Source organism: Geotrypetes seraphini, chromosome 2 (assembly GCF_902459505.1).
Source record: "Geotrypetes seraphini chromosome 2, aGeoSer1.1, whole genome shotgun sequence".
Classification (NCBI taxonomy): Eukaryota; Metazoa; Chordata; class Amphibia; order Gymnophiona; family Dermophiidae; genus Geotrypetes; species Geotrypetes seraphini.
In genome coordinates this window covers 521,520,276-521,764,068 of record NC_047085.1, presented here as the reverse complement: position 1 = coordinate 521,764,068, position 243,793 = coordinate 521,520,276, and the positions used below count along the sequence as shown (strand labels likewise).

At 47.1% G+C, this 243,793-nt stretch overlaps 3 protein-coding genes and 1 pseudogene across 5 annotated transcripts; 1 reads left to right on the top strand and 3 right to left on the bottom strand.

Annotated features, from left to right (window-relative positions):
* Nucleotides 1–803: 803 nt before the first annotated feature.
* LOC117354714 (gastrula zinc finger protein XlCGF26.1-like) lies at nt 804–16,121 on the bottom strand. 2 transcript variants are annotated; one of them, XM_033932612.1, is made up of 3 exons: nt 16,001–16,121; nt 8,086–8,212; nt 804–3,529 (listed from the first exon to the last, which is right to left on the bottom strand). In XM_033932612.1, the coding sequence occupies exons 1-3, from the start codon at nt 16,025–16,027 to the stop codon at nt 1,878–1,880; spliced, it is 1,806 nt and encodes a 601-aa protein (XP_033788503.1). In that variant the 5' UTR covers nt 16,028–16,121; the 3' UTR covers nt 804–1,877. The 2 variants fall into 2 exon arrangements, with proteins under 2 accessions (XP_033788503.1, XP_033788504.1); XM_033932613.1 differs by lacking the exon at nt 8,086–8,212 and having other exon boundaries at nt 16,001–16,088.
* A 9,202-nt stretch (nt 16,122–25,323) lies between these two features.
* LOC117354710 (oocyte zinc finger protein XlCOF6-like) lies at nt 25,324–56,427 on the bottom strand. 2 transcript variants are annotated; one of them, XM_033932610.1, is made up of 3 exons: nt 56,347–56,427; nt 43,742–43,868; nt 25,324–31,198 (listed from the first exon to the last, which is right to left on the bottom strand). In XM_033932610.1, exons 1-3 carry the CDS (start codon nt 56,347–56,349, stop codon nt 28,764–28,766), a joined length of 2,565 nt encoding a protein of 854 aa, XP_033788501.1. In that variant the 5' UTR covers nt 56,350–56,427; the 3' UTR covers nt 25,324–28,763. The 2 variants fall into 2 exon arrangements, with proteins under 2 accessions (XP_033788501.1, XP_033788500.1); XM_033932609.1 differs by lacking the exon at nt 56,347–56,427 and adding an exon at nt 49,405–49,546.
* On the top strand, nt 46,231–46,622 carry LOC117354712 (annotated as a pseudogene).
* LOC117354711 (acid-sensing ion channel 1C-like) lies at nt 56,020–125,311 on the bottom strand. Its single transcript, XM_033932611.1, has 11 exons — nt 124,193–125,311; nt 115,780–115,930; nt 110,780–110,907; nt 96,170–96,320; nt 88,172–88,228; nt 84,410–84,563; nt 75,728–75,819; nt 73,471–73,550; nt 68,043–68,114; nt 61,017–62,975; nt 56,020–56,890 (listed from the first exon to the last, which is right to left on the bottom strand). Exons 1-10 carry the CDS (start codon nt 124,841–124,843, stop codon nt 62,871–62,873), a joined length of 1,641 nt encoding a protein of 546 aa, XP_033788502.1. The 5' UTR covers nt 124,844–125,311; the 3' UTR covers nt 56,020–56,890; nt 61,017–62,870.
* Between the last annotated feature and the right edge of the window lie 118,482 nt (nt 125,312–243,793).

The window sequence follows — 243,793 nt, the reverse complement described above, 5'->3', positions numbered from 1 at the left end:
TCCTCTCCGTCCCCACCCGTCCCCATCAGGATCCTCTCCGTCCCCACCCATCCCCATCAGGATCCTCTCCGTCCCCACCCATCCCCATCAGGATCCTCTCCATCCCCACCCATCCCCATCAGGATCCTCTCCGTCCCCACCCGTCCCCATCAGGATCCTCTCCGTCCCCACCCATCCCCATCAGGATCCTCTCCGTCCCCACCCGTCCCCGTCAGGATCCTCTCCGTCCACACCCGTCCCCGTCAGGATCCTCTCCGTCCACACCCGTCCCCGTCAGGATCCTCTCCGTCCACACCCGTCCCCGTCAGGATCCTCTCCGTCCCCACCCGTCCCCATCAGGATCCTCTCCGTCCCCACCCATCCCCATCAGGATCCTCTCTGTCCCCATCAGGATCCTCTCCGTCCCCACCCGTCCCCGTCAGGATCCTCTCCGTCCCCACCCGTCCCCGTCAGGATCCTCTCCGTCCCCACCCATCCCCGCCTGTCCCCGTCAGGATCCTCTCCGTCCCCACTCATCCCCGTCAGGATCCTCTCCGTTCCCACCCGTCCCCGTCAGGATCCTCTCCGTCCCCACCCATCCCCGCAAGGAATTACCTCCATCCCACCCCTCCCCATAAAAAGCAGCAATTACTTCTGACAGGATCATCAATTCCACAGTTTCTTTTGCTGTTTTCCTTGTGGAATCTCTTTGGCGGAACCCTTTTTTTGTTTTCTGTTCAGGTAATTAACTTATAAACCCCCTCTTTTACTAAGGCTGATGTGTCCATTATATTATATGGACAAACCCTTCTTCCAAAGCCTTCCATCCCCGTGGGAGTCCCATTGGCTAGAGGGGGGTCCCCATGGGCCACAGGGGGGTCCCCATGGGAGTCCTGTGGGTTATGTGGGGATTCCCGTTCCCGTGCAGACCTCTAATTCGGATTCCTTGAGGCTGTTAAGAAGATCCGAGGCCTACCATTGATTTCTATGAGGCCCAGTCCTCCTTCATATGTAGGAATGTACAAGCGTAGCATACACAATGATTCTTACAGACTATCTTTGGAGCATGGGGGAGTTTTTCTTGTTTGTACATCCAGTTTTTAAAGGTCTTTAAGAGTCCAGTTCAGATTTCAAAAGTTATATGAAAGTATAGACATTTATAAGACGGTCGATGGCTTTCTGTCTTATTCCTTGACGCTAAAGCACTTCCCAATAGTAATTTTAATCCGCTGTAATAGTCTTTGCTGGTCTTATCTCTCAGTATTTTATGCTGGATTGTTGCGCCTTCCTCTTCTCCTGGATATTTACAGCATATACCCCTGTCCGTTCATGGCAAAGTAATCAGTTAATGTCATGGTTCCAGTTTCACGCAACTTGTCCAGGCCAAAAGCCATCCTGATGTTATCTGAAAAGCTCTGGCCTAAAAGGAGTTATTCTGCTGGCACTGTAGAACTTCCCAAGTCATCTACAAACAGCAGGTGCAATGTTACCTTTGGGTCTTTGCCAGCTCTAGGATTAACACTTGGAGTTTGTCTTCCTTTTCTTAAAATGTTTTATTTAACCGTACAACACTTTGAATTTTATGCTTTGCATTTAATCAAATTTTAATAAACTATGAATGATGAAACTATGAACACTAAATCCATAATCCGAAGCATTCAGGAATAGTTCCCAAAAGATTAAATGCTATACAAAATAGTCTTCATTGGATCCTGATTTTAGGTTTGCCACATTTTCATGACGGACTTATTGTACTCGGTCAATTTAGAATGTATTTTGTACACTTCAAGACAATATATTTTCAAGCAGTGTGGGACCCTGCCAAAGGCTTTCTTGCAAATCAATCCATGCTTCACTGAGATTTCCGATTTTCTTAGAACAAGCCGTGGCAGCTTTATTTAGCAAAGGCTGGTCTTTTGTTCCATAGGTTGGCCCATGTGTCTTTTTTGATGTCTCGTAAGGTTTATCTTCTTCATAAATGTTTTATTACATTTCACACACGAGAACAGTCCCTCTCCTGTGTGGATTTTCTGGTGAAATGCTAATGTATCCTTAGTAATGAAGCACCTCTTACATTCAGAACACGAAAACGGTCTCTCACCTGTGTGTATTTTTTCATGTCTTGTAAGATGTGTCTTCTGAATGAATCGTCTACCACACTCAGAACACGAAAAAGGTCTTTCACCAGTGTGTATTTTTAGGTGTTTTCTAAGATTTGTCTTCTCAAAGAAGCTTTTATTGCATATACTGCATGAAAAAGGTCTCTTACCCGTATGGATATTCTGGTGAAATATTAGCCTCTCTTTACTAATGAAGCACTTCCCACATTCAGAACATGAAAAGGGTCTCTCTCCAGTGTGTATCTTATGGTGTCTGCTAAGGTGCATCTTCTGGGTGAATCTTTTACCGCACTCAGAACATGAAAAAGGTCGTGCAACAGGGTGTATTTCTTTGTGGTTTCCGAGATTTGTCTTCTCAAGAAAGCATTTACTATATTCACTACCTTGAAAAGGTCTCTCTCCAGTGGGACTTTCCTGGTCAATTATTAGCATTTTCTTATCGATGAGGCTTTTCTCGTATTCAGAACATGGAAGAGGTGCCTCAGCCTGGGCAATTTCTCCAAACGGGCTCGTTTTGTACACTTCATAGCAGGAATGATCCTCATTCATAAGCCAGGGTATGTCTGGTATGTGGATATTCTGGTGGTGCGAGAGGTGTGGTTTCCTACTGAAGAAGTTTTCACACTGAGCATGTGAAAATGGTTTCTCTTCTGTGTGTATTTTCTGATGGATTATTAACCCGTCCCTACGTACGAAGCTTTTCTCGCCATTATGCTTTTTTTGGTGCCTTGTTAGATGGATCTTCTGAATAAAGCTTTTGCCACACTGAAAGCAAGAAAATGGCCTCTCGCCGGTGTGTAGCTTTTGGTGTCGTGTCAGGTGTATTTTCTGAACAAAGCGACGATCGCAGTCGGAACATGAAAACGGTCTCTCGCCCGTGTGCCTCTTTTCGTGTTTTCTGAGGGTGGTCTTCTCAAAGAAGCTTTCGGGACAATTTTTACACGAGAACAGCCTCTGCCTTGAGTGAATTTTCTGATGTTTTTTTAGGTACTCTTTGTGGCTGAAGCTTTTGCTGCATTCGCCACATGGAAACGATTTGGCAACTGTGTGGGAATTCTGGGGCAAACATGACTTTCCGTCAAAGCTTCTATGGAGGAATGTTTTCTTCCCTTCCCCCTCTCTCCGATGAAGACCAGAAGTCAGCTGGTCGCAGTTATTATTCCAAAAGGGTCTCTCTGCTCTCGGGTGTCTCTGGAGATCAGGGGTGCTTGCGAGTTCTCCGTCATTGGTCTCGTACTCAGCGACTCCGTAGAGTGGGTCTCCCGCAGTCTCTCTCTCTTTCTTCTCCGATTCCTGCTCCTGATTTCTCGTGGTTCTTTTCATGTCTCCTTGGGAAATATTCTCACACCCGTTTTTGAACTCTATCGGAATCAGCACCAGTTCCACAGCGCCATCTTCTCCGTTTTCCTCCTTCCACATGACTTCATCACCTGCCGGATATAAAAAGAAAAACGGAAACTAGAAAAATCCCTGCAAGTTCGGACAGAATCCAGTCGACACAACAAAACCCTAATATTTCCATGCCACAAAATAATTATTGTGAAAAAGGGAGAGACCATCGTACGTTGCTCTGAGCCACCCATGTTCCAAAATAAAAGCTGTGAACCAAGCTTAAGGTGAAGTCTAAATTCTGGGAACTCTCCTGATTCAATCACAGCATGGAAACCCTCTGTGAACTTGTGTTTTTACACAAATATTTCACAAACTTAGGGCTCCTTTTACTAAACCGGGGAAGAGCTTCTTACCACAGGCTGGCGAGGTCAGTGCTCCGACGCTCATTCAATTCCTTTGAGGGTTGGAGCATTGACCTCGCCGATCTGTGGTAAGAAGCGCTTCCACGGTTTAGTAAACCCCAGCATTAGCGTGACGGAACTGTAAAAATTCACGTCAATAAGGTATGTTTAAGAACACAAAAGGCAGCATTTTCGAGAGCTTGTCCAAGTCAGAACATCCCAACTGGATTGTGGCAGAGTCCAGTCTGGGTTTTCCTGGGCTCTCACACACAGACAGCTTAAACACTCGTGGAAAGTATAAAGAAAAGCTGTAATTTCTTCCCTCTTCTGAGCTTATTCCTTTACAGGTTCAGGGGAAGCAGTTTCGCCCTTCAAATAAACAGTCCCCGGCCCGACCTGACCCGTGAACATATTCCACAGTCCTCAGCCAGCCATGTACCAAAAGTCTCGCAACTTCAGCCCTTTTAACAGTACTTGCCAGATTTCTTGACTCCCCAGGGTTCTCCTCAACCCACAGCTAAGGAAGAGCTCTCTCAAGGAAACCTCTAATTTGAGACTGCTCCACCTGGGACCTCTCTCTCAGGGACCTCTCCTGAATAACTCTGAGCCAGGCATACAGTACATCTTTCTCCCTGCCCGAGTCCCGCCCCTCTGACTCAGCTGCATTCCCTCCTGAATAGGTTTTAACACCGAGTTGCAAAGCTCAGTGCATTCTGGGACAGGTAGTTCCCCCAGATTTGTCTAACAGCCCCTGCTGCCCAGCTTTAGTGAGGGAAAAAAAACCCTGAATCTGTCCCATGAACATCCATCTCGCATGTATTTCAGAACAGGACACAGGTCCTCCTTCCACCAGGTCTCTGAGGTGCCTATTATATCTACCTCATCATTCAGTGCTATATACTCTTAACTCTTGTGTGGCAGCAATACAGAAGTCCATGCAGAGAACAGGGTTAGCTTAATAGTTGGGAAACAGGAGACCCAGATTCAAATCCCACTTCAGCTGTTTATTGTTTTGTTTTGTTTTTTTCATTTTAATTGTGAGGCTTCTAGAAACAGAAAAAATGCCTATTGTACCTGAATGTACACCAATATCCTTCAAGCTTATATATTCAGGTACAGTGGGTATTTTTCTGTCCCTAGAGGGCTTACAAGTTAAAAAAAAAAAAAAGAGTTAAAATGGAATTTGAACCAGGGTCCCTTGGTTTACAGCCCCCTGCCTTAATCACCGGGCTACTCCTCAGACCTGCTGCCTGCTTTCTTCACAATGCCCCAAATACAGGCAGTCCCCAGGTTAAGAACGGGTTCCATTTCTTAAACCGTTCTTAAGTTGAATTTGTATGTAACTCGGATCCTAGTATTCTTCCCACCTCCACCTCCTTGAGGCCCCTCTTGCATCCCTTTCCATCCATCCCACTGTTCCCTCTCCACATCCAACATTACTCCCTCTCATCTCTCTCTTCCCACCACCATGTCCAATAATTCTCTCTCTCTCCCAATACCCAACAATTCTCCTCTTCTCCCAATGTGTACCATCTCTCTTTCCCTCTCACTCAGACACCCAATTCTCCCTTTCTATTCCCTCCCTCACCTCAGCATCTCTTTCCCTCCCTCCCTCCATTCTTCCATCCTATGGCTCATACTCCCCTCCCTCCCTCCAGTCTGTGACCCAAATTCATGCCCCTTCCCTCCTTCCTTTGTCCAAAGTTTGTGCTTCCTCCCTCCCGAGTTACTCTCCCTCCCTCCCTCCATTTTTTGTGCCCCAAGTACGTGCCTCCCTCTGGCAGGTATTTACCTTCTTCTGGCCAGCTCCCTCCTTCTTCTAGCTGCAGTCGTTTCAGAGGAAGCTCCTACCACGTCAGAGGGAAAGCTTCCGGCTCAGCCGCGGGACACGTGTAAGGGCTGCTGCCCGCGGCTTTGTGTAGAGAAACAACTGCGGCTGGAAGGAGGAGGGAGCTGACCAGAAGAAAGTAAACACCCATCAGAGAGAGGCACATACTTTAGGCACAGAATGGGAGGGAGGTAGATAGTCACATTGGAACTCGGGAGAGAAAGCGTTGGGACACTGAAGGTAGAACAGGAACCCCCTGTTTGTAAGTACGAGTCCGATGTAAGTCGGATGTTCATAAAATGGAAACTGCCCTGTACCTGAAGCCGCCATAGAGCCTGGTATCCCTGGTCTGTTGGCTGGGGCTTTCACATTCAGGGGAGAGGGAGGAGGACATAAACCTTCTCCCTCCCGCTCCTCGTGTTTCTTCCCTTTTTATGTCCGCTTTTCCTGTAAATATTGTATTTCACCAAAACGTGCCTATTGTTTTTATTTTAAATCCTTAATTTGTCTTCTCCATATGTCCTTGTAAGTCTCCCCCTTGTTTTTAACATTGTAAAACACTTAGAATTCATGAAAGGTGTTTCAACAAATTTTAATAAAAGTTGGAAACTTGGCCCTGGAAGATTAAGGAGACATTGTGCCCTAATTCCTCCAGTGGGCAGGTCCTCAATCAAAGCAACTTTTCTGTAACCTAGAGATAACAAGTACAAGGGTCTAAATAACAAGGCCCATCTTTTCAGACTTGGCTGTCCCTGGCCTTTCTTTGTTCAGAGCTGGCTGGGTTGGAGGGCAGAGGGGAGTACAGGACAGTCGAGCCATTATGACATCATTGAGGTTGGCTCTTATTGGTGGAATGAGGCTTTATGACATCACAACCTCAGCTCTGGCTTTATATGAAAGTTCTTCAAAAAAAATGTCTGCACTTTTATATTTTGGCAGGAAATGGTCAGGGCGGGAGAAGTGGTAAGAGGGCGTCTCCTAGAACAGGGCGATTATGTGGAAACGAAATGCAATTCGCTTTGGAGATATTTAAGAACTAGTGTAAAAAAAATTAAAATTTTTTTAAAAAATTAAAGTGCGGAAACTTTTTGAAGATCCCTCGTAAAATCCTTGGAAATCCGTGTAGTACGGATGGGCCAAATGCCGGTTTTCAGGAGTCCAAAACAAATTAAGAAAAAAGATAAGAGTATCTTGAATGTCCAGATACGAACGACGGCCATTCACTGCCGCTGTGTAACACTGTTGTGCTAATTATAGAGTCAGTCTGTTTTTTTCACATTGCTGTGTAACATCCGGCACAATTGTAAATGCACAACTTATCTTAAATTGGGATGACCGACTCCAATGGGTCGGCAGCCATCTTCGGCTTAAGTTGGTTTCCACAGTATTGGAAGCCGAGGAAAAACTGACCCCCCCCCCCCCCCCCCCAAAAAAAAAAAAAATCTTGCATGGAGTTCTAAATTGTTGAAATCAATAAGGCAAATCCTATAAACTAGGGCCCTGATCCTAGAAAAGGCACTTGCCAGTAGATTCCTAGGTCGGGAGGCCCACTCCAGGCTAATTTTGTGAACCTTGTCATGGAAGTACAGTGGTGCCTCGCATAACGGCCGCCTCGCACAGCGAACGCTGCGCACAACAAACTTCTTGTCTTGATCCGTACAACGGACTTCGTTTCACACAACGAAGTCGCCCGAGCTGCATCGCTTAACTGGCGCTACATATTTTAAACCTCCCCCCGCCGCCACCGCATATTTTTAAACCTCCCCCCACCGCCACCGCATATGTTTAAACCTCCCCCCGCCGCCACCGCATATTTTTAAACCTCCCCCCGCCGCCACCGCATATTTTTAAACCTCCCCCCACCGCCACCGCATATGTTTAAACCTCCCCCCGCCACCACCGCATATTTTTAAACCTCCCCCCCGCCGCCTGGGCCTGCGCTGATCTCTGAATGGCTGCAGTCAGCTCTCGCGGGACTCACAAGAACTAACTGCAGCCATTCGGAGATCGGCATGGGCCCACACAGGCGTGCAGAGGAATTGCTCCTGATCTCTGCGCTTCTGGCCTGTACGCCACTGGCTGGGAAAGATGGGAGGAATTAAAAAAGGTACTGGGGAGTATGTGGGGGGTGATTATAATACACAGCAAAGATCAACAAAACCCCTGTCTCCCCTCCCCTTCACATATATCCCCTCTATATCATGCTAACAGCTCTAACAAGGTAAATTTATCTTTTTTTATGTCATCTTAGCATATTTTATGCTACAGAACGAATTATTTTTTTTTACATGTATTGTTATGGGAAAATGCGTTTCACATAACGAACTTTTCGCATAACAAACTTGCTCCTGGAACGAATTAAGTTCGTTGTGTGAGGCACCACTGTACTCAGATACAGTCTGTGGAGAAATGACATCCTTCTTACCTAGGGAGATCAGGGTCTCGTAATTCTCCTTCATCACCTCCCAATAAAGCTCCTTCTGCCCTTCATCTAAGTAGCTCCACTCCTCCTGGGAGAAAGAGACAGTGATGTCCTCAAACGTCACCGGCGTCTGCAACATAAACCAGAAACGCACTTAGGGCACTCCTTTCGAAGTCGGCGCGTCCAAGACCTGCAGATACTTGATACACAAAGGCAGGTCTTACCTCGGTTTTCAGAGAGAGCAATTTCTTTTTTTTTAAATAACTTGTGCAAAGCGGGTTACAGTTAACGTTTATTTGATATATCACAAATGTTACAGTAAAACGGTATATGAAAGCACAGTAACGTAGCAGATGACGGCAGATAAAGGCCCGAATGGCCCATCCAGTCTGCCCAACCTGATTCAATTTAAATTTTTTCTTCTTAGCTATTTCTGGGCAAGAATCCAAAGCTCTACCTGGTACTGTGCTTGGGTTCCTACTGCCGAAATCTCCGTTAAAACCTACTCCAGCCCATCTACACCCTCCCAGCCACTGAAGGCCTCCCTAACCAAACGGCCATACACAGACTGGGCAGACCGTGCAAGTCTGCCCAGTTCTGGTCTTAGTTCAATTTTTAATATCATTTTCTGATTCTAGATCCTCTGTGTTCATCCCACGCTTCTTCGAAATCCCGTCACCGTTTTCATCTCCTCCGCCACAATATAAAACTGATTTTTGAAAGGAACTCCATTAAAACAGATAAAGCCCCACCCAAAAGACCGCCCAAACAAGACACATTCATACATCCACACACACTACCGTATCCCAAGACGGGAGCGCTTTTCCAGCAAAACTTAGGCGCATGCTTTTGGAAGTCCAGGTGCATTCTCTGCTCCAACCCTCCTGGCAGGATTGATCCTTGAAGTTTCCGCATGCATCTCTTGCATCTGTGTATTTGCGATACATGAAACCCTGCTTTGAAAGTTACCCTCTAAGAGGGCAGGTCTGTAACAGGGCCCGTAAGTTAAGATCAGCGGAGAGAATGGGAGCCAAAAGGCCTTGAGCATGCGCAGGTGTTCATAGAAACATAGAAATAGACGGCAGATAAGGGCCCACGGCCCATCTAGTCTGCCCACCTTAATGTCCCTCCCCTACCTTTGCCCTGTGAATAGATCCCATGTGCCGATCCCATTTGGCCTTAAAATCAGGCACGATGCTGGCCTCAATCACCTGTAGTGGAAGACTATTCCAGCGATCAACCACTCTTTCAGTGAAAAAGAATTTCCTGGTGTCACCTCGTAGTTTCCCGCCCCTGATTTTCAACGGATGCCCTCTTGTTGTCGTGGGACCCTTGAAAAAGAAGATATCTTCCTCCGCCTCGATGCGGCCCGTAAGATACTTGAACGTCTCGATCATGTCCCCCCTCTCTCTGCGCTCCTCGAGCGAGTATAGCTGTAATTTGTCAAGCCGTTTTTCGTATGGTAGATCCTTGAGTCCCGAGACCATCCGGGTGGCCATTCTTTGCACCGACTCCAGTCTCAGCACATCCTTGCGATAATGCGGCCTCCAGAATTGCACACAGTATTCCAGGTGGGGCCTCACCATGGATCTATACAATGGCATAATGACTTCCGCCTTACGACTGACGAAACCCCTTCGTATGCAGCCCATGATTTGTCTTGCCTTGGACGATGTTCAATGCTCAAGGCCCAGCCCAGCGGCAAGAGGCAGGATCTTCAGGCACCGGCACGTCCTGTGGGTTGGTGCTGCGTGCCGGTGCCAGATCGGGGTAAGGGTTTGGGCGGGTGATGCCAGTTCTCGGGGGGGGGGGGGGGGGAGGCTTGCAAATCGAATCAACGCTCAGTTTGTGAGCACAATTTGCAAAACACATGATTCGCAAAACAAAATTTGACTATTTGTAGATGCGTGATATATGAGGGAAGTCATTGGCCTAGGTTTAGGCTATGCTTTGCCCCCTAGGATTGAGAAATCTTTATGTCGGTGTGAGTTGACATTTGATGTAGAAATACCAACATCAGATGATCAGGAAATATAAATATTATGGGGCTCGTAATCGAAACAAAAATACGTCTAAAAACCCGCCCAAGTCGGCACTTGGACGAACAAAAAGACAGGTCGTCCAAGTGCCGAGAATCGAAAAGGGTTTTTAGACGTATCCAGAGACTTTTTAGGCATCTGAATCCTGCTGTGCGCCCAGAGCTGAAAGGGGTGCTTTTGAAGGGTTCATAGACAGTAACGCGGAAGACAAAGGCGCACGCCGACAACTGAGCGCATGATGGAGGCGCGCGCCAAAGAAAAAGACTGTTTTTAGGGGCTGCGACGGGGGGTTTTGTTGGGGAGCCCCCCCCCCACTTTACTTAATACAGATCGCGGCGGCGTTGTGGGGGGTTTGGGGGGTTGTAACCCACCACATTTTAGTGAAAACGTAACTTTTTTCCTAAAAACAGGAAAAAAGTTAAGTTTTCAGTAAAATGTGGGGGGTTACAACCCCCCCACAACACGGCGCGATCTGTATAAAGTAAAGAGGGGGGTTCCCTCCCACACCCCCTGTCGTAGCCCCTAAAAACAGTCTTTTTCTTCGGCGCGCACCTCCGCACTGCGCTCAGTTGTCTGCTCGCGCCTTTGTCCCGCCGCGCTTTTGACCTGACACCTTTTTGAAGGAGTGGTAGGCGGGATGTGGGTCAACCTAGACTTACTCGTATTGCAGAGATAATCAAAAGTTTTACAAGACTGCCTAGATAGAACTTAGCCCATCTAAAAACAGGTCTAAGTGCCCAGAAGGTTTCCAAAATGACCAAATAACCACTGCTGACACAAAGTACAGACCCTCACACACTCCCCCAGTGAACACTGACCTCCCCCCCCCCTCCTCGGCCATAAAAATCATATTAAGACCGTACATCCCTGCCTCTGGCATAGGAAAGCCTAGTAGAGCTGCACAGAGGTGGCTTAAGTAGTCTGGGGGGTGGGCTAGTGAACCATAGAGAGGAGGACCCAGGCCCATAAGCCACTCTAACCACTGCATTCATTGTGAAACATGTGCACCCACCAGAACCCCCCAAAACTTTATTGTACTGCTATATAGGTGGCATCTGCAGCCATAAGGGCTATTGGGGTGGTAGACAGGTGGGTCTAGTAGGTTTTGGGGGGCTCACCTTGACCTGCAAGGGAGTTGTGGTGAGATGTTTATGTGGCACTCTTTTTGTGGAGTTCACAGCAGTGTCTTGGAAGGTGCCCCACCACTCTGTTGCCATGTCCGGGTGGCCAGTCCATCGCTTTGATGGTCCCTCCCACGTCCAAAAGGTCTTGTTCTAGGCGTTTTGGCCTTGAACGATTTTGGGGACGAGAATGTGTTACAAAGATAGACGGAGTAGCAGTCTGGACGTAAAAGTAGACGATTTTCAAAAAAACAAGTTACTAGTACCTGGCTAAAACCCAAGGTGTAGCAATATTCCATGCTACCGATACAGGGCAAGCAGTGGATTCTCCCGCGTCTTTCTCAATAACAGACTATGGACTTTTCCTCCAGGAACTTGTCCAAACCTTTCTTAAAACCAGCTACTTTATCTGCTCTTACCACAACTTCTGGCAATGCGTTCCACAGCATAACAATTCTCTGAGTGAAAAAATATTTCCTCCTATTGGTTTTAAAAGTATTTCCCCGCAATTTCATCGAGTGTCCCCTAGTCTTTGTCATTTTTGACGGAGTGAAAAAATCGATCCACTTGTCCCCGTTCTACTCCACTTAGGATTCTGTAGACTTCAATCCTATCTCCCCTCAGCCGTCTCTTTTCCAAGCTGAAAAGCCCTAACCGTTTTAGTCTTTCCTCATACGAGAGGAGTTCCATTCCCCTTTATCATCTTGGTCGCTCTTCTTTGAACCTTTTCTAGCGCCGCTATATCTTTCTTGAGATAAGGAGACCAGAACTGAATGCAATACTCCAGGTAAGGTCGCACCATGGAGCGATACAGGGGCATTATGACATTCTTAGTCTTGCTAATTATCCCTTTTTTAATAATTCCTGGTATCCTGTTTGCTTTTTTGGCCACCGCAGCACATTGGACTCATTAAGAACAGAGTGTGGTTGTGCATGCTGTACCTTAGAGGGAACAGTGGTAGGGACAGTTAAACCCTTTTGTCAGCCGGGAGATGAATCTTAAAAACTACAGGTTCTGAATTACATACAAATCCAACTTAAGAACAGCTTTAAAAACGTAACGCTCATAGGAATTCTATGAGTGTCAGAGCTTTTACTGCCGTGGCTGGCGCTGAAACCTGCACTACGGTTTTGCAAAATGGGCGGGGGTTAAATAAATAAATATCAACCCTTTTCCATATATATGTCCGTTCTCCCTGCGTTTACGCATGCAAGGGGCTTTTCTACACTTTTTCACAGGGGTTCCAAATGAATGAATCTTAAGTACCCCCTACACCCCCCCAACTGTGTGCACTCCCTAAAGCAAATTTTTCTCACGCAGAGGAAGACAGGAAGATAAAGCTATCAAGATCAAAGAAAGCAGAGATGAAACTGAGAGTGTCACAAGGCAGGAAGAGCAGCTGCTCCTGTGTGAAGGGAGAAGAATGAAGAAGAAGAGCCTTGGGAGTGGATGTAGCAGTGCCAGGAAGCAGAAAGTGAGATTGTCCTAAAGCAGGAGGAGAATGAGGAAGAAGAGCCTGGGGAGTGGAGGAAGCCAGTGTCAGGAAGCAGAAAGTGAGATTTTCCTAAAGCAGGAGGAGAATGAGGAAGAAGAGCCTGGGGAGTGGAGGGAGCAGTGCCAGGAAGCAGAAAGTGAGATTGTCCTAAAGCAGGAGGAGAATGAGGAAGAAGAGCCTGGGGAGTGGAGGGAGCAGTGCCAGGAAGCAGAAAGTGAGATTGTCCTAAAGCAGGAGGAGAATGAGGAAGAAGAGCCTGGGGAGTGGAGGGAGCAGTGCCAGAAACAGAAATTGAGATTATCCTAAAGCAGGAGGAGAATGAGGAAGAAGAGCCTGGGGAGTGGAGGGAGCAGTGCCAGAAACAGAAAGTGAGATTATCCTAAAGCAGGAGGAGAATGAGGAAGAAGAGCCTGGGGAGTGGAGGGAGCAGTGCCAGGAAGCAGAACGTGAGATTGTCGTAAAGCAGGAGGAGAATGAGGAAGAAGAGCCTGGGGAGTGGAGGGAGCAGTGCCAGGAAGCAGAAAGTGAGATTGTGCTAAAGCAGGAGGAGAATGAGGAAGAAGAGCCTGGGGAGTGGAGGGAGCAGTGCCAGGAAGCAGAAAGTGAGATTGTCCTAAAGCAGGAGGAGGAGAAAGAAGAGCCTGGGGAGTGGAGGGAGCAGTTCCAGGAAGCAGAAAGTGAGATTTTCCTAAAGCAGGAGGAGAATGAGGAAGAAGAGCCTGGGGAGTGGAGGGAGCAGTGCCAGGAAGCAGAAAGTGAGATTGTCCTAAAGCAGGAGGAGGAGAAAGAAGAGCCTGGGGAGTGGAGGGAGCAGTGCCAGGAAGCAGAAAGTGAGATTTTCCTAAAGCAGGAGGAGAATGAGGAAGAAAAGCCTGGGGAGTGGAGGGAGCAGTGCCAGGAAGCAGAAAGTGAGATTGTCCTAAAGCAGGAGGAGAATGAGGAAGAAGAGCCTGGGGAGTGGAGGGAGCAGTGCCAGGAAGCAGAAAGTGAGATTGTCCTAAAGCAGGAGAAGAATGAGGAAGAAGAGCCTTGGGAGTGGATGTAGCAGTGCCAGGAAGCAGAAAGTGAGATTGTCCTAAAGCAGGAGGAGAATGAGGAAGAAGAGCCTGGGGAGTGGAGGGAGCAGTGCCAGGAAGCAGAAAGTGAGATTGTCCTAAAGCAGGAGGAGAATGAGGAAGAAGAGCCTGGGGAGTGGAGGGAGCAGTGCCAGGAAGCAGAAATTGAGATTATCCTAAAGCATGAGGAGAATGAGGAAGAAGAGCCTGGGGAGTGGAGGGAGCAGTGCCAGGAAGCAGAAAGTGAGATTATCCTAAAGCAGGAGGAGGAGAAAGAAGAGCCTGGGGAGTGGAGGGAGCAGTGCCAGGAAGCAGAAAGTGAGATTGTCCTAAAGCAGGAGGAGGAGAAAGAAGAGCCTGGGGAGTGGAGGGAGCAGTGCCAGGAAGCAGAAAGTGAGATTTTCCTAAAGCAGGAGGAGAATGAGGAAGAAAAGCCTGGGGAGTGGAGGGAGCAGTGCCAGGAAGCAGAAAGTGAGATTGTCCTAAAGCAGGAGGAGAATGAGGAAGAAGAGCCTGGGGAGTGGAGGGAGCAGTGCCAGGAAGCAGAAAGTGAGATTGTCCTAAAGCAGGAGGAGAATGAGGAAGAAGAGCCTGGGGAGTGGAGGGAGCAGTGCCAGAAACAGAAATTGAGATTATCCTAAAGCATGAGGAGAATGAGGAAGAAGAGCCTGGGGAGTGGAGGGAGCAGTGCCAGGAAGCAGAAAGTGAGATTATCCTAAAGCAGGAGGAGGAGAAAGAAGAGCCTGGGGAGTGGAGGGAGCAGTGCCAGGAAGCAGAAAGTGAGATTGTCCTAAAGCAGGAGGAGGAGAAAGAAGAGCCTGGGGAGTGGAGGGAGCAGTGCCAGGAAGCAGAAAGTGAGATTTTCCTAAAGCAGGAGGAGAATGAGGAAGAAAAGCCTGGGGAGTGGAGGGAGCAGTGCCAGGAAGCAGAAAGTGAGATTGTCCTAAAGCAGGAGGAGAATGAGGAAGAAGAGCCTGGGGAGTGGAGGGAGCAGTGCCAGGAAGCAGAAAGTGAGATTGTCCTAAAGCAGGAGAAGAATGAGGAAGAAGAGCCTTGGGAGTGGATGTAGCAGTGCCAGGAAGCAGAAAGTGAGATTGTCCTAAAGCAGGAGGAGAATGAGGAAGAAGAGCCTGGGGAGTGGAGGGAGCAGTGCCAGAAACAGAAATTGAGATTATCCTAAAGCAGGAGGAGAATGAGGAAGAAGAGCCTGGGGAGTGGAGGGAGCAGTGCCAGAAACAGAAAGTGAGATTATCCTAAAGCAGGAGAATGAGGAAGAAGAGCCTTGGGAGTGGATGTAGCAGTGCCAGGAAGCAGAAAGTGAGATTGTGCTAAAGCAGGAGGAGAATGAGGAAGAAGAGCCTGGGGAGTGGAGGGAGCAGGGCCAGGAAGCAGAAAGTGAGATTGTCCTAAAGCAGGAGGAGAATGAGGAAGAAGAGCCTGGGGAGTGGAGGGAGCAGTGCCAGGAAGCAGAAAATGAGATTGTCCTAAAGTAGGAGGAGAATGAGGAAGAAGAGCCTGGGGAGTGGAGGGAGCAGTGCCAGGAAGCAGAAAGTGAGATTGTACTAAAGCATGAGGAGAATGAGGAAGAAGAGCCTGGGGAGTGGAGGGAGCAGTGCCAGGAAGCAGAAAGTGAGATTATCCTAAAGCAGGAGGAGAATGAGGAAGAAGAGCCTGGGGAGTGGAGGGAGCATTGCCAGGAAGCAGAAAGTGAGATTGTCCTAAAGCAGGAGGAGAATGAGGAAGAAGAGCCTGGGGAGTGGAGGGAGCAATACAGGAAGCAGAAAGTGAGATTGTGCTAAAGCAGGAGGAGAATGAGGAAGAAGAGTCTGAGGAGTGGAGGGAGCAGTGCCAGGAAGCAGAAAGTGAGATTGTCCTAAAGCAGGAGGAGAATGAGGAAGAAGAGCCTGGGGAGTGGAGGGAGCATTGCCAGGAAGCAGAAAGTGAGATTGTCCTAAAGCAGGAGGAGAATGAGGAAGAAGAGCCTGGGGAGTGGAGGGAGCAATACAGGAAGCAGAAAGTGAGATTGTCCTAAAGCAGGAGGAGAATGAGGAAGAAGAGCCTGGGGAGTGGAGGGAGCATTGCCAGGAAGCAGAAAGTGAGATGGTCCTAAAGCAGGAGGAGAATGAGGAAGAAGAGCCTGGGGAGTGGAGGGAGCAGTGCCAGGCTCCTTTCTTCTTCTGCCCACCCTCTGCCTATCTCTCTCCTACCTGTTGAGCAGAAAGTCCTGCAGCCATCCTTCTACCCTTCTTCAAAGCATCAGCTCCTGCCTGGCTCCTTTCCTGCCTCTTCCTGGAGGTTTAGCCTTTGTTATCCCCTGCACAACAAACCCCACCCCTTTCCTGAAGGAAGTGACATCACTGGAGAAGGGGGTTGACTAGCAGTTATCCTGCTGTAGGGAAATGTAGTTCACAGCTGGAAATCACTGTAGTTCCCAAAATGGCTGTGGCAATTGCTTTTTTTTTTTTGTGATTCAACAATCTTTATTTAACAGTATCAATTTCACAAAACAGTTTTGGTCCATCCATACAATAATCATTTAATCTGTATAACACTCAATTACATTAAGTGTTTAAAATACACCCTGCCCAATAGTCAAAGGAATTTATGATCCTAACTCAGAATTATGCTCATTAATTGGCTTCTTTGAAAATCAGGAGGAGCTGAGGGTAAATCTGTAGACTCAAAATTTCATGAAATTCTTAGGAGCATGAAAAGCAGAGATGCCCACATACCAAAGCTGGAGATTAAGCCAATGAGTGAGATTTCTCTCATATGCCCCAGCCATGATGTAAACAAGTTCTAGTATATGCATATCCCTGAAATTGACTACTTCTAATAAATAAACGGAAAACAAAATTCCTTTTTCTACCTTTAATGTTCTAATTGTGTTCGTCTCTCTGGTTTCCGCTTTCCTCTCTCTTAACTCTCTTGTCAGGGTCTCCTGCATTTTGGCTTTTCTTCTCTAAGCCCATCCTTCATCTTCTCTCTCCATCCTGTCCAGTGTCTCCCATCTGTCTCCCTCCTCCAAGTCCTTATTCTTGTCCTGTTCAACATCCCCCCTCCACATGTCCAGCTCATCTCCTCACTTTTCCATTCCTCCTAGAACCTCCCTCCTCCCTCTACCCAGGGCTACCATCTCTCCACTTCCCCTCCTGACCCATACCCTCCTTATGAACCAACCTCTCACTTACTACCCTCCTGTCCCCTATCCCTAGGTCCAGCATCTCCCTTCTTTCCCTTCCAACTCCCCCTCCCTGGGAGCCAAAGCCTCTCTTCCTTCTCTTTTGTTTCCCCTTCAGCATCTCTCTTCCTTCTCTGTCTCTCCCCCAATCAAGGACCAGTCTTTAGTTCTGACCCACCGCTATCATCACTACCACAACCAGGGTCAATCTCTCTCTTCTCTCCCCATGTCCACGCCACCCAACACCTAACACCATGACTTTTCTTTTTCCTCCTGTTCTTCCACCCACCACTAGTACTATGAATTATTTCTATGCGCTACCAGATGCATGCAGCACTGTACAGAGTCACAAAGAAGATAGTCCCTGTTCCAAAGAGCTTACAATCTAAACAGCCAAGACAGACAACAGGATGTCATGGATCCAGTTAAGGGGAACAGTTAATCTGCTGGCTGGGATGGAGGGCAGAAGAGTAAGGTTAAGGATTGAAGGCTATATCAAAAAGGTGGATTTTCAGTCTGCTTTTAAACAAGGGAAGGGAAGGGGCTTGACGGACAAACTCGGGTAATTAATTCCAGGCATTGGAGGAAGCTAGATGAAAGGATCGAAGTCTGGAATTGGCAGTGGAGGAGAAGGGCAACGTTAAGAGTGACTTATCTGAGGAACAGCATTCTCTGGGAGGTATATAAGGAGAGAGAAGTAAGGAGAGATTTTGAGGGGCAGCAGAATGAACCCACTTGTAAGATCTTGAATCCTCATCATAACCAATTAATTCCAGGCATTGGAGGAAGCTAGATGAAAGGATCGAAGTCTGGAATTGGCAGTGGAGGAGAAGGGCAACGTTAAGAGTGACTTATCTGAGGAACAGCTTTCTCTGGGAGGAATATAAGGAGAGAGAAGTAAGGAGAGATTTTGAGGGGCAGCAGAATGAACCCACTTGTAAGATCTTGAATCCTCATCATAACCAGGGTCCAGTACCTCTCTTTTTTCCCTCCTATCGCCTTCTCCATCACCAGGATCCAGTAGCTCTGTTTTTCCCTCCTGTCTTCCCCCAACGGCCAACATCTTTAAACCTGGCATCCCTTCCTCTCTGCCCCCCTCCCTGGGGTCCAGCAGGTGTCTCTCCCTCTTTTCTCTCCCCTTGTGGATCCAACACACTGTGCCTCCTATCCCTGAAATCCCCATATCTCTTCCTCTCCTCTTGCAATTAACATCTCTCATCCCCCCCCCCCCCGAGTTTGAAAATCTTCCAAGAATAGCCCTGCATCAAAGCCCTATTGCCTTCAATTGATGCAGAGACCCTTTCCCCTGCCTCTTTTGATGAAACATCCTTCAAAAGTGGGTGGCAACAGACAGTGGTATAGCAAAGGAGGGGCATGGGGTGTGGACTGCCCCAAATGCTACCAATGCAGGGGTGCCAGCACCTCTCCGCCTATCCAGCTCTTCAAATGATTGCTGGTGACGAGCACCATCTGTAAGCTGCTGCTTGTGCCGGCTTTGGGCCTCCCTTTGATGTCACTTGTTGGTCTCAGGTAGGGTTGCCAGATTTTCCAATCGGAAAATTCGGACTCCTAGATCCGCCCCCCAGGCCCGCCCTGTAAGCCCCCCCCCCCCCCCCAATCCCACCCCCTGCTCTGGCAGGGAGGAAGTCTACGAATGCAAGGATTTCCTCCCTGCCCGACGCAATTTAAGGAGGCTTTTCGAAACCCGGTCAAGGGCCGGGTTTTGAAAAGCCATCCGGACTCCCAAACATGTCCTCAAAAGGAGGACATGTCCGGTGAAATCCGGACGTCTGAGCACCCTAGTCTCAGGTCCAGGAAGTGATGTCAGAGGGAAAGATGAGGCCTGTGGGAACAGCAAGTTAGAAATGCTGGCAGGGAGAGGGGGCCTTGCGTAGTGAGGAAGGAATGAGGGGGGAGGTGCAGCCATGGCAGGGAAGAGTACACGGGGGGGGGGGGGGGGAGGGTGGACACAACAGTGATGCCAGATGTCATCACCCCGGGAGCATCCTTCCTTCACTACACCGCTGGCAACAGGAGAGGCAGATAAAGGCCAAATGGCCCATCCAGTCTGCCCATCTGCAGTAACCATTATCTCTTTCTCTCTCCAAGCGATCCCTCGTGCCTATTCCAGGCCCTTTTGAATTCAGACACAGTCTCTGTCTCCACCACCTCTTCCGGGAGACTGTTCTACACATCAACCACTCGTTCTGTAAAAAAAAAGTATTTCCTCCGATTACTCCGGAGCTATCACCTCTTAACTTCATCCTGTGCCCTCTCATTGCAGAGCTTGATTTCAAATGAAAGAGACTCGCCTCGTGCGCATTTACATTACGTAGATATTTAAACGTCTCTATCATATCTCCTCTCTCCCACCTTTCCCCCAAAGTATAGAGATTGAGATCTTTAAGCCTCTCCCCATATGGCTTATGACGAAAACCACACACCATTTTAGTAGCCTTCTTCTGGACCGACTCCATCCTTTTTATATCTTTTTCAAGATGCAGCCTCCAGAATCGTGCTCAATATTCTAAATGAGGTCTCACCAGAGTCTTACCTCCTTTTTCCTACTGGCCATACCTCTCCCTATGCAACCTAGCGTCCTTCTAGCTTTCGCCGTCACTTTTTCAACCTGTTTGGCCACCTTAAGATCATCACAGCCAAGTCCCGCACTTCTGTCGTGCACATAAGTTCTTCACCCCCTAAACTGTACCGTTCCCTCAGGTTTTTGCAGCCCAAATGCATGACCTTGTATTTCTTAGCATGAAATTTTAGCTGCCAAATTTCAGACCGTCCTCCAAGCTTCGCCAAGCCTTTCTTTGTGTTATTCGCTTAAAATGGTTGCACGTGAGTTTGATGCATCGTGCGATGCTTCGATAGCGACGCTCGCTGTGAAGAACTAAGGCTGGTACTGTGCAGAGTTGCGCGCTGTGTCCCATATGTGGCAACTTGGTTTAGGATGGGCTGGAGAGGGCTTTGACCGAAACGCCAATCATTTGGAATGTGAGGATAGGGCCTGGCAGACTTTTACGGTCCGATTCCCTCAAATGACAAGATGGTTTGGATAGGCTTGGGGGGTGGGGGGGTGACAGCAATGCCAGGAGTTGGAACCTAAGGACAGTACCAGGTGGACTTCTACGGTCTGTGTTGAGAAACTTCAAAGAAAGAATTTATTTATGAATTAATACTCCATGCGACTGGTGGACAGGCTGGCAGGACCGCCCCCAGCAGGGACAGGTTTGTGTGTACTATGACAGGAACGGATCTCACGCCTAAGTCAGGGTATGTCGGGAGCAGAATGGGATAATTCATCATGGCACATTTTAAGGTGGCCACGATGGATCCTGTCTGCGATGAACCATGATGAATTGTGCCCCGGTGCCTTTTCCTCTTCTCCACCCCGCCAGCATCTCCTCCTCGCTGCTCTCCTCCTCGCATACCTCTTCAAAAGTTCACCGGCTCAGCCGGCCTCTGCTCCCTTCTGATCTCATTTCCTAGGACACAATGTTAGAGAGAAGATGAGGCCGGTGTGAGAAGGGGGTTGAAGGTGATGCTTGCACCGGCTAACAACTCAGCAGGTGCGCTGGCCGAGGGGGGAGGTGCTCCTGCCTTGGGGGGGGGATGTGTGGGGTGTTCCTACTTTTGCGGAGGGGGGGGGGCATAGCTCCCCCACAAGTGGTTAGGTATGTGGGGGGATGTGGGGGACGCTCCCTACTTTGGGGGGGTTTGGAAGGGCATAGATAGTCATCCTCCCCCCCAAGAAGTTGGACAATTCATCGTGGCCAATTCAGAGATAATGGCCAGGTGAAACGGCCGTGCTGAATTGGATGAATCGTCCTAGGCCCTGTTGGGAGGGGATCTCAGTCTCTCAGATTCGCTGCTAATGCTCACCTCAGCACTTGCAGTGCTCTAAAGAGAACCTCCTCCCCCACTTCAGTTCTTAGGAATTACAGGTTCAATATCACCCACCTAATTAGGAAGGAGTCATACACACAAGCCACATATCAAGAGAAGTTTAGAAATTTCATTTTAATGAGGCCACCGGCACCAAATCCATTTGGAACAATTTCTTAACCTTTCTGCTCCATTTGTGTGGTTTTTGCGTTCGTTGGTACTTGAGGATTAGCTCTTCCTTCATGCAACGTACAGACTAATCACTTGGACCAACTCTTCTGCTCCCAATGCTGTGCTTTTACTTAATGCCTTTGCGTCGGTGTCTGGTTTTCTCGTCATCGATCTTTTCACCTGCAGAAGAGGAAAGTCCCAGGACCGCACGGCTTCTTCGGTCACCACAGTTCTGGAATGATTGTAAATCCCAGCGTTTCTCTCGTGACCGCAGAGCTGAAGTGTTTATTTACACAGCTTCCAGGGGATGAGACCTGCGACTTCACTGGGCCTTTCTGCAGTTAGTGGTTTTGATTTACGGTGCTTCACGCCCACCGATATGTGACCGTTTGCAGTTCATAGAAACATAGAAACATAGAAGATGACGGCAGAAAAGGGCTACAGCCCATCAAGTCTGCCCACTCTGCTTACCCACCCCCTGTCTATGCCCTAATGACCCAATTTCCTTATCTTGACCCTCGTAGGGATCCCACATGGGTATCCCATTTATTCTTAAAGTCTGGCACGCTGTCTGCCTCGATCACCTGCACTGGAAGCTTATTCCAATGATCAACCACTCTCTCTGTGAAGAAATACTTTCTGGTGTTGCCATGAAATTTTCCGCCCCTGAGTTTGAGCGGGTGCCCTCTTGTGGCCGAGGGTCCCTTGAGAAAGAAAATATCATCTTCCACTTCGACACGTCCCGTGAGGTACTTAAATGTTTCGATCATGTCTCCCCTCTCCCTAAGTTCCTCAAGAGTGTAGAGCTGCAATTTGTTCAGTCTCTCTTCGTACGAGAGACCCTTGAGCCCCGAGATCATCCTGGTGGCCGTCCGTTGAACCGATTCAATTCTGCGCACATCTTTACTGTAAAGTGGCCTCCAGAATTGCACACAGTACTCCAGATGAGGTCTCACCATGGCCCTGTACAACGGCATTATGACTTCAGGCTTTCGGCTGACAAAACTTCTATTGATACAACCCAATATCTGCCTTGCCTTAGATGAAGCCTTCTCCACTTGATTGGCAGTTTTCATGTCTGCACTGATGATTACTCCTAAATCTCGTTCTGCTGAAGTCCTAGTTAAAGTTTCTTCATTCAAGAAGTACGTCCTGCATGGATTTCCGCTTCCGAGGTGCATGACCTTACATTTCTTAGCATTGAAGCCTAGCTGCCAGGTTGAGGACCAACTTTCCAATGTAAGCAGGTCCTGCGCCATATAATTCTGTAAACTGCATTCACTTACTATATTACATAGTTTGGCGTCATCGGCGAATAGTGTTATTTTACCTTGAAGCCCTTGAGTCAGATCCCCTATGAATATGTTGAAAAGGAGTGGACCCAGGACCGAGCCCTGCGGCACTCCACTGGTCACCTCCGATGTTTTAGAGAGGGTACCATTAACCACCACCCTCTGAAGTCTGCCACTCAGCCAATCATTGACCCATGCAGTTAGTGTCTCTCCTAACCCCATCGATTCCATCTTGCTTAGCAGCCTGCGGTGTGGGACACTGTCAAAAGCTTTACTGAAATCCAGGTACACGAAGTCCAAAGACTCTCCCAAGTCCAACTTTCTTGTTACCCCGTCAAAGAAGCTGATGAGATTGGATTGGCAGGACCTACCCTTGGTGAATCCATGCTGACTGGGATCCCGAAGATTCCCTTCATTCAAGATCGTGTCCAATTTGCTTTTAATTAGTGTTTCCATGAGTTTGCACACTATTGATGTGAGACTCACCGGTCTATAATTCGCAGTCTCTGCCCTGCAACCCTTTTTATGCAGAGGAACGACATTAGCTAATTTCCAGTCCAGGGGAACTTTCCCCTTACTTAGGGAGAGATTGAATAGCTCAGCCAACGGTTTCGCCAGGACATCGCTCAATTCTCTGAGCACTCTTGGGTGCAAATTGTCTGGTCCCATGGCTTTGTTCACCTTGAGTCTTGCCAGTTCACTGTAAACTTCACCTGGTGTGAACTCAAAATTCTGAAACGGGTCTTCTGTGCTTTGTGTTGCCTTCAACTGCGGACCGTGTCCCTGTGCCTCACAGGTGAAGACTGAGCAGAAGTATTCATTCAGTAGTTCGGCTTTATCGGAATCTGCTTCCATGTAACTTCCGTCCGTTCAGTGCTACAAAATCTGTTTTGCCAATTTAATTCCATCTTGACTGTTATCTACTACTCTCTTTATAAAGTATGTCCATATTGCTGGTTTTTAGCCAAGTATTTTTAAAATGCTACTCTGATTCGTTAAAGATCTTTTTCTCTTTGCAAATTCTGTCGCTTTTTTTCCCCCTTCCGTGATCTGGTGAATTCTCATTCATTCCTTCCATTTGTTGGAAAGTTTCTCCGAGTTCGCTTTCACGCTTGGCTTGCATATGGTTTCAGCTCCTTTTTTAGTTTATCCACAATCATGTCTAAGTTTTACATCCATCCTTAGGACCCCTGAGGAAGACGATAGAGTTGAAACACAGCCTGTGTTGGGTCCGTTCCTCTTTAAACTCTTCAAACCGTGTGGATAACGTATACAAATCAGAGCCCTATAAATTGTTCTGTGGTTCAATAAATCCGGCATAACGAACATCTATTCCACACTACTTTTTTCGTTGATTTCTGAGTTTGTGCGTGCACGAAGGCTGAAGATGGTAGCTCTATAGATTAAATCCGTTTCTAAGACCCATATGCTTTTGGGACAGTCACATCATACAATGCTTCTTATAATTTACCTGAGAATTATGGAGCTTTCTTGTCCTTGCATTCAGTTTTTAAAGATGGGGTTAGTCTACAGTTGCAAACTTGTATGGCAAGACAGACTGCAAGTTGATTGATGATCTGTATCTTATTTCTGTGTTGTTAAAAGCACTTTTCAATATCAGTTTCAGTTTTCTACAGTACTCCTTGCTAAATTTTTGGCTGAGTAATTTGGGTCAGGTTGTTGAACCTTCCTCTACTCTCTTTATATACATTTTCCTAGTCAGCCTCTCTTGTCCTACAGTCTTCAGTCCAATACCTTCAGTTATACGTTGCTTTCCATCAAGAAAGGTTGCCTTTCACATTTGTCCATCCCAAAATTCATTCTGGTGTCATCTGAAAAAAACCTTCTTCACTACTTGGCGTTGTTCCATAAAATTGTGATTTCGGGGACTATGGAGCTTCAGATTACCCAGAAACAGTAGGTGCGATGTTATCTGGGCGTTTATCAGCAATGTGTAATTTTTGGTGTCTTGTGAGGTTTTTATTAGGAATTAAAATTTTACCACACTCGGAACAAGACAAAGGTTTTTGAACACTGGGTAAGTTTTGGTGTTGTGTAAGGGGCATCTTGTGAATGAATCTTTTCTCACACTTAGAATGGAGGAGGAAGTGATGTCAATTTAGGCATAGAGCGACCCACAAATTGTAGATTAGATTAGATTAGTGACAGGTGGCACACTTCCCTCTCAATAGCACACTGTTGATGGTGAAAGCGGAGCACAAATACTGGGATGAAGGAGCTGAAGAAGGGAGAGAGGGTGGGCGTTAGGGGAGGATTCCAGGAGTGCTTAAATCAAGGTCAATTTGGAAATTCTTACACTAAATATGTTTGTGACTATATCATGTGGTATATCTGATATTGTTTAGAATCTTGGAAGATCTATGTTTAGGAAATACAAAATTTGGCCTAAACCCTGGATAACTTTGCATTATTGACTCATAATGTTGACTAAACACACCCACCAAACGTTTACTCCTCTATTTAGGGTTGATGTAGGATTCATCAGGGACGCATATTATTGCCTAACATGAAGCCTAATAGACAAAAATAATGTCCTACCATAATTTTGCTTCTAATTGCCTCCACAGGAAAACTGAAGGAGTGATAATAGTATTATCCTCGCCTTATATATGCCAAATTAAAAAAAGTAATTAAGACAAAGAAGGCAGTTATCTTCAGAGTGAAACAATGTTTTATTGATGATAAGAACCCAACAAAAATGTACAAACAGGTCACCAAAAATGGAGAAAAAGTGCAAACAGAAGTAAAAGCATCAAGGGCACATAGTATCATCAAGTTTTAACAAAGAACTGATAGAATACAAACATTCCCATCCCAAATACAAAGCAAGAGCACAATCACAGCCAGCTCAGGGCCCTGGACTCTGATGGGCCCCAAGGATCCAGAACAGAACCCCCACCCACCCAACTCCCACCAACCCCTCCCTTGGAGGAGTGCTCGGAAAGATGAGAGACCAAGATAGAGAAAAACGGGCAAGGAACCCACTACAATAGAAAAGGCCAACCTGAGTAGAGATGACAACGAAATCGCCCTCCCCCAGGCAATCCCACCCAGATCCCCAAAAATGAAGAAAAGAGAGACAGAGAGGCAAAGAGAGCAGGAAAGAAGAGGAAAAAGAGAGAGAGGAAAAAAAAGGAGGCTGCATATAGAGGCATGGCAGAGTAAGGGCAGAAAAAGAATGAGAGCAGAGAATCCATGGCAATCCATCACCAAAGCCACCAGACTCAGAGAGAATTCAAGGCTAGATTGCGGGCTTTATCCGGCAGTGAATCTATATACAGATCCCAAATTTATAGAAACAATTAGCCCCTCACCTGACCCTTCTCCAGAGAAGGCAGTTATCTGTAATTAAATTATTGCTGGGACAAGACCTATACATAATTTTTATTGCAGGATATGGAGGCCTTTTTTAAATTTATATTTATAGATTTATTGATTTTTCAAACTCATCACAAGATAACCTCTTGTTATAGAAAATCAAAGCATTAATATTAAAAACAACAGAATACAAGTAAATTTTCCCCCCAAAGAAATTTTTTTGCCCCCCAAATTAAACATCAAATTTAGTTTACCAGAGGTATTTCTTTTAGGATTGACAAAATATAATTTATAAATTACTTGAATTGAAAATTGAATCTTTAAACATCATTTGTTAAGCTCTTATTTGACCTCAATAAGATGGAGAAACAAAAAAGAAAATTTAAGGAGCTCTTAATTAATCATCATTATTTTAAAAAGAAAGGCTTAACATGGTTCAATAAGACAGGCCTTTTCCTTCTAATGCAGCCTATGTTATTTTTTCATGTCCAGGAAGCTACGGAGTTGTTCCGGTACAAAGAATATATATTTAAATACCGGTATATCGAACAATACATTTACATGGATAGCTTAACAAAAACATGGCACCCATTTTCCTTACCTCTTCCCTCATACCCCAAAAAAGGCTTTCTTCGTTCTTGAGTTGACTTGGGAAAACCCAGATCTTCTGACCAAAAAATAAGGTATGTGAGTGACGAGAAAAGATTCTCATTAAAGAATTTAAGTCCTGCTCAAATACGAATGATATTAGCAAAGTCCCTCTATATTCGATAGCCTCTTATGAATTTTCCAATATATCTGTTATATTATTAAAGTCAAATGATTACGGTTGTGGTTTATCAACCTAATCACTCTCTGTAGGTAAATCCATTTTTTTTATTAGGAAGATAGTAAATCCTATTTATTGGTGGAATAGTCTCTGTTGTGTATTTCAAATTCTCTGGAAGAAATTTTTTAAAGGAGTTAAAGCAGTAGACTTAGGAAAATTCAGTACTCTTAGGTTTAACCTTCTATTATAATTTTCTAATTGTTCAATTTTCCTTTGAAAGAACTGCCTTTCTTTAATGAAGGAACCTGAGAGCTTCTGCGTAGAAGAAATTTCTGCATCAGTTTTAGTAAATTTAGCATTAGTTTCAACGGAGGCCTTAACGTATCACTGCTAAGGCAAATCCACGCTGTTAAAATGATGATTCAACCTACCGTAAATGACTTTATTTGTCTCTGGCTTTGCCTTTACCCATTCCGAAACACATATTTAAACAGTTTAACTGCAAAATCTTTTCTTTCATATAGAGGAAACGCCCACCTAGAGTACATAAAGGCATACTATCGTCAACCAAAGTTCAAAGGAGGAATGGGTGCACCCAACATTGGACAATATTAGATAACAGTTGTAACGGATTGGCTCAAGGATTCAGACAAAACATGGATGCACATTGAAACAGCTCTGGGCCAAGGCTTCTGAAGTCGGAGATCAAGATCGTACTAAAAATGGTCCCGAAAGGGATTCCCCCTCGTTGACGTGCAAGCAACGCGCTGATATATTCTTTCCAGAGAGACAATGCTGTACACTGACACCTATATGTCATACACCTGGATTTATATCGGGAAGAACCAACGCCACCTACACACAATGGGCAGATCAAGGGTGCTACCTCTTAGGACAAATCTAGGAAGATGGATAATTTTGGTCCTTTGTAGATCTGCAAGAGGAATATGGAATTCAACAAAGAGACAACTTTAGATATAGACAAATAAAGGATTAAATTCAATGAAGGGCAAGAGATGACCTGGGCCTTGAGATAACAAATCTGGAACGAGCAAATAAGAGGGAGGAGATGGAAGAGGGTACATTCCATGCCAAATGGGAAGCTGATTTAGGCACTTTATGTACACTAAGGGCCCGATTCTAAAAACGGCATTCCGAATGTAAGTGGCAGTAGGAGTCCTACCGCCGGCTAAAGGACCAATTGCGAAGCACATTTAAAAAATAAAGAATCCATCGGGCTTTGGACGCCTACAAAATAGGTGGCATTCACGCATATAAAGAGGTGTCAAGGCACGCCTACGGACGCTTAAGGCCGGTGTAGGCATGTTCTAGGCCGGAAGCGTCCGTAGGCGTGCCTAGGCGATTCTCCTGCGAGTCAGACGCCTTAAATGTTGGCCTACCTTGAAGGCATCTATAGAGGAAAGACAGACGTGATTTCTGGACGCAGCGTCTGCCGTGGTAGGCGCCCATTTTGCAGACACAGTTTCCAGAATCAGGCCCTAAAGGAGCGGAAAAAAAGGATTAAGTATCTTCTCAAAAATATCAATTGCAAGCAACCCGATTGAAAACAGTTACAAAATCTTGTACAGTTGGAATTACACAGCAACGAGACTGTTCGAAAATATATAAACATGGCGGTGAGAAATATTGGAGGGAGTGGGGCGCCCTGGGCAATTTGTTTCACATACGAAGAAAGTTGCAACCCTTCTGGGAAGCAGTGAACTCGACAGGAGTTTCCATAGTGAAAATAGTATATTCTAAGAAGGCCGACTTTTTCCTACTACATTTCAAGCCCAGGGGAATAAAATCCGAGGCAATCAGCTTGTTCACAGTCTGTAAACTATCTCTTGAAAGCAACTTGGAAACAACCCTTGCTACCTACCATGGCCATGGTATTACAGAAATTGGATTTTGTCTACCAAATGACTAAACGCACAGCCCTATGGCGAGGTCAGTGTAAAATTTCAGCAGATATGAGAACTTTAGAAAACTTAGAAGACCCAAAAGAAAAGACATCATATTGACACCTGCATGGCTACACATGGTTTATCGGCCGCTTCAGGTTATACATTCTCCAACTTTGGACAAATCTGTATGATTAGTAGGTATTCCGTTCCTGGATAAGGGGAGGGTGGGAAGGGAGGAATTGGAAACTTTAAGACATTAAGTATGTTTGGTAAATGAGATATGGTTTGCAAACAGCCTATTCAGAGTGTGTAAGGAATAGCTTAATGAATAAAGCTTTTCAAAAAAAAAAAAAAAAAGAACATTTAAATGGTCTCTGATCTTTGATTGTTTTTGAGCTATTTCTTCTTAAAGAAGCTTTTTTACTGTTCTGAAAGTGGTGAAAGTTTATCAGTGCGTTCTGATTGGTGGTTTCTAAGGTCCGGTTTCTGAAAGTCTTCATTATCATACTCAGGACATGTACTTTGCGGCCTGTGTAAATTTTCTGAATTGAAGTTTTTCGCACTAACAAAGCCTGAAAACAGTCGATCGGCAGTGTGTAATTTTACGTGTCTCCTGCGATCTCTCTCATGAAAGTAACTTTTATCACACTGAGAACATGGAAATAGTCTCTCAACGTTGTGTAATTTCTGGTGTCTTGTGAGGTTTTTCTTAAGTCTGAACCTTCTACCACACTCGGAACATAAAAACCGTCTCCCACCGCGACAAACATTTTGGCACTCTGCAAGGTCTGGTGTCCGAAACCCATTTTTATCGTACACAGCACATGTAAATGGTTGCGGCCTAGCACATACCACAAATGATGTCTGTCTTTTGAGGCTGTCCTTATGAACGAAGGTTGTGTCAGACTGAGGACTTGAAAAAGGTCTCTCACCGGCGTGTAATTTTTGGTGCTTTATGAAGAGCCACTTACGAAAGAAGGTTTTACCGCAGTCAGAACAAGAAAAGGGTCTAACGTCAGCATGTATTATCTGGTTCCTGAGTTTTCTCTTCTGAACATTACTTTTATCATATTTAATACATGTAACTGGCTTATGATCGGTGTCAATTTTCTGAGGGGATAGTAGCAAATCTTTGTCTTTGGAAAGAGCGTGTACTTTTTTATGTTGATCAAGTCTCTCTTTATCAACATATCTTTTGTCACATTTAGAGCATGAAAAAGGTCTTTCGCCAGCGTGTAATTTTTGATGTCTGATGAGATGTCTCTTCTGAAAGAACCCTTTACTGCAGTCAGAACATGTAAACGGTCTCGGGTGTATTTTTTGGTGGTTTCTAAGTTTTCTTTTCCAAAAATCGGTTTTATCACACTCGGGAACTGATGAAACCGGCTCATCGCCTGTGTGAATGATCCGACGAGACATTAACAAATTCTCACCAGTAACGTTTTTCTCACATTCAGTGCGTGAAAACAGCTTGGCGCTAGCGTGCAGTTTCTGATGTCTCCTAAAGCTTTTCTTATGAAGGTACGTTCTGCCGCAGTCAGTACATGAAAAAGGTGCCTCACCGACAAGCAATTTTTGAAGCCTTATGAAGTGGGTCTTCTGAATGAAGCTTTTGCCACAGTGAGAACATGAAGGCGGTCTCACACCAGTGTGAATGTCTTGGTGGTTTCTGACCTCTGTTTTCTGAAAGAAGCTTTTATCGTATTCAGACCATGTAACTGGTTTAACCCCTGTGTGAATTTTCTGACGAAACACTAGCATTCTGTTCCTCACCAAATTTTCCTCACATTCAGAACATGAAACTTGTTTCTCACCAGGGTGGTTCCCGCGCTTTTCAGTCAGAGTAACTCGTTTACGGTTCGTGTGAATTTTCCGATGCGACAGTAGCATATCCTTGCAAATGATTTTTCTGCTGGGTTCAGAACACGACGACTTCTTACTGTGTAATCTTTGGTGTCTTCTGAGTTGGTGTTTTTGAATGAACCTTTTACCACATTCAGAACACAAAAATGGTTTCTTTTTGTGCAATTGTTGGTGTCTTGTAAGGTGATGCTTATGAGTGAACCTGATACCACACTGAGAGCACGGAAATGGTCTCACACCAGTGTGTGTTCTTAGGTGTGCTTCAGTACATGAAAACAGTGTTTTAGATGAATGGGAATTCTGGTGCCCCATTAAATATGATTCCGTATCAAAGCTTCCCCCCCAGGTGTCACTCAGAAATGATTTCTTCCCCGTCTCTTCTGTATGGTGGAGATTAGAAGATTTTTGCTCTTTGCTGATATTTGGGACAGATGTTTTTGATCTCAGCTGTCTCTGGTGAGTGAAAGATGTCATTTGATCACTGCTAGTTGGGCAAGTTCTCTCTCCCTTGTGAATTTCTCTGTGAAATATGAAACGTGATTTCCTATTGAAGTTTCTTCCGCAGATATCACAAAGAAAGGATGTCTTCCCTACCCCGTCTCTCTGACGCAGATTAGGCCGCATTCGATCACTGTTAATATGGAACTTTCTCTCTTTTCTTTGGAGAGTAACCCGGCGTTTTTTCTTCTGAAATCTTCTTCCGCAGGTCCTACAGGCAAAGGGCTTCTTCGTTTCCCCATCTTTCTGGTGGTCAGTGGAGTTTGTGAGCGCGCTGTCTCTTCTCTCACACTCAGTGACCCCATCTGGCGAGTCTCCCACAAAGTCTCTCTGCTCGTTCTCCGATTCCTTCTTACCGTGCCTTGAATGTCTCTTCTCAGTCCCCAGCAAAACAATATCGCAGTCAAATCCAGACTGTCTTGACATCTGGTCCATTTCTATCGCACCTTCTTCTCGATTCTCCTCGCTCTTCCTTCCTTGTGTGACTTCTAGGCCTGCAAAACATCAGAAGAAAGCATCAATCATTTATTAGTGAATGAGAAAATTATTCTGGGTTTTTAATCCTATCACAAAACTGCTCTGGAATTTTCACACACCTGCGGGAAAAGCAGGTGGGCCCAGAAATAGGGTTAGGTCAGAGCAGGTAGCATCGTGTATGGTATTTCAGGGGTAAAATATAGCAGAAAACAGTTATAAATCTCTAGGCATATGCTTGTTGCAGGTTTCCGAATCTCGCTGCATCTTTGACAGGTAGAAACCGACGTTTCGGCCACCATGCTGTGGCTTTCTTCAGGGTTTGCTCTGAAGTCTGCAGTGTGACTTTCTAAACAGTGTGACTTTGGAAATAGTGGGTTCACCGACCTGATTGGGAACAGGGCAGTCCACCAATTTGAATTTTGGCGGGAAAGTCAGTTGGTCAGGATGTGACAGCAGTCGTCCAATTCAAAAGTTTATTATCATCAAAATATCATATAAGAACATCAAAATTAAAAGGTCTTAAATGCAGACAAATCATATACAGTGGCACCATAATTCGTTCCAGAAGCATGCTCGTAATCCAAAGTGCTCGTATATCAAAGCAAAGTTCCCCATGGGCCATAATGGCAACTCGGATGATTCGTTCCTCAAAGCAAAGTTCTCCAAAGAACTTGGATGATTTGTTTCACTGACTTAATAGGTACATCTCCCCCTCCCCCTGACATATATCCCCTTCTTCTGTCTTCTCCCACTGCTGCTCACCACTTTGATACCCCACCTCACCCCGGGAACCGACTTTGCTTCTTCCCTGAGGCCACCGGTGCTGCTCCCTCCGTGACTGACATTGCCTCCCTCCTCCCCCCACTGACTGGCCATGTGTTTGCCTCACCATCCGTGCGCCGGTGCTGGAAATGCCTGCCGTTGGTTCGATGCTGGGCACATGCTCAAGGCCTTCTGGCTCTCACCCTCTCCGAGAGGGAGGCGATCTCGGTCGCGGAGGAAGCAGCGCTGGTGGCCTTGGGGGATAAGCAAAGCCGGTTCCCGGGGTGGGGTGGGGCTCGCATATCGAGTCAACGCGCGTTACTCACAAACCGAGATTTGACTGTATTGAAGAAATCTCACAATCCGCTAATTGCTCCCAGGAATAATGGTTAAAACCGGACCGTGTTTCGGCAGAGCTTTGTCTTCCTCAGGGGTCCTGATGGATGTTGGAGAAACTGAACCCGAGCAACTAGGCTTAGGGCGCCAAAAGGTTCATAAGCGCACTGATATGATCGTGTTTCATAACAAATTGAGCCCTGACTTAGAGTGACTTTCCTGCTCGAAACACGATCACGTCAGCGCTCTTATGAACCTTTTGGCACCTTAAGCCTAATTGTTCGTGTTCAGTTTCTCCAACATCCATCAGGACCCCTGAGGAAGGCAAAGTTCTGCCGAAACACGGTCCGGTTTTAACCATTATTCCTGGGAGCAATTAGCGGATTGTGAGACTTCTGCAATATATGCTTTGTCTGCATTTAAGACTCTTTAATTTCAATGTCCTTATATGATATTTTGATTCTAATAAACTTTTGAATTGGACGACTCTTCTCACATCCAGGGTCTCCCGTTCCACTTTTGTTGTTCCGGACTGATCATCGTTCTCGTGGCACAAAGGTCTCCTGCCTTTTGCTTTGTGGTTGCTCTTTTACCTGCTTTACCACTGCGCCCCTTACAGATTGACCCCCTGAACGTGCTGCCAGATACCTGTATATTTTCTGTGCTCTTATAAGTATTTAACAAATGACTCTCTGTCTGGTGGGCTTTTTGTAAAACACGCTGCAAACTGAACATTCCAATTCTGACGTCCCTTTTCTGAGCCTTTGACCTATACCAAAGTGGGCTTAAAATGTGTTTTCTTACACAGATGCTTTATATAATGACATCCTTCTTTAAAAGAACAATTACTTCTGCAATTTTAAATAAGAGTTGTTCAGAAATACAGGACAAAGAACAAAGGAAACAACCAAACACACCTAGGGGGAAAAAAGGGAAAATACTGTATGTCTTACCTGAGAATTTTCTTCCCTTAGTTGGCCCATGCCGTTCCGAACAAGTGTTTACTATTCCCTCCTACCAGCAAATGGCGGTAGTGAAAACTGATCTTGTCCAGTGAACTCGCCAGTATAACTTCCTGGTACTAAGTGGAAAGTACCTGTACGCATCAGCTAAGGCAGAAGGTTTCTTTGTAATGCATATCTATGCCCCATCAACCACTGCAGCTGCAATGATCGTCAAGCGAGCATAGCACCAATATGGCACTCGCCACCCTGTATATTGTAACCGGGTCTGTGGCCTGAACGAGCCTCCACAGCACCTCACAGTGGTTACACACACAACAACACCTGCGTGTGACCCGGCCTGGAGTCACCCTGCAGGCATGGACTGACACCAAGAGTAAAAGCAAAAATAAACCACAATTCTTCAGAAAAAATAAGTAAATCAAAACTCAGGATTTATTTTCTTTAAGGTAATAAAGTCATGATTCTTAGAAGTCCTACCAACAACAGGTAAGTAGAATGTCTTCAGTTCAAATTCAAACAGCAGAATAATGAACAGTCAAAACATAAATTCAAACACCAAAAAAAAATATATTTTTTCTTTTCTTCACCTCACTGGGCCTTATGCTTTCTTTAGCAATCAATTAAACCTGCTCCTAAGCAGGGCATTCAGTTCCTTACAAACTCTGACAACTCAATAGGGCAAAAGGCACTGGGTACCCTATTGTTAATGCTTCAAAAAGGAAGCCTCTGGCAGCCAAGCATTGCACTGCCAGGAAAAGGAGAGTGCCTCAGGTTTGCTTTAATTTCAGCTTATAATAGCTTCAAATTTTCCCTCCCAGATAATAGCAAACCTCTCCCTCAGTTCAGGCACTATCAGCTTCAACCAAAATGCAAAACAGTAAAAAAAAGAAAGTCCTCCAAGGTTCAGCTTCATTCAAACAGTCTCTCAAACAAAGAAAGCTGAACAAAATGCACTCACTGTTTCTTCAATGGTTAGCAGGTACAGCTGGTGGACAAACCAACTTCCATGGCTTCCTCAGCCAAGCTCATTTCTTCTGGCAGGTTGTTAGTCTCCATTGGAAGTTCCAGCTCAGCTACAGATTCTTCCAGGATATCTCCAGCCTCTTGCACCTCCATGGGTGTAACTGGTTCGCTCTTGCCTGGCCCAAGGAGCCTCTCAGGGAGGAAAGGTCCCAACCTTCTCCCTAACCTGCTTCCTTGCTTGTACACGGCTGCTGGTTTTATACTGATTGGGCTACGCCCTAACCCAGGGGTGTCAAAGTCCCTCCTCGAGGGCCGGAATCCAGTCGGGTTTTCTGGATTTCCCCAATGAATATGCATTGAAAGCAGTGCATGCAAATAGATCTCATGCAGATTCATTGGGGAAATCCTGAAAACCCGACTGGAGTCTGGCCCTCGAGGACCGACTTTGACACCTGTGCCCTAACCTGGCTGATTCAGCAGTCCTCAAGGCAGCTCTAGAGCTCCTCCTGTGGTGCCCTGGATATTGCTGGTCTAGGGAACTATTGGGAAACTCAGGCTCCCTCTGGTGGTCAGCCTGAGAATCAGCCAGATCCTCACTAGGACAGCTTTTACCTACTCTCTTCCGGGTTTTGCTGGGAGTCTTAGTAGAAACACTAACTGGAACCAGGTCAGGCACGAAGTCTGTCTGGTTACAATATACAATAATTGTTTTGCTTCTCTTTTCTAACTTAAGAGGAAAAGCTCTGGGCTTTAGTCTTCCAAAGGTGGCTCTCGGAACACTATGGCTCAACTAAAGGAAAGGAAATGATCAGGTAAGATTACATGACATTACTGATTTCTATTCCGCCTCAACCTTGCAGTTCTGGGCGGATTACAAAAGAGACAACTGGACATTTCCAGGATAATTACAGAGAGAATTCTGGTCATTTCCAGGAGAAGTTACAAGAATAATGGAGCTGTATATTTCAAGAGCTATAAGATGCTGTACAAATAGGAAATAGTGCAGATCCAGTATATATACCGTTAGGGAAGCAGTTGACTTGCTTGAGGCTAAAGAGAAGGGAACTCGTGAAGGGGGGAGGAAGGGGGGAGTTGCGTTGAGGGGGGTCCGGTTGGGATGTTATTTCACCTTCATCTGTCTGTTCGTTCTGGCCTGGTAGAGGGTAGCATAGCCCTACCAGTATACTCTTTCCCTTCACACATGGAATTTCTTTCCATAAAGATTCTGTATTGCAATTTCTTTCCTGTATATGAGTAATGATCATTCTGTTTTGACTCCATTCTGTCTTTAACATATAGCAGCATCCCTCTCCCCAGAACTATTGGGTGGGGAAGTCCAAGCTGACCCCGGCTAGCATGTCTAATCTGTAATACTTCATAAAAGGATGCTGTGATGACTACTTTGCCGCTTTATCAATTTCCACCAGGGTGGCTGGCTGGGCCCCTGACCAGGAGGTAGCCTGAGCTCGATTCAAGTTGGCTGTCAACCCCAGAAACATCTGATGATTCCTACAAATGTAGATGGACCCAATAGATGCTGCGATCCACCAGGCAACAGAACCCTTGAAGGCTGCTTGGCCATTTCAAGGGCAATAAAAAGGACAAAAAGACGATCAGAGAGGCGAAAATAATTTGTCTGCTTGAATGCCTTGAATGTCCTCTGGATGTCCAGCTTGTGCTACCTCCAGGCCAAAGGGTCAGAACCATCCTCCTCAAAACAGGGCAAACAGATTCCAGGTTCACATGGAACAGAAAAATCACCATGGACAGAAAGGATGGAACCGTGTGAATGGATGCCAATTCCTTCAAAACAGAGAGATACGTGTCCTGACAAAACAACGTTTCCAACTCCGAGATTCTTGAGCAACAAGGAAAACCACCTTGAGCATAAGGTCCTTAATGGAGGCCGAATATAAAAAGAGCCCCATAGAGTACCCGGAGAACCAAATTCAGGGAGAGGTTCTCTGCTGGGTAGGGAGGAGCAAAGGGCGCTCAAAATCCTAAGAGACCAGGGCCCATCGAGATAACTGCAGAAGCCACCTGGGCACTCCTATCCAAGGCTCCACTTCCAAAGATGCCGCCATGAAGCCATAAAGGTCCCAAACTATGGGCGGTGGCAGCTCATACAATCTGCGTTTTTGGGTCTGCAGCTTGGTTGCCCCTTCCTTTGGGAGAAAAACCATCCTCCAAGCTTTGTCAAAATGGACTCCCAGATATTCTGGGACCTGGGAAGGGAGCAGCTGACTCAACACGATTCACCACACAGCCCAGATCCTCCAGGAGGGCAATGGCTTGAGCAGTAGTCAGCCTGGCCTCTGCCTCCAAGCAGCCTAAATCAAACAATCATTCAACCAGGGTCAAACCTGTGTGCCATAGATGTGCTACCACCACCACCACCAGTTTGGAAAAAGTGCAGGAAAACTGCTTGTGATGATCTGCAATGGAGATACATAGATAGGCCTTCATAAGGTCTAAGGAGGTCAGGAACTTGCCCAGATGAACCGAGGTGATCACAGACTGCAGAGACTCCATGCAAAAGTGCTGGACACAGAGACAACCATATACCCCTTTCAGACCCAGGATGGGCCAAAAGGAGTCTTTCTTCTTCAGGACTATGAAATAATGGAATAAGAAGTTAACAACATAAGAGCTGCCAGACTGGGACAGACTGAAAGTCCATCATGCCCAGTATCCTGTTTCCAACAGTGGCCAACCCAGGTCCCAAGAACCTGGCAGAAACCCAAAGAGTAGCAACATTCCAGAGCTGAGATTGTGATGTCATAATGCCTCATTCCACCAATGCCTAAGAGCCAACATCAGCAGTGAGGTCACAATGGCTAGACTTGGCTCACATAAGAACATAAGAATTGGCGTGCTGGGACAGACCGAAGGTCCATCAAGCCCAGGATCCTGTTTCCAACAGTGGCCAACCCAGGTCCCAAGAACCTGGCAGAAACCCAAAGAGTAGCAACATTCCAGAGCTGAGATTGTGATGTCATAATGCCTCATTCCACCAATGCCTAAGAGCCAACTTCAACAGTGAGGTCACAATGGCTAGACTTGGCTCACATAAGAACATAAGAGCTGCCATACTGGGACAGACCGAAGGTCCATCAAGCCCAGTATCCTGTTTTCAACAGTGGCCAACCCAGATCCCAAGTAATGCTCTGGTCTTATTCCATCTCCGAAATGGACTCCACTACCCTCAGCTCATGAAGGTTCTGAAAAGTAAGGATGACAGCCTGACGCTTTATCTCTAAGTCACAGAAGACGTCAAAAAAGCAACAGAACAAAGCGGGCAAGTTCCAGGGAGTATTTATTCTTGACTACTTCCAGAACCCATTGATCTGAGGTAATGCAGGCCCACTTGTGGTGGAAGAGAGATAACCAACCCATTACCAGAGCCACAGAGGCCTCATTAGGCAGATTTGGAAGCTTCAGTCCTGCAATAGGATACGAGTCTCCAGATCTTGAAGGGTCTTTGTGTCCCAAAAACTGGGCCATTGAGCACTGAGCCAGCTGAAAACATTTGCTCCCTTGGAATGACCTTGCTCTGCTGAGGAGCACTGGAAACCTGTCTGCTGCAGCTGAGGATGATGGAGAGGCTGAGCCTCCCCCATGTCCTTCACTAACTTTCCAGGTCCTTTCCAAATAACAATCACCTTCACTTTTTTTTTTTTTAAAGGATCGCCCATTGCATTTGACATCTTTATTCATGGTTCCTCCTATCAGAGGTTATATTTATAAAAACGTTTTGGAGCGCTTACTTGCTTATCAGGCTGCAAGTTATGATAGGAAGCTACATACTCTGTTTGCGCGTTCATGTTCATATCCACTTTAGAAAACTATTAAAATTGATTCTATTTGCGAGGTTTCTTGGAAATTAAATGTGTTTATGACTTCTCTGTAGATCACTGCCCAGTCTCTTGTTTCTTGTAAACCACATCGATCTGAGAGGTTTTACGGTCTAGAAATGTGATGTAATGTAACCTCCGAAAGGGCAGCTGACCGAGGGGTTTCTTTGAAGCCACATCCACAATGGCAGCCACTGATCGGGAAGACACACTGAATTATAAAGGACATCCGCCTGGCTGCCCCAGACTCCAAGCAGCAGATCTCTGAGGAGTCTGGCAGCTGTTGCAAAAACCACTGCATTGCTCGAGCTATGCAGCCCTCATAGACGGTGGCTAGACACCAGACACCTCAAAGTCGAGAGCTAGCCAAAACTGTTGCTCTATATGCTTGTCGTGGAGCTCCCGGACGGCTGAGCCCACTTGCATGGGGATGACGGTTTTCGTGACTGCTATGAACAGCAGGTTGACATTAGTGTATAATCAGTACTTGTCCACCTTCTCATGGGCACAGATATACAGGCAGTCCACTCTGAGAGCTTTATCTGGGGATTCCCACTCTACTAACTTCACGCCATGTGAGAGCCTTGACAAGTAGGAAATGCTTTAGGGTCTCTTCCAATTCCTTCAACAGAGGGTCCCCTTCAGAGGGGTCAGCAGAAGAAACCTTGAGCAGCCCAAAGGTTTCAGTAACCTCATCAGAGAGAAGAGAAGAGCTCCTCCCAATGGAAAAGCTGGGATTGCTCCTCGACCTCCTCTCTTTGAGGAGATTCCTGCTCAAAATCTAAACCCAAAAGGGGCTGGGAGGTCTGAGAGACCATCTGGATCCTCCAGGGAGCATGCAGAATGGCCCTTCACAGCCACCCAGTTCCCTCTTCAAAATCTGAGCCCTGGAATAATGCCCCCATTGCTAACTGAGGGCCCAGACTCAGCCTACAAGGCTTGCTTAACTATTTGGGTTAAGTTCTGAAGCCCAAAAGTGGTAGGGGCCCCCATCTGGATCCCTCCCATCCCGCAGGTGAATACAGGGTGGGTAGGAGAGAAACGCCACTCCCACCTCTCCAAGCTTCAATGGGCGCTAAGAAACTGCAGCAGGAGCAAAAAAAGGAAAAAATCTAACATGGACGCCGATCCCAAAGACAACATGTGAGGTGGCGGTGGCGAAAAGAATGCTAGGAATGATAAAGAAGGGGATCACGAACAGATCGGAGAAGGTTATCATGCTGCTGTATTGGGCCATGGTGCGCCCTCACCTGAAGTACTGCATCCAGCACTGGTCGCCGTACATGAAGAAGGACACGGTACTACTCGAAAGGGTCCAGAGAAGAGCGACTAAGATGGTTAAGGGGATGGAGGAGCTGCTGTACAGTGAAAGATTAGAGAAACTGGGCCTCTTCCTTGAAAAGAGGAAACAGAGGGAATATGATCGAAACATTCAAGATAATGAAGGGAATGGACTTAGTAGATAAAGACAGGTTGTTCATCCTCTCCAAGGTAGGGAGAACAAGAGGGCACTTTCTAAAGTTGAAAGGGGAAAGATTCCGTACAAACATAAGGAAGTTCTTCTTCACCCAGAGAGTGGTGGAAAACTGGAACGCTCTTCCGGAGGCTGTTATAGGGGAAAACACCCTCCAGGGATTCAAGACAAAGTTGGACAAGTTCCTGCTGAACCGGAACGTACGCAGTTGAAGCTGGACTCATTTGGAGCACTGGTCCAGGGTGGTGGATGCCTGGAATGCGCTCCCGAGAGAGGTGGTGGAGAGTAAAACTGTGACTGAGTTCAAAGAAGCGTGGGATAAACACAGAAGATTTAGAATCAGAAAATAATATTAAAGATTGAACTAAGGCCAGTTACTGGGCAGACTTGTACGGTCTGTGTCTGTGTATGGCCGTTTGGAGGAGGATGGGCAGGGGAGGGCTTCAATGGCTGGGAGGGTGTAGATGGGCTGGAGTAAGTCTTAACAGAGATTTCGGCAGTTGGAACCCAAGCACAGTACCGGGTAAAGCTTTGGATTCTCGCCCAGAAATAGCTAAGAAGAAAAAATAAAAAATTTAAATTGAATCAGGTTGGGCAGACTGGATGGACCATTCGGGTCTTTATCTGCCGTCATCTACTATGTTACTATGGTCTTTGACCTGGGGGTCGCCGCGTGAGCAGACTGCTGGGCACGATAGACCACTGGTCTGACCCAGCAGCAGCAATTCTTATGTTCTTATCGGGACCGAAGTCTGGATTTCTCCATCCAGAAAAACCTGCTAAAGTGACCCCTGACTAGGGTTACCACATTTTTCTCTGGGAAACCCTGGACACATGACCATGCCCCAGTCCCTCCCCATTTCTGCCCTAGCCCCGCCCCCACAAAGCCTCCTGTCCACTGGATGAGCTCCAGCCGCGTTTGGAGGGCCTGGAGCATGCGCAAATGTATGTGATGTCATCCGTGCATGCTCAAAAGGCCCTCCAGATGCAGCTGGGGCTTGTCGGGACTTTCCAAATCCCGGACAAATGCTGGGTTTTGGAAAGTCCGTCCGGGAGCCCGGACAGTCTTCTAAAAAGAGGACATGTCCGAGTTTTCACAGATGGTCTGGTAACCCTAACCCTTGACTACTTTTATTGAAATACTAAGGCAGTGATTGCCAGGTTTTCACAATAAGTAAGTATAACCTAATGAATAAATTTTATTGTACAAATTGAAATCTAAAGATTTGACTGCAATGTTGCTTAGTGGAGTACATAAGAACATAAGAATTGCCGCTGTTGGATCAGACCAGTGGTCCATCGTGGTCAGCAGTCCGCTCCCGCGGCAGCCCTTAGGTCATGGACCAGTGCCCTAACCGAGACCAGCCCTACCTGCGTACGTTAACATAGTAACATAGTAGATGACGGCAGATAAAGACCCGAATGGTCGATCCAGTCTGCCCAACCTGATTCAATTTAAATTTTTTTTTTTTTTTTCTTCTTAGCTATTTCTGGGCGAGAATCCAAAGCTTTACCCGGTACTGTGCTTGGGTTCCAACTGCCGAAATCTCTGTTAAGACTTACTCCAGCCCATCCTCCTCCAAACGGCCATACACAGACACAGACCGTGCAAGTCTGCCCAGTAACTGGCCTAGTTCAATCTTTAATATTATTTTCTGATTCTAAATCTTCTGTGTTCATCCCACGCTTCTTTGAACTCAGTCACAGTTTTACTCTCCACCACCTCTCTCAGGAGCGCATTCCAGGCATCCACTACCCTCTCCGTAAAGTAGAATTTCCTAACATTGTTCTTGAATCTACCACCCCTCAACCTCAAATTATGTCCTCTGGTTTTACCATTTTCCTTTCTCTGGAAAAGATTTTGTTCTACGTTAATACCCTTTAAGTATTTGAACGTCTGAATCATATCTCCCCTGTCTCTCCTTTCCTCTAGGGTATACATATTCAGGGCTTCCAGTCTCTCCTCATACGTCTTCTGGCGCAAGCCTCCTATCATTTTTGTCGCCCTCCTCTGGACCGCCTCAAGTCTTCTTACGTCTTTCGCCAGATACGGTCTCCAAAACTGAACACAATACTCCAAGTGGGGCCTCACCAATGACCTGTACAGGGGCATCAACACCTTCTTCCTTCTACTGACTATGCTCCGGTTCAGCAGGAAGTTTCAAGTTTCAAGTTTAATAGTTCTCTTGATTGATCGCTTAGTCAAATTTCAAAGCGATGAACAATTTTAAATACATTCATTAAAAAATACAAAATGAACAATACAATACATACTTTAAATAATAACATAGGGTTAAAAACTAAGACATCATTTAGGGAACATAGGGAAGGAAGGGATTGCGAAATACAATTAGGAATAGTAAAGCAATACAAAGGAAAAGTACAATAGGAAGACTAATTAAAACATAGTTTAATAAAGTGTAATCTATGGCCTAGGGGTTACTAAAAGCATCTTTGAAAAGAAAGGTTTTTAAGTTACTTTTACATTTTCCTAGATCCTGCTCCATTCGCAAATAAATTGGGAGGGAATTCCAAGTCTGTGGGGCAGTCACTGAAAAGATAAACTGCCGTCTAGTATTAATGATCTTAAGCGAGGGAATAGTTAATAGATATTGTTCATTAGATCTTAATGTTCTAGTTGGATGATACGGAATTAATGATTTCTATAACTTGTCTAACTTTGTCTTGAGTCCCTGGAGGGTGTTTTCCCCTATGACAGACTCCGGAAGAGCCTTCCAGTTTTCTAGAGGAAGTAGCACAGGCCCTGAAGAAACCAAGGCGTGAAACGATTACGTAACCGTCGGGCTAAAGTTACGCGTCTCTCTTTTTTTCCTCTTTCAGATGCACCTACGAGAGTTGGTACATTAGCCAAAATGGAAAATATTTCACAAATGGACCAATGATGAATACACCACCCCAGGAAGGGCACAAAAAGAAATTTCGATTAGTGTCCTGGGTGCATGAGGTCCAAAACTTACGTTTAACATTGTACAAGTTTACTCTCTAAGATTCTTCATCGCAAATCCATAACCTTTTGATCTGTCTTTTTTTTTTTTTTTATTAACTTTATTCGCTGCACAGGGGAACAGAGCGAAGTCAGGCAGCCTACCCGAGTCTACTTTTTCTTTTAAAGGCTCCCTGGAGTTGAAGGGAGCCCGAGAGGGGGGGGGGGGGGATGGAGGATGGGGCCTACATCCCTTGCAGCAAAGGCCTTGTGGGGACAGAGCCGTGAACTTCATCTAGTTATCGCCCAAAGGTGATGTCTGAGAGCTGCAGAGATGTGCCCTGCGCTCACCCTGGTCCAGTCCATTAACTGGAGCTTTTCACGCAGTAGCAATCCCTTACGAGGGGGGTGATGAAAAGTTCAATCAACGATCTCAAACAATGTCAAAACAGAATTTCGTTTCTGCAAATTGTTCCCTCTAAGCTGAGCAGGTGTCCTCCAGCTGCATTGCTACCACTAGGGGGTGGAATATTTTCAGTCGCTAAGGACAGGTATGTTCCCTGGAGTCCTGCAGAACTTGCCTGTCCCTCACAATTGAAAAATGTGACAGTGAAACAGCACCCTCTATTGGTGAGACTGTGGGTGGAGGACTCCTGCTCAGCTTAGAGGGAACACTTACCAGATGTACAGATTTAGCCTCCACATGTCCTCTTTTCAGAGGCCTGTCTGGGAGTCCGGACGTCTTTCTAACCTGGGTTTTTGGCTAGAACATGGCGGGGCTGGGGAGGAATGGGCAGAGCTGGGGGCGGGGCCTTATGTCCGGGTTTTTACTTAGTGAAATCTGGTAACCCTATACTTAATGAAATAACATTCTTTTCAGCTACATTGGCAACCCCCCCCCCCCAAAAAAAAAAAAAGCCACTCAGAATTTAGGAAGTTGGTCGGTTGTGCTGAGAACTTTTCAGCACCCCCCTCATTATACTGGCAATCTCACTCGGAAAAGTTATTTTCTTTAACTCTATCTACTTCTAAGAGGGGATTACAACCCACTTGTCAGGAAGATGCAGCGTGGACTCTAAGGAAACCTATTCTGAGCCTTTTAATTTCAGTATAGACCAGCAGGTCTCAAGCAAAAGGACCAGTCTGTGCTACCGACCCAGAAACAGAGCAATACAGGACCTGGAGTTAGGGAAAACGTCACAAACGACCTTCAGTAAATCGGTCCCTCCATCTGCTAAACTCGGAGATAATTCCATCCTTACCTAGAGACATCAGGGTCTCATAATTCTCCTTCGTCACCTCCCAGTAAAGTTCCTTCTGCTCCGCATCTAAATATCTCCACTCCTCCTGGGTGAAAGCGATGGCAACATCCTCAAACGCCACCTGCATCTGAAACACAAACCAGAAGCACACTCAGGGACACGGGGAGGTCTAAGATGCACTAAGTTTTTACATTGTCACCGCTGGGGCCGCGGCTGCGCGGTAGCACCCCCTAATGGCCAGCAAAAGAAAAAGGGAGCAGGCGTACTGCTCGGGATGGACGCAGGCCCTACAGGTTATGTAATTAGAAGCGCAGTTCTTTTACCCAGTCAAAACCAAAATGCTGCTTGAAATATCCTTCAGTCTAGGGCAGGGGTGTCAAACTCAATCACACAAGGGGCCAAAATCTAAAATACAGGCTATCGCGGGTCGAATTTTTTATTAAGATACTTAGGGGTTCCTTTTATTAAGGTGCGCTAACCGGATTAGCGCATGCTAAATGCTAAGGCATCTATAATAATAAAACCCTTAGCGCGCATGCGCACTTGAAACTCCATGCCTCCGTGCCTCCGCATGCACAGTACAATAATCTCACCTTCTGCCGCCGATCACCCAAGCCGGTGTCAGCTGATTTCCTGCCTTCTGCCCTGTTCGTCAACGCCGGCTGACTTCCTGCCTTCTGCCGGCGATACGCTGGTGGGACTCCTCTTTTTCTCACATTAGCTTTAGTTTAGCTTTAGCCTCAGTTTCATCAAGCGGGGCCTTTGCTAGGTTGGCCCACTTCTATGATGTGAGGCGGGCCGGCCTAGCAAAAGCCCTGAGGCTGCCTGATGAAACCATGACTACAGCTAAACTAAAGCTAGCGGATGCTGGACAGGGGGAGCAAGGAAGAGAGAAGGGGTACTGCTGGACAGGGGGGAGGTAAAAGGAAGGGAGAAGGGCTACTGCTGGACAGGGGGAAGGTAAAAGGAAGGGAGAAGGGCTACTGCTGGACAGGGGGAGCAGGGAATGGGTACTGCTGGACATGGGAGGAAAAAGGAAGGGAGAACATGGACAGGGGCGAGGTAAAAGGAAGGGAGCAGGGGTATTGCTGGACAAGGGAGGCAGGGAAGGGGTACTGCTGGACATGGGAGGTAAAAGGAAGGGAGAACATGGACAAGGGCGAGGTAAAAGGAAGGGAGATGGGGTATTGCTGGACAGTGGGAGCAGGGAAGAGGTACTGCTGGACATGGGAGGTAAAAGGAAGGGAGAACATGGACAAGGGCAAGGTAAAAGGAAGGGAGATGGGGTATTGCTGGACAGTGGGAGCAGGGAAGAGGTACTGCTGGACAGGGGTAGATAAAAGGAAAGGAGAAGAGTTGCTACTGGACCTGGCAGAAAAGGAGGGAAAGGAAATGTGCTACAAAGTGGAGGGGAGGGTGAGATGGTGCATGGGGAGAGAGCATGTTGGGTTGGGGGGTGGGAAAGAGGTTTGCCACTGAGGGAAGAACAGAGAGAGAAAGTGTGCAGGAGGCAGAAAGCGTTGGACTCATGGAGAGGGTGAGACGGGTGGGGAGGGCAGAAAGAAGGAAAGGAGAAATGTTACACTGGGGAAGGGGGAAAGGGCAGAGAGTAAAAAGTTGGATTTATGGATGGGGAGAGAGAGAGATGTTGGTTGGGGGAGGGAAGGAGGACCAGAGGAGAAGCATGCAGGAGGAAGAGAGAAAAAAATGGACTGGCGGAAAGGAGGGAGAAATGGACTGGGAGGGGTTAGAAAGGAGGAAGGGAAAGAGAAATGTTACATTGAGGGGGAAAGAGATGTCATTCTGGGAAGGGGGGAAAGGAAGGAGAGAGATGTCGTTGCACCACTGGGGGGGGGATGGAGGGAGATGTCAGACCATGGAAATAGGGAGGGAAGGAAAGAGAGACAAGAAGGGAAGGGAAGACATGGAAAAGTAGATTTTGAGAAGAAAGCAGACAAATGGAAAAATGGAATGTTAAGTTAATGCCAAAAATGGATGGAAGGCAGAAAGTGAAGACGGAGAGAAAAACAGTCAAAGGACAAGAAGGCCCTGAAAACAGTACAGAAAAATAAAGTTATCAGACAAAGGTAAGGAAAATGATTTTATTTTCAATATAGTGATTGAAATGCATCAGTTTTGAGAAAGAAAAGATGTTAAACTTTAACTGTGAGGGCTGCAGAAAAAAATAGTTAATGTCTTATTAAAGAAATGGCAATTTTACATGAGGTAAAAACTCTTATTCTAGCCCCGGTTAACGTAACGGGCTTAAAGACTAGTCCTCTATAATAAAACCCTAAGCACGCATGCGCACTCCTACCTTCTTGATGCCCGACTCCGTGTTGTCTGACTCCGTGGCCGTGTTTGATTTGTGTGCGGCATGCATGCGGCGACTTGCGGCGGTTTGAGTGGCGCCGAGAGCAACGGACAGGTGCTGCAAGGCGTCTTCCGTTGCATTCCCTTGCCTGTGATCCGGACATAAGAGTGCCGAGATGCCCCGGAGCAGCCGCAGCGTGTTCTCTCGCTCTGCGGGCAGCCCAGCTCCATCCCATGCCTCTCCACCTGCCCATCCTCCTGCTTCAGCTCCGCCTCAGCAACCTGGACTGATGGCTCAAATGGCCACTACAGCTGCAGGGGTGGCAGTGGGCCACGTTCTTGGCAGGGCAATCACAGGAGCTTCCAGCCTTTCAAGCAAACAAGCACAGTCCAGGAGCCTCCAAAGCCACCCACTTACCAGCCACAGCAGCAGCAGTTTGGATCCTGTTATGAACTGAAGCAGTTCCTGGAATGTGCCACCAACCAAAGCGACCTGACCCTGTGTGAGGGCTTTAACGAGGCTCTGAAACAATGCAAATACCATAATGGTGTCTCTTCGCTCTTATGAAGATAACCAGGAACGTCTTGACACTTGTAGTGGCTCAGGTGGGGGGGGGGGAGAGAGAAGGGGGCCACGGTGAGACAGGCAGGCATGGCGCAACAGAGAGAGATAGGCAGGTAAGGGGCCAGGGAGAGAGACAAACAGAAAGAAAGAGACAGGGAAGTGGAGGGGGGAGAGGGAAAGGGGGCTGCTTTGGGGGGAGGGGTGTGCTGGGGGGCAGGCAGCAATCTTGGTTTGCTCAGAGGGGGGAGGGAGACAGAAGGAGGCCACGGAGAGACAGGCAGGCATGGCGCAACAGAGAGAGATAGGCAGGCAGGGGGCCAGGGAGAGAGACACACAGAAAGAAAGAGACAGGGAAGTGGAGGGGGAGAGGAAAAGGGGGCTGCTTTGAGGGGAGGGGTGTGCTTGGGGGCAGGCAGCAATCTTGGTTTGCTCAGAGGGGGGGAGACAGAAGGAGGCCATGGAGAGACAGGCAGGCATGGCGCAACAGAGAGAGATAGGCAGACAGGGGGCCAGGGAGAGAGACACACAGAAAGAAAGAGACAGGGAAGTGGAGGGGGAGAGGGAAAGGGGGCTGCTTTGGGGGGAGGGGTGTGCTTGGGGGCAGGCAGCAATCTTGGTTTGCTCAGAGGAGGGGAGACAGAAGGAGGCCACGGAGAGACAGGCAGGCATGGCGCAACAGAGAGAGATAGGCAGGCAGGCATGGCGCAACAGAGAGAGATAGGCAGGCAGGGGGCCAGGGAGAGAGACACACAGAAAGAAAGAGACAGGGAAGTGGAGGGGGAGAGGGAAAGGGGGCTGCTTTGGGGGGAGGGGTGTGCTTGGGGGCAGGCAGCAATCTTGGTTTGCTCGGAGGGGGGGGAAGACAGAAGGAGGCCACGGAGAGATAGACAGGCATGGCGCAACAGAGAGAGAAAGGCAGGGGACCAGGCAGAGAGACAGAAAGAAAGATAGACAGACACATCTATTCTAGCACGCTTAAAGACTAGTCCATTATATTCTTATGGGCATCGATCTCTAATGAAGCAACTTCCTGTTTCTGCCCGGGAGGACCATGGCAGACAGAAAGCAGGAAGGTGAGCTGCGGACAACGTTGCTGAATCACTGCCGAGGCCGGCAAATTTTCCAGCGTGACGTCGGACCGGCATGGAAGGGAAAACATGCTTTTATGCGGCCTGTGGCAGTTTCTCTTGGAACTTCTTCTTCTCGCATAAAATAGCCAGACGGGCCGGATTCATCCCGCGGGCCTTGTGTTTGACACATGTGGTCTAGGGTTAACCAGAATTTCCTCCGAAATTCCTCCAAAGGAAAATCCATGGCCATGCCCCCCAGTTCGGCCTGCGTCATGTCTCATTCCACCCCCGCTCCCAGACGGCATTCGCGCACACGACAGAATGTCTCTCTCGGGCCTCCCGCGCACCCGTTTCTCGCCTCTTCAAGCCGTTCAAAATCCTGCTGTGTGACTTGTATTCTGGGAGAGCTGCTATTCTTGCATTACCCCTCTCCTCAAGTCCCTTCATTGGCTCCCCGTCCATTTCCAAATACAGTATAAACTCCTCTTGCTGACTTACAAGTACGTTCACTCTGAAGCCCCCGATATCTCTCCTCACTTATCTCCGCTCATCGGGCAAGCCCCTCTTATCTGCACCCTTCTCTTCCACTGCCAACTCCAGACTCCGTCCCTTCTTTCTTTCTTCTTTCTTGCGGTGCTGTGTGCCTGGAACAGACTGCCTGAATCAATACATCATGCTCCCTCCCTAGCAGTGTTCAAATCCAAGCTCAAAGCCCAATTTTTGAATCTGTTTTCAACTCAACTCCCACTCGCTGCTGTCAGATACCTAGACCCACTGTATCATTTCCTCTACCATAATCTCCCCAACCTATGTCCTGTCTAAATTAGATTGCAAGAACCTTGGTTTGCGAGCATAATTAGTTCCAGAAGCATGCTCGTATATCAAAGTGAGTTTCGCCACTGGTGTGCTTCCACCCCACCCCATCCCAAAAAGACCCCACCCTCAAGACCATTGGCGGCTTCCACCCCATCCATGAGAACCGGCATCGCCCCCAAGAACCGGCATCGCTCCCCGCTCAAACCTTTAGCGTGATCGGGCACCGGCACGCAACACCAACCCACAGGACGTGCCGGTGTCGAAAGAGCCTGCCACTGATCTCTGCTGGGCCAAGGCCTTCTGGCTCCCGCTCTCTCCGAGTCTCATTAGAATCTCGGAGAGAGAAGGAGCCAGAAGGCCTTGAGCATGCGCAGATGCTCAAGGCCCAGCAGAGAACTGCGGCAGGCTCTTTCGGCACCAGCATGTCCTGTGGGTTGGTGTTGCGTGCCAGTGCCCGATCACGGTAAGGGTTTGGGCGGGGGGGGGGGGGCATGCTGGTTCTTGGGGGTGGGGGGCTCGCATAGCGAGTCAATGCTCGGTTTGCGAGGCAAGATTGCAAAACACTCGCAAACCGCGCTCCTTGCAAACCGAGGTTTGACTGTAGTAGCAATGTCACCACATTGGCCCGGACAAAGTGGCGGTTTTGAAAAGTCGTTCAGACCCCCGGACAAGTCCTCGAAAAGGCGGCCAAGTCCGGGGAAAGCCGGACCTCTGGTAACCCACCTTCAGTCTTAAGAAGCAGAGTTTTATTCCAGCATAAAGCCAAGGAGGCATCAGGAGGAAGAAGAGCCTAGAGAGGCCCCTCAATTTAGGCTTTTGCAAAGCCAAGAGAGCAGCCTTTGCCTAATAGCCCCCCCAAGCCCCAACACTGCCTCCCCTGCTGCCAGTCTCTCTCCTACCTGCTGAGCAGAAAGCCCTGCGGCCATCCTCCAAAGCAGCAGCTTCTGCTCCAGCTGTAGCTCTAGATACCTCCCACCTTCCTACAGCGACCCCTAGAGGTGGGGTGGGGAACAGCAACGGGCTCAGCCGGATCGGTGCTTCTCTTCTTAGCTCAACTTAGGAGAAAGGCAAGGGGAGGGGGGAAGCAGGGAAAGTCCCCTTTTCCACGCCCCCAGGAGGATTCTGACCAATCCGTTTCAGAGGGGTGGGATCTTTCTCCTTCTTTTCCACGCCTCCAGGAGGATTCTGACCAATCCATTTCAGAGGGGTGGGATCTTTATTCTTCTTTTCCACGCCCCCAGGAGGATTCTGACCAATCCGTTTTAGAGGGGTGGGATCTTTCTCCTTCTTTTCCACGCCCCATCAGGATTTGACCAATCCGTTTCAGAGGGGTGGGATCTTTCTTCTTCTTTTCCACGCCTCCAGGAGGATTCTGACCAATCCGTTTCAGAGGGGTGGGATCTTTCTTCTTCTTTTCCACGCCTCCAGGAGGATTCTGACCAATCCGTTTCAGAGGGGTGGGATCTTTCTTCTTCTTTTCCACGCCTCCAGGAGGATTCTGACCAATCCGTTTCAGAGGGGTGGGATCTTTATTCTTCTTTTCCACGCCCCCAGGAGGATTCTGACCAATCCGTTTCAGAGGGGTGGGATCTTTATTCTTCTTTTCCACGCCCCCAGGAGGATTCTGACCAATCCGTTTCAGAGGGGTGGGATCTTTCTCCTTCTCCACGCCCTCAGAAAGATTCTGACCAATCCGTTTCAGAGGGGTGGGATCTTTCTCCTTCTCCACGCCCCCAGCAGGATTCTGACCAATCCTTTTCAGAGGGGTTGGATCTTTCTGCTTTTCCACGCCCCCAGCAGGATTCTGACCAATCCTTTTCAGAGGGGTGGGATCTTTCTCCTTCTCCACGCCCCCAGCAGGATTCTGACCAATCAATGGCAGGGGGTGGGATATTCTATCTACTGAAAGGTGGAGGCAACGTTCCCATTCACTTAACTTTATTGGCAGAACAAGTTCAGAGACATTGTCAAAGTTAGAGATTTGGCAAGGAAGGGAAAGAGAGGAAAGAGCCCCAAAGTCAAATTCCAGAATCCAGAGGGGGACATAGTCCATTCAAAGCATTGTGGGACTTGTAGTCCCTGGTCTCCAGTTCTGTTGCTTGCAGTCTGTGCTTTCCAGGCCGGCTTTTTCTACAGCAGGGGTGTCAGGATTTCCCCAATGAATATGCATGAGATCTATTTGCATGCCCTGCTTTCATGGTATGCTAATAGATCTCATGCATATTCATTGGGGAAATCCTGAAAACCCCTGCTCTATAGGATTCAGGCAGTGCATTCTGGGGGCTGGTGTAGGCCTAGGAGGGAGATTTGCTGCGTCTGCCTCTTCTTTTTACCAAACTTAGTCTCAATTTTGGGTTTCCCCAGGGAACGAGAAGCGCTTCTGAAAGATTTCCGCTGCGGTCATTAAAGGTAATCAGAACCAGGGCAGGATTAACCAATAGGCCAAGTAGGCACGTGCCTAGGGCCTGAAATGGTCAGGGGGGGCCCGATGATGGAGAGCATCAACATTGTTTTTTCTAAATGGCGATGGGCCCCTCCAGCATCGATCAGCAACATGCCCCCCCCATTGACGGAAAGTAAGACAAGCAAGCAACGCAGGTAAGAAAGGCAACGGGAACTGTAATTTTGCAAGTCGTGCTGCTTGCCCAAAGCTTCCCTCTGATGTAGCTTCCTGTTTCCGCCTGGGCGCATGGTGGGGTGGGGCAGGGCAGGGGGCCCAGTGTACTTGTGTGTCTAGGGGTCCTCGACGAATTAATCCTGCCCTGATCAGAACTTCTTTCTGTCCCTTTTCAGACCTCTTGCTGATGTCATGTTTCAAAAATCCCATTGGTGTAAGCAATTGCGTAGTAATGGAGGGTGGGGGTAGGGTGGTCCACCCTGGGCGTGGTCTTGCTAAGGGCGTGGCACCCCCTCCTCTCTCCCCCCATGCAAGCGCCCCCTTGCTTTTCCCAGTGCTACCTTTTTTACTTCCCCGATGTGTGGTTGCCGCCCACGTTGGCGCTCTCTTTGACGTCACTCCCGGGACCCGCACCTAGCAAGTGACATCAGAGGGTGAGCCGACACTGACGTGGGCACGCTGCTCACGCTGGGGAAGTTAAAAAGCCACTCACCCTTAGTCCGTCACTGGTAGTAAGTGGCTAACAAAGAGAGAACACTCTGGCAGGGAGCAAAGGAACATGCACAGGGTTACCAGACGTCCAGATGGTTTCCTGGACTGGAGGGACTTTGTCCGGGGTTTGCACTCGCTCTCTCCAATCCAGCCCCCACCCCGGAGCCGAATATGATGCTCCCCTATCGGCTTGTCCCCACCTTCCTCCTCCGGTGCAGCAATTTCAAACTTTGGGCGGCTGGCAGCAGTGGTGTGGTAAGGGGGAGTGGACTGCCCTGGAAGCTGTCTTGGGGGTGGGGGCATCTGCACCTTTCATCTCTGCCCTTCCCCCCATATGCCTCTTTAAATATTCACCGGCTCAGGCAGCATCTTCTACTTGCTGCTTACGCCAACGTCGGCTCCTTTATGACATCACTTCCTGGTTGTGGAACCAGGATGGCAAACATTTCAAGAGGTACGCAGCAGGGTCGGGGGAGGCGCTGAAGCGGCAAGGAAGAGTTGGGAGGGGGGATAGAAAGAACAGGCACACGGCGCAGCAGTGTCGGGCGCCGCTGCCCCGGGCGCCAACCTCCCTCGCCATGCCACTAGCTGGCAGCATTAGCGACATGATCCCACTGCCATCGGAAGCCTTCGCTCTGCAGTGACCCCCGCGTAGGCAGGACGCTGCAGAACAAAGGCTTCAGGGGCACGCCGACAGCAGTAGGATCATGTCGCTGAGTTTGACGGCTAGCCAAGGTTCGAAATTGCAGTGCCAGAGCTACGTGGAGACAGGGGAGACTCGAAGAGCCATACCCAACTCTGGGGTGGCCTGGATGGGGTACTGGAGAGAGAGAAGGGGGGGGGTAAGACTAGTGGGAGACAGGGCACTGTGAATGGGGTGAGGCATGGGTGGGACTGGGGGCGGGGTCAAATGGCTTCTTTTTTATTTAAATATGATAACCCTAAACATGCAACCATAGAGGAGACCACTTTGGGCTCAAGCCCCCTTCCCAAAATTGTGCACTATCTTTTGCAATGGCTGGCAGGGATCCCCAAGCCCCACAGTCTTCCTCCAGTGGCCAAAATCTCTCCAATCCTAGCAGTCAACGGTACTTTCCATGGGCTATTGCTGCCCTCCCCTCCAGTAGGGTCAGTGTTAGGGAGGAGCAAACAAGGAGCTGCCCTGGGCCTCAGAGCGCCAGGGGGCCCCCTTGGGCAGGGATGTCTTTCCCTTCTCCCCATCCCAATTCAAAGCCCCCCTCACCTTTTAAAATGTATTTTTGTGATTTGGAAGGGGGCCATCGGTGTGGTAATTCTTTGATGCTGCCCGTGGCCTCCTTGGGTCTGTCCCTCTGCTACGGTCTGCCCCCCCCCCCTCCCCTCTGATGCAACTTCCTGTTTCCACTGTATCACAGGTACTTCATCTAATCTAATCAGGTGGCTGCCAATTACATTTATTCAATCTTTGACCGATGTCCTGACGCAGCAGAAGTGAAACACGGGTGTGCCTTCATCAGCAGTGGACAGTGAATTACATTGGACATTCAGCGTTTTTCTTAGTACATGCTAAGTACTTGTGATCAATTATTTAAATTAAGTGATTGATATAATTGATAAGAAAAGTTAAAAGGTAAATAAGAGAAACTTGAACTAATAGGTAGGAGGTTGGAGGATTTTTAACCAATGACGATCTTCCCTTTCAAGTTTGCTGGCAAAGTCTAAAAACTGGCGGAAACGGGGATCTGAGGATTTTCCTCCTATTGTCCTGGGCAGTTGAGGATTGCTGGCCTGAGTATAAGAAGGTAATCATCATTTTTCACTTACATTAATACTACATTAGAAGTAAAAGAGAATTGTGAACAGAGAGAGAGAGAGAGTATTTCAGTAATTGCAATAGATTTTTTCTCTTGAAATGCCTGTATAGATTGTGTGACTGCTTTGATACACCCTGAAGGTTCAGGAATAATGTGTCTTGTCAACCCAGAAGGAAAGATTAGATTCTTACCTTGTAATTTTCTTTTTAGTAGGCAGACATTTTATTCCTGAAGCCCGCCTTGTCAGATGTTCATTTGCTTGCTTACTGCCTCGAATGTGCTAGGGAATCCGGGCATCTTGTTTCTTTCTTTTATCAAGCCTTAACAAGGATAGAGAATGCGACTGCTGCGTTGAAGAATCTAGGGGGTATCTGTAGAATCTCCCACACTCTTAGTTCAGGTTGCACTCAGGTTGGTAAAATGCTTGAGTACCACCTATATGTAAACCACTTTGAATGTGGTTGTGTAACTACAAAAAGGTGGTATATAAGTCCCTATCCCTTATTTGTTTTCACCTTGTTATGTATTGCAAATGGTTAAGTTTTGTTTCATCTGCTATATGTTAATGATATGAGCAGACATGTTTCTCGGGGAGAGTTCCTGTACCCCTTCCTATTCTATTTCCTTTCCAGGGCTGACCATCTGCTTTGGTACGAACTGAGAAAATTGAGGACAGCCCAGAGGTGGAGTAAAATAATTCTCTCGAGAATGGGTTGACTACCCGAAGGTTCAGAAATAATGTGTCTGTCTACTAGAAAGAAGATTACTGAGGTAAGAACCTAATCTTTCCTTAAGGGTCCTTGATTGTACACACACACTCCAGAAGAGTTCCCATGCATGTTCCCTTAGATAGATAGGTTGTGTGCAGTGCAAGCACCATGATGAAGGCTGCTGTGCATCACACAGGACTCACTTAAAATGTTCCATTTCTGTTTAAATGTTTTAACATTGGGTCCTCAAATGGCAGGAAGAGCCAAGGCCAAGAACATAAGAATTGCCGCTGCTGGGTCAGACCAGTGGTCCATCCTGTCCAACAGTCCGCTCATGCGGCGGCCCATAGGTCAAGACCAGTGCTCCAAATGAGTCCAGTCTCACCAGTTTAGCATGAACTTGTCCAACTTTGTCTTGAAGCTAGGGAAGAGACTTTGTGGAAAGAAGAGAAAATGAACCATAAGCAAGAAGGTGAACCACAGAGGTGGATAAGGGCTCAGGAAACAGAAATATGGTCAACATAGGAGCTGGGGAGCAAAAGGGTCTGGAACAAACATGAGGAAAGATAAGGATGGGTGATTAAAATTGGGACACTGAATTAGAAGCCAAGAACAGGCCTCAACGACGGGAGCAGAACAGGTTAAGAAGCAGAAGTCGTGAGGATAAGATGTCAAGTATTCAGTCAAGATTAAAACTACGCAATGGCATGCAAGGCTCAGAAGAAAAGAGCATTAATTGCACTTTGAAAGTGTTGGGGAACTAATGGCGGGTGTCGAAAACAGGGGATGCAGAGTCAAAGCAATGGAACTGGAAGATGATTCTGGACTGACTGATCTGGAAAGAGAGAAGAGGCCAGTAAGAAAGAGGTGGTCATAACTGAGGTATGAAAGGAGCACATTGGAGGAGGACGGGAGAGAAGTGGAAAGGATGGGTTGTACTTCAGAAGAACATAAGAATAGCCTTACTGGGTCAGACCAAGGGCCCATCTAGCCAATCCAGGTCATTAGTACCTGGCAAAAGCCCAAAGAGTAGCAACATTCCATGCTACGGATCCAGGGCAAGAAGTGGCTTCAACAATAATGCGGCACATCATCCTCGTAATGGAAAATGAGAGAGAAGTGTTGTAAGTAGTATCAAGGAAAAAGGGATCTCTTAAGGAAGAGGAAAGGATAGGCAGACTTAGGGTTACCAGATTTCTTCATTAAAAGAAAAGAGGACATTTGGCCCCATTCCAGACCCACCCCCACATGAACCTCTTCTCTTTCCACCCCCCCAGCTCGGGGCTGTCTCTAGAGGGCCTCCGAGCATGCATGGATGCAACACGATGACATCAAATGCATGTACACGTGTGTATAACATCAACGCGTCACACCCGTGCATGCTCAGAGATCCTCCAGAGGTGGCCCTATGCTCGGTGCCTTCCAAAACTCGGACAAACTGCTGGGACAGTCCTCTAAAAAAGAGGACAGGTCCGGGTGTTCCCGGACATATGGTAACCCAAGGCAGACTGGATAGGTCGTTCGTCTTCTGTTTCTAGAGATATGAAGAGAGGGAGGTTGGTGTGATGACACTGGTGTACAGATAAGGAGGCAGTTTTTGGACCAGTTGCGTTCCGGTTGAGGGTGGGGACGGTGGCAGCGGCACATTCAGAAGAAGAGGCCGAGAACAGCGGTTCCCCCATCTTGTCTTCAGCTTCAACACCCTCATTTTCCATGCTGTCGCATTATGCCCCCCTGATTCTCATTTTCTGCCTCATCCCATATCATCTACTGGTTCCATCATCTTCTCCAACGATGACGGCAGAAGTGCGGTCATCTCTCTCATAGCAACTCGGCTCAGGATGCCCCCACTGAGCCAGCCACTCTGCCAAGCACAAAAAGCATCCACCACCACACTATATATCTATTTAAAATCAAATGTATTTATGGTCATGAAATGATGCATCGTATACCTGCCATTCGCAACGTACACTGGTTCAACATTATAATAGGCTTGGACACACTGATTTAATGAATATACAGGTTATGAGAAGCAGTAGGATTAAGACCAGTTAGCAAGTACAGTACAAGGCATTCATGCAATGAGTTGGGTCTGAAACACACATGGAAAGTGGACAGTTGCCCAGGAAATCACAATGCAACAATAGTTGGATCACAGAACCTCAGAAGAGACAGATGCCTTTGCCCAGTTACTGACATCCCGTGGCCCCATGATATACAGATCCTTACCATTGTGTACCATGGTCCCCTCTAGGTTTAGAGGGGGCTATTCTGGATTGTGCTGGGCTTGTTTCTTGCAGTTCATGACGCCTTTTATTGGGTCCATGGAAGAGTTGTCCAACGATGAGGTTGTAGAGCCAAAATGATCCCATAGTTCAGTTGTAAGGTTTGTTTGCTGGTAGAAATTGTCCCACTTCTGTAGGCAGAGATGAGTGAAACTGGATTCCCATCCTCACCCCCACCCTCCTAGAATTGATCCTTTATATTGCCTGGGCTAAATGCCTCTTCCACTGGAGTGAAAGCTGGTTGGTACAAGTTATCATGTGGAACAGATAACACCTAGGAGATGAACCTTGGAAAATCAGTCAGTGTTTCCCACAGACCCTGGAAAATGATGCGTACCATCTCAGGCAGACAAGTCTGATAAGAAGAGTCTGCCCTTGGTCCAAAATCCCCAGGTATTTTCAAGGAATGCCCACAGATTTGCTTTTTAGAAATCACTTACGTGACTACAAAGACACACAAGCTCCCTTGGACTTTGCATCTCCTTTTGCTGCAGATGGAAGAAAGAGGGGTAGAAAACACACATACAAATTTGGAAATACTATTGTGCATCTCTATTCCTCCTGATCTATAGGCTTACATGCCTGGGACAGATTATTTTTAATGTCACCTCCACATATAACTTTGTAATGGCTCTGAGGAAGTTTTCAGGCAGACCAGTTTGTCCAGGTAAATGGCTTTGAAAAATTGTTCAGCATAGAGGGGGACAGAGCACACCAGACACAATACAGTAGAAAAAGCACAAAGGACCTCAATGAACCAAGACTGGTCTTTATTGACCCAACACGAGCTGTGTTTCAGCGTACAATGCCTGCAGCAGGGGTCATCTAATGAGCAAAATGAGATTGCCAAACTTTGGAGATTAGAAACAGTCCTAAAGCCGGAGCTCAGAGAGCAATCTCAAAGTCATGTAAAGCCGGAGCACAGAGTCCTGTAAAGTTGGAGCACAGAGTCTCAAAGTCCTGTAAAGCCGGAGCCCAGAGAGCAGTCTCAAAGTCCTGTAAAGCCGGAGCCCAGAGAGCAGTCTCAAAGTCCTGTAAAGTGACTTTGAGATTGCTCTCTGCTCTAGCTTTAGGACTGATTCTGATCCCCGAAGTTTGGTAATTGCATTTTGCTCATTAGCTGGCCCCCCTGATGCAGGCGTTGTACCCCGAAACACAACTTTTGTTGGGTCAATAAAGATAAATCCCTGTTCATTGAGGTCCTTTGTGGTTTTTTGCTGTATTTTGAAAAATGATTCACCAGAGGAGCAACTTCCATACAATGTGTCTACATGAAAGTAGGCATGGTTAGGGGCAGATTGTGGATGGATCTCGGGCGTGTTTTGATGCGCCGGTAGGCACCTCATTTTGGCGTGCTCATTTAGGCCATGAGGAGCACAAGTGCCAATCACAAATTAGGCGCCGTTACAGAATTGGGCCTAAAGCAGTCTTAGCTGCCGATCGGCGTTAAAACCTTAGGCGCACTCTGATAGGTGCCATCGGCTCGAGCTTGAGTTCTAGCGATTTGATGAATTACAGATCTGAAAAGAGGTCGGTTTTAACGCCTCCTGGCACCTAAGACTGCAAACCTTGCATGCGAACCCTTCAGCAATACCGCTCACAAACATAGCGATCAGAACCACGGAACACATCTACCTCTGACACTAAGGAACACGAGTGAAAGAAGAGGAAAAAAAAAATCTGAGGTATCGGAATAAATAGCCCTGTTCTCTAAAACAGAGCTGGATTAGGTGAATGGGCTAGATTCACAAAGCAAACCCATCGGTTTGCGACCCCGGCACGATTCACTTACCTGTCTTCCGACCATCCTCCCGATCCGCGCACGCAAACGAGGGCAAGGCCATGCAAATGTAGGCAGGGACGCGATTCACTAAACTTTTTTCCTATCCGACTGTGCTCGCAAAAAGCGACTGAAGCCCTTTGCGACTGCCCTGCCTTCTGCCCTGTCAGCCCCGATCTCTTGCTGCCCCGAAGGCCTCCTGCAGCCCCGAACGTGCCCCAACTCTCCCACCCTTCCCCGCACTGCAAGCCCGTGGTTTTAACCCGCGGGCTTAAGCGGGTTAGAACCACGGGCTCCCAAAAGTTCCTCGATTGCCAAAACGGCCCTGAGGTCCAGCAATAGCATTTTTGTAGGCTTTCTTGCGGCCCTGGCTGCGCTAAGAAGAAGGAGGAAAACCCCCCCCCCCCCCAACTCCGACGGCACGGAAGTCCTGGGCATGCGCGGGGATCGCTACAGCACGATCCGTGCCTGCAGATGGGGGCGTTCCTCCGACTGCCCTCATCTGCATGTTAAAGTTTACTGAATTAGTCGGAGCTGCCCGGATCGGGCCCGAACTGTCAGGTTAGTGAATCCTGACCTATGACACTAGGGCATTTGTTGGGTACATTTGGTTCATTAGTGCGCGTATGTGATAAATTGACTTAGCACATCAACTTACAAATTAGTGCATTTTTTTTCTCTTAGCACATGCTAAGACAATTCTAATGCACGTGTGAAATGAAGTAAAAAAAAAGAACAAAGGGCAAGATTCACTAACCTCGTTTCCGTGGCCGATCTGTGCAGGCCCGACCCATTCCCAAAAGAAACAAATTAAAATGAGGGCGATTGGAGGAACGCCCCCCTCGGACCGCACGGATCGCTAGTGTGCGATCCCAACGCATGCGCAGACCATCTGTAGATAGTCTGCGCATGGGTCTAAGAGCCGCGACTTTTTTAAAAAAAAAAAAAACTTATACTAGCCCAGCGAGCCCGTGGTTTTAACCCGCTTTTTACCCGCAGATTAAAACCATGGGCTCGCAGTGCGGGGAAGGGCAGGAGAGTCGGGGCAGCAGGAGAGATCTGGGGCAAGAGCAGGGCAGAAAACATAGAAACATAGAAATAGACGGCAGATAAGGGCCCACGGCCCATCTAGTCTGCCCACCTTAATGTCCCTCCCCTACCTTTGCTCTGTGAATAGATCCCATGTGCCGATCCCATTTGGCCTTAAAATCAGGCACGCTGCTGGCCTCAATCACCTGTAGTGGAAGACTATTCCAGCGATCAACCACTCTTTCAGTGAAAAAGAATTTCCTGGTGTCGAGGAGCGCAGAGAGAGGGGGGACATGATCGAGACGTTCAAGTATCTTACGGGCCGCATCGAGGCGGAGGAAGATATCTTCTTTTTCAAGGGTCCCACGACAACAAGAGGGCATCCGTTGAAAATCAGGGGCGGGAAACTACGAGGTGACACCAGGAAATTCTTTTTCACTGAAAGAGTGGTTGATCGCTGGAATAGTCTTCCACTACAGGTGATTGAGGCCAGCAGCGTGCCTGATTTTAAGGCCAAATGGGATCGGCACATGGGATCTCTTCACAGGGCAAAGGTAGGGGAGGGACATTAAGGTGGGCAGACTAGATGGGCCGTGGGCCCTTATCTGCCGTCTATTTCTATGTTTCTATGTTTTCTGCCCTGCTCTTGCCCCAGATCTCTCCTGCTGCCCCGACTCTCCTGCCCTTCCCCGCACTGCGAGCCCATGGTTTTAATCTGCGGGTAAAAAGCGGGTTAAAACCACGGGCTCGCTGGGCTAGTATAAGTTTTTGTTTTTTTTAAAAAGTCGCGGCTCTTAGACCCATGCGCAGACTATCTACAGATGGTCTGCGCATGCGTTGGGATCGCACACTAGCGATCCGTGCGGTCCGAGGGGGGCGTTCCTCCAATCGCCCTCATTTTAATTTGTTTCTTTTGGGAATGGGTCGGGCCTGCACGGATCGGCCACGGAAACGAGGTTAGTGAATCTTGCCCTTTGTTCTTTTTTTACTTCATTTCACACGTGCATTAGAATTGTCTTAGCATGCGCTAAGAGAAAAAAAATGCGCTAATTTGTAAGTTGATGTGCTAAGTCAATTTATCACATACGCGCACTAATGAACCAATGAAAAGAGCAGGAGATCTGGGCAGAGAGCAGGGTGGCAGAAGGCAGGGCATTCGGAAAGGACCTCAGTGACTGGTCCTCAGCAGTCGCTTATTTTGGATTGGCCAGCCCAGTCGGTGTTGCTTTTTTTTAAGTTAGTGACTCGCGTCCTTCCTGCTTTGCCTGCCGATTCCCCTCATTTGCATACACGGATCGGGTCAGGTAAGTGAATCGGGTCGGAGGGGAAACGGGTCGCAAAGGGCTCGCAAACCGATCGGTACACGATCGTTTTGCTTAGTGAATCTAGCCCAAACAAAGCAAAAATAAGCCAAATGTTTTTTCCCCCCCCCCCGCGCATGTCCCTAGAAGAGACACCTATTTTCACCTGAAGACTAAAAGACATTCAGAATTTCCCAAGAACTTTGCTGCATTTGCATTTTGTGTCTTCGGCCAATCCCCTTTGCTGTCTCTTATTTAGAATCGGGAGGTATCAGTATTTTGCCCCTCATTAGCATGCATATCTCTTAAAGAAATTGTATTGGTGGTATCAATACTTCACTTTGAACTTCTTGTAAAGGCCAACAAAGTGGTGGCTTTCAGTTCCTGTCTGGCCCTCAGGCGGTGGCATAGTGAGGGAAGCTTGCACCTGGGACAGAGGTGCCTGACACCTCCTCCGGAGGTGTTGGTGGTTTCTTAGATGCACTCTTTCCCCCTCCCCCGTACCTCTTTAAGTCCTATTTTCTTTACTGGCAGCAAGCAGGGTCTCCTTCCCACTGTTTGCACTGGCTGAGCCTGCCCTCTGAGGTCACGTCCTAGTCCCACAAACAGGAAGTGATGTCAAAAGTAGAGCTGGGGCTGGTGTGAGCAGCGGGAAGTTCTTTCTCGCTGTCGGCGAAGAGTAGAAGAGGTATAGGTGGGAGTTTGTTTATGAGACCACTGCCTTCACCGTGGTGGTAGGGGGGGAAGGAGAGATGCCGGCACCCCCGCCAAGATGGCACCAGGGGTGCTCTGCCCTCCTGTTCCCCTTTGCTATACCACTGCCCTCAGGTACCCTTGCTAGAGTTTGTGTCATATATGGGGATTGTCCAGCTGTAAAGCATTGAGGCATTTGAGTAGTGGTCCTGGAGACAACTGTTACGAATACCATAGACAGCCAAGAAATTTGGGTCCTTGTCCAAAGAAAACCCAAATTCTCACTAGAAGCTCACATAACTAGACTGAATTATCACATTTCAGCCAGATTATGTGCTGACCAGAGTCCCTAGAAAAAAAACAATTATGTTAGAAAAGGTTAAAGGTAAAAAGGGTATGGAAGACCAACAATAATATGGTTGACACAATCACAGTAACGTCAAAAAGTCTCCGCTTACAAAAAGAAGACAGAACGTTCTAGAGAAAGTCAATTTATGTGGTCGCCAGGAGTTGGTTTTGACTTGACGCAATTCATCAATCCATCAAAGCATATTTCCCAGAGCGATCCGTGGTGTATCTGGAAGTCCCAATGAGCGAATTCTCTTTCCCCTCGGCATTAGTTGACGGAGATCTTGAATAGAAAGTTGGACTCAATTCCATACCTAAAAGTGTATCAAATTCTTGTACTCTACATTCAAAGACTTTCAAGCTAGAGCTTATAGTTTCTCAGTGCTGGGAAGAATGTGAACCCTTCCCAGTGAGGGCTGACCTGCATCATAGTGTGGAAGCCCAGAATTAACCCAACAACTTTCTTACCCCAAATCCATTGCTGGAGTCATGTGTGGAAGCTCAGTATAGAATGGACATGAAGGCATGACTTCTGCCAGTAACCAGGAATGGTAGGAAGATCCCCTGATTGACGATACACGAGGATTGTCATTCATCGTAATGCTAGATCTGGGTTGGATGGCGTCAACATTGTGGCCTGGGAAGCCCAGAGTGGGATGAATTACACACAAGGACTTCTCTCGGTTCACAGGGGCCTAATTAAATGAAGGTGTGAACTCTTCGCTTGTCCCCTGTGTTGGACCTAGCAGGTCTGAGGTGAAGGCTAGTGCTGACATGTCATGTCGGAGCTCCACCAATCCTTGGCCTAGTTCACGTTCATGTTCTAACTAGGCCAAACGTCAAAACCCGTTGCAAATTGATACAAAAATCCTCTGTTCTGTCTCACTGTGTTCCTGTGGTTACAGTCCATGGGGGTCTTAAGCTGCTTTCATCACAATAGTGGATCCGGTGAGAAGAAATGCAACCCCTGTTCCCCATACCCTCGGAGCTGGGGGGAAACCGAACTGTACGAACAAAGGTTCCCCCTAGAGATGCGCCAGATAAACCATCTCCATCCATCTCTCTGCTTTACAAGAGATGCTCTCATCCTTCCAACCAGGCCTGTTGTTTAGTTTTTAATCACAACTCCCAGGGCTGCCTGGAATCCATAGTTCCCCCTGAGTTAGGTTGTAAAAATGCGTTTAATTTTTCTTATGTATATATGTATAGCAGTAGGTAAATTAGGTTTCAGTTGTTTGAGGGGTCTGGTTTTGTCCCTCCACTTGATCATTGCGCCCTGTTGTCGTGAGGAGTTGTACATTCCCCGCAGTGGTGCCATCAGCAGGCAAACTCTTCGAAGTTTCCTAGAGTGGGGTGACGAGGTAGCATGTTGGGTGTGAATCCGAGGCTTTCCGAATGACTCCGGAGGGTATCACACGTGCTCTGGGGAGGGGGGGGGGAAGGGAAGGAGAAAAAGAAGGAGATGCGTGAACACAGTGGAAAATGCTCCCCAACGCCCTGTTCCTACACGATCTCCATAGATGAACCCTTTCGTTGGCAGATGGTGAGACGGCTGCTTTACGTAACTTGATGTTGAACGAGAGCAACAGTGCCAAGGTAAGAGGCATTTGGAGAGATGCAAATCTCCCGGGGCGCTGGAGGCCCTCCCCCTCGCCGCGCACACACCCTTCCCTTTCCCTGTACCTCTTTAACCTTCTCCGGCTCGAGCGGCGTGCCCACGTCGGTGTCGACGCGCCCTTTGGCGCCACTTCCTAGGCGCGGGTCCCGGAAGTGACGTCAGAGCGCCGACGCGGGCAGCAACTCCTCTTAAAACTTTTAGTGATACAGTGATACCTTGGAATCCCATTGCCCCCGTACTCGAACAACTTTCAATCGGAACGAAAAATTCAAGCAAATTTTGCCCCGGAATCCAAACGCTGCTTTGGAATCCGAACGTCCTGCACGTTGTTCATTGTCGGAAGCTGTAGTGAAAGCATCTCGTGTGATTTTCGTCTTTGTATAGTGAGGAAAATACTGTATTATTATTATTTGTTCATATTTTACCTTAAAATCCAGTGTATTTACTGTTAAAATTTGAGTTTGTGGGACCCAGGAACGGATTAATCCAGTTTCTATGATTTTCAATGGGAAAGATTGTATTAGAACTCGAACGGGTTAAGTTCGGATTCCAAGGTATCCCTGTATATGAAAAAAGAATAAATCCAATCCCCCCCAAATCCCGTTGTAACCCTAATATACATCAACTCCCATAGCCTGAGGGTGTGGCACTCACAGAGGGGGTTATGCCCGTCTCAGCTGCTTCTAGGACGTACTTTTCTTTAAGGGGAGAGCGTTTGAAAGAAGGTCTTAGTGTGTACTGTAGGAAATTCTGACATCTTCTAATCCAGGGGTGTCCACTCTTTTGGCTTCCCTGGGCCGCATTGGCCGAAAAAAAATTTTCTGGGGGCCGCACAAACGCGCCAACGCTGCAGCAAGACAGAGGAAAACACCAGGGGGCAGCAGAGGAAAACACTGCATCGCCCTCGACTGGGGCCGCACAAAATACTTCACGGGGCCGCAGGTTGGACACCCCTGTATCTAATCTCTATTTCGCACTGTCAGTTTCCAGAAATCTAAGCCAGCAAACCTCAGAGATTAGCTGGCTAAACTTCTGACTGAGGGCGGGATGCCCAACACCCCGACACCACGGCAAAAACAGAAATACCGCGGTGGGAGTGATTTTTCTTTATCGGGCGATGCTCAGCACGACGGCATGCAAATTGTGCGCATGCTATTTATGCAGGGCAGCCCCAGTAAAAGGGGAAGGAACGGTGCCTGGCGCTTGCTCGGAAGAGCAAACGCTAGGCACAGCTCCTCCTCCTGCCTCCAGCCGCCGTTCTCCTGCGTTCTGCCCTGCTGACGGCAGTCCCGGGGCTAAGGCCCCAACCCCCACCCCGGGTGCCAGCCTCTCTAGGCTACACCGCTGCCTCTCACCCCCTCTAAAATGTTGACAGACAACAACAAAGAATCATATCGCAGTCCTTGTGGAATAAATCAAATGTCTTCGTATCCCAACATACAACCAGCCCTTCCCCTCCCCCCGCCAGCTGGACTAGACCTTCCAGGTAGGGTTGTCCAGATTCGCAAGACAATATTGATCCAGTCCCCGGTTTACCCCACTGCATGCAGGGACATGTTCTGATTCCTCCCTCCGTTGCTTTCCCTAAGCAAATCAAGACTACAAGTCCCTGCATGCAATGGAGTAAACCCAGGACTGGATCAACTCTATCTCGTGAGTTTAGATCCAGCTGGCAACTTTACTCCCAGGTCTTGCCCCACAGAGAGTCTGAAGGGGGCAACTGAAGGATGAGGGATGAGAGGAGAAGATGCTGGTGGAGAGAGGGGAGGTGTCACTACCTGGGGATATGGTTGGGAGCGACGCCTGAGCTGATGGAATTCTCTGGATATTCCTGGAACAGACAGAATGGAAAGACAGAGACACACAGACAGACAGAGAGGGAGAAAGGAAGAGCATGAAATGATACGGAACATAATGGAACAGCTGAGAATACAGAGCATAGCCGAACGGTGGATGGGATGCCATGAAGTTGGATATGGGGAGGGTACGTGGGGTGGGGTCGATGGGAAGCCCTGCCTGGAACCATTCCGAAATGACCGCAGGTCATCTGGGTGGGCTGAAACAGGGGCCTGTTGCTCCTGATTTTGGTGACCAGCGCTTCGGGCCTACGGATGCAGTGGGATCAGTGATGCGGCGAGAGTAGGAGCCCCCCCCCACGCCCTCTTCACCAACCCCCGCTCCTTCCACGCCACACTCTCACCCTCCCTTTGTACCTCCGTACCTCTTAAAATCCTCTCCAACCTGCTGCTTGCGCTGGCTTTCCCTCCGACATCACTTCCTGGCCCCGCGACTCAGAAGTGATTTCATAGGGAGCTAGGCTAGTGTAATTGCTCACGCCAGCGAATAGTTTAAAGACGTACCCGGGGGGAGAGGGGCAGAGAGGTGCCAGCGCCCCTACCAAGACGGCATCTGGGGGCAGTCCGCCTCCCCCCATTCCCCTTCTTACTACATCACCGAGTGGGATAGCAGCAGACTTTGGTAGATGTGAGGTACGAAGCGTCAATCTGCGACCCAAACTGTTGAATCCCTGGTGTGGATTTTGGGACAGAAAGGTGACTTTTCCATGTTATATTGAAACAAATCTTGGGGGACTCTACCAAATTAGTATGGACTGTGATGTGGCAATCAGGTCTCTGGCAGGGGAAAAAGCCAGTCCTGGAGTGGGGGGGAGGCTGGACACGCTATCTTGAAGCATTCCAGTACCTTTGATCTTGTGGTTAATTGACTACAAATCCCACCATGCATATAATCCAGCACCAGGACTGGTCTAAACTCTATGTCCAGAAATTGGGTCTCTTTGTATCTCTGAAAAGAGAGGACCTGCGCCATAACCAGGGTCACCAGAAAGCTGAAGGCCTTCAAAGATGGGCAAAGTCAGGCCTTGTTTTACTTACGGTCTCCTTCTCCCCATTGCATGCTGGGACTTGTAGTTCTAGTTTCTTTCAGCAAAGTAGTGAGGCAAAACCAGACCTGGTGTTTGCAAGTGACCAGGCTACAGAAAGTAGATTTTTAGGGCAGTCCTGCATTTCTGACAACCACAGACTGACGTGGACCTGGTTTCAGATGCCAAACAGCAGAGACTACAATACAATACAATAAATCAGTTTCTAGACTGCAAAACCAGGTAGTTCAATGCGATTTACAAAGATCAGTAATACGTACAGGATGAAATAGTTAAAGAATTCGTTGCCCATGAATTTTTTTTTTGTTTTTTTAAAGATGAGTTTTCAACTTTTTTTCTAAATTGAAGATAAAAGAGGTTAGGAACAGATTCTTGAAGTCACTATCATAAGAACATAAGCAGTGCCTCTGCCGGATCAGACCACAGGTCCATCTTGCCCAGCAGTCCGCTCCCGCGGCGGCCAAAAACAGGTCAAGGCCTGTCTGAATCATCAGAAGGGGCTCCCTTGCCACCTTGGTTTCCCATTTAAGTTCTGCCCTCCTATCGAAGTCCTAGCCCTCCGGTCTTGCACATGCACGACCAGGTTGGTTTACTCAGTACCCCACGATCCCTCTATCCCTCAGGAATCCATCCAATCCCTGCTTGAATCCCTGTACCGTACTCTGCCTGATCACTTCCTCCGGTAGCGCATTCCAAGTGTCCACGACCCTTTGGGTGAAAAAAAACTTCCTTGCATTTGTTTTGAACCTGTCTCCCTTCAGTTTCTCAGAATGCCCCCTCGTATTTGCTGTCCCCTTCAGTCTGAAGAATCTGTCCCTATCCACCCTCTCTATGCCCCTCATGATCTTGAAGGGCATAGAGAGGGTGGATAGATTCTTGAAAAAAAAGTTGTCGCTCATGAAATTTGTTTGTACTTGCATCCACGAACTGAAGGGAAAACAAAGTGTGAGTTTTTCTCGGATTTTTCTGAGTTGGAAAGACAAATGAATCGGTCAAATATTGTGGAGCTTGACCAGTAGCGACTTTATAATAGAAAAAGCCCAAATTAAATACAATATGCGCCTCCACTGGGAGCCAATGGATCTCGATACAGTGGAGTAACATGGTCATACGTCCTTTGATCCCCTGAAGACCCTGACAGTACGGATCTGAATTTGATTGGCTGAGCAGCGTCTGCTGTTGCCTGCTTGACCAATCAAATTCAGCGCAATGCCCTCAGGGCCTTTAGGGGGTGGGGGAATGCCCTTAAGGTCCTGACCTGGCTTCTCTCATGAGGCTTTTTGCTATTACACAACATAGAACCTACCAGATGAATCCGGCTATATTTTCTGGGTTCGATTGACCTTGGTCAGACTTGCTCGGCTTTGCTTATGTTCTGGTAGAAACAAAACTCATTTGTATTGTTTGATTAGGGCATTTTAACATTTAAGCCATGCTTCCATTATTATAATCCAGCTTTTCCTGGCTACAGATTTACATTTTGGGTTTTTTCTGGTTTTACAATCTAGTAATAGTTTAACCTTATCAAGGAATTCAGAACTACATTTCCCTACATGCAATGAGGCACAGCTGTGACTGAATCAGCTTTTACGGGAGCCAGTTGGTATAATGTGTTTTCCAGTTTCTGCCTAAGATGAAGGAGATAGCCTGGGAGGTCCTGCCCACAGGTTCAGCTGTGTTGGGGTCCTTGATGGTGAATGGGGGTAGGAGAGGAAGGGGCGGAGAGACGCAATGAAGAATGGCCAAGCACCGAGTTCAGAGCTGATGCAGAGCTGAGGGTATGAGAGATGAACTATGTCCAGGAACTACTGAACATTTTCATGGGATGGCAAAAGGAACTTAATCCTGAGGGAACCCTTCCGCCCATATAATGATGGGCTTTGCTGAGGCCCCTGCTCCCCCATCTCATGTCTGCGTTTCCTTCCTCCTATTTTTGACAAGTAGCAGAGCCGCTATTACATCGATTTACCAGGTTGTCGCTGTGGCTTCTATTGGGTCTTTTCTTATCTCTGAAGAACCCCAGCACTTTGTCTCGAAATACCTAAATGGGAGAGAAAAACAAGTCAATGGGCCGCATCCATGTGCTCATCCCTTCTCTTGGCCACCTGTCATCACTGTCTGCATCGTATCCTCGTCCTGCCCTAAATATCTCCTGTCATATGCGGCTGTGGGGACAGGATGCTTCAGATTCTGAAATGACAGCACCTTCCTACCGTCGGCTTGAATGGATGTCGCAGACACAAAAGACGAGGGGTTCGATATTCAGCTACCAGTGGTGAGTATATTTTTTAAAACGGCTGGCGTTATTCCGAGATATTCAGTGTTGGGTCGTGTCCAGGCACCGGCATCCGATATCCTGGGTTTACACGGTCGGCTTTCTCTCATGTGGTTAAGTACGTCAAGCAGTGCTATAGAAATGATAAGTAGCAGTACTAGTCAGTAGCGCAGTAAGGGTGAAAGGTACCCGGGGCGGTGGCACCCCTCCCCCGCCCTCTTCCACACCATGCGCGCCCCCCCTTCGCTTTCCCCGTACCTTTTTAACTTCTCCGATTCGAGCCGCATGTTCACGTCAGTGTCGGCTCGCCCCTTTGACGTCACTTCCTAGGTCCCAGATGTGATGTCAGAGAGAGCGCCGATGCCGACGCGGGCAGCAACCTCACAACGGGGAGCAACCTCACATACATGGCAAGGAGAGGAGCAGGGGTGGCAGAGAGGAGGAGGAGTGGTGCCACACCCTCAGCAGGACAGCGCCCGGGTCGGACCGCCCCCTCCTTACTAAGCCACTGGTAGTAGTAGTAAGTGCAATATCCAGCAATACCACATAAAGATAAGACTGTCTTTAGTGGTGCAATTAGGCTGCTTAGCTGCTGATTATTAGCTCTTAACTGCATAAGTGTCGACTCTGCCCCCGGACCACCCACAAATTAGTGGTCTATGGTGATCGTCAGTGGTGCTAAACTGGTTAAGTGCCGGTGAATAGCAGCGGATAGCCCTGCACAAGCTATTTATCCAGAACCCCCCCCCTAAAAGAAAGAAAGGCAAACGAGCCCTACGAATCAACAGAATGAGGTTGTTGAGATGACTTCACCAAGGGATTCCCAAAGGAAACAGAGATCCATTCAGTAACACCCGATATGGACCCAGGTTTCGGTAACACAAATTCCTTCATCAGGGGTAACTACCAAAAGGAACAGGGCAATTGAGATGGTTTTCAGATCAAATCTTGAGAGGAGGACGTGTAGACGCTCTACACTAGTCTTCGTTAAGAGTCTTTACTAGGTATGTTGTAACCCAACAAGAGTCCAGGTTTCGGCAACACAAATTCTTTCATCAGGGGTAACCACCAATAGGAACAGGGTAATTGAGATGGTTTTCAGATCAAATCTTGAGAGGAGGACGTGTAGACGCTCTACACTAGTCTTCGTTAAGAGTCTTTACTAGGTATGTTGTAACCCAACAAGAGTCCAGGTTTCGGCAACACAAATTCTTTCATCAGGGGTAACCACCAATAGGAACAGGGTAATTGAGATGGTTTTCAGATCAAATCTTGAGAGGAGGATATATATACGCTCCACACTAGTCTTCGTTAAGAGTCTTTACTAGGTATGTTGAACCCAACAAGGGTCCAGGTTTCGGCAACACAAATTCCTTCATCAGGGTTAACCACCAATAGGAACAGGGCAATTGAGATGGTTTTCAGATCAAATCTTGAGAGGAGGACGTATAGACGCTCCACATTAGTCTTCGTTAAGAGTCTTTACTAGGTATGTTGTAACCCAACAAGGGTCCAGGTTTCGGCAACACAAGTTGCTTGCATCAGGGGTAAACAATAATTAGCATCCGAACTCAGTGAATACACATGGGATGTAGAACCACAAGGTACAAAGTTTTTCATTTTGGCACGTTTATAAGAGTAAAGGCGACAAAGGTTTAGCTTTGATACTCTTGTACCTTGTGGTTCTACGTTCCATGTGTATTCACGGACTTCGGATGGTAATTATTGTTTAACACCGATGAAGGCATTTGTGTTGCCGAAACCTGGGCCCATGTTGGGTGTTATTGAATGGAAATGTTCTGATTAAAGTTTCTTTTGAAGACAAGATCTGGGTTTCTGTTTCCTTCGGGAATCCCTCGGTGAAGTCATCTCAACGACCCTATTCTTTTTAGATCCAAGGGATTTAACCAGTCAAAATCCTTACCTGTCTGGTGAAATTGCTTTCAATATTGTCTACAACCTGTCTTCCGTGCAGAAGGAAGACCCTGGGAGAAGTTGTGTATTTTTGGGTATTGAGAAAGGTCTTATATAGAACATGAGGGCGTTTCATCATTTCAGTCCTACTGTTTTGTCATAAACACCGATTGATCTCTAAATAGAAACTTGATGGCAGATAAAGGCCAACTGGCCCATCATGTCTGCCCACCTGCAGCATCCACTATCTCCCCCTCTCCCTGTTCACATTTGCATCTCCTCTTCCTATTGGCTAAGGCTCTTTACACCTGCATTGTGAGGTCATAGAGCTTTATGGTTATAGAAACCTAGAAACCTGATGGCAAATAAAGGCCAAATGGCCCATCCGCAGCATCCACTATCTCCTCCTCTCCCTATTGGCTAAGGCTCTTTACATTTGCATTTCCTCTTCCTATAGGCTAAGGCTCTTTACACCTGCATTGTGAGGTCATAGAAACCTAGAAACCTGATGGCAGATAAAGGCCAACTGGCCCATCCCGTCTGCCCACCTGCAGCATCCACTATCTCCCCCTCTCCCTGTTCACATTTGCATCTCCTCTTCCTATTGGCTAAGGCTCTTTACACCTGCATTGTGAGGTCATAGAGCTTTATGGTTATAGAAACCTAGAAACCTGATGGCAAATAAAGGCCAAATGGCCCATCCGCAGCATCCACTATCTCCTCCTCTCCCTATAGGCTAAGGCTCTTTACACCTGCATTGTGAGGTCATAGAAACCTAGAAACCTGATGGCAGATAAAGGCCAAATGGCCCATCCCGTCTGCCCACCCGCAGCATCCAATAGCACCTCCTCTCCCTAGACAGTGTCCCACAAACCTTTTGGTGCTGCAGCACACTAAACCCGAAGCCACGGCCGGAAGGCATCTGGATGTGCGCGGACGCCAACGTGATGACATCACACGCATTTGTGATGTCATCACGTTGACATCCACACATATGCAGAGGCCCTCTGGCCATGACCATGAAGCTGTCACTTCGCCGGTGGGGGAGGTGTGGGGAGAGGAGAGTCGCTGGCTGACTGCCTACAGGACGTGCCTCTCTCCGCTAGAGGCACGTCTTGTAAGCAGGCAGCTGGTGCCTCTCCTCCTTGCCAGCATCCCACAGCACACCTGGAACCTGCGTTGGCACACTAGTGTCATAAACTGGCTTAGAGATCCCACATGCCTGTCCCACAGTCTCTGTCTCCACCACCTCTATCGGGAGACTGTTCCAGGCATCTGCCACCCTTTCTGTAAAAAAGTATTTCCTCTGATTACTCCGGAGCCTATCACCGCTTAACTTCATCCTTCGCCCTCTCATTCCAGAGCTTCCTTTCAAATGAAAAAGACTCATGTACATTTATATCATGTAGGTATTTAAACATCTCCCCTCTCCCGCCTTTCCTCCATAGAAATAGAAACATGATGGCGGACGACTAACTAACACCGTATGAAACATTTCAATCCTCTGAAGCAACCCGCTCTACTCTGTAACACCTCTGGACATGTCCAGAAATCTTCTTCTGTAATCCGCCTTGAACCGCAAGGTAATGACGGAATAAAAATGTGCAATTCTGGAGGCCACATTACCGTAAGGATGTGCTGAGGCTGGAATCGGTCCAGAGAATGGCCACCCGGATGGTCTCGGGACTGAAGGATCTCCCGTACGAAGAACGGTTAGATAAATTACAGCTATACTCGCTCGAGGAGCGCAGGGAGAGGGGAGACATGATCGAGACGTTCAAGTATCTCATGGGCCGCATCGAGGTAGAAGAAGATATCTTCGTTTTCAGGGGTCCCCGGCAACAAGAGGACACCCGTGGAAAATCAGAGGCGGGAAACTGCACGGTGACACCAGGAAATTCTTTTTCACCGAAAGAGTGGTTGATCGCTGGAATAGTCTTCCACTACAGGTGATTGAGGCCAGCAGCGTGCCTGATTTTAAGGCCAAATGGGATCGACACGTGGGTTCTATTCGCAAAGTAAAGGCAGGGGAGGGTCATTAGGGTGGGCAGACTGGATGGGCCTTGGCCCTTATCTGCCGTCGATTTCTATGTTTCTATTTTTCTATGTTAATGCAATGGAATAAACCCTGTTACAAAATAAAACGACTGGCTTCAGCAAAGGCATAAAACCTTATTTTATTTGGACTGTTTATTGATTGTATATGCCAACCTAGTTCTGTATTTTGCTCAGTACAGAAGGAAATGGGTTTTCTTCACTGGCCCACTGTCTAATATGGGGGGGATATCTACTAGAGAATGGCATGGGCCTAAAAGGCCTGGTTTTGGGCGTTTGGGACTTAGGCTGTTTTTTTGGTTGGTGATGTGTTAAGTGTAGACGTGGTGGTGCTCTGGGCGTTTAAACATTTTCCCTGTTTCTACTTTCAGCGTTTAGGGCCTTAGGCCAAAAGATGTTTTTGTTTGATTATGCCCCATCACGTGTATAGGCCAAACTTTTCAAACCACCTTCGTGTGATAAAAAGTGCCTATGTCTGGTTTACAAGCCCAACCCAAACTGGATCCCTGAACAGACAATTTAGAGACTTTATAAGGGGTCCATAATATCCTGTGTGCTAAATAATAAAGAAACTGAGTTACGGAAGCAGATAAGTCTACAAACTTTACCCTAAAATTCTTCTAGGGTTACCAGACATCCAGGAAAAACCAGACACGTCCTCTTTATAGCGGACTGGCCGGGTGCCCAGTTGGACTTTCCAAAACCCGGCCCCTGGAGGGGCTCTAAGCATGTGTGGACGACGTCACATGCATCTAAGCATACTTGGAGGCCCTCAGACATAGCCTGGAGGTCAGGAATTAAAAGAAGCAGCTTGATGGGGGCGGGGCTAGAGGCAGAATGGGGCATGGCTAGAAACGGTATAGGCGGGGCTAGAGGCAGAATGGGGCGTGGCCATGCATCCAAGATTTTTGGACGCAAAATATGGTAACCCTACTCATATGTCACCCAGAGTGATTGTAGAGCTCCCTGTTTGGTGAGATGAAATTCTACTTTTTCTAGTAGGTTCCCTAAAGAAAGCCATGAGCTGAGGTCAAACGAGAACTCTCTCAGGCTTTCCCCTTGGCCATGGACCATATTGATTGCTCAGAGACCGCACTGTGTGCTTCAGTTGTGCCGCTCGCTCTTCGTGCGTGCCATTAAAATGGTGTCTTACCTCATACAAGTAGTCAAAGATCTCCAAGATGGTGAGGATACTGGCCCCAATGAACAAGCCCATCTGGCCCCCGATGTCACCTGCAGAGGAACAAGACAAGGGCTCTGGTGTGAGAAAGTTCTCTCTCCGCTTCCTCCCCAAGGCTCTTGTGGGTCTGCTTAGGCAGCTGAGCTGGGGATGTCCACACAGGCACTAGGGAGCTTAGAAGGCCCAGTGTAAAAAAGGAAATAGGCCAACTGGATGCAGGATGCGTCCCTCGCAACCAGCAGGAGATCCATTTCAATTTTCCTTCCCAAATGACATACCTGAAGTAAGGGGTACAACCCTATAGTGGCATAATAAGGGGGGGAGGTCCGCCCCAGGCACCATCTTGATGAAGCACCCGACCTCTCAGCCTCCCTCTCCTTCCCCCCCTCTCCACACGGGAACGTGTGCATGCCATTTCCCGTCCCCCGCACCTCTGTAACATTCCTGGTGTGAGCAGCAATCCCCAACCTGCTGTCACTCCAGTGTCGGCTCTTCCTCTGATGTCACTTCCCGGACCCACCCCTAGGAAGTGATGTCAGAGGAAGAGCCAACTCTGGCACGACAGCAGGTTGGAGGTTTCTGCTCGCGCCAGGAATGCTATAGAGGTGCGGGGGAAGGGAAATGGCATGCACACACGGCAATGGGGGGGGGGAATGGGGAAGGAGTGTGTGGGGGTGGGGTGCCACTTCCCCCGGATGCCTCTCACCCTCGCTAGGCCACTGCAACCCTATATGACAAGCTACAGGGACTGAGAAACTAAAAGGCCTGGAGATTTGGCTTCGTTTCCATACTGGAAGTGGAATTGAAGACAGAAGGCCAGATTCTCACAACGGTTCACCATGTTCTTTTCTGTGCTTCCTAGCAGCCTCCAATTGCACTATGCAAATGTAGTACAACGAAGTCTTTAATATTAAAACGAGCTCTAAACTTTTATTACATAGGCGAACAACATTTTCCGTAGACTTACTTTCCGCTCAGTGCCTGAGAACTGATTGGCTCAGGCATTGACAGGAAAGTAAAGATTGACAGCTCAGGCCCCACCACAAAAAAAATCCCCTCCTGCCCACAAATTTAAAAAAAGACCCCTGATTCCTCCCTCCTTCCCACCAATACCCCTCAGGGTTGTTCGATACCCCCCCCCCCCCCGGGCCGTTTGATGCCCCCTATTCAGCAGGAGTGTTGCCCACTCCCTCCTGCCAGCAGGCCGTCAGGGTCCCCTGTCAACCATCCCCACCCGCGTACCTTTAAGTTGAAAGAGAGCAGGAGGGATGTCCATTCCCTCCTGCCGGCAGGCTGTCGGAGTCCCCCAACAATCCCATGCCTCCCTCCATATAAACTGAGAGGAGCCTTACAACCTGAGCCAATCAGAATCTTAGGCTCCTGCTCAGTGCATTGTGGGATGCACTAGGAGAGGCCTAAAGCCCTGATTGGCTCTGGTGCCTAAGAGAGGAGCCTTACAACCTGAGCCAATCAGATCCTTAAGCCCCTTCCTGGTGGATTCTAGGATAGGGAAAGGCCTTAAGCATCTGAACCAGGGCCTTAGGTCCCTCCTAGTGCACCGGGAAGGGGAAGGCCTACCATTTTGAAGAGGTGGGCCCACTGGCAGGAGGGAGTGGGCATCCCTCCTGCTAATCTTGTACAGGGAGTGGTGGGGAGCAGCAGGCGAGGGGGGGTGTCAACAGGAGGGGAGACTTTTCCTTCTGCTGCTCTCCCTGCTGGTCAATCAGCTGAGCCAGCAAGACTCGGGGAGTTAATCAGGTCAGGGAGAGCAGCCTTGACAGGAGGGAGGAGCTGTACCTAGCGATTACTGTTCTGAGCAAGGTCAGGCACAGTTCCTCACCCCCCCCCCCTTTACCAGTGATTCTCCGCACAAATAGCATGCATATAATTTCCATGCTGAGAATTGCCAGTAAAAAAAAAATTACGCCCACTATGACCACTACATCGACCCGCCTGATTTTAATGGTGAGTTTTGAGAATCCGTCCCTCAGTAATTCTCCCCTCCCACGCACACAACAACAATTCTCACTCAGGAAACCCAGTAACCCTACCAAAACACACCCACCTACTGACCCCCAGAGGTCATCCATCCAGTGTCCCCACCATAAGTAGCCCACAGTTTGACTGTCCACTCCCCATAATTTCAACTGATTCACTCATTTATTGCCAAGATCCTTCCCCAGGCACCCCAGCCAGAGGTGATCCACTCATCTCCCGCGTGCTCACTTACCCAGCAGCCCTGCCACCTCGTACGCTTTCTTCTGCTCAATGGTCTCGTAATTCAAAGCCTCGAAGAAAATATCCAACACCAGAATGTTTTCCCTGCCAACAAAACAAAAGAAACATAGAAACATAGAAATAGACGGCAGATAAGGGCCCACGGCCCATCTAGTCTGCCCACCTTAATGTCCCTCCCCTACCTTTGCCCTGTGAAGAGATCCCATGTGCCGATCCCATTTGGCCTTAAAATCAGGCACGCTGCTGGCCTCAATCACCTGTAGTGGAAGACTATTCCAGCGATCAACCACTCTTTCAGTGAAAAAGAATTTCCTGGTGTCACCTCGTAGTTTCCCGCCCCTGATTTTCAACGGATGCCCTCTTGTTGTCGTGGGACCCTTGAAAAAGAAGATATCTTCCTCCGCCTCGATGCGGCCCGTAAGATACTTGAACGTCTCGATCAAGGTCACTCCGGGGCAATGTTACCCCCCCCCCCCAAATAGCAGCCCCAAAATGATCACTCTCCGGCCACAGGACAGTTGTAGGGATTGTTTTGGACCCAGGTTAAATTGCAGATTGTCAAGACTGTAGAGGTATGTTTTGGTCAACTTCAGATGCATCATCGCCTTAAACCATTGTACAAGGGATGGTTTGTTCGAGGTTGGACTATTGCAATGCACTCTACCTTGGAATTTCCAAGACAAGAGGAAGAGCGTTACAATTGATACAAAATGCTGCGGCCAGGTTCATTTTGGGTGTAGCTAGGATGACACATATGACCTTACCGCCGGTTAATCTTTAGTGTGTCTTTGAGAATTTCCCCTTAATTGTCTATGCTGAAATTGGCTAGTTTGTGGAAAGTCTGTGGCCAGAGTTAGGGTGGAGTGCACACTCCGGGGTCCTTTTATAAAGATGTGTTAAGAAATTAACGCATTAAACACTTTGCAGCCCAGAGATATACAGTAGACTCTCAGTTAACCTGCACCCATGGGCATTGATAGATGCTGGATAAATGTAACATAGAAACATGAAGGCAGATAAAGTCCAAATGGCCCATCCAGGCTGCCCATCCACAGTAACCATTATCTCTTTCTCTCTCCGAGAGATCCCACGTGCCTATCCCAGGCCCCCTTGAATTCAGACACCACCTCTTCCGGGAGACTGTTCTGGTTGCTTGAGAGTTAGTTAAAAATAGGTCTAACTCGGTGGTCTCCAACTCCAACCCTCTGCAGGGCCACATTCTGGATTTCTAGGTACTTGGAGGGCTTCAGAAAAAAATAGTTAATGTCTTATTAAAGAAATGACAATTTTGCATGAGGTAAAACTTTTCCTTTTGGCTAAGTCTTAATAATAATATTGTCATTTATAGCTAAAGAGACATATGATCTAGAAACTGTTTTATTTTATTTTTGTGATTATGATAAACATACCGAGGGCCTCAAAATAGTACCTGGTGGGCTGCATGTGCTCCCCGGGCCGCGAATTTGAGACCACTGGTCTAACTAATACTATTCCATACCATAAAGTATTCCAAACAAACTACCGGACATGTGGTAGGCAAAGCATACTCGGGTGTGGGGTGCCACATTTACACTTAAGTTTCTGCCAGAAATTGATTTTATTTTATATTTAAAGTATTACAGTAATTCTTTGATTTCCCCCCCCCCTCCCTGCTGGTTGCTTGAGTTCCATTTAACCACTACCGCTACCAAAACTATCACACCCACATCTGTCTCCTGTGCATACCTTAATACTAGATCTGTCAGGAATAAAGCTTTCCTAATTAATGATTGGATCGTCAACAAGCAAATAGCCCGCCTTTTACTAACTGAAACATGGCTACTATCTGAAGATGATCCAATAATAATTGATCTCCTACCAAGCAATTTCAAAATCCTTCCGCTAAACCGCGTGGGGAAAAAAGGAAGAGGATTAGCAATTATTCTTAAAGAAGGATTTGACTTTGAACTTCTGGATTCCAAAATGACAGACCATTTAGAAATTTTAGCCTGTAAAATTAGCAACTGTCAACTAGAAGAATCCCTATCCTGCATATTATTCTATGTCCCACCAAAAAGCTGGCCAAAAGCCAAAGAAGACTTCTTTGCATTTGTCCTAAACAATTCAATCGGTCCTTCTTATAATATCATCGCAGGCGACATAAACCTACACCTAGATGAAGTGGACAACACAAATGCGATAGCGTTCAAAAACTTTCTATCCCTACTCAATTACAATCTTCCTCTACCCACACAAACACATGAAAAAGGCCATCAATTGGATGTGGTAGCCATGTCCACAAAGGATATCCCAGACCCTGCCATTTCGCTACTTAAAGGCACCTGGATTCATGATATCTGGTCCGACCATTTTACTTATTATTTCCAGCTATTCTGGTCTTATCATAAATCTAAAACTCGCCCAATGATAAAAAGAGAACATCACACAAGAGGCTATATTAATCCAAAAGAATTCTGGTCACAATACGAATTGCAAACAGAGATAGATGAAGGAATCGATTTTTGGGATCACTGGACAATAACCAGCACATCCATTTTAGATAAAATCGTCCCTATACGTAATAGCAAAAGCAATTCAAATAAATATAACAAATTGTTTGACATCGAACTTCTAAAAATGAAACAACTAGCTAGACGACTGGAAAGAACTTGGAAAAAAACAGGAGAACTAGCCGACCGTAACAACTGGAGAGCTAACATAAAAATCTACAAACAAATGTTAAAAGACAAACGTAAAGCATTCTACTCCACTAAAATCAACTCATCTTGTAATGGTTCACAAGGAATCAATATAAAAGAGCTATTCAACCTGATCACAAATTTATTTGACACCACTCGCTACACCTCACCCACACACAACATTAAACTACCCTCTGCAAATGACTTAGCTCTGTCCTTCGATTCTAAAATGAAGAACCTTAGAATCCATTGTTCAACAAACGACTCTTGTGATCATCAAATAGCGAACACCCAAGGAAATGATATACCGGCAGGATTTAGAGTGGAATGATTATATAACAAATACTCTAGATCCTATTGCGTTCTGGACTCATGCCCCCCAGAAATTATGAAAGCAGCACCTTTAGAATTTAAATGATCACTGATGCAATACTTGGCTTACAACCTAAACAATGGGAAGTTCCTCTCTAATAATGGTCACATTATTATAACCCCAATTCTAAAAAATCGTAAAGTATCCTCAGCCCTAATATCCAACTATAGACCGGTAGCTTCCATTCCGTTTATTATAAAAATTATGGAGGGATTGGTTCACACCCAACTGATGGGTTATCTTGATCAATTCTCTCTCCTCCATGAAACTCAATCTGGTTTTAGGCCATTATTCAGTACGGAGACAGTAATTGCGGCTATCTTAGACAATTTGCACCTACTGTTTAGTAAAGGCCTTAATGCCCTGATAATGCAATTCGATATGAGTTCTGCCTTTGATCTAGTGGACCACATGAAACTGCTGCAATGCCTAGATGCCATTGGTATCCGGGATAAGGTGCTGAACTGGTTCCGTGGCTTCCTTATATCCCGCACCTATCAGGTTCGTTTCAATTATGAGCTTTCCGACACCTGGAGCAATCCATCCGGTGTGCCCCAAGGCTCTCCACTATCCCCATTGCTCTTCAACGTCTACATGTCCTCACTGGGCACGAAGCTAACCCAGCTGGGGATAAAACTATTTAGTTATGCAGATGATTTTACGATTATCATCCCATTCACCAATTCTGTCTCCGAAACTATTCCCAAAGCTTCAGAAGCCATAAACATGATGGAACAATGGATGACAAACTTTAGGCTCAAACTTAATTCAGATAAAACGACTTTTTTCATTGCTTCACCACATCCACTTGACATTAAATCACCCCTCTGTATCAATAACCTTAGTTACCATAAAGATACTAGGTGTAACTCTGGATCAATGCCTAACCATGAAAGACCAAGTAGATTCCTTAATCAGAAAGGGATTTTTCATTCTCTGGAAACTCAGATCCCTTAAAGCTTATTTTGTTACATCGGTTTTTAGAATCCTAGTCCAATCCCTCGTACTAAGCCTGCTTGACTACTGTAACATCGCCTATTTGGCAATTTCCCCAAAAAATATGCGACGCCTACAACTGTAGCAGAATGCGGCAGTCAGACTAATCTTTGGACTAAAAAAATTTGACCACGTGACACCCTACTACCGGCAGCTACATTGGCTGCCGATGAAGGCACGCGTACAGTTCAAATTTGCCTGTTTCTGCTTTAAAGCCCCCCAAATACATTACTGACCTTTTCTCCTTCTCAACCAACAGACACAAGAGAAGTTCACATTCCAACTTCGTTTCCCCCCCAGTGAGAGGTTGCAAACTGAAAAAACACCATGAATTCCTTCTCTCACACCAAGCAGCATCATGGGGTAAAGACCTAGAACAATTACTTTCGCCCTCTACTTATGAGGAATTTAGGAAACCTGTTCCTAAAACATCTTGACAACTGATCCACTTATCTCTTTCCTCTCAATAGCGACCTACTGTCCTTTTGATCACTTTTCTCCTCAACAATGAATTTCCTGTCTAATTACTTCTCTTTCTTCTTCCCCTCTTGAAGTCAGTCAATTTGTACCTTTGCTTAATCTTTTGTAAACCGCATAGAACTTCACGGTATTGCGGTATATAAGCTGTTATTATTATTATTTAATAGAGAGTCTAAACCAGAGGGCATAATTTGAGGTTGAGGGGTGGAAGACTCAAGAGTAATGTTAAGAAATTCTTTACGGAGAGGGTGGTGGATGCCTGGAATGCGCTCCCAAGGGAGGTGGTGGAGAGGAAAACGGTGACAGAGTTCAAACAAGCGTGAGATAAGAACATAAGAATATAAGAATAGCCTTACTGGGTCAGACTAATGCTCCATCAAGACCAGTAGCCCGTTCCCACGGTGGCCAATCCAGGCCACCAGTACCTGGCCAAAACCCAAGGAGTAGCGATATTCAATGCTACCAATCCAGGGCAAGCAGTGGCTTCCCTTCTCATTAACAGACTATGGACTTTTCCTCCAGGAACTTGTCCAAACCTTTCTTAAAACCAGCTACGCTATCCGCTCTTATCACATCCTAAATATTGAAGAACTAAGGCCAGTACTGGGCAGACTTGTATATGGGCATTCAGTTGAGGACGGGCTGGGGAGGGCTTCGATGGCTGGGATGGTTAAAACGGGCTGGAGTGAGCTTCTGTGACGGAGACTCCAGTAGATGGAACCTAAGCACACTACAAGGCAGGGCTCTGGGTTTCTGGCCCGGAAATATCTAAGAAAAAGGACCATTTATTTTTAAATCATGAATTTATAGAGTGCGTACGGTTGGGCAGACTGGATGGACCATTTGGATCTTTATCTGCCATAAAAAGTGGGTGGCCACAGGGGTGAATATAGGGTGGGGGAACAAGTTTTCAGCCCTAGACCCATAAATTTGGCTCATTCGAAAAATGAATGGCAGGCTTAAATGTATAAGCCTAACATTTAAGCTGCTGAATTAAAATGAATTTTCAGCTTCTAAGTTTGGCTCAAAATAGGGCAAAAATTTAGGAGGCTAACTTATGAGGGGATGCTGAAAAGTTCTCAGCCCCACCAATTTCCAGGACCTACAACATATATATGTTCATAGAGTGATTCAAAATGTTGTGTGATCGTGGCACCGAGGTACCCCCCCTCTTCAACCCCAGCAAGCACCCCAAAAGAGGGAGAAAAAGCCTCAGACTAATGTAGCAGTAGAGAACCAAAAGGTGCAAATCAAAACTGCTTTTGATACTTTCAGTGGCAAAAAAAAACTCCCTCACAGAACAGCTCAGGTTTAGAAAATTTGGCGGGATCGGCAGCGTCCTTCGTCGTTTGGAGCATTTGAATTTCTTCTGCAAACGGTATGTTATAGTTTCCTGCGCTTCCTTCTGTCCTTTCAGTCAGCAAGATGTTGCTTTTTCATAGTACAGTGGTGCCTCGCATAACGAACGCCTCGCACAGCGAACGCTGCGCACAACGAACTTCATGTCTTGCTTCCCACAACGAACTTCGTTTCACACAACGAAGTCGCCCGAGCTGCATCCTTCCGCGCAGGCACCGCGCTTAACTGCCCTCTCTCCGCCTGGCTCCCTGTGAAACAAGCCCTGGCGCTACAGCCGACACCCCGCCGAGAAGAGAAAGTGATGTCGGCAGGGAAAGAAGCACGGTATCAAGCAGCTGTGGGTCCTGCACCGCCGATGCGGCTGCATCCACTGAGAGAGCCAGCGAAACTGAATGCACATCATTCGGGCGGGAAAATGCCAACTCAACCGGCGCCATTACTACATCTTCCCCCGAAGGGTCCACATACCCTGCAGCGCATAACCCCGATGGTGTTTGCCGCTTCCCACACCGGAAACAACTTTTAACCACCTCTGCTGCCATGTTACTGCACCGAAAAAGAGAAAAAACTAACACCACAGAACATGAAAACCACCGGGCCAACCAAAAATAAGCCAAGAAAAAAAAAATGAACCGTTAAGTCCCAGTTTTTGCCGCTGAGACTCTGCCCTCTCTCACTGTAAAATTAGACTCGACTTAGTCTGTCTTTAAATTTAAAAAATGTGTGTTGTTTTAAAAAAACAATTATGTTTTTAGATGTATCTAAATAAAAATAACAAAAAATGTATCTTTTTTTATGTCATCTTAGCATATTTTATGCTACAGAACGAATTATTTTTTTTAACATGTATTGTTATGGGAAAACGCGTTTCACATAACGAACTTTTCGCATAACAAACTTGCTCCTGGAACCAATTAAGTTCGTTGTGTGAGGCACCACTGTACAGCTGTCCTATGGGATTGTCTGTGCCATGTTTTGATAGTCTTTTTTGTATTTTAGATCATCTCATGGAGATGCATTACAGCGTTTAAAGATTGCTTTTTGGGTCTCCTGAAGCAGACCATGAAACGGGGCCACGCTGAGACCCGAGACCCCTAGAACAAGTTTATCTCTATAAGATAAGTGCACTAAAAATCCAGCGAGATTTATTACATTTTAGAACCTTTGAACCTGGACTGAGTTTAAAAATATCAAGACAATAACAAGTATTTATGATTTTCACTAGTTCTCAGAGAGTGATTTTTTGAATCAATTATGCAATGACTGGACGGTAAACTCTTACCCCCAAGAGAGGGTTTTCAACCCCTCTTCAGAGTTTCACTTTTCTGAGCATACTTTATAAATCCTTCTCACTCTCTGTGCATTAGTTTTCAGCATAGTCAGTTCTCATTTTGGTTATCAGGTTTAGAAAAGAGCAAAGTCACCCGGAGTCACGTTCAAGCACTTAGCTGACAAAAGACGACTTGAGCTCCAACGCTGTCACGTCTTCTCCAATCTTATTTTATTTTGCAAGGTGCCAATTTGCAGAATCGTAATGCTATGTTTTGACGTTGTTTCAGATCTTTGATTGAACCACGTCAACCAAAAGCGTGGAATTTTTAAGTGTGGAACTCCGAGCCATCAAGAAGAAGACAAACTCCAAAGGAAATCCATGAATGTATGATGCAAATATTGAAAAGACAGATGCCTATCACACTCCACAGTGAAGAAGTGGAGTGCAAACTTTCAGTGTGGAGATTTTGAGACCAAAAATGCAGTAAGGTCAAGGAGGTCTGAAACGGTGTCAACTATTAAAATTCTTGACCATGTCCATGACCTGATTTTGGCAGATTGGCAAAGATCAACTAAAACAAATGCTAAGACACTACAGATATCCAGGGAACGTGTTGAGTGCTGCCTAAAAATACCAGCTCTAGGCCTAATGCATTGCTCTGGGGCAACATTTCTCCCAAAGTGGCAGCCCCAAGTCCAAGCATGAACTCTGTTGCGTTAAGCAATGTCAGGGCTGAGTCTGACAGATGTTACATAATAGCCATGCTGGGTAAGACCACTGGACTGTCTAGCTCAATTTCCTGTTTCCAGCATTGACCAATCCAGGCCACAAGTACCTGCCAATAACCCAAACAATAACAACATTCCAAGCTACCGATCCCAAAGCAAGCAGTATCTTCCCCTATGTCTGTCTCAACAGCAGACTATGGACTTTTCCTCCAGGAACTTGTACAAACTTCTTTTAAACCCATCTAAGTTAACCATTGTTACCACATCCTCTGGCAAAGAGTTCCAGAGCTTAACTGTTTATTGAGTGAAGAAATATTTCCCTAGTCTTTGTCATTTTTGAGGGAGTGAAAAATCGATCCACTTGTACCCGTTCTACTCCACTCAGGATTTTGTTGACTTCAATCATATCTCCCCTCAGCCGTCTCTTTTCCGAGCTGAAGAGCCCTAACCGTTTTAGTCTTTCCTCATAAGAGAAGAGTTCCATCTTCTTCACCATCTTGGTCGCTCTTCTTTTAACCTTTTCTAGTGCTACTAAATCTTTCTTGATTTATTGGTAACCAATGAGCTTGCTTTAGAAGGAGTGTAACATGATCAACATTTTCTGGATTTGGTAATGATTTTTATTGCGGTGTTTGGAATGATTTGTAATCATCTTAGTCCCTTAAGTGAAGCACCCTTTTAGAGGGAATTGCAGTAGTCTATTTTGGATATTACTAAGGAATGGAGAAAGTATCCCACAGTGCCCTCATCACATCACATAGTACACACAGATAGATATATATCTTACGCTATATATTGCTCTGTTTTGTTGAACTTCCTGGCCAGGTATTTGGCAGAGGCTTTGCTGGGGATCTTCACCATGGAGAGTTCTTTCCCGTAGCGGACCATGTTACATGGAGTTTCACACACACAGTAGTTGTTGTCCTGCTCAATCAGGAAATCTGTGGCGAGGGAATAGACGGAGAAGGGACAAATAAGAAAGATTGGAAGGGGGTGGGGCAGAGAGGGAATAAGGGAATAATACAGGGCAGACAGAAAGGGAGGAAGAAATGAAGAGGAAAAAGGACAAAGAAGGTGGAGAGGGGGAAGTTAAGAGACAAAGGAGGAAAGGTTGGGTAGACAATGAGGGAAACGGAAAGCAGTGATAATGGACAGGGGTGGAGAGTTTTAGAAAAGAGAGGGGGAGGAGAAAAGAAATGGGTAAGGACAAGGGAAAATGAAAGAGACATGAGAACCGTCTACCCCTAGACCTGCCCCCCAGGCCCACCCATCCCTGCCCCGTCATGCCCTCAAGCCTGCCCCAGCCCTGCCACCCGCTGCCTGCTCTCATCGGGCAGGACATCCGCACATGCGCAGATGCTCTCCTACCTGAAGGAAAGCTTTTCAAAACCTGGACAAAAGAAGGACATGTCCGGGAAAATTCGGATGTCTGGTATCTGTATCCCAAAAAGTAGCAAGATTCCATGCTGCCTAGGGATTAGCTATGGATTTTCTAATCCACTTTAATAAAGTTTTATGGACTTTTCCCTCAGTGCCAATCTAGAAATGAGGGTGAGATATTTTTATCAGACTGTGACTGGCAACCTGAGGAGGGAGCAGAGCTCCTTGGAGCCAGTCCAAGGGGACCGAATAAAGGCCTCACCTAGGCTTCCTTTCTGGCCTACCTTTATTTCAGTCTGAAATTATAAAACGGAAAGGCTTCATTGTGCCTGGAAAAAGATTTGAGTTTCTCAATGACGACGTTCAATGAAAGTTACAAAGGGCCATCCGGCTTCAGATCGTCAAGAGTCCTTTATTAACAAACCCGACATGGGTTGTGTTTCAGCACAAAGCGCCTGTGTCAGGGGTCAGCAAAATGAATTCAACCGCATACAACCTCTCCAAAAATAGGAAACATGGACCCTCTCCACTGCTGTGTAAATTAAAGGCACTACATGGGGTTACCAGACGTCCACGAAAATCCCGACACGTCCTCTTTTTCGAGGACTGTTCCGGTTCCCGGATGGAGTTTCCAAAACCCGGCAGTTTGTCTGGATTTTGGAAAGTCCCGAATGCCAGCCGCATCTGGAGGGCCTTCAACAAGCATGCGGGGATGGTCTGGAAGTTGGGGGAAAAAGAGACGAGGCTTTGTGGGGGCAGAACAGGGCGAGTCTATGCATCCTTCGTTAAATATGGCAACCCTAACACTATACAGTACTCCCCCACGAATTTGCGATTCGCGGACTCAGTCTTTCATGGTATTTTCTGACCGCCTCTTCCGGGAACTACAGTTAGGCTACATCAATCAGGAGCTGCTTTGACGCACCAGATAGCGTGTCAAAGCAGCTCCTGATTGGTGTAGCCCAGGGCCGGATTTTCATATAGGCTAATTAGGCTTCAGCCTAGGGCCTCAAGATCAAGAGGGGCCTATATTCAAATTGTTAGCAAAATTAAAATTACACTATTCTAAAAACAGTGAACGCTAAAACACTGAACCGAAAATAAGAAGAAATTCTACGCATATGACTAATAAAAATGTATTGGTTAAGATCAAGGCGTTCGGCTCCTTTGTATATTCCAGATTGCACCAAAGTATAGTTCATACGTTCACTGATTGCTATGGCAAATATTGACCTGCCTTATGCTACGAAGCTCTGGTTTGTTCTTGCATCAATAAAGATTGGAACAGACAAACGAACAGACCTATTGATATCCCGACGTTCGGTTAGATTCGTGTTACTTCGATAATATGAAACACGTGTTAATGTTAGTAGAAAAGATTCTTATTTTAGGATTGCGTACACGATCATTTGATTCTCGCCTTTTGAGTTCAGTAGGTTCAATACTTTAGTGAAGTGTTTATAGACGATTGAAAACTTTTTTTGTGACAATATCTTCATTTCGTGGACTTCTAATATTCGTGTCTGGGAGGGAATGCATGGATGGGAGAACATCTCAGGGGAGGAGACATAGACATCCTGGGACTGTCGGCCAAGTCTCTTCCCTGAAGAAGCCCTTTCTGGAAACGTCAATCTCTCCTCCTAAACTTACTTGCTCCACTTCATCACTGACGCTGAAACCGTGGATTGAAGACAAAGTTTTATTTTATTTTTCTTTCCAGCTTATGATTTATCTTTAATCTTATCTATTGTTTTGCCTTTTGTCTTTGTTTTGTTTTATTTCTATCATTTAAATTTCTCCAGAATTCTACTGTTCAACGGCTCCCCCTTCTGCTTCTATTCCTTTCTCTCCTCTCTTCTACCTTCCAAAGTATTTAGATCAATGCTGTCTTGTTAAAATGTTTATTTTTATTTATTTTTCCTCTATCTTTACTTTTCACTTCTCTATTACCCTCCAGGTACTTTAGTTAGATTGTGAGCCTTCGGGACAGTAAGGGAATTTTTCAAGTACCTTTCTTATTTCTAATCTTAATGTATATTTTCTGTAAACCGCTTAGAACCTAACGGATGTAGCGGTATATAAGAAATAAATTACATTACATTACATTCTAAGTAAGTTCTATTACGTGCTTTATTTTATATTTTCATGATTATATCATAAATAATAAAATCCTAGAGCGCGCATGCGCTGTTGAAATATCGTGAGTCCTGGTGGCGTGAGGTGTGCTTCTGTGTCACTCCTCACGGCGCCTGCGCCAGCGACTCATCAAAATTCAGCCGGGGGTGGGGAATCCGAATTGCACACGTGCTCCAGCTCCGGATCGGATCCCGCTGCTCCTCTCTCCCCCCCACCCCCCACCCCTTTCCCGGCTCCGGAGGGGAATCGGTCTCAGCCCCGGGTGGGGGTGCGCGCCGGTCCCCGGTCCGATCCTGCCTCAGGTTCAGGTTTTAGCCGCTCCCCGGTTGCTTCGGTTCCGCTTCGGGATCGGAACCGGCTCCGGCAGCCACGGGGCGCCAACTCGACTTCTCCCTTTCTTTTTCTCGCCCTGGGAGGAGGATCGAGGAGGGAAAGACGTCAGTCCGGAAACAGCTAGACAAAGCCCAGCCCAGCGGGGAGAGAGGCAAAACGTGGATCGTGTCACATTTTTTATAAAGGTTACTACCAATAACAACATGTTTCATTTAACATATTGATCTATATCACAGTAATGATGTATTTTATTATCTCTCATGTAATTTACAAACTTAAAAATGGGAGGTGAAAGGGCCTCAGAAGTGGAATAGCCTAGGGCCTCTTTTCATCTCAATCCGGCCCTGGTGTAGCCTGACTTTAGTTTCCGGAAGAGGCGGTCAGAAATGACTAAGAAGGATCCCGCACCCGATTTTCAGCACCCCAGCTTCCCTCTTCTGTCTCTCCTGCCTCCAATCCGCTCCTAAACTGCATTTGCGGTTTTTCAAAATTCACAGAACCCCCGCGAATTTCAGGGGAGTACTGTAGTAACTGGCTAGGGGAACCCTGGGGGTGCATGTCTAGGAAATCATATCCCTCTCGCTCTCTCTGTGGAAGGGGAACAAGCGGGCAGTAGGTGTGTCTCTATCAGAGAGGAAGAAAGGTCCGAAGAGATGATGTATGTGGAAGAAACTGAACAGCCACTGAGTATATGAAATACCGAGAGCTGGATCGGCACACTCCTTCTGTTGCTCTGGTGTGCAAACGTTGGCGTTTCCTGTGGGGAGAAAAAAAAGAGAGGAACAGGGTGAGGAGGAGAGGAGGCGGCAAAGCTTCAGGTTGTGAAATTAGTATGCTGGGCCCGCTGCCTCGGATCGTTGGACCACAAGGGGGGAAACCTTACTCACTTTGGCATAGTTCTAAGTGTGTCACTCTTGACGCTTTCTGATGGGGGCCTCTCGCGGGCGACATTAGAGAATGACACAGGGACCATTTACTGCGGTACACCGTGGGTCACCACAGTAAATCCGCAGGAATGGAGACAGTTGCAACTGGTTTACCGCAGGAATGGAGACAAGACCTTTCACCGCCCTGCGGGAATGGGGACAAGACCTTTTGCCGCCCTGTGGGAGCGGTGAAAAGTCTTACTCCTGTGGTAAAAAAAATTGCACCCATGTCAGACTTGGCATCTTCCTCCCAGCTCCTCTTGCGCCTATTTTACCTTCAGGAGCCAGCCATGCCACGATGAAGACAGAAGGAACCTAAAACCAAAGCCTGAGACCAATGTGATTTGAAGAATAAAATTACCAGACAACAAAAAGAAAAAAAATAAATGTATTTTATATTTTGTGATTAGAATATTTCAGATTTGAAATACGTATCCTGCTAGAGCTGGTATTAGACATAACTGGGGACCGCAAAGCCCAGGCTGTGCTTCTTTAGCTTCCAGCTGGCTTAGGGCTCTCTCTCTCTCTCTCTGACCAGGGGGCAATTGCCCTAGTTGCTCTCCCCTAACACTATTCCTGCCATGTGTGACTGAAATATTCTGTTAGCTTAATTTTTCTATGTAGCATTCTGTAGTAATTTGGTTTGTTCAATTTTCACAATACTGAAGGGGATATTTGTGAAAGGGAGAGGATTAGATGGGTTTTGTTGAACCTTGCTCTGTTTTATTTGTGTTTATAAAATGGCAATTGTCAGAGGAGAAGCTTCCGCCCACACACACGCGACTGCAGGGCGGCACAGGCAGGTTTCGCCGGCATCAGTTTCTTTTTTAAAACCCCGCAAAGGTAAGGGGAGGGAGGGAGATAGATTTGGCCAGAGGGAGGTGACCGTACGCCTTCCCTCCCTTAAGTTTTATTATGCTGTGAAAGTAAGGGGGAGGGAGGGAGATAGATTTGGCCAGAGGGAGGTGACCGCACGCCTTCCCTCCCTTAAGTTTTATTACACTGTGAAAGTAAGGGGGAGGGAGGGAGATAGATTTGGCCAGAGGGAGGTGACCGCACGCCTTCCCTCCCTTAAGTTTTATTACGCTGTGAAAGTAAGGGGGAGGGAGGGAGATAGATATGGCCAGAGGGAGGTGACCGCACGCCTTCCCTCCCTTAAGTTTTATTACGCTGTGAAAGTAAGGGGGAGGGAGGGAGATTGTCGGCCCGTTGAAGGGCGGTGAGGTGGCGAGAGGGAAGGGTGGATGCTGCGGGGACGGGGCAGTGAAGGGGATGGCGGGAACGGGGCGGTGAAGGGGACGGTGGTCTGTGATGGGGCAGTGATGGGGACAGATTTTTTTCCCTGTGTCATTCTCTAGGCAACATCTTGTAAATCCCACTGACAACTGAACTAAAGCTCAACATCTTCCTCTATCTGACCCACTGACGTCGTGAGGGTGAGAGGCGCCCGGGATGGTAGGGTCTCTTTCTCTGCCCCCTTCTCCTTCTCTTTCTCCATACTGCTAACATTCCTGGCGTGAGCAGCATCGCGAACGTGAGTTCGGCGTTGGCTCTCCCTCCAACATCACTTCCTAGGTGCGGGTCGAAGAGCTAGAAGTAGACCACACCCCCTTATTACGCCCAGGGCTGGATTAACCAATAGGCCAAGTAGGCATGTGCCTAGGGCCCGAAATGGTCAGGGGGGCCCGATGATGGAGGGCATCAACATTGTTTTTTTCCAAATGGTGATGGGCCCCTCCAGCATCGATTGGCAACGCGGGCCCCCCCTGATCGGCAATGCGGGCCCCACCCCGATCGGCAATGCGCACCTCCCCCCCCCATCTACGGAAAGTAAGACAAGCAAGCAATACGGGTATGAAAGGTAATGAGAACTGTAATTGTGCAAGTGGTGCTGCTTGCCCAAAGCTTCCCTCTGACGCAGCTTCCTGTTTCCGCCTGGGCGCATGCTGGGGTGGGGCGGGGTAGGGGGCCCAGTGTACTTGTGTGTTTTGGGGCCCTTGACAAATTAATCCTGCCCTGATTACGCTACTGACCGTTCTCCCTTTATCCTGGCACTGAGGTCGGGTTTTGTGCAATTTTTGCAAAAAAAAAATCACGATATTACACTGCTGTGACACTTCTTCCGCCTGGAACTTTGTCTGTGATGATGATGCCTTCACGATCATAAGCAAAAATCATCTTTGTTTGACTTTTGATTCAGCTTGTCAAAATTTTTTTGGTCGTGGGGAAGATGGAGCTCTCCATTCGTCATTGAAAAACTACATGAATATGGCTGGTTAGTGTTACCTCATGCTCCCTACAGTCCACCAGACTTCGACCTTTTTCCAAAGTTGAAACCTATGCGTGGACATCGTTTTGCATCTCTGGAAGAGCTCTCTTCCGCTGGTACCCGAGCCATTCGGCAACTGAGCTAAAACGGTGTCTTGGATGGAATAATGAAGCTTCCCGGACGTTGGGACTTGATCTTTGCAAAGCAGGGAGACTATATTGAAGGACTGTAAAGAAATACTTGGAAAAAAAATAAAACGTAAATTTTAAAAAATAGTGTGCATTATTTATGAAATGACCCTCGTAGCAAGTCATCCACCAGGGCACCTTGCAGAACCCTGTTTCACTAGCTGCCATTACAGCCACCAGGTGGCGCTCTTAATGATGACAACTCTCCCCCTTGGCTGGAAAGGTGAATGCTGTCTCCGTGGCATTTCTGGTCCCAGCCGACCTGAAGTACAGAAGAATTGAACCAAGAAAAAGCCCATATGGCAATGTGCCGGGCTGCCATCGAGAGCCCAGAGGGAAGAGTGAATTGCCACAGCCTTCTCAAGTTATAGAGTGGCAGGAAACACAGCGAGAAAGGGGACACATTGGAGGGGGGGGGGGAGGAATGTAGCTGGAAATTAGATGGAAGGACAAACTACAGCCCCTGAATATAAAGAGAAAATGTGACATCTCTGTCTAATATATCTGTTCACACACGCACATATACTCTCACCCCAGAGAAAATGAGCCTCGCTCTTATACCAGGGAATGTGGAGTACGATTTCAGTCCCTCAAATTTATTGCTAACTCTCACTGTACGATGGTGATTTGAAAAGTTTGGTAAAAAAGCGAATTAAACAACGTAGTCTCCATTGAGGGCTACACACTTAGTCAAGAGAGTTTCCAGTTTTTTTCATTCCGTCGCAACAATAAGGTTTTGTCAAACTCTGCAAAATACTCATTAATAGCATCCATGGCTTAATGGTGCCATCTAGTGGAAATTTACCAAACGTTTCAAACCGCCCTCGTAAAACTTGCATTGTGTCAAGGAGAGCTTCCCTCTGGTGTTCGTAATAGAGGTCTGCACGGGAACGGGGATTGCGGGAATCCTGCAGGTCCTGTGGGGGTCCCGTGGGAATCCCCCCTAACCCACGGGACTCCCATGGGGACCCCCCTCTAGCCCACGGGGATGGAAGGCTTTGGAAGCAGGGTTCGTCCATATAATATAATGGACACGTCAGCCTTAGTAAAAGAGGGGGTTTATAAGTTAATTACCTGAACAGAAAACAAAAAAAGGGTTCCACCAAAGAGATTCCACAAGGAAAACAGCAGCGCAAACACAAAAGAAACTGTGGAATTGATGATCTTGTCAGAAGTAATTGCTGCTTTTTATGGGGACGGGTGGGGAAGGAGGTATTCCTTGCGGGGATGGGTGGGGAAGGAGAGGATCCTGACGGGGACGGGTGGGGACAGAGAGGATCCTGGCGGGGATGGATGGGGACGGAGAGGATCCTGGCGGGGACGGGCGGGGACAGAGAGGATCCTGGCGGGGATGGGTGGGGAAGGAGAGGATCCTGACGGGGATGGGTGGGGAAGGAGAGGATCCTGACGGGGACGGGTGGGGACAGAGAGGATCCTGGCAGGGATGGGTGGGGACGGAGAGGATCCTGGCGGGGATGGATGGGGACGGAGAGGATCCTGGCGGGGATGGATGGGGAAGGAGAGGATCCTGGCGGGGATGGGTGGGGAAGGAGAGGATCCTGGCGGGGATGGGTGGGGAAGGAGAGGATCCTGACGGGGATGGATGGGGACGGAGAGGATCCTGACGGGGATGGATGGGGACAGAGAGGATCCTGGCGGGGATGGGTGGGGACGGAGAGGATTCTGGCGGGGATGGGTGGGGAAGGAGAGGCGGGCGGGGATGGGTGGGATTTCTGTCCCCGCGCAACTCTCTAGTTCGTACGGCGTAATATGTATTGACAACCTGCGTTTGAAAATTCCTTTATTCAATCAAGTCTGTGACTCCTAATACAATGAAAATTATTTCTGGATCTTTCCTCCACATTTTCTTCAGCTCTGACTGCATTTATTCATAACTTATTTGTACAGAGTTGCAGGCTTCATCTCAGTGGCGGTACCTGCCCGTTTGTTACCCTTGAATATGAATGTAATTCTATAAGTGGGTACCTCCTTCTAAGCTCTCCGATGCCACCCGTTGAGAACATATTCTCTGATTGTACCTTGGCATTCAAATTCTATTATAGCATTCTAGCATAACCCCATATCGGCACATCTTACATTTTGTGGTATTCAGCCTATGCCTGCTAGGTCTGTCCCCAGAGCAGGGCACAACTCGAGCAGACACTCTACAAACCGCTCAATTTAAACCTCAAACTGAACGTTTTTGATGACTTTCCTTCTTTGGCCCCTAGAGGGAGCGGGAGAGCAGATTGGCAGGTTTCCCAACCCCCCACACAGCTCTAGTTTAGCTCCCAGCAGTCACCTGCAGGCTAGAAGCAGAAACAGCCGGAAAGGCAGAGGGACTCAGGGTTAAGAGCTCTGAATGGCAGTGAGCAGCTGGAAGGTATGGAGCTGACTGAGGCTGGTTTGGAATCACTCAACTTCATACCTCAAGATTTCAAGGACATGAAGCTGGAGCCATATGCTGAGCCATGGAATGGAGTCCTACCAATGGAGGTTTGCTGGACTGGAGGCGAGTAAAATCAGATTGCCTAAATGCTTAACTAAGCTGAATAAATGGTTTTTTTTTTTTTTTTTTGTAACCCTGAAGAAGGTGTGGTGGTTGGAGGCACCTCTAAGAAATGAAAAAGAACTGTTTTGAATTTGGGGGGGGGGTTTCTTTCCCCTGGGTGGGGGAAGGGCTGTTACCAGTCCCAGGCAGTGGGGAATGCTCCGCGTTTTCTGTGGTGGGATTGAGGGCCTATGATTGGCGCATTACGACCACGCAGAGTCACGTCAGCCTGTTTTTGGAAGCTTTGAAAGTTTGGACTATTAATCGCTGGAGAGCCAGCAGCAGCTTTGGGAAAGCTTGAATTATATGTTTTTAAACTTTATTGATTGACTGTTTAGCAGACTATTTTGTTTGATTTGGGACTATATTTGATATCTGAAACATCCTGACAAGATTGTTTTCTTTTTGATATGAAACTGATTGAACTTGAAACAAGCAAGCTGGTTTGAATGTTTTGTTTTGAAGAATAAACCCAGTAATCGCTTAATACAATACCTACCTGATGTGGCGGTGTTCCCTTCTGTTAACCCTTTTTCTTTCCTTGTGCTGCCCATAGCAGCGCACAAGAGTTTTCTCTTGCTACTGGTGCCCTAGGACCCATTGCCCTGAGGCTGCTGGTGACAATTTACATGCCTGTAATTGCTACCATAGTGTGTTTTCAATCGCTAGTGGCAAGCAGGTTCCCTGGAGTCCTGCAGAGCTTGTCTGTCCCTCACTATTGAAAATGTGATTGTGAAACAGCACCCTCTACTGCCAGGAATGCAAGGTGGGAGGGGGTCTAGGACGATTGCAGCTATTTCATGGTTGGATCAGCCACGATGAATTGTCCACGGCAGCACCTGACCTTTTGGGGGGACCTATTCCCCCCCCCCCAAGGTAGGAGTGCTCCCCACCACCTCCAGTAAAAGTGCCTTCTGCATCCCCCACCCTTCAAGGTAAGAGCTCCCCCATCCCACTACCTCCTATGGGAGGGGCCTTAGGTATCTGGGCCAATCAGAGCCTTAGGCCCCTCCCCAGTGCATCCCAGAATGCACCAGGGAGGGCAAGGCCCACCATTTTGGAAGAGTGTCAGGAGTTTGGGAGAATGATGGGGCCGGTGCCCGCGCCAGGGGGGAGTGGGCATCCCTCCTGCTGCGGGGGGGTCCCTGCCATTGCTGCTCAGCTGATCGCAGCAGGGAGATTCCTTTGACACAATTAGCTGATGGTATGGGATCAGGCGCGATTCTCTAACCAGCACCTGTGACATGGTTAGGCATCTATCACAATTCTGTATGGGATACTGGTATGCATTTCTCAGCCACCTCTTAGGCAGCGGCTGAGACTGGCATCCTATACAGAATTTCCCCTTAGGGTATATACTGTATATATAACTTTGTACAAATAATTTATATGTACCTTACACAGTACATGGCTCCAATTTCTCAGACCTAGTGGCCAAAGGAGTTAAGACCTTGCCATGCAACATCATTGGGAAGATAAGGATAACGAGCATTATGAAAACTAGATCATTAACCCCTTCCTGCTAAAAAAAAAAAAAAAATCCCTTTACCATTGGCTCCTCTCCCCCTCCAATAATCCCTTTACCATTAGCTCCTCTCCCCCTCCAATAATCCCTTTACCAGTGGCTCCTCTCCCCCTCCAATAATCCCTTTACCAGTGGCTCCTCTCCCCCTCCAATAATCCCTTTACCAGTGGCTCCTCTCCCCCCTCCAATAATCCCTTTACCAGTGGCTCCTCTCCCCCTCCAATAATCCCTTTACCATTGGCTCCTCTCCCCCCTCCAATAATCCCTTTACCATTGGCTCCTTTCCCCCCCTCCAATAATCCCTTTACTATTGGCTCCTTTCCCCCCTCAAATAATCCCTTTACTATTGGCTCCTTTCCCCCCCCTCCAATAATCCCTTTACCATTGGCTCCTCTCCCTCTTCCAATAATCCCTTTACCATTGGCTCCTCTCCCCTCTCCAATAATCCCTTTACCATTGGCTCCTCTCCCCTCTCCAATAATCCCTTTACCATTGGCTCCTCTCCCCCTCCAATAATCCCTTTACCATTGGCTCCTCTCCCCTCTCCAATAATCCCTTTACCATTGGCTCCTCTCCCCTCTCCAATAATCCCTTTACCATTGGCTCCTCTCCCCTCTCCAATAATCCCTTTACCATTGGCTCCTCTCCCCTCTCCAATAATCCCTTTACCAGTGGCTCCTCTCCCCCCTTCAATAATCCCTTTACCAGTGGCTCCTCTCCCCCTCCAATAATCCCTTTACCATTGGCTCCTCTCCCCCTCCAATAATCCCTTTACCATTGGCTCCTCTCCCCTCTCCAATAATCCCTTTACCATTGGCTCCTCTCCCTCCTCCAATAATCCCTTTACCATTGGCTCCTCTCCCATCTCCAATAATCCCTTTACCATTGGCTCCTCTCCCCTCTCCAATAATCCCTTTACCATTGGCTCCTCTCCCCTCTCCAATAATCCCTTTACCAGTGGCTCTTCTCCCCCCTTCAATAATCCCTTTACCAGTGGCTCCTCTCCCCCTCCAATAATCCCTTTACCAGTGGCTCCTCTCCCCCCTCCAATAATCCCTTTACCATAGGCTCCTCTCCCCCCCTCCAATAATCCCTTTACCAGTGGCTCCTCTCCCCCTCCAATAATCCCTTTACCAGTGGCTCCTCTCCCCCCTCCAATAATCCCTTTACCATTGGCTCCTCTCCCCCTCCAATAACAGGCTGGCCTGGAAAGCACAGGGGAAAACCCGGCCCCCGTACCTGGCATGTGCACCATCCTGCAGTTGCAGTTCTCCACCAGGTAGCGGGTCTCGCAGTCGATGCGGCAGGCAGTGATGCTGTACACGGAGAAGAACTCTGAGTCCATGATGTTGGATCTGCAGTCCCCCCATGGGGGTGGGAGGTACATCAGCTGAGAAGGAGGAATGGTTAAGGAAGAGACAGTCCAGTTCGGAGAAAGAGAGAGCGGTCAAGGAGAGAGTTCCACCAGGAAAAAGAGCAAGGGAACAAGAAAGGAAGACAGCAGAGAAGCATTAGGAGACAAGAAAGACAGGAGGGTGAAGAGTATAGAGAGGAGGAAAGAAAAGGCATATTAGAGGCATATCTTTTCATTTTCCTTTTTATATATTCTAAAACAGAGAATGAGACATGATGCAAGAGAGGAGGAGAACCTGGCAGAATGAGCAAATGGAAAAAGCAGGAACACAGCAGAGGGTCACAAAAAGGCCACCGAAAAACAAAGAGAAATAGTTAGCCCTTAGCCGACCTACACTGACAGGCTGGATCCATTTCGTTGCACTCTGGGGCCTGTTCTCACTATTTTAACAACAGAAAGGGCAACAAGTCCCAGAAAGTATTGGGAGGGGGATTTAAGGAGCAAGGGTTGGTTGGGAGCATCGTGGCCAACTTGAGGCAAGCTGGTAACCTCGGGAGACTGAGAAGTAGCAAAAAGAGGAGACGGAGGGCTGACGCTGGGCAGCACCACAGTGCAGAGAAAAGTGAATCTTCTGTGGGTTGTAATGACTTTTGTTAACCCAATGTAAGACTTCTCAGGACATTCTGTTCTCCGTGAAATGAGGTACACATCACACAGAAATAACAAAGCAGCTCCAGACATAATTGCTTTGAATGACATCAACTATAGGGGTTGACTGTAAGACTTATATCATTTAAACCGATTGGGTTCATGAAGTCCAGCGGAGCAGGAGGAGGAGGCAGTCAATCGGGACTGCACAAGGAGGTCAGGAAGAGAAGGGTGCGTTACAGGAGGGAGCAGAGGTTTTTACTCTATTCCTGTAGGGATGGCAATGTGTGGTGATGCATTTGGTAGGAAGCTCTGGGACTGAGGGACCTACTTGGGGAGGGGGGCGTATGTATTTGGTGGGAACTCTGGAATATGGGGATATATGTAGGTCTGTAGGAAGATTAAGTATATGATAAGGGGAGGGTATGTATATGCAAGGATCTGGCTGTGAGGTTCTTGGTTTCATGGTTCATAGTTGCACTAGATTTAACTTAATTAAAGTTTACAATACAAGTAGTAGCAACATTCCAAATAGAATCCCAAAGAAAAGCAAGATTCTGGAATCCCAAATTGAACATTCCACACAGAATCCCAAAGAATAGCAAGATTCCGGAATCCCACATAGGAGAACATTCCAAATAGAATCCCAAAGAATAGCAAGATTCTGGAATCCCAAATTGAACATTCCACACAGAATCCCAAAGAATAGCAAGATTCCAGAATCCCAAACTGAACATTCCAAATAGAATCCCAAGGAATAGCAAGATTCCAGAATCCCAAACTGAACATTCCAAATAGAATCCCAAAGAATAGCAAGATTCCGGAATCCCACATAGGAGAACATTCCAAATAGAATCCCAAAGAATAGCAAGATTCCATAATCCCAAACTAAACATTCCAAATAGAATCCCAAAGAACAGCAAGATTCTGGAATCCCAAATTGAACATTCCACACAGAATCCCAAAGAATAGCAAGATTCCGGAATCCCACATAGGAGAACATTCCAAATAGAATCCCAAAGAATAGCAAGATTCTGGAATCCCAAATTGAACATTCCACACAGAATCCCAAAGAATAGCAAGATTCCAGAATCCCAAACTGAACATTCCAAATAGAATCCCAAGGAATAGCAAGATTCCAGAATCCCAAACTGAACATTCCAAATAGAATCCCAAAGAATAGCAAGATTCCGGAATCCCACATAGGAGAACATTCCAAATAGAATCCCAAAGAATAGCAAGATTCCATAATCCCAAACTGAACATTCCAAATAGAATCCCAAAGAACAGCAAGATCCCGGAATCCCAAATTGAACATTCCAAACAGAATCCCAAAGAATAGCAAGATTCCGGAATCTCACATAGGAGAATATTCCAAATAGAATCCCAAAGAATAGCAAGATTCTGGACTCCCACATAGGAGAACATTCCAAATAGAATCCCAAAGAACAGCAAGACTCCGGAATCCCAAATAGTAGCAACATTCCAAACAGAATCCCAAAGAATAGCAAGATTCCGGAATCCCACTTAGGAGAACATTCCAAATATAATCCCAAAGAACAGCAAGACTCCGGAATCCCAAATAGTAGCAACATTCCAAACAGAATCCCAAAGAACAGCAAGATTCCGGCATCCCACATAGGAGAACATTCCAAATAGAATCCCAAGGAATAGCAAGATTCCAGAATCCCAAACTGAACATTCCAAATAGAATCCCAAAGAATAGCAAGATTCCGGAACCCAACATAGGAGAACATTCCAAATAGAATCCCAAAGTATAGCAAGATTCCGGAATCCCAAATTGAACATTCCACACAGAATCCCAAAGAATAGCAAGATTCCGGAATCCCACATAGGAGAACATTCCAAATAGAATCCCAAAGAATAGCAAGATTCTGGAATCCCAAATTGAACATTCCACACAGAATCCCAAAGAATAGCAAGATTCCAGAATCCCAAACTGAACATTCCAAATAGAATCCCAAGGAATAGCAAGATTCCAGAATCCCAAACTGAACATTCCAAATAGAATCCCAAAGAATAGCAAGATTCCGGAATCCCACATAGGAGAACATTCCAAATAGAATCCCAAAGAATAGCAAGATTCCATAATCCCAAACTAAACATTCCAAATAGAATCCCAAAGAACAGCAAGATTCTGGAATCCCAAATTGAACATTCCACACAGAATCCCAAAGAATAGCAAGATTCCGGAATCCCACATAGGAGAACATTCCAAATAGAATCCCAAAGAATAGCAAGATTCTGGAATCCCAAATTGAACATTCCACACAGAATCCCAAAGAATAGCAAGATTCCAGAATCCCAAACTGAACATTCCAAATAGAATCCCAAGGAATAGCAAGATTCCAGAATCCCAAACTGAACATTCCAAATAGAATCCCAAAGAATAGCAAGATTCCGGAATCCCACATAGGAGAACATTCCAAATAGAATCCCAAAGAATAGCAAGATTCCATAATCCCAAACTGAACATTCCAAATAGAATCCCAAAGAACAGCAAGATCCCGGAATCCCAAATTGAACATTCCAAACAGAATCCCAAAGAATAGCAAGATTCCGGAATCTCACATAGGAGAATATTCCAAATAGAATCCCAAAGAATAGCAAGATTCTGGACTCCCACATAGGAGAACATTCCAAATAGAATCCCAAAGAACAGCAAGACTCCGGAATCCCAAATAGTAGCAACATTCCAAACAGAATCCCAAAGAATAGCAAGATTCCGGAATCCCACTTAGGAGAACATTCCAAATATAATCCCAAAGAACAGCAAGACTCCGGAATCCCAAATAGTAGCAACATTCCAAACAGAATCCCAAAGAACAGCAAGATTCCGGCATCCCACATAGGAGAACATTCCAAATAGAATCCCAAGGAATAGCAAGATTCCAGAATCCCAAACTGAACATTCCAAATAGAATCCCAAAGAATAGCAAGATTCCGGAACCCAACATAGGAGAACATTCCAAATAGAATCCCAAAGTATAGCAAGATTCCGGAATCCCAAATTGAACATTCCACACAGAATCCCAAAGAATAGCAAGATTCCGGAATCCCACATAGGAGAACATTCCAAATAGAATCCCAAAGAACAGCAAGATTCCGGAATCCCAAATTGAACATTCCAAACAGAATCCCAAAGAATAGCAAGATTCCAGAATCCCACATAGGAGAATATTCCAAATAGAATCCCAAAGAATAGCAAGATTCCAGAATCCCAAATTGAACATTCTAAATAGAATCCCAAAGAATAGCAAGATTCCAGAATCCCAAATTGAACATTCTAAATAGAATCCCAAAGAACAGCAAGATTCCAGAATCCCACATAGGAGAACATTCCAAATAGAATCCCAAGGAATAGCAAGATTCCAGAATCCCAAACTGAACATTCCAAATAGAATCCAAAAGAATAGCAAGATTCCGGAATCCCACATAGGAGAACATTCCAAACAGAATCCCAAAGAATAGCAAGATTCCGGAATCCCACATAGGAGAACATTCCAAATAGAATCCCAAAGAATAGCAAGATTCCGGAATCCCAAATTGAACATTCTAAATAGAATCCCAAAGAATAGCAAGATTCCGGAATCCCAAATTGAACATTCTAAATAGAATCCCAAAGAATAGCAAGATTCCGGAATCCCAAATTAAACATTCTAAATAGAATCCCAAAGAATAGCAAGATTCCAGAATCCCAAAGAGTAGCAACATTCTATGCTAGTGATCCCAGAGCAAGCAGTGGCTTCCCCCATGTCCATCTCAACATCAGACTATGGACTTTTCCTCCAGGAACTTGTCCAAACCTTTTTTAAACCCATCTCGTCAACAGCTGTCACCACATCCTCTGACAATGTGTTCCAGAGCTTAACTATCCTTTGAGTGAAAAAATGTTTCCGCCTGTTTGTTTTAAAAGTGTTTCCTTGTAACTTCATCGATTGTCCCCTAGGCTTTGTCATTTTTGAAAGAGTAAAACAATGGATTCATATTACCCTTCTAACACATAGTCTTTGCTACAGATGCAGAGGGATACACCATGCAGTGTTTATCTGCACCGTAATTGTACTATAATTCCTGTCCCAGCCAGTGGCGTAGCGAGAGAGAGAAGTGTCTGGGGCGGTGGCGCCCCTCCTCCCCTCACCATTTTGCTCATTCCCCGCCCTCTCTTGCCAGGTGCGCCCCTTCCCTTCCCCCATACCTCTTTAACGTTCGTGGCACCTGTTGCTCATATCAGTGTCAGCTCTTCCTCTGACATCACTTCCTAGGTGCAGGTCAAGGAAGTGACATCAGAGGAAGAGCCGATGCTGGCATGAGCAGCAGGTTGGGTGAGAAAGACACGGGGGAAGCCACTGCGTGCCCTGGATTGGTAGCATGGAATGTTGCTACTCTCTGGGATTCTAGAATCTTGTTACTCTCTGGGATTCCAGAATCTTGCTATTCTTTGAGATTCTGTATGGAATGTTGCTACACTTTGGGATTCTAGAATCTTGTTACACTCTGGGATTCTGGAATCTTGCATTCTTTGGGATTCTGTATGGAATGTTGCCACACTTTGGGATTCTAGAATCTTGTTACTCTCTGGGATTCCGGAATCTTGCTATTCTTTGAGATTCTGTATGGAATGTTGCTACTCTTTTGGATTCCGCATGGCATGTTGCTACTCTTTGGGATTCTAGAATCTTGTTACACTCTGGGATTCCAGAATCTTGCTATTCTTTGGGATTCTGTATGTAATGTTGCTTCTCTGGGGATTCTGCATGGAATGTTGCTACTCTTTGGGATTCTAAATCTTGTTACACTCTGGGATTCCGGAATCTTGCTATTCTTTGGGATTCTGTATGGAATGTTGCTACTTTTTGGGATTCTGGAATCTTGCTATTCTTTGGGATTCTGTATGGAATGTTGCTTCTATGGGGATTCCGCATGGCATGTTGCTACTCTTTGGGATTCTAGAATCTTGTTACACTCTGGGATTCCGGAATCTTGCTATTCTTTGAGATTCTGTATGGAATGTTGCTACTTTTTGGGATTCCACATGGAATGTTGCTTCTCTGGGGATTCTGCATGGAATGTTGCTATTCTTTGGGATTCTAGAATCTTGTTACTCTCTGGGATTCCAGAATCTTCCTATTCTTTGAGATTCTGTCTGAAATGTTGCTACTCTTTGGGATTCTAGAATCTTGTTACTCTCTGGGATTCTGAAATCTTGCTGTTCTTTGGGATTCTGTATGGAATGTTGCTACTTTTTGGGATTCTGGAATCTTGCTATTCTTTGGGATTGTGTATGGAATGTTGCTTCTCTGGGGATTCCGCACGGCATGTTGCTACTCTTTGGGATTCTAGAATCTTGTTACACTCTGGGATTCCGGAATCTTGCTATTCTTTGAGATTCTGTATGGAATGTTGCTACTTTTTGGGATTCCGCATGGAATGTTGCTTCTCTGGGGATTCTGCATGGAATGTTGCTACTCTTTAGGATTCTAGAATCTTGTTACTCTCTGGGATTCCGGAATCTTCCTATTCTTTGAGATTCTGTCTGAAATGTTGCTACTCTTTGGGATTCTAGAATCTTGTTACTCTCTGGGATTCTGGAATCTTGCTGTTCTTTGGGATTCTGTATGGAATGTTGCTTCTCAGGGAATTCCGCATGGCATGTTGCTACTCTTTGGGATTCTAAATCTTGTTACACTCTGGGATTCCGGAATCTTGCTATTCTTTGGGATTCTGTATGAAATGTTGCTTCTCTGCGGCTTACGCATGGAATGTTGCTACTCTTTGGGATTCTAGAATCTTGTTACACTCTGGGATTCCAGAATCTTGCTATTCTTTGGGATTCTGTATGTAATGTTGCTTCTCTGGGGATTCTGCATGGAATGTTGCTACTCTTTGGGATTCTAAATCTTGTTACACTCTGGGATTCCGGAATCTTGCTATTCTTTGGGATTCTGTATGGAATGTTGCTACTTTTTGGGTTTCTGGAATCTTGCTATTCTTTGGGATTCTGTATGGAATGTTGCTTCTATGGGGATTCCGCATGGCATGTTGCTACTCTTTGGGATTCTAGAATCTTGTTACACTCTGGGATTCCGGAATCTTGCTATTCTTTGATATTCTGTATGGAATGTTGCTACTTTTTGGGATTCCGCATGGAATGTTGCTTTTCTGGGGATTCTGCATGGAATGTTGCTACTCTTTGGGATTCTAGAATCTTGTTACTCTCTGGGATTCCGGAATCTTCCTATTCTTTGAGATTCTGTCTGAAATGTTGCTACTCTTTGGGATTCTAGAATCTTGTTACTCTCTGGGATTCTGGAATCTTGCTGTTCTTTGGGATTCTGTATGGAATGTTGCTTCTTAGGGAATTCCGCATGACATGTTGCTACTCTTTGGGATTCTAAATCTTGTTACACTTTGGGATTCTGGAATCTTGCTATTCTTTGGGATTGTGTATGGAATGTTGCTTCTCTGGGGATTCCGCACAGCATGTTGCTACTCTTTGGGATTCTAGAATCTTGTTACACTCTGGGATTCCGGAATCTTGCTATTCTTTGGGATTCTGTATGGAATGTTGCTTCTCTGAGGATTCTGCATGGAATGTTGCTATTCTTTGGGATTCTAGAATCTTGTTACTCTCTGGGATTCCGGAATCTTGCTATTCTTTGAGATTCTGTGTGGAATGTTGCTACTCTGGGGATTCCGCATGGCATGTTGCTACTCTCTGGGATTTGGCCAGGTACTAGGGACCTGGATTGGCCACCGTGAGAATGGACTATTGGGCTGACCCAATAATGCTATTCTTATGTTCTTATGTTGTTATATGCAGTTGTGGGGGTGCAAGGAAGGAACCAGGGAAGTAGAGGATGGGTACTGGCGCCCCACCAAAACGGCGCCTGGGTGGACGCCCCCCTCCCGCTCCCCTTTACTATGCTACTCATCCCAGCGCACCCTCAGATATACTACCTAATGTTTCTCTGTATTGTGGTTGTGATGTAATTGGACTCCCTAATTTCTAAGGGATTAACATGTCCGAAAAATCTCCTGTCAGAGCTCATTTTCAGCAGCTCTTAACCGGTTAATGCCACTGCAAATAACTCATTAGCACCTAAGTGAAAACCAGCTATTGAGGGCCAGTTAAGTGCTGATAAGTCAAAACTTAATGGCCAAGTTAACAACATAAAAAGGACCCCATGAAGATCAGTCCTAGCTTTATGCAGTAACCCATAAACGGTCAAGTGGTGTCGCTATGGGTGGGCAAGGCCCACTCGTTCTTGGCCCATCACTAGGGTGACCAGAGTTCATCTGTAGAAAGAAAAAAAAAGCCCCGCCACCACGCAAACGCCTTTTCTTCTTCCCTGAGCTCGGGGCTGTGTTCTGGAGGGCCTCTGAGTCTGTCATTTATAGAATGTGGACCAAAATGCACCTTAAACTAGTATTCTAAGCAGGATAGGCCATGCAGAGCACCCTTAGTGTGGATCATCCAGGAACCTAACTTTGCCCGCAATGTAGTCAATCTAGCTCCTACTGCTTAGATGAGGGGCGCGGGTGTGGCCAACATTTACACAGACTGTACACGTGTCAGCACCTCCTAGAAACCTGACATAAATGTTGCCACACGTGTTACAGCATTAACCGCTGACCCGAAGAAGGGAGAATAATTCTCAAGGTTTGTCGCATAGGGTTACCAGAATTTTGGGGAACAAAAAACCGGACCCCTCAACTTAGTTGCATGTCGGGAGAGCCTCTGGCAACCCTACATACATCGGCACACCAAAAATGAACCTAGGAAAAGGCAGCATCGTACATATTGCAGTAGCAGTAGAACATCCATACACCCATTGTAAAACTAAACAAGCCAGACTAGTACAGATCAATCCTGCACAGTCAATCCTAACAGAAAACCATGTCTTTCGAACACACAGAACACAGAAAACACCTTCGCCTAGTATGGAATATGTAATCACAAACTAACCCCTCCGTCTTTTACAAAACTGTAGTGCGTTTTTTAGCCACGGCGGTAATAGCGCAGACGCTCAGAGAATTCTGAGCATCAGAGCTGTTACCACCATGGCCAGCGCTAAAAAAACACTGCGGTTTTTTAAAAGGGGAGATAAAATGGAAATACGTAGACAAAAGTTAAACTGAACCACCAAAAAGCTGGACTCTGCATACAATGCAACACCACAGAAACAGAAACCGCGACGCATGTCCCCTAATATTGTGCAAAATATAAAAATAGCAGATGTAAATGTGAAAAAAAAACAGAGAAATAGCAATCATTAGTTTACAAATTAACAAATAACCCCCCCCCCCACACATCTTTATGAAGCTGCGTTAGGGATTTTTATTGCAGGCTGCGGCGGTAAAAGCTTTGATGCCCTTCATCCAGGGCAGGGGTGTCCAATGTCGGTCCTCGAGGGCCGCAATCCAGTCGGGTTTTCAGGATTTCCCCAATGAATATGCATTGAAAGCAGTGCATGCAAATAGATCTCATGCATATTCATTGGGGAAATCCTGAAAACCCGACTGGATCGCGGCCCTCGAGGACCGACATTGGACACCCCTGATCCAGGGCAAGTAGTGGCTTCCCCCATGTCTTTCTCAATAACAGACTATGGACTTTTCCTCCAGGAACTTGTCCAAACCTTTCTTAAAGCCAGATACTCTATGAGCGTCGGGAGCAGCGCGGGCCATTCAGCGTGGCTCACCACGCTACAAACTGTTGGCATAGTTTGATAGAAGAGGCCCTTAGTCAACTTGATTACTGCAATATTGCCGATTTGGCAGTTATCTCGGAGAACTGTGCAGCAATTTCGAATAATTCAGAATGCCACGGTTAGACTGATTTTTTTGGTCTGAAGAAGTATGACCACCACCTCTCAAATCTGCTGACCACGACGCCCAATTACAAAACATTCAGGAAAGAACTGAAAACCATACTATTCAAGAAATTTGTCAAATGATTTAACCAAACCGTATCGACCGTTCCCAGATCCCGACGCATACTATAGCCATCAACCTTGTAATCTCCCTGGGAATGCCCAAGCTAATTCCTTGTTGTGAACCGCCTAGAGCTGAAAGGTATTGGTGGGATAGAAGACACCAATATAATGTCATGTAATAACATCTTTTTTTCGGGACTTGCACTGGCTGCCGGTGGAGGCACAGGTCAAATTCAAGTTGGGTTGGTTTTGTTACAAGGTTCTTTTCTCTTTTGCAGCTAACAAACACAGGAGAAGTTTGCGTTTGAATTTCGTCTTTCTGCCCGTAAAAAAAAAAAAAAAAATCACCGACTTCTTTTGTCTTACCAAGCGACCTTTATGGGCAAGGATTTGGATCGTTTGATTATGTCCTCCAGTTCATACTTGGAATTTAGGAGACGTTTAAAAACACACTTATTTGTCAAATTTGGGTAGCTAACTTACCATTTAATTGTATATCTTTACGGTCCTGCGTTATATGAGCTGATTGTTATGGTATGTTATATTTAGCGACGTAAACCCAGACAATGGCCCTTCCCCGTTCTTCTTCCAGCCCTGCCTCACAAAACCTCGTTTTTTCTTCCCCAACCTCCGCGCCGTGTCTGAAGGGCCCCCCCAAGCAAGCGTGGATGCGTGTGACTTCATCCACACGTGCTCTGTGGCCCTCTAGACGCGGCCAGAGCTCAGAGCTTTCCAAAACCCGGACAAACTGCCAGGTTTTGGAAAGTCCGTCCGGGCACCTGGACGATCCTCTAAAAAGAGGACGGTAACCCAAAGAAAACCTAACTGGCTAGGTATGTCCCGAGGATTGAGTTGAAAAACCCCTGCACCCGGACGAAGCTTTTGTGGTGGAGAAGAACAGAAGAGAACACTGAACAATACTTCGGCAAAGCGACAACACTGCATGCAGCAAACCTGTATCACATGGTCCCCGTACCCGTTCTTCCTGCATGGCCACAAAGGTCTGGAAGCCTGGGGCCACCCCGAAGCCCAGCTGGTCTATGAAGGGCGGCTCAGAGTGGCTGTGTATCTGGACCGTCGCTCCAGCCTTGTAGCACATCTCGTCTGGGAAATGATCCACAGTCACACACGGGCCACGGAGAGACCGTAGACAGACCACGTGGGCACGCATCCATGAAGGAAATACCACCCACACACACACATATGGAGATGCACGCAGAGAGACAGACATCAAGGGTTAAGAACACATCAACGACCCCAAACACACAAGCAGGAGAGAAAGAGAGAAACACAGAAAATAGAGATGTTAAAATACAGCCAAATCACGTCTCGTGCTTCCTTCTCTCACTGGATTTCACTAGCTAAGATCAGGAACAAATACCACCCACTTTGATCTGAGCTGGGAGCAGTTCCTGTATGATGGTCAGGTTTCTGGGGAAGCAAGGACGCTAGAGGTAAGCATTCACTGGGATGGAATATGACCCTCTAGGAAAGCCCAGCCTCTACCTAAGGACCTCCAAAGCCATATCTCCATTACCAGCTCAGGAGACATGGCCCACGCCATTCTGAATATGCAGCTTTTCTTCTGAACATCCCAGAAGCCAGGAGGGGACAGCCCATCCTTTGTGGTGCACAAGACATTTGGTGAACAGACAGCGTCCGGATGACGGCAGAGAAGACATTTTCCCTAGAGAGGCTTGGCCACCGCCATGCACCCAGGACTCACTAGAGTTTGTCATCCCTCCCGCTCCAGTGCCAGCATTTTCCTCAGAAAAGCTCTGAAATCAAAAAGGAGAGCAGAACATCCCAGGGGGTCTCCTGGACCCAAACAAGGCTCCACAGGCACCCAGAGTAGAGGGCAAGTGGAGCTCACTCCTGAAAATTCAAATTGTCTTCTTTCCAGCCTAGTGAGCTGAGAGCTTACCCTACCGAACCCTGGGAATGACTGGTGGGAGTCTGAGGAACGACCCCAGCGCATTTCTAATCACCAAGAAGAGTTTGGGAGCATTTCTGGGCATTTGGGAAGGATCGCAGAGTGTTTGGGGGTATTTCAAGGAACTTGGAAGTGTGGCTCAGTAAGCTGATGTGAAAAAGGGTCAACGTGGGTCTGTAGCCTGGTGGAAAAGAGGGTCAGGGTGGGTCAACAGACAAGTGAAAGAGAGCAGAGGATGAGGGGGGTCCGTTTCATGAAACAGAGAAATGGAATGACCAGAAAGATGAAGGGGAAAGGTTGCTTTGTTCTTATTGCCTGCTTGGGCTAAGCTCTCAGGCTATCCCTCCTTTTCCTGCTCCAACATCTCACTCCGCCTCGTCCTCCTCTCTTTCTTATTTCCCCCCTTCCCCACCTGCTGTCCTGCGCAATCCTTTCTCTTTCCCATCTCGCCTCTCTCCTGTCCGGTTTGTCTTTCTCTCCTCCCCTCCCCCTCTTTTTCGACTCCTTCTTTCTTTGCCCCTTTTCCCTTGGCTCTCCATTCAAAGTGGACTAGAGAAATGAAAAGAAGATGAGGACCCGCTAGGGACTTCATACTGGGTCCAGTGCACCCCACAACCAAGATGAGGGACCTGGATTCATTCTTTAGAGAGGACAGCCCTGGCTTTCAAGCAATTGCCCTGTGTCCCGGTTAAGCAAGAAAGGGGAATTTTCCACACGGCATATTTATAGGGTTACCAGATGTCCGGATGTACCCGGACCTGGCCTCTTTTTAGAGGGCATGTCCGGGCGTCCGGCGCTTTGTCTGGGTTTTGAAAAGCAGATTGCGTCGGGAGGGGGCATCCGTACATCGCATCCGCGCATGCCCTCCCAACGAGAGAGGCTGAGTGGGGCGGGGCTAGGGGGTGAGGCCAGGGTGTGGATGGGTGGAACTTGGTGAGTCTGGGGACGGAGCTAGGGGGGTCCGGATTTTACATAAGTAAAATTGGGTAACTTAAAGGTCTTTATAAAGGGGAAGAACAGTTGTGGTATCTGCATCTCTCCCCCACTCCCATCTTCCCTGCTATTAATTTTTGCTCTCTCTCTTTGCCCCCTCTCCTCCAGGTCTCCCTATATCTCTCAGCTACTTCGACATCTTCCTTAAATTCATCTCCATCTGGCCCCACCCCAGTGGTTCCTCTCCATCGCTTCCCTCCCCGTCACTCCCTTCCTCTTACCCGTTTCCCTGGTTTCTCTCCCCATCCCCTCTTTCAGAGGCTTCTCAGTTTCTTCGGGCATAGTCTCATGGCCCAAGTAGCAGCAGGCTAGGAGGAGCATAATCCCCCCCCCTTCGCTCAGCTGCTCCTTTTCCCCTTCCTCCCATGATGCAAGCTTCCTTTGTAATCAGGACATGTAGGTGGGGGAAGGTTGCCAACCTGGAAACATAAGACTAGGCCGCTCTCTCCCTTACAATCTCTGTCCCCCTAATCCACACCGCCCTCTACTGGAGGTCTGTTTGCGGGTAGTAGCATGAAGGGTAGGTAACAGGTTGCGAAATACCATGGATGGGGTTATCGATTGGATCCAGATTCGCCCACTAGTGTTGATACAATGCTTGGGGTTTACCCCATTGCGTCTCCAAAGACTACAAGTCCCAGCATGCAGTGGGGTAAACCCATGCCTGGATCAACCCTGTCCTGCAAACCAGCAAAAAAGGTCCACTGAGCGAACCGAGGCATGCTGACCGCATGGTCGAGAGGGCGAAAGCAGCTCTCTGGAGAAGGGATGGGAATGTCTGCTTCTATGAGGGCAAATGCCAGGCCTTACATTGGCTGTTGTAATCCAAACTGACCATTCAAGCTAAATACCGGCCACGTGGCAACCCTTAGGGACAGTCGCTTGCTGTGTTCCCAGGCCGCTGGTTTGCGCTGGCTGCCTCTTATCCATCAAGTAACAGTTGAGAGGGTTTTTATAACGGGGTTGCCACGGGTCCGAAATAGAGGTAAAAATGGTCCACCGCATGGTCAAAGAACAGAAGCGGATTCCAGATGAGTTGCGTATAAACTTTATTACGTCAAAAATACCCATTGTGGGCTATTTAAGAAAATGTATATCATTGTTGCATGTATGTAGCCCTAGTTTGGGGCGAAACATGGCCCACTTTGAGTATTTTTGACGTAATAAAGTTTATAATCAACTCTTCCGGGATCTGCTGCTTTGCTTCCGTCCTGTACTCCGGAGGCAGGCATCAGTGAGCAGCTTAGTGACCACTAAAAGAGAGAGTGTTCTCACACTGGCCCATTCCAGGAGGGAGCGTTTGGCCAGTCGTGGCTTTGAACGTCCTCCTTAAAGTGGTGTGGGAGTTGTAGTCCCTGGTTCTTTCCACTGAGGTCAGCACTACAGGTCCCACAATGCACCAGAAATCCAGACCAGCCAAAAGCGTTTCTCCTGGAACGGGATAACTTAGCAGCTCTGAACTCTCCGCATGCCGTGCACCTTTCAGGCATCCAGTTTTTACTGCTACTGGGGATAGGGTTACCGCATGGCTCCAGAAAAAGGAGGATGGATTGAGACATCCGGGTTTTACTTCCATTGCTTTCAGTAGAAATAAAACCCGGATGCCTCAATCCATCCTTCTTTTTCTGGAGCCTAACTGGGGACACAATACCGGGCAAAGTGGACATATGTTTTCAGCCAGATCTCATACTTCTCCTGCCTCCCATCTATGTCTTGACTCTCAGCCCTCATAATCAATTTATGCTCAGCTAAGATGATCCAGCTTCCCCTTTATCTCCCCAGAATACCCTTCAGCCTCTTACTCCTCCTTCCCTCCAGTCTCTCATGGCCGCAGTCCAGCACTCTCTTCCTCTGTTGCCTCCCTGGCCTTCCCTGCTAGGGCATCTCTCACATCAGAAGGCCTTGGTGGGCCAACGAGGGGAAGGGAGAGGGGAATCTGAGTGCTTCTGCTTTTCGGATACTTGCTGCTGCTGGCAGGACACGAAGGTCTGAAATCCCGGAGGCACGCCGAACCCTAGCTGGTCGATAAAGGGCGGCTCGTCTTGGCTGTGAATCTGAACTTTGATCCCCGCTTCGAAGGACGTCTCGTCTGAGAGCACAGCGGAGGAGAGGGAAAGGGAGGGGTGACAGAAAAAAAGATGTTACTGGAAAAAATTATTTAAAAAAAAAAAAAAACCATCTGCAGGAAAGACAGACATTATACAGCAAGATCCAGGGAGAGCAGGAAGGCTACTCCAACTGAAAAAAAATAAACCAAGACACATCAGGGTTAACGGTTTGATACTACTATTGTTCCTTTGGCCCTCCAAATCTTCCTTAATCTGTGTTGGGCACGCTAAATATGGCATGGGAGAAGGATCTTTCAGACAATCTGCCTCTTGAATTTTTTTGCATGGCTGGACATCCTTCTTACACTCCCCTCTCCGTATTTACGGGGGTATAGCCTCCTCGCGAATAAGAAAAATTTGTGAATAACTTGAGGGCCAACTCTGAGTCATCCCCACCTGCCTCCCGGACCAGTCTCCACATCTTACTTTTAAAGCCTAGTGGTCTAGCGGTGAAGCTGGGCAGGAGCGATCTTCCTCGTGCATAGCCGTGAACAAAAATGGCTGCCGTGACTTCCTGCTGTAGTCTCGTGAGACCCCCAGGAACTCACGGCAGCCATTTTGGTTTGGGGCTCTGCACGGGGCAGGAGCGTAGCAAGATCGCTGCTGTCCCACTTCGCTAGACCGCTAGGCTTTATATAATTTTTTTATTTTTAAAATCTTTATTCATTTCAAATCTTAAAACAAGTACAATAATTACATTTATCAATTTAACTTTCAAATACACTTGAAATCTTACAATTGGTCCTCATATTATAGAACACTATCCCCTCCCTTATTCAATTATGAAAATGATTTATTTTATTAATAATCAAAACCAAATTCCCTCCCCCCTCCCCCGCTAGGCTTTAAAAGTAAGGTGCGGAGAGGTCCAGGAGGCAGGGTGGTTTAGAGACTCGCGAATCCTAAACCCTTGAATATGGAGGGTGAGTATAACTATTTCTAGAGCACTGCCGGACGTACGCACCACTGTACAGAGTCGCAGAGGAGACAGTCCCTGCTCAAATGAGCTTACAATCTAAACAAGACAGACAAACAGGATGCCAGGGTAGGGGTTAACAGTTAGAAGGGATGGTTAAATTGCTGGCTAGCGTGGTGAGCAGAGGGGAGTAGGGTTATGAGTTGAAGGCTGTCTCGAAAAGGTGAGTTTACAGCCTACTTTTAAACAGGGAAACGGGCGTGACGGGCAGACTCGGGTAGTTTATTCCGGGCTTATGGGGTGGTGAGATGAAAGGCACGAAGTCTGGAATTGGCAGTGGAGGAGAAGGGTATAGATAAAAGTCACTTTTCTGACGAACGGAGTTTTCGAGGAGATAAGAGGGGCTGCAGAATGAACGCACTTATAGGTTAGTAAAAGGAGTCTGGACTGTATGCGAAGGCGGATAGGGAGCCGGTGAAGTGATTTGAGGAGGGGGGTAAGGTGAAGTGTGAGGTTACCAGAGTGTGGACAAGGGTCCGGGTAGTGTGCTCAGAGAGGAAGGGGCGAATTTTGGTGATGTTGTAGAGATAGGAGCGACGGGCTTAGCAGTCTGTTGGCTGTGAGTAAAAAAAACCGAGAGGTCAGAGTCGAAGACGACTCCAAGGTTGTGAGCAGAGGAGACAGGAGCGAAAGCAGTATTGTTTACCGAGACGGAGGAAGAGGAGGACACAGTTCTAGGACGTGGACGTGTTTAGTTTTAGGTGGCAGCGGGACATCCGGGCAGCAATGTCACCAAACAGGCCGAGACTTTTTCTTGGATTTTAAGTGAAATTTTGGGCATAGAGAGGTAGGTCTGAGAGTCATCAGCACATAGGTGATACTGGAAGCCATGGGAAGAGGTGTCGAGGGGAAAGAGGTCCTAAGACGGAGCCCTGGGGTCCGCCACTCGCTAGCAGGACGGCAGCACAGGAAGATCTATCAGCTCATACTCGAAAGGTAGGAGGCAACCCAAGAGAGGACAGATTTATGGAACCCAAGGAGTAACAGTATCAAAGGCAATAGACAGGTCAAGAAGGATGAGGAACGAGTAAAGGTCCTTAGATCTGGCTAGGAACAGGTCACTGCAGACTTTGACGAGGGCAGTCTCTGTGGAGTGTAGGGGGCAAAAGCCAGGATCGAGAGTCTGTTGCACTGAGAGGAAGTCAAGGCAGCGACGGAGGATAGCGCTCTTGAGTAGCTTGGCTAGGAATGGAAGAAGGGAGACAGGGCGATAGGTGGACGGGCAGGTGGGGTCCAGCGAGGGATTTTTGAGGAGCGGTTTAACCACTGCATGTTTGAAGGCGTCGGGTACAGTTGCGGTGGAAATGGATAGGTTGAGGATAAGACAGAAAGCAGGAATAACAGTATGTGAGATGGGGGGTCAAGTAGAAGGGTGGGAATAGGGTTACCAGATTTTCCACCTGGCAAAAGAGGACGCATGACCCAGCCCTGTTCCGCCCCGGGACTGCCCCATCCTGCCTCCAGCTCCACACAAACTTTGGGCTAGATTCACTAGACTTGGCAATCCTGTAAGGACGATGGCAGATCGTTCCCCGACCCGATTCACTAAACTGCTGCCTGACCAATCTCCTATCCGATCCGATCCAACCCATGCAAAATCGCCAAGCGATTGATTTGCTATTTTGAATCTGGTTGTACTATCCTTAAAACCCAAGGATTGACGTCTGTATAGTTAGGATATGCCCAAAGTAAAAATTAGAATGATACACAATAGACTCTTTATATAATTGAGATATATAACGGGATTCATCATCATAACGGTAAAAATTCTTTACTATTTAATGGTAACTGTGTTACCGACAGGTCTGGCTGGGTTGGTTTTTTTTAATGGCACTGATATTAAGCCTCCCCCCACATCCCAACAAAGCGCCCCTGTGCTGAACACCCCCCACGCTCGCCAAAATGGCAGGACAGATGCCATGAGCCCTGATCACCCGCCGAACAGCACCCTCTGCGCACCAAACCACCACAATGCCCCCTGCCCTGACTCATACCTTATTAGTTGGGAGCAGGAGGAACCGCAAAACCTCCTGCTCCAATGCCCGTCCCTGACGCGGCATTTAGACGTGTGAATTTATGGCTGCTACCGGCGTGGTGTAAGTAGGCGCATAAGTTCACTTAAGAACATAAGAATTGCCGCTGCGGGGTTCAGACCAGTGGTCCATTGTGCTCAGCAGTCCGCTCCCGCGGCGGCCCTTAGGTCAAAGACCAGTGCCCTGAGTCTAGCCTTACTTGCATACGTTCTGGTTCAGCGGGAACTTGTCTAACTTTGTCTTGAATCCCTGTGTGTAAGTGCTCTCGTACAGCGGACTCACAGCCAGTGGCGTAGCGAGGGTGAAAGACGCCCCTGCTCCTCCCCCCCATTCCTCTACTTCAAGTTGTTACTAGTGGCGGTCAACAAATGTGCTCCTTGTGGCCCCCGGAAGTGACATCAGTGGGAGAGCTGACGGGGTTTGCGAGAAGCACGAAGTTGACCGCCGCAAATTGCAACTTGAGCTAGAGGCACGGGGGAAGGGAAGAGGCGGGGACGGAGAGGAGGGGGGGGACGGTGCCCCCCAAACATGGTGTCCGGGACAGACCACCCCCCTCAACACGCTACTGCTCACAGCCCATGTAATTTGGACGCTCAACTTATAGCGCCCAGAAAATTCTCCCATAGGGGCTGAATCCTTACCACCACTGTATATTAGAATTGCTCACGACATCATAGAGGTGGGGGGGGGGTGGAAGTGAAACAATTGAAGAGCTGGGAGAGGGGAGGGTAAAAGTCTGATCCAGGATAGAAGGCATTGCAAGAGATGTCTCTCAGGAAAGATTCGAATAAACAAGGAAACTCAGAAAAAGGAGAGCCGAAATGATGCAAACTAGGAGGTGGGCGTGGCCTAGTGGTAGAGCTGCAGTCTCAGCACCCTGAAGTGGTGGGATCAAATCCCAGTGCTGCTCCCTGTGACCCCGGGCAAGTCACTTGATCCTCCACTGCCCCAGCTACGAAAAAGGTGGTATAGCCCCCTCCTTTCTCCGTCTGACCAGCTGAATGCCCAGCCCTTTCCCATTCTGAACCCTGTTCCATTTCTAGACATCGCCTGGACATTAAGAATAGGTGCGATTGGCGGGATGATGAAAGAGAAGGGTTTTCTGGCTGTACAGGGAGTTTTTCCATAAGTACATAGATTTTTCATCAGCCAGTTGACAAGACACGATATCCATGTATCTTTTATTCCAATATCAGCTGTCAATGTGGCTAAAATTATCTGCACATCTCTTTACGCTTGAAGATGATGGCGTTAGAAGTAGAGAATGACACGGTGACAAAATTCATCACCGTTCCCGTCCCCGCGGATAACCGCGGGAAATAATCCCATGTCATTTTCTAGTGTCTATTTCAACCTTGGTCCTTCAAAGCAAAGCTTGCGGGTCAGTGGTTGTGCTCAATAATACTCTAATTCTTCCCTCTCTCCTTAAAGAATGACATGAAGATGGTTTCCTGCGGTTATCTGCGGGGACGGGAATGGTGATGAATTTTGTCACCGTGTCAATCTCTAGTTAGAAGCACATTAACAGACCTTATGGCATGCATATTCCTCTGACAATTTAATATATGCCCCTAGAAGACAAACGTGACCCTAAAATGCTACCCCCCTCCCCGAAATAGTCTTTTTTTCCCTCCAGAAGGACAAGAGTCCTCACGTTGTAGCTGAAAATTCATTTACCCAGATGCAGCTAATCCACAGGTTAACTCTATTTTGACCTGCCTAAGAGGTAAGTAAGCCTGTGAAGATGCAGCCAATTACCTTCACTCCCACTGTGAGGTGCTGATAAATGGGAAAATAAACCATCAGCTAATAATGGATGGAGCTAATATCCCCGTGCTTCTCACCTGTTTCACCCCAGACCGGCAGGTATTCGTCCTGTTGAATGTCCAGCATAAGCTCCAGACCGTTCCCCGTCCCCCCCTTCAGTGTCGTCAGTAGCTCATGGCCGTCCTTCCCCGAGTTAAAGGTGTAACACTTCCCATAACGGGTAAAGATCTAAAAAACAAACAAACAAATTCAAAGAGAATAAGAGGTTAGTAATCTCTGTATCCAAAATAAACAACAATTCACCTCAGAATTGCTAACCTCCACCCCCCCCCCCCTACAGAGTTCAAGAAGTCCATAGGCTATTGTTGAGATGGCTTGGGGAAATCCGCTCCTTATTCCTAGGATAAGCAGCATAGAATCTGTTTTACTATTTGGGATCTAGCTAGGGACTTGGGACCTGGGTTGGCCACTGTGGAAACAGGATACTGGGCTTAATGGACCTTCAGTCTGTCCCCATATGGCAACTCTTATGTTCTTATGTGAGCCAAGTCAATCCATTGTGACATCACTGCTGAGGTTGGCTCTGAGACATTGGTGGAATGAGGCATGATGACATCACAATCTCAGCTCTGGAATGGTGCTGCTCTTTGGGTTTCTGCCAGGTACTTGGGACCTGGGTTGGCCACTGTTGGCTTAATGGACCTTCAGTCTGTCCCTGTATGGCAACTCTTATGTTCTTATGTGAGCCAAGTCTAGCCATTGTGACATCACTGCTGAGGTTGGCTCTTAGGCATTGGTGGAATGAGGCATGATGACATCACAATCTCAGCTCTGGAATGGTGCTGCTCTTTGGGTTTCTGCCAGGTACTTGGGACCTGGGTTGGCCACTGTTGGCTTAATGGACCTTCAGTCTGTCCCTGTATGGCAACTCTTATGTTCTTATGTGAGCCAAGTCTAGCCATTGTGACATCACTGCTGAGGTTGGCTCTTAGGCATTGGTGGAATGAGGCATGATGACATCACAATCTCAGCTCTGGAATGTTGCTACTCTTTGGGTTTTTGCCAGGTACTTGGGACCTGGGTTGGCCACTGTTGGCTTAATGGACCTTCAGTCTGTCCCTGTATGGCAACTCTTATGTTCTTATGTGAGCCAAGTCTAGCCATTGTGACATCACTGCTGAGGTTGGCTCTTAGGCATTGGTGGAATGAGGCATGATGACATCACAATCTCAGCTCTGGAATGTTGCTACTCTTTGGGTTTTTGCCAGGTACTTGGGACCTGGGTTGGCCACTGTTGGCTTAATGGACCTTCAGTCTGTCCCTGTATGGCAACTCTTATGTTCTTATGTGAGCCAAGTCTAGCCATTGTGACATCACTGCTGAGGTTGGCTCTGAGACATTGGTGGAATGAGGCATGATGACATCACAATCTCAGCTCTGGAATGTTGCTACTATTTGGTTTTCTGCCAGGTACTTGGGACCTGGGTTGGCTACCGTGGATTCACAGACCACCAAGATTTTATAGGGGGGTGATTGGAAGGGGTGCTTGGTGTCGGGGGGGGGGGGGTATTTCAGGGGGTTCCAGTTTTGGTAGTGGGAGAGGGGTGTGTGCTCATGGCGGGGGGGGGGTGGAGCAGAAGTGCGCCTCCACCCTGAGTGCCTCCTACCCTGGGTACACCACTGAGTGTCACTGTTGCTGCTTTAGGAGGCCTCGGAGGTAAGTCAGGTCTCACTGGGGTGGGGGTCGCTGAATCTGAGACAATGAATCAGTTCGAAATGAATCACTACACTTCTCCCTCCGTATTCGCTGTGATAGGGGATTAACAGAACCGCAAATACCGTAAAACTGCGAATAACTTTTTCATATGTTATTCGCTGTTTTCAATTATAGACCATCGTGAATGTGGTGAAACTGCGGATGACATGGCAGGAGACCCGGCCAGTTCCTGAAGGAGATGCAAAACACGGTGAAGAAAGTGCCGGGAATCGGCGATTTTCTCTGTAAACGCTTGGGATCGGCGATTTCTCTCTGCAAGCTGAGGTCATTTGAGAGGAGGGGCCAGCAAGCTAAAAACCGTGAATCATCGAAACCGCGAATGCTGAAACTGTGAATAAGGAGGGAGAAGTGTACTTGACCCTAGAGGACTTTGACCCAGGCCTACTGCCTGAAGTCATTATGCCACTGTATAGATCCATGGTGAGGCCTCATCTGGAATACTGTGTACAATTCTGGAGGCCTCATTACCGCAAGGATGCACTGAGGCTTGAGTCGGTCCAGCGAATGGCCACCCGGATGGTCTCGGGACTCAAGGATCTCCCGTACGAGGAACGGCTGGATAAATTACGGCTATACTCACTCGAGGAACGCAGAGAGAGGGGAGACATGATCGAGACGTTCAAATACCTCACGGGCCGTATCGAGGTAGAAGAAAATATCTTCTTTTTCAAAGGTCCGACGGCGACAAGAGGACACACATGGAAAATCAGGGGCGGGAAACTGCACGGCGACACCAGGAAATACTTTTTCACCGAAAGAGTGGTTGATCGCTGGAATAGACTTCCACTTCAGGTGATCGAGGCGAGCAGCGTGCCTGATTTTAAGAAGAAATGGGATCGTCACGTGGGATCTCTGCACAGAGATAAATAGGGGAGGGTCATTGGGGTGGGCAGACTAGATGGGCCGCGGCCCTTATCTGCCGTCTTTTTCTATGTTTCTATGTTTCTATGTTTCTTTCTTCTCCGAGGGACCTTTGCCCACCCGTGCAACTTGACGTTGTTTTTCACTATCTCCTCATCTGTTTCCCTGGCTCATTTTTCTACACGTTCATTCACATTTCACCTAATCTCCTGCTCTCTGGCGCCTGACAGCTCAATGAAACACTTCACCTGAGGGAGCTTATAGCTTCGGAAATATGTAGGAGAGGGATATATAACTGCTTGAACTGCTGACATAACAAAGCACCATTTGCAGCTCTCAACAGATGTGTTGAATAAAAAGGCATCGGCGGCAGATTCTCGGGCTGCAAATCAGTGAAACACTTCTTACGCCATAAAAAAAAAACAACCCTCCCCCCCCCCCAAGACAGCTTCTCCACCATGTTTGAGGCACGAAGGCCGGACCTAATGGTTCAAGAGAACGGCGTCGATAACTGACGTGTCGGTTAGAGAATGGCACGGGGACAAATTCGTCCCCCGTCCCGTCCCCACCAGTTTGGTCGCTGTCCCTGTTCCATTCCTCTAAGCTCAGCCTTAAAAGCACAGACCCTCAAACACTTGTGATGTTATAGGGTTTGAGGCTTGTGCAGATGAGGGCGGAGCTTGCAGGAATGGGGCGGGGGCAGGAAAAGAACTCTCTAGTTTCAGTGTTAATTGCCTACTCTGCACAACCAGCAGAGAGAGAGAAGATCCTCAAATATCAAGGGCTGTGGTCAGAGAAGATACAGATATTAGCCCAGTTGTATTTGGTTTAATTCAAAAGGACTTTGAATTGTTCTCTGAATAGAACACATCGTACGAACTCCAGGAGGAAAAGTTATATGTCATTTTTATGAACTAACATAAGAATATCCCATCTTCACGGAGGCCAGTCCAAGTCACAAGTACCTGGCCAAAACCCAAATAGTAGCAGCATTCCATGCCACCGATCCTGGGCAAGCAGTAGCTTCCTCCATGTCTTTTTTCAATAATAGACTATCGACTTTTCCTCCAGGAACTTCTCCAAATCTTGCTTAAAACCAGCTACGCTCTCCGCTTATACCACAACCTCTGGCAATGCGTTCTAGAGCTTAACTATTCTCTGAGTGAATGTTTTTGTCAATAACAGACTACGGACTTTTCCTCCAGGAACTTGTCCATACCTTTCTTAAAACCAGCTACACTTACCACATCCTCTGGCGGTGCGTTCCAGAGCTTTCTCTGAGTGAAAAAATATTTCCTCCTATTGGTTTTAAAGGTATTTCCCTGTAACTTCGAGTGTCCCCTAGTCTCTCCGTGCTAGAAACATCCTGCCAAGAGGTAACAGAGAGCAAGAACGAGGCCAGAACAATTTAGGATAGAAACGAGAGGGCAAAGAATGCAGAGCCTGGGCCAGGGGATTCTATTTAACCCCCACCTGTGTCCGTGTGGGTTTGTTTTTGATGTGGAGGACAGAGGGGACAGGGAGAAAAGATCTAGAGCAGTGGTTCTTAACCTGGGTTCGACCGAACCCCAGGGGTTCGGTGAGTCAGTCTTGCGGGTTCGGCGGAGGTCAAAACACACCTCCGACTCGTATAGCGCTTCGGTCACGTTCAATCATCTATCAGTTATTCAGTGATTTTGATCAAGACTGATCGTGTACTCGGTTTCTTGATCTATCAATCAACAGCAGAAGTCACACTGATTTGCAGTAAATTATTATTCGAAATATAGGAGAACTTTTTTGTTTTCAAAATTGATATTATTTTTTCCCTCACTGTATACCTATGTTTTGAATTTGTAAAAATCATATTTTATTTTTCCAATGAAAGAAGGGTTCGGTGAACACGCATATGAAACTGGTGGGGTTCAGTACCTCCAACAAGGTTAAGAACCACTGATCTAGAGTAGACGAGAGAGAGAGATGGGAAGGAAAACCTGCCATTTGCTGGAGAAAAAAACTGAATGTGCCTTCTACCGTGTAATATAATCAGCGTCTTGGGACAGGGACAGTCTGTATCTGCAACTAACACCTCCCTCCCCCCCCCCTTGGCATGTTAATAATACATCAAGGAGAAACTTCACATTCCCTGCAGTTAGGTTTACCACCAGACGTCTGGATTTACCCAGATATATCTGGGCATCCGGATGGCTTTTCAAAACCCGGCACTGGTACACAATCGGTGCTCTCATGTAATGTAGGGTACCATATGGCTCCGGATTGAGACATCCAGGTTTTACTCCCCCCGAAAGCAATGGAAGTCAAACCCAGATGTTTCAATCCGTTCTCCTTTCACTGGAGCCGTATGATAACCCTATGTAGGCCTAAAGGGGGTATAATTGAGGGTGGAGCAAGGGCGGACCATGCTCTAATCTCTTGCATATGGCATACATATTTTGTGAACCGAGTCGAGTCCTCTTGTTGAGATGAGTTGGTTTATACAGTATAATCTCGTTATAACGGACTTCAAGGGACCTGGAAAAACGGTCCGTTATATCCAGAGTTGCATTTTAAAAAAACTTTATTTAGGTCAACTTGAAACAACGTTCAATCAATGAACAACGGTCACTGCACAACCGTATCAGCAACTTCAAGAACAAAACTCAGCAAAACATGGGTACGGCACGAAATGAATGCAAGACCAGAACACTAAAAGATGTTCTAAAGCAGGGGTGTCCAACCTGCGGCCCCCATGAAGTATTTTGTGTGGCCCTGGTCAAAGGCGATGCAGTGTTTTCCTCTGCCGGCTCCCTCCTCTGTCATGCTGCAGCGTTTGCACGGCCCCAGAAACATTTTTTTTCGGCCAATGCGGCCCAGGGAAGCCAAAAGGTTGGACACCCCCGTTCTAAAGCATGTCGTACTGTACTGGAAAGAAAAATACTCTGTCGTTTTCTTCTGGACTGCATTTTGATACTATATCACCGGCACGCCAGGCGCCTTGTAGGCGGAGCCTACACGTCCGTTATAGCCGAAGAAAATTACAGCTAAAAGTGGCTTTCGGGACCAAAATAGTTGTCTGTTATATCCGAAAGTCCGTTATATGCGAGTCCGCTATATACGATGATTTTCTGTATGTTTATAATGGCGCTCGGCCGGGACCAGCGGACCTCGTCCGCTATAGGCGAGGTTCCATTATAAGCGAGTCCGTTATAACGAGATTATACTGTAAAATCAAAGATTAGATTAGAATGCCATCAGTTGTGGGCTTTGCATGGCACATACACCAGCCATTGACCTGCCATAAGTGGGCTTGCAGTAGCATAGTAAGGAGGGAAGGGGTCCATGGGGGGCTTACTGCCCCAGGTGCCATCTTGGTGGGGGCGTCGACACCTCTCTGCCACGCCATGCTCGCCCTCTCCCTTCCCCCGCCCCCCCCCCACGTACTTTTTTTTAAAAAATCTTCGCCGTCGCAAGCAACTATTCCAGCCTGCAGCTTGCGCCGGCCTGTCTCCTTCTGAAATGACTTCCGGGTTGCAGGGCCCGGAAGTGACATCGGAGGGAATGCCAGCGCTCACGCAGGTGAAGATTTAGAAGTACCAGGGTGGGAAGGGAGGGTGCGAGGGCATGGATGGGGCGGGGGGGGGGGGAGCGGAGAGGAGGGCGCAGGGGGACGCCTCTTCCCCTCGCTATGCCACTGTGGGCGTGCCTATGTTTCAGCATACCATTGCGCCTCTAAGCTAGTATTCTGTAACGGCTTGGACACGCCCTAAAGCCAGTATAGAATTAGTGCTAAACGAAACCCACTGTCTCACCTCAATAATGCGCCAAGTTATAGAACAACAAGTCAGATATTTTTTTTGGGGGGGGGATCAGAGAAGGGAGACAAATGTATGCATGCCGGCTCATGGAAATTTTACAAAGAAAAAGGTCAAATTTTGGCATTGCATAAGAGGGCTTCTCCCTTCCCTTCAAATGGGGCTGGAAGCAGGAATTGATAAGGCTTGTTTATCTCCTGGACTTTTGGCTCCGGAGTCTACAAAGGTCTTAATTCTCTTTAGGACCAGCTTACAACGCCTGGGAGCAGGTCCTTTTCAGCCGTTAGCTTCCTATGATTCTCCTGTCCCATTCTCTAAAGACTCCGGGTGACCTCTGGAGGTCTCTCCTCCTTAGTTTTATCTCTCAGTGACTGTGAATGAACTCTGGACTGAGGTCTCGTCTAGATCTCAGTAACTGTGGATGAATACTAAGGGGCATAATTATCGAGGTGGGCAACCATTAAGACATTAATTTACCATTAACCCATGCTATTTTGGCATAGGTTCTGTTTTGTGCAACGAGACCTAATTAGTAATAACTGCGGTTGACTCCAATAATAAGGCTTATGAGTAGCCTTCCTCGATAACGTCTCCCATTAAGGAGCGATTCTACAACTGGGTGCCTCCATTTGGAGCCGAGGCCGCACAGTGGGACCCCAGATTCCGTTACAGAATATTAGCTTAAAATTGAGAGCCAGATCCTGTGTGAATTATTGCGTCACGAGTCCATCTGGACTCCGGACTCAACACGGCCAGTGTTTTGACAGCACGTTGGTCGGTGACATCGCGACTCTTGTGTTTGGATTTTTGCTTCGTCGAAGAGGTTCTGATTTGGCTCTATTTCGACAGGTCTGAAATTTAGGCATCTGCGGTTAAGCTGGCTATCGAGCTGGTGAAAGTACGGCAAGGCCCCGCGTTACATACAATATTCTTTAAGCTAGGTTGGTATGAGAGTCTCGTCCATGCCCTGCTCAGGTGTACGCCCTTTTGCAAATACACAGTGGCGTGGTAAGGAGGGGGGGGGGCGGTCCGCCCCGGGCACCGTCTTGGTGAGGCCGCAGGCACCCGTCCTCTGCTCCGCCGTTACCGCGCATATGTGCCGTGTCCCTTCCCCCCATACCCCTGTAACGTTCCTGGCGCAAGCAGCAACCCCCAAGCTGCTGTCGGCTCTTCCTCTGACGTCATTTCCTGGACCCGCACCTAGGAAGTGGCGTCGGAGGAAGAGCCGACACCGGCTGCTCGTGCCAGGAACGTTACAAAGGTTCAGGGGAAGGGAAGAAGTGCACGCGGGGCAGGAGCGTGTAGAGGTGGGAACGGAGGACAGGGGAGGGATGCCACCGCCCCGGGCACCTCTCCTCCTTGCTACCCCACTGCAAATACCCACTAGGTAAGATAAGTGGGTGCTTGCACAATAGCATCCAGGCACTTGGCTACCACTTTTGCAGCAAGGGGCAAGTACATTTGGGCATCTAGATGATAGAAGTATCCTGCACAGAGGTCTCTTCCAGGCCTGTCTCTCAATGACTGTGGATGAAATGTTCATGTTCCCTCCAGCCCTTATCTTTCTTAGGTTTCGGGGTAGCCTCTTCCAGTCTTATTCTTCTATGACTCTGGATGTCCTCTAGAGGCGTAGACACCAACCTTTCAAACTGATTGGAGGTGCCCTCCCTAGACACAATTGAAGGCTTGCTCAATACTGGAGGTGGCTCTGCACCCTCAGAACTGGCTCCTATGTCTAGAACAGAGCTTTCTAAACTGTTAGTCAGGACCCCAAATGGGATCACAAAACCCATGTTAGGGGTTATGATCTGGACAAGCTCTTCATAAGAGAGTTATTTTGCACTTCTTGGGGGAGGGGGGTCACTCAATATTATTTGGCCTCAACCATGGGGTCACAGTCAGAAGAGATTGATAAACACTGGTCTAGAGGTTTCTTTCCAGCCCTCCCCCAAGAGACACTAGATAGCCACTTGAGATCTCCTCCAGCTCCATCTTTCCATGATTGAATGTCTTGTGCTCTATTCTCTGGCAGGGAAGTTAGAAGAGGATTTGTACACTCACGGTTGTGAAGTTCTCGACGCCACAGTCTCGGCTGCGATAACTGCAGTCCAATATCATGTCATCCACTGAGTGTCCAGCACGCCAGTAGAAGTCTGTCATATTAAAACTCTTGCTGGGAAAGAAGTTGGTGAAGTCAGCCGGTTGCCCAATAGACTGAAGGTAATTGGGATAGTCTTCCTGTTTCACCCCCAGCAGGTCACCCATCCAGTAGAGCTCGTCCTTTGTGATAGCAGACTTGCGAAATCTGTTGTAGTTGCAGAGGGTGATGGCTGGGAAGACCATGGAGCTACTCTCCATCTCATCTAGGGCGGTAACATGGTGGTACTCTGTATAGTAGATGATTCGGTCCGCCACCTGGTAGAGGAAGAAGCCCAAAGACAAAAGAAAGGCACAGGCCCACATGGACCTCCGGATTGTAATCCCTCCGGGGAGGAAGATGTGGCTGATTCCATGGAGGCTCGACGCACTGGCAAAGACGACGAGATCGGAAGCCCTTGACTCTTCTTCAGCCCTTGACTCTTCTTCATCCTTCATTCTGCTCTTCTCCAGGGTGCTGGTTGACTCCACTCCTTGGCATTTGTCTTCCACATAGGCTCCTGAAGAACTGCAGCAGGGCAGAGGGACTGTGTGTGTCTGGCTGGGCTGCTCCATTGACTCATAGGAAAGAGGGCTGCGTTTCAGCCAGAATGCTGCTAGCGAGGTGGGAGGAGGAGGTGAGGAAGGAGAGAGATGCCAAGGGCGGATAAGACAGCATTGGCTCTCAGCTTAAGTTACTGAACCCAGCAAGTGTGCAGAGGAAGAGGAGCCAGGCGGAGCTTTCCCTGACTGCTGCTGTGGGTTTGTGGGCTCAGGCTGGCAGACGGGAAGGGCTGGAAAGGAGCTGAAGGAGGAGGCTGCAATTAACTGAGTGGCCTGGGATCTGTGGGTTCAGCAGTAGGGAAGTCGAAAGGAGATATTTACAGTAATTGCTGATAATGGCTGAAACCTGGCTCGGCGCCTGAATGTCTTTGCAAAGAGAGAGGGGCACAGGAAAAAAACAGTGGAGGCAAAGAATTCAACAGAAAGTCAGAGAAAACAGAAAGGGGAAGAAGAGAGAAGGGGACAGAGAAAAGTAAGAAAGGGGAGACAGACAGGCTGCTGTTGAGGAGGCAAGAGAAGATGATGGAGAGGCGCAGAGATTGAAGTTCAGTGAGGCCGCAATGAAGAGAGAGATGAAATATTAACCTAAAACTAGTCTCCTCTAGTTATAAGAAAATAAAGTTTAAGCAGAAAGAACAGGGCGCAGACTGTTAAGGCCCCAAGCGACTCAAGAACCACGTGTCCAGATTTCCTCATGACCACTGAAGGGTAGGACCTGAGCCTAGGGATTCTCTTACGCTGATACGAAGAGCCAGGAATCATAAGACACCCAACTGACCACATCCCGATGTGGGGTTACCATATAGTGCCAGAAAAAAAGAAGGATGGGTTGAGCCATCTGGGTTTTACCTCCATTGCAATGGAAATAAAACCTGGATGTCTCGATCCGTCCTCCTTTTTCTGGAGCCGTATTCCAATGACCATACCCTTCATATAGATGTTGGATGCGGAAAGCGGAGTGGACAGTAGCTAAATTCAAATCCAGGATCTGACATATCAACGTACCCTCTTCCCCCTCCAAGCGCTCTCTCCCCCCCACCATCTTCTCCCTTCCCCCAAGGGCTCTTCTCCCACATACCTTTCTGTCCCTCCCAATTCCACTCTAATGCTTGTTCCCTTCTATCTGTGCTCCTACCCCCCCCCCACCCATAACACCACATGTTCTATCCCCATGCCATTTACAAAGTGGCTAATGGCAGATGATGCAGCTGGTCTGACTAGTTACCCTTGTTCGCCCTGTTGATGGTAGAGGTTTGTCCACTTGTAGGATATCACTTCTTACCCAATTCAGCTTCTACTCGTATTTTACTCACTGTGTTCCAATTTTTAGCACCAGCCATGGTGGTAACAGCTCTGATGCTCATAGTGAGCATTGGAGCTGTTACCGCCACGGCTGGCATGAGAAACCATGCTACGGTTTTGTAAAAGGGGGGGTTTAATTTAATCCAGGGGTGTCCAACCTTTTGGTTTCCCTGGGCCGCATTGGTTGAAAAAAAAATGTTTTTGGGGCCTTGCAAACGCTACAGCAAGACAGAGTAGGGAGCCGGCAAGACGGTAAACACCCAGGGGCAGCAGAGGAAAACACTGCATCGCCCTCAACCAACCGGGGCCGCACAAAATACTTCACGGGGCCACAGGTTGGACACCCCTGATCTAATCAGTAGTCTTATATTCTGCTATTTTTCAGATTCAAAGCGGATTACAAGAAGAACTCTTCATTAAGGGGAGCACATATAGTTAATTATTATGCAAAGAGATAAATATCAAGAGTTGCATTTATCAAAAAAGTAGGTCTTTAAAACGTTACAGAAAATAACACATGAATTCAGGCTTCTTATTTCTAAAGGAAGACTGTTCCACGTCTGAACTACCTGATAAGAAATCGATCCTACCACTTGACTCTTCCTAATTATAGTTTATAGTTATTTATTTAAAAAATTTCTAAGCTGGTAACAGGTAATAATCTATATATAATATCAGATGTATGTATGTTCCAGCATAACTCCGAAACGCATGGACAGATTTCAACCAAACTTGGTATACATATCAGTTACTATCTGGGAGCAAACATTGTGGGGGTGGGAAGGGCTGACATGTAAATATGTTGCTTTCACCAATTGTGTGAAGCTTGGGGAATGATGTCACAGTCAACAGTATACAGTGGTGCCTCACACAACGAACTTAATTGGTTCCAGGAGCAAGTTTGTTATGTGAAACGTTCGTTATGTGAAACGCGTTTTCCCATAGGAATACATGTAAAAAAAAATAATTCGTTCTGCAGCATAAAATATGCTAAGATGACATAAAAAAGATAAATTTTTTGTTATGATTTTTATTTAGATACATCTAAAAACATACATCTCCCTGTCCTTTTACTTCCACTATCTTCCTATCCCATCTCTATTCCCTTTTGTCCCTCTCCCCATGATCAATCATCTCACCACCTCTCTCTGCCCTCACCCTCAGGGTTCAAGATTGCTTCCACTCTTTTTCCTGTTGTTCTCTCTGCCTGTCACCCTATGATTTAGCATCCCTTCTGCCCTTGTCCAATATTTCCCCTTCTCTCCCTCCCTCTCATCCCCTGCTCCAACATGTGCTTTCAGCGGCCTTCTCCCCCCTTAAGCGTCTTTTCTTCTCCACTCCACCTTTCCTCCCTCCCTGCCTCCACCTTTGTGGCGCTTTTGCACCCGACCGACAACAGAACAGGCCCGGTCGGACAAATCTCCCTGTCCTGTAGCCGCGAATCTAAATTACCTTCTTACAGCAGCTGGATTATTGAAGCTGCTGTAAGAGGTAATTTAGATTCGCGGCTACAGGGCAGGGAGGTTTGTCGGCCGGGCCTGTTGTCGGTCGATCGGGGGACCTGACCAGCTGTGCACATTCTTCGGGGCGGACCGCCCCCTCCCCCCTCTTTCGTTCGCCATTGCCTTCTTCCTACCTGCCCTGCCGCAGCCGCACACAGCCGACCGGAAGTCTTCCTGATGTCAGCGCTGACGTCGGAGGAAGGGAGGGCTTTGCTTAAGCCCTCCCTCCGATGTCAGCGCTGACATCGGGAAGATTTCCGTTCGGCTGTGTGCTGCGACAGGGCAGGTAAGGAGAAGGAGACTACCCTCGACCAACCCCGCTGCGATCCAACCCCGCAGGAACCCCGGAAGGATGCAGCTCGGGCGACTTCATTGTGTGAAACGAAGTACGTTATACGGATCACGACATAAAGTTCGTTGTGCGCAGCGTCCGCTGTGCGAGGCGGCCGTTATGCGAGGCACCACTGTATAAGGAAGGGGAGAGAGGAGAGACAGGGGAGATATGATTCAGACGTTCAAATACTTAAAGGGTATTAACGTAGAACAAAATCTTTTCCAGAGAAAGGAAAATGGTAAAACCAGAGGACATAATTTGAGGTTGAGGGGTGGTAGATTCAGGGGCAATGTTAGGAAATTCTACTTTACGGAGAGGGTGGTGGATGCCTGGAATGCGCTCCCGAGAGAGGTGGTGGAGAGTAAAACTGTGACTGAGTTCAAAGAAGCGTGGGATGAACACAGAAGATTTAGAATCAGAAAATAATATTAAATATTGAACTAAGGCCAGTACTGGGCAGACTTGCATGGTCTGTTTCTGTATATGGCTGTTTGGGGGAGGATGGGCTGGAGAGGGCTTCAATGGCTGGGAGGGTTTAGATGGGCTGGAGTAGGTTTTAACGGAGATTTTGGCAGTAGGAACCCAAGCACAGTACCGGGTAGAGCTTTGGATTCTTGCCCAGAAATAGCTAAGAAGAAAAAAAAAAAAAAAAAAATTTAAATTGAATCAGGTTGGGCAGACTGGATGGACCATTCGGGTCTTTATCTGCCGTCATCTACTATGTTACTATGTTACTATGAAGTGCAGCTGTGGTGTGGTGAAGCCTAAACAGAAAGTGAAAATTTGTGTGATGCTCCTCAGGGGAATTTATATCCGGGCAGTGGCGGGTGATCAACATAAAAGTAACAAACATTACCTATCAAATAATACATTAAATAAAAACACTCAAAGAAAACCATCATCTTATCTTCAGCTCCTTATAGGGATACTCTGGGGTTCTTTTACTAAGGCACGATAACCAATTTAGCATGCGGTGAAGTTTTCAAGTTTTATTTAAAATCTGCTATACCGCTTAAAAAATTATCTAAGAGGTGTACAAGGTCATAACTATTAAAATCAAGGGGGGACGTAATAAGACGTAAGTGACATATTGAAACAAATAGGAATGGGGGAGAAGTATAATTTGCGATAGGGAAGAGAGACAGAAAAGGTCACCACAGAAGGAGGGGGATATGCTCTTGCTTCTTCCTAAGGTCTAGCGTCTATTTATCATATACATCCTTAAAAAGGAAGTTCTTTAGGTTAGTTTTAAATTTACTCCCGGAGATGTGAGGGCAAGATTCGCGCACGCTAAATGCTGTGACGGCCATTATATTCTAAGTCGGTTAGCGTACCTTGGTAAAAGGACCCCTCTGTTAGCTACCTGCATTTAGACAATCGAGAAAGGGAGAATCTCATAAATAGGGAGGTCTTGAACAATTTCTTGTAAGACTAAGGGCTCCTTTTATCAAGCTGTGCTAGCCGCTACCGCCTCCCGTGAGCAGGCGGTAGTTTTTTTGGCCAGCGCGGGGGTTAGCACGTGATGAAAGGAGCCCTTACCATCTGCACAAATTCTCAACGTCCCTTTCATTGAGGCGCAAAGTCTCGGGCATTTTAACAAGTTGGGTTACAATAATGCACACACAGTAATCGTTACAAATAACCATAAACAACAGGCAATTACAAATCTCATCTGACATATCCTACAGCTCCAGGAAGTTAAAATAGGTGCTCGGCACCCATATTTCATTTCGCAGAACGGATGTCGTTTCAGGAGCTTCTTAAAAATACACATCTCCCTCGTTATTCGCGGGGGACAGGGGCAGAGCCGGACCGTGAATAGGGAAATACCGCGAATATCCGGCTCTGATCCAGCCTCGCCTTCCCCTGGCATCCCGGCCTTACCTGGTGGTCTAGCGGGCTTTTGGGGCAGGAGCGATCTTCCTTCCTATGCTCCTGCCCCATGCAGACTGCCGGGAGTTCCCCGTAGTCTCTCGAGACTACGACGGGAACTCCCCACAGCCATTTACTATTGGCGATCTGCACGGGGCAGGAACGTAGGAAGATCGCTCCTGCCCCGAAAGCCCGCTAGACCACCAGGTAAGGCCAGGACGCTGGGGGGAAGGCAAAAATATGGGTTTGTTTTTTTCCCCCTCCCCCCAAAAAAAAATCACGACTATGTGAAATCATGAGTGCAGAAACCGCGAATGGGGAGGGGGAAGTGTATTCAAATCTTAATCAATATAGCTTAGAGTTCTTATGCTTTCAGGTGGATTTCCTGGGACACCAGGCCGCTCAGTGGTACAGTTTAATATCTGGATTTCTGAATAAAAAAAAACAAAGGCTGGTCTAAGAGACATTTGGAGCATTGAGATTAAGCATCAAATTACTGCATCTCAACGGCCACGAATTTGATCTTGGAGGATGAGATGTACAGTGTCGGCATCTATGAGACAAACTTGTTTTTTTCTGTTACATAGAGCATTTTGGACCCCTGTTCGTTTACAAAAATTAGATAGCTTTAAGTCTAATAGATGTTGGCAATGTCATCTCGATTTAGATCATTTATTGTTCTATTGTCCATTTATTATGGCTTTCTGGAAATCAATTTGGGGCCAAATTAACAGCTTGTTAGAAAATCATGTGGCATTATCGTACGATAGAGTATTATTTGGTATGTCTATGAGGGCTAAGAGCCAAATATCTTCCAAAAATAATAAACTTTTACTTATTTTAACAGGGGTTGCCATACAACAAATAACATGCAATTGGAAAAATTGGAGTAGATTAAACTATAGTTTTTGGTGTGTCATATTTAACAAATGGAAAGAACGTTAGCTCTTCAGAAATTTCAAGATGTGTGGGGGCCATTAACAAATGATTACAATGAATAAATATCATTTCCCTGGTTAAACATAGAAACATAGAAATAGACGGCAGATAAGGGCCAAAGCCCATCTAGTCTGCCCACCCTAATGTCCCTCCCCTACCTTTGCCCTGTGAATAGATCCCATGTGCCGATCCCATTTGGCCTTAAAATCAGGCACGCTGCTGGCCTCAATCACCTGTAGTGGAAGACTATTCCAGCGATCAACCACTCTTTCAGTGAAAAAGAATTTCCTGGTGTCACCTCCTAGTTTCCCGCCCCTGATTTTCCACGGATGCCCTCTTGTTGTCGTGGGACCCTTGAAAAAGAAGATATCTTCCTCCGCCTCGATGCGGCCCGTAAGATACTTGAACGTCTCGATCATGTTCCCCCTCTCTCTGCGCTCCTCGAGCGAGTATAGCTGTAATTTGTCAAGCCGTTTTTCGTATGGTAGATCCTTGAGTCCCGAGACCATCCGGGTGGCCATTCTTTGCACCGACTCCAGTCTCAGCACATCCTTGCGATAATGCGGCCTCCAGAATTGCACACAGTATTCCAGGTGGGGCCTCACCATGGATCTATACAATGGCATAATGACTTCCGCCTTACGACTGACGAAACCCCTTCGTATGCAGCCCATGATTTGTCTTGCCTTGGACGAAGCCTGCTCCACTTGATTGGCAGACTTCATGTCCTCACTGACGATCACCCCCAAGTCTCGTTCTGCTACCGTTTTTGCTAGGATCTCGCCATTAAGGGTATAAGACTTGCATGGATTTTGGCTGCCCAGGTGCATAACTTTGCATTTTTTGGCATTGTACAAATGGCATTGTACAAATGGTTAGTACAAATGAAATAATGGGGGGGGGGTAATTTTTTGATTTTTCACTAGGTGCTTTGAATGAAAGGAAAGTCTTTATTATAGAAACATAGAAAGATGACGGCAGATAAGGGCTTCAGCCCATCAAGCCTGCCCACACCATTGGCCCACCCTTATAATTCTACTGGCCCCCTTAACTCTACTGACCTGCTCTATTAAGTCAATATCCTAGCGACCCTATTCATTGGTATGACCCTCGCAGAGATCCCACATAGGTATCCCATTTATTCTTGAAGTCTGGGATACTGCGGGCCTCGATCACCTCGATCACATATGATATATGTGTTATGATATATTGAAGAGTTGGGAGGGAATGGGATAAAATATATTGAGTAGGATTAATTATAGAATTTCAAGTGATATATTTAAGTTAAAATGATGTTACTTTTTGTTACACTTGATGTAAGTTATAAAAATGAATAAAGAATTAAATCATTTTGCTTTCTAATGTATAAAGGATTATTATTCCGTACGTCTGGACAGCACAGAAGAACAATCCCACGCTGGTTATATGTAACCTCACTTACCCTGGCGTGGGGGCATTCGACTCCTCAGAACGCACTAAACGAAAACTTTGGGAAGGTGAGTATAAGGATATACGATCGCTCAAGGATTTCAGTGCCATCCCGTGAAAATAAAGATATGTCAACATCAACAGTTTTAGACCGTATTCTGAACTCTATCTTTTGGAGCGTGTGTGGCGCGGTGGTTAAAGCTACAGCCTCAGCACCCTGGGGTCGTGGGTTCAAACCCATGCTGTTCCTCATGACCCTGGCCAAGTCACTTAATCCCCCCATTGCCCCAGGTGCATTAGATAGATTGTGAGGGGAAAATGCTTGAGGACCTGAATAAATTCATGTAAACCGTTCTGAGCTCCCCTGGCAGAACAGTAGAGAAAATTAAATAATAGAAGTCAGTTACATGATCAAATTTCCCAATCCCAAACAAAACCTGAATAATTGAGTTTTGAGCTACTTATATAAGGCATGGATTGCATTAATGGAAACGGCTGAGGGGAAATATGATTGACGTCTACAAAATCCTGACTGGAGTAGAACGGGTACAAGTGGATCGACTTTTCACTCCATCAGAAATGAGAAAGACTAGGGGACACTCGATGAAGTTACAGGGAAATACTTTGAAAACCAATAGAAGGAAATATTTGTACGCTCAGAGAATAGTTGAGCTCTGGAACGCGTCGCCAGAGGATGTGGTAAGAGCGGACAGCGTAGCTGGTTTTAAGAAAGGTTTGGACAAATTCCTGGAGGAAAAGTCCATGTCTGTTTTTGAGAAAGACATGGGGGGAAGCCACTGCTTTTCCTGGATTGGCAGCATGGAATATTGCTACTCCTTGGGTTTGAGCCAGGTACTAGTGACCTGGATTGGCCACCGTGAAAACGGGCTACTGGACTTGATGGACCATTGGTCTGACCCAGGAAGGCTATTCTTATGTTCACCTAACAATACCAAATTACAATAATCCAAACTGGACAAAACAACTAAACTAAACTAAACTAAGCCTTAAGTTTATATAACGCATCATCTCCACGGAAGCGGAGCTCGACACGGTTTACAAAGCTTAAAAATACAAGAGAGGGGAGAGAGAGTTTACAAGAGCATATGAAAAAGAGGGGAAGTAAGCAGGAGATGTTATATATTAGAGAAAAGCCAGGTTTTCAGTTGTTTTCGGAACAGTTGGAGGGAGCCCAGGTTCCGCAGCGGGATAGTGAGATCGTTCCAAAGGCCCGTGATTGAAGAACATATTTAAAATTGGTCCCAGACAAATAAGATTTGAGATTACTCAGTAATCTCAATTTAAAATAAACCTTCTTTACCATGTGAGACTGAAAAGACAAACGGGAGTCCAATAACAGTCCTAAACATCTGACCTCTGATGAAAAATGGATGGTTGTTCCCGACTTTTGCACCGAATCAGGGATGTTCTTAGCAACAGTCCTCGACAAAAACGTATCACTTTTGCTAAGGAATAGTTGGAAACTGACGTTTAACAGAACAAAGAATAAAAGAAGCAACTTGAAATCCGAGCTCAAGTGTTTAATTCAGTAGGATTTAGAAGAGGATTATTCGTATTTAAATCATTGTTCGGCCAAATACGAGTAATGTACTCGAGGCCCTGTATTAGGGCCGAATCCACTCGCATACGAATTCAAGAGTACGGCTCTATCAACAGCTCTTTAATCTTCAATATTTTTGAAAGGTCCCTCAAGTTAACCCACTGCCAAAAATGATTTAAGGGCCACAGTCGGGTCAATATTCAACCGGTAAGCCTCACTTCGATGCCGGGCAAAATGGTAGAAACGATGATCAAAAATGAAATTGTGGAACACGTAGACAAACATGATTTAATGAGACGGAGTCGGCATGGGTTCAGCCGAGGGAGATCTTACCTCACCAATTTGCTGGACTTCTTTGAAGGTGTGAGGATAAAGGTGAGCCGGTTGACGTAGTGTATCTAGATTTTCAGAAAGCTTTTGATGAAGTTCCTCACGAGAGGCTCCAGTAAGGCTATTCTTATGTTCCTATGTTGGCGCCTTGGTGGTCAAAGTAGCAACCGTGGCGGCCGAAATACAGCTGGATGTTCATAAGAACATATGAAGTGCCATCTCCGGATCAGACCTTCGATCCATCAAGTCTGGTGAGCCGCACACGCGGAGGCCCAGCCAGGTGTACACCTGGCGTAATTTTGAGTCACCCATGTTCTCTCCATGCCTCTTGTAAGGAGATGTGCATCTAGTTTGCTTTTAAATCTTAGGACGGTCGATTCTGTTATAACCTCCTCTGTGAGAGCATTCCAGGTGTCAATCAGGGAGAGGGGAGACATGATCGAAACATTTAAGTACCTCACGGGACGTGTCGAAGTGGAAGATGATATTTTCCTTCTCAAGGGACCCTCGGCCACAAGAGGGCACCCGCTCAAACTCAGGGGCGGAAAATTTCATGGCGACACCAGAAAGTATTTCTTCACAGAGAGAGTGGTTGATCATTGGAACAAGCTTCCAGTGCAGGTGATCGAGGCAGACAGCGTGCCAGACTTTAAGAATAAATGGGATACCCATGTGGGATCCCTATGAGGGTCAAGATAAGGAAATTGGGTCATTAGGGCATAGACAGGGGGTGGGTAAGCAGAGTGGGCAGACTTGATGCGCTGTAGCCCTTTTCTGCCGTCATCTTCTATGTTTTTATGTTCTATGTAATCACTCTTTGTGTGAAGCAGAACTTCCCGATATTTCTCCTGGACTTGTCCCCCTTCAGCTCCAGGATACGGATACTGGCCGGCACTGACTCTCTGGATTCCATGGTGACTGGGGCTGCCTCAGAAGCTCCCTCTGTCCTTATTTGTTTTGTCAATCTGCTAATTCCCACCTACGATGCCAGCGTATTTTGAAGCGTCCGAAATACTGAAAATTAAAAATAAAAACCATTCCCAGAAGCTCACATTAAAGCACTTACAAAAACTCAATTAAACATCTCCTTCTCTAACTGCTAAGTTACATGGTCTTGTTGGTTCAGTACTGTTTGGGGATTTAACTAGAGTCGGAGAAATTAGAAGCACGTAACAAGAAAAAGAATGAGAAATCTGAATCAACAAGAAACAGGTTTTGATAACAGTGAAGCCAAATCCGTCTCCTTCTTTCCAACCGATTGACCGTTATGCACAAAACAGACAAGGCAGTGGTGGGGGGGGGGGGTGGCCCAGTGGTTAGAGCTGCGACCTCAATCCCAGTCTGCTCCTTGTGACCTTGAGCAAGTCACTTAACTTTCCATTTCCCCAGCTGATTACTATTTAATGTGAATCTCGACAGAAAAAGGCCGTTAATAAATATTCAAAGCCGGGCCTATTTATAGATTAGGGCTGGGATCCACATAGGGTTACCATATTTTGGGCCGCAAAACCCTGGACACATGGCCCCGCCCCCCCTATAGCCTCCTCTCTTCTTCCCCGACGAGCTCCGTCCAGCCGCGTCTCAGAGGCCCTCCAGATGCGGCCGGAGCTAGTCGGGGCTTTCCAATACACAGGCAAACCGCTGGATTTTGGAAAGTCCGTCCGAGCACCCGGACATGTCCTCTAAAAGGAGGACATTTCCTGGACGTCTGATAACCCTAGATCTACACTCAGTTTTAGGCTTGAGGAGTTACACCGACCTACAGATGAGATTTATTTAATTTGATATACCGCAAAAAATTATAAAGCAATGTAAGCGGTTAACAATTTTAATTAAAATCACATATTAGAAAAAGAACTACTAATACTATGAATGATTTCTATAGCGCTACCAGACTTACGCAGTCACGAAGAAGACAGTCCCTGCGCCAAAGAGCTTACCATCTAAACAGACAAACAGGATGTCATGGATTCAGTTAAGCGGAAGGGTTGGAGAGCAGAGGGAAGTACAGGACAATCAACCCATTGTGACATCACTGATGAGGTTGGCTCTTATTGGTGGAATGAGGCTTTATGACATCACAGTCTCAGCTCTGCTTCCCAAAGACTGAAACTCTTCGCACTACTACTATGAATGATTTCTATAGCGCTACCAGACATACGCATCGCTGTGCAGAGTCACAAAGAAGACAGTCCCTGCGCCAAAGAGCTTACCATCTAAACAGACAAACAGGATGTCATGGATTCAGTTAAGCGGAAGGGTTGGAGAGCAGAGGGAAGTACAGGACAATCAACCCATTGTGACATCACTGATGAGGTTGGCTCTTATTGGTGGAATGAGGCTTTATGACACCATAATCTCAGCTCTGCTTCCCAAAGACTGAAACTCTTCGCACTACTACTATGAATGATTTCTATAGCGCTACCAGACTTACACAGTCAGAAAGAAGACAGTCCCTGCGCCAAAGAGCTGACCATCTAAACCAGGGGTGTCAAAGTCCCTCCTCGAGGGCCGCAATCCAGTCAGGTTTTCAGGATTTCCCCAATGGATATGCATGAGATCTATTAGCACAGTGGTTCCCAACCCTGTCCTGGAGGACCACCAGGCCAGTCGGGTTTTCAGGGTAGCCCTAATGAATATGCATAGAGCAGATTTACATGCCTGGCATCTCCATTATATGCTGATCTCTCTCATGCATATTCATTAGGGCTATCCTGAAAACCTGACTGGGCTGGTGGTCCTCTAGGACAGGGTTGGGAACCACTGTATTAGCATACAATGAAAGCAGTGCATACAAATAGATCTCATGCATATTCATTGGGGAAATCCTGAAAACCCGACTGGATTGCGGCCCTCGAGGAGGGACTTTGACTCCCCTGATCTAAACAGACAAACAGGATGTCATGGATCCAGTTAAGGGGAAGGGTTGGAGAGCAGAGGGAAGTACAAGACAATCAACCCATTGTGACATCACTGATGAGGTTGGCTCTTATTGGTGGAATGAGGCTTTATGACATCATAATCTCAGCTCTGCTTCCCAAAGACTGAAACTCTTCACACTACTACTATGAATGATTTCTATAGCGCTACCAGACATACGCATCGCTGTGCAGAGTCACAAAGAAGACAGTCCCTGCGCCAAAGAGCTTACCATCTAAACAGACAAACAGGATGTCATGGATTCAGTTAAGCGGAAGGGTTGGAGAGCAGAGGGAAGTACAGGACAATCAACCCATTGTGACATCACTGATGAGGTTGGCTCTTATTGGTGGAATGAGGCTTTATGACATCACAATCTCAGCTCTGCTTCCCAAAGACTGAAATCCTTCACACTACTACTATGAATGATTTCTATAGCGCTACCAGACTTACGCAGTCACGAAGAAGACAGTCCCTGCCCCAAAGAGCTTACCATCTAAACAGACAAACAGGATGTCATGGATCCAGTTAAAGGGAAGGGTTAATCTGCTGGCTGAGTTGGAGGGCAGAGGGGAGTACAGGACAATCAAGCCATTATGACATCATTGATGAGGTTGGCTCTTAGGAATCGGTGGAATGAGGTATTATGACATCACAATCTCAGCTCTGGCATGTTGCTCTTTGGGTTTCTGCCTGGTACTTGGGACCTGGACTGGCCACCGTGAGAACGGGCTACTGGGCTTGATGGACCATTGATCTGACCCAATAAGTTAGAACCTGTTAATATTTCCATGCGGAGCCTTTGATATCTGAGGCCCCTTTTTATGGCAGTGAAGGGGAAAAAGCCGAGATTGTTCTGATAAATGCAATTGATGGCTTACTTAAATTTACATGAGTTCTTTGCGTACCCTGACGGTAATTAACCTCACGTCTCTGCTTGTGTTTTTGGCTCTGCCTCGTTGTACACGGCCTTTTGCCCTCTTGAAACCAGGGCCCTGGAGCTGAGCGCACCGTTCTGAAGAAGCGAATTTCTCGGCAAGGGAAACATTATCTCCTTTTTCCTGTCACTGGCGCTTGTTCTAATGCAGCCCCCACCGACTCTTAAGCTTTCCCAGCTGCCAAGTTGCCCATTTTCTGGCTGGAGATTTTGGGGCCGACCTGGATTTCTAGCCACCCCATCCCGGTGCTCAATGGACAGCATCACAGCTGATAAAGGCCAAATGGCCCATCCAGTCTGCCCATCCACAGTAACCATTCTCTCTCTCTCTCTTCGAGAGATCCCACCTGCCTATCCTAGGCCCTCTTGAATTCAGTCTCTGTTTCCACCACCTCTTCCAGGAGACTGTTCCACACATCAACCACTCGTTCTGTAAAAAAAGTATTTCCTCCGATTACTCCGGAGCCTCTCACCTCTTCACTTCATCCTGTGCCCTCTCATTCCAGAGCTTCTTTTCAAATGAAAGAGACTCGACTCATGCGCATTTACATCACGTAGGCATTTAAACGTCTCTATCATATCTCGCCTCTCCCGCCTTTTCTCTAAAGTATGCAGATTGAGATCATTTGTCCCCCATACGCCTTATCACAAAGACCACGTACCATTGTAGTAGCCTTCCTCTGGATCGACTCCATCCTTTTTATATATTTTTGAAGGTGCGGTCTCCAGAATTGTACACAATATTCTAATTGAGGTCTCACCAAGGGCATCAATACCTCCTTTTTCCTACTGGCCATACCTCTCCCTATGGGTACACTGTCAAAAGTGCAGAGGTCGACAGCGCACCAATATTTACACCCAGGACTAATGCGTGCCACCACTTCTGCCACTTTGAGGCCTTCCCTTTTGCACTCTTAAGGGGGTGGGACCCCCACCCCCAGCCATAGTTAGCCCCCAACCATAGTTAAAAATCCTCGCGCTCCCTTTGGGGGTGGGGGGTGGAAGGGAACACCCCCGGTACACTGAAAACTCCCGTTCCTTCGGCCTTCAGGAGTTTTCAATGTAGTGGGGTGGTTACCCCTCACCCCCCCCCCCAACAGGAGCGTGAGGACTTTTAAGTGTAGTGGTGGGTTCCCCCCCACACCCCTCCCTTAAAGCGCAAAAGGGAAGGCCTCAAAGCGGCAGAAGCAGCGGCGTGCATTTGTCCTCCGTGGTTTTGACGTGTCGCCCTTCCTGCGCTCGCTGGCGTCCTTCTAGCTTATTGTAAACCATTTAGCCAATCTTAGATGCACGAAATATCAGAAACCAAGAAGCTCATAACCTAACATAAGTATTTATTTATATACCGTACAATGCCTTGCGGTTCGAGGCAGCGTACAACAGGAATACATCAAAGAAATGTAAGCATTAAAAATGGATAAACCATAGCACAGTGTTAAGGCTCTAACCTCAGATCTGTGTCCGATTGCAAGCAGACCGACATATTCACTAAAGGCCTACATGCAGATGGAGGCGATCGTTGGCACGCCCCCCCTCAGACTGCACGGACACCATCGTCCTTGAATGGCGCTGGCCCTTGGTGCCTGGCAAAGGTTTTTTACTTCGCGAGCTCCTGGTTTTAACCCGCTGTAAACCCGCAGGTTAAAACCATGGGCTGGCACTGCGGAGAAGGGCAGGCGAGTCAGGGCTGAGCAGGGCGGCCAGAGCAGGAGAACTGGGGCAGAGAGCAGGGTTTTAGCACAAGCGACTGGTCCTCACCCGTCGCTTGTTTTTTTTGGATCGGCCAGTCAGTCGGTGTCCCAGAAGAAAGTTTAGTGAATCGCGTCCTTCCTGATTTGCGTGCCGATTCCTCTCATTTGCATGCACGGATCGGGATTGGATCCGTACACAGATTAGTGAATCAGGTCGCAAAGGGCTAGCAAACTGATCGGTACATGATTGCTTTGCTTAGTGAATCTAGCCCACAGATAGATGGAACTTGGAAGTCAGGCGGGCCTGGGCCCACCCGTGGCTATGCCACTGCCACACAACCTTGGGGGGCCTAAATGGAGTTGTCCATAATCCTCCAGGCCTCAGAATCCTTTTCTTTCAGCCGCCTGTGCCACTGAGCTGATCTGGACCAAGTTGGGGGGGGGGGGGAAAGAGGGAGAGAAACGACACGGAGGACAAGGATCGGTAAATTTAAGCAGAGACGTGAGAGAGAAAGGATTAGGAGAAAAAGTTGACAGGAATGAAAATGGGGTAGGGTCAGGAGGTGGGAGCTCTGGGGAGAGACTGGAGGGGCTTATGGAAGAGGGGGGGGAGGAGAGGCACAGAGCGAAAGTGTTGGGGGGTGGAAAAAATAAGGAAGAAGAGCTCTGGAAAGAGGTGAAGAGAGAAAAGAGGAAGGAAATAGCTGGGGTCACATCGCAAGGATTGTCCCAGAGGCTCCAGGATTTCAGGGTCAACATTCAGGACACTGACGCCAGCCGTCACCGCGGCCAATGTGGATGAAACTCAATTTCTGTTATGACCAGCTCTTCAGCACTTTCTCTGACCCTGGAGAATAGAAGAGAGGCAGCAATTGTGTCGGTTGACATTAAGAGCGAAAACCGTAAGAATTACAGGAAACGAAATACAATAACTTTTTATTCAATATTCTCTATAATCTGATGAACAGATTGAACGCATCAATCAATCGCTGACAGCGAAACCAGCTTTCTCTTCTGCAAGTGCACGGAGAGGTGAAGCAGCCATCCGCCCCCCTCCCCCCAGAACGCCCGAAGCACTAAATCACCCGGGACTTGAGGGTGGGGGGGAATTTTCTTCGTTCAAACTGTTGGGTCTTTCCGTGACAATCAGACGCCTGTACAGAGCTCCTGCAATGCATCCCCACCGCAATGTCTCTCACCCACGATTTTCTTTAATGTAATCAGTGGCGTAGTCAGGGTGACAGGTGCCCCACCCCACCCCCACAAGCTGCTTCCCCATCCTCACCTGCCATGCGCTCGCTGCTTCCCTTCCTCCAGACCTATGTTGCGAGCGGCAACCTCCAAGCTGCTGTGGCCCCGGCGTCGGCTCTTCCTCCGACGTCACTTCCTGGGGGCGGGCTGAGGAAGTGACGTCAGAGGAAGAGCCGACACCGGCACCAAAGCAGCTTGGGGTTGCTGCTTGCGCCAGGAACGTTACAGGGGTATGGGGGAAGGGAAGTGGCACCCACGCGCGGCAGTGGGGGGAGGAGCAGAGGACGGGTGCCCGCGCCCTCACCAAGAGGGCACCCGGGGAGGATCGACCCCACCCTCCCTTACTATGCCACTGAATGTAGCCCACTTGCCCCCTACAAAGCAAACCGTACATCCCCTGCAATGCAAACCACACACGAACCCTTCAACACACCTCAGGCACTCCCTGTGCAACACCCACCTACCACACGTAAGAACCTAAGAACAGCCATCCTGGGTCAGAGCAATGGTCCAACAAGCCCAGTAGCCCATTCGCACAGTGGCCAATCCAGGTCATTAGTACCTGGCCAAAACCCAGAGTAGCAACATTCCATGCGGAATCCCAAAGAACAATATTCAATGTGGAATCCCAAAGAATAGCAAGATTCCGGAATCCCAGAGAGTAACAAGATTCTAGAATCCCAAAGAGGTGCAACATTCCATGTGGAATCCCAAAGAATAGCAAGATTCCGGAATCCCAAAGAGTAACAACATTCTAGAATCCCAAAGAGTAGCAACATTCCATGTGGAATCCCAAAGAATAGCAAGATTCCAGAATCCCAAAGAGTAGCAACATTCCATATTACCAATCCAGGGCAAGCAGTGGCTTCCCCCGTGTCTTTCTCAATAACAGACTGTGGACTTTTCCTCCAGGAATTTGTCCAAACCTTTCTTAAAACACATTCCCTCAGCCTAATTCCTCATATTCAGCCTCCAGTTATGCCCCCTCCCACTCCCAACTCAAGTACACCCTTGCCTCACACCCATATACTCAATTTGCAGGGTATCTCTCCCAGAGCTGACCTAACCATTAGGCTAGACTAGGCAGTTGCCTAGGGCAGCAGCTTCTGGGAGAGAGAGAAAAAGCAGCTGCAGTCAAAGGCGAACATGTCCTCTTTTTAGAGGACTGTCCGGACGCTCGGAGGGACTTCCATAACCCTTGTCTGAATGTCCTCTGCGTATAGGCAGACATTGACGTGATGATGCCCCACACATGTGCGTAACGTCATTGCATTGACCTCTGCATGTGCAGAGGACATCCAGACACGGCCCCAAGCTCGGGGGAGGTGATACGCGGGGCTGTGGGCGGAACGGGACAGGGCCAGGGATACCCTGGACTCCTGTAACAGCCTCTACCTGTCATGCCCCATCTACACTTGAAAACCTAATTAACTTGAAACTTAATTGCAAAATGAATGTAAAAAAACACAAAATACAGCACAAAGAGTTCACAGCGAATGAACGCACGTCTGACTGAGACCGATGTTTAGCTACAAAATGGGGGGAATATTGCTAGGGGTGAGCAACCTTGAAAGAGACCTGGGGGTGATGGTGGACACAACTTTGAAACCATCGGCGCAGTGTGCGACAGCCTCAAAGAAAGCAAACAGAATGCTGGGCATCATCAAAAAGGGTATCACAACCAGGACGAAGGAAGTCATCATGCCGCTGTATCGTGCAATGGTGCGCCCGCACCTGGAGTACTGTGTCCAGTACTGGTCGCCGTACCTCAAGAAAGACATGGCTGTACTCGAGGGAGTCCAGAGAAGAGCGACTAAGCTGATAAGAGGTATGGAAAACTTTACATACGCCGACAGGTTGAAAATGCTGGGGCTGTTCTCCCTGGAGAAGAGGAGACTTAGAGGAGACACGATAGAAACCTTCAAGATCCTGAAGGGCATAGAGAAAGTGGATAAGGACAGATTCTTCGAACTGCGAGGAACCACGAGCACCAGGGGTCACTCGGAGAAATTGAAAGGGGACAGGTTTAGAACCAATGCTAGGAAGTTCTTTTTTTACCCAGAGGGTGGTGGACGCATGGAATGCTCTTCCGGAGGTTGTAGTAGGCGAGAGCACAGTAAAGGGGTTTAAGGAAGGTTTGGATAGGTACCTAAAGGATAAAGGGATTGAGGGGTACAGATAGCAGCAGAGGTAGGTTATAGAAGTAGAGGTAGATTATAAAGGTCAAGAATTCACTTCACAGGTCAAGGACCTGGTGGGCCGCCGCGGGAGCGGGCCGCTGGGCGAGATGGACCTCCGGTCTGACCCAGTGGAGGCAACTTCTTATGTTCTTATGATTACAAGGCGAGACTGAACACTTGGGTCTTTGTTAGGTACATAATATACGCAGACAACAGAAAATGGGTGTGGCTGTGTTTGTTTGACACCCAATTGTGTTGTCGTGACCAGGCGCAAAATTTTGGTGAATTTTTTGGCCGGGAACCGATTTGCTCGTGTTCAGAAGCATTTGTGATCAGAGGTTCTACTGTATTTAGATGCCGGCTGGCTACGTTTAGCGCCTAAGGAAGGCTACTTAAATAGCTGGTCTATCTTTGGTAGGTTTACCAGACGTCCTCTTTTAAAAAGGATTCTATGGGCACCCGGAAGGACTTCCGAAACCCATAAGTTTGTCCAGATTTTGGAAGTCCCCGAGCTTGGGGCCGCATCTGGAGGACGTCTGCGCATGCACCGACGTTGATGTCATGACTGAAGGGACATACATATCTATATATATAAAATCGGAGGTATGTATGTGTGTGTGTGTGTATGTGCCGCAATCACTCAAAAACAGCTTGACCGATTTGAACGAAACTTCGTATGCCGATCCCTCACTACCTGGGATGATATGTTCTGGGGGTCTCGCGGCCCACCTGCACACGTGGGCGGAGCTACAAACAGAAAATCAGATTTCACCCATTCATGTCAATGGAAAAAATGTAAACAGCTGCCAACGCAAAAACGGCTTGCCCGATTTGAACGAAACTTGCAACACATCTTCCTTTTCAGTTTAAGAGATTGCAAATTCCAGTGAGACTTGCATTCTCTATCACAATCAACAAATCACAGGGACAGACTATTACATACTGTGGATTGGATTTAAGATCCCCCTGTTTTTCCCATGGACAACTCTATGTTGCTTGCTCAAGGGTGGGTTCACCCAAGAATTTATATGTTCTTGCTCCTGGAGGTGAAACTAAAATTGTTGTTTATAATCACGTTTTGCGTTAGTTGTATTGTATTCATTTTGTCAAATATTTCACATTATAATTTGAATATTGTACTTTTTATAAAGCTGTAAAAAAATAATTTCATTCACCACTATAAAGTATCTTTATTTGAATCCATTTACAGTGTTATTGCTATAATCAAATACCTGTGCAACGCCGGGGCATCTGCTAGTATCTTATAAGTTTTCTGGCTCTATTTGTGCTGGGAAACCCAGACACAGTTTGTGTTGTTTCTGCTTCTATCTTCTGAGCCAAGGTCATTTAATTTTGTTAATGAAGTTAGCTGCTTGGGACAATAGAGGTTCGACCCCCCCCCCCCCCCCCCAAAGCTATACTCTGGTTGAGAGAGATAAAGGAAGCTTTAGATAAGACACTGTTGCTAAGATGTTAGTTTCAAGTTTCAAGTTTATTAAAAATTTGATTAATCGCTTAATCCACATTCTAAGCGATTTACATATTACTAAAATTACAATAAAAGGGGAAAAATACACTGAATAAGACTGAACATACTATTGACAAAAATTTAAAAAACAAAACATGAAACATGAGGAAAAGCATGGGTAAAAGTTACAATATATTTTAAAGATAGAAAAACAAGTAGGGAAAATACATAAGGAAAAGGAAAAGGCTGATTAGAGGTAAAAGAATTATTATTAATTAGTGTAGAAATGATTAATTAGAAAAGGCATCTTTAAAGAGAAAACTCTTCAGCTTACCTTTGAATTTTTCTATGTTTGTTTCTTCCCTTAAATAGATAGGGAGAGAATTCCAGATTTGGGGGGCTGAGACAGAAAAGATAACTTGTCGTCGAGTATTAATGAATGTTGTTCTGTAGATCTTAGTATTCGATTAGTAGTATATGGAATCCAATATTTATGAATCAATGCTGGGGTTTTGAAAAGGAGAGTTTTATATGTAAGCAGGCATATTTTATAAGTTACACGATGTGTGACTGGGAGCCAATGGGCTTCCCTAAGAAGAGGTGTCACATGGTCGAATTTCCTTGCTTTAGACATTGCTAGACATTGTCAAGCTAAAGGTTTTCCCAGGTCACCCACCGCCCTTGATCTGGCTCCACCCCCACACACATCCTTGCGATGCCCCTCACACACTCCCTTTGAAACACATCCCCCCACCCCACACCCACTGTAAGCTCTTTCGAGCAGGGACTCTTTTCGTCCTCTTTGTGACTCTGTGCAGCGCTGTGTGCATCTGGTAGCGCTATAGAAATCATTCATAGTAGCAGTGGTCATCTGGGCTGCTTCTGAAGGGCCTCCGAGCAAGAATTATTACTACTATTTATCAGTGACACAATGATTTCATGCATAAGAGGACGTTATCTCCTAGCCCATGACTTTCTAATTTCCTCAGAAGTCTTTCATGAGATACTTTGTCAAATGCCTCTTGAAAACCCGGTTCGCCGTTATCCACATCCTCATTCACCCCTTCAAAGAAATGCAGGAGATTGGTGAGGCAAGATTTCCCTTGACTAAAACCATGTTGGCTTTCTCTCATTAATAATAATAATAATAACTTTATTTTTATATACCGCCAGCATCGATGTCGGACTCACAGGTCTATAATTTCCCAGATGACCCCTGCTGTGGCATAGTAAGGGAGGGGGAGGAGGGCAGTCCACCTCCTCCCACACACTTCTTGAAATGTTTGCCAGCATCTTCTACCTTCTGATTTTACTTCCTGATCGCAGGGGTGGAGGGAAGTGCATGGCATCGTGGGGGTGGCAATGCCTGGCGCCAACCTCCCTAGCTATGCCACTGCACCTCTGGGACCCTTTTTTTAAAAATTGGCATCATGTTGGCTGCCCTCCAGTCTTCTAGTACTATGCTGGACTTTAAAGAAAAATTACCAACTGCTAATAACTCTGCAAGTTCATTTTTCAATTCTGTCAGCACTCTGGGATGTATACCATCCGGTCCAGGTGATTTGCTACTATTCAGTTTGTCAAACTGAACCATTATATATATTCCAGTGTTACAGGCCACGCCCCATTCTGCCCCCAGCCTACCCCCCAAACGAGCCTTGTTTCTCCTTCCCTGAGCTCCGGCCCGTGTCTACAGGGCCTCTGGTTGAACTTCCTTCTATCTGTGCTCTAAACTCTGTTTCTAAAGCTGTTTTCTCTCCTTCACTTTCTACCCTACATTCAACTTTGGCATTAACTTTGAATATTCAACTTTCTTCCTTTTTCTACTCTCCTCCTCAAATCTATCTACATTTCCATGTCTTCCCTTCCCATCTATCAATGTGCACTATCTCCTCCCTCTCTCTGCCCTTCCCCATTATCCATGTGTGCCATCTCCTCCCTCTTTCTTCTCCCCTATTCCCATCTATCCATAAACAGCACTTCTTCCATTTCTCTTCCCCTCCCATCCCTGTGCACCATGTCTTCTCTCTCTCTCCCCTTCCCCTCTATCCGTGTGTACCATCTCCTCCCTCTCTTTCCCTCTCTTATGGTATGATATCTCTCTTCCCCCTCCTATGTCTGAGATCTTTATCCTCTCCTTCCCACAGTCTAGCACTCTCCCCCTCTTTCCTTTTCCTCTTCCCCATTTGTGGTCTGGCATCTCTGTCTTTCCCTTCCCCTCTCCCTGCCTTATTCTAGAATCCCTCCCTCCTCCTTCCTTTCCCTGGTCAGACATCTCTCTCTTCTTTCCCCCCCCCCTCCAACTTCCCCATCTATTGGTCTGACATCTTTCTCCTTTCCGTTCCCCCATGGTATGGCATCTCTATCTGCCCCTTCAATTCCTTACCCTGGAGGTCTGGCTTCTTTCCTTCCCTTTTCTCCTCATCCCCATGATCCAGCATCTCTCTTACCCTCCCCACGTTATCCCCCTCCCATCCCCACCCCTCCCCTTGGAATCCAGTGCTTTTTTAATCTAGTGCTGATGAAAGTCTTCGGGCCATTGGCAGCGTGACTGAAGTATACACAATGTCTTCGGCAACCCAGAAGAATTATTTCTGCTACTGCTTTCCATCTGTGCAGGGAAAGGAAGCAGTAGCAGAGATGGGCTTCTGGGTCACCAAAGGCAGCACCGGGTGAGCAAGCACCTGATCCCACAAGGTTGGGGAGAGGGAAGAATCATAAGAACATAAGAACTGCCACTGCTGGGTCAGACCAGTGGTCCATCATACCCAGCAGTCTGCTCACGCGGAAGCCCTTAGGTCAAAGACCAGTACTCTAACTGTGAATAGCCTTACCTGCGTACGTTCTGGTTCAGCAGGAACTTGTCTAACTTTGTCTTGAATCCACGGAGGGTGTTTTCCCCTATAACAGACTCTGGAAGAGCGTTCCAGTTTTCCACCGCTCTCTGGGTGAAGAAGAACTTCCTTATGTTTGTACAGAATCTATCCCTTTTTAACGTTAGAGAGTGCCCTCTCATTCTCTCTACCTTGGAGAGGGTGAACAACCTGTCTTTATCTACTAAGCTATTCCCTTCATTATCTTGAATGTTTCAATCATGTCCCCTCTGTCTCCTCTTTTCAAGGGAGAAGAGGCCCAGTTTTTGTAATCTCTCGCTGTACGGCAACTCCTCCAACCCTTTAACCATCTTAGTTGCTCTTCTCTGGACCCTTTCGAGTAGTACCATCCATGTCCTTCTTCATATATGGCAACCAGTGCTGGACGCAGTACTCCAGGTGAGGACGCACCATGGCCTGGTACAGTGGCATGATAACCTTCTCCGATCTGTTCGTGGTCCCCTTCTTAATCATTCCTAATATTCTGTTTGCCCTTTTTGCCACTGCCGCCACCACCGCCGCGCATTGCGCGGATGGCTTCATTGACTTGTCGACAAGTACTCCCAAGTCTCTTTCCTGGGAGGTCTCTCCGAGTACCGCACTGGACATCCTGTATTCGTGTATAAGATTTTTGTTACCAACATGCATCACCTTACACTTATCCATGTTGAACCTCATTTGCCATGTCGATGCTCATTTCTCAAGCTTGATTATGTCACGTTGCAGATCTTCGCAATCCTCCAAATAGGAGTGCAAGCTGCTTAGTGGATACTAGATGTGAGGTTTCCCCAGACTGCGTTTCCCTACTGCGCAGGTCCTGGACCTGTTGGGCCGCCGCGTGAGCGGACTGCTGGGCACGATGGACCTCAGGTCTGACCCAGTGAAGACATTGCTTATGTTCTTATGTTCTTAAAAGTCGCCCAGACTCCCGCCACAGTCCTTAAAAAGAGGACATCTGGTAACCCTCATTCCCTATCCACGACCCTTTGAGGCAGAGTGCTAAGGAGTTATTTCAGTTTTCTTTTGACATTTTCAGGGAGTTTCCCTCATCTATTTTTCAGATTGTTGGGGGCAATTGGAATTTGTGCTTTATGATTGCTTTTGACTTATCAAAAATAACCTCTTTTCTTAGAGAGTGCCTTAAGAGTATTTGTTTAAATTTTTAATAAGTATTTAATTGACAAAAAAAACAGGAAGACATGGAGCCACTCTAGTCTGCTCAGTCATATCAATGTAGAGGTCCCACAGTGACCTCTAGTGGCTCCACAACAGTACTGCCAGTACAGTACAGTACTTTATTTCCACCATGAAATAAAGAGACCCCTGAGAAGAATATTTTAAACAGGAGAAAGGATTAATTTTGGAAGGAGCATCAGCATCGTTCAAATGTTTGGCTTTGGCTCCTGCCTCCCCACTTTGGGTTACCAGACACCTGGATTTACCTGGACATCCAGCCCTAAGACCCCAGCCAACTAGCTACAACAAAAGAGGGCCCTAACCAGAACAACCAGTTTAGGAGACACCTAGGAGAAACACTTGCTTAAGCTCTGAGTCCAGTCATGACTGAGGCAATGGAGGGTTCCCAAACGCTCTCTTTTAAGAGGATACATCCTCCTTTTGGACTTCTTCACAGATCCCACATGCCTGCCCCATGCTTTCTTGAACTCTGACACAGTCTTTGTCTTTACCACCTCTACCGAGAAACTATCCCATGCATCTACCACCCTTTCTGTAAAATAGTATCTTGATATAGGATGTTTCTGATATTTTGTATTTATAACACTGAAAATCGTTCAGAAGGGACCAGCACGTGGGATCTCTTAGGGAGAAGAGGAGATAGTGGATGCTGCGGATGGGCAGACTGGATGGAACTTTGGCTTATCTGCCGTCATGTTTCTATAACCATAAAGTTCTATGACCTCACAATGCAGGTGTAAAGAGCCTTAGCCTATAGGAAGAGGAGATGCAAATGTTAAGAGCCTTAGCCAATAGGGAGAGGAGGAGATAGTGGATGCTGCGGATGGGCCATTTGGCCTTTCTCTGCCCTCATGTTTCTATAACCATAAAGCTCTATGACCTCACAATGCAGGTGTAAAGAGCCTTAGCCAATAGGAAGAGAAGATGCAAATGTTAAGAGCCTTAGCCAATAGGGAGAGGAGGAGATAGTGGATGCTGCGGATGGGCCATTTGGCCTTTCTCTGCCCTCATGTTTCTATAACCATAAAGCTCTATGACCTCACAATGCAGGTGTAAAGAGCCTTAGCCTATAGGAAGAGGAGATGCAAATGTTAAGAGCCTTAGCCAATAGGGAGAGGAGGAGATAGTGGATGCTGCGGATGGGCCATTTGGCCTTTCTCTGCCCTCATGTTTCTATAACCATAAAGCTCTATGACCTCACAATGCAGGTGTAAAGAGCCTTAGCCTATAGGAAGAGGAGATGCAAATGTTAAGAGCCTTAGCCAATAGGGAGAGGAGGAGATAGTGGATGCTGCGGATGGGCCATTTGGCCTTTCTCTGCCCTCATGTTTCTATAACCATAAAGCTCTATGACCTCACAATGCAGGTGTAAAGAGCCTTAGCCTATAGGAAGAGGAGATGCAAATGTTAAGAGCCTTAGCCAATAGGGAGAGGAGGAGATAGTGGATGCTGCGGATGGGCCATTTGGCCTTTCTCTGCCCTCATGTTTCTATAACCATAAAGCTCTATGACCTCACAATGCAGGTGTAAAGAGCCTTAGCCAATAGGGAGAGGAGGAGATAGTGGATGCTGCGGATGGGCAGATTGGAGGGGCCATTTGGCCTTTATCTGCCATCTATGTTCTACGTGTTATCAAGTGGGAATGAAACTTGAAAGACTTGCGCCATGCAACCTGCCTAACTGACAGTATTCCACAAGTTGTGTCGTGTCATTTGCTGATGAACCCATGTGTATGCCCCCTATCAGGTTCACTCTTTACGTATATTGGTATTAGAGACCTAGAATGTATTGAGTTAGGATAGAAACCTGTATTGCAAAAGCTTGTACTGTAACTATGGCAAATTATAAACAGTTAACTATATATTATGTTTGTTAAACCTGTATCCCGTCCTGAGCTCGTTGGGAGAAGGGGATGGAAAACAAATTGAATACATACATTTACATAATAGGAGGAGTATATCTGTCCTAAAGTGGAATTGTTCATAAAGGTCTCTGGGATTGTGACTTCCAAGAGAAAGATCCAGAAGCGAGAGGTCTCCATAGCAATGGGCAGAGGAGAAGCCCTGGGAAGCGGTGAAGCCTCAAGGGATTGAGAGACTTCCAGGAAAGAATCAAAGCCTGGAAAGGAGTGGAGAGTGAGAGAGGGATGGTGTGGTTAAGGTGAGCAAATTGTACTGAATAGACTGTTGCAGCCGGGGTTTAGACCAAAGGAGTGTTTGGAGACCCTGTGAACATTGTGAGAATAATAAAGAATTATGATGCTGAACCAGACAGCTGAGTTGAACTGAGAGCAATTTTCTTCCCTGTAAATAAATAAAGGCTTTTGTGCAGTTTCAGAGTCTGCCCCCCAGGAATTCATCAAAAACCCTTCACACAGTGCATAAATGCTGGTATTAGTGTTGCTCAATTTGCTGATTCGAATCAATCTAACACCGATTCAGTGACCAACCCCCAGTGAGACCTGACATAATTTTGGGCTTTCTAAAGCGGTAGCTGCTTTAGGAGGCCCAGAGTTATGTCAGGTCTAACCAGGAAGAGGAGGGGGGGTCATGAAGTGCTGCAGAGGGGGATGGGAGGGATGGAAAGCTGATAAGGAAAGGAATGGGAGGGATGAAACGCTGCTTCAGAGGAGGATGGGAGGGGTGGAAGGCTGCTGCACATGGGGGGAGAGAGGAGAGAGGAAGAATTGTTGGGCATGGGATGGAGGAGAAAAAGGGAGATGCAACAGAGATAGAAACGGGTGAGAGGGAGAAATCCTGCATATGGTGGAGAGAGACATGCATGGAGAAGAGAGAGGGAGAAATGCTGGACATAGGGTGGAGGGCAGGGAGAGATGGTGCATGAGGAGAGAGAAAGAAATGTTGCACATGAAGGGAGGAAGGGAGAGATGCTGCATGGAGGGGAATAGAGAGGTTTGACCCAGGGCGCAAGGCAGGGAGAGAAAGAGATGGTAGGCAGTGGGAACGAACAGTTGGATATGGTAGTGAAAGGGAAGGTACAGAGATGGAAGAAGGATGGTGAGCCCGGAAAAAGAAGAAAGCGTCAAATGGGCAGGAGACCCTGGTGAGCGAGTTAACAGAAGACAAACAGAAGCTGGAGCCTGGTCTCCACCTGTCTCTGACATTTCTTCATGTCTCCCTGTCTTTTCATGCTTCTGGGATGGGCATTTGGCGCTATGTCCGTGTACTACTGAGAGCGTAAGTCTTTCCTTCTTTCTGGGATAGGTGCTGATATTGTGCGGTACAAATCTTGGGATCGTGAGGGCGGCTGGATTGGGGGCTGAGCTCTGAGCCCAGCAGTACAGGGAATGATTTCCAGCGAGTGAAGACTGGACAGATGCCATTCTTTACGATGATTCTGTGGAAGTGAAGTGCAGTAAAGTACCTTCCTGTATTAATTTAATGGATTACATACTGCAAAGTGAACCAGCAGAAATGAGGCCTCTTAGTCCTGCTACATATAAATGATGGAGACGGGAAAAGAGAGCGGGAGACAGCGTCGGAGAGGGAGATAAGAGACAGCCTGGTTGTAGGGCAGCAGGAGAGGTTTTACCACATCCTCTGGTAATGAGTTCCAGAACTTAACTATTCGTTGAGTGAAAAGATATTTCCTCCTATTGTTTTTAAAAGCATTACTCTGTAACTTCAATCCCTCTGTGTTTCTGTATGGTTACTGTGGATGGGCAGACTGGATGGACCATTTGGCCTTTATATGCCATCATAAGAAGATAAGACTAGCCTTACTAGGTCAGACCTTTGGTCCATCAAGCCCAGTAGCCCGTTCTCACGGTGGCCAATCCAGGGCAAGCAGTGGCTTCCCCCCTGTCTTTCTCAATAACAGATTATGGACTTTTCCTCCAGGAACTTGTCCAAACCTTTCTTAAAACCAGCTACGCTATCCGCTCTTACCACATCCTCTGGCAACGCATTCCAGAACTTAACTATTCTCCGAGTGAAAAAAAATGTCCTCCAACCTTAATAAAAAGGGAGACAATTTTTTAGCAATCTTTCCAGAATAATTTCAGTATAAACTCTAGGGTAGCCTCGAGCAGAAACTATTTATTTTATTATCTAATTTTCCTTTCTAACTTCTCTGAAAAAATAAAAGCGGACCAAAATAAGTTGAGTAGAATAATTTAAACCTAGAGATCCCAGTTTCCATTTTAGTCGACAATCCCAAAGTTATGCAGATAACCCTTCTCAGGTCCTTAAAAGAAAAACCTGAGGAAAATAAAATTAAGAACACGCAAAGAACTTTATGGTCTCCTACTGACGATTTTATTAACGATTCACATGTGTAATTATTTCACTTTACAACTATCACTCTTTTTACCTGATTGTCCAATTTATGTCATGACGACTTCCTGAATGTTTGGTTGAATGCATATGTACCTGTTTTGAAATTTAATTTAAAAAATAGAACGAAAAACATGCTCCCTGTAACCACATTCACTTTTCTCTGAGCAATCTCCTAAAACTTCTTAAATCTATCCTTTTTTCTATCTCTAATTAACTCAAAACAACTCTGTTTCATACCCACTCATCTATTTTCTCTCAGACACCAGTCCCAACTGCCAATGACATGCAACAGCAGCAACTAGAATGTTTACCTTGATTACCAGGGCAACCAGCAGGCAAGACTATGCCTGTACACTTCTCCCTCCAAATTCACAGGTTTTGGACTTGCGACTTCGGATATTCATGAGTTTTGAAACCCTGACCCACCCCTGCCTCCTGGACCTTTCCACGCCATACCTGGTGAAGCGGGACAGGAGTGATCTCCTACGCTCCTGCCCCGTGCAGAGCCATCAACAAAAATGGCTGCCGTGAGTTCCCACTGTAGTCTCGTGAGACCACGGGAGCTCACGGCAGCCATTTTTGTTGACAGCTCTACACGGGGCAGGAGCGTAGGAGGATCGCTCCTGTCCCACTTCACCGCTAGGCCACCAGGCAAGGTGCGGAAAGGTTCGGGAGGCAGGAGGGTGGCGGGGGTGGGTCAGAGTCGGCCGTAAAAGTTATTCACGATTTTTCCACATTCGTGGGCCGGCTCTGCCCCTAACATCCGTGAATATGGAGGGAACCTCACAGTATAGCGGTATATAAGAAATAAAATAAAATCAAAATCAAATAAGTGTACTGTCTCGCGTAATTCTGCAGCCCCACAGCACTTCTCAGGTAAATAAAAAAAATATTTTTTAACCTTGGTTACAGGAAGCTCCAGAATGAGAGAGCATAGGATAAAGTTAAGAGGTGATAGACGCGGGCGTAATCTAAGGAAATAGAAAGGGTGGTAGATGTGTGGAACAGTCTCCTGGAAGAGGTGGTGGAGACAGAGACTGTGTCTGAATTCAAGAGGGCCTGGGATAGGCACGAGGGATCTCTCAGAGAGAGATAGAGATAATGGTTACTGTGGATGGGCAGACTGGACGGGCCATTTGACCTTTAGCTGCCGACATGTTTCTATGTTTTCTCCACTCCTCGCTCCTTAACATTCCCAATGGCTCTCCATGGCCACCATTATTTTGAATGACATGTTTATTTCACTAAACGTTTAGAGTCACGCACTGTTTTCAATTTGTTTTTACAGACCATCTTTTGCACCGAGGGTTCTCTGAGGCAGCTAGAAGCGAAATGCATCAGAACCAGTGAAACATCTCCTACTGATATTTTTTTTGCTGCATGGTTCTGCACTGTTTGCAACTATGGGGCTATGAAAATATACGTTATAATTGAGATGCACGGAGACGACGTATGAGGAGAGGCTGGAAGCCCTGAATATGTATACCCTAGAGGAAAGGAGAGACAGGGGAGATATGATGCAGATGTTCAAATACTTGAAGGGTATTAACGTAGAACAAAATCTTTTCAGAGAAAGGAAAATGGTAAAAGCAGAGGACATAATTTGAGGTTGAGGGGTGGTAGATTCAGGGGCAATTTTAGGAAATTCTACTTTACGGAGAGGGTAGTGGATGCCTGGAATGCGCTCCCGAGAGAAATGGTGGAGAGGAAAACAGTGACGGAGTTCAAAGAAGTGTGGGATGAACACAGAGGACTTAGAATCAGAAAATAATATTAAATATTGAACTAGGCCAGTTACTGGGCAGACTTGTACGGTCTGTGTCTGTATATGGCTGTTTGGGGGAGGATGGGCTGGAGAGGGCTTCAATGGCTGGAAGGGTTTAGATGGGCTGGAGTAGGTTTTAACGGAGATTTCGGCAGTAGGAACCCAAGCACAGTACCGGGTAGAGCTTTGGATTCTTGCCCAGAAATAGCTAAGAAGAAAAATTTTAAATTGAATCAGGTTGGGCAGACTGGATGGGCCATTCGGGTCTTTATCTTCCGTCATCTACTAAGTTCCTATGTTACGATTTGATGTGCTATTTACCTCTGAGCACTTCTAAATATTTTTAGAATCTGATATTATAGTTCATTATTCCCATTCTGCTTTTATCCAAAGTGGATTACGAGCATTACTTACCTATTAAAACACTTGACAAATGACCACATTTAAAACTTTCGTTAACACGCTACAGAAACAAACCCACGGCCTGGTGTTGAGAGATAAAATCAGGACTTCAATCAGAGCCGTTAAGAGGTAGCATATTTCATCTGACAGAAAAGATATTTCTTCAGTCATTTCTTAAATTGATATAAATCAGTCTGTCGCCGAAGATATACAATCTTGTAAAAACGTCTTAAAGAAGACACTTAAATCACAAAACAGCAAGAACCACAAATCGAGAGAAATCTTTGTACTCCATGTGGGGCCTCACAGGTCATTGGTGAGGCCCCACTTGGAGTATTGTGTTCAGTTTTGGAGACCGTATCTGGCGAAAGACGTAAGAAGACTTGAGGCGGTCCAGAGGAGGGTGACGAAAATGATAGGAGGCTTGCACCAGAAGACGTATGAGGAGAGACTGGAAGCCCTGAATATGTATACCCTAGAGGAAAGGAGAGACAGGGGAGATAGGATTCAGACGTTCAAATACTTGAAGGGTATTAACGTAGAACAAAATCTTTTCCAGAGAAAGGAAAATGGTAAAACCAGAGGACATAATTTGAGGTTGAGGGGTGGTAGATTCAGGGGCAATGTTAGGAAATTCTACTTTACGGAGAGGGTGGTGGATGCCTGGAATGCGCTCCCGAGAGAGGTGGTGGAGAGTAAAACTGTGACTGAGTTCAAAGAAGCGTGGGATGAACACAGAAGATTTAGAATCAGAAAATAATATTAAATTTTGAACTTAGGCCAGTACTGAGCAGACTTGTACGGTCTGTGTCTGTGTATGGCCGTTTGGTGGAGGATGGGCAGGGGAGGGCTTCAATGGCTGGGAGGCTGTAGATGGGCTGGAGTAAGTCTTAACAGAGATTTCGGCAGTTGGAACCCAAGCACAGTCCAGGGTAAAGCTTTGGATTCTTGCCCAGAAATAGCTAAGAAGAAAAAATTTAAAAAAAAAAAAAATTTAAATTGAATCAGGTTGGGCAGACTGGATGGACCATTTGGGTCTTTATCTGCCGTCATCTACTATGTTACTATGTTACTGTAGAATCTCAGTTATCTGGCACCCATGGGGATTAGGGGATGCCGGATAGCTTCCCGGTTGATTGAGAGGGTTTTGTTAGATCTCCATCCCGCCCAAAGCGTGATCCCCTCCCTCAAGCCCCGACGTGGACGACGCAGGCGGCGGGCCTGAGCGTCAGCGTCGAGGCGTGAGAGGAAAGGCCCTGCCGGGGCTGGCCGCAAGCAGCCTGTTTTGAGACTGCCTCCTGCTTGACCGGCTGGTAAGGAAGGGAGCGAGCCAGGGAGTTTGCAACCTACTTCTGCCCCTTCAGAGCTTGAGGGAGGAGGGCTTTGTAGCTCAAGACTGCTGCCTCACTGGTGCTTCGGGATGGAAGGGAGGGGGGTGGTCATGTCTCAGGGGCTTGGGGGCTTGAGGGAGGAGGGCTTTGTAGCTCAAGACTGGTGCTTCGGGATGGAAGGGAGGGGGGGGGGTCATGTCTCAGGGGCTTGGGGGCTTGAGGGAGGAGGGCTTTGTGGCTCAGGATCGCTGCTGTTGGTGCTTTGGGTAAAAAAATTTTCCCACCGGGATTTTTTTGCTGGTTGGGTGAGAGTGCCGGTTAACTAAGAGCCGGTTAACTGAGATTCTACTGGCCAATCCAGGTCCCTAGTACCTGGCCAAAACCCAAGGAGTAGCAACATTCCATGCTACCGATCCAGAGCAAGCGCTATAAATGGTCCCTGTGGAAAAAAACATTGATAAATGGGACTCAAACACGATCATTTACGTATACTTAATGTGACCATACGTCCCGTTTTGAACGGGACCGTCCCATTTTTAGATCGCCTGCCCCGTTATCCCCACGCACAGCTTTGGGACGCCAAAATATCCCATTTTCAGAAAGAGCGTCCCGAAGCTGTGCGTGGGGACAACGGGACAGGCGATCGCGGAATCCGGAATTTCTCCCTGCTTCCCCAACACCAGCAACAGATCAGGTGCGTGTAGCGACTGCACACGCCTTCCCCCCCCTTCCCCCAACGTCAATTCTGACGTTGGAGAGGAAGTTCCAGGCCAGCCAATCGCTGCCTGGCTGGCCTGGAACTTCCTGTGCTGTTGGATGATGATGTCATTACGTTGTGTGCGAGCATGCCCTCCCGCTGGATGAGAGCAGGCAGCGGGGGCAGGGCTAGGGTGGGGCTAGGGCGGGATTGGAGGTGGGACTGGAGCATAATGGGTGGGCCTGGGGGGCGGGTCTAGGAGTCCGGATTTTTACCAAAGTCAAATTTGGTAATCCTATCTGCCCCTTCTCCTTCTGCGCCTTCACGCCACAGTCGCACCCTTCCTTCCCACTCCCGTACCTCCAGCCTGATGCTCGCGCTGGCATTGGCTTTCCCTATGATGTCACTTCCTGGCCCTGCGACCCGGAAGTGATTTCAGAGGGAGCCAGGCCGGCGCAAGCAGCAGGCCGGAGAAGTTGCTCGTGCTGACGAAGATTTAAAGATGTAGGCGGGGGCGGGGAAGGGAGGGCGCGAGCATGGCGTGGGGGGCAGAGAGGTGCCAGCGCCCCCACCAAGAAGGCACCCGGGGCGGTCGTCCCCCCCCCTCACTTTGTCATTGCATAGGTTACATTTGATTGGTATTGACTGAACCAATTCAGAGCACCATTGATAGAATGGCGCTCAGGGCGGGATTCTCAAAAGAGTCGCTGATAGGCGCCGGCAGGCGATAATTGGTCGTGCCATTAAAAGCCAATGAAAAACCAATGTAAAAATTAAAAACTAGGCACATCCCGGGACTGGCAGCTAACACCCAGGCGTCTAGCAGTGCTTAGTGATGCCACAAGCCTAAATTGACATATTTAGGGGCGGAGTTGGCCTTTGGCATGATTAAGCGCCGCTAGGTACAATTCTATGATGAACCTATGCCCATCCAGTCTGCCTATTAGTTATCCCCGTTACAAATACTGCTGAAGTTGCCGTCCAAGCTCACTCCAGCCTATCTACCATCCTCTACCGTAAAGTCTGGCCAGTAACATCCTCAGGTTCCAAGTTCCCATCGATGCCCTCCCCAGCCCAATCCTACACCAAATCGCCACATACGGGACACAGACCGTGCAAGTCTGTCCAGTACCGGCCTTAGATCTTTCATTTACATCCTTCGTCTACTCATATAGGCCTGTAAAGCCCTGGCCTCTAATACTCGTGCCTACGTTTGTCGTTAGAGGCCGGTAGCCGCGATTCTCTATGTGGCGGCGGCCGTTTCGGGTGCCACTTATAGAATCAGCCCCTCAGCGATCATTTTTTGGGGACACTACTTCCTGAATCTAGTCTTTACTGTGCTCTAGAAGTATTTAATCACGGCTCTCTCATTATGCTCCAGTTAGAAGCCTGCCATGAATCAATTTTACTGCATCGCCCGCTTGAATATAGCTCCTTTCGAGAGCGGGGCAGGGGAGCCACGTTGGCCTTATCACGCCGCAGTTGCTGTAAACATCTTGGAGTGATTTGTTTTAATGGCAGTCTATAAAACTGAGATAAAATGAAAAGAACAAGCGAGACAATCCGTCATAAAACCAAGGCGAGAACTGAGAAGCTCCTTCATATAATACACAGCAATGAACATGGTTGAACGTTAATGGGCAGTTAATAGGTCATGACTGAAGGCAATAAACATATTATTCGTCATATAACTTAGTACAAAGGAAGGAAGGACCAGGGTTACCCGATTTTCCCGAAGGAAAATACAGGCCCACGGCCACGCCCATAAGCCCGCCCACTTTCACCCTGTTCTGCCTGTGTCACGCCCCATTCCAGCTCCCAACCCCGCCCCCATCCTGATTGTTACAAAGTGCCGGGTTTTGAAAAGCCGTCCAGATCCCCCCTAAAGTGTCCTCGAAAAGGAGGACGCATCCATGGAAGTCCAGACGCTTGGCAACCCTAGGAAGGACCGGTGGCGTAGGAAGGGGGTGGGAGCGAGGGGGCCATCTTGCTTGGGGTGCCGGCAGCCCTCCTCTTCTCTGTCCCCCCCCCCCTGCTGCGCGTGCAACCCTTCCCTTCCCCCGTATCTTTTTATGTTCGGCGCGAGCAGCCACCAACATGCTGCCCGCGTCGGCTTTGGCGCTCTCCCTGATGTCATTTCTGGAACCAACGCCTAGAAAGTGACATCAGAGAACGCCAAAGCAGGCACTAAGTTGGTGGCTGCTCGCGCCGGTTAAAAGGTGCGGGGAAGGGAAGGGTCGCACGTGCAGCGGGGGGGGGGGCATGAGTGTGAGGAAAGGGGCACCGCTCACTCTCGCTACGCCACTGGGATAGGCCTACGTCATCTCACCTGGTACAATAAAGAGATGATCTATTTTGTAACCCAGTACAAAGAAGGAAGAACATGTCATATCACCCAGTATAAGAAAACTCATCACAGCTAGAAGGCACCTGAGCACCGAAACTGTACAAGACTCGGTCCTCAAACATCATGCTAAAGGAGAAGACGGGCTGCTGGGGTTCCTGGACCTCTCAGCATCCTTCGGCCTAGTCCACCGCTCACTGCTAAAATCAAGAGACAGAGAATTGGGTCTCAAAGGAAAAGTCATGGCATATTTCTCTGAGGTGTATCCACAGTCTTGACGTGGTCTAGAGGAAGGCGACGAAAATGGAAAACTGGTCTCAACTGAAAGAATATGTATACTCTGGAGGAGAAGAGGGACAAGGGAGATATGATACAGACATTTAAATACTTGAAAGACATTACTATAGAACCAAGACCAAATATTTTCCAGAGAAGAAAAAATGGTAAAACTCAGTGGCATATGTGACACCCGGGGCCCATCATTTTTTGAACCCCCCCCCCCCCATCTATATGAAAAATATATTTTTTAGTAACAATCCACATATTGCACAACAAGAATGTACCTAGGAAAAGGCAGCATCTTAAACACTGCAGTGAGCACTAGAACACCAACACATACATTGTAAAACTAAACAAGCCAGATCCCACACAGTCAAAACTATGTCCTTTTCATACACACAGGACAGAGATACACCGTCGCCCAATATGGAATAATCACAAACTAAAAATAGAAATATGTAGACAAAAGTTACACTGAACCGCCAAGAAACCAGACTCTGCATACAATGCAACACCACAACACCACAAAAACAGTGACACATGTCCCCTAATACTGTGCAAAATATAAAGCCAGTAGATGTAAATTTGAAAAAACTGATACATAACAATCACCACTTTACAAATTAACAAATAAAAATAAAACAAATAATGAGAAATAAGAAAATACCATTTTATTGGACTAATCCATTTTTCAATTAGCTTTCAGAGGCCAAATCTTTCTTCAGAACAGTACAGTATACTGCAGTTATGCTATTCTGTCCTGAGGAAAGGGGTGTAGTCCAAAAAATTGCCTTATTTCCATTTCCTAATTATAAACTTTTATCAATACAGTTACAATACTACTTGATTCTAAGTAAAGCAACAAAAAAATCTTTCTACCTTTTGTCGTTTCTGCTTTAATCATCTTCTCTCTCTTCTTTCTATATAGCGCTTGTCCTCTCTCCCTTCCATGTAACATCTGCCCTCTCTTTGCCCCTTACACCCAGCTTCTGCCCTCTCTCTCTACCCCTTCCATCTACTGTCCACACTCCCTCTGCCCCTTCCATCTACCGTCCACCCTCTCTCTCTTCCATATGGCATCTTCCCTCTTTCTATGTCCCTTCAATAAACTGTATATCTGGGGTCCCTTCTCTCCTTTGCACATGATTCATTTCAGCTTCACCCCCTCTCCATTTTTCTGTCTCCACCCCCTCCCCTATGCTTTGGCATCTCTCTCTTTCTCTTCTCCTTTCCTTCCTTCCTTTCCACTCCACACCATGGTGTGGCATCTCTATCTCCTTCCCTTCCCTCCCCCCATGCCATGGCATCTCTTCCTCCCCCTCCATGGTCTGGTATCTCCTTTCCTTTCCATCCCTCCCATGGACTTGGCATCTCTGGTTCCTCTCCCTTGTTTTCCGTCTCCCTTCTTCCCTCTCTCTCCCCAATTGGGTACAGCAGCAGCAGCATTTTTCTCACCCCCTTCCCTGTGCAGCAGTAGCATTTCTCCCCCCTTCCCTGTGCAGCATTTCTTTCCCCCCCCCTTCCCTATGCAGCAGGAACATCTCTTCCCTGCCCAGCATGTCTGGCCAGTTCCCCTGCTCAAAGCAGCAGGCGTCTACACCTCACACGATCCGTGGCTGCGTTGGAAGCCTTCTCTCTGACATTGTGACGTCAGAGGGAACACTTCTGATGCAGCCGTGGATTGCGTGAGGAGCCGATACCCGTGGCTTTGAGCAGGGGAGCCGGCCAGAAGTGAAACAACCACCGGAGGGAGCACAAGCTTGGACGGACACCACTGTTTACAGAAGGAATGCCCACACTTTTTGGGCTTGCAAGTTACTTTTTAAATGACCAAGTCAAAATGATCTATCAATAATAAAATTTTTTTAAAAACACAAAGCACACTGTATGCAGAGAAAATTTTAATTATCATTTATATTTGGGGGGGGTTTTCAAAGAGGTCAAGGCAGATGACTCTATGCAATGTCACTTCAGTAACAACTATACAAAAATAGACAAATACCCCCCACCCTTTTTACTAAACCGCGATAGTGGTTTTTAGTGCAGGGAGCTGTACTGAATGCCCCGCGCTGCTCTCGATGCTCATAGGCTCCCTGCGCTAAAAAACACTATTGCGGTTTAGTAAAAGGGGGCCATAGTGCAAAATATAGACAGCAGATATAAATTCTCGAAACGGACACATTTTGATCACTAAATTGAAAATAAAATCATTTTTCCTACCTTTTTGTCTGGTGATTTCATAAGTCTCTGGTCCTTCTTCTGGTCCTCCTTCTTTCTCCTCCTGGCCCCCCTCTTTCTTTCTCTCTCCCCCGGCCCCCTCTTTATTTCTGCCTTTCTTTCTCTCTCTCCCTGGCCCCCCTCTTTATTTCTGCCTTTCTTTCTCTCTCCTCCTAGCCCTCACAAAGCATCGTGCTGATTTCTCCACTTCCAACGATTCTTTCCTTACCCCCAAGCCGGCAGCCGATTTCTCCCTGCTCCTTCCCCGAGGTAGGCCCGACACGTACAAGCATCGGGCCTACAAGATTTCACTTCCGGCGTCAGTTCTAAAGGGGAGGAAGTTGCCAGCCAGCCAGACATCGATTGGCTGGCCCAGAACTTACCCTCCGACGTTAGAATTGACGCCGGAGGTGAAGCCTTGTGGGCCCGACGCTTTTTCCCTGCCCACCAGCCTACCTCATCTTTTGTCTTCACCTACCAGTTGCCGGCCGGCCGGGTTAAGGAATGATGCTGCGGGGGAGCCGGTGCCGGGATGCGGTGGTGAGCGGCAAAATAGGGAAGGTGGCTGGCTGTGCACCCCCTTGGGGCGTACACCCAGGGCGGACCGCACCCCTCCCCATCCCCTCCCCCTTAGTACGCTACTGGTAAAACTAGATGGTATAATTTGAGGTTACGGGGAGGAAGACTTAGGAGCAATGTTAGGAAAATTCTTCTTCACGGAGAGGGTGGTAGATGTCTGGAATGCCCTCCCGAGGGAAGGGGTGGAGAGGAAAATGGTGATGGAATTCAAAAAAGCATGGGATAAACATAGACCAGTGGTCTCAAACTCGCGGCCCGCCAGGGCCTATTTTGAGGCCCTCAGTATGTTTTATCATAATCACAAAAGTAAAACAAAACAGTTTCATGATCGTATGCCTCTTTAGCTATAAATTGCAATATTATTATTAAGACTTAGCCAAAAGGAAAGATTTATAAACTATAAAGAGTTTTACCTCATTTCTTTAATAAGACATTAACTATTTTTTTTTCTGAGGCCCTCCAAGTACCCACAAATCCAAAATGTGGCCCTGCAAGGTGGTTGGAGTTTGAGACCACCGACATAGAGGATCTCAAATTAGAAAACAAAGGATGTAAATGAAAGAGCTAAGGCCGGCACTGGACAGACTTGCACGGTTTGTGTTCCATATGTGGTGATTGGGTGTAGGGTGGGCTGGGGAGGGCATCGATGGGAACTCCACTAACTTGGAACATGAGGACGTTACTGGCCAGACTTTAGATATCCTGCGTACAACGGGATGGTTGGATAGGCTGGAGTGAGCTTGGATGGCAATTTTAGCAGTTGGAACTTAGGACAAGGCCAGGTGGACTTTAGTCTATGGCCCAGAAATATGAAAGGAGAGAAGTTAATCTAATCAGGCATTTTTTTAATGAGTATAACTTATGGGCAGACTGGATGGACCGTCTTTTACTATGTTACTAAGTCTTATTTTAAATGTGGTGCTGTCTATGAATCCTCTCCCAATTCTTGGTTTCATTTCTAAAGTTCTGGATTGCTTCCTACTTTCTGATTGTCTTATCTCGAAGCGTATTAAGTGGCCGTCGTCCACAATGCTTTCATAGATGTGGGGTTGAAGTCTCTCTGCCAAACAGTACATCTAAAGCAGTGTTTCTCAACATGAGGGTACGCGGCACTGCGCGGGTCTTCTGCCCCCCCCCCCCTTCATCCTTAATGGCCACCACTGTGGCCAAGGATCCCTTGCCCTCTTTTGCCTGCCCACCCACCCCCCTCCACCGAAGCCAGAGATGCCATTGCCCTCCTTCCTGCCCGCCCCCTCCACCGAAGCCGGGGATGCCATGCCCTCCTTCCTGCCCGCCCCCCTCCACTGAAGCCAGAGATGCCATGCCCTCCTTCCTGCCCACCCCCTCCACCGAAGCCAGAGATGCCATGCCCTCCTTCCTGCCCACCCCTTCCACTGAAGCCGGGGATGCCATGCCCTCCTTCCTGCCCGCCCCCTCCACCGAAGCCGGGGATGCCATTGCCCTCCTTCCTGCCCGCCCCCTCTACCGAAGCCGGGGATGCCATGCCCTCCTTCCTGCCCACCCCCCTCCACCGAAGCCAGAGATGCCATGCCCTCCTTCCTGCTCACCCCCTCCACCGAAGCCGGGAATGCCATGCCCTCCTTCCTGCCCACCCCCCTCCACCGAAGCCGGGGATGCCATGCCCTCCTTCCTGCCCGCCCCCTCCACCGAAGCCGGGGATGCCATTGCCCTCCTTCCTGCCCGCCCCCTCCACCGAAGCCGGGGATGCCATTGCCCTCCTTCCTGCCCACCCCCCTCCACCGAAGCCAACCCAGAAGGCTTACCTCCATGGATGATCTTATTGTGTTGCTGTTCTTTACCACTTATAGCCTAAGTGATTTCCATTCAGGTCCTCAAGCATTTTTCCCTATCTGTTCTGGTGGGCTCACAATCCATCTAATGTACCCAGGGTCACAAGGAGCAGTGTGGGATTTGAACCCACAACCTCAGGGTGCGGAGGCTGCAGCTTTAACCACTCTAGAAATCAAAATGTAGTAAAAGTGAGCCAAGTCTAGGCCAGTGAAGCCATTGTGACATCACTGATGAGGTTGGCTCTTATTGGTGGAGCGAGGCATTATGACATCACAAGACCAGCTCTGGTTATCAGAGGCAGAAACTTTTCACGCTATTTATGTATTCAGTTTTCTAAACCCTTCTCCCAGGGGAGCTCATGAATTTTACATGAATTTATTCAGGCACTCAAGCATTTTTCCCTGTCTGTCCCGGTGGGCTCACAATCTATCTAATGTCCTTGGGGCAATGGGGGGGATTAAGTGACTTGCCCAGGGTCACAAGGAGCAGCGTGGGATTTGAACCCACAACCTCAGGGCGCTGAGCCTGTAGCTCTAACCACTGCACCACAAACCCCCATTGTAACATCATTAAAAAAGCTTATGTGGACCGCTCTGAATTGACTACTCTGTCATTACTAGAGGTATAGAAGCTTGCAATAATAGATAAACAGGAAAAGGATCCAGGTGACATCCTTCAGGATATCTTGAAACCCTCAGCTCAGGGTGTGGCGGCAGCTAAGAAAGCAACGAGAATGTTAAGAATTATCAGGAAAGGGATGGAAACGAAAAACGAGAATGCTATAATGTCTTCGTAAGACTCCATGCTGCGACCACAAAAGGTAAATCGTGCCAAACGAACCTGATTGAATTTTTTGATTGGGTGACCAGAGAGCTGGATCGAGGACATATGCTAGATGTAATTTATTTGGATTTCAGCAAAGCCTTTGATACAGTTCCTCATAGGAGGCTGTTGAACAAACTTGAAGGGCTAAAGTTAGGACCCAAAGTGGTGAACTGGGTCAGAAACTGGCTGTCGGACAGACGCCAGAGGGTGGTGGTTAATGGAAGTCGCTCGAAGGAAGGAAAGGTGACTAGTGGAGTCCCTCAGGGTTCGGTGCTGGGGCCAATCCTGTTCAATATGTATGTGAGTGACATTGCTGAAGGGTTAGAAGGAAAAGTGTGCCTTTTTGCAGATGATACCAAGATTTGTAACAGAGTAGATACCGAAGAGGGAGTGGAGAATATGAAAAAGGATCTGCAAAAGTTAGAGGAATGGTCTAATGCCTGGCAACTAAAATTCAATGCAAAGAAATGCAGAGTAATGCATTTGGGGATTAATAATAGGAAGGAACCGTATATGCTGGGAGGAGAGAAGCTGATATGCACGGACGGGGAGAGGGACCTTGGGGTGATAGTGTCCGAAGATCTAAAGGCGAAAAAACAGTGTGACAAGGCAGTGGCTGCTGCCAGAAGGATTCTGGGCTGTATAAAGAGAGGCGTAGTCAGTAGAAGGAAGAAGGTGTTGATGCCCCTGTACAGGTCATTGGTGAGGCCCCACTTGGAGTATTGTGTTCAGTTTTGGAGACCGTATCTGGCGAAGGACGTAAGAAGACTTCAGGCGGTCCAGAGGAGGGCGACGAAAATGATAGGAGGCTTGCGCCAGAAGACATATGAGGAAGCCCTGAATATGTATACCCTAGAGGAAAGGAGAGACAGGGGAGATATGATTCAGACGTTCAAATACTTGAAGGGTATTAACGTAGAACAAAATCTTTTCCAGAGAAAGGAAAATGGTAAAACCAGAGGACATAATTTGAGGTTGAGGGGTGGTAGATTCAGCAATGTAGATTCAGCAATGTTAGGAAATTCTACTTTACGGAGAGGGTAGTGGATGCCTGGAATGCGCTCCCGAGAGAGGTGGTGGAGAGTAAAACTGTGACTGAGTTCAAAGAAGCGTGGGATGAACACAGAAGATTTAGAATCAGAAAATAATATTAAAGATTGAACTAGGCCAGTTCCTGGGCAGACTTGTACGGTCTGTGTCTGTGTATGGCCGTTTGGAGGAGGATGGGCAGGGGAGGGCTTCAATGGCTGGGAGGGTGTAGATGGGCTGGAGTAAGTCTTAACAGAGATTTCGGCAGTTGGAACCCAAGCACAGTACCGGGTAAAGCTTTGGATTCTTGCCCAGAAATAGCTAAGAAGAAAAAAAAAAAAAAATTTAAATTGAATCAGGTTGGGCAGACTGGATGGACCATTCGGGTCTTTATCTGTCGTCATCTACTATGTTACTATGTTACACATCTCAAGAAAGATATTGTGGAAGGGCTGTGAATATGATAAATGCGATGGGAAAGCTTCCCTTTGAAGAAAGGCAAAAGCGGCTAGGGCTCTTCAGCTTTGAGAAGAGACAGCTCAAGGTAGATATGATAGAGGTCTATAAAATACTGAGAGGTGTGGAAAAGGTAGACGTGAAACACTTGTTTACTCTTTCCCAAAATACTAGACGTAAGGGGCAGGCATTGAAGCTACTAAGTAGTATATATATTTTTTTAAACCCAGAGAAAATATTTCTTCACTCAACGTGCAATTAGTTTAGCAGGGTTTAAAAAAGGTTTGGCTCATTTCCCAAAAGAAAAGTTCATGGGCCGGACTTGGGTACATTCTTAGCTTATTTCTAGGATAAGCACCATAAAATCTGTTGTACTCTTTCGGGATCTTGCCAGGTGCTTGTGATCTGGTTTAGCCACTGTTGGAAACAGGATACTGGACTTGGTGGACTTTCAGTCTGTCCCAGTATGGCAAATCTTATGTTCTTATTAGCTTATAGAGTTCTTTCCCTGATGTGCTGAAATTTCAGCCAAAGTGGTGATTTTAATAGACAGGTTGCTGTGAGCTTATCTGCGTCCGTATCCAAATTCATGGATATTCTTGCTCTGTTCGGTTTAATTCAGAATTTCAGATGGTTAACGAGCAGACTCACTGAAATGTAGATTCCAGAGCTGGCTTCAGTGCCCAGGGATCTTTTTATTGAATAGTTCAGTTAGCTTAGCGGGGTTTAAAAAAAGTTTGGGATAATTTCCTAAAAGAGAAGTCCATAGGCCATTATGTTTTACTATTTGGGATCTAGCTAGGTACTTGGGACCTGGGCTGGCTACTGTGGAAACAGGATACAGTGGTGCCTCACACAACGAACTTAATTGGTTCCAGGAGCAAGTTTGTTATGCGAAAAGTTCGTTATGTGAAACGCGTTTTCCCATAACAATACATGTTAAAAAAAATAATTCGTTCTGCAGCATAAAATATGCTAAGATGACATAAAAAAAGATAAATTTGTCAAAATGGTGAAAATGGTGGTCTTGCTGAGGCCAAACTCTTTGACGAGGTCACACTGTTTTACCCCACATTCACTCCTTCTAATTATTTCCCGTTTCATTTCAACAGAAATCACCTTCCTGCTTTTTTTAGAAGCCATGATATACTGTATAAACAATAATTTTACAGTGAGAGAGGGCAGAGTCTCAGCGGCAAAAACTGGGACTTAACTTTTCTTTCTTTTTTTTTTTTTTCTAGCATCGGGGAAGCGGCGAGAGTAGCTCCGCCCCCCCCCAACGCATCAGCAGTAGGCGCCGGGTCCCTCCATAAAAGGAGGCGAGCCGACGGTCCGCCACTACACAGGGAGCCAGGCGAAGGGCTGTGAGAGAGGGCAGTTAAGCGCAGTGACTAACGACTGCCTGCAGTGCCTGCGCGGAAGGATGCAATACATCGGCAGCTCGGGCGACTTCGTTGTGTGAAACGAAGTTCGTTGTGTGAAACGAAGTTCGTTGTGTGAAGTTCGTTGTGTGAAACGAAGTTCGTTGTGTGAATCAAGACATGAAGTTCGTTGTGTGCAGCGTTCGTTGTGTGAGGCGTTCGTTATGCGAGGCACCACTGTACTGGACTCGATGGACCTTTGGTCTGTCCCAGTATGGCAGCTCTCGTGTTCTTAAGATGACTGCAGACAGTCTCCTTGCTTTGCTAAGGATGGTTTTGTATGCTAATTAGATGTGTGAAGTCATGATTCATGAGAGAGGTTTTGGTTTTTTTTAAGCACTGCATAAAAGCTAAAGTGCTATTATTCTTTGCAAGCTGCTGGAGTCAAAATGAAATAGGTATCCTAGAAACACAGGGACCTTTTTCTGAATGCCTTGCTCATTTCCCGGAGAGTGTACTTTTGAAATTGATACGCGTACAATCGGGCTCTTCATAGCATTTAAATGTAAGCGCCATTTCTGCGCAATAAGCCACGAAGTGCTTGAGAGGGTCATGATCAGGCTTTTTTTACGGGTTCAACCTAGGGTTGCCAGATTTTGCTCCCGTGAAATCCGGACCCATAGCCCCGCATCCGCGCATCCGAAGATGCCCTCTCGACGCCGTCCCACGGTGGAAGCTTTTCAAAGTGCCGGGTTTTGAAAAGCCATCCAGAAGAGAACATGTCCAGGGAAATCCTAGGGTTACCTTCTTTTCAAGGACATGTCTGGGCATTCGGACGGCTTTCCTCGACAAAACCTACGCCTTCCAAGCCGCCAAACTAAACCCTTGGCTTGCCCAAATGGTCCTCAAGGCCTACAACTACCTCGACTTTAGAAAACTACTCAAAACTCACCTATTTCGAGACCAAGACCATTAATCCCCTTTTCTATCCTCCTCCTCCCCCCCCTTCTGACCCACTCCCCTCCCCCATCTCCCTCCCTCCCCCCCCTTTTTCTCTCCTTGCTATTCGCAACTCTACGATCAATTTGATATGTAACCACTTGTAATCTCTGTCTAACCAATGTGAACCGCCTAGAACTCTTCGGGGTATGGCGGTATACAAAAATAAAGTTATTATTATTATTATTATTCAAAACCCGGCACTTTGTCTGGGTTTTGAAAAGCTTCTAGCAACGAGTGACGTGTGGACGGCATGCGCAGATACTGTCCTAACGAGCAAACAAGTGGGACCGGGGGGGGAGGGATAGAAAGGGGCGTGGCTCAAGCGGAATGGGATATGGCGGGGCGGAACTTGTGGGCGGGGCCATGGCTCCTGATTTTTATTCCCAAAAATCTGGTAACCCTAGTAAATCCAGACCCCAACCCTGGAACAGCCCCGGGAATGGCCGGTTTTCTCTACTAATCATTTTATATATAGTACACCCCCGCAGTTCCTTTGATTACTCCTGAGCCTATCACCTCTTCACTTCATCCTACGCCCTCTCATTCCAGAGCTTCCTTCCAAATGAAAGAGACTCAACTCATGCGCATTTACATTACGTAGGTATTTAAACATCTCTATCATATCTCCCCTCTCCCGCCTTTCCTCCAAAGTATGCATAGAAACATAGAAACATAGAAAGGTGACGGCAGAAAAGGGCCACAGCCCATCAAGTCTGCCCACTCCACTGACCCACCCCATTAAGTCTGAGTGCTGATGACTTAGTTCCTTAGCTCGACCCTCATAGGGATCCCACGTGGATATCCCATCTATTCTTAAAGTCGAGCACGCTGGCGGCCTTGACCACCTGCATCGGAAGTTTGTTCCAATGATCCACCACCCTTTCCGTGAAGAAGTACTTCCTGGCGTCACCACTAAATTTTCCTCCTCTGAGTTTAAGCGGGTGCCCCCTTGTAACCGAGAGTCCCATGGGAAAGAATATGTCGTTTTCCATCTCGACACGACCTGTGACGTATTTAAATGTCTCAATCATGTCACCCCTTTCCCTGCGCTCCTCTAGAGTATAGAGCTTCAACTTGCCCAGTCTTTCTTCGTATGAGAGACCCTTGAGTCCGGAGACCATTCTAGTGGCCATCCGCTGGACCGACTCGGCTCGAAGCACATCTTTACGGTAATGCGGCCTCCAGAATTGCACACAGTATTCCAGATGAGGTCTCACCAATGATCTGTAAAGTGGCATGATGACTTCAGGTTTGCGGCTGACGAAGCTTCTCTTGATACATCCCATCATTTGCCTTGCCTTGGATGAGGCCTTCTCCACTTGTTTGGCAGCCTTCATGTCTGCACTGATGATAACTCCCAAGTCCCGTTCTTCTGAAGTCCTAGCTAGTGCTTCTCCATTCAAGGTGTATGTTCTGCAAGGATTTCTACTGCCAAGATGCATGACCTTACACTTCTTAGCGTTGAAGCCCAGCTGCCATGTCGAGGACCAGTTTTCTAACGTGATCAGATCTTGCGTCATACTATCCATGAGATTGCTTTCACTTACTATATTACACAGTTTGGCGTCGTCAGCAAACAGAGTGAGATCTTTAAGTCTGTCCCCATTCACCTTATCACGAAGACCACACACCCTTTTAGTAGCCTTCCTCTGGACCGACTCCATCCTTTTATATCTTTTTGAAGGTGCGGCCTCCAGAATTGTACTCAATATCCTAAATGAGGTCTAACCAAAGTCTTTTACAGGGGCATCAATACCTCCTTTTTCCTACTGGCCAAACCTCTCCCTATGCAACCTAGCATCCTTCTAACTTTCGCCACCACCTGTTCAACCTGTTTGGCCACCTTAAGATCATCACTTACATTCACACCCAAGTCCCGTTCTTCTGTCGTGCACATAAGCTCTCCACCCCCTAAACTGTACCGTTGATTTGTGGTTTTGCAGCCCAAATGCATGACTTTGCATTTCATAACATTAAATTTTAGCTGCCAAATTCCAGACCATTCTTCAAGCTTCACCAGGTCTTTCTTCATGTTATTCACACCATCTGGGGAGTCTACTCTATTGCAGATATTGGTATCATCTGCAAAGAGGCAAATCTTACCCGACAACCCTTCAGCAATATCGTTTATAAAAATGTTTAAAAGAACAGGCCCAAAGACAGAAACTTGAGGCACACCACTGGTAACATCCCTTTCCTCAGAGCCATCTTCATTGATCACTACCCTCTGTCGCCTTCCACTCAACCAGTTCCTGACCCAGCCCGTCACTTTGGGGTGTCCCAAGGACACTCATTTTATTTATTAGACATCAGTGTGGAACACTGTCAAAGGCTTTTCTAAAATCTAAATACACCACATCTAGCGCACATCCTCTATCCAATCATCCTCTATCCAATTCTCAAAGAAATTGATCAAATTTGTCTGACAAGACCTACCTCTGGTGCCTCCAGTCCTGCAATCCACTAGATTCCAGAAACTTGACCATTCTCTGTTTTAAAAGTTTTTCCATTAATTTGCTTAACACGGAAGTCAGACTTACCGGCCTGTAATGCCCTACTTCTTCCTTACTTCCACTTTTGTGGAGAGGGACGACATCCGCCCTTCTCCAGTCCTCCGGTACCACTCCCGACTCAAGAGACTCATTGATGTCACTTCCAGGTCCCGCACCCAGGAAGTGACATCAGAGGGAAAGCCGACACGACGCAGGCAACAAGTTCGTGATTCTGCTTGTGGATGGAAAATTTAAGAGGTACAGGGGAAGGGCAGGGGGGTGCATGTGAGACGGGGGGGGGGGGAGGGGGAGTCAGGAAGGGGCAAGGGGCAGAGAAGAGGGCAGGGGAAGGACAATACCGCCCCAAGCGGCACTTACCTACACCATTGACTGAATGGTCCACACAGTCTGCCCTGCATTTTTTTTTTTAAATGGGGCAGATATTGTGCGTGTGTAACATCTGTGCCGTTAAAAAAAAGTGGCAGGAAGCGGCTTTGGGGCTTCCCCTGCCACTCCACTGTTCAGGCTTCTCCAAACTGGCTCTGCGCGTGTATTAAAGTTGCTCTCACAGCGACTGATCGGACGGGATTATGGCGAACCTCCGCGCAAGTGATTTGCATGCAAACTGGTTAGAACATCGCTCGCTGTTCCAGAAATCGGCCCCAAAATTTGCCCACAGCGACCCGCCTGGTCGTAGCGATTGTGTTTTGTGCATCTAGCCCCTGGCCTCCAAGTCTCAGCTGATTGCAGGGTTCCAGCATTCAGAGTTCTCAAACAAAGAGAAAGGCATTTGCCTGTATTTAGGGTTACCATATTTGGGGTCGCAAAACCCGACACATGGCCCCGCCCCATTCTGTCCTAGCCCTGCCCAGTTCAGCCTTTGGCTCCACCCCATTCTGCTCAGCCCCTCCCAGTGCATCCTACAGCCCCGCCCATCCCAACCCCACAACCCTCCTCTCTTCTTTCCCGAGAAGCTCTGACTGTGTCTGGAAGGCCTGGAGTGTGCGCAGATGTGTAGGACGTCATCCATGCATGCTCAGAGGTCCTCCAGATGTGGCCAGAAACCTGGACAGTCCTCTAAAAAGATTACACATCTGGGTATTCTCGGACGTCTGGTAATCCTACCTGTATTGTACCAGAGAAGCACCTCTGAAACCAGAGCTGAGCCCATCCTCCAGCCAAAAGCCAAAGAAATCATAGAGGCACTTTCACACAGACTCTTCATGAGTAAGAGAAGGTAAATTATGGAAATGCACTTAGAAGCAGAGAAACATGACTGCAGATAAAGGCCAAAATGGCCCATCCATTCTGCCCATCTGCAGCATCCACTATCTCCTCCTCTCCCTATTGGCTAAGGCTTTTAACATTTGCATCTCCTCTTCCTATTGGCTAAGGCTCTGTACACCTGCATTGTGAGGTCATAGAGCTTTATGGTTATAGAAACCTGATGGCAGATGAAGGCCAAATGGCCCATCCACAGCATCCACTATCTCCTCCTCTCCCTATTGGCTAAGGCTCTTAACATTTGCATCTCCTCTTCCTATTGGCTAAGGCTCTGTACACCTGCATTGTGAGGTCATAGAGCATTATTGTTATAAGCTAAGGCTCTTAATACTTGCAGTTTGTCCAGGTTTAGAAGGCCCCGAGCTCAGGGCCATGTCTGGAGTGCCCCACCCCCACCCCTTTTACGAAGCTGCGTTAGGCTTTTTTATCGCCGGCTGCAGCGGTATTAGCGTCGGAGCTAATAGCACCTCGGCCTGCGATAAAAAAGCGGCTTTGTAAAAGGAGGTGCGGGCGGGTTTAATTTGATATTTAGTTCATCCTCCCGATAACACCCAAAATAAATTACAAAATCACATATATAATAAAATCAATATGACCAGTCTGGTCTCTAGAATAAGCTCTGTGATTGTCTACTGTAACCTATTTGTTGGCATAACTAGTCTGCTTTCAAACGATTGTGAATGCCAATTTGTAACCCGTTCTGAGCTTCTGGGAGAACGGGATAGAAATCGAAATCAATCAATCAATAAATCAGTTCAAATATTTTTAAATAAACATAATAATAACACTTGAAACAGGCATCTCATAAACATAATTAAATAACGCAACAAATACTCCAAACGATAATCAACAAGTCTTTTAAATCCCTCCACCAGACAGAATTCAACGAAACAAAAAGGTTTTAATTGCTCTTCAAAACCTTAATAAATCATCTGGCAATCTAACATAGGAAGGGACTTAATTCCATTAAAAATAAATCCTCGGAATAAGCAGAAGAGTGGGCACATTCAAGATGAAAAGATCTAGCAGAGGAAAGACAAAAAAAAAACCCGCTTCTCACTCTGAGAGCATAAGGAGTATAAATTGGCAATTTTTCCAAAAACTATTCTGGTACCATATCATTAAAAGTCCTGAATGCTAGAATCAACAGTTTGAAAGAACAACACTTCTTATTTGGCAGCCAGTCGTACAGAGAAAAGGATCAGCGTGATACGACTATGTAATCCATGATTTGTCAAAAGCCAAGCTGCTCTACACCCCCGTCTTACCCCGCGTGGACTATCGCAACTCACTATTAGTGGGTCTGTTTGCAAAGAATCTACAAAGATTACAACGCGTACAAAACGCAGCAGTTCGCCTACTGAAGAGCTTAACTCTTCGCAACCCCGTCATTCCAACGCTGGCCGCCCATCCGGAAACACTGCATCTTTAAAGCCCTGATGTTAACTTTCTAATTCTTTGGCAGAATGGTCCCATCCTACACGGCAAAAAATAACTATCAACTTACATCCCCAACCGACTACTGCAACTGCAAGGCAAGAGAAGATTATCTACACTACCGGCGCAAACCCTTCTTCTAGAATATGCCCGCAAACACGCCTACTCACACTTCCTACCCAAATTATGGAACGAAATCCCGCCAACTATTAGATCACTGATAGGTTTATTAAACTTCAGGAAAGCAGTAAAAACCCACCTTTTTACCCAACTCTCCCCCGTAAAGTCACCTCCCAACTCTAAACCAACTGTCCAAATCTACTTCTGCAAGAGTTGTACACACGTCGTTGAAAGTGCCCTACCACTTGAATTGTAGTTGCAATGAAGTCACAATGAATATTTTTGTTTGTAGACTATGCATGGACATGTCTCTCTACTTCATGTACCCACATCAAGAGTACCTTAACGATTGTCTAATTACTATACTTAGTGACCAAAACAAATGTCCGATCTTTCATGCTGTCCATCCAAAGTATTTTATTGTTGCTATACAGAGAGTGCCTTATCACTTGGCATACTACTGTACTTACGTAGTTCCCAAAACATGTATTCAATCTTCCATGCAATATATAGGAATTATCTTATGGTTGTTGTACATCATTTTCAAACCTGATATTTGTTTTCTCATGCTGTATATAGGAATTGTCTCACAACTATATCAGGACTGAGCCCATCTAGTCGCTATCCAAACGGGCTTCCTGCTAACCAAAAATCTAACCCCTTCAGAGTATGGCTATACCTCACTATTCTATGAAGAATACGCCTACCATGTTGCTAACCGTTCTTATGTAAGTCTGCTTGTATGTCAACTTGTAACCTTGTTGCTAACCTTTCATTATGTATGTAAACTTGTAACCCGTTCTGGGCTGTTTTGGGAGGACAGGCTAGAAAATAGTCTAAATAAATAAATAAACGCGCATTGCAGTAGTCGATACACAACATCACATCAGCATACAGTAATTGAGCAAAATCAGAACAAACCCTCTACGCAATTGATGTAAATAATAAAAAGAGGAACTAATTAAGGGCCTCTTTTACAAAGCCGCGGTAGCAATGCTGCCACGGTAAATGTACCAAAGCCCTTTGTAAAAGGGGCCCTAAATGAGATATTTGATTTTCAAAAGTTAACCTAGCATCCAAAAGAGCAACCAAACTGCGTACTTGATCCTTTGCCACCATGCTAAATCCATCCTATGACAGAGGACAAGAGTAAGGACAACCCTCTATGGGCCCATAAAAATCTATCGGATCACACTGGGTCTCATTTGAACTACTCTGGTGCTCAGTAGATGGTTTACGACAACACTACAGGTCTTCATAAATGTTGCAAAACTTGTTCTATGCCTGTTCTTTCGCTCTCCGGCCCATTACTTTGAGAATTCATCAAGTACCCATTCTTGATTAGAAGACTAGAAGAACTCAATAAGGTTTATTCCCAAACTTGCCAACATCCACATTTTGCCTTAGCTTAATACTCATCCTTAGGACTCCTGAGGAAGACATTTAAGTTGAAACACGGCCCGTGTTGGGTCCATACTTTTCATACTATGTGGCTACAGTTGACTGCAAAGAGAACTACATTTGTTGTGTGATATAATAAATTCCAGCATCACGAACATCAGCTCCGCAGTTTGCATCAGTTCACTGAGGATAAGTTGAACTGTTGTTTTGGTTGCAAAACTCGAGTACCTAGTCTTTAATTATCTGATCATGCGCAGTCTTGTAAATACTTTTCAACACTATTGTGTACATTGAAGTTACCAATAAGTGTCAGTAAAGTGTTTTGATGTTGAATATCCTTTGATGTCTGATAAATTCTGGGGTGCAAAGGGATTAGTCACAGAGCTCAGAAAGGTGTTGTCTCTGTGGATACCAACCATCCGCACCTTAGCAGGAACAAGACAGGCTTAATGGTTCATGCTTGCGTGCAGGATCAGGAAAATTGTGCAAAGCCTTTAAGAAGAGTGTATTTCCTTTCATATAGGGAACACTTTTTATGAAGACTGTACCCTCTTGTTGACATTTTTCCAGAATGAAAAAAAAAATATATGTTGGCTGCCCCTCCCTACTGCAATATTATAACCAGGAAATTTGCAGAGTGAGGATGAATTTGGTAATGTCAGGTTTGGAGAGGTATCTGCATAGTTGATGTATTCACCAGAGCTGACAAAAAAACATAATATCATCATCAATTATATGGATAGTCCATGTTCAAGTTAGACCATCACCACCCTCATATCTCTCAACCTCTTCTCTTTCACGGGATGAGAAATTCCATCCAATTTCATAGTAACATAGTAAATGACAGCAAATGAAGATGTGCATGGTCCATTTGGTCTGCCCAACGCTGCAGCCAGAGCCACATTATAATTACGGCTATAGCATAGCCACATTCATTATTAATACATGATAAAAAACCAACAACCCAGAGATATTGGTAACATTTACTCTGCACTTTTAACCTTAACACATTGTCCCCCTCCATCTCTGAGATATACGCAGTCCCCCAAACATTCACACAAACATGAGCAATATTACCAAAAAGCTCTTTATTGACTCAAACCAACTCCCCGAATCCTGTTACCTCACAGGATCAGTCATACAGAAACAGTCGCTTGTCCAAAAATTTCCATGGCTTGTGACTGCTGCCCCAAACACATTCTTTCAACAGTTTTTCCCCAGTTAGGTAACAGGATCTGGCCCTAGCCAGACCTTAGAGAAAGATTCACAAGAAATTTGGCCTATCTCAGTCAAGCAGTATGCAAGTAGTATACTGGGGCTACTTCTCTGGGAAGTCTTTTGCTGTGGGACCTCTTCCTCTGGGACCTCTCCTGAATGATTCAAGTCTGGGGCAAAAGTACTCCTCCCTGCCTGAGTCCCGCCCCTCTGACTCAGCACTGAGCTGCAATGCTCAGGGCATTCTGGGACATGTAGATTTCCCCCCCCCCCAATATTCCGAATGCTCCCTGCTGCCCAGTAGCCTAACTGCAGTCTTAGTGATGGAAAACCCTGGAATTTCTCACAGAACTTTTGCCTTATGATAGGAATGTGATAAGATAACTCATACTTTATCCCGATCTGTCTTTGCTATTTACGGGACAGCACTGGCCTTACTTCCCAAACTACTGGAGTTGCACGTCATGCAAGTTTTGTTTTGATTCCATTCTCTTTCAATATACGGATCCTCTGAGTCTTTTCCACACATTTAAAAATTCTGATCTAATCTAATCATAAATCCATATACAGCATCATCCCTGAAAAAATAGGACTCGACTCTGTTTACAATTTATCTTAAAGGGATAACATTACAGTCCTTAAAAATTATGGTTAAAAAAAACGTTGACACCACATGGTTTTTAAGACTCTTCAAAAGACCTGAAGCGAAATATAAGATCATATTTAAGACAGTAGATCATTTCACAATGCAGTTAATAAAAGCGAAAAAAAAGAAAGAGCCATTTTACTGACTGATCTGATCAGAGGGAAAGGAGAGTTTGTATGTATGAGTGGTTCTAGAACCCCAAAATCTTGAAAAATTTAAGGACAAAAGAATCAAAGAGTTAATTATGTGTAGTTTTAAATACTAGACAAGCACATTGGAACTGGACTCTAAAACGAAATGGAAGCCAATGTAGGATTTTTAGCGAAGGTGTCACATGATCGCATTTTGATTTCCCCTAAATCATCCTTGCAGCTGTATTTTGAATTAACTGCAACCTTTTCTCATTTCCTTTACTTAAACCACATAGATGGAATTGCAGTAGTCTAGTTGGGATAAAGTGATTGATTGGACCGGAACTACAAAGTGGTGTGGATAAAATAAAGGACTGTTTTTGTCCACTCCACGTCCACCGGGAGGTTAGTCTAGCCATTCTCCTTATCTTTAGCGGAAGATCTCATTACTCGCAGAGCACTTCTAATTTAGATGTGAAGTTCTTCATTTCTGCAAGATAATTTTTCATAAGTGCATTGAACTAGTTCAGTTTGATGCCTTAGGCTGGTAAATTTGTATGGCATCGGCATACATCTGGAACTGCAGCACAGGTCTCTCAACAGAAGTGTGTGTGGTTTTAGTAAGGCTGCCAACTGGATCCAGGAAGGAACCGTATATGCTGGGAGGAGAGAAGCTGATATGCACGGACGGGGGAGAGGGACCTTGGGGTGATAGTGTCCGAAGATCTAAAGGTGAAAAAACAGTGTGACAAGGCAGTGGCTGCTGCCAGAAGGATGATGGGCTGTATAAAGAGAGGCGTAGTCAGTAGAAGGAAGAAGGTGTTGATGCCCCTGTACAGGTCATTGGTAAGGCCCCACTTGGAATATTGTGTTCAGTTTTGGAGACCGTATCTGGCGAAGGACGTAAGAAGACTTGAGGCGGTCCAGAGGAGGGCGACGAAAATGATAGGAGGCTTGCGCCAGAAGACGTATGAGGAGAGACTGGAAGCCCTGAATATGTATACCCTAGAGGAAAGGAGAGACAGGGGAGATATGATTCAGACGTTCAAATACTTGAAGGGTATTAACGTAGAACAAAATCTTTTTCAGAGAAAGGAAAATGGTAAAACCAGAGGACATAATTTGAGGTTGAGGGGTGGTAGATTCAGGGGCAATGTTAGGAAATTCTACTTTACGGAGAGGGTGGTGGATGCCTGGAATGCGCTCCCGAGAGAGGTGGTGGAGAGTAAAACTGTGACTGAGTTCAAAGAAGCGTGGGATGAACACAAAGAGTCTAGAATCAAAAAATAATATTAAATATTGAACTAAGGCCAGTACTGGGCAGACTTGAACGGTTTGTGTCTGTATATGGCCGTTTGGTGGAGGATGGGCTGGGGAGGGCTTCAATGGCTGGGAGGGTATAGATGGGCTGGAGTAAGTCTTAACAGAGATTTCGGCAGTTGGAACCCAAGCACAGTACCGGGTAAAGCTTTGGATTCTTGCCCAGAACTACCTAAGAAGAAAAAAATTAAAAAATTTAAATTGAATCAGGTTGGGCAGACTGGATGGACCATTCGGGTCTTTATCTGCCGTCATCTACTATGTTACTATGTTACAGATTCGCAGGAAAGGGTTGATCCGGTCCTGGTTTTGCCCCAGTGCATGCTGGGACTTGTAGTGAAAGAGAGAAAGTAACTGATTTTTGTAGTTACACAACCACATTCAAAAGTGGTTTAACTTTACATACAGGCACTTCAAGCATTTTCGCTATCTTGCCTGGTGGGCTCACGTTCTATCTAATGTACCTGGGGCAGTGAAGGATTAAGTGACTTGCCCAGGGTCACAGGGAGCAGTGCAGGGTTTGAACCCACAACCCCAGGGTACTAAGGCTGTAGCTCTAGCCACTACGCTACAATCTCCTCACACAAACACAGTAGTCTTAGGGCTCAGGCCCACCCAATATTAGGTATCTGGCCACGCTACTGGCTTGCATTTATGGGAATGCTTTTGAAAAGTCAAGCGAAGAACCAGAGCGAATTTCAAAGGGATATTTTCAAAGCTTTGAAAATCCGCTCAAGCCCACCCAGAGGACACATGAAATGGTCTCCCAAAGCATCTGTATCAGGCTGGTCCAAGTCAAGTCCTCGATGGTTGCAAGAGGACCGGGTTTTGAGGATATCCTTTATGATGTGGTAAGAGCGGATAGCGTTTTAAGTGGTTTTAAGAAAGGTTTGGACAAGTTCCTGGAGGAAAAGTGCATAGTCTGTGGGAAGCCTCTGCTTGCCCTGGATCGGTAGCATGGAATGTTGTTAGTTTTTGGGATTCTAGAATCTTGTTACTCTCTGGGATTCTGGAATCTTGCTATTCTTTGTGTCTGGATGGGGATTCCGCATGGAATGAACATAAGAACATAAGCAATGCCTCCGCTGGATCAGACCTGAGGTCCATCGCGCCCAGCAGTCCGCTCACGCGGCAGCCCAACAGGTCCAGGACCTGTGCAGTAATCCTCTCTCTATACCCCTCTATCCCCTTTTCCAGCAGGAAATTGTCCAATCCTTTCTTGAACCCCAGTACCGTACTCTGCCCTATTACGCTCTCTGGAAGCGCATTCCAGTGTCCACCACTCATTGGGTAAAGAAGAACTTCCTAGCTTGAGTAGCTGAATAAATTCATGTCAGATGTTCTGAGCTCCCCTGGGAGAACAGGAGAGAAAACTGAATACATAAATGAAAGGGGACAGGAAGGGGGAACTAAGGAAATGGGTAAAAGGTGGGCAGGACAAGACTGGTAGGGAGCGATTTCACAAATATGGTAACCCTAGGGAAGAGAGACAGAGGAAGGATCCTGCGTCATAGAAATAACCCCGTGATACATCCGAAGTTCGATGCGGATAACAAAATCTATCTAAAAACCGCACAGAAGTGGTGAGACCATCAGCCTGTGTTACACTTACAATTATACTAGTATCATTTTAGCTGTAATATTATTGCATTGCACTAGTGATTTTTATCCCGCCATTCTCTTGCGGTTCGAGGCGGATTACAGAAGAGGATTTCTGGCCATGTCCAGAGGTGTTACAGAGTCGAGCGGGTTGCTTCAGAGGATTGAAATGTTTCATACGGTGTTAGTCATAGAAACATAGAAACAAGCAGCAGAAAAGGGCTATAGTCCACCAAGTCTGCCCATTCCAAGTATCCCCTCCCCTGAATTTACTCCCTTAAAGATCCCACGTGAGTATCCCATTTTCTCTTAAAATCCGTCACACTGCTGGCCTTTATCACCTGGAGTGGGAGTCTGTTCCAATGATCCACTACTCTTTCGGTGAAGAATACTTCCTGGAGTCGCCATGAAACTTCCCTCCCCTGACTTTCAGCGGATGCCTTCTGGTGGTCGAGGGTCCCACGAGCCAGAAGATATCCTCTTCTGTCTCGATGCGTCCCGTGGATTTCTTGAAGAGCAGGGTTTTTATTTCTTTTCTGAAAGTTTTGTCATCTGGGGTCGCCATTAGTAGATTGGAGAGTTGGTGGCCTAGTTTTGCGGCCTGTGTGGCTAGAAGGCCATCGTACAGTTTTTTTCCGTTTGATGTCTCTGATTGGAGGGTGCGTGAATGGTGTCTGGGTTCTCCTGTGTCTGGTTGTGGTGGTTTGGATTAGACGGTTGTTCAAGTAGGCTGGGCTGTCACCATTTATGGATTTAAATAGTGTTCTTGCTTGAATTGGGAGCCAGTGTGAGTCGAGGGATGCCTCAGTGATGTGGTCGTGTTTTCTTAGTGAATAGATTAGTCTCAGGGCTGTGTTTTGTACTGTTTGTAGGGGCAGGAGAGATAGAGGACGTTGCAGTAGTCGAGGAGACCTAGGACAAGGGACTGGACCATGTTCTTTCCTACCATTTTATATCATACACTGCAATCACGTTACTAAGTTGACCGGCTGTTTCATTCTTCACGCTGCTGTGGACTTCAGGAAGTGTCCGTCACACCAGAGAGACGAAAGGTTCTGCGCAATGTGACTCGCCTACTACTGTGACTATATCATTTCTATAGCGCCGAGAAGCGTACACAGCGCTGCACACTGATCTCTACCTCTTGGAGGCGCGAGGCGCAACTCCAACCTGCCGCTCGCACCGGCGTCGGCTCAACCTCAGACGTCCCTCCCCCTCAACCCCCTATAGAGTCCCATCTTGTTCTCCCTCCTAGAGAGTCCCATCTTCTACTCAACCCACCCCCTAGAGAGTCCCATTTTGTTCTCTCCCGTAGAGTCCCATCTTCTTCTCCCCCCACCCCCCAGAGAGTCCCATCTTGTTCTCCCCCCACCCCCCTAGAAAGTTCCATTTTGTTCTCCCCCAACCCCATATAGAGTCCAATCTTGTCTTCCCCCACCCCCTAGAGAGTCCCATCTTGTTCTCCCCCTTAGAGAGTCCCATCTTGTTCTCCCTCCTAGAGAGTCCCATCTTCTACTCAACCCACCCCCTAGAGAGTCCCATTTTGTTCTCTCCCGTAGAGTCCCATCTTCTTCTCCCCCCACCCCCCAGAGAGTCCCATCTTGTTCTCCCCCCACCCCACTAGAGAGTCCCATTTTGTTCTCCCCCAACCCCATATAGAGTCCAATCTTGTCTTCCCCCACCCCCTAGAGAGTCCCATCTTGTTCTCCCCCTTAGAGAGTCCCATCTTGTTCTCCCTCCTAGAGAGTCCCATCTTCCCCTCCCCCCACCCCTAGAGAGACCATTTTGTTCTCCCCCCTAGAGTCCCATCTTGTCCTCCCCACCTCCTAGAGAGTCCCATTTTGTCCTCCCCCGACCCCCTAGAGAGTCCCATCTTGTTCTCCCTCCTAGAGAATCTCATCATATCCTGTCCCCCTAGAGAGTCCCATCTTCTCCTTCCCCCACCCCTAGAGAGTCCCATTTTGTTCTCCCCCCTAAAGAGTCTCATCTTGTCTTCCCCACCCCCTAGAGAGTCCCATTTTGTCCTCCCCCCCAACCCCCTCGAGAGTCCCATCTTGTTCTCCCTCCTAGAGAGTCTCATCATGTCCTCTCCCCCTAGAGAATCCCATATTCTCCTCCCCCCACCCCCTAGAGAGTCCCATCTTGTCCTCCCTCACCCGCTAGAGAGTCCCATTTTGTCCTCCTTCTCAACCCCCTATAGAGTCCCATCTTGTTCTCCCTCCTAGAGAGTCTCATCATATCTTGTCCTCCTAGAGAGTCCCATCTTCTACTCCCCCCACCCCCTAGAGAGTACCATTTTGTTCTCCCTCCTAGAGTCTCATCATGTCCTCTCCCCCTAGAGAGTCCCATCTTCTACTCCCCCCACCCCCTAGAGAGTTCCATTTTGTTCTCCCCCCTAGAGAGTCCCATCTTGTTCTCCCTCCTACAGAGTCTCATCATGTCCTCTCCCCCTAGAGAGTCCCATTTTCTCCTCCCCATCCCCTAGAGAGTCCCATTTTGTCCTCCCCTACCCTTTATAGAGTCTAATCTTGTCTTCCCCCCACTCTCTAGAGAGTCCCATCTTGTTCTCCCCCTAGAGAGTCCCATCTTGTTCTCCCTCCTAGAGAGTCTCATCATGTCTTCTCCCCCTAGAGATTCCCATCTTCTCCTCCCCCACCCCCTAGAGAGTCCCATTTTGTACTCCCCTTAGAGAGTCCCATCTTGTTCTCCCCCCTAGAGTCTCATCATATCCTCCCCCTAGAGAGTCCCATTTTCTCCTCCCCCACCCCCTAGAGAGTCCCATCTTGGACTCCTCCACCACCTAGAGAGACCCATCTTGCCCTCTCCTCACCCCCTAGAGATTTCTATCTTGTCCTCCCCCACTAAAGAGTCTCATCTTGTCCTCTCCCCCTACAGAGTCCCATAATGTCCTCCCCTAGAGAATCCCATCTTGTCCTCCCCTACCCCCTAGAGAATCCCATCTTGTCCTCTCCCACCCCCTAGAGAATCCCATAATCTCCTCCCCTAGAGAGTTCCATCTTGTCCTTCCCCCTAGAGAGTCCCATTTTGTTCTCGCCCCAGAGTCCCATTTTGTCCTCCCCTAGAGAATCCCATCTTGTCCTCCCCACCCCCTAGAGAATCCCATCTTGTCCTCCCCTACCCTCTAGAGAGTCCCATTTTGTTCTCACCCCAGAGTCCCATTTTGTCCTCCTCACCCCCTAGAGAGTCCCATCTTGTCCTCCCCCCTAGAGAGTCCCATGTTGTCCTCCCCTTCACCCCCTAGAGTCCCATGTTGTCCTCCCCCAGAGTCCTATCTTGTCCTCTCCCCTAGAAAGTTCCATCTTGAACTCCCCCACCCCTAAAGAGTCCCCCCTAGAGAATCCCATCTTGTCCTCCCCCACCCCCTAGAGAGTCCCATTTTGTCCTCCCCCTAGAGAGTCCATTTTATCCGCCTCCTAGAGAGTCCCATTTTGTTTCACCCCAGAGTCCCATTTTGTCCTCCCCCAGAGAGTCCCATCTAGTCCTCCCCCTACAGTCCCATCTTGTCCTCCCCTAGAGAGTCCCCTTGTCCTCCCCATCCTCTAGAGAGTCCCATCTTGTCCTTCCCCACCCCTAGAGAGTCCCACCTGTCCCCCCACCCCCTAGAGAGTCCCATCTTGTCCTCCCCCACCCCCTAGATAGTGCCATCTTGTCCCTCTCCCCTAGAAAGTCCCATCTTGTCCTCACCCACCCCCTAGAGTCCCATCTTGTCCTCCCCCCACGCTCTATAGAGTACCATCTGGTCTTCCCCCCCAGAGATTCCCATCTTGTCCTCCCCCACCCCCTAGAGAGTCCCATTTTGTCCTCCCCCACCCCCTAGAGAGTCCCATCTTGACCTCACCCTAGAGAGTCCAATCTTGAATTCCCCCCTAGAGAGTCCCACCTTGTCCTTTCCCCCTGAGAGTCCAATCTTGTCCTCTCCTCAAGAGACTCCCATCTTTTCCTCCCCTAGATAATCCCATCTTGTCCTCCCCCACCCCTAGAGTCTCATTTTGTCTTCCCCCCAGAGAGTCCCATTTTGTTCGCGCCCGAGTCCCATTTTGCACTCCCCTAGAGAATCCCATCTTGTCCTCCCCCTAGAAATCCCATTTTGTTCTTGCCCCAGAGTCCCATTTTGTCCTCCCCAGAGAGTTCCCATTTTGTCCTCACCCCACCCCCTAGATAGTATCATCTTGTCCTCCCCTAGAGAGTCCCATCTTGAACTCCCCCCCCACCCCTAGAGAGTCCCATTTGTCCTCCCCTAGAGTCCCACCTTGTCCTTCCCCTAGAGAGTCCCATCTTGTCCTTCCACACCCCCTGGAGACTCCCATCTTGTTCTCCCCTACAGAATCCCATCTTATCCCCCCCACTCCCTAGAGTGTCCCATCTTGTTCTCCCCCCTAGAGAGTCCTACCTTGTCCTCCCCCTAGAGAGTCCCATGATGTCCTTCCCCCAGAGAGTCCCATCTTGTCCTCCCCTAGAGAGTCCCTCATGTCCTGCCCCCTAGTGAGTCCCATCTTGTCCTTCCCCTAGAGAATCCCATCTTGTCCTCCCCACTCCCTAGAGTGTCCCATCTTGTCCTCCCCCCTAGAGAGTCCTATCTTGTCCTTCACCTAGAGAGTCCCATCTTGTCCTTCCCCTAGAGAATCCCATCTTGTCCTCCCCCACTCCCTAGAGTGTCCCGTCTTGTCCTCCCCCCTAGAGAGTCCTATCTTGTCCTTCCCCTAGAGAGTCCCATCTTGTCCTTCCCCCAGAGTCCCATTTTGTCCTCCCCCACCCACTAGAGTCCCAGCTTGTCCTCCCCCCACCTCTATAGAGTACCATCTGGTCTTTCCCTCAGAGATTCCCATCTTGTCCTCCCCCACCCCCTAGAGAGTCCCATCTTATCCTCCCCCCTAGAGAATCCAATCTTGAACTCCCCCTAGAGTCCCACCTTGTCCATCCCCCCAGAGTCCAATCTTGTCCTCTCCCCTAGAGAATCCCATCTTGTCTTTCCCACCCCCTAGAGTCCCATCTTGTCCTCTCCCACTCCCTAGAGAATCCCATCTTGACCTCCCCCACCCCCTAGATAGTCCTATCTTGTCCTGCCCCTAGAGAGTCCCATCTTGTCCTCCCCCCACCCCCTAGAGAATCCCATCTTGTCCTTCCTCACTCCCTAGAGTGTCCCATCTTGTCCTCCCCCTAGAGAGTCCTATCTTGTCATCCCCCTAGAGAGTCCCATCTTGTTCTCCCCCTAGAGAGTCCCCCTTGGCTTCCCCCATCCCTAGATAGTCCCATCTTGTCCTCCCCCACCCCCTAGAGAGTCCCATTTTGTCCTCCCCCCAGCCCCTATAGAGTCCAATCTTGTCTTCCTCCCACCCCCTAGAGAGTCCCATCTAGTCTTCCCCCACCCCCTAGAGAGTCCCATTTTGTCCTCTACCATCCCCTAGAGAGTCCCATCTTATCCTCCCCAGAGAGTCCTATCATATCTTCTCCCCTAGAGATTCCCATCTTGCCTTTCTCCACCCCCCAGAGAGTCCCATCTTGTCCTCCCCCCAGAGAGTCTCATCTTGTCTTCACCACACCCCCCTAGAAAAGTCAAGAAATGATTCAGTGCATACTGTGCCCTACTAGGAGAGATCATAGGAATGGAGTAGAAAAGGGGGGAAGGGGACGCAGGCCCACTCACCGTGGAAAAGTTGAGGGCCGAGCACTTGATCCCCCGGAACTGGCAGTCCAACAGCATGTCCTGTATATCGTGGCCAGTGCGGTTGTAGAAGTCCATCATGCTGAAGGGTTTGGCTTTGAAGTTCTTGAAGTTGGCCTTGTCGCGCAGGATGGCCAGAATCTCCGGGTCGGCCATGGCGGGGCTGGCGAGCTCGTACCTGTCATTGAGCAGGGTCAGGAGCTCGCCCATGTGGTACATGTCGTTGCGGGTCACCTTGGAGAAGCGGAATTCGTTCAGGTTGCAGAGCGTGATGGACGGAAAGGTCAGATTGGGGGCGGCCACCTCGTCCAGCTTGGTCACATGTTGGTAGCTGAAGTAGTAGGTGACCCGCTCCATGCAGACCAGCAGCAAAAGGCTGAACGAGCCCAGGAAGAAGAGCGTCCACAGGCAGCGCCGCAGCGTCACAGGTCCATAGGTGAAGATGTGGCTCAAACCATGCAGGGTACAGTTATTAGCAAAGACGACAAGGCTGGTGGGGCTCTCCGAGTCCAGACTGTCCGCCGAGGGCTCCTTCATGCTGAGTAGGGAGGAGCCGCAGCTGGGGCCACTGGAGTTTTGGCGATCGCGAAGGAGCCCTTTTCCTTGTCCGTTTCCAGAGTCATGCGACCGCCTAGACGGACCAGTGCTCTCCCAAGCCCTGTCCGTCAGCGGTGACAGGCGCTTTCTCTGCCCTCCTTTGGAAACGCTGAGGGCAGTGGGCAGAGCATTGCTGGAGCCCCTCACTCTCCACTTGATCCTGGGGGTGGGGGGGAGGCTTCGATCTCACCTGAGGAGCTCTGGCGGGAGGGATGGAAGCGAGGATGCCTTCCAGCAGCTGAGAATCGCCACGGCGACACTGACTGACAGGTGATGGAGGATGCTTTCCCCTCTTGCTTTCTCTCCAAGTTTCCCTGAGAAATGGAGAGAGGAAGGCGGGGTGGCTGGTGATGATGCTGGTGGTGGTGGGGGGGGGGATGATGCTCAGAAGCCTCTGTCCATTCCCGGAGAGCCAGGGGGGTCGCTAAGTGGGAACTGCCAGAGCTGGGCAGACGTGCCTTAATGTGGCGCGGTCTGGCTCAGCATCCCTCTGTGTGTCTGTCTGCCTCTCTCATGCCCAGATTCTCCTCGTCAGGGGTCTGACGCTCTCTCCGCACACCGCAGTCTGTGCCTGGCATCTCCCCCTCCTCCCATCCATTCACATCCAGATGGGGGCTAGCTGTCTCTCTCCATCTGTTTTGCAGCTCTGCCTGGCTGCCTTTCCTAGATCTTGCTCTCAGCCTCGAAGCGCTTCCCGCAGTGTCTCAGTGTGACAGGATCTGTCTCTGTCTGTCTGCTCTCTTTGTCTCCCTGTTTCTCTATCCCACCCCCATCTCTCCCTCACATGCACCCTTTGCTCCCTCCCTCCCAAATATGCTTTCCCTCTTCTCAATTATTCCTTGTATCCCCCCACCCTTTTCTAGTCTTTTTCTAACATGGAGGTCTGGAATTTGCACCACCACTCCCAGCTGAGCTCCCATGCCAGTGACAGCTCCCAGGCTCTGCTCGTACAGCTGCGTCTCACCTGCTCCGGGGGACTGTCCACAGGCTTCATGCTCAGTCTCTCACGGTGCACTCTTGTTCCCCACTTCACCTGTGTCGTCCCAGCGTTCCTTAAAGCCTGCAGGAAAATCAGGGAAATATTTGGAAAGGAGCAGTGGGAGAAGGGGTGGATGGGGATGGGAGTGGTGTAACCATTCCAGAGATAGGGATAGAGAAGAGAGAGCTTCCCCCCACACACCCACCCACCCAGATACCACTAAGCAAGTCCGTATCTCAAAAAACGATATAGTGGAATTAGAAAAGGTTCAAAGAGCGATTAAGGGGATGGGACTCCTTTTGAATGAGGAAAGGGGTAAGAGGTTAGGCTTTCAGGCGATGGAGGTCTACACACATTCCTGAGTGGTGTAGAATGGGCAGGAGCGAATTGATTTTTCGCCCTTCCAAAAAGTACAAAACCCAGTGGGGACGCTCCATGAAATGACTTGAAAATACTTTGAAAACCAATAGGAGGAAATATTTTGTGCTGAAAGAAGAGTTAAGTCCTGGAACTCATCAGAGGATGTGGTAACGGCAGTTAGCGCAGCTGGGTTTAAGAAAGTTTTGGACAGGTTCCTGGAGGAAAAGTCCATAGTCTCCTGTTGAGACAGACAAGCCACTTCTTGCCCTGGGATCCATAGCATGGAATGTTGTTACTATTTGTGTGCAAACGGGACATTGGTCTGACCCACTAGGTCTATTCATAAGCTCTTAAGCATACGATGGCAGAACCATGAATAATTTTAGGAACTAAAGAAGACTTAGAAGGTAAGGATAGGCGGTGGCATAGCGATGGAGGCTGGCGCATGGTATCGCCACGCTCTGTCCTTCCTCTCGAGCGCCCTTCCACTCTTTTCACCGCATGAGTGCCCCCCCCTCCCCGCATACCTCTTGAAATGTTCACCGACACGAGCACAACCTTCCAGCAGCTGCTCACGCCCACCTTGGCTGCCTTCTAATTTCACATCCTGGTCCCGTGGCCAGAAAGTGATGCCCCTTCCCTTCCCTCGTTTAAAAGCAGGCCGAAAACCCACCTTTTTCATATACTGTAGCCTTCAATCCTTAACCCTACTCTTCTGCCCTCCAACCCAGCCAGCTGATTAACTGTTCCCCTTACGGTATCCATAGCATCCTGTTTGTTTGTCTTGTCTGTTTAGATTGTAAGCTCTTTGGAGCAGGGACTGTCTTCTTTGGAACTCTGTACCGTAGTAATAGTGTGAAGAGTTTCAGTCTTTGGGAAGCAGAGCTGAGCTTGTGATGTCATAAAGCCTCATTCCACCAATAGGAGCCTACCTCATCAGTGATGTCACAATGGCTTGACTGTCCTGTACTTCCCTCTGCCCTCCAACCCAGCCAGCAGATTAACCCTTCCTCTTAACTGGATCCATGATATCCTGTTGTCTGTTTAGATGGTAAGCTCTTTGGCGCAGGGACTGTCTTCTTTGTGACTCTGCATAGTGCTACATGCGTCTGATAGCACTATAGAACTCATTCATAGTGGTAGCAGCAATAGTAGAAGGGAGTTGACTCTGGCTGCGAACATTTAAAGAGGTACATGGGGTGGTGGAGAGGCATTGGTGCCCCCCATGAAGATGACGCCCAGGGAGGTCTGTCCTCAACACTTCCCCTCCATTAATACACCCCATAAAATATTGCCGGAGATGGTCATTTTCTAAAGGTTTTCTGCGTGTAACAGTGGATTTAAGGACAGAAGAAGCAATTTATAAAATAGTGCAGTCCTGAAGACACTTCTAAGCATAAGTTAATTTAATAATTGGTCGTTAATCAGAGTTAAGCGAAAATTATTGCTGTTAATTGGCACCAGTTATCATAAGAAGCTCCATCGAGTCCTTCCAACCCAGGTCATAATGCCTCTTTACACCAATGCCTAAGAGCCAACCTCATCGGTGATGTCACAATGGCTTGATTGGCCTAGACTTGGCTCACATAAGAACATAAGAGCTGCGTCCATCAAGCCCAGTCTCCTGTTTCCAACAGTGGCCAACCCAGGTCCTAAGTACCTGGCAGAAACCCAAAGAGTAGCACCATTCCAGAGCTGAGATTGTGATGTCATCATGCCTCATTCCACCAATGTCTCAGAGCCAACCTCAGCAGTGATGTCACAATGGCTAGACTTGGCTCACATAAGAACATAAGAGTTGCCATACAGGGACAGACTGAAGGTCCATTAAGCCAACAGTGGCCAACCCAGGTCCCAAGTACCTGGCAAAAACCCAAAGAGTAGCAACATTCCAGAGCTGAGATTGTGATGTCATCATGCCTCATTCCACCAATGTCTCAGAGCCAACCTCAGCAGTGATGTCACAATGGCTAGGCTTGGCTCACATAAGAACATAAGAGTTGCCATACAGGGCAACCAAAACCCATGCAGAAGTTACACCCTTAATGGCGAGATCCTAGCAAGGACTGTAGCAGAACGGGACTTAGGGATGATCATCAGTGAAGACATGAAGACTGCCAATCAAGTGGAGCAGGCTTCATCTAAGGCTAGACAAATCATAGGGTGTATACGTAGGGGTTTCGTCAACCATAAGCCTGAAGTCATTATGCCATTGTATAGATCCATGGTGAGACCCCATCTGGAATACTGTGTACAATTCTGGAGGCCTCATTACCGGAAAGATGTGCTGAGACTAGAGTCGGTCCAGCGAATGGCCACCCGGATGGTCTCAGGACTCAAGGACCTCCCATACGAGGGACGGCTGGATAAGTTGCGGCTATACTCACTCGAGGAACGCAGAGAGAGGGGAGACATGATCGAGACGTTCAAATATCTGACGGGCCGCATCAAGGTGGAAGAAGATATCTTCTTTTTCAAAGGTCCCACGGCTACAAGAGGGCATCCGTGCAAAATCAGAGGAGGGAAGCTGCACGGTGACACCAGAAAATACTTTTTCACCGAAAGAGTGGTAGATCGCTGGAATGGTCTTCCACTTCAGGTGATTGAGGCCAGCTGTGTGCCGGATTTTAAGACAAAATGGGATCGTCACGTGGGTTCTCTTCACAGAGAAAGGTAGGGGTGGGTCATTAAGGTGGGCAGACTAGATGGGCCGTGGCCCTTATCTGCCGTCTATTTCTATGTTTCTATGTTTCTATGACAGACTGAAGGTCCATTAAGCCAACAGTGGCCAACCCAGGTCCCAAGTACCTGGCAAAAACCCAAAGAGTAGCAACATTCCAGAGCTGAGATTGTGATGTCATCATGCCTCATTCCACCAATGCCTAAGAGACAACTTCACAATGGCTTGATGGTCACAATGGCTTGATGGTCCTAGACCTGGCTTACATAAGAACATAAGAGTTGCCATGCTGGGACCGAAGGTCCATCAAGGCAACAGTGGCCAACCCAGGTCCCAAGAATTAAATAGATTCTAAGCTGCTTCTCCTAGGAATAAGGAGTGGATTTCCCCAAGCCCTCTCAATATTAGCCTATGGACTTCTCTTTTAGGAAAGTAGCCAAACCTTTTTTTAAACCCTGCTAAGCTAACTGATTTCACCACATTCTCTGGCAACGAATTCCAGAGTTTAATTACACTTTGTGCGAAGAAATATTTTCTCCGGCTTGTTTTAAATCTACAACTTAGTAGTTTCATCGCATGCCCCCTAGTCCTAGTATTTTGGGAAAGAGTGAACAAGCGATTCACATCTACCCTTTCCACTCCACTCAGTATTTTATAGACCTAAAACATATAACATAGTAAACGATGGCAGATAAAGACCTGAACATGATGAAATTAACTGGGCCATAGACTAAAGTCCACCTGGTCTTGTTCAAGATTCCAACTGCTGAAGTGGCCGTCCAACCTCACTCCAGCCTATCCAACCATCTGGTTGTTTGCAGGATATCTAAAGTCTGGCCAGTAACATCCTCATGTTCCAATTTAGTGGAGTTTCTATTGATTCCCTCCCCAGCCCAATCCTACACCGAATCTCCACATATGGGCCACAAACCATATGAGTCTGTCCAATACCGGCCTTAGTTCTTCAATTTATACCATATGTTTTAAGAACATAAGCAATGCCTCTGCTGGGTCAGACCTGAGGTCCATCGTGTGTTTATCTCAGACTTTTTAAAATTCCATCACCTTCTGAGCCGTCTCTTCTCCCAGCTGAAGAGCCCTAGCTGCTTTAGCCTCTCCTCATAGGGAAGTCATCCCATCCCTTTTATCATTGTTGTCATCTCTGTACCTTTTCTAATTCCGCTATATCTTTTTTGAGATATGGCGACAAGAACTGCACACAGTATACGAGGTGCGATCGTACCATAGAGTGATATGAGGGCGTTATAACCTTTTTCATCTGTGTTTTCCATTCCTTTCCTGATCATAGAGACGGAGGAAGATATCTTCCTCTTCAAGGGTCCCACGACAACAAGAGGGCATCCGTGGAAAATTAGGGGAGGGAAACTACGAGCTGACACCAGGAAATTCTTTTTCACAGAAAGGGTGGTTGATCGCTGGAATAGTCTTCCACTACATGTGATCGAGGCCAGCAGCGTGCCTGATTTTAAGGCCAGATGGGATCGTCACGTGGGATCTATTCACAGGGCAAAGGAAGAGGAGGGATCTATTCACAGGGCAATGGTAGGGGATGGACATTAGGGTGGGCAGACTGGATGGGCCTTGGCCCTTATCTGCCGTCTATTTCTATGTTTCTATGTTTCTATGATCATTCCTAACATTTCTATTTGCTTTCTTAGCAGCCTAAGCTGAGGGTTTCAACATATCCTCAACAATGACACCCGGACCCTTTTCCTGGGCAGTGACTCCTAACACAGAACCCAGCATCACATAGCTATGGTTCGGTTTCTTCTTTCCCAAAGGCATCACTTTGCACTTGCTCATATTAAACCTCATCTGCCATTTTGACGTCCAGTCTTCCAGTCTCACAAGGTCCTCTTGCGATTTGTCACAATCCTCTTACGATTTAACAACTTTGAGTAATCACCAAATCTAATTATCTCACTAGTTATTCCCATCTCTAGATCATTGATACGTAAACATGTTAAAAAGCAGTGGTCCCAGCACAGACCCCTGGGGAACTCCACTGTTTACCCTTCTCCATTGAGAATATTGACCATTTAAATCGACTCTCTGTTATCTGTTCTTCAACCAGCTCTTAATCCATAATAGGACATTATTTTCTATTTCATGACTTTCTAATTTCCCGAGAAGTCTTTCATGGGGTACTTTGTCAAATGCCTTTTGAAAAACCAAAACACACAATATCAACCAGTTCACCTTTATCCACAACCTCATTCACGCCTTCAAAGAACTGCAGGAGATTGGTGAGGCAAGATTTCTCTTGATTGAAACCATGTTGGCTTTCTCTCATTAATCCATGCTTACGTATATGTTCTGTCATTTTTGTTCTTTATAAAAGTCTCTACCATTTTGCCCGGCACCAAGGTCAGACTCACTGGTCTATAATTTTCTGGATCACCTCGAGAACCCTTTTAAAAAATTGGCGTCACGTTGGCCACCCTCCAGTCTTCTGGTACTATACTGGATTTTAAAGAAAAATTACCAATTACTAAAAATAGCTCAGCAAGTTCATTTTTCAATTCTATCAGAACATAAAACTAGCCTTACTGGATCAGACCAATGGTCCATCAAGCCCGTTCTCACTGTGGCCAATCCAGGTCATTAGTACCTGGCCAAAACCCAAGAAGTAGCAATATTCCATGCTACTGATCCAGGGCAAGCAGTGGATTCTCTCGTAACAGACTATGTACTTTTCCTCCAGGAACTTGTACAAACCTTTCTTAAAACCAGCTACGTTATCCATTCTTACCACAACCTCTGGCAACACGTTCCAGAGCTTAACTATTTTTCTGAGTGAAAAAAAATTCCTTGTTTTGGTTTTAAAAGTATTTCCCTCTAATTTCATCGAGTGTCCCCTAGTCTTTGTCATTTTTGACGGAGTGAAAAATCGATCCACTTGTCCCCGTTCTACTCCACTTAGGATTCTGTAGACTTCAATCCTATCTCCCCTCAGCCGTCTCTTCTCCAAGCTGAAGAGCCCTGTTTTAGTCTTTCCTCATACGAGAGGAGTTCCATCCCCTTTACCATCTTGGTCGCCCTTCTTTGAACCTTTTCTAGCGTCACTATATCTTTCTTGAGATAAGGAGACCACAATTGAACGCAATACTCCAGGTGGGGTCGCACTATGAAGTGATACAGGGGCATTATGACATTCTTAGTTTTGTTAACCATCCCTTTTTTAATAATTCCCAGCATCCTATTCGCTTTTTTGCCCTCTGCCACACATTGGGCGGAAGGTTTCATCGTATTGTCTACGATGATACCCAGATCCTTTTATTGAGCGCTGACCCCCCCCCAAGGTGGACCCTAGCATCCGGTAACTGTGATTCAGGTTATTCTTCCTAATGTGCATCACTTTGCATTTGTCCACATTAAATTTCATCTGCCAATTGGACGTCCAGTCTTCCAATTTCCTAAGGTCCGCCTGCAATTTTTCACAATCCGCATGCTTTTTAACAACTTTGAACAGTTTAGTGTCATCTGTAAATTTAATCACTTCATTCGTCGTTCCAATTTCCAGATCATTTATAAATAAGTTAAATAGTACCGGTCCCAGTACAGACCCCTGCGGCACTCCACTGTTTACTCTCCTCCATTGAGAAAAATGACCATTTAACCCTACCCTCTATTTTCTTTATTTATTTATTTTTTTTAAATTCTTTATTCATTTTCAAACTTACAATAAGTGTGACAATATGTCCAAACATATTAACAATAAATATATCACTTAATAATCATCAATGGTATAAATTATATGCTCTTATCTCCCACCCTCCCCACCCTTTCCTATCATATAATCAATACCTTATACAATAAGTAACAATAAAATTACCCCCCCTCCTCCTCTCACAATTGAACTTGTAAATAACCATTTAATTCTACCCTGTTTTCTATCCGATAACCAATTCCTAATCCACAACTGAACTTTGCCACCTATCCCATGGCACTTTAATTTTCTCAGGAGCCTCTTGTGAGGAACTTTATCAAAAGCTTTCTGAAAATCTAGATACACTATATCAACCGGCTCACCTTTATCCACATGTTTATTCATACCTTCAAAGAAGTCAAGCAGATTGGTGAGTCAAGATCTCCCTCGGCTGAACCCATGCTGACTCCATCTCATTAAATCATGTTTGTCTACGTGTTCCACATTTGTATTTTTTATAATTGTTTCTACCATTTTGCCCGGCACTGAAGTGAGGCTCTCTGGGATGTATACCATCCGGTCCAGGTGATTTGCTACTGTTGAGTTTGTCAAACTAACCCATTACATCTTCCAGTGTTACAGAGATTTCTTTGAGTTTCTCTGATTCATCAGAATTGAATACCATTTCTGGCACCGGCAACTCCCCCATGTCTTCCCCAGTGAAGATTGAAGCAAAGAATTCATTTAATCTCTCTGCTAAGTCCTGGTCTTCCCTGAGAGCCCCTTTTACCCCTCGGTCGTCTAGCAGTCCAACCAATTCTCTTCCTGGCTTCTTGCTTTTAATATACCTAAGGAAGTTTTTACTGTGTTTTTGCTTCCAGTGAAATCTTCTTTTCGAGATCTCTCATCACCTTCCTTATTAGTGCCTTGCATTTAGCTTGACATTCCTTGTGCCGTTTACAATTATTTTCGGTCAGATCCTCCTTATTTCTTTTCGGAACGATTTGTATTCTGGGGTCATTATCAGTAAATTGGAGAGTTGGTGATAACGACCCCAGACTACAAATCGTTCCGAAAAGAAATAAAAACCATCCTATTCAAGAAATCCTTGAAGACAAACTAACACCGGAAGACTCGTCCCAATCTTTAAATGCCATGATGGTCCCGGCAAACAACCAACACTTTTCGGGTAACTTGTGGAGTATTTTTGATAAAACTTGTTTTTCAATACAAGTTTTTGTCCTAACTCGACACGTGATGAGGTTCTTGTAAGCTTTTCAAGTGGAAAAAATTTGAAGAGCTTATGTCTGAGCAGTGAAAGAACAGCGTCAATGTGTACTCGCACTTCTGGATTGAAGTGGGCTTATCCTAGGAATAAGCTCTGGATTTCTCCAAGTCCATCTTTATAACGGCTTCTGGACTTTTGTTTCAGGAAATTAGCAAAAACTTTTTTTACACCCCGCTAAGCTAACTGATATCACCACATTCTCTGGCAACAAATTCCAAAGTTGAATTGCACATTGAGTGGAGGAATATTTTTTTTCTACTACTTAGCTTCTTCACATTCCCCTAAGTCTTAGAATTTTTGGAAAGAGTAACAAGCAATTTGCACCTACCCTTTCTACTCCACTCGGTATTTTACAGACCTCTAATATATCACCCCTGAGCCGTCTCCTCTCCAAGCTGAAGAGCCCTCACAGGGAAGTCGTCCCATCCCTTTTATCATCTTTGTTGCCCTTCTCTTTACCTTTTCTAATTCTGCTATATTTTTTTGGGGATACGGCAATCAGAATTGCACAAGTTTCAAGTTTCAAGTTTATTATATTATTTGATTAAACGCTTTTCAGGATACAAAGCGTTTTACAAAGAAATAAAATTGGATTTCTTAAATCACAAATACATCGTAAAATAAAAATAATTACTTTAAAATAAAAAAAAACGAACTGGGGTAACAAACACACGAAACAGTAGGAAAGGAGGGAAAAAGAAAAAATACAATTTAAAAAAAAAAAAATGTGTTAATCAGATTAGGTTAGAACATAAGGATGGTGTGAGGAAAAGAATTTGAGAACAGGAAAATCTAAAGAGAGGGGGTAGATAATCTGAATTTAATAAAAGACGATGAAATTAGGAATCAACCGGAAAATAAACTTTTAGTTAAAGGCTTCTTTAAAAAGAAAACACTTTAAGCTATTTTTGAATTTTTTCAAATCTTGTTCAAGTCTTAAATATAGAGGGAGTGAGTTCCAAATAGTTGGGGCTGTAACCGAGAAGATCAGGTCACGGCGAGTACCAATGATTTTTAAAGAGGGAACATATAGGGAAGCTTGTGAGGATGATCTGAGAACTCTTGACGGGCTGTAAGGAATCAGGAGCCTATCTATAAATGCAGGAGTATTATTTCTTATTGTCTTAAAGACTAATAGAGCTATTTTATATGTTATCCTATACACAGTATATAAGGTGCGTCTCTTCTGGGTAAAGTCCGCCTGGCCTTGTCCTAGGTTCCAACTGCTGAAATTGCCATCCAAGCTCACTCCAGCCTATCCAACCATCCCGTTGTACGCAGGATATCTAAAGTCTGGCCAGTAACGTCCTCATGTTCCAAGTTAGTGGAGTTCCCATCGATGCCCTCCCCAGCCCACCCTACACCCAATCACCACATATGGAACACAAACCGTGCAAGTCTGTCCAGTGCCGGCCTTAGCTCTTTCATTTACATCCTTTGTTTTCTAATTAGAGATCCTCTATGTCGGTGGTCTCAAACTCCAACCCCTTGCAGGGCCACATTTTGGATTTGTGGGTACTTGGAGGGCCTCAGAAAAAAAAATAGTTAATGTCTTATTAAAGAAATGAGGTAAAACTCTTTATAGTTTATAAATCTTTCCTTTTGGCTAAGTCTTAATAATAATATTGCAATTTATAGCTAAAGAGACATACGATCATGAAACTTTTTTGTTTTACTTTTGTGATTATGATAAAACATACCGAGGGCCTCAAAATAGGCCCTGGCGGGCCGCGAGTTTGAGACCACCGGTCTATGTTTATCCCACGCTTTTTTGAATTCCATCACCATTTTCCTCTCCACCCCTTCCCTCGGGAGGGCATTCCAGACATCTACCACCCTCTCCGTGAAGAAGAATTTTCCTAACGCTGCTCCTATGTCTAACCTCGGATTATGCCCTCTAGTTTTACCATTTTTTTCTTCTCTGGAAAAGATTTGGTTCTATAGTAATGCCTTTCAAGTATTGAAACGTCCGTATCGTATCTCCCCTGTCCCTCCTCTCCTCATTAGGAAGTCATTGGTGTGCGCTGGCTCCTTGGTATTCCTCAGCGTCAGCCCATGGGCCATTAGAACATCCTTCCTGTTGGAAGAGGCCAGAAAGTGCAATGACTGAGTGGCAATTAGTGAAGATTTGTAATGGCAATCAGAGGGTGAATAAGGTCTTTTTTTTTTTTTTAATATTTTTATTCATTTTTAAGCCATACATAAGTGCAACATATTATACAATCATATTACACTATAAAAGCACTTAAAATCAATCAAATCTTAATCTATGACCAATAGATATATCACCCCCATACTCATATTCAAAAATTTTACTCATATTAAAGAATAAAAAAATATTTTCCAACCCTCCCTCCCACCCACCCACCCTGGACGTGCATGACCAAAGGGCAAAATCAACAATCACGCTTTGCAAAATTTTGTCAATGGCTCCCAAATCCTCAGAAACTTTTTGTAATGTTCCTGTTGTAAAGCCATAGTATGTTCCATTTTAAAAATGTGACACAGAGACTCCCACCAAAAGTTTTTCCAATTCCTTAAAATAAGCTGTATGGCAACCCCTGCTGGAGGAGTTGTCGTACAGCGAGAGATTAGAGAAACTGGGCCTCTTCTCCCTTGAAAAGAGGAGACTGAGAGGGGACATGATCGAAACGTTCAAGATAATGAAGAGAATAGACTTAGTAGATAAAGACAGGTTGTTCACCCTCTCCAAGGTAGAGAGAACGAAAGGGCACTCTCTAAAGTTGAAAGGGGATAGATTCCGTACAAACGTAAGGAAGTTCTTCACCCAGAGAGTGGTGGAAAACTGGAACGCTCTTCCGGAGTCCGTCATAGGGGAAAACACCCTCCAGGGATTCAAGAGAAAGTTTGATGACTTCCTGCTGAACTGGAGCGTACGCAGGTAGGGCTGATCTCAGTTGGGGCACTGGTCTTTGGTTGGGGCACTGGTTACATAGAAACCTAGAAAAAGACGGCAGATAAGGGCCGCGGCCCATCTAGTCTGCCCACCCTAATGACCCTCCCCTATTTAACTGTGCAGAGATCCCACGTGACGATCCCATTTCTTCTTAAAATCAGGCACGCTGCTTGCCTCGATCACCTGAGGTGGAAGTGTATTCCAGCGATCAACCACTCTTTCAGTGAAAAAGTATTTCCTGGTGTCGCCGTGCAGTTTCCCGCCCCTGATTTTCCATGGATGTCCTCTTGTCGCCATCGGACCTTTGAAAAAGAAGATATCTTCTTCTACCTCGATACGGCCCGTGAGGTATTTGAACGTCTCGATCATGTCTCCCCTCTCTCTGCGTTCCTCGAGTGAGTATAGCCGTAATTTATCCAGCCGTTCCTCGTATGGGAGATCCTTGAGTCCCGAGACCATCCGGGTGGCCATTCGCTGGACTGACTCAAGCCTCAGTACATCCTTGCGGTAATGAGGCCTCCAGAATTGTACGCAGTATTCCAGATGGGGCCTTGCCATGGATCTATACAACGGCATAATGACTTCAGGCTTGCGGCTGACGAAACTCCTACATATACATCCTACGTATACTCCTACGTATACATCTTTGACCTAGGGGCTGCCACGGGAGCGGACTGCTGGACACGATGGACCACTGGTCTGGCCCAGCAGCGGCAATTCTTATGTTCTTATTCAACGATGCCTATGGTAAGCCATATTAAAAGCCTTATCATAGGCATCGTTGGGGAGAGGGACTTAGGGGTTATAGTGTCCGAAGATCTAAAGGCGAAAAAACAGTGCGACAAGGCAGTGGCTGCTGCCAGAAGGATGCTGGGCTGTATAAAGAGAGGCGTGGTCAGTAGAAGGAAGAAGTTGCTGATGCCCCTGTACGGGTCGTTGGTGAGGCCCCACTTGGAGTGTTGTGTTCAGTTTTGGAGACCGTATCTGGTGGGTGAAGGACACAAAAAGGCTTAAAGCGGGCCAGAGCAGGGTGATGAAAATGATAGGAGGTTTGCGACAAAAGACATACGAGGAGAAACTTCAAGCCCTGAATACGTATACCCTAGAGCAGGGGTATCCAACCTGCGGCCCCATGAAGTATTTTGTGCAGCCCCAGTCGAGGGCGATGCAGTGTTTTCCTCTGCTGCCCCGGGGTGTTTACCGTCTTGCCGGCTCTGTCTTGATGCAGCATTTGGACATTTGTGCGGCCCCAGAAACATTTTTTTTGGCCAGTGCGGCCCAGGGAAGCCAAAAGGTTGGACACCCCTGCCCTAGAGGAAAGGAGGGACAGGGGAAATAGGATTCAGACGTTCAAGTACTCCAAAGGTATTAACGTAGAACAAAATATATGTGGTCAGACCTATGGTCCATCAAACCCAGTAGCCCGTTCTCACGGTGGCCAATCCAGGTCCCTAGTACCTGGCCAAAACCCAAGGAGTAGTAATATTCCATGCTACCGATCCAGGGCAAGCTGGATAAGTAGAGAGACATAGAAGAAATACTGTTATGGAGACAAAGACACAGAGAAAAGATGCCAGACATGGGGAGGGATTGGAACCCTCAGAGGACAGATACTTAAATAGGAATGTATAGGAATAATAATAATAATAATTTATTTCTTATATACCGCTATACCGTGAAGTTCGAAGCGGTTTACAATAAAGATACGTTTAGTCAGTACATGGGATACAAGTGGGTTACAGTAAAGCTAGACAGTGGGAACAAACCGAGAAAAAGCATCAAAAGCCCAAAAAGAGACCGAGGGAAACAAAATACAGAAAAGGGAGACAACAAGAGGAGGGAAAAAGTGTTGTCGACTGACTTTATTCATTGTATCAGGTAAGTTTTGGGAAATGTGCTTCTCTACGATCTTGCGTTTCAGTTCCCGTTTCTCTTACCACGACAGGCTTTTTTTTGGTTGTTGCAGGGTTTGTCCACTGGAACTCTGGCGGGATTCCCCCTTTCCCTACCCTCATGTCCCCTTAGGAGGCACATTCAGTCCTCCCTACGCCTCATGGTATTCAGCCGTACACCGGACCCATCTTAGGTTCGCAGAGTGGATGGGCCACTTTGGTCTCATGTTGTCTTCGTTAATGTGCTCCTGTTCCCTTGAGAGACACGCGGACTACACATTGGTTTCTCAACCTTTGCAAATGAGATCTATCGAGTGGTTCAATTTAATAAAAGTCTTCTGGTGTAATGAATGAATCCTGGGCTGGGAGTCTGCCAATCCCAAGTGCTTAAGTGCTAGAAATGACTCCTGGGACGAGCCCTCAGGGTTTACTATTAATTTCTGCTTTTCGAAACTGTGCACTGAAACTCGAAAGCCTTATCTGTTGGAAAAAGACAGCTAGAGCAGGAATCTCAAAGTCCCTCCTTGAGTGCCGCCATCCAGTCGGGTTTTCAGGATTTCCCCAATGAATCTGCATGAGATCTATGCGCGTGCACTGCTTTCAATGCATATTCATTGGGGAAATCCTGAAAACCCGACTGGATTCCGGCCCTCAAGGAGGGACTTTGAGATCCCTGAGCTAGAGTAAGAGAAATCCGATCCATAAGTTCAGTAGAAGTGGCCGCTGCAAGGGTTTTAGGCCCACTAGGTAGGGTTGCCAGATTTTCCTTTTGGAACATCCGGACCTCTAGCCCCACCTCCAGGCCCGCTAGTCCTACCCATCCCTGCTCCTGCTTCCTGGAAGTCCGCGCATGTGCCCGCCACGGCTTTTCAAAACCCTGACAAAGTGCAAAACATCGTAAATTACAGATGAGTGGTTACATCTTCAAACGCCATAGTTTGGTGGATCCTCACAGTACAATTCATCCTAAAACCAACACATCTTTTACTGAAATGCTTCTAGAAATAGTGTCGTTTTAAGCATTTCTTTAAACTTCTGAATATCAGAAGTTTGCGGTCCAGTTCATTTCTTCCACAGCGCAACCTCCACGATGGAAAGAGACGAAGTTCTCATATTGCACAGGATGTCTGTTGCTCGTTCTCTGGTATTGATTTGCGCATAGAGTCTGGTGTCTTGGCAGGAGCGCGCCCACCTTCTTCCCTTTCACCTCACCTTTTTAATTTCTCCGGCGTGAGCAGCGTGCCCAGGTCCGTGTCGGCTGGCCCTATGACATCACTTCCTAGGTGCGGGTCCCCGAAGTGACTTCAGAGAGAGCGCAGCAACCTCGCACCAGGGAAGTAAAAAGGCACGGGAGAAGGCAAGAGGTGCGCACGCGTGGCGAGGAGAAGAGCGGGGAGGGGCAGAAAGGAGAAGGAGGAGTGCCACGCCTGGAGCAAACTGCCCACCCCCTGCTCGCCCCATACTGCGCAACTACTTCTTGGGGTTTCCTGCATAGTATCATAGTAAGGGAGGGCATGACCGCCTCAGGCGCTGTCTCTGTCTGCCACCCACTCGCGCCCACCCTTCCCCTCCACACCTCTTTAAATCTTTGCCAGCGAGAGCAACTTCTCTGGCCTGGCTCCCCTCTGACATCACTTCCTGTCTCCTGTGATGTAACTTCCTGTCGGCAAATGTGAAAGATGAAAGGTCCCCCCGTCAGGACCAGCCATAGTTGGTTCCACGGCCTCTGCCGATCGCTCTCTGTGACTGACAGACTGACTGCCAAGTTGGGGGGAGGAGCAGAGAGAGACGCTGAATTCTCATGGGGGGGGAGGAGCGAGCAGCTGCAGAGTTTGATGCCGTACCCACATGCTGGAGTAAGGGTAGGAGCTGCTCTTTGGGGCAGGGGGCTGACCCCAAGTGGGGGGCCCAGGCCACTGCCTAAGAGGTGCTAGGTGTGACTTTTATTAGGCTGAGAAATATTGAAAGTGCAGCGAAGGCTTTCCTTGAACAAACTGTAGGATTCTTAGGGGGTTTTGCTGAATCTGACTTCAGCAAGGAGGGGTCCCTGCCTGTCTGTCTGGGCCACTAGGAAGCCGGGTGATGTGCTTCCCCTTCCCCATTGCCAGCAGCTCTTGTCTGAGCTGCAGTTACCAGGCCGGCCTCCGACAAATGCTTTGCCCTGCTAATTTTAATCTATTATGAATTGACAATTCAAGAGAGCTCTTCAAAGCCCCACCCGGCCAATTCTAGCCTGAATGCTTCCTTTCATATCAATTTTCCGCTTGCAAGAGCAAAGGGGAGGGAAGCCATCCTGGGTGACTGATGACTCCCTGACAAGAGCTGGATTGTGCAAGAGTATAGGGAGAGGGTGGTTATGGGTTTAATCTTCTTACGGGCAATATTTCATAAAACACAACAGGGGCCCAGTCTAACAAAACAGATATTGTTAAGCATTGGGGCAGGGGTAGGGAACTCCGGTCCTCGAGAGCCGTATTCCAGTCGGGTTTTCAGGATTTCCCCAATGAATATGCACTGAAAGAAAATAGATCTCATGCATATTCATTGGGGAAATCCTGAAAACCCGACTGGAATACGGCTCTCGAGGACCGGAGTTCCCTACCCCTGCATTAGGGTTACCAGATGTCTGGGGAAACCCGGACATGCCCTCTTTGATGAGGACTGTCCGGGGGTCCAGACAGATTTTCAAAACCCGGCAGTTTGTCTGGGTTTCGGAACGGATTGGGGAAGGGATTGGGACTGGCCCTGAGCTTCGGGGCCTCCGAAGCAACGACATCACGCGCATGCTCGGAGGTCCTCCAGACGCAGGCCTGAGCTCAGGGAAGAAGAGATGAGGTTTGAGTGGGGGGTGGGACTGGGGGGCAGAACTGGGCGTGGCTAGAGGTGGAATGGGCGTGGCTGGGGCCAATGGGGTGGGGCCAAGTGTCCTCTGTTTTTTCATTAAGAAATCTATTAAGCTTGTATTCCAAGTTACCCACATATCTCTAAGCTGCTTAATACTGTGGCTCAAAGATAGGCCGATAGCTTTACACCTGCTGCTTCTATGGCTGACACCAAATCCTGAATAACAAAAAGGTAGTAAACACTTTGCTATTTATAAAGGCCTCAGCCCCACCACTCCACCGCTATATATAATTTGATAACGGGAAGGATTACGCGGTCTTCATCACCGGCCTATATATATATAATTTTTGTACATTTTTTAGTAACTATCATTGAGTCGGATGAAAGGAAAGGCTGCGGTAAGGGTGGTTTTTATTGAGTTAATGGAAGAGTTAAGTATCATAGAGGGACATCGTTTGCATAAGTTTCTAACATGTTCCGTCTATTTTTAGGGAGACCCGTGATAAAGCGCGGGAGTGCGAAACATGTCGGGTCGTCTCCCCCGAGTCATGTCAGCTTTAAAGATAAGTGGCTTAAAGTATTAGAGGACGCTATTATAGTTTTAAACAGGGGTGTCCAATGTCGGTCCTCGAGGGCCGCAGTCCAGTCGGGTTTTCAGGATTTCCCCAATGAATATGCATGAGATCTATTTGCATGCACTGCTTTCAATGCATATTCATTGGGGAAATTCTGAAAACCCGACTGGACTGCGGCCCTCGAGGACCGACATTGGACACCCCTGGTTTTAAATATCAAAGTTTCTTAAAAAAATGCACAAAAATTATATATATAGGCCGGTGATGAAGACCGCGTAATCCTTCCCGTTATCAAATTATATATAGCGGTGGAGTTGTGGGGCTGAGGCCTTTATAAATAGCAAAGTGTTTACTACCTTTTTGTTATTCGGGATTTGGTGTCAAACATTGTGGAGTGTTAATAATACCCCGAATTGAACACAGTAAAAAAAAATTTTGCATCATTATTTTCAAGCTTCTATGGCTGAGGCATCGAGGCATAGGCAGCCCAGTTAAGGATACCAGACGTCCGGGAAAACACAGACATGGCCGGAGAGATTTCCAAAACCTGGCAGTTTGTCTGGGTTTTGAAAGCCCCCGAGCTCGGAGCCGTGTCAGGAGGGCGTCCGCGTGGATGTCAATGTGATGATGTCGCATGCGTGCGTGCGTGCTGGTGACATCATCACGCCGATTATCCGTGCGTGCGCAGACACCCTCCGGATGCGGCCTCAAGCTCGGGGAAGGAGACGGGCGGTTTGTTTGGAGGCAGGGCCGGGGGCGGGACCAGATGTATTCTTTTTTGGGGTGACCCGCCGAATGCACGTAGGACAGATTCGCACCGACAATTGCGTCCCGAATTTTGCCACCATGGACAAATGCATGCACAGAATGGGAGGTCATTTCACTTCCTACCTAGGGTTAGGGTTAGGTTTTAATAATGATTATGGAAACCCTTTACTGGATATCTGGAAGGGCCTGATTTGCTCAGACTCCTCCGGCCCCGCCCCTTGGGAGGGGCTTGAGTCACCTCAGGCCCCTCCCAAGGGGCAGAGCCAGAGGAGTCTGAGCAAATCAGGCCCTTCCAGATGGTACACCGACAAATCCGACGGGCCGCAGTTCTCACGCGCACAATTGTCGGGACGCATTTGTCGGAGCGCCATTGTCCTACGTGTGTTTGTCGGTGTACCCTTTTTTTTTTAGAGGAAATGTGGTAACCCTGTGTCCGGTAGCAGTCGAATATTACTGTTTTCTGGCTAAAGCGAAACCCCGTCCCCAGACGGCCTGCAGTCATTTGATGTAACCAACTGGTCGGCTAAAATCTGCCTTGAAACTAATTAGGCGCAGAGTGATTCACACATTGTAGATTAGGTTTTGAAATAGAGTGCTCTTCCAGGAACTCCCAAAGTTAGCCAGACACATTTTTTTCTAATATTTAGTCAGGTTTCAGGTTTATTTAAAAATGTGATATACCGCCTTATTAAAAATTCAAAGCGGTTTTACATAATATAAAAACAGAGTATAATAAAAACATAGAAACCTAGAAAATGGTGGCAGAAAAGGGCCATAGCCCATCAAGTCTGCCCATTCCAAGTATCCGCCCCCCCTGAATTCACTCCCTTAAAGATCCCACGTGAGCATCCCATTTTCTCTTAAAATCCGTCACGTTGCTGGCCTTTATCACCTGCAGTGGGAGTCTGTTCCAATGATCCACCACTCTTTCGGTGAAGAAGTACTTTCTGGAGTCGCCATGAAACTTCCCTCCCCTGATTTTCAGCGGATGTCCTCTGGTGGTCGAGGGTCCCACGAGACAGAAGATATTATCTTCCGACTTGATGCGACCCGTGATGTACTTAAACGTTTCAATCATGTCTCCCCTCTCTCTTCGTTCCTCAAGTGAGTACAGCCGCAATATTTATAGTCTTTCTTCATATGTTAGATCCTTGAGCCCCAAGACCATCCTGGCCATTCGCTGAACCGACTCAATCCTCAGCATGTCCTTACGGTAGTGTGGTCTCCAGAATTGAACACAGTACTCCAAGTGAGGCCTCACCATGGATCTGTATAACGGCATCATGACTTCAGGTCTCCCGCTGACAAAACCTCTACGGATACAACCCATCATTTGTCTTGCCTTGGAGGAAGCCTTCTCCACTTGATTGGCAGCCTTCATGTCCTCACTAATGATCACCCCTAGATCACGTTCTGCCGTACATTAAAAACAAATTACAAACAATTAGACGCACTGACGGACATAAACTTACCGATACAAGATGGAGCAGGGCAGAAATACAAGCTGTATGAAGAAAAAGAGAGGGGAGGAGGGATCAAGACAAAAGGAAGGGGAGCAAAGTATAAAAAGTCTAGAATTAAATGATTAAAAGATGGCAAGGAACAGATTTCCATTACCGTCCTTAAAAGGACATTTATACCCCCCCCCACCCCCTTTACAAAACCGTAGCGTGGGTTTTAGCGTCGGCGATGGCATTAACAGCTCCGAAGCTCATAGAATTCCTGTGAGCGTCGCTTCTGTTACCGCCACAGCTAATGCTAAAAAACGGTAGCAGAACGAGACTTGGGGGTAATCGTCAGTGAGGACATGAAGGCTGCCAATCAAGTGGAGCAGGCTTCGTCCAAGGCAAGACAAATCATGGGCTGCATACGAAGGGTTTCGTAAGGCGGAAGTCATTATGACATTGTATAGATCCATGGTGAGGCCCCACCTGGAATACTGTGTGCAATTCTGGAGGCCGCATTATCGCAAGGATGTGCTGAGACTGGAGTCGGTGCAGAGAATGGCCCCCCGGATGGTCTCGGGACTCAAGGATCTACCATACGAAAAACGGCTTGACAAATTACAGCTATACTCGCTCGAGGAGCGCAGAGAGAGGGGGGACATGATCGAGACGTTCAAGTATCTTACGGGCCGCATCGAGGCGGAGGAAGATATCTTCTTTTTCAAGGGTCCCACGACAACAAGAGGGCATCCGTTGAAAATCAGGGGCGGGAAACTACGAGGTGACACCAGGAAATTCTTTTTCACTGAAAGAGTGGTTGATCGCTGGAATAGTCTTCCACTACAGGTGATTGAGGCCAGCAGCGTGCCTGATTTTAAGGCCAAATGGGATCGGCACATGGGATCTCTTCACAGGGCAAAGGTAGGGGAGGGACATTAAGGTGGGCAGACTAGATGGGCCGTGGGCCCTTATCTGCCGTCTATTTCTATGTTTCTATGATTTCATAAAAAGTGGGGGATGGGATAAAAAACCCCGAATATATGGCATAAATTATGGAAGCAGGATACACGTCAATCTGATCTGTGGACCAATATTTTTTAAAAAACAAAAGAAAAATCACGAAAAAATAATCAAATATACCCCGAAGAGTCGCTCTTCATTCTAATTGCAGAGACCCAATAAATGTGTTTACAGATCCCAAAGTTGCTGAGCATAAAATAAATTTCCCCATCTTTTAGCCGTAATTATTTCACAGTGGGAAGTAGCTATATAACACAAATTGCACCAGGTCGTTAATGTAATCCGGGAACTGCCTTTCTAATTAGTCCCTCCGACTTCCAACCTCATGCCATTAGTCCAGAGATGCAGCCACAGATATCTGACTGTAAAAGCAGCCAAATGCCAGACGGACAATTTAAAACGCAGAGAAGCGCTTATTCCTCTCATCTGTACTCTCTCAGTCCACAGCAGCCCACACCAGTCTTATCAGTTGGCATGCTTAATGCTAAAGCTTCCCATCCTGTCCTGACGAACGCAAAACCAGTTTAACTGGTTTTGCGATCGTTCCCCGACCCGATTCGCTAAACTGCTGCCCGATCAAATCTCCCGCCCATGCGTAAGTAGGAAACCATCGATTCACTAAGCAGAAGCAGAAACGCAGATTGGCTTCACCGATCCGAAAGGAAGCGACTGGTGAGGACCAGTCCCTTATTGTCCTTGCCGACTCTCCTGCTCTCTGCCGCCCTGAAATCTCATGTATCGAGGTTACAACCCCCATATAAAACTGTAAAATATTTATACTTATGCATACGAATTCCCTTTTTATATATTCTGCAAAAAGCGCGTGGCGAACCCGTGGTTTTAGATTGTAAACAATTTTTATTGACTGAAAAAAGGCGGTATCGTAAGAAAACAGCAAAATATAAGAGAGATTTCATTGATGTCTTCTATCCCGCCAATACCTTTCAGTTCTAGGTGGCTTACAACAAGAAATTAGCCTGGCATTCCCAGAGAGATTACAAGGTTGATAGCGTCGGGATCTGGGAACGGTCGATACGGTTTGGTTAGATCATTTGACAAATTTCTTGAATAGTATGGTTTTCAGTTCTTTCCTGAATGTTTTGAGACAACAAACAGTGGCGGGAAATCCACTAGAACAAGGCAAAATTATACAAAGTCATATGTCAGTTATATCCACCCACGTACCCCAGACATCCCCACCACTCCCCCCATTCCCCCTGTTTTCCCTCCAAGCATGGAGGGGGGTTGCAAGGTCATCCCGGGAATGCACGGGAGTCCGGAGACCCCCCCCCCCTGAGCAGGGAAGGCCCAAAACAGGACCAGACAAGCCGGTCCTACAATAAAAGGAAAAAAGAATAAACATGTTCCCCCCCCCCAGGGTCTGGACTCTGATGACCCTTGGGCCACACCAGGTCTGGGCACCCTTGCCAAAAGACAAGCCCCTCGTCCTCTCCCCCCACGTGAGCCCGTGGTTTTAACCAGCGGGTTTAAATCGTGTTCTGTTCCCTAAACTGGCTGTGCAAAAATTGAAATCATTCCTTTTAAAATGTCCACTCGTAGGGCCAGCAAGCGCATCTCCAACCAACAAGGATAATCTGCGCATGCGTCCATGGGATCGCTGTAGGGCGTGCGTCCGATCAGATCATTTGCATGCAGCATCTGTTGTGAATCGATCGCCCACCAACGATCCAGATCGGCGAGTTTAGTGAATCTAGGCCTTTATCAGGCTTGTCCAGCCTTTTCCTATCGAGGACACATTTCATATTTTTTCACATCCGGAGGGCCAAAGCACACACCGTCGTATCTGGCGCAGGTTTCATCAAATAGTGGTAAAATGCAAAAGTGCATTGGACCCCCTCCAGCTTTCGCCCAAATCTATCTCACTCCTATACCTCCCATCCCGGATTCGCCCGGTTTCTTTTTTTTTTCCTTATTGGGTTTCAGCTGCAAAAGAAACGGCGGGATTCCTACATCTCCACCACAACTTCCTTTTGCATTTCGGGAACGGGGCTTAAATGGTTAGAGTGGTTCTTACTAATTGACTTCTGGGGAAATTAGAGAGTCATGGGATAGGAGGTAATGTCCTATTATGGATTGAGAACTGGTTGAAAGACTGAAAATGGAGAGTGGGTTTAAATGGTCAATATTCTCAATGGAGAAGGGGAAATAGTGGGCTTCCCCGGGGGGCTGTGCTGGGACCACTGCTTTTTAACATATTTAGCATTGATCTAGAGCTGGGAATTACTACTGAGATAATTAAATTTGCAGTTCAATCATAAGAGGATTGTGAAAAATTGCAGGACGACCTTGGGAGACTGGGCAGAGCTGGAGGCAGAACGGGTGCTGGGCTGTGGGCGGAACGGAGCGATGCCAGGTGTCCTCTTGTTTTTTAAAGAGGAAATCTGGCAATCCTACACACACATAGAATAGCACCTAAGAGCTGTCAGGTGCCTAACTGTCATTTGTCCCTGTTCGGGCACCGAATGCCTATTTGAGTGCTTAAAGCAGGCACCAAATTAATGCCTAACTCATGGTACTCCATGTAAAATTAGGGGTAAGTGTTAGTGTTTAATGACGACCAGGACCCCTGCTCTTCCTCCTCCCCCCCCCCTAGGGGCTGTCAACGATGCCCCATACAACTCAGGAAACGGAAGACCTGAACTGGAAAGCGATCATGGGTCTTTCATTCTGCCAGGTAGGCCCCGGGTGGGCCACACTTTAGTAATTCCTCAGGGCCGTCTCTTTTTCTTTGTCCTGTCCTGCTCCTTCAGTTGGCATTTCTGGACAGAATTAAGGGCTGAGACTTTCCACGTACTGAAAAGGCGTCACGAACGACATTGGCTTGGCATTAAAGTTGCAAAGTTGGATTTGACGATGGCACGTCGGTTCCGGCAACCGAAGCTGTGCTTGATTAGCTCTTTTTGTCTGGGTACAATAGTCTTTAAATAAGCCTTTTTAGGCCGGTATTTATGAACACGATGAGTGAACGTATTTCAAAGGCAGGAAAAGGGACATGAAATGACCACGAGCCCATTTATAGAGGCAGAAGTTCTTGAGCTAGTTCAAGAAATGATTCTGATTAATAAAAGCAGTGTAATGAGTGTCTGTAATAATTACTTTCATGCAAATGTAATAACTAAGCTTTTTCCATTTTTCATGAGTAATGTAACCCCCCCCCCCCCCTTTTGCAAAGCCTATTAAATCCCTGCTGGTGGTTTCATTGGTTAAGGTGCACAAGGGTAGGGTTACCAGACATGTCCTCTTTTTAGAAGGCACTTTGATAAGTTTCTTCTTTGGGACCGCCTTGGGAGGGCATTTGAGGGCTGGGGCGTGACGTGGGCAGAATGGGCGGAACTGGGGGCGGGGCTAACCCTAGGCATGACCCCCCACACACTCTGCCAGTGGTCACTGATCCCTTCCCATCCTCCAAAGACATGAAAGAAACAGTACACACACCAGCCTCTATGACAGCTAGATATTTTGGGAAATCCTAATAGCACAGCAAGCAGGTGCTTGGAGTAGTCTGGTGGGTGGAGTAGTGAACCATAGAGGGGGGCCCAGGTCCATATCGCACACGACCCACTACATTTATGGTGCAAAGTGTGAGACCACCAAAACCCACCCAAACCCAAACCTGCAGCTATAAGGGTTATTGGGGTGGTAGACAGGTGGGTGTAGGAGATTTGGGGGGGGCGTTTTGGAGGGTATAACGTCAATAGCGTGCAGGACATTGGTGTGCTGACAATTCTGCTTGGTCAAATGCGGGCAGCGACAAGTGCGTGCGTGAAGGGAGGTGAGTTGTCGAGGTGGCATTGGCCACCCCCGGAGCGAGTTTTACGTAGTGAGAGCGCGAATTGCAAGTGTAGTTGGGGGGGTTTCCCCCCACATCCCCCCCTGAACAAAAGCGCTAGTGGGGGGGGGGGAGTTTCCCCACACCCGCCTTCAGAGCGCAAACAAGAAGCATAGAGCGGTATGCATTAGTCCTAAGCGAGGAACGTAGGGAGAGGGGAGACATGATCGAAACATTTAAGTACCTCACGGGACGTGTCGAAGTGGAAGATGATATTTTCTTTCTCAAGGGATCCTCGGCCACAAGAGGGCACCCGCTCAAACTCAGGGGCGGAAAATTTCATGGCGACACCAGAAAGTATTTCTTCACAGAGAGAGAGGTTGATCATTGGAACAAGCTTCCAGTGCAGGTGATCGAGGCAGACAGCGTGCCAGACTTTAAGAAGAAATGGGATACCCATCTGGGATCCCTACGAGGGTCAAGATAAGGAAATTGGGTCATTAGGGCATAGACAGGGGGTGGGTAAGCAGAGTGGGCAGACTTGATGGGCTGTAGCCCTTTTCTGCCGTCATCTTCTATGTTTCTATGATGGGTCATTTGGCCTTTATCCGCCATCATGTTTCTATGTTTCTATAATCAGAATGTTCTATGACATCACAATGCAGGTGTAAAGAGCCTTAGCCTATAGGAAGAGGAGATGCAAATGTTAAGAGCCTTAGCCAATAGGGAGAGGAGGAGAGAGTGGCTGCTGCAGACACCAGAAAGTATTTCTTCACAGAGAGAGTGGTTGATCATTGGAACAAGCTTCCAGTGCAGGTGATGGAGGCAGACAGCGTGCCAGACTTTAAGAAGAAATGGGATACCCATGTGGGATCCCTACGAGGGTCATTAGGGCATAGACAGGGGGTGGGTAAGCAGAGTGGGCAGACTTGATGGGCTGTAGCCCTTTTCTGCCGTCATCTTCTATGTTTCTATGTTTTTAATGTCGGGGCAGAATTATCGGCACGCCAATGTCCACACATTTCACGGGTGACCGTTTTGGAGGGCTCAGCACACACTATAATGGGGTTATGGTGATGTGCACCTGGCACCCTTTATGTGACGTTCACAGCAGTGCCCTCAGAGGCGCCCCATTGCTCGGTTGGCATGTCTGTGTGGCCAATCCATTAAAATGCTGGCCCCTCCCACACCCAAATGGGCTTATTTTGGAAGTTCTGCATTTGGACACATGAATTTTTGAAAAGAGCCAAAAAAAGACAGACGTCCTAGGGGGCCGGAACGTCTAAACGAGTCATTTTTGAAAGCAAACGATAGACGTCTTGCGGTTTCAAAAATGGTCGTTTTCCCGACCGGACTTTCGGACGTCCTTGCGGAAACGTTCAAAGTCAGACGTCCTGTCGAAAACCTCAAACACGCTTTTTTTATGGGATATTTGCGGGCATCGATCGGAGCTCAGAGCCTAAGCTCCCATCTTAGACCGGCGAGGTCACATCCGGGTCAGGTTTTCAGGATCTCCACCATGAATATGTATGAGATGGATTTGCATGCACTGGCTCCTTGAGATGCAAATCTATCTCATGCATATTTATTGTGGATATCCTGAAAACCTGACCTGGCTCCGGCTTGCAAGGACCGGAATTGCCTACCCCTGCCCTGGGCGATCCACCCCCGAGCCACCCCCTTACTATGCCACTGGGTACAAGTCCCTGCTTGCAATCGGGTAAATCAAGGTCTAGGTCAAGCCTGGGCAAATCTGGGTCCACTTGGGCAACCTTACTGGGGGACTAAACTTAAGCTAAAGCTTAACTTTGTCTACCGAGTCATCATTCTGACAAGGCTCGACTCGGTTTACAGCAATTAAATAAACAGGGAATGATTTACAAATGATAAATAGAAGATAATAACAAAATTTCAAAAGAATTAATTTTCAAAATGTTTGGCAAATAGAGTCGTTTTTGAAGATTTACGGAAAAATTGAAACAAACTGGAACTCCTTAAAAAAAAGGGGAGATCATTCCAGAGTTGAGAGAGTTTAAAGACCAAAGATTGACCGAAGATCTTGACTCCTTTAATCCCTTTTTGAGAAGGAAGGAGAATCGCAAAGGAGAATCGGTAAACGTTCCAAAATAAAGGAATCAGAGGATTAGAATTTTAAAAGAAATACAAGCGCATTTCAATTGAATTCTAAAATAAACCGGGAGCCAATGAAGACTCTCAAGCAGATTTACGTTTTCCAAAGATCAGCTGGATTAATTGTAATCTATGAAGACAAATTTTTGTAATGCGTTACAGTAATCAAGACGAGATAATAGAATTGATTGAACTAAGAGAGAGAGTTTCCTAAGCAACCAAGCGGAAGGGGTTTTGGGGAAAACTTCCCACGTTGCAGATGGTACGAATCTAACACCGATCACGGCTCTGTGACCCGCGAGAGCCTCGAAGATAATTGGTGTCAGGCAGAAAAGGCGGCCTCGTAAACCGACTCTCTGCTGCTGCTGCAATCTCACAGACAGCGAAGAAAGACAAAAGGTTAAAAGCAAGGACTCGGCGTACATCTGATGCGACACTTGCCATGTGCTTTGGAATTGCAACTGATTTGGGATTCACATCTGTTAGAAAAATAACACCCAATTTTGCCCAACGCTGGGCGCTGCGGGGGAGGGGGGAGAGGAGTCAGGGTGCTCAGGATGGAGCCGCATTAACAGAAAAGACCTGCACGCCAACCGCCGCGTTCTGGGTAGGTCGCCCGAGTGTGGGCACAGATCCCCGATTCGTCAATTAGGCGCAAGCAATCCGGTTTGCGTGTTAACGATCACTTAATTGGCAGGTAATTAGGAGTTACGCACGGATCTGCCCTGAACGAGGGGGTGCTGGAAAGTTCTCAGCCCAGCCAACCGACTTCCTAAATTCTGAGCGTTTTCTTATTTCGTTAAGTGCCAATTTGCAGAAATTAGATTCTATGTTTTGACATTGCTTCAGACAAAGGCAGCGGAACACTTTTTCGCTTGGGGGGGACCTAAAGGCTCCGCCCCCAGCAGGGTCCTATGGCACGACCTCTCTCTCCAGCTCCCGACTCCCCTACCTCCCGGTCACTGTCATTTTAAATCTTCCAGCAGCCACCGCACATTGTCAGTGAGCGGACCTGCCCCAGAAGTCTTCCTTCTGCAGAGCCACAACCGACTCTGACCGCCTCCCCTAGTCCGACGCCTATGGTTTCAGAACATCGATTGAGCCACATCCACGCCATTCTCTTCTTGGCTGGGCTGAGCATCTGTCAGTTCATTCGTACAATTTCACACTCCATCCCGCATTTAGTAACTGCGATACGGAAGGGACGACCTCCTCAGATTAGATGGCGGTTATCTCGTCAGATCTTTCATCGCTCTTTAGGCAACAGCGCCAATGAATATTAATGGATCTTTCTTTGTGATCTAATTATGTAAACCGAATCGAGCGCCTATTTTTAGGAAATGATTTGGTATATAAGACTAAGAGTTAGGTTAGATTAAAGAGTTTCAGTCTTTGGGAAGCAGAGCTGAGATTGTGATGTCATAAAGCCTCATTCCACCAATAGGAGCCAACCTCAATGATGTCACAATGGCTTGATTGCTCTATATTTGACTCACTTTTATTACATACAAGGGGGTGCTGAAAAGTTCTCAGCCCAGCCAACCGACTTCCTAAATTCTGAGCGTTATCTTATTTCGTTGTGCCAGTTTGCACAAACACAGGGCTAGATTCGTGTACCGATGGGTTTGCGAGCCCTTTGCGACCCGATTTCCCTCCTGCAGTATTCACTAACCTGTTATGCGATCCGATTCCGATCCACGCATGCAAATGAGGGGAACTGCATGCAAAGTAGGCAGGGAAGGGACGCGATTTAGTAACCAAATTTGCCGATTCGACTGTGCTGGCCGATCGACCCAAAAAGCGAATGCCGAGGAGCAGTCGCTGAAGCCCTTTCCAACTGCCTTCTGCCGCCCTGTCAGCCCCGATCTCTTGCTGCCCTGATCTGCCTGTCTGCCCTGACGCTGCCCTCATCGCCTGCCTGCCCCGACTCTCCCACTCTTCCCCGCAGTGTAAGCCCGTGGTTATAACCCGCAGGCTTTAAAGTGGGTTAAAACTACGAGCTGTAATAAAAGTTTCAAAAAGAAAAAAAAAAAGGGCCTGGCCAGAGGTCCAGCGGGGATCGCTATAGAGCAATCCGTGCCGGCAGATGGGGGGCGTTCCTCCGATCGCACCCATCTGCATGTTGCAGTTTGGTGAATTCATCGGACCTCTCTGGATCGGGCAGGTTCGTGAATCTAGCCCTTACTGTGTTAATCTCAACACGTTGTACCGTGGCTTGACGAGGGTGACAGTCGCCCGGGACGGTGGCACTAGGGCTGAAAGATTTGACATTTGTAAAATCCGGACCTCCTAGCCCCACCCCCACTGCTTGCTCTGGTCGGGCAGGATGCGTGGAGGCCCTCTTGCCCGACACAATTTCAGGGGAAGCTTTTCAAAAGCCGGACAAAGTGCCGGGACCTGTCCGGGGAAATCCGGTAACCCTCGGTGGCACCCCTCCCCCACCCTCTTCTCTGCCCCCCCCCCCCCAATCTGGTCCTCCCCTGCCCTCACCTGCCACACGCCTGTGACCCTTCCCTTCCCCCGTATCTCTTTAACCTTTGTGGTGCGAGCAGTGATCCCGACCCGCTGCTCGCACCAGCGCCGGCTCCTCTGATGTCATTTCGTAGGTGCGGGTCCGGGAACTGACGTCAGAGGAAGAGCCGACGCTGGCTGCTCGTGCCAGGAACATTACAGAGGTACGGGGGAAACGGAAGCAGCGCGCCTACGTGGCAGCGGGGGGAGGAAGGACAGGAGTCCCCTCCCCGCCTCCTCCTTACTATGCCACGGTCTGGGTCAAGTATGTGGCAAGATGGAGCAGGATAGGCCGGCGTTAGCTTAGGCGGCGACTCTGATGGCGGAGCAGTGTGGCGGATGCTGAGTGGACTTTTTTTTTGGGTCAGGAACTCGTATACCACCTTTTAAGATATGGAACTCCCGGGATACGAAATTGTCGGGAAAGGGGCATGTTTAGAAATTGACTCAAGACGCAGTTATTTGCCGATGCCTTTCTCTAGCCAATCATTTTCCTCCCTGGCAGAGTTGATGAACTATTTGTTTTGTTTTGTTGTGTAGTCCAGATTTTGGAGGATTGTTTGCAGGTTCACTTTATCATGTTTTGTTTTAAAATGATGTATATAAATTATGTAAACCGTTTCGTTTTAAACAGTATAGGAATTTTTAAAATAAATAAATAAATGCACCTGGGGCAGTGAAGGGTTAAGTGACTTTTCCGGGGTCACAGGGAGCAGCATGGGATTGGAACCCAGAACCTCAGGGTGCGGAGGCTGCAGCTTTAACCCCTGCGCCACTCTAGAAATCAAAATGTAGTAAAAGTGAGCCAAGTATAGATTGTGACATCACTGATGAGGTTGGCTCTTATTGGTGGAATGAGGCTTTATGACATCACAATATCAGCTCTGGTTACCAGAGGCTGAAACTTTTCACATCTTCCAAAGGAGCTCAGAATGGTTTACATGAATTTATTCAGGTACTTGAGCATTTTTCCCTGTCTGTCCTGGTGGGCTCCCAATCTAATGTCCCTGGGGCAATGGGGGGATTAAGTGACTTGTCCAGGGTCACAAGGAGCAGCGAGGGATTTGAACCCACAACCTCAGGGTGCTGAGACTGGCCCTCTAACCACTGCGCCACTCACTCCCCACGACCGAAAAGAAAGCATAAAGCTGCCGGGAGCGAGCAGACCCGAGAAGATCCCGAAGCCAGGAAGCTGCTGCCTCTTGCAAGGCTTGGCTTTAACCGGGTGCCGGAGAACAGCCCTCTCCTTCATGGAGCGGCTGCTCAGAAAAGGTTAATCCCCGCCTGGGATGACATCAATAAGGGATCGAGATGGATTTGTAGTGCAGCTATGCAGCCAGGTATGTTGCCGGGTTAACTCTTTCTGTCCTGGTCCACAGACCTCCTTTGAAATGGATGCAGGAAGGGAAGATGGGTCCATGGGAGCGGGGGTAGGGCTGAAGCTATGATGCAGCATCTCCCAGGGCATGGCAGGTTGGCTAATAGAAGAAAGCGAGGAACCCTCCGTCCGTTCCCCTCCCCCAACAATCCCGATCATCCCACGACAGAACTGGATAACACGCTCATAGCGACCGATACTCACCCAGGGCGGCCAGCACAACGCTTGCCACCGTGGCTGAATTAAATTTAGATAGGGTGATCCGGACCTTTCATCTGTTGAGACGACTGCCCAGGCGTCCAGATGGGTTTTCAAACCCTGGAAGTTTATCCGGGTTTGGAAAACCATCGAGTTCAGCGCTGCTTCTGGAGGACATCTGCACGGATGCGTCAAGGTGAGGTCACAGGCATGAGTGTGATGTCATCGCATCCATGCATGCACAGATGCCCTCCAGAAGTGGCCCCGAGAAGACGAGGTTGGTGAGGGGCCGGGGTGGCTGGGCAGAATGGGGAGGGGCTGTGGACGGGATGGGGCGGAGCCAGGGCAGAATGGGGGTGGGGCCACACAGCCTCTTTTTGGGGGGGAGAAAAAAATAGGGTAACCCTGAATTTACAGATGCAACACCGGAATCCAGATACATATATGGTTGTTTAGCACTTCCTGTACCCACACCAGAGCAACATACAGGACACACAACGTCAGAGCAGAGAACAGCGTTGGCGAAACCAGTATCCCAAGCCCTATGCACAAGCCAAACTGAGCAATCCAGGTTCTCCGCCTAGTCCCGTAGAAAATTTGACGGAAGAAATAGGTCCTTAAACCTGCTTTGAACCCTGCGCAGGAAGATTCAAGACGCAGAGAGGTGGGGATAGGGTTTCAAAGCAGCGGCACGGAGCAGAAGAAAAGCCGGGCGACACGTTCGCTTCAAATGAGCTTAAGCAGGATGAGAAACAGAACGCAGTTTGCCATTCTGCGAATGAAGGGTTCAAACAGGGACGTGCGGGATCCACAGACGGTAAAGGGAAGCCGGTCAGCCAAGAAAGAACATTGTGCACAAGAAGCAAAAACCTTCAGTTCAATCCTAAAGACAACTCAATGGTCCATCTAGCCACAGTGGCCAATCCCGGTCACAAGCACCTGGCAGAAACCCAAATAGCAGCAACATTCCAGAATCTCAAAGAGTAACAAGATTCCTGGAGGAAAAGTCCATAGTCTGTATGCCCTGGGGCGGTAGCATGGAATGTTGTTACTCTTTGAGATTCTAGAATCTTCTTACACTCTGGGATTCCGGAATCTTGCTATTCTTTGAGATTCTCTATGGAATGTTGCTACTCTGGGGATTCTGCGTAGAATGTTGCTACTCTTTGGGATTCTAGAATCTTGTTATTGTCTGGGATTCCGGAACCTTGCTATTCTTTGAAATTCTGTATGGAATGTTGTTACTTTTTGAGATTCTAGAATCTTGTTACTCTCTGGGATTCCGGAATCTTGCTATTCTTTGAGATTCTCTATGGAATGTTGCTACTCTGGGGATTCTGCGTAGAATGTTGCAACTCTTTGGGATTCTAGAATCTTGTTATTGTCTGGGATTCCGGAATCTTGCTATTCTTTGAAATTCTGTATGGAATGTTGTTACTCTTTGAGATTCTAGAATCTTGTTACTCTCTTGGATTTCGGAATCTTGCTATTCTTTGAGATTCTCTATGTAATGTTGCTATTCTGGGGATTCTGCATGGAATGTTGTTACTCTTTAAGGTTCTAGAATCTTGTTATTCTCTGGGATTCCGGGATCTTGCTATTCTTTGAAATTCTGTATGGAATGTTGCTACTCTTTGAGATTCTAGAATCTTGATATTCTCTGGGATTCCGGAACCTTGCTATTCTTTGAGATTCTCTATGGAATGTTACTACTCTGGGGATTCTGCATGGAATGTTGCTACTCTTTGGGATTATAGAATCTTGTTATTGTCTGGGATTCCAGAATCTTGCTATTCTTTGAAATTCTGTATGGAATGTTACTACTCTTTGAGATTCTAGAATTTTGTTCTCTCTGGGATTCTGGAATCTTGCTATTCTTTGAGATTCCGTATGGAATGTTGCTACTCTGTGAATTCCGCATGGCATATTGCTACTCTCTGGGTTTTGGCCAGGTACTAGTGACCTGGATTGGCCACCATTGGTCTTTCCCAGTAAGACTATTCTTATGTTTTATATGTTCTTATTCCGGAACCACAAAGAATAGCCGCCTTTCATGCGGAATCCCCAAAGAGTAGCAAGATTCCATGCTAGCGATCACAGGGCAAGCAGCGGCTTTCCCCCATGTCTAGTTCAATAGCAGACTGAGCATTTCTCCTGGAACTTGTCCAAAGCTTTTTAAAACCCAGCTATGCTAACCACTATTACTACAGCTTCCAGCAATGATTTCGAAAGCTTAACTAGTCTTTGAGTGAAAAAATATTTCCTCCTCTTGGTTTTAGAAGTATTTCCCTGTAACTTCATCAAGTGCCCCCTAGTCTATGTAATGTCTGATGGAATAAAATATCGATTCACTTGTACCCGTTCTACACCACTCAGAATTTTGTAGACTTCAATCCTATGCCCCCCCCCCTCAACCATCTCTTTTCCAATCCAGTATACAGTAGAAGATGTTACAGTAAATTTATCTGCTTAAGTCACTAGGAGGTTGATATGTAAAGCGATTTAACCAGCCGGAAATGGCTCCTGGCTGGTTAAATTGCTAATTCGGGGTTAATGCCATTGAATATCTTTACCGATCACTATACTCAAAGCCGGCTATTTTGTCTGTGGTCTGTAGGTAGAGATGGCACTTAGGAAGGTGTGGCAGAGATTATTACGCAACCTTGCCCCTTCCCCAGATCAAATTGAATAAATAAATACATCAAAACTCTCCCTCAGGAAAATCCAGCTCGCCTCCTCCTGGCCAGTTGAGGGTAGAGCAAGTTCAACTTAGTAGATAAGGACAGGTTGTTCACCCTCTCCAAGGTAGGGAGAACGAGAGGGCACTCTCTAAAGTTGAAAGGGGATAGACTCCATACAAACGCAAGGAAGTTCTTCTTCACCCAGAGAGTGGTAGAAAACTGGAACGCTCCTCCGGAGTCTGTTATAGGGGAAAACACCCTCCAGGGACTCAAGACAAAGTAGATAAGGACAGGTTGTTCACCCTCTCCAAGGTAGGGAGAACGAGAGGGCACTCTCTAAAGTTAAAAGGGGATAGATTCCGTACAAATGTAAGGAAGTTCTTCTTCACCCAGAGGCTGTTATAGGGGAAAACACCCTTCAGGGATTCAAGATAAAGTTAGACAAGTTCCTGCTGAACCGGAACGTACGCAGGTAGGGCTAGTCTCAGTTAGGGCGCTGGTCTTTGACCTAAGGGCTGATGCGGGACACGATGGACCACTGATCTGACCCAGCAGCGGCAATTCTTATGTTCTAACACAGAGAGAGAGAGAGAGAGAGAGAGAGAGAGAGCCTCAGAGAGGGGGGAGGGGAGAAGAGGAAAAAAACAGCCCCAATCATATCCGGCTGGAGCTCATTAGGTAAGAGAGGAGGCTATGTGGGGGCGAGGCTGGGGGGGTGCGGAATGGGGCAGGACTAGAGACGGAATTGGTTGGGAGTGAGGCGGAATGGGGTGTGGCTGGGGGTGGGATCACGTGTCTAGAGTTTTACGGAAGAAAATACGGTAACTCTAGAGAGCACGAACAAATATAATGTATCCCTCCCCTCCAAACAGCAGCTTCCCCCCTTTCCTCCCCTCCTTCCTCATTAATTCCCTCTTACCATACAATCAATGAAAACGAACAAGAAACCAGTCACACGTTGGTTTTTCTCCATGACTAGATCCTCGCTCTCAGTTTCCCCCCCCCCCCCACCCACCCACGTCCACCCCCTCACTCTGCATCCCAACCCTCCCACTCCATTGGCTCATTACAAACTACATATTAAATCACAGGCTTTTTGCTCGTTGTGGCTTATGTTCCCATGGCAACACCCAAACTTGTTTAAGGTTCCGTGAATGATATGACAAGCCTCATAAGAACATAAGAGCTGGGACAGACCGAAAGTCCATCAAGCCCAGTATCCTGTTTTCAACAGTGGCCAACGCAGGTCCCAAGTCCCTAGCTAGGTCCCAAATAGTAATTTTAGAGATTTTATGCTGCTTCTCCTAGGAATAAGGAGTGGATGATCCTGAGTCATCTCAATAATGGCCTATGGACTTCTCGTTTAGGACAGTATCCAAACCTTTTTTAAACCCTGCTAAGCTAACTGATTTCACCACATTCTCTGGCAGCGAATTCCAGAGTTTAATTACAAGTTGTGTGAAGAAATATTTTCTCTGGTTTGTTTTAAATCTACTAATTAGTAGCTTCATCGCATGCCCCCCTCGTCCTAGTATTTTTGGAAAGAGCGAACAAACGATTCATCGTATCACCCCGGAGCCTTCTCTTCTCCAAGCTGAAGAGCCCTAGCCACTTTAGCCTCTCCTCAAAGGGCAGTCGTCCCATCCCTTTTATCATTTTTTTTGCCCTTCTTTGTACCTTTTCTAATTCCGCTATATCCTTTTTGAGATACGGCGACCAGAATTACACACAGCATTCAAGGTGCCATAGAGCGTTACAAGGACATAACATTTTCATCTTGTTTTCCATTCTTTTCCTGATAATTCCTAACATTCTATTTACTTGCTTAGCAGCTGCCGCACATTGAGCTGAGGGTTTCAACGCATCCTCAAAGATAACACCTAGATCCTTTTCCTGGGCAGTGACTCCTAACACAGAACCCAGCATCACATAGCTATGGTTCGGTTTCTTCTTTCCCACAGGCATCACTTTGCACTTGCTCACATTAAACCTCATCTGCCATTTTGACGCCCCGTCTTCCAGTCTCACAAGGTCCTCTTGCGATTTTTCAGAATCCGATTACGATTTAACAACTTTGAGTAATCACCAAATGTAATTATCTCACTAGTTAGTCCCATCTCAAGATCATTGATAAATACGTTAAAAAGCAGCAGTCCCAGCACAGACCCCTGGGGAACTCCACTGTTTACCCTTCTTCATTGAGAATTTTAACCATTTAAACCCACTCTCTGTTTTCTGTTTTTTTTCAACCCGTTCTTAATCCATAATAGCACATTACCTCCTATCCCCTGACTTTCTAATTTCCTCCAAAGTCTTTCATGAGGTACTTTGTCAAATGCCTTTTGAAAATCCAAATACACAATATCAACGGTGAGGTATTGTGGTATATAGATACATTTATTATTATTACGTATTTAGGCCAGGGTTTTCTTAGTCTAAATGAGTGTGCCTAAGTCAAAACATACCTAAAATCTGCCCCTAACCATGCCTACATGCTGGTAGGTGCCTCGGAGTAGACGTCTGCCAGCTATTTCATTTTTTTGTCATTATTTGTAAATGGCGCTTTCAATTAACAGCACCGATTAATCCAATTAAGACTATCAAGTCAGTAGGCACCTGACTGTAGATATCCAGTGGTGTAGACACCTAGACCCACCATAACCACCCCAACCCTGAAATGTCCTGTCTAAATTAGATTGTAAGCTCTTCTGAGCAGGGACTGTCTATTGTATGTTAAAATGTACAGCGCTGCGTATGCCTTTTAGCACTTTAGAAATGATAAATAGTAGTAGTAAGAGAGAGCGTGGGGGCGGGTGCCTAGGAAGTGATGTCAGAGGAAGAGCCAACCCTGGCACGACAGCAGGTTGGAGGTTGCAGCTCGCACCGGGAACATTACAAAGTCCGGGGGGAAGGGAAGCGGCGCAGTGGGAGAGGGTGAGGAAGGAGCGGGGGGAGAAGAGGGCGGGGAGGGGCACCCTTCACCCTCGCTTCGCCACTGTTAGCATCATTCATAGGATCAGGGCCTTAAGGCTTAGACTTGGTTTTTGTGTTATGCTGCCACCTAGTGTTCATAGGGAAAACAGCATTAGCATCATCTGCTTCTTGCGCAAATATGGCACCGTGGCACACAGCGAGCTCAGTGTATGCAAATTTTATGAGGGCGGGACTTGCATGCAAATCGACTTCTTGGACGCACGTGGGAACAAAATCGAAACTATCAGGCTGGTTTAGTTTTCATTCCAACGTGTGCCAAACCTCTGTTACTTGCCGTCAGTCTTTGCAATTTTCAGGCACTTTGGGTTGTAGGAGACAACAAAATTGCATTGAATCCTCTCCGCTAACCCTTCTTCGCTGCCCTGGACGTGGTGAAAAATTTCTGGCATTGTGCGCGCAGCAAAAGCCACTGTCTCCTCCTGCGCGTGACCTGGAATAGTTCATGGCCGCATTAGCAGACGTTTTAATGTAACGTGCCACCATCCGGTCGATATTCAAAACAATTTAACGGGGCAGTAACGGTCACAGTCCAGCCAAATCGCTTGTTTGGTGGCCTTCCGCTAATTTGCGTCGGAAATAACCACTTAAGTGTTGCTGAGAAGTCGCAGTTGGGCCTGGATTCTATAAATGGCGTCGGCCTAAAAAAAACGGGTGCCGATCATGCGTCAGTCATGCGACGGCGGCGTCCAGGTAGGCGCTGGAAATGTAGGCTAGGGTTTTCAAGGCCTACCTTTCACGTGAATTGTGGCTTTACGATGCTTGACGTCACTTCCGGCGTTAGACAAACCTACGGTGGCGTTAGGCATCGTAAAGTGCCTCCATAGCCGTGAGGCAAGTGTCTTTTCTTATAGGCACCTGAACTTATTTACATGTAAACCCCCCCCACTAAGAATCGTTTTTAAATGGTGTTTTCCACCTAACTTAAGACAAATCATGGGCTGCATACGAAGGGGTTTCGTCAGTCGTAAGGCGGAAGTCATTATGCCATTGTATAGATCCATGGTGAGGCCCCACCTGGAATACTGTGTGCAATTCTGGAGGCCGCATTATCGCAAGGATGTGCTGAGACTGGAGTCGGTGCAAAGAATGGCCACCCGGATGGTCTCGGGACTCAAGGATCTACCATACGAAAAACGGCTTGACAAATTACAGCTATACTCGCTCGAGGAGCGCAGAGAGAGGGGGGACATGATCGAGACGTTCAAGTATCTTACGGGCCGCATCGAGGCGGAGGAAGATATCTTCTTTTTCAAGGGTCCCACGACAACAAGAGGGCATCCGTGGAAAATCAGGGGCGGGAAACTACGAGGTGACACCAGGAAATTCTTTTTCACTGAAAGAGTGGTTGATCGCTGGAATAGTCTTCCACTACAGGTGATTGAGGCCAGCAGCGTGCCTGATTTTAAGGCCAAATGGGATCGGCACATGGGATCTATTCACAGGGCAAAGGTAGGGGAGGGACATTAAGGTGGGCAGACTAGATGGGCCGTGGACCCTTATCTGCCGTCTATTTCTATGTTTCTAGAATATGGTTGAAAAGGTGACGGCAAAAGCTAGAAGGATGCTAGGTTGCTCTCTGGATGTCCTGCCGTCATCTGAAACGAAATATATCCAAGACTGAGCTGCTCCTCCTCCTCCTCCTTTCTCCATACTGTCATTGTTCCAGTTTCCTCTGCTCACAACCTTGGAGTCATCTTCGATTCTGACCTCTCATTTTTTACATATATCCAACAATCTGCTGTCGCTTCCATCTCCTCAATATCACAATTCGCCCCTTCCTCTCTGAGCACACTACCCAGACCCTTGTCCAAGCTCTCGTAACCTCATGCTTAGATTACTGCAATCTACTCCTAACTCTTATCCCTCAGTGTCACCTCTCCCCTTTGTAATCTGTGCAAAACTCTGCTGCGCGACTCACCTTCTACCAACCTCGCTACGCTCATGTCACCCCTCTCCTTAAGTCACTCCACTGGCTCCCTATCTGTCACCGCATACAGTTCAAGATCTTATTGCTGACCTACAAGTGGGTTCATTCTGCTGCCCCTCAATATCTCTCCTCGCTTCTTTCTCCTTATATACCTCCCAGAGAACGCCTTTTCTCAGATAAGTCGCTCTTAGCATTGCCCTTCTCCTCCACTGCCAATTCCAGACTTCGTTCCTTTCATCTAGCTGCCCCCTATGCCTGGAATAAATTACCCGTTTGTCCGTCAAGCTCCTTCCCTTGTTTAAAAGCAGACTGAAAACCCATCTTTTTGATATAACTTTCAATCCATAACCCTACTCATCAGACCTCCAATCCAGTCCATTCCCCTTAACTGCATCCAGACATCCTGTTTGTCTGTTTAGATGGTAAGCTCTTTGGAGCAGGGACTGTCTTCTTTGTGACTGCGTAAGTCTGGTAGCGCTATAGAAATAATTCATAGTAGTAGTAATAGTACCGTGTTTCCCCGAAAATAAGCCCTAGTCGCCGGTAGCAGCGCTTCCCCATCCCACCCCCACGCCCCCCGCTGACCCTTCCATCTCTCCCTCCCATCCAGACCCCGACCGCAAGACCGAAATACCTGGTAACAAACGGCAGCGGCAGCAGCACAGGCTGAATTATGGCCTTCTCACGCCCGGGCGTTCCATGCCGCGCTGCTGATCACATCATCAGTGATGCGGCAGAGGAACGCCTGGGCGGGAGAAGGCCACAATGCAACCTGTGCTGCCGACGCTGCTGTTTGTTACCAGGTATTTCGGTCTCACAATCGGGGTTCGGATGGGAGGGAGATATGGAAGGGTCAGGGGGGGTGCGCAGCGGGGGGGTGGGAGGGATAGAAATATGCTACACAGGGGGATGGGAGGGAGGGAAGGAAGGGAGAAATGATCATTGTACATGGAAAAAAATAAGACATCCCCAAAAATAAGACACTGTCATATTAATTTTGGGCCCAAAAAAGGCACTAGGTCTTATTTTCGGGGAAACACGTTAGTAATGCGAAGGATGAGCTTGTTTTTGAGTGCAAATGAACCCAAAACGCGGCTCGATAGTCGACAAGCAAACCCACATTTCATCGTCCACCATCTGCAGCCGTTCTCTTTTCTTTTTTTTTTTTTATTTAATTTCTGTCAGAGCTGAAAATCCAAGTGCGCAAAGATGAGACGATCCTCGATTGCTTTGTTGCTCAAGTTCGGATAGCTACTGGATGAAAAATAAACCTAAAATGGCTTGCCGTTAGTTTTCAAGGACCAATCGCGTCAAAGAATGATCCTGATCTGGGCGGTTGCGCTCGGAACACCGACAGACTCTAGTCTAGTCTATACTTATGAAGGGAATTTTTCAAAATAAAGTGAAATTCTGGAATGTTCCGTGGCACACCCGGAATCGCTTCAGGGCACGGTTTGAGAGACACTGGACTAGGTTAAAATGTTGCCGAGAAGGGAGGCTACGGAGAATTTACACCTCTCCCTCCGTATTCGCTGTGATAGGGGATTAGCAGAACCGCAAATACAGAAAAACCGCAAATAGCGTTTTCATATGTTATTCGCTGTTTTCTATTAAAAACCATCGTGAATATGGTGAAACCGCGAACAACATGGCGGGAGAGCTGGCCTGTTCCTGAAGGAGAGGCAAAACACGGTGAAGAAAGTGCCGGGAATCGGCGATTTTCTCTGTAAACGCTTGGAATCAGCGATGTCTCTATGCGAAGCTGATGTAATTTGGGGGGAGGAGCCAGCAAGCTAAAAACCGTGAATAATCAAAACCGCGATTGCTGAAACCGGGAATACGGAGGGAGACATGTATCTAGGGAACAAATGTACAAGAAGGGGGTTCACTGGAGCGAAAGTGGGGGAAAAAAGACTAGGCCGCACTTGGCAGGGAGTTTAAAAAAAAAAAAAGGCCGCTGTCGGAATAATAAACCCTGTATTAATTTTGCTCACAGCAGGAAGGCGAAATTAATCTGCTCATTGCCTCTGATTTGTTTTGAGCTGGAAGGAGACCCTGGAAGCCGGCCAGGGAGCGAGCAGGGAGCCGTAATGCTGGTCACATTGGCTGGAAATCAAACCATAGGCCAGCTCTTCCGAGCCAGGGACGGTCATAGACGCAGGTTCAAGGTTAACTAACGGAGCGTGGTAAATTGGAAACATCAAAGGGGGAGATTTTAGATGCCATGTTAAACTCAATTAAAGTAGGGCCTGGCCAACACTAGAGCAATTTTGAGAACAGTCTTGGGGACACGTGGCCGGGGAATGCTGACCACTTACAGCATGTACATTGAGCGCTATGCTCAGGAGAGATGGTGCCTTTGAATATGAAGCATACAGTGGTCACAGCTGCCTCTTATGGTGCTTCTTTTTGAAGCGTTATGAAGGGATTGGAGCTTGCATACGGCCTTTTTGTGGTTATAAAACCACACTCACAGCGGTTTACATACGGCTACTTCCAGCAGCTTCTCTGTCTGTCCCGGTGGGCTCACAATCTCTCTAGTGTACCTAGGGCAATAGGGGATTAAGTGACTTGCCCAGGGTCACAGGGCACAGCACGGGGTTTGAACCCACAACCTCAGGGTTGTAGCTCTAACCACTGATAGAGGTCTACAAAATACTGAGTGGAGTGGAAAGGGTAAATGTGAATCGCTTGTTCACTCTTTCCAAAAAATACTAGGAATAGGGGGCATGAAAACAAACTGGGGGGAAAAAAATATTTCTTCACACGACGTGTAATTAAACTCTGGAATTCATTTCCGGACGAAGTTACAGAGAAATACTTTTAAAACCAATAAGAGGAAATTTATTTTCACTCAGAGAATAGTTAAGCTCTGGGACGCGTTTCAAGAGGATGTGGTAAGAGCGGATAGCGTAGTTGGTTTTAAGAAAGGTTTGGGTAAGTTTCTGGAGGAAAAGTCCATAGTCTGTTATTCAGATATGGGGGAAGCCTTTGCTTGCCCTGAATCGGTAGCATGCATTGTTGCTACTCCTTGGGTTTTGGCCGGATACTAGTGACCTGGATTGGCCTTCGTGAAAACGGGCTACTGGGCTTGATGAACCATTGGTCTGACCCAGTATTGCATTAGGAATTGGTGGGATAGGGGAAACGAACACAGGCCTCTACTGAAAAGTCTCACAGCGGTGCCTTTGGAGTTTCCGGGGAAGAGGTAGGACACCAAAAGCAGTGGCTGTGGGAAGGGAAGGGGGAGATGCTGGACAAAGAGTCAGGGTAGGGAAGGGAAGATGACATGAGGGGGGAGATGGTAATGGAAGGGGGTCTGGAGGCCACCTGAGGTTTAGAGCAGCGGTCTGAAACTCAAACCCTTTGCAGGGCCACATTTTGGATTTGGAGGTACTTGGAGGGCCGCAGAAAAAAAAAAAGTTAATGTCTTATTAAAGAAATGACAACTTTGCATGAGGTAAAACTCGTTCTAGTTTATAAATCTTTCCTTAATTGCTTCTGATCATTTCAGCTATATACAGTGAAAGCTTAGATAGCTTTTCACGTTCTGCATGTTGCTCTGCTTTTAGCTGTGTATAGCTGAAATGATGAGAAGCAATTAAGGAAAGATTTATAAACTATAAAGAGTTTTACCTCATGCAAAATTGTGATTTAGATTTGAAAGAACAGGTATCAAACTCAAGGCCCTTGGGTTAAATCAGGCCCGCCTGGTCGTTTAATACAGCCCGTAGTCCGATGCCCCCCGGTGTCATCTAGTGGCCGGCTCCTTCCTCCTCACAGCCGTAGTGTGCATGGGGGCCACATGCAGCGGCTTCTGACGTTGCGACGTCAGAGAGAAGGCTTCCGGTTCAGGTGCAGGACGCACGCGGCTCCGTGCACACTACGGCTGTCAGGAGGAGGGAGCCGGCCGCAAGATGACACCGGGGGACATCGGACTGCGGGCCGCATAAAACGGCCAGGTTGAAGCCGGCCAGAAGGTTAGACACCCGCTGGAGGGAGGTACAGCATGGAAGGAGGGAGGGAGATAAGGTAGGGGGGGAATGATTTTATTTTCAAGTTAGTGTTTGAATTGTGTCAATGTTGAGCATTTTAATCTGCTCAGGAAGAAATACATGTTTCTTATACTCTGGGGGTTGTACTGCGTGCAGAATCTTGAATCTTAGGGTGTTTTTGTAAAAAATATATTAGTACTTTTAGTTTTTGGTCCCGTATTTGCATAGGGGTTATCCGTGTTCTGGTAGGAATGTGTTTTCTGTAGTTTAATTTTGTGGTTAACCATGACCATTATCCTATATAATAAAAAGCTAGCCGCGCATACGCACTTCTATCGGCGTGCTTCCGTGATCAGTAGGTCTGTGGCCACAGGAGTGCGCATGCGCGAATCCCCAGCACTTACCTACACTCGCCGGAAGGACTGGACCCCACAGGAAGGGAGACCTACTGCTGGATAGGGGAAGCAGGGAAGAGTTGCTGCTAAATGAGGGGGGGGTGGAGGTAAAAGGAAGGGAGAAGACTTACTGCTGGACAGGGGGAGTATGAATGGGTGCTGCTGGACAGGGGGAGACTTAAAAAGAAGGAAGAAGGGCTCCTCCTGCACAGGGGGGACAGGGAAGGGGTGCTGCTGGTCAGGGGGGAGTAAAAGGAAGGGAGAAGGGCTACTGCTGGACAGGGGGAGCAGGCAAGGGGTGGTGGTGGACAGTCAAGGAAAGAGAGAGACAGAAAGTGGCCAAGGAGAGAAAAAGAAAGACAGACAGACACACACATATTCTAGCACCCGTTAATGTAACGGGCTTAAAGACTAGTGTGTTAATAAGATCATAGTGTGTATGTATATATGAAAAATGAATGGAAAAAATGGTGTTATAATTAGTATTATTATGGGGGCGGGGTCTGGCCCGCGACTTAGCCTGTGTTTTGGATTTCGGCCCCTTAATGTGATTGAGTTGGACACCCCTGTTCTAAAGTATCAACTATAAGAGACAAGATTTTGGGGTAGTCCTCAAGGGGAGAATCAATATCCGACTTGTGCCTGGAAAACTTGTGTCTTAAGCGTCCGGTGGTTGCGTCCGCAACCGCCTTCCGCTCTCACCTGCTCCAGCACTGGACACAACCGCCATCTCACATCCAAGCAGTCACCGCCAGGAGAGGTGCCGAAATTCGCGAGGGTTCACGAGATGACGTCCACACACACAAGCCGCGCGGCCTCCAATGGTCACCTTACATCCTGGAACATCGCGGCTGTAACCTCACGCGAGCGCTTTCCCGCGTCTGCCCGCGATGGTCCTCTCCACTCCCGCCTCGCCATCGCGGGCAGACGCGGGAAAGCGCTCGCGTGAGGTTACAGCCGCGAGGCGGGCGACATTCCAGGATGTAAGTTAACATACCGAGGGCCTCAAAATAGTACCTGGCGGGGCCGCGAGCTTGAGGCCACTGGTTTAGAGACAGAAAAGGGGTGTGCGGACCACCTGGAGGGGAGAGTTGATGCGGGACGGGGAGGGGGAGGAATAAGGCCTTGAGCCGCACCTGGGCGTGGGATCGGGGGCACACACCAGAAGGTTCCTGCTCTGCACTTACTAAATACGGGCACAGGGGATGGAGAGGCAAAGCTTATGGAACAGGAGAGCGAATATTGATCGAATGCAGTGCCAGAGGGTCCCAGAAGAGCCGAAGGAATAGGATGACGCTGGCTGAAACCAGTAGCTTGCTCAATGACTTCGTGTCAGCGCTAATGTCTGACTGGTTAATTGCGTCTTTATTTCCTATTTTTATACTGTACACTTGGGCCTTGTTAAAGGCCTGTTTTGTACACAATCAGCAGAAAGAGAAGGGGGGGCAGTGATTCAACGAGCCAAATGTATTAGACGGAGCTCGGTGGGAAACAGCCAGAATATACAGCTCTGCAGAAGGAAGTGGGGCTCTGCCGTCTGTCACTGTCACTGCCGCGTATACTTCTGAACATGAGGGAATCGATATTTAAAACCATAGGCATTGGAATGCATTTTCGTTTGGGGGGAGGAAGGCTTCACCCTAGCCCCAGCAGGATCCTGCGGCATGACCTCTCTCCAGCTCTTAAAAAAAAAAAATGGGATTGGTTACGTTAAATCTAGACGGTGGGAGGGGGGGTCAAACCCAACCGCATAAGGGGCCGAAATCTAAAACATAGGCTAAGTCGCGGGCCGAACTTTTTATTAAGATACTTAGGGGTCCTTAATCAAAGGACCCCTTAGTAGAATCTATGGTTACAACCTGTCCAACCGTACGCCGGCTCTCTGATATAAACAAAATAAATTTTAAAAAGACTTTTCCTCTCTCTTTTAGGTCCTAGTTCACGCTCGCCGTCTAACACCAGCTCTGGCAGGATACACATTTCAAATCTGACATATTGTAATCACAAAGCAGAAAATAAAATGATTTTTTTTTTCTACTTTTTGTTGGTCCCGGGCTCTGGCTCTCTTCTGATAACTCGCTTGCCACGGTCTCCTGCTTCCGTTTCCCTTCCCTCCCCTGGGAGGTCTGGCATCTTTCCTTTTGGCCCTCTGTTCCTTCCCTCCCTCCATCCTGGCCTCACAATACGGCAGCCTGCAGAGGATCACCGGTCGGCTGTGGCGATCCTAACAGGCTGCCGTTGGCCTCCGCAGCACGTTCCCTCTGCTGTGCTCCCGTCCCTCCTCTGACGTACGGGACTGCAGCAGAGGGAACGTGCAGCAGAGGCCGACGGCAGCCTGCTAGGATCGCTACAGCCGACTGGTGATCCTCTGCAGGCTGCTTTAATGTGAGACCAGGAAGCCACATGAACCTACAGCTATGTTTAAAGTATTGCGGGCCAGCTTAAGTGTACATTTGAAATTGTCTGGTGGGCCAAATTTTGTTACACCGCGGGCCAGAGTTTGACATGTCTGATCTAGAATATCTATTTTCTCGCTTGCCGGTAATAATCTCTGGAATTCAATGCACATTGTATGAGATTATGCAAAGATCGTGTGTCTTTCAAGAAAATGTTAAAACCACAATTACTTGTGGACGCCTTTCTCTAACCCTGTGGTTGTTTGTTTGGGATTTAGAGAATTTTGTATGGGGGGAAATTTTGTGGGAAAGACCGACTTATACGTTTATTGCGATGCACATTGGGAAGAATAACCTGAATCACAGTTACCGGATGCTAGGGTCTACCTTGGGGGTTAGCGCCCAAGAAAAGGATCTGGGTGTCAAAGTAGACAATACGATGAAATCTTCCGCCCAATGTGTGGCGGCGGCCAAAAAAGCAAACAGGATGCTGGGAATTATTAAAAAAGGGATGGTTAACAAGATTAAGAATGTTATAATGCCCCTGGATCGCTCCATGGTACGACCTCATCTGGAGTATTGCGTTCAATTCTGGTCTCTTTATCTCGAGAAAGATATAGTGGCGCTAGAAAAGGTTCAAAGAAGAGCGACCAAGATGGTAAAGGGGATGGAACTCCTCTCGTATGAAGAAAGACTAAAGCAGTTAGGGCTCTTCAGCTTGGAAAAGAGACGGCTGAGGGGAGATAGGATTGAAGTCTACAAAATCCGGAGTGGAGTAGAACGGGTCCAAGTGGATCGATTTTTCACTCCATCAAAAATGACAAAGACTAGGGGACACTCGATGAAGTTATAGGGAAATACTTTTAAAACCAATAGTAGGAAATATTTTTTCACTCGGAGAATAGTTAAGCTCTGGAACGCATTGCCAGAGGTTGTGGTAAGACCAGATAGCGTAGCTGGTTTTAAGAAAGGTTTGGACAAGTTCCTGGAGGAAAAGTCCATAGTCTGTTATTGAGAAAGACATGGGGGGAAGCAACTGCTTGCCCTGGATTGCTACTCCTTGGGTTTTGGCCAGGTACTAGTGACATGGATTGGCCATCGTGAGAACGGGCTACTAGGCTTCATGGGCCAGTGGTCTGAACCAGTAAGGCTAGTCTTGTTCTTATATTTGTGCTTGAAATTGTGGATATAAATGTTTTGTACATCCCCTAGATTTAAGCGATTTGCCCCGGAAGTCTTCATTCTGCAGCGATGCTGCTCGGCAGCTGCCAGAAGATTTAAAATTACGGCGGCCGGGAGGAGGCGGGTGGGGGAGTAGAGCCATAACTGACTCTGACCACCAGCCCCTGCGGCCTCTCCTGTTCCGACGCCTAGGTTTAAAGCAATTTCACCGACTAGAAATGGCTACTGGCCAGTTAAATCGCCTGTTTGGGACTAGCCGGTCCTTTTTTTTTTTTTTTTAGCAGCAATTAAACTGGTTAGTGCCTCTGAAAATAACCTGTGGGTACTAAAACCGATAACTGGCTATTTGAGGGGCATTCCAGGCGCACAGCTGGCATTTGACCCGTTAAGTGACAAAATTTAGCACTGAACTGGCCATGTTAACCGCAAAAATAGGTCCGCCTAAAAGGCAGTCCTCTCCATTTAGCACTCCAGGCCGTGGTAGAGGTTTCTTTTGCGACCCAGAGAATTCCTATGAGCGTCAGAGCATTGAGCGCCCTGGGCCACGGTACTTAACGAGGACCTTTATGCGGTAACCCACAGCCGGTTTAAGTGCTGAATATCTCGCTTAAATGTCTTTGGGAACCCAGAAATGGGATGCCAGGACCTGGATTCAATTTCCAGGCTTAATGCCAGCGGTGGTCAGCAAAAGGTCGGTGGACGCCGAGTGTATATTGGGCTTTATAATAATATGTTAACAAATTATACAAAGACACACAACATATACACTTCTCCCTCAATATTCGCAGGGGTTAGTGGCAGAGCCAGCCCGTGAATATTGAAAATTCGCAAATAACTTTTGGGCCAGCTCTGATCCACCCCCACCTTCCCCCCGGCATCCCGGACCTTACCTGGTGGTCTAGCGGGCTTTCGGGACAGGAGCGATCTTCCTACGCTCCTGCCCCGTGCAGATCATTCATAGGAAATGGCTGCCGTGAGCTCCCGTAGTCTCTCGAGACTACGACGGGAACTTCTCATTTTGTGAGTGATCTGCACGGGGCAGGAGCGTAGGAAGATCGCTCCTGCCCTGAAAGCCCACTAGACCACCAGGTAAGGTCCGGGGAGGTCCGGGATGCAGCGTTTCTTTTCCCCCAAAAAAATCGCGAATAACCGAATCCATGGATACTGAAACCGTGGATTCGGAGGGAGAAATGTAATATGTTCATATAATGATTCAAAATGTTGTATGATTGTGGCACCGAGGTACCCTCCTCTTCAACCCCAGCATGCACCCCAAAAGAGGGAGAAAAAGCCTCAGACTAATGTAGCAGTATAGAACCAAAAGGTACAAATCAAAACTGCTTTTGATACTTTCAGTGGCAAAAAAACTCCTTCACAGAACAGCTCAGGTTTCGAAAAGGGCAAAGTCACCCGGAGGCACGTTCAAGCACTTAGCTGACAAAAGACGACTTGAGCTCCAACGCTGTCACGGCTTCTCCAATCTTCCCAACAAGCGACCGTGTTTCACCAATGTTTGGCTCATCAGGGGAACAAACCAAACAGCCTTGAAGAGTGCAGCCACGCTGAGACCAGCCCCATGCTGGGTTTGAAGAGGGGGAGGGGTACCTCGGTGCCACATTTCCAATCACTTTATAATAATTTACAATTTGACTGGGGAAAAAAAGCATGAAAGAAGGGCAGGGAACCGGCTAATCTTAATGTGTCAGGTTACCATATAACATACCTCCCGATACACATACCTCCAGCCCTTCCCTGTCTGCATTGCACACACACACACACATGTTTCTGACAAGGTGGCGGTAAATATAGAAACATAGAAAATGATGGCAGAAAAGGTCTATAGCACATCAAGTCTGCCCACTCTATTAACCCTCCCTAACTACCCTCCTAGAGATCACACTCAGGTGGCAATACCTTTACACTGCCCTCGTAGAGATCCGACGTGGGCATCCCACTTAGTCTTGAAATATGTGGGCGGCTGGTTGTAGGATGGATCAAGGGGTGTGTGAATCAGAGTGGGTGTGGATTCATGTGTGTGTGGGAGGGGGGGGGGGGAGGAATGATACCCCAGCCCTGTATGTGCACACTCTGCATTTCTTTTTCATATTGCTCTTCTGACGTGTTTTATGATGCTGTCACTTCCTGATTGTCCTTACCATCCATAGTTTGATAGGTCAGCCACTCCGTCCAATCGCGGAAGTTCTGCCATTCTATGACCCATAGGCAGCCGATCACTTTTTTGTTTGGGGTAAGGTTGCCAGATTTCCTCTTTGGAAAAAAAGAGGACACCTGGCCCCACCCTGTTCCGCCCCCAGTCCCATTCTGCCTCTGGCTCCGCCCTGTTCCTCCCCCAGCTCCGCCCCCACACAAACCTCCCCGAGCTCGAAGGACGCATTTGGAAGCCTTCGCACATGTGTGTATGACGCTTCCAGACACGGCCTCTGAGCTCAGTTGTGGGGGGGGGGGGGCTAAAAGCTCTGTCCTAGACCCTGCCCCAGATCTGCCTGCCTCAGACCCCACCCCCTATAATAATAGTACTAATTGTAATGCTATTTCTTCCATTCATTCTTCATATACACACAATATAATCTTATAATCTGTCTTTCCTTCCTTCCAACCGTCAATATGGCTATTCTTATGTTCTTAACCTTTTAAGTTAACCTTTATAAAGTTTATTTCAATAAATTATTTTACTGAAGGAGGCAATGGGAGGGAAATTACTGTCCTTAGTTAATCCCTAAATCTTGAGGCATGTCTCTCCCTTTTCCCTTCAGAAATCCTACCCATTCCATAAATACACCCATTACAGCAGTCTAGCACTAAGCTGGGGATCTGAGATGAATGAAAGAGGGGAGGCTTTCACTATGTGTTCCACTTAATAGCTCTTTGAGACTCTGACCTCTCAACTGCCCTTAATTCGCATTTGGCACCATTGTAAACCTTGCTGATCTGGAATGATTTGCTCAGGTCATCTGGTACACAGAAGCTCCTTCCAACTAGAGATTCATCTCCATCCCCCAACCGTCCCCGCAGTGATTTGCATTTTTTTTAATCCCTGTCCCCTCACCACCCCCGCAGTCTTAATTTTCTTCCCTGCATCTCCCCGCTCAAAGCAGAAAGATGATTTTATACAATTTTATGGGCTTAAGGCATTTCAAATAAACATTTTAAGCAAGACCCTCTCCAAATATAGAACAAGGGGGTCACAAAAATAAGTAGACAAAAATTGAACTGAGAACCCCAAAAAGTTAAACTCAGCAAGAAACACTGGAGAAAGACAGAACTGTGTTTCCTTTTCTGTTGAACACAATACAAAAACATCTGCTATACACTTTTCCCAAAGCTAATGCACTATATATTTCAGTCAATATATTCAAAATAAAATACTTTTTTAACCTTTGTTGTTTGGAGATTTATTTTTCCGTTGTTGGTTCCAATTTCTTTTTTTTTCTGCTTTCGTGTCTTCTGTGTCTATGTGCAAAATATCTCACTCTCTCATTCCCTCCCTTGCTGCAAAGGGAGTGAGAAAAGAGTCCAACATTTTTCCCTCTCTCATTCCCTGGCTCCTGTACCGAATCTTTTGCCCCTCCCCACCAGCCGCATGCCCATTTCTCCTTCTATCAACCCTCTCCAATACCATTCTGCATTTCTTCCTCCCTTCCTTCTGCCACCATATCCAACATTCCTCCCTCTTGCATTCTTTTCCATCTGTCCCACCCTTCCCTCTCCACCACAACATCCAATATTTCTCCCAACTATCATGCTCAACTGTTCTGCCTCTTTCTTCCTTTCCAATGTTCACCATCTCTTTCCCTCCTGTTCCACACCTATGTGCAACCATTCTCCCTTTTCTTCCCTCCCCCTCTGGCAGCATTTCTCCCTCCCTTTCCACCACCCCACCTGTGCATCTCTCTTTCCCTCCCTTCCCAGTTCTCCCCCTACATGTGCATCTGTCCTTCCCTGCCTTACCAACCCCACCCTCTCCCCCAGTGGGATCCTGTAGCACGACCTCTATCTCCAGCTCCCGATTCCCTCACAGCTCCTTCCCAGCTGCTGTAATTTTAATTCTTTGTGCAGCAGGCAGTGGCAACGAGGTGAGTCTGCTGCTGTCGGCCTGCCCTGGAAGCCTTCATTCTGCACTGTCCCGCCTACATAGGAACAGGAAGGCACTTCAGAATGAAGGCTCCCAGGGTAGGCCAACAGCAGCAGGCTCACCTCAATGCCATTGCCAGCTGCCCAAAGATTTAAAGTTACAGTGGCCGGAGAGGAGGGAGGGGCCATGGCCCTTGTGGCTCCCCCATCCTGACATCTATGCAATGATACATGCTGTCCTTTGGTCTTACTATTGGTCCTTTTCCTTGCCCTCTAGTTTTGGGGTCTTCTTCATTCAAGACAGGTTCTCCATCTTGGCTCAGAGCTTGCAGCACTGCTCTGCCCTTCTCCTCCAGGAAAGTCGATTCTTGAGGGTTTTGGGGGTTTTTTTTTTGTTACCTAGCTTGTTTTCAGCCCACTTCATTTCCTCCTTTTACTCAGAATACTCAGGGCCCGCTGCACAAAGCTCCAGCAACCTGGTAAAAAAATAGCAGGTTGGGAGTGATTTTAATGTACTGGGTGATGTGCATGCTTTTTGTGCAGAGCAGCTCCAGTAAAAGGGGAGGAAATGTAGCCGGCACCTGCTCCGAAGAGCAAATCAGTAGGCACAACTCCTCCCCCATCCCTTGCCCACAAACTCTTCTCTTCTACCCCTGCCTGCCCGCACTGGAGCCACGATCAGCTGGACTGGCAGGAGAGAAAAGCTGCAATCAGCTCAGATGATTGCGGTTCTTCTCCCCTGCCGGCTCAGCTGATCGTGAGCAGGGGAGAAGTGGTTTGGAGGGGGTTTTAAAACCCAAAAAATGTGCGTGTCCGGTCCATTGGTTGATCCTTTTCAGAAGGCGCGAAGGCTTTTGAGCCCCTGCAGAAGCAGCTCCATGATAAAATGAAAGGATACTAGGTACTTGGGATCTGAAAACCTGATGTGACTTCAGCCCCTGATGACACCAATGTGCAAAACACAGTGCTATGTGTTGGGCTGGCTGGTACAGTTTCGACGACACATTTGAATGCTAAATTTCAGGATTGCGTCAATATATTTTCTACTGGATGTGGATTCAAGGAATACAATTAAAATCAAGAACGTTGCTATTCTTTGGGATTCTAGAATCTTGTTACTCTCTGGGATTCCGAAATCTTGCTATTCTTTGAGATGCTGTATGGAGTGTTGCAACTTTGGGGATTCCGCATGGAATGTTGCTACTCTTTGGGATTCTAGAATCTTGTTACTTTCTTGGATTCCGGAATCTTGCTATTCTTTGAGAATCTGTATGGAATGTTGCTACTCGGGGATTCCGCATGGAATGTTGCTACTCTTTGGGATTCTAGAATCTTGTTACTCTCTGGGATTCTGGATTCTTGCTATTCTTTGAGATGCTGTATGGAGTGTTGGTACTCTGGGGATTCCGCATGGAATGTTGCTACTCTTTGGGATTCTAGAATCTTGTTACTCTCTGGGATTCCGGAATCTTGCTATTCTTTGAGATTCTGTATGGAATGTTGCTACTCTTTGGGATTATAGAATCTTGTTACTCTCTGGGATTCCGGAATCTTGCTATTCTTTGAGATGCTGTATGGAGTGTTGTTACTCTGGGGATTCCGCATGGAATGTTGCTACTCTTTGGGATTCTAGAATCTTGTTACTTTCTTGGATTCCGGAAACTTGCTATTCTTTGAGATTTTGTATGGAATGTTGCTACTCGGGGATTCCGCATGGAATGTTGCTACTCTTTGGGATTCTAGAATCTTGTTACTCTCTGGGATTCCGGAATCTTGCTATTCTTTGAGATTCTGTATGGAATGTTGCTACTTTTTGAGATACTCTCTGGGATTCTGGAATCTTGCTATTCTTTGAGATTCTGTATGGAATGTTGCTACTCGGGGATTCCGCATGGAATGTTGCTACTCTTTGGGATTCTAGAATCTTGTTACTCTCTGGGATTCCGGAATCTTGCTATTCTTTGAGATTCTGTGTGGAATGTTGCTACTTTTTGAGATACTCTCTGGGATTCTGGAATCTTGCTATTCTTTAAGATTCTGTATGGAATGTTGCTTCTCTTTGGGATTCTAGAATCTTGTTACTCTCTGGGATTCTGGAATCTTGCTATTCTTTGAGATGCTGTATGGAGTGTTGCTACTCTGGGGATTCCGCATGGAATGTTGCTACTCTTTGGGATTCTAGAATCTTGTTACTCTCTGGGATTCCGGAATCTTGCTATTCTTTGAGATTCTGTATGGAATGTTGCTACTCGGGGATTCTGCATGGAATGTTGCTACTCTTTGGGATTCTAGAATCTTGTTACTCTCTGGGATTCCAGAATCCTGCTATTCTTTGAAATTCTGTATGGAATGTTGCTACTTTTTGAGATACTCTCTGGGATTCTGGAATCTTGCTATTTTTTGAGATTCTGTATGGAATGTTGCTACTCGGGGATTCCGCATGGAATGTTGCTACTCTTTGGGATTCTAGAATCTTGTTACTCTCTGGGATTCCGGAATCTTGCTATTCTTTGAGATTCTGTGTGGAATGTTGCTACTTTTTGAGATACTCTCTGGGATTCTGGAATCTTGCTATTCTTTAAGATTCTGTATGGAATGTTGCTTCTCTTTGGGATTCTAGAATCTTGTTACTCTCTGGGATTCTGGAATCTTGTTATTCTTTGAGATGCTGTATGGAGTGTTGCTACTCTGGGGATTCCGCATGGAATGTTGCTACTCTTTGGGATTCTAGAATCTTGTTACTCTCTGGGATTCCGGAATCTTACTATTCTTTGAGATTCTGTATGGAATGTTGCTACTCTCTGGGGATTCTAGAATCTTGTTACTCTCTGGGATTCCGGAATCTTGCTATTCTTTGAGATTCTGTATGGAATATTGCTACTCTCTGGGTTTGGCCAGGTACTGGTGACCTGGATTGGCCACTGTGAGAACGGGCTACTGGGCTTGCTGGACCATTGGTCTGACCCAGTAAGGCTATTCTTAGGTTCTTATGCCGTTGTACAACACAACCGCTTGTGTGTCGGCTTTAAACCTCCAGGAAATTGTCACAAGAGCATAAGACTAGTCTTACCGGGTCAGACCAATGGTCCATCAAGCTACAATGGATTTTTATGCTGCATGCAGCCAGTGGCGTAGAAGGAGGGGGTGGAACTCCCCAAGCACCATCTTGGTGGGGGTGCCAGCTTCTCCCCTACTCTTTGCTCCCCATACCTCGCTAACTGATCGCCTGTGCGAGCACCATCTCCAACCGGCTGTTCGCTCTGGCCTCAGCTCTCCCTCTGGTCACTTCCTGGTTGCGGGACTAGGAAGTGACATCAGAGGGAGAGCTGAGGCTGGCGTGAGCCGCCATAGAGTTAACGAGGTATGGGGGAAGGGAAGGCGCATGCGCGTGGCAGGGTGGTGGGGAAAGAGTGGGGGTGGAGAAGAGGGCACCCCCAACCATCACTACACCACTGCATGCAGCTGGTGTATAAACATTCATTTCTCCTGTCTTTTAGAACAGGTTCAAGGCCAGCATTGGCTTGCCCATCTCAATTCCCACTTCCCAAGGCCATTGCCTTTCTCTGGACATCATGAAGGAGTTTGCTCGATCTCGGAGGGTGTCAAACAGCCGCTGCCAACCACAGAGCTGGCTCCTGGGGCTCCCTACAATTGTCCACTACAAATCACGGTCTGCCAGGTGAAGGAAAACGGGTATATGTAAGTCGATTGTTAACTCTTTCACAAAAGACTAAACTAGAGGGATACTCCATGAAGTTATAAGAACACAAGAATAGCCTTACCGGGTCAGACCAATGGTATCTAGCTCAGTAGTCTGTACAGAGGCCAATTCAGGTCACTAGTAGCTGGCAGGAACTCAAAAAGTAGCAACATTTCATGCTACTTATCCAGGGCAAAACAAAAAGAAGAGTTCCAACCTAAACTGCAGTAAAGAAACAACCAAGAGCAAACAAGACAAAACTGCAGATCTGTACAAGACGCAGGCAAAATTTATTTGTGACAAAAATATATATATAAAAAATTTTTTTTTTAAACCCTTTACCAATCAGGGGACCCGACACGGTCCGTGTTTCGGACAAACCTTCATCAGGGGTCCTAATAGAGTACAAATATAACATAAAATATATATTATAATTAAAAAATACATAACAAATGACTAAGAATCCATCATAACAAAAGAATGGTGTGTCAAACGAACTTATACCAAAGTACTTTTGTCGTACTTTCACAAACTTTGGTATAAGTTCGTTTGACACACCATTCTTTTGTTATGATGGATTCTTAGTCATTTGTTATGTATTTTTTAATTATAATATATATTTTATGTTATATTTGTACTCTATTAGGACCCCTGACGAAGGTTTGTCCGAAACACGGACCGTGTCGGGTCCCCTGATTGGTAAAGGGTTTTAAAAAAAATTTTTTATATATATTTTTTTGTCACTTATCCAGGGCAAGCAGTGGCTTCCCCTATGTCTTTCTCAATAACAGACTATGGGCTTTTCCACCAGGAACTTGTCCAAACCTTTCTTAAAGCCAGTTACGCTATCTGCTCTTACCACAACCTCTGGCAACGCGTTTCAGGGTTTAACTATTCTCTGAGTGAAAAAAAATTTGGTTTTTTTTAAAGTATTTCCCTGTAACTTCATCGAGTGTCCCCTAGCCTTTGTATTTTTTGACAGAGCAAAAAAACGATCCACTTGTACCCGTTCTACTCCACATGGGATTTTGTAGTCTTCAATCCTATCTCCTTTCAGCCGTCTCTTGTCCAAGCTGAAGAGCCCTAACCCGTTTTAATCTTTCCTCATACGAGAGGACTTCCATCCCCTTTACCATCTTGGTCGCTCTTCTTTGAACCTTTTCTAGCGCCACCATATCTTTCTTGAGATAAGGAGACCAGAACTGAACGCAATACTTAAGATGAGGTAATACTTTCAAAACAGAAGAAAGTATTTTTTCACTCAACAAATAAGCTCTGGAACTCATTGCCAGAGAATGTGGTAACAGCAGTTAGTATATCTGGGTTTAAAAAAAGTTTGGACAAGTTCCCAGAGGAAAAGTTCATAGCCTGCTATTGAGATAAGACAGGGAAAAGCCACGGGATTTTATTACTAGCTGGGATTCTGGAATCTCGCTGCTCTTCGGGAGTCTCCCAGGTACTTGTGACTTTCGGAAGTAAGATTCTGGGCCAGATGGACCATCAGTCTAACCCAGTATGGCTATTCTTATGTTCTTAAGATTTTGTAGTCAAGACTGTTTGCTCTTAATCCTTAGCTTATGTATCATTGATTTACAGGGCATTAAAGGCCAGATTCTGAAAACGGCGCCTGAGTCAGCAGCTGCCTGCATTACCGGCCTACGCCTAAGTTCTTTTGAGAATTGCGTCTAATGACGCCTGAGGTCATTCCCGCCGCTGACCTTAGGTGCTATTAGGCACCTTCTTAGACGCGATTACGATGCCTAGTTTAAACGAGTTTTTAACAACACCATCAATGACTACATAAGAACATAAGAGTTGCTGCTGCTGGGTCAGACCAGTGGTCCATCGCGCCAAGCAGTCCGCTCACGCGGCGCCCCTTAGGTCAAAGACCAGCGCCCTAACTGAGACTAGCCCTACCTGCGCACGTTCAGGTTCAGCAGGAACTTGTCCAACTTTGTCTTGAATCCCTGGAGGGTGTTTTCCCCTATGACAGACTCCGGAAGAGCGTTCCAGTTCTCTACCACTCTCTGGGTGAAGAAGAACTTCCTTACGTTCGTACGGAATCTATCCCCTTTTAACTTTGGAGAGTGCCCTCTCGTTCTCCCTACCTTGGGGAGGGTGAACAACCTGTCTTTATCTACTTTGTCTTGAGTCCCTGAAGGGTGTTTTCCCCTATGACAGACTCCGGAAGAGCCTTCCAGTTCTCTACCACTCTCTGGGTGAAGAAGAACTTCCTTACGTTCGTACGGAATCTATCTCCTTTTAACTTTGGAGAGTGCCCTCTCGTTCTCTCTACCTTGGAGAGGGTGAACAATTAAAAACAATTAAGTTGAGTGGCAGTACAGTTATGTTTCTAGAATCAGGCCCTAAAGGTACACAGTACAGCTACCTCGGAAAAAAAAATATACTGAGTTTTTAGAAATAACCAACCCAAGAATTTAATTTTTTTTTTTTTTTTGAAAGAACCAATATGCTTCAAGAACTTGATAGCAAGATTCAGTAACCATGTTCAGCGCCATCCCTACTGGTCTTTAGGGTCATTCTTCCCATCGGCTGTCCAAGGAGGTCCAGCCAGGTGCCCTCCTGCCTCCTACAATGCAATACTAGTGGGTCGCTTCACTGACAAAATATTCTGGGACAAGCCAAGCGGCCCCCCCCCTTCCTCCCTCCAAATGAGCTCTTTTGGGGAACTGGACGGAGGGTTAGGAGTCTTTTGACACAAAATGTCATCTGTAGAATTCTCAACGGGCGTTGAGGAAGTAGGGCCAAGGGAAGATCAGCATTAATATCTCAAAAATACTGAATTAATAGCTCAAAAATACCGAATTAATACCTCAAAAAAATGTATTCTCACGCCACACAGACCATTTACATCCCACCAGGGTCAAGACCCGAGAGGCTGCACACAGTGGCGTAGTGAGGAAGAGAAGCCCCCCTCACCCCCATCTCCACCCCCACTTCTTCCCCAACACCCCCCCTCCTCGCTGTGACCAACAACTTCAATGTGCTCCTCGCGACCATGTCCTCTCCCTCTGACGTCAATTCCTAT

Bases quoted from the DNA above. Each gene is read 5' to 3' on its own strand.
- LOC117354714 (XM_033932612.1), bottom strand. From the start codon at position 16,027: ATGGCTGCAGGACTTTCTGCTCAACAG. The intron at 8,213-16,000 runs GTAGGAGAGAGA...TTTATGTTGCAG, and splicing joins CAGGACTTTCTGCTCAACAG to ACGCCGGTGACGTTTGAGGA. The intron at 3,530-8,085 runs GTAAGAAGGATG...TATATCCGGCAG, and splicing joins CGAGACCCTGATCTCCCTAG to GTGATGAAGTCATGTGGAAG.
- LOC117354710 (XM_033932609.1), bottom strand. From the start codon at position 49,431: ATGGCCGCAGGGCTTTCTGCTCAGCAG. The intron at 43,869-49,404 runs GTAGGAGAGAGA...TTTGTGTTTCAG, and splicing joins CAGGGCTTTCTGCTCAGCAG to ATGCAGGTGGCGTTTGAGGA. The intron at 31,199-43,741 runs GTAAGGATGGAA...GATGTTTTGCAG, and splicing joins TGAGACCCTGATGTCTCTAG to GCCTAGAAGTCACACAAGGA.
- LOC117354711 (XM_033932611.1), bottom strand. From the start codon at position 124,843: ATGGAGCAGCCCAGCCAGACACACACAGTCCCTCTGCCCTGCTGCAGT. The intron at 88,229-96,169 runs GTACGGGGGCCG...TTCTCCCCACAG, and splicing joins CAGGATGGTGCACATGCCAG to GAAACGCCAACGTTTGCACA. The intron at 73,551-75,727 runs GTAAGTGAGCAC...GTTCCTCTGCAG, and splicing joins CGAGGTGGCAGGGCTGCTGG to GTGACATCGGGGGCCAGATG.